Source organism: Tenrec ecaudatus, chromosome 16, assembly GCF_050624435.1.
Source record: "Tenrec ecaudatus isolate mTenEca1 chromosome 16, mTenEca1.hap1, whole genome shotgun sequence".
Lineage (NCBI taxonomy): Eukaryota > Metazoa > Chordata > Mammalia > Afrosoricida > Tenrecidae > Tenrec > Tenrec ecaudatus.
Genome location: NC_134545.1, coordinates 2,302,103 through 2,587,305, shown reverse-complemented (window position 1 = coordinate 2,587,305; position 285,203 = coordinate 2,302,103). Strand labels below are relative to the sequence as shown.

The window sequence follows — 285,203 nt, the reverse complement described above, 5'->3', positions numbered from 1 at the left end:
ACCTTCAAGGGGATCTTCTGGGCCAGCTCCGTTCAAGGCTGAGGGGTCAGCTCAGAAGGGTGTGGCAGCAGTTTAAGGGGGCAGGGGGTCATCTTGATCACTGTCCTTGATTTGCGCAGGGGGTCCCAGGGGCTTCCTAAGAGGAAGTTGTAAGAAAACTGAGAGTGAGTTAAGACCAGGCAGTTGTGCCCTTCCCTAAAGAGTTGTGCTCGTCAGTTCTCCATCGGCGCCCTGAAGCTGGCGCTTCTTCGCGGCTGTCTGAGAGAACGTCCTTGAGACGCCTGGCACACACCCCATCACCCTATAGCCCCAATCTACCCCTTCAGACTTCTTTTGTCCCCCCCCCTCACTCAAAGAGCCAGGTGTGAGTCCCTGGAAGATGCCGGAACCCTTACTTGAATGGGGTGCAAAGGGAAGAACTCCCCGGGGAGGGGGAGGGAGGTGGAGACACTGCCTTCAGAGGCACGGGCTGAGCTGGAGGTGCTGAGCAGAAGCAGGCCCTTCTGATTGACACTTCTGTTTCAGAAAGATGCCGAGCGTCCTGTATCGCTCCCCTTTGACTGGCCCTGGCCTCTGTCCCTCTGGGACTGGCCCAGCCACTGGCAGTGCTCAGTCCTTCAGCAGGCCTGGGGCCTCAGTGTTTTTGCTGGGGAGGGAAGTGTGGGGAAATAGCAGTTAGCCTCTGAGCAGGGACAAGGACCCAGGGTGTGAGATTCTAGCTGTCAGCAGCCCCCACCCCACGTGGCCAAGCACATGCTATATCCTGCCCATGGCCGCCTCACCTGAAGGTGCTGTCCACCCCAGGCAGCCCAGAGCTGTGCGTGCCTGACAGCAGCTTATTGTACAGGCCCACGGCTCTGGGCTGGGGGAGTGAGGCTGTGGTGGTTTTCCGGTGGAAGCCAGGTGCGGTAGTTATATCATTTCGTGTCAACTTGAAGTTCAGGGGTGGAGTCTATCACGTCGGTCAGGTCACAGCCTGATGGTGCCTCCAGGTGGGCGTGGCCTTCTCATAAGGAGGATCCTGGGAACTTCCCCCTTTCTCTGCTTCACCTTCCTGGTGTTGAGCCACGAGGCTGAGATCTGCCAGAGCTGGAGATGCTTCCACTGCCATTGGATCCACAAGACTCTGCACCCATCAGACTCTGGTCTTTCTGCATTCTGCACCATTGCATGTGGCTGTGTGAGTCTGCAGAGGGATTGATGGACTAGTATCTGACTGATGGACTTGCTTTGGACTGGGTTGGAATGTTTGCTTCATATCCAATTATCCTTGATGTAAATTCTTTCTCACATATATATGAATGTTAAGAAAGTTGTTTCTCTAGTCAATCCAGCCCGGCACACCAGGCTCCAGGCCCAGCAGACATAGCTCCTACATGGCCGCCCCTCATGTCTCAGTGGGAGCCTGAGCCATGCTGAGCAGGTTTCAGTGCAGCCTGCGGAGTGAGACAGCTGAGGAAGGCAGGCCTGGAGATCTGCTTCCCAAAACCATCCAGGGAAAGCCGCACAAATCATCCGGGATCCGTTCCGCACAGTTGTGTAGCCGGCACAGAAGCAGGCAGCATCCCATTCCATTCTGCTGTGCACAGGGTCCCACAAAACCAGGGGCCAGCTGAGCTGGCAGCAAGCGACAATTGGGAAATATCTTCCAACGGGGCATCCGGGGAACGAACTGGCCAGGTTCTTGATCCGGTCCTTCTGGGGACTCCTGGTAGACCTCACAACAGAGGGCGTCTGAGCTACTTACAATGACACGCTTCTTTCTCTGACGCCTGCGAAGTTGGGTGTGCTGACAAACGGGTGCGTTCAAACACGTCCCTGGCAGATGGCAGTGAAAGTGTCTCCAGGAAGGCAGCACGTGTTTAATTTCTCCTGAGTCGGGAGCTGGTAGCCATGGCGCCAGGAGGCGGGCAAGCATCCAAAGGACCGCCCTCCACAGACGCCATCCGCATCCGTCATGGAGGCTGGAGCGGGTTAGCGGTGTCCCCACCCCGGGCTCCCCCCTTTCACTTTCTACACATGTTCATACTTCCCCGGTGGCAGTCTCTAAGCAAGGCAGAGCACAGAGCAGGGGCAGGTGCTCTCAGCGCATTCCTTTGCCCCCATGCGTGCTTCTTATGTGGACCCCTGGTGCGCAGTGGTTACTGTTGGCTGCTAACCACAAGCTCAGCAGTTTGAAACCACTAGCCACGCCTCGGGACGAAAATGAGGCCTTCTAGTCTCATAACAAATTACAGGCTCAGAAAGCCACAGGGCAGTTCTACCTTATCCTGGAGGGCCGCCGGGAGTCAGAATCGACTAGATAGCAATGAAGTTTTTATTTGTTGGTTGGTTTGGTCTTCTCACCATTGCCTGTGCTCCGCCATCAAGACCCCCTCCCCCCACTCCTTCACGTTCTTCTTGTTCCTGACACGGCCCTTTTATCATGTCCCCCTGGACTATCCTCCCAGTGTCAACAAGGAGAAGGGCCAGCCCAGGGCCCATCCCCAGGTCCAGATCTCAGGAATTGAGGTCAATTAAGGCCACAAAGTCTCCCAAGCTCTCTCCAGCCACATCCCCTACGTGTTCCTCAGAAGGGACTGAGAAACCCCAACCTCCGTGACTCTGGGACCAGAGTACTAGATGGTACTGGTTACCACGGCTTACTGCTCTGCAAGGGATCGTAACAGGAGGCCTGGACGGAGTGGGAGGAAATCACAGAATGGGTGTGGAAATGATAGGGCTGACCCGGCTGGTCGACTGCTTAAGATGCCCTTCAGGCCTGGGACATTCAGCTTTTGGCCGAAGGAGAGGTCTCCAGGGTGGACAATATCTCCAAAGGCAGGAAGGTACGGGGAGAAGGAAAGGGCAGAGGGGAAACACGGGGAAGACGTGGGCAGAGTGCTGTGACATGTGGGGACTGCCACCCCATCACCAAACGAAATGCGTGTGCACTCGGTGTGCCCAATAAAGGGACACCGCACTGTAGACAGGCCTGACTGCAATCATAGGCATGATGGGCGTCCAAACGGCCCAGGCAGTGAGCATGTGCTGTTGACACGGTGCCTGCAGCCTCGTTGCCCGCACACAGAGCTGCCATGAAGCTTCCATGTGGCTCTGAAGCAGCACGCTGCAGACCAGGTCTCCCAGGAGACCCTGAATAAGCATCAGGCCTCGTACCCAGAAGCTGTGAGCAGGGAAGGCACCAGCTGCTCACCAAAGGTTGTAGGTTCAAATCTACCCAGAGGCATCTAGGAGGAAAGGCCTGGTGATCTGGGGCCAAGACATCAGCCTGAAGGCCCCGCAGAGCACAGCTCCACTCTGATGCACTGGGGACCGCCGGGAGCCAGGGTCCGCCAGTGCCAGCACTGCGTATTCTTTTGCAAAAGGGAGCCTCAACTTGGGAAATCAAAGAAAAGTTTCCCCGAGTCTCCTGTCGGGCAGGGTGCTCAGAACATGCAAATGCGTACACACCCATCCGTCTCTGCTCTGATGGATGGGCCCCCTGCCCGGGTCTGACATGGCCACCATCTCCCGTGCACGGGGACGCGGCAGCATCCTCAGGGTGGCTAGCCATGAAGAAAATGCTTTCTGATTCTGCTAATTTACTCTCCGCTCCATCCTCGGGTGTCAGCATCAGTTTATCACACCGCCCTCCCCCGGCGCCTTCCCCTCCACCAGGGCCCTCGCCCCATTAGTTAGACATCAACTCTCAGAAACTCTGCCAGTGGCTGAGCTACACAAGCAGCCGGCTCCTCTCTCTCAGGTGACTAAGAGGGGGTGGGGGGTGCATTTCCTCCAGGAATCAAAGGCAAAGGCGTCCCTGGGATCCTGGAAGACCCTCAGAATCTGATCCACAGCTCCAGCCAAGCAGGGGAAAGGGCAGGGGTGTCCTGGAATGAGTGAGGAAGGTTTGCATCTTGCCCAGACTCCGCCACGTTGCTCCCTGTGAGTCTTCCCCCTGGGCATCCCAAGGAGCTCCTGCTGTGTGTCCTTGCGGGCGGGCACTTACCGTCCTTGCCTCCTGCAGGGGGCCTGGACACACGCCTCTCCACTGAAACCCTTCCTGGTACCTCGGGAGGCAGACCAGGCTGGGGGGACATGGAAGCTGGCGCTGGCTTTCTGGTGGAAGTTGGCACACACCCTGCACCCTGCACCCCACCCCGGATGTCCCTCTGCTTAGGAGGCAGATATTTGGCTTTCCCATTTGAGCATCTGGACCAGGAGAGCTGAGCTCACTCACCAAAGCCGGCAGGAAGGCTCAGGGAGAGGGTCGGGGAGGAAAATACAGGCAGAGAGAGAATGGAAAGAGGACAAGGGAGACAGAGAGGGTGGAGGGAGAGAGGGAGGGAGGGAGGAAGAGAGGATGAGCGGTACATGCAGGGAAGGGGAAAGAAGGAGATGAGGAAGGAGAGAAGGGGGCAGGGAGGGAAGCTCTGGGGGCGGCAGGTGCTCTGATCATTCATCACCTCTTAGAAGAAATGAGGCCAACACCCAGAGGCCACCAGGAGGACTCCTGGGCTGTGGAAAGCCAGCCACCCCTGGAATTGGGCCCGTTGTTCTGTCTTGGTGTTTCCCTCTTGCAGGTCTGTCTGTCTGTCTGTCTGTCTGCGGTCGGGTGGAAGGAAAGTCCCACCCATCTCCCCCAGAGCAGTCAGCCTGGTCATTCTCACAGTCTGGGTCTGCCTTTGATCTCCTTCTGTCTGGGACCGTTGGTGGTCCTGATTCGACTGGTCAGTAGTGGTAGGCCTGCGGGGCACCATCTAGCTTCCTCTGGTCTCAGGGATGTGGCAATTGGTATTTGCATAGCCATCCTCTGGACAGGGAGACCCCACTCATTGCACCTAAGACCGCAGTCTCTCCTAGCCAAAGTAGGATGTGGAACATTGGCTTGATGGTCCGTGTCATGAGAGCTGACCTGGGTGTCCCCCAAGCCCCAGGGACTCATTCCCTCAAGGGTTTTGGTTATGACCAAGATGTTCCCATCACTTTTCTCCCTGTGTGCCCTCCTGCACACAGTCCATGCTGGCAGCACATTCGGAAGAACACCCTGAACCCCACCTCACTCTCTGCTCATGGACACCATGCTGTTCCCCCAGGGTCTTTGGAGCTGACAGCCAAGCCATACCCATCCTACATGGCCCGGCCATCCATGTGGAACACCAGGCAGAGAACCAGGGAGAGCCATTGATGACCAGCTACTGAAGGCCACCCCTTTGACCTGGACATCCTCAGTCCAGTCTGACCCTCCAGGCCAGGCATCCTCCTCTCCCTCCCCCACCCCCCTACCTCTTCCAGGCAGGGCCCTCTTGGCTGAAGGTCAGGGGAAGGTGACGACATGACAAACTCTTTGACACCCACATCCACGCCTGCTTCGGCGTGTGGGCTGCCTTTCAAGGCCCCAGAAGATAGACAGACCTTGTGAGTGCCAGCACAGTAAAGCTGGCCTCCTGAAGGCCTGTCCATGGCTGGCCATCCTGGAGGGAGACCGCCAGGCCCGTCTTCTGAGATGCCTCTGGGTGGACTCATGTAAGCGGTCTGCAGCAGCCTAACCTGCAGAGCCACCAGGGAAAAATCACATCATGATGGTGAAGAAGAAGGCACCATTCTTTTCCGTACCTCGTCAAGGATCCGAAGACAGATTGGGTTTCTAACCAGCTTGCATCCCTCCAGGCCCCTGGGCAGGGTGAGGATAATTAAGACGTTTGTGATAATGAAGGTGTTTGGCAGTTGCGGTCACACCTGGCTGGAGCCTTTACCTGGGCCACACGTGTGATTCCTCAACTGTGACACTGGGCGCTGGATTGCTCAGCCTCTGTCTCCACCGGCCAGGGGACAAGGGAGACCTTTGGAAACAACCAGCCATTTTGCAAGCTCTAAGAGACAGCGGAGTCTGCCAGGTGATTAGCTAGTCCATGCACACAACGAAGGACACAAGACTGTCTGAAATCCTTCCGGAAATTCCCAGCAAGTGGCACTCACTTGGTCCCCTTGCCCCTGTGGCATCCCCTGAGTCCTTGAAGAGGCCTCTTCTTGATGGTTACTGCTCATGACAGGCAGCCCGACTGGAGGGGCACGATTCTGTACATTGACAAACAATGTCTACAGAGAGTTGTTGGTGCTGCTGCTACTGGTATTGCTGTTGGTGGTGGTGGTGGAGGTGTTGGTGGTGGAGGTGTTGGTGGTGATGGTGGTGTTTGTGGTGGTGGTGGTGATGGTGGTGGTGGTGGTGATGGTGGTGGTGGTGGTGGTGGTGGTGGTGGTGATGGTGGTGATGGTGGAGGTGGTGGTGGTGGTGGTGATGGTGGTGTTAGGTGCTGTTGAGTCTCTTGTGACTCATAGCAACCCCATGTACAGCAAAGCAAATGTCTGCCGGCCCCTGTGCCATCCTCCCCTTGTTGCGGCCACTATGCCAGGACAGCTTCTCAAGGGCCTCCCTCTTCTTCGCCGTCCTTCTGCTTTACTGTGGTTGCTGTCAGAGGCCATCACACCATTTCCAAGTCAAAGCGACCCGATGGACAACAGAACAAGACCCCACCTGACCCTGCGCTACTCTCATACTGCTCCTATGTGGGGCCCATCAATGCAGCCACTGTGTCCATCTGCCTCGTTGAAGGTCTTTGTGTGAGCCCAGGTTGACTAGAGAAACAAATTCATGGACCCTGCTATGTGTATAAGAGAGAACTTTATATCAAGGAGCAATAGTACATTAAGAAAACATCCCAGTCCAGTCCAGGTCAAGTCCATAAGTCTGATATGACCCCATATGTCAATACTGGTCCATAAATTCCTGTTCAGACTCATACACCCATGCAATGATGCTGAATGAAGGAAGATCACAGGCCAGTGGGTGGAAAGTCTTGTGGATCCAGTGGCGGTAGAAGCATCTCAGTGCTGGCAGGGGTCTCAATATGGCTCCTTCAGCTCCAGGGCTCTAGCGCAGCTCCATGTGTCTTCTCCACAGGAATGTCTCACAGGGAGTCAGCGTGTGACCCGCCTCCAGTGGGCTATTTATCTCCTAAGTGGTACAAATGAGGTCACCAAGCGGTGACCTGATTGACAGGCTAAACTCCACCCCTCAACTCTTTTTTTTTTGTTGTTGTTGTGTCGGGAGAGTGAGCATCATAGAATGCCATTTTTTTAAACATTTTATTAGGGGCTCATACAACTCTTATCACAATCCATATATATACATACATCAATTGTATAAAGCACATCCGTACATTCTTTGCCCTAATCATTTTCAAAGCATTTACTCTCCACTTAAGCCCTTTGCACCCGGTCCTCTTTTTTCCCCTCCCTCCCTGCTCCCCCCTCCCTCATGAGCCCTTGATAATTTATAAATTATTATTTTGTCATATCTTGCCCTATCCGGCATCTCCCTTCACCCCCTTTTCTGTTGTCTGTCCCCCAGGGAGGAGGTCACATGTAGATCCTTGTAATCAGTTCCCCCTTTCCAACCCACTCACCCCCTACCCTCCCAGCATCGCCCCTCACACCCCTGGTCCTGAAGGTATCATCCGCCCTGGATTCCCTGTGCCTCCATCTCCTATCTGCACCAGTGTACATCCTCTGCTCTATCCAGACTGGCAAGGTAGAATTCGGATCATGGTAGTCACCCCTTCACTCTTACGTCTCAAATTGACAACCGATTATGTAACTGCCACAGTCTTCCTCTGTGTCACTGCCCTCTCTTTCACCAGCATGGTGTCCTCCTCCAGGGCCTGGTCTCTCTCCTGACAGCTAGCTGGTCTCTCTCTCCGAAGTACATGAGACGAAGTCTCGCCATCCTTGCCTGCAAGGAGCACTCTGACTGCACTTCTTCCAAGACAGCTGTGCCGGTTCTTTTTGGCACTCCCATGGTACTTTCACTGTTCTTCTCCATCACCATCATTCATATGCACCATTTCTTGGGTCTTCCGTGGCTCCTGGGAGCTGCCGGCACGCTGCTGTGTTTCCACTGACCTCAGATCTACTGGCCCATGGCCTTCTTGCGCATTCATTCAGCTTGTGGCCACCCGAGTCTGCAGAGGGTTCTGGCTAGCATCAGGCCCACGGGCTTGCATTGGCCCAGGCTGGATGCCCTCTTGATATAAGACGTCTTCGTGACTTGAAGCACTTTCTTACACAAGCATGAGTGCCACGGGCTTTGTTCTCTGGACAACGCAGATGAACACATTTGCTCAACAAGGCGCTCCTCTCCAGAGACTGGCCCTTCCGGAGAACGCATCCAACGTGCATGAGATAGAGTTCCACCCCCTTGTTTCTCAGGATCATGCTGCTTGCACTTCTTCCAAGACAGATTGGTTTGTTGTGGCTGCTCATGTGTCATCAATATTCCTCAACAACACCATGATCCGAACGGATCGGTCCCTTTCCGGTTGTCCTGACACACAGCCTCGCCTTCAATCGCATGTGAGCGACGGAAAATACCGTGACTTGGGTCAGGCCTGCCCTAGTCCTCCAAGACCATGTGATGTCGTTTCTCTTCAGCGCTGTCCAGAGGTCTTACCGAATGCAACCTGTCATCCGGTTTCTGGACTCTTGCGGCTGATCCAAGGAAAACGAGACCCCTGACCACGTCCCTCTTTTCTCCATTTATTTTTATATTCTCTGTGGGTCCAGTCGTGAGGAGTTTCGTTTGCTCTCCATTGAGGGGAAATCCACACCATAGTCTGCAATCCTTGATCTTCCTCGGTCTGGGTTCAAGGCCTCCTCACTTTCAACAAGTAAGGCTGTGCCATCCGTGTGCCGAAGTAATTAGTGAGCCTCCCACCGTGTTCTTCCCGTATAGCCCAGCTTCTCGGAGTTCTTGCTCAGAATGCAGACAGGATGCACGTGGGGTAAAAGCGTGTGACTCTGAGTCTCACCCTTCCCAGGACTTGTAGCACAAACTTCCATTTTCAGGTTATCAAAGAATTAAGCCTATGATCGGGGTGAAAGGTACGAGAGTGAGAACGATAAAATCTCCCATGGTCTTATCACAACATTTTAATATTATTCCCAGCCTCTAAGAGATCAATACATCTAGTGTTTGCTCATTTGTTCTATGTGTTGGAATTTTGTTCTGCTTTTTTGTCATCCTCTCTCTCCAGGACCACCTTGTTGTGTTTCTGACAAGGGCAGTTGGCACTGGTAGCCGGGCACCATCTAGTTCTTCTGGTCTCAGGGCCCTTAGGCCAGCGTTTGCAGCACCATTGACTTTAAGGGGAAACTGAGCATCGCTTTCAAAATACTTCATGACTAGCAAACAAATCCAAACCAATTCCAACATAGGGCAACCCGGCCCTGTGGGTGCAGCCCACCCGTAGGGTCTCTGTGAGTTGGCATCCACTCGATGGCAGTGAAGCCTGGGGGTTTGTTTTGAGTGTGTGCAGAGCAGAACTGGGCTCCGTGGTGTTTCCAGTGACTTTCAGGCCTACCATCCACGAGGGGACTTGAACCAGCAACCTTTTAGTTGGCGAGTGTGTCCCTCATGTGCACCTCCTTGGAGCAGATCCCAGCACACATGGGTTGTCGGATGAGGGAAGAGAAGTGGTGTGGGGAGCAGCTGCACACCTGCCCTGCTCTGGAGTTCTCAGTCTGAAACCCCTTCAGCCTACCTTCCCTGATTCAGATTCTGCAGTGCCCCCTGCGCCCTGCCCCCTCTCCTCCCACCGTGAATCTGGATTCAGCACGCAATCACAGAGCAAATTGCATCATCGTGTTCTGCCCGTTCGCCCGCTGGCAGCCTAACGAGGTCAGACAGGTGATGCCATTCCCGGCACTCCCCAGCGAGCCATCCGGCAGAGCGCCGTTTGATCCGATTTTTATTCCATCAAAGCCGGCTGGGCAGATTGGCCCCCAAGGGGCACCTCGTTCCCGTTGTGAGCAGCACTCTCACCTCGGGTCTGCGCGGAGGGGGGGCACTGCAGCCGGAGAGCAGGACGCTCTGGTCTTTCCACTGGCTGAGGCCCTGATCTTAGAACACTGAGGAGCTTCCTCCCCTCTGGGGTCTGGGGATCAACTCCAAAGCCCTGGGGGTCTCAGCTCCTCTCTGGGGCTCCCTGAGGGTTCACGATACTCCAGCCACCCTGCCACGCCCAGTGTCCCCTGATGCGGGATTGCTCCCTCCCTGTGGCCTCTCCAGAGAAGAGAGCTGGACTGTGAGCTGTTGCTCTATTGGGTTTTCACTGACAAACATTGGGGTGTTGATCACACATCGTCCTCCCTCGTCTTGTCTGAGTCTGGGGGCTCCACTGGACCGCAGTTGCCATGAGCGACCCTGCTCGCGTGAGAAACGCTGGTGGCATCGCCACCACAGGAGGGCACAGTCAAGGGGTGTGTCCATGTGAGAGTAGCTGCCAAGTGTCCAGTGGCCCCGAAGTTAGACCCCAAAGGAAGGGCAGGCCCCCTGAGATAGTGGCTGCTCGTGGTTTCCATCGTGAATTCATCCCTAACTGTGACAAGGATATTTCCTTCTTTGTTTTTTTTTTTAATTGTTTTGTTGGTTGGTGAGATGCTGTGTGAGTCTGGGTTGGCTAGAGAAACAAATCCAGAGACACTCACATGTGTGTAAGAGAGAGCTTTATATCAAAGAGCAATTGTATATTGAGAAAACAGCCCAGCCCAGTCCAGATCAAGTCTATAAATCTGATACTAGTCCATAAATTCCTCTTCAGACTCATGCAGCACGTACAATGATGCCGAATTCAGGAAGATCACCGGCCGGCGGGTGGGAAGTCTTGTGGATCCAGTGGCGGTGGAAGCATCTCAGTGCTGGTATGGGTCTCCACGTGGCTCCTCCAGCTCCAGGGCTCTGCCTCCATCAGCACAGCTCCATGTGGCTTGTCAGCAGAAAGATGAAGCAGAGAGTGTCTCCTTCCTCCATGGTGGAAGACAGGAGTTCCCAGAATCCTCAGAAGAAGGCCATGCCCACACAGAGGCCTCCTTGGCTATGGCCTGATTGACAGACTGGACTCCACCCCTTCACTCAAGTTGGCAGGAGATGATGCCCCTGCCACAGTTGGTGTAGCCCCATATAAAACCAAGTTGGGGAGGCGGGAAAGGTTAGGGACGAAGGGGGAAAGGAAACGGGGAAGCACGGGGAGAAGGTAGTGTAAGGATGAGTGATGTTACACACTCAGAGGGACTGCAATCAATGGCAGGAAACACAATGTGTATGAACGGTTGAATGGAAAACCAATCTGTTCAGGAAACCTTCCCCCAGATCACAATCGAAAAACAGCAACAAAGGTGGCCCCTTGGGAAACTCCCCGCAGAAGAGTCACCGTAACCTCTGAGCCGACCGACCTTCCAGCCTTGAGTTTAAGGGGCCAGCAGATCCTCTCAGAAGCCACTGGGCTGATTGCACCTCTGTTGTCTGAAGGCCCCTCAGGAGATACTTGTCTGCAGCCATCCGCCGATCACAGAGACATGTTTATTCCTGTTTTGTCTGGAATGAACCCGCGCATGAATGAACTGGGGGAAGTGATAGAAATGAACAAGATAAAACAAGTGCAGAAGCTCCTTTCAAGGGTGGAAATACCAGCGGGCAGACTGGTCCCAGCTTGTCTCTCCTCTCCACTCCTGCCAGAGCCTCTGCCTGGTGGCTTGTCCGTCTGGGCAAGACGCCCCAGAGGCTGCAGAGGGCACAGCGCTCCCGAGCACTGACTTTATTTAGAACCCACACCGAAGCCAAACTCACGGCCATCGAGAGTCAGTTCTGGCTCACAGCCACGCCATAGGTCAGGGTGGGACTGACCCTGTGGGTTTCCGAGCCTGTCACTCTTACAGGAGTAGAAATTCTCATCTTTCTCCCACAGTGTGCCTGATGGTTTCGAACTGCCGATCTCGTGGTTAGCAGCCCAAAGGTAAACCATTATGCCATCAGTGAAGATTTATTTTTAATTAAAAAAAATGAATGCAATATTTTATCTTATAAAAGCTTTAATATCATTTTTAAATTCCTATTTATTTGCTTGTGAGTTTATTTTAAAGCATGATAACACTTTGCAAATCTTAGTTGGACTTTTGTGTAATTCATTTAATATTTTGTTTAAATTTAGTATTTTATTTTATTAACATTCAATTTATCTATCCATGTAGTTAGATAATAAAAGTGATGCTTACTATCTTACTGATGTATTCTTTTTACTCATTTCTATGCTTATTCATTTTATTTTACAGTTGTTATTTTACATATTCTATTTACATTTAATATTTTATTTTTATTCAAATCATTTATGTTTTGTTTCACTCCTTAAGTTAATTATATAAAGATAATTTAATTTTTTACTTGAAATTTATTCCTTTGTATCGATTTACTCATATAGTTCATTCAGTTCATTAATTTTAGGTGGGATCCATCCTGATATCCGGATGGGTCTTAAAGGATGGTTGTGTAATTGAAGGGAAGAAATTAAGAGACAGACAAAAGTTTAGGGGTGTTCACCTCCCCCATGGCATCAGGAACCAGGTCTGAGCCGAGAGAGAAAGAGAGAATGCATCTTAACATCGATCTACATAGCCTCAGCCATGCAAGCCCCAGTAAGCACGTATGTTGCAAGAAGGGGTGTATTAGAGACACCCACGTAACAGGAGGGGGACAAGCTAGAGGTGTACACTCGACAGGAAGGGGGTACCTGTGACAGGAGAACACGTACATAACAAGACGGGCAAGTTCTAGAGTCAAGATGACAGCCTAAGCTTGGTCCTCCCTGAGCTGGCTCGACCTTAGGTGTCCTTGAGCTCTTCTTCAGGGGGACAATCCATGATCCTTATCAGAAGGAAGCGGGCCCTACTTAGGGTGGGACAGACAGTAGGGTCTGATTGCTCTGATGGAGGACAACCTTCAGGCAGAGAATAGTCTTCCAGCAGTCGGCCTTCAAACTACATGATAGCATCCAGGTGCCTGACTGTAGCACCTTCAGCTTGTCATTATCCTGGGGGGGACACAGTGGGAACAACATTTACTTAGGAGGATGTGACTGGAAACGCATCTCCAACCTACAGACATGAAGGTCTCCCTCCACAGGAGCCCGGCCTCCCAGACGCCTTCATGAGTGAACTTAGAGAACTCATCCGCACACGCTCGCTTCCTGGCTCTGTTTCCCACAATTTTAGATACGTATGGCCCATATTTACTTTATCACGACTTTATTTGTTGATCATTTTTATTTTTCAATGTTATACTTAAACTTTTACTATTTTGTTCATGATTTAATTGTCTGGGTTAGTTTTATTTTAAAGTTACTTCTTTATATTTATTTATGCATTTACTTTTAAATTTTGTATGTTGATGCATTACATGTATGGTAACAGTATTATATTTTCTTACACTTAACACACTTACTCATTGTAAATACATTTACTGGACTCCCTGGTGGTGTAGTGGTTACAGGTGGAGCTGCTAACCGCAAGGTCAGCCCTTCTAAAGCTCCTGCCACACAGCAGGAGAAAGATAAGGCTTTCTACTCCCCTAAAGAGTTATCTCTTGGAAAATCAGCGGGCGGGTCTGCCCTGTCCCATCAGGTTGCTATGGTGATAAAGCGCACTCAGTCACTGCCATGAGTCGAGCTGTCAACTCATAGAAACCCTGTGGGGCAGGGTAGAACTGCCCCTGTGGGCTCGCAAGACTGTGACTCTTTATGGGAGTAGAAAGACCCCGTCGTTCTCCTGTGGGGCAGCGAGAGGTCTCAAAGGGCTGACTTTGGGGACTGCAGCCCACTGGGCTCCCAGGGCTTGATAAGAACCCGGTGAAGCCACTTGGACCTGGTAAGGATGAGGCAGGCGGAGTGCTGTCCCCTCACAGAGGCCCACAGCAGAGCCCGGGGCCTGTGGGCCGGTGTCTTTACAGAGCAAATGGACTTGGTCAGCATCGTCATGGGTCAGGACGGGGTTTGGGATTATTCAGGCAAGGCTTCAGATGGGCTGTGCTCCGGGCTGCGTGAGAGCCCTGGTGTGTGTGTGGGGTGGGGAGGGGGCATGTCCTATACCCGGAGCAGGTGCTGAGGTGAAGGGGCTGTGAGTGAAACCACTAGAAGTACAGGGCAGCTCCCCGCCGGACAGCCACTGCTCGGACAGCAAGCCCAACTGGAAGAAACCTGCCCAGGCCAACGGTGAGTCCTGGTGTCTCGCCTCAGGCTCAGGGGGGTTACACCTCAGTCTGAGGGCTGCTCCCACCCACGCGCAGAGCCGACGGTGCATGTGCTGGTGCGTTCACACGTTCACCACCGTGTGCCTTCTCTGCGCGCCGTCTGCGTAAAACACCGTCCCCACGGCTCCGTGGGCAGCTAGTGATGCCCACAGGAGAGCCCACAGGAGAGCGGGGAGGGCCACGGGAGAGCTAAGGAAAGGGGTCACGGCGAAATTCGAACCGGGCACCCCGTGTCTGATGTGACCGCTGAACACAACGTGGTTAAGTCGACACCACTGACATTCTTCTGGGGGCGGGGCGTTGATTAAAGCAGCAGATGTGTGCAATCACTAATCACGAAGCAAAGAACTCAGAGCACGGCAGACGTTGCAAAGTGACCGCTCATTTGGGTAAACCAGACACAGATGGATGGCGACAGCGTCCTCAAGACCCTGACAGGCGATGGTTCTGGAAGCCTCCACGGTGGTCTGGTGGAAACGCGGGGAGGACAAACAAACAGTGTACAGGCACAGGAAGGGGCCAGCAGAGATAGGACGGAGCTGATAAGTTGGCGGCCGTGTTTGCTATTTAATGCTTTGGTGGTTAATGTACCGTGCTTACTTACAGCATTGTGTTTTGATATTTAATGTACTGTGTTGATCGTGGTTTGGAGCGGCTGTTTCCACACCCAGGGATGTTAATTTGGTGTTAAAATGGTCCTGGAGAAATGGAGGTAGAATGGTCAGGTTGGGGCCTCAGGAGCAACGACTTGGTTTTCCACTATTTCTGATGGGATGAAATATGTCTGGTTCTCAAACATTCCGGTTTTCGAACGTGAATTTGGAACGGATTGAGTTAGACAGTCATATACCACTGAGTTAAAAGGTAGATCCTCTGAGTGGGTCCAAGGTGGCAGTGCCGGCAAGACTCCTTCCCAGCAGGGCCTTGGACGGACTGGACCGGCTCAGAGCCCGGCTCACTCCTTTGCGGACCTCCATGTCTTCCCTTCCTTTCCCACTTACTTCACATCGTTCCTGCTCTACTACACCTCTGGAAGCGGAGGCTCAGCCCGCTGACTCAGCGCTGCCTGCCCCTCCGCTGCAGCCGGGCTGCCAGGCTGGGCCCACTACTGCCAGCTCCCTGCCAGCCAGGGCCCCCTCACTCTCCCCCCACAGTCCTCTAGGGCCAGGCGTGTGGTTTCCACACCCGCACGAGTGCCCTGGTCCCGGGTTACTCAGGAGCTGTCCCCCGGTTTCCTGATGTCTGGACTTTTGTGGTCCTTTCTGACACCGCTGCCTCCTTTCATTCCACACAGGGTGAAACGCCCCGAGTGAGCTCAGCCCGTTTAATTGTATGGAAAGGTGTTCCCCGTCTCGGCAAACAGCCTGATGAAGGAAGCGCAGCCTGTACTCGCACGGGAGGTGAGTGTGGCAGTTGTGGGCATGGGCGGTGTGACTGCATTAGGTTAGGGTGGCCGATGCCCAGATTGCCTGGGCCGGGCTGATGTTTTACCACCTGGATTTTCCATCTCTGACAGGTGGGCATTCATCTTCTCGGGCAGTGATTTCAGAATGGTCCTGGCTTCTCGCTGGTTCAGTCAAACCCCATCCCCATGTTTGGAGTCTGCTGTTAAGCGGTGACAGGTATAGGCACCGAGTCTTCTGTTCCGTTCTGCCATCTGGCCGACCAGCCACTGGGACCCCAGGGGAAGGGACAGAGATCCAATCAGACCCACCTGGGGCCGCCCTGAGAGGAAGCCATATCCACTGCCCTCGAGTCTACTTGCCTCAGCGACCCCGTAGGACAGCGTAGAGCTGCCCTCTGGGTTTCTGAGATGTTTTGTGGAAACTAAATGCCTCATTCTCATCCTGCAGAGCAAACGGTGGCTTCAATCCACCAAACTTCAGTTGCCGTCAACTCCAGGCCAGTTAGACTGTTCACCCGGTTTTTGCATCTGCCTCAGGGTCCATGCAGCAGGGACGAACCTAGTCACAGCTGAGCTGGAGCTCCAGGTTCTCTCTGCCCACTTGACCTTGTCATGGCTGGCCCGCATCCCCAGGCTCCCTCATTTGTCACCTGAGAACCAGCCTGCAAGGCACCGGAGGCTCTTAGGGGATGTTTGCTGGTCCTCCATCTCCCCCTTCTGGTTCTTCCTTCTCTCGCCTCTTCCGTGGCTGTACCAGGTCCCAATGCTAAGACAAATCCCGATTCAGAGCAGGTCCACTTCCCTACGGAACTGCACTGTTGATGCAGCGGTCTCAGCACTCAGGTGCCAACTGAGAGACCCTTTAAAGGGGAACCCTCCCTCACAACCTCCTGACATCTGCCCGGGCAGGATCAGGATGAGGCAGCTTCCCCCATAGAGACGAGAGACTTGGAAACTCTGTGGAGCAGCTCTGCCCTGTCCTGTAGGGTCGCTGCGAGTCAGTCATGGCAAGGGGCTTGGGTTTTTTGGAATGGTTATTAAGCAGAGCCATGGTGGTCCAGCGGTGAAGCACTCCGCTACGGACCAGTAGGTGGGCGGTTCGTATCCACCAGCAGGTCTGCAGGAGAAGGTGCCACTGTCAGTGCCCGTAAAGCTCACCTCCCGGAAGAGCTGTAGGCAGGATTGAACTTGAACCCAAGGCCATGGGTTTGGTCTGCTTCCCTACATGAACCCAGAGCAACACAATGACGCTGGAGCTCTGTCAGGAAACGCCAAGGAGGGCAAGCTAGAGGATTTATGCTCAGGGCTTCTAGTGGGCAGCGGGCCGGCGGAGAATCCCACTCTCCCATCCTCTCATCCAGCCTGTTCCTAGAGTCTGCTGGTTGGAGTTTGCACCAGCGCCGGCCTCGGCTTTTGGTGGGATCATAGCAGAGATTGCTCTCAGTACTCTGGAGGGATTGAAGCCTTCCTCGGTGAGACTGAACGTCTGGACACTTTTGTTGCTGAGGGTCTGGGCACAGCGTCTGGGATTTGCTAGTTTGTTTTAAATCCTGAGAAGAGGTTCCTCCTATTCTCCCTTCTGGACCAGCAGCATATTCCAATCCATGCCACCAGGGGGCAATATTGACTCTGTGGAAGCTTTCGGTCGTTGGAGGGCTGGCCCTACACTCCAGATTTCTCTCCTAAATTAAAGGAATTATCTTTGCCTCCTTCCAGCTGTCAGAGCAACACAATTTTGGCAGGTTTTCATTTTAAGCCCAATCCTTTCTCTCATTAAAAAAAATAGGGCATCCAAAAGTTTTAAGGGGAGTCAAGAATGGTGTGGTGGGTCTAGTGAGGTTTTTTAGTGACTTGGCAGGGGGTGAGCCCGAGGGTGGTGAGTGGAAATAGCTCATCGTGTGGAAAAGTCGCCAGGGGCCTCCCTCCTGCTGCCTCGGAAGCGGCAAGGGTCTGCGATGCATCGATGCATCAATGCATCGTCAAGAACACCGCATCTTAGGAGGCTGTGCACAGCCAGCCGGCGGCGGAAAGGCGCCCGACAGTGTGCAGGGCTGCCCTGCCTCCTACAGTGGTGGCAGGGTTTGCCCCGAATCGCTTCCTGTTAAGGATTCGAAAGGCAGACCCACGATGAGGAATGACTGACCCTACGTGTCAGGAAACAAAATCAAAGGTCTGGGGGGTGGAGAGGACCCAATCAGTAGATGGTTTCCACCTGCTGCCGCCCCATCTCACAGCCACTGGGCCAAGCTCCCTCTGCTTCTTTCAGCTGGCCATTACGGGGACCAAGCGGGATAGTTGTTAGATGCCATGCAGCTAATGAAAGCTCCTGCTGAGCATGTCCAGCAGAAGAAAGCGGCTGCCCGGTCCTGCACCAGCCTCCCAATTGTTCCTGTGCTGAGACCATGGTCGCAGCCACTGTCAGTCCATCTCATTGCAGGGCTTCCTCTCTGTTAACCAGCAGGATGCCCATCTCCTGATCGCATGACGGCCTCATCTGCCTCATCTCTCTCCCCTCGAGGCTGCCGGGGGGCCAGTGCTGGTGGAGTGGGAGTCACTGAGACCATTCTCACATTCCGTGGGTTCCATGGCACGTTCAGCTCCATGCCCGGTTTCGGATAGCTACTGTGACCCCTGGGGAAACTTCCGATCAGGTGACCCGCTGCTCGCAACCGATTCCATTACGGAGATGATTGTTGTGGTTCATCACAAGGGACGACCACATCGGAACTGCCCAAACACCGAGAATCCTGGCCCAGCCACAGGGGTGCCCCACCTTACCCATCACCATCACGCTGGGCATTTGAACCCCTGGGGTGTGCTATGGTGCAGTAACGAGCGTGTCCAAAATGTCAGAGGCTTGCAACTGCAAACTGTCATCTCTTGTGTGTCCACTGTTGGTGGTGGACTCTGCTCATGGTGTCACTTGGGGTCCCAGGTTCCTGGGCCAGCCTCCGCCTTGACCAGAGCCCACCATCTTTCCTATCCACTCTACTCGCAGCTTCGTAACTACAGGTCAAGTGTTGACTTCAGGAGCAGCTACCCCGTCTCATGTTTTCCTGGAACATTGCAGAACAATGCAATGCTTACTAAGCAGAGAAGTTAACTTTTGTGAGTTTTGCTTTTCAGATAAATATGGTTTGGATCATAGGACTTTGGAGGGGTGTGTAGAGCGGCAAAGAGGATAATGATATAGGGCATTGCTACCCAAATGGCCATCTACCAACCGACAATCTCAACGTCACATGGGAGCTGGTTAAAAATGTTGAGTAATGGGCACTCCCAGCCCTCCCTCCCGCTATGGACTGGTGCAGAATCCACATTTTGTAAAAAAAAAAATTTCTTTGGTGAATCAGGTGAAGATTTGCAGATCAGACGATCGGTGTACACTCAACAATCCATACATGTTCCGATTCAATAGCCATTGCGATCCTAATCATTGACCTCCGCTTATCTCACTTCCTCCAGGTGTCTCCTGATTCCACTCCTCTTCCTGTCTCATCCTTGGAAGCTTGCCGCTGGGTACCGGCTGCCCCTTTGATCTTAAATGGTGGGTTTGTGTCGCTTGAGCTTGCGTTCGGCTCCAGACCAGAAGGGAGGTTAAGGGTCATGGTCTCTGGGGTCCCACCGGTCTCTACCAACCAGCGCGCCTGGTCTGTTCTATCATTTCCAGTTCTTTTCCATATCCCACCCCCACCTGCCCCTCCCACCACCTTTATGCAGAACTTTCTGATGGGATCCCAGGGAGAGCAGTTGGTCGTGAAAACCAAGCACCGTGGACGCTCTTCTGGTCTCGGGCTTTGGGATCCATTAGTTCATTGGATTATTCCCACGGGCCTTTAGATTTCCATCTCTCTTCCTTCCTTCAGATGGGGAGAGGTCAATCATTCCATCTTGGACTGCTGCATCTGCCTATGAGCTTTTGAGACTCCAGTCGCCACTCACCCCGGGAGAACTTAGATCATTGTCTTGTGAACTATGGGATGTCCACTCGCCTTGGTGCCCCTTGAGACTATGGTCTTGATCACCCAGGCCCAGCAACTCATCCCCAGGGTGCTTAGTTATGTGTAAGGTGTTTTCAGATTTGTCTCCTGCATGGTCCATGTCAGGAGCCCTGGTGGCATAGAGGTAACTCACTGGGCTGTGATCAGGAAGGTCAGCAGTTTGAAACCACCAGCAGCTCCAAAGGAGAAAGAATAGAGTTTTCTACTCCCATGAAGAGTTACAATCTCAGAAACCCACAGGGGCTGTACCACCCTGTCTGGTAGGGTCATTATGAATTGGCTGCGACTCGTAGTCGGCATCAACTTGTGGTGAGTTTGGTGTTTTGCTATGATCCATCATATTCAGGGATATATTTCAGCACAGGTAAATATGCATATATAAATATCCCCAGCCGCACCTATAGAACCCAAGTTTTAAACAAGTCCCGCATGTGTATTGAAGTCCTGTACTCATGTACGTATGGCAGATATTCTGTAGGTGTGAATGTCATGCAGATGATGACACAGAATCCTCATGGGCTAGCTGCTTGTTACCTGATGCTTCATCCTTAGGACGATAGCAGGACATGTGCTACCTGTCTATTTTCCCCAGCAAGGATATATGTCTGCCGGGAAGAATGCCTTAGTATGAGATGCAGGATACCCCGGTTGGGCTGTGAAGGTTAAGGTTGTGGGTCAATTTGGCTGGGCCATGATCCTCAGTGGGCTGGCAAGTATGCAGTGATGTGGACACACACACACACACACACACACACACACACAATTTTGTGATCTGATGGGATCACCCTCCATTTTCATGTGGCACCAAATTCTTGGAGCCTAACCATGTCAGCAAGTGGGGGTCCCAGCTGGGTGTTCTTGGATAAGCTAACCAGACCTTCTGTGTCATATCCTCCTGTCTAGATGCGGCTAATAACCACCGTCACATAAAGGATTCTTGTGAGGATTAAATGCAATAGCAACCCTCAAAACATGGGGTGCCCCGTACACAGTAAGGTCTGTGTAATGTCCGAGACATGATGAAGAGGCCTGTAGATGATGGCGCTGGTGACGAGCGGGAACAAGCCCACACAGCCCTCTTGAAAGCACCAGGAGGATGCACCTTAAAAATGTGGATGGGGATGCTTTGCTTCACGGTCAGCAAACAAGAGAAAGATCGAGGAGATGGATGGGCCTGGTGGCTGCAAGGATAGACTCAAACGCAGACACGATGGTGAGGATGGCACAGGCCTGGGCGGTGTTTCATTGTGGTGCACACACGGGGCAGCAGTTATCAGTTAAAAATGACTCCGTGGCACCGAGCGACATTAGCGTTGTCAAGATTCAAGATGAGAGTAATGCCGGTGCAGTGCCTGTCCTCACCTTCTCTTCCTCCTTGCTTATCTCTCCTCCCTTTGCCTTCTCGTCGTCACCCCCCCACACACACCGGACAAGCCCCCACCCCCCACCTTCCTGTTCACCCTCTTCCCTTCCCTAAGGGTCAGCACTCTCCTGAGGGCTTGGTACTGGATCTGTGGAACAGATAGAGCTGCCTTTTGAGGCCTATAAATAGCCCTTCTTTTTTTAATGTTCTTGGTCATGTGCACCCCTGGCACCCTGTCTGGAAGTGGGGGTGTATGAGGTGTGCATAAACTAAAAGGCATAGAATCCATGCCTCATTTTACAAGATATTAAACGTTTGGAATCAAGGCACGAACAAAAGAAATCTGAAGTTGATCTTTGGCTCAGACGCCCTGGGCACATGTGAAAGCCACAACTTGCTCTTTCCAGCAATTCTTCTCTCCGATAAATCATGTTAATTGCCTCCACGTGCTCACAGCCTTCTGGGAGTTTTGCAAGAGCCTTTGAGGAGACCGGAGGACTCTGATGCTGGTTATGGAATTCAGAGAAGCATCTGGAAGCAATTTAAGGCAAGGAATTAATGATTTCTTTTCAGGTTAAATAACACATGACTTAAAGAAACAAATAGAGGACACTTGATTAGCTCTTGAACTCCTAAGTAAGTTCACGCCTCCATTCTCTCCCAGTGTGTTGACCTTCAAATTAGAAACCGACCACAGAATCCCTTTTATCTGTAGGCTTGGTTTTGCATGCATGTCCGATTTGGGGGGCGGGGGTGGCATGGGGTAGATCAGAGGGATCCGTAAACAAGCATTGGGGGAGAGAAAGGACTCATTTCAGGGTCTTCCTTGTTTGACCATCTTCTAAGAGACGGTCAGGGCTTCGGAGTAAATATTCAAGAGACACCGAGTACAGATGGTTTGGGGGTGCTGTGGCACAGGCCGGCCTGATGGAGGGGTCCCCTGTCCTTGTTTGGGTGCGCTTTCTCCCATGGACCGTAGCCCTTCGCACTGTCCTGCACTCCCCCGCCGCCCCTTGTCCTGCGGAGTCACAGCCTGTTGTCTGGTGTCCCCCAGTCCATTCTCGTCCACAGTGACCCCACGTGGCTGAGCAGAAGCACCACTCGGAGTTTTCTAGGCTGTTGCCTTCACAGAAGGAACCCATTGGGTGCAGTGGGTTAAGCCATTCTGTTCTGCCCCCACGTGGGTTGTCTCAGTCCAAGTAGCCTGAGCAGCGACGGACGGGTCATCCTAATGGATGCAGATCACCAGGCCTTTACTCGGACAACATCACTGGGTGGTTCGGGACTGCCAACTTGTCAGCTAACACTGGGGTGCCCCCCACCTCTGCCCCCAGGAGGTGCCGCAGGAGGTGGGGGGTGGGCTCTGCTGTAGAGAGGCTGGTGGCGGCACTCTGTCCAGGGAAAGACTGGGACGAGGTGGGTGACCTGTGTCACCAAGAGCCGGGGGGGCTTTTCTTTGGGCCCCTGTCATGTGACAGGAGAGAAGGGGGGAGAGGGGAGCAGACCCAGCCCCTCTGCCAGGAACCAGGGGTCACGTTAGCTTTCTCGGGATCACAGAGGCTAGGAGCCTGGAAATGGACATTTTCTCTTTCCCAGTAGCTCTGGGAAGGAGATATCCCTTCCATCACTAGGAGTCCAAGCCTGCTTGTCACCTTTCCCCAAGGCGGTGCCTGCACAGAGTTGAAAGACCCGAGGAATTGGGCAATCAGCCATGGAATCCACGATTTAAACATGCCGTCTCTGCGACCCAGATCTACCAGAGTCAGCACTCCATAGTTAACGGTGGCTCTTGGGTGCCCCTAGCAGTTAAAGTTAAACAGAAGGGTTGGCTGCAGTACCCAGCCAGAGCCCCAAAGAACAAGCTGGTGAAGGTTTCAGAGAGCTCCTACTGTGCACATGGAGCTCCATGTGGGTCCCTGTGAAGGAGATTCTAGATTCAACACGGCAGCCAGGAACAATAGCAGATCTCCTGGCTGGAAGGTGGGTCCCGCCCCCCCACCCCCTCCCTGCCCAGAGCCCCCAGCCTGACAGAGCTGGTGTGGCCTCTGTTGTCCCCGCCCCCACACCCCATTTTCTCCTGTCCAAGGACTGGGTTGAGTTGTTGGCTCAGGAATGGATTTCTCTTTTTTGCTCCTTCTCATTCTACCCCTGGATTTCTTTCTTCTGTTTTGAAATTCCTTCCTGGCTCTGGGGACCAGGACACCACAAGGGCTGCCTTTCTGAGGAGCGGTGGAGCAGGCCCCTCAGCCTGTGACCAGGCAGGGAGGGGACATCCTCCCTCCTGAATGACTACCCCTCTCCAGGGGACCCAACAAAGGGGAAGAGGGCCCCACCCTGTGGCCCCTGGTGAGGCCCCTCCTGGTGCCATGCAGAGGGGCACTGGGACCACCCTGGAAGAGGGGAGGGGCGTGACCCCTCAGAGCATGGGACTTCTTGGTCCAAGATCAGGAAACTGCATAGCAGGAAAAACATTTTGTTTTTCTTGAATGGTTTATCAGAGCCCAGGGTGGGTTGGGGTCAGGAAGTGTGGGGGTCAGGAACCGCAGTGGCACCCGGGCCTCTGAGGGTGGCCCCCTCCCCAGCAGCAGGGCAAAGTTGTGTCTTGACAGGCCCATGTGCACAGAGAGCTGTATGCACACCTGTACAAGTCTGCAGCCTCCAGCCCCATCACTCTGAGAACAGCTCTTTCTGCTTATTCATCATCCGGATCTTCATTGCACATCAACCTTGGGACTTTTCATCCCCATGTTCCCAGTCTGGTGACCTGAAGATTTGAGACCCATCCTGGAATGCCCCTGGGAGGTGGTGAGGGCAGGATGTGGGTCCCAGGGAAGAAATCCCCAGAGCCTGCTCAGGAGGGCTTGAGAGTGCAGGGAGCAGCAGGCAGTGTGTGTGTGTGTGTGTGTGTGTGTGTGTGTGTATGTGTGTGAAGACACAGCCCCAGAGGGGAGTCCTAGCCTTTGTGGGCCTCACTACTTCCTCTGCCTGGTCCTCCCACCCGCCCCTCCCCCAGCAGCTCCCAGCTTTTTTCTGGGGGGCCCCAAACCAAGCCAGGCATGCCCTCCCCTCCTTCACAGAGCTATCTCAGGGCAGGGGCGGGGTGCCCTGAAAAGAGAGCACCAGCGTGTGTGTGTGTGTGTGTGTGTGTGTGTGTGTGTGTGTGTAAGAGTGTGTGTGTAAGAGAGAAAGAGAGAGAGAGAGAGAGAGAGAGAGAGAGAGAGAGAGAGAGAGAGAGAGAGAGAGAGAGAGAGAGAGAGAGAGAGAGAGAGAGAGAGAGAGAGAAAGAAAGAAAGAATGGAGTGGGTCTTGGGCTGATGGGGAGGGAGATAAGTGGGGGGACAGGGCGAAGCTGTCCCAGAGTCTATGGGGGTGGTGTTCCTGGGCCTGGCTGGGATGAGGAGGGGGGCGGGGGGAAGGCTGAAGAGGGAGAGGGGGGCCCAGGCCTGGCGGAGGCAGGGACGAGGGCAGTGCAGGGCTGGAGGAGGGGCGGCGGGCAGTGGGCAGGGACCAGGAGGGCGTGGAAGCTTAGCAGGCCTGGGGCTGGGGCTGGGGCCCGGCTTCTGGGATGGCGGGGTGGAGGTAGGGATGGGGGTGGGAGTGGGAGTGGGGAAGGAGAGGACTGGGGCCGGCAGTGGGCGGAGATGGGGGCAGGGACTGAACTGGGGGTGGCCGGCGACGGGCGGGCGGAGGGGCGGAGGGGCGGAGGGGGCGGGGCCCGGCGGGGGGCGGGCCCGGACCGGTGGGGGCGGGGCCCGGCGGGGGAGGGGGCACTGGGGGAGAAAAGTTGCAGCGGCGGCGGAGGCGGCGGGAGCGGACGGCCGGGCATGGGGCCGGGCACCGGGCTGGCGGCGGCGCGGGCGACCTGAGCGCCCGGCAGGATGCGCTCCGAGGGCGCGGCCCCCGGGCCGGCGGCGCCGCTGTGCGGGGCGCTGAGCCTGGTGCTGGGCGCGCTGATCGGCAAAGGTGAGCGGGCGGGCCTCCGGGGCCCAAGGGTCCGGGGCTTGGACTGGCGCGTGTCCCACGGGAGCGCCGCGCAGGGCTCTGGCAGCTCGCTCCGATGGGCGCCAACCCTGCGGCTCCAGGGTTTCCGGGTGCCCCGCGCACACACCCCAGACCAGCGACCACCCGGACCAGTTGGGGAGGGGGTGTGACCCAGGGCCTCTGAGTCCCTGACCCTGAGTTCGGCAGAAGCCACCCCCACCCAGTCCGGCGCGGTGAGACTGGGATCCGGGAGCTAGGGGATGCACCTTCTTTCAAGTAAGAAACCCCAACTTCTGGCTGTGGGGCAGGGGTCTTAGAGAGGAGACCCCTCCCCACCCTTGGTACCCTTCTGCCCCGAATTGGGCTTGCTAAGATGCCACAGAGCAGCTCACTGGGGGCTGAGCCTTCTTGAGCCCCCGTGAGGTGCCTTAGGTTGGTGGTGCGGGGGGGGGGGGTCATGCGTCCTGGAGGCCTAAATCAGTCTTCGCGTCTGTGCAGTGGGACGGTGCCGGTCCATGGGGCGCACGGGGCTCCCCAAGCGGCTGCAAGAACGGCGGGGCTCGTGGATAACCGGCATGCAGGAGCCGCTAGAACGGCCTTTGAGCCCGGACCCTGGTGGCCACGTGTGGTCCCTAGCTGTCCCACCGTGCACCGGACTGCGCCCCCAAGCAGCGGCCGAGGATCCTAGTTGCTGGTCCCTGGAGGGACGTGGGGGTCGCGGGGCGCGCGAGGTAGATGGGGGGAACCTCCTGCGAACCCCGCTCATCTCAGCCTCTGCAGCCGGGCAGCGCGCGGGACCCGGGTGGCCAGCTCTGGGCAGCTCTGGGTGCTCAGGGCCCATCCGGACGCCTGGTCTTCTCTGAAGCTTTAACACACCTTCTGCAATGCCAGGAAATCCAGCTGCCCTTGAGAGCAGGGTTCCCCGCGCAACTGGGCAGAGTGCTGCCTGCTTGGAAGCGCGCTGTGGGCCGTTTGAACCCACCTACAGACTGATGGGGCGATGGGAAAGACTTTCTCCCCTGTCTTAGGGGGTTGCCAGGTACGAGTAAGAATCGTCTCTTTGGCAATGAATTTGGGGGTTTTCTTAACTAGCTCCCCATTGAACAGTAGGTGCAAGGAGAGAGTGGGGGCTCAGGGGGGGTGTCGGGGTGCCCATTTTCTATCTAAAAGCAAGACACAAACTGAGGATTCTCCTCTGTTCCTGCTTCTCTAGAGCTCAGTTCCCCATGGAGAGGGGCTTCGGCCCTCATGTGGAAGTGGACTTCACTGCACAGCCGGGTGTTTGTGTGTTCACGGAAGCAGGACTGGCCGCATCGTGTCTGGTTGTGTTCAGTGACAGTCCTCACTCGGGTTCGGCACCCCCCACCTCCACCTCCACCCCCACCCCCACCCCCACCCCCAACACACATGTCCTTGAGTAGCCTGAACTGGAGAAGAACTGGTGTTTGGATGTGTTTAAGGCATTTTTGCTGTAGGACAGTTCACGGTTTCTTCCTTCCTGTTGCAGATTCACTACTTACAGTCCAGAGTGGTGGTGACCCATTTCCATGTTTCGTCATCAGTTAGATTAGGTGGGGGGGGGGGTGGTGTTAGCATCTGTTTTGAAGCTAAACAGATAACAACCATATATAAACACCACCCCCCACCAGTGGGTTCTAAACTGCCCTGTGGGGTTCCCAAGGTTGTATGTCCTTCTGTTAGCAGGCAGCCTCAGCTGGGAGAGGGGTGCGGCGGGGCATCCACAGCCCAGGCTTTTCCAACCTCCCAGGAGAGCGTTTTAACCAATGCACAACTGCAAGGGGCGTGGGGCCCAATCCTTCTGGATCCCGGAATGACCTTTGTACACTGCTGGGCATAGCCTTGCCTTGGGGCGGTCTCTGCCTGGCTTTTTTTTTTTTTTTTTGGCGGACGGTTTGCCCCATTTAGCGTGAGGGCCCATAGCCCCTCCTTCACCCTCCATAGAATGTGCACCTGTGTCCCACAAGGAAGAGCAGCCGTTCTTCCCCCGGTGGCTCACCCATAAGGAGAAGGCAGGTGTATAACATCCCTGCTACTTTCCACCTTTAAAACAACAAAGTCCTGTCGCCCAACCCCCACCCCGCCTCTTGTTTTTCTCTGCCCAGGGAACTCAGTGCTGATTTCTGGCAACAGGACCACTGGTGAATGGGCTAATGCCGCCGGGACGTCTGGGTTTGACCTTACATTCTGAGGCTTCCCGTTTTGCCAATGTTCGCAAGCACCATGGGTGCTCTTGGCAGGGGCCAGAAACAGAGCAGGGACTTTGTTCCTGGGATTCCAGGTGGGCAGAGGGAGAAGCAGGCAGGTGGGCCTGAGGGGGGCAGGTGGGAGGACAGGGAGGGCTGGGGTGGTCTTGCAAAGGCGAGGGGTGATTGGCTTTCGGACATGGAGCTGTGGTGGCACCGTGGGTTCAGTCGTCAGCTGCTGGCCTGAAGGATCCGTGGTTCAAATCCACCAGCCACTCTGAGGGAGTAAAACAAGGCAGTCTGCTTCTATGAAGAGTCCATTTCAGATGCCCACAGGGGTCGCTCTTCTGTTCTCTGGGTTGGCTCTGAGCTGGCATTGACTGGACAGCTCATAGCAGCAAAAGTAACAAAATGTATCATTCCTAACACTGTATCATTAGTGGTGTGCTGCTAACATTACACCCCAAGCTGGCCCGACAGCTGCACCTCCTGCATAGTCAGTGGTTCAACTTATGGCTTTTGCAGTGAAATATAAACTGCACAGACAACACGTGCCCAAACTGCCTCCCTCCCTTCACTTAAGATCCTCTAGCCACCACACGGAAAACAGAAACTTTCGGATTCTCCGGACTTTCCTGCGCTCACGGAGATCCCATTCGTGTCCAGGTAGGGCTGTGCTCCATAGCTGCTCTTTTCAGGAGGATGAGGTTGCCAGCCCTTTCCACCATGGCACACCTGGTCGGAGAAAGTCTCATCTTTCCCCTGCTGCGGAGTGGCTGGTGGTTTCAAACGGCCGACCTTGTAGTTCGAAGGCCAGCACGTAACTTGCTATGCCCCTGCACCTTTGTTCTTCCCTGTCCAGTAAGAACCCGTCTCCTGTCTCCGCAGTTTTGCCTTTCTGCTAACGCCCTGCAGATGAGGCCGTGGGGGGCGGACTGCCTGCCTTTTGCGTGGCGAGGCGTGCTTGCCCTTCACGCACTCGCCAGCAGGCCCCCCCTTCCACGGCTGAGCGGGACGTCTGCACTGAGACGGGCTTGCTGATTTCCCAGTAGAGAGCGGGTGCATTCGGATTATTGCTCGTTTGGGTGACTTTGAACAAAACCAAAACAGTCGTGATGAATATTCACAGGCAGGTTTTTGTGTGAAACCTAGGATCCATTTCTCGTGGGTAAAAACCTAGGACAGGAGATGCCGGGCTGGCATGGGACGTGCACGCCGTCACTCTGTCGGGACTGCGGTCCCTTCCAGTACTTGGCAGCTGGGGACAAACCCTGAGCTATTCTGCTAGACTCATGGTGCTATCTGAGAGGTGGCCGGTGGAGCCTCACTGAGGTCTGGACCACGTGACAAATGGGCCAGGGGGCCAGCCAGGTACCTACCTGCCGTCTCCTCTTCTGGGGTTGACTGTCCCTTTCCAAACCATATCCCCACTTTTCACCTGCTGTTTGGTTTCCTAGTAGTGATATTTGAGAGCAGGTCCTACGTCCTAGGGAACAAGTCCTTTGTCACACATGTTTTTAGGGTCTCTCAGGGTAAAGGGTTGGGTAATGGCACTTTGATGAGAGATTTTCCCATAGCGACTGTGCTGGTCTTGTCACCACTGAGACGTCTACCCCTGACCCAGGACCAGCACCTTCCATGCCTCAGAGATCCTGGTCTCTTCTGTCCTTCGCCCAGGTGGGTGGCTGAGAGTTACAGCCAAGCTGAGGGCTGGCACCATGAGCTCAGGCAGCTCGGACATCACATATTTCGGGGTGTGGATTTTAGCTGCAGTTGGTGCGTGTGGGACTGTCCTATCTTCTTGGAGAGAGGAGCATTGGGTGACCCTGCGGTGCAGCCAGGGGTGAGGAAGGGCCATCTATAGTCTGACCTGCAGTCCCACCACTCTGTACTGTGTGTGTCTATGTGTGTGTAGGGGGGAATACTTCCAGAGCACCATGGAAACTCTTTTCCAGGCCTCGTGGGGGTGCTGGCTGAAGTGCCCACGTCACCTACCACGTCGGCCCCCAGCCTCCGGTCGGATTCTGCCCAGTGGAGCAGACTGACTATAGAGCACTCCTCAGGGAGCTGAATAAAGACAAGCATGAGGTGCCACGTGGCCCAGTCAGACCTGCAACGTAGTCTGAGTTCAAGAATCACGTACAGACAGCAACCCTCTCTGTGTGTCTGACCAGACCTGGGCTCCAGAGGCACCTAGGTGGGCCTGATTCTTCTCGGCAGCAGTTTGCCAGGCCTTTCTTCTGAGGTGCCCCTGGGGGACACCAGCCTCAGAAGGCACAGCCATCTGCACCACCCAGGGACTTTTCAATAAGCCACTTCTATTATTAATTTTTAAAAATAATTTATTGGGTGCCCTTACAACTCTTGTTAGAATCCATACATCGATTGTATCTGACAAACTCATACATATAGTCCATCGATCTTTTCTAGACATTTACTTTCCATTGAGCCCTTGGGATCAGCTCCTCTTTTTTGCCCTCCCTCCTCCCTCCTTCCCCCACCCCCAACCTCCGTGGCCCCTTGATTGACTGTAGATTGTTAATGATTTTCAAGTCTCACTCTGACCACTGTCTCCCTTCCCCTCTGGTTTCTGTTGTTTTCCCCCTGGATGGGGGTGTGGGGTTGTGTGCCATTCATTGCGATCGGTGCCCAAGCCACTTCTATGATTACGAAAACCATAGAGAAGACTCAGGTGACTATTATTTCACAGAAAGCACAAACAGCACACGTGCGCCATGGTGGACACACGGGTACACCTGGGGGGCTGGGGGGGGGATTCACAAAGTGTGGCACTGGGTTGGGTGTATGCATGTATCTACACACACACACACGCACGCACGCACGCACGCACATGCGCGCCCTGCCGGCACAGCAGGATACCCATTGAGCTGCTATTTCTAAGATGGACCGTGTAAACCCACCAGCTGCTCCTTGGGAGAAAGACGAGGCTGTCTGCTGGTCTCTGTAAAGACGTCCGGCCTCACAAACCCTTTGTAGGTGCCTCTGCAAAGGCAGTGTGTATACATCGTGCTAAGTGCCCTCGAGTCAGTCCGAGGCACAGTGACCCTGGGTACAACAGGAGCAAACACTGCCCGCGCGACATCTCTCAATGATGTACTTCTACTGTAAACATGTATATAAAACAGAGAGACAGTGCCTCCGAGTATCGGGGAGTAGGGTAGCCGGTCATCGATTCCCGCACTGAACGGACAGGAGGGACTCCTGGTTGGTGGCGGCTTAGGTGCTATTCCTTTGGGCCTGATGCTGCTCGAGCCCCCTCCTCCCTGGTTCCTTGAGTCAGCAGACCCTGCAGGGGCAGCATCCAGGTCTCCTGGCCTCCCGGTCTCCATCATTTGTCCCTAACTGCGAGTTGAGAGAGACAGAGCTTCTGGCTGTGGCTGCCTCGTCCTCTCCACTGGACTCCCAGTGCATGGACGTGGGGCTGCAGCCTCGGCCACCAGGGCGCGTGGTGAACGGTGATCAGCGGCTCTTTGAGCCACGAGGAATCCCCTGTCCTCACGGCAAAGGGACTTTAAGACAGCCGGCACCTCTGCTCCTCCAGCACAGAGCTCGCTCTGGCCTTATCATCCAGTTCCAGCTTCCCAGGGAAATTCAGCCAAAGAGAAGCACCCGGAACGAGGATGGACACTGGCAGCGTGGCGCCTCCCTTGGAAACGGCTGGGCTGAGCTGGAGCCACAGAGACAGCTCCTCCCCCACCTGCCTGCCCGTGAAGATGTAGCAATTGCTCATCCTATTCAGGAGGACTCCTCTGCTCGCAGACGCCGAGAAGCCCAGCTGACACAGATGCATCTGTAAGGGGGCCCTAGTTCTGGTAAATGGAAAGGCTAACGTGGACGTCAGGTGGCGCTGGGTCCAGATAGGAGATGAGGCCCGGCTACTAGACAGTTTCTATCTCTGGGCTCTGCTGTCCTGCGTGGCTCTGCTGTGGGTGGTCCTCACTGTCACCAGCAGCTCTTAGCTTGCATTCTATCCAGAAAGCCCACCCAACCAAGTGGCTTCCCAGAAGAGGGTTAGACCGCTGCAGCACTGGCCCTCCACAGAGAGTTGAACTTTCTGATGGGTCCAGTCTGAGGCACACTTGTCCCTAGAACGTGGGGGTGGGTGAGGTCATCTCCAACAAGACCGCTGGGACAACGAATGTGGAAGGCACAGTGCCCCCGAGAAAAGCCGGATTGTGTCGGAGGAAGGGAGTGGATGTGGGCAGGAATCCTGTAGGACATGCTGTGCTTTTATCCAACCATCCAACAAACACAACGAAGGACGCCAAGGGCCACTTGGCTCCTGCTTCTCACAGCAGCACAGAGGCCCAGGGAGCCGCCAGCTTGCTCCTGCTGCTCACACTCGATGCGGCGCCCACAGTAGCTTGGCTTCTCACTGCCTAACTACTTGTCTTCTGTTTCATTGGCCATCCACCCATTCTTCCTTTTGTCCACCTATCTACTCTTCCTTCTATCCATCCATCCATCCATCCATCCATCCATCCATCCATCCACCCATCCACCTACCTATTCTTCCTTCTGTCTATCCATCCACTCTTCCTTCCATCTATTCTTCCATCCATTCACCCATCCACCCTTCTACCCATCCACCCATCCATTCTTCCTTCTATCCATCCATTCTTCCATCCACTCATTCATCCACCCATCCATTAATTCTTCCTTCTATCCATCTTTTCTTTTATCCATCTTTCCATCTTTCCTTCTGTCCTTCCTTCCTATTCATCTGTCTGTCCTGCCATTTTTCTATCCATCCATCCACCCACCCATGTATTCCATAAACGTCCTTCTAGTTCAGCCAACAGACCAGGCACTATAAAAGTGACCTCTTCAATTGCTAGCCCAGAACCGAGCTTGCTCACTCAGGAGCTTAGCACATCCCTAATGGGTTCTTGGTGAAGTTCCTAGAGACCTAAACATTGCAACGATTCAAGAAACAGGAAACCCCCAGCTGATCAGTCTCCCCCAACGTGTGGCACCCTCCCCTGGGTAGATCAGAGCTCCCTAGGGCTTTGCTGTCTGCTTTTCCAGAATTCTCTTGCCAGGCCTTCCATTAGCAGCATCTCTGGGTAGACTCAAACTCCCAACCTCGTGGTTAGCAGTGGCGCACATTAATCATTTGTCCATACCCCTCCCTGCCCCGCAGCCACCTGAGAAAACTCAGAAAGCTCTTCCTCTCAGCTCCCCTCATTTGTGAGAAAAAGAACCAGAGGAGGAAATCTCCGTTGGGTCTTTGTCCTGCTCTGGCTCTTTCCCACCACCCTGCTCTGTAGGAGTCTGCTTTTCGTCTGAGGATTGAAATCTTTGGGTCAGGACACAGCCCTGGGGCCCATTTCCCTCTTTTAACAGCAAGCAATGAATGGACTCAAAGTGCAGCCCTTTCGCCTCTGCCCCAGGCTCAGTGTTCTTGTCTACTGATTTCATGTCCCCTTAGCCGAAAGCCATGTCCTCACTCAGTCACATCTTCCCCCACCCCCAGCACTGCTGGACCCCCCACCCCCTTCAGGCAGCATGGAGGGGTCCAGATCCGTGCTTTGGGCCAGGCAGTGGAGTGAGCGTGATTTCTGGGGATGAAGGCATCTGCTCATTCTCAGGAAGCAACAGCTAAATCCCATCAATCTCATCTCCACAAGCAGTCAGATTATGCCTTCCTCCAACTAGAACTTTCTGGAAGCTCCCAGCACATTCAAAGTTAAAGCAACAGCAAAGCTCTGTGTGGTCCCTAACCATGCCCCCCCCCCCCCACCAATGATCTGACCTCACTTCTAACGCCCCGTTTCTCTCACACATGCTCTCCCCAGCTCCACGCTTCACCCCTTCCCCATTCACTTATTTATGAAACCACCAGCCTTTCATTTTCTTATTGGTCTTACCCATCTAGGGAGCCTCCCACCCCTGGGCCTTTGCACATGCCTGGGGTAGCCTCAGGATGCCCACAGGAAACCAGACTCACTGGTCTGTTAGTGACCAGTGGAATCCCCGACTGCTTGTCTTTTGTTTCCTATACACAGTATGTCTCTTACAAAACCAACCAGCCCCCAACTCCCCCCAGTTGTCATTGCGTTGGTTCTGACTCCTGGTGACCCCATGTGTGTCAGGGTAGTCCTGGGCTCCACAGCACTCTCAGTGGTTGACTTCTTGTACATCAATCACCAGGCCATTCTGCCAAGGGACTCTGGGTGGTTTTGAACCTGCGGCCTTTCTGTTAGTGGGATGTTGGCACCCCTGAGGCCTCTGCACACTTGCCTGTTCCTTATTAGTGGGATTGTGCTGCACTCATCCTTGTGTCCGACTGAATGCACTCAGGGTGATGTGTTCAAGGTTCATCCACACTGGGGCATGGGTCAGAGCTTTGTCTCCGTTGTTGTTTGGGGCCGTCCAATTAGCTGGTGGTTCTCATAGCAACCCCGATGTACAGCAGAATGAAGTCCTGCCCGGGCCTGGGCATCGTCACAGAAATTGTGCTCTCTCGCCTCTCTCTCTCTCTCTCTCCTCTCTCTCTCTCTCTCTCTCTCTCTCTCTCTCTCTCTCTCTCTCTCTCTCTCTCCCTTCTCTCTCTTTCTCTCTCTCTCTCTCTGGAGGATTTTAGGGCTGTGGCTTTTCTGGCTTTAAAATTTTTATTCATTTTTTTAATTTATCTATTTTTCCTTTTTGTTTGTGGAATATGATACTCATACAAATAACCATATTCTCGGTCATGGCACAACCCATCTCCTCAAACCAAAGCAGGCACAGGATCTCATTTAGCTCCCGGATACATGGCTTTTATCCGTCCTTTCTCACCCTCCTCTCTCTAGTTTCCCACTCCTTGCCTCCCACCACATGCTGCCCTCCCCACCACCCTGGCTTCCGCAGAGTCTTTAACGTTTCCTCCTTTAGTATGAAAAACCATTTTTCTTTCTCTTTCTTTTCCTTTATAATAATGGTATCGTAGAATATTTATTTTTATGAGATTGGCTAGCTTTACAAGGCATAGTATCTTCTAATTTTGTCCATGTCGTAAGATGTTTGATAGATTCGCTATTTTTTTTAAAGGTGCATAATTTCCCATTGTATGAATGTACCTGAGTCTGTTTATCCTAAATAGTCGGGGTTTTGTTTCCATCTCTTTGCTATTAGAGAAATTGCTGCAATAACAGGTGTGCATATGTCTGTTCGTGTTGTTCTTTATTTCTCTGGGGCGTGTACCAAGTAGCGAGATTGCAGGATCATAAGATATTCATATTTGCATTTGTTTAAGAAAGCCCCATATTGATTTCCATCGTGGTTGTAGAATTCTATAATCCCACCAGCAATGTATGGGCATTCCAGTCTCTCCAAATTCTCTCCAATGTTTATTATTTTCTAGTTTTTGCTTTTCAAAACTATTTTGCTAAGAGTGTTGATGTGAGGAGGTATCTTACTGGTGTTTTCATCTATATTTCTCTCATTCCTAATGAACTTGAGCATTTCATGAGTGTTGGCCACCTGAGTGCCATCTTTAGTAAATTGTCTATGTCTTGTGCCCATTTTTTAATTGGACTATTTGTACTTTGCTTATTAAGGTGCTGTAGTGTTCTATAGATGTTTGAACTCAGTCCTCTATCTGAGATGTTGTTACTAAATATTTTTCCAATTCTGTAGGTCCTCCTTTAACAGCTTTGATGACGTCTTTTCATGTGCATAGATGTCGTATTTTTAGAAGGTCCCAGTCTTCTATTTTGTCTTCTATAGTGTGAGTATTTTTTCACTATGTTCTGTATTTATACCTCATATTAGAGGCCTTAAGTTTGTCACTCTTTTTTATTTTCAATGATGGTCTTTATGGTCCTAGGGTTTGTATTTTGCTTTTAATCCATATTGAATTTGGCTTTGTACGTAGTGTGAAGTATGGCCTTGTTTCATTCTTTTTCAGGTGGAGATCCAATTTTCCCAGCACCATTTATTGAACAGGTTATCTCTTCCCCACTTAATGTGTTTTAAGTCCAAATTTATCAGACAGAGGTCAGGTATCTGTAGGTGCGTGGCTGTATTGCTGGGTTCTCAGCTGCAACCATTTGGTCTGCCTGTCTATTGCTGTACCAGTGCCAAGTTGTTTCAGTTGAATAGGTTTTAAAATCTGGGAGAGTTCTCCTATTTTGTTTTTGGTTTTTAACAGTGGGTTGTTTATCCTGGGTTTCTTTCCTTTACATATAAAGTTAGTGATTAGTTTTTCCATTTCTTTGAAGAATTGTGCTGGAATTTGAATGGGAATTGCATTGAATTTATGAAGCATTTTTTGTTAATATTGATATTTTCACTATATTTAGCCTTTCTAGCCAGGAGCATCTGATATTCATCCTTTTGTGTCTCTTTCAGTTTCTTATAGAAGGTTTTTTTTGGGGGGTGGGGGCTACATCTTTTGTTTATCTGGTAAGGTTTATTCCTAGGTATTTTATCTTTTGCATAGGTGTGTTAAATGATATTTTACCTGTAATTTCCTTTACAGTGTCTCACCATTGGTCTTATGATTGAGCCATTGGTCTGATACATCTTATCCTGGGTATTGCTCTTGGTTACTGCCCTTCTCCTTTACTGAGCATGGTGTCCTTCTGCAGGGACTGGTCTCTTCAGGACTGAGGATTCTTCCCTTATAGGGAAGTACAGCTGAGTATCTGTTTAGTTGTTGATGAGCATTTCCATTGCTGCCATCTTTGAGCTGTCATGTGAGTGCTGCAGTGAATGAACATTGGAACAAGGTCACTGGAATCTCTCCCCCCCTCTCTGTATGTGTGAAACACACATTGGAAAACACATGTGTCACAACAATTTTTAGGACAGAACATGCCCGATTAAGGGTCATTGATTACATTCTCCAACCGAGGCAACCGTCCTCACTATCTTTGTCCAAATTATTCCACCACAGTTGATACAAACTCAATGCCGCCAACAAAACCTCACCTGGCCCCCCAACTTCCCATCCCTGATACACAGTCTACCCTGTCCACATCCCTAAAGCCAACATCAACGACCCATGAGATCACTGGCAGAGTCAGTGTTTCCCGTCTTCAGAAGGTACTGGAATTGCACAAGTCAGCCTGGTCACTTTTATGATGTTGAGTTCTGATCCACATTTTCCTCCCATCCCCTCCAGGACCTCCTTTTGTGGTCCCTTTTCAGTGATCGGGGGCACCATCTAGTTCCTCAAGTCTCAGGGTCACGGGGCTGAGACTATTATTATTTCCACATCTTTGGTTGTGTCCACTCTTCTTTGCTCCAGAGAGAGAGAGGCTCATAGCTGCACCTCAGATGGCCACTCACAATGTTTAGGACCCCAGGGGCAACCCTCCAAAGTGGGATATCATAGATCGGCTTTGTGGCCTGTGTTCTGACAATTGACCTTGGTCCTGATCCATAGGGATTTTTAGTGGCTGAGTTTCAGGAAGTAGTTTGTCAGGCCTTTCTTTAGCGGCACCTCGGGGTGGACTTGAAGCTCCATCCTTTCTGATTAGCAGTCGGGTGCCTTAGCCATTTGCACTTCTGGGGGCTCCAGGCCATTGCTGGGCTCCAGGAAACACATCAGGATCTAAGTGAGCGAGTCCCGAGTATGAGTCAGTATGCCCTTTAGAATAAAGCTCCAGCTCCTGAGACTGTGCTTTGCTCTTTCTCCCTAAGGGACACCTTTACCCAAGAAGCCTCGGTGCCTTCTGCCAGGCGTGTAGAGCAGCAGGCATGTGGGCCCTGGCTTCTGTCTTTGACTGGACATGAAACAAAAGCAGGGCTTCGATTAGCCAGTCGAAGTGGCTGGGAAGACACGGCATATCCATTCTGATGCCCCGAGGGCCCCATAGCCCTGATAGGCACACTTCCCACCCCAGACTAGGAATTGCAGAATTGATCACAAGTGATATCATTTCAAGGAGAAAGTGCTTGGATGAGACAAAAGAGCCCTGGCGGTCCTGCTGAAAGCACTCAGCTGCTAACTGAAAGGCTGGTGGTTCAAACCTACCAGCCGCTCTGTGGGAGAAAGATGAGACAGCCTGTCCCTGTCAGGATTTACAGCCTCAGAAACCCTCTGGAGGCAGTTCTGCCCTGCCTCACAGAGTTGCTGTGTTGGAATGGACCTGACAGCTGGGGGCGGACAGAGGAGACTGCCCCTCTCTGACGAGGTCATGCCCAAAGCTTTTGCTGCTGCCGTCAGCTGCCCCTGACTCATCTCAACCCCATACAACCAAATGCTGCCTGGCCTATGCCATCCTCGTGGGGGCTGCGGCTAAGACCGCCGAGGCCATAGAAATCTCGCTGGCTGCCTTTCAGCCGCCGATCACCAGGTCTGCCTTCCCTCACCATCTTCTTCTGGGAGCTCCTCTGAAACCTGCCCAACGTCACAGCAACACACAAGCCAGGAGGCGCACAGGCCAAAAATCAAACCCAGAACCTCCCAGGGAAGACCAGGGCTCTGCCCCTGCCTCCAGAGTGGGCATCTGGAAGCCCTACATATTGGCAGTGGTTGCCGAGGTCGGAGGTAGCAGCCAGCGAACTTCAGAGAGGTTCTGAGACCAGGACCAAGGGAAGGCTGACACCTGGAGCAGGAACCAGGCTCCCCCAGCCATGCCATGCACAGTCTACAAGGGTCAAGGCCAGGGTACCCCTCTCCCTGACCCCAGCTGTGAGAGGTGCAGGTGCTATCCCAGGTATTTCCAGTGTCCTGAGGATGGGGTTGGGGAGGGGGTGGGCAGTCACAGTTCTCTCCTCAATTGGGATCCACTTCTCTCTTCCTGAGAAGCTCTAAATGTATACGTTGGCGGATTACCTTAGATGTTTTTTTTAATTGAGCTATTACGCACATGCCATAAAATTCGACCTTTTGAAGCATACAATGCAGCGGTTTTCAACTCATCCACCAAGTTTGCAGCCACCCCCCCCCTCTAGTTCCAGAACATTCTCACCCTCCGTAGAGAAACACCTCCACCTTCCCTCACCACACTCATTAGGAGGTGCTCCCCCAGTCTTCCCTCCTGCCCCTGGCAACCACCAGCCTCCACAGATTGGTCTTAAATATTGATTGATTGATTTTGGAGGGGGAGGAGTTATTCATTTGCTTAAAAAAAGGGCCCCTCCCCACCCCCACTCCCGTGTTCCTGGACATGGGTGTGTTCTTTGAAGCACTCTATGGAGGAAGCCCTGTGTGGTCACCATTCGCCAATCCTGCTCTTTTCACACCTGGGTGGCTGGTGGCCCACCCAGCACCCAGTGCTTCTCCAGCAACGTGGGCTGACACGGTGTCTCTGTGCCCCATGTTGGTCATTCTCACGAGACGTCAGACTTTTCAATCATACCCTGTCCACCTCACAGACGGTAGTCTAGGGTCAGCATCACCTTGTCTGCACTGGAAACCAAAAAGCTCCAATGACTGCCATGTTGTTGAGGTCTCGGTGATCTGGGACCTAGGCCCACGGGGACTTGAGAGGCAGCGAGACCTGGACGGAGATGAGAGCTGTTCAACTTGGGCCATGGGAAGCCTGGGTGGCACACATCTGGGCTTGTCCACTGGGCTGACCGGTTACGCCGCTGAGATCTGAACAGCCCAGTAAGCAAGGAGCTCCTGGGTCCAGCAGTGCCTGCTCACCCGCCTGCAGTGCTCACTCCCACCAGCCCTGAGTCCCACAGTCTACAATGGGGCGGGGGCTGTGTGAGATGAAGCATCATGGGTGAGCATGGGGACACAGTGGCACCCGTGGTGCCAGGCTCAGAGCAAGCTGGGTGGGCACGTGTGCTGCCTGGCTCAGGACCCCTAGCCTCTGGTTGTCTGAACTGGGCTTCTCCCATCTGCCCATGCCGGGGGCCTTGGCGGGCACAGCCCCTTCCCTCTGAGGGCCAGGCCCCGAGCTGCTGCAACCCAGTCCCCACCCATGTGGACACCATGTGTTGTCCATCAGCATTAGGAGGAAGTACAAGGAGAGCCAAGTGTGAGTGTGAGTCTTCTTTTGAGCTAGGCTGCCTTCTGGTGCCTTCTGGGATAGGCCTAGAAGTTTTCACTGAAGCTCTGTCCTCTGTCCTTGCCTGTGTCCCCAGAAACCGCCTGGCCCACATCCTCTTGCCTTGTGGCTCCTAGACACCTCTATCTATGCTGAAGCAACCCCCGGGGGCTGCAGGGGCTGAGGAGGGCAGGGAGTCATAATCTCCTTCTTGCGCTGGCTGTGGCGGAGACCTGGTGGCACTGTGGCTTAGGTGTTCCCATGCTAACACGCCCTTGGTGGTTCTAACCCACCATTTGCTCTGAGGGAGAAGGGGGAGGCTGGAGAAACCCTATTTCATTAGGGTCACCATGAGTCAGAATGGGGTATATGATGTTTTCTGGCTGGGTTTTTTTGCAGTAGCTCCTCTCGCGATGGTTCTGCTTTGTCCTGGGCGGCCGACCGCAGTGGTCCAGGTGCCCCTCCATCCTGGTGATGGGAATGGCTGTCCAGGGTCAAACAGTCTGGGCTGTCTGCTTGCCCTTCTACCTTTGACCCCTGCTTCTTCCCCCTGGGGGATATTTTCCATAATCACTGTTTATTTCTTTCTTTACACGTTGCTGTAGGAATTAGCACCTGGAGCTCACGAACTACCTGGGGTGGGGAGCGGTCCTGTAGCCCCTGCGTGAAGTGGGCGGGGCCTGGGTGGGTGGGGCGTGTCCACGTCCGCTCACGTCAGACGCAGTGACGTGCACGCGTCAGCAGACAGCACGTTCCGGGCTGTGGCTACCTACGTCCAGCCGGTCAGGGACGCCGGGACTTGAGAAACCAGAGGAAGTCACTTGGGGCCTCGCGCTGCGTGCGGCCTTGGTGCTGAAGCCACCGCTCGAGGACCCAGACCCGTGACCCCGCCAGCCGGCGCCCCGGGGCCGCTCCTCCGCCCCCTGAGCAGATTCTGAGGGGAAATGCCGTCTGCGTGTGTCTGTGGGTGAGTGTGCGCATGCGTGTGCACCTGCACCTGCGTGTGACGTCAGTCGGAACAGCGGGAAGCTGCGGAGGTGGAAGGTCTGGCGCGAAGCCGCCGCCCTCGGCTGGGCTGGGGGCCAGGGGACCGGGCGCCCTGTCACTTGGCCCGCTCCGCGCGCACATGCTCCAGTCCTTGAGGGCGGGAGTCCGAGCTGGGCCCAGGACGGCGGCCATTGCTGCGAACCGCGCGGGGCGTTCAGAAGCGACGCGCCTCGGCAAGGCGGGCTGGCGAATAGCAGGCCCAGAGGCAGATGCTCGGTTAGTGGCGACCCGGCGTCGCACAGCCTCGAGGCGCTGTTTTCCCAGCGGCAGGTGGGCGTCTGCGTCCGGCGTTGTCCTTGGTGACCGCGTTCGGCATGTTGCCAGCTTGCTGCCACGCGTGCCATTGGACGGTGTCAGCGTGCGCTCTGCCTGGTGGGGAACCAGCAGCCTCTGGGTGGCTCGCGCGATGGTGACATTCGCTGGACGGTGGTGGCCTGGATCTGGCCCGCAGTGTCTGCCAGCGGGGCTGTGGTAGAAACCCTCATGGCCGTGTTGTTGGTTGCCCTCCAGTCCCCTGCACCTCACGGGCAACCCTGGCGGCAGCAGAACAAACGCCCGCCCAGCCCTGCCACCAGCTGGTCCATCTCCGGCTGGCCTTCCTCTTTTCTGATGGGGCTTCACTTGGGAGGTCTGAGTGGCCCATGTGTGGTGTGTGCACATTGCATGCTCGTAGGTCTCGTTTTATAGTAGTTACTGCTGATAATGTTGGACTGTCAGCGAGCATGATCCAAGTAGCTTTTTAAAACTGGAGCCAGTTAAACCAGGGAATTGAGGACCCCAGACAACCTTCAGGGCCTCACCTCTCTCCACTCCTAATGTCAACCCCACTTCTCAGCTATTCCTCCATTCCCTGGTGGCACTGTGGATTAGGTGACCAACTGCTGATTGCAAGGTTGGCGGTTCAAACCCACCTGCTACTCCTTGGTAGAAAGGTGAGGCTGTCTGCTCCCATACAGATTTACAGCCTTGAAAGCCCTCTTTGGTCACGATAAGTCAATCAACTGGATGGTAGTCGGTTTGGGGTCAGGTCCTGAATTGCTTGCATGCAGAAAGCACCACTTGTTCACAAGCTTTACTGCAGTATAGAAAATAAATCTATAAATAAACTCCTTTTTTTTTTTGCGATAAGCTTGAGAAGTCACAAAGCCAGTTGGGCTTAGTTTTTTCTTGTCTTTAATACCAACGCACATCACATGCTCTGGCCCTGAGCTTCCACTTAAGTGCACACACCGTCTGGACGGTGGCCAAGGCATGCGACGTCCTCTGCAGAGCCAGCTTCAAAGAGCATGTTGAAGACTGGGGGCAGTTGTCGTCACTGCCCATGTGCGTTGGACATCAGAACTGGCCAAGGGCTCGCCTGTGGTGAGGGGTAAGGAGAAAACCTGAACTTGTTTTATCGGGTGAGGAAGCATCTTTCCTTTGAGCTGGTGACCTCCACTTTCAGAAGGTGAGCTCATTCGTAAAGGCAGTCTTCTCAGTGTCTGTTTTCCCTTGTTTTTTCCTCCTGGGAGGTCAGGATAATTCTCTGTGACAAGGACGGAACATTCCGGTGGCAACAGCCTCCCTGGGAACACACCAGGGCATGTATCTTGTACCTCCTCCCTGTCACCTCCCTGCATTTGATTTTAATTGCCAGTCTCTCCAAAAGCAGGGTTCCTACTAAATTATTCATGGAGGTGTAATGTTTATGTGATCAGGGTAATTATTATAATTTTGCATTGTAAGTTTTCATAATGAATGACCTCACTTGGATGCCACTTGGCACGGGAGATTTCCAGAGGGGGAATCAGAAATCGAGCTGCCTGTAGAATCCGAATGGAATAAAACGGCTGTGGCATCTCTTGGGCTTTGCCAAGCAGTAGAGAGTGTCGTGGCTGGAATGGGGGTGAGAGCCATCCAGAAGAGAAACAGAAGAGATGAGGTTCATTTCCCAGAGTGCACTGGAGACTTGGTAGCACACAGCATATCTGTCTGCAGGCCAGGGAGCTGTACAAGATAACCGTCCTCCTGGAAGACCATTAACCATTGACGGCCAGCAAGACCACTGAGAGGGCTAAAACAGGGGCTCACCAGTTCCTGTTTGTGTCTGATCCTGTTGATCACCCCTCAACCATCAACAACAGTGAGAGCACTCCTCGAGATCTACGGTGGCAAGTGGAATGTACCAAGGACCAAAACTCCAGCTGAGAGAATGAATGCACAGCTGCCCTAGAAGGTGCAGCTACTGGTTTCTCTCAGCCTGAGAGGAAAACATGGGACAAAAATGGAAAGACGTGGAAACAATGAGTTCAGTAGACCACGCAAACATCAGTCTCCGTGTGCCTGAGACCAGAAGAACTCGATGGTACCCAACTACCACTATTAACTACTCTGAAAAGGATTACATTAGAAGGGTCTGCGCAGAGTGGGGGAGATGTGGAACAGAACTCAAAATCACAGACAAACCCAGGATTACTGGTCAGACAGGCCGGCGAAACTTCCCCAGCTATGGCCCTCAATCACTCTTCAGGTCAGGAACGGAGCTCACCCCTGGTTCAGTTTTCAGCCAAACAGTAATCCGGTCTATCAAGGGAACCATAATACTAAGGAAATACACATGCCTCTGAATAGCCACCCATGTGAGATCAAAGGGTGGGAATGAAGGAGGAATGGAAACCGGAAGCACAGGGCAGGAGAGTGGGTACACTGAAGGAGAGGGCAATGGACAAGTGGCAGGAAAATGTGTCTGAAGTGTTGACTGTAAGACTGATGATGTGCTCTGCACACCTTCAACTCATTCACAGTATATATATTTTTTAAAATTCCCCCTGAAGACTTTTTCAAACCAAGCAACAGTTAAACTCATAGGAAACATCTGCCTTGAGCAATATGCTCTTTTTAAAGCACTACTAGGGGATCAAATTGACTGCAGCCACTCAAATGGTTAAATGGGAACCTTAGGAGGTGGCGAGGTTTTGATGGCGGGGAGGAACAACTCGGGAAAAGAGGATGAGGATGGCTGTACAACTGGAAGGATGTCCTCGTGGTCATGAAGTGGTGTGCTTCCCCCTGTAGAAGTGGTGGCTGTTTGGCTGCGCTGATTCCCCACAACATGGGGTCCTGATGATTCAGAGTCAGCCTGATGGCCACTGACTGGGATTTTTGCAGGCCATGAATGCTCTGCGGCCAACTCATTTCTCTAGCTTAACTTGGAATAATGCTCTGAACTGTCGGGGGGTTGATATGTGATTAGGATCTCAGATGTTGACCAGTTGGGGATCTTCCCTGCCATCTTTGGAGAGAATCGACCCCTCCAACCTCCCCCCCCCCCCCGATCCCATCACATAAGAGAGACATTCTGTTTCTGAGACCTTTCTGAGTATCGATACACATTTGCTTTAGGCTTGGGTCTTCCCCTGGTTGTAGAGGATGCATATTCAGTTTTGCCTTTTTAGAATTCCATGACCCGAAAGAAAGCACTGGGGGTCGGCAGCTTTGGAGGCTTGGGCCTGCCAAGGCTGGCTGGTTGGGCTGAGCTGTAGCCAAGGGTGGCAAATGGGCTAATAGGCGGCAGCGGTGGAGAAGATGATTTAGTGTTGACTGCTGGGCACTGGCTAATTTGCTGTGATAGGAGCGTGGAGCCCAGGAGGCGGGGTGGCCCCTGGCCAGGCTGGCCTTCAGCAGTCTAGGCTTTGGTGGGGAGCCAGGGTTAGTTAACATTGCACACAGGCGACTGGACTCCATCATGGTCATGCCGCTTGGCCACGTATGTCCTCCAGCGTGGCTCCAGCAGGAGAACTGCCCTGCCTTTATCTGTGTTGCATCTCCCCACTCCAGCCCTCCTGCTTAGGGCTCAGGACCCGATGACTGGACTCTGATTCTTCCCTCCGATTATGGCCTGCACTGTGCCCACTCCCCCAGATGTTAGTGGCTAGGGCAGTGGTTAAGCACTTGGCTGCTACCTGAAAGGTTGATGGTTCAAACCTACCAGCTCCACCCATGGGAGCTGGGTGAGGTTGTCCGTTCCCATAAAGATCTACAGCCTCCCAAGCACTCTAGGACAGTTCTGCCCTGTCCTACAGGGTCCCCGTAAGTTAGGTCCCCTGGTGGCTTGTCCTCATGGCCCTTTACCGACCAAGAAAGGGATAAGAATGTGTGAGGCCTGCAGAGGAGGGACTGGCACAATACCGCCCGCCCCGCCCCACCCTGCATGCCATCGCCCAGGGCCATGGGTGGTGTTCATATCAGGTGCTGTCCAGTCAATCCCCACTCACAGTGAGTGACCTCATGCAACAGAGGACACCTGCCCCCATTGAGCCTGAGACCACCAGCTTTATGGAACTAGGTTCCCAGAGCTGCCTTGTGGATTTGAATCACTAACCTTCCAGCTAGCAGGCAGTTACCCACGGTGCCATCAGGACTCATTATATGTGTAAGGACATAAATGGGTCCCGGTTGACCACGTGGTCAGCTGGTGTAGTTAGTTGGTGACCACACTTAGAAGAAAACAAGGTGCTAACAGTCCTTCCTGGTCATTGGACTGCTGACTCCACTGCCGTGTGCTTCCCCATCTGCCGGTGTTCGATGCCCCAAGTCCATTCTGATCATGGCGACCCCATGCTCAACAGAAGGAAGCACTGCCCGGCCTTGTGCTGTTCTGTGTGAGCCCATGGTGCAGCCACTATGTCAGTCCCTCTTGTCCAACATCCTGCTCTTTTTTGGTGACCATCCCCATTGTCCAAGCGTGGTCTTTCCCCAGGAACTGCTCTCTCCTGATCATGTGTCCAAAGTACCGGAGACGAAGTCTCACCAGCCTGGCCTCTAAGACGCATGCCCATCCTGGGGCTCCTTTTCCAGCTCCACGGTCATGGTATTTTGTGGGGGCCCATAAGGTTTTCATCAGCTGGCCTTTCTTCCTCATCTGGAAGTTCTACTGAAAGCTGTCCTCTGCTGGTGCTTGAAAGATCTGTGTAGCCTCACAACAAAGCACAGACCTCTGCAGTAGCACGGACTGGTAGACAGGCAGGGGGCACTACCATATTTCCCATATGACCAGGCAGGGGGCACTACCATATTTCCCGTATGACCAGGCACTAAGGAACCCCAGTAGTGAAGTGGGTTACAAGTGGGACGGACTGCTGATCACAAGGTTTGCATCTTGAACCCACCAGGTGCCCTGAGGGAGAATGATGAGGCTGTCTGTCCCCGTGAAGGTGGATAGCCTGGAAACCCACAGGGGCAGTTCTGTTCTTCTGTACAGGGCCACTTCGAGTCAGAATGGACCCGACGGCAGTGAATGAATGACCAAGGCTCTTGACAGCTCCGTCCCCTTGTTGCCAACCAGCCTGAGAACTCTGGATGTGAAGGCCCCACTGAGCTGCCCGTGGTTCAGCCGCCCTGTGTTGTGGTTTTGTGGCTTTTTTTTTCCCTCCTTCAAATAAAATAATGTGGATGATGAAGCCACAGCTGTGAAGCAGCGAGCCCGGACGGCATGGGAACAGGATGATCTCACAGGCTGCTGGAAGCACCGGCTGTGGATTAGAATCAAACCCCCTTCCCAAGAGTCACCATTTAGACAGGGTCTGTTTTAAGACTGCACTCCCCCTCTTACCCTCCCCCCCCCCCCACAAACACACAATCCAGGACTTGGCATTTGCAGAGGGAAGACAGCCCAAGCTTCCCCAGGTCTGGATTGTTGCAGAGGGTCCTGCTTGCTGACGGCTGCAAATCCCATCTCTGTCCCGACAGCCGGAATCTGGCCATCAGACAGCGCCGGGCACCAATAGCGGCATGGGGATGTTTAGCCTGGTGATGTGGCCCTGAGATGGAAGTAGTTCAGGGAGCCTTCTTCTGTTCTCAGGGGGTGCTTGAGACTCAAGTCCAGCCCTCCCCGCCTCATAGCCCCCGAGGGGAATGCAGCCTGTCTGACCCTAGCCCCCTGCTTTCTCAGCTGGGCTCGGAGCTTTTCACCTCAACCAACAACCATTGGAAGGCCAGTGCAGGAGCGGGCAGCTTCCTTCTGCTGCAACGGAGTCACTGTGATTCAGAAGAAGCTTCACTGCATCGGCACCTAACAACCACCCAAGAGAAATCCTCACCTCACTGACGTCAGTGGACTAAACATTCTCTGGAAGTGAAAACTTCAACTTGGAGCACTCTGCCCCCTTAAAGGCAGATAACGTGCAATTTGGGTGGGATGGGTTAAAGATTGGGCTGCAAACTACAAGGTCAGTGGTTCAAACTCTCCAGCCTCTGCAAGGGAGGAAGATGAGGCTGTCCCCATAGAGTCACAGACTTGGAAGCCTTTGGGGGCAGTTCTCCTTTGTCCTCAAGGATCACTCGCGGTGGCAGTGGGGTTTGTTTTGGTTTTGTACTGGGAAAAAAAATGTGATGCTATTTGTAGAGTTGGCTCCAAGGGAGGAACAGCAGCCCTCGTGGTGCGGCGGGCTCAGCGCTGGGCGGTCAACCCCAACACCGGCATCTGAGCCCACCAGTCTGCTCCTGGGAAAATGAGAGACTCAGAAAGGGCTCTCCCCTGTCCTGGAGGGCCGCTGCAAGTGGGAACTGGCCCGATGGCAATGGGTGTGTGGGAATATATGGTTCCTGCAGCAGGCTGTTTAGAGTTCTGGTTTCCTGAGCCGCAGAGCGGGTGATACGCAAGACAGCTGTCTGCCCGTGTCCACTGAAGCTTAGTTTTTCCATCTGTCAAGCGGGCTGCTGTCCAGGCCCCTGCAGAGCCTCTCCTTTCCTGCAGACCTGAGTGGCCCTTCAAGCAAGGCCACACTTGGGTCATTAAGGGGGGGGGGGGAATGGAGCAGAAATGAAAGAATCAACCAGAAATTTCCAAAATTACATGGCAGGTGTGAGGAAGGGTTTTGTTGTTGTTGCTTTGTTTTCATGCTCCTGTTTACCTCAAATAGACCTTCTTATGCCCCCTGATTGTCAGTCTGTCCGGCTTCCACTGGTTTGTGTGTGGCCGTTATGCTGGGAGCTGTCACTGATAATTCAAATACCAGCAAGGGCACCTTTGGGGGACAGATTTCAGCAGAGCTTCCAGACTAAAACAGGCATGGCAAGGTACTTCCAAGAATCAGAATCACAATGAATCACAAATGTAACTGGGAAGAGCTGGCACCAGCAGCAGGTGTTATGCATAGAGGGCGTGGATGAGACCCGGCAGGGCTGCTGACCAATGAGCCCCCAGGCTATACGCAAAGGACAGCATGCTTGGTAAAGGGGAGAAAGATCCTCCAAGAGATGGGTGACACAGTCGTGAGATGAGTTGACACAGTGGCTGCAAAATAGCAGTGACTGTGAGGCTGGTACGCAGCCGGCAGTGTTTCCCTCTGAGGGCCCTGGGCTCACTGTGAGTCAGAGCCGCGTCTGCAGCACCTGACCAGAACAACAAAACTAATGAACGAGAAAGGATGCCGAGTTATCCAAAGCTACAGACCCCTCAGCTGGGAGCCAGCGTTTGCTAAGAAATCCAGGAACCTTTGAGTCAAAGCTGCTCAGAACTGTCTGCACATACAACTCGGTGCCCCAGCTCTCGGGAACTGAAGAAAAAAGATAGGGGAGCTATCAAGGGCCCCCAGTTTAATGCACGTTATTATATCTCACAATTGTTTCGCAGGAGAAATTTCTATCAGGTGCCATGAAAATGAGGCCAGATATTTTCATAATCTCCTGTGACCCAAATGTATTATGAATTTCTTCATCCAGTTTTAATATAACTCTAAATTATTCCTCAATGTCTATTAATAATTAAGGAAAGCAAAAAAAAATCCTGTATTATCTCTTAATGGTATTTTAACTTTTTCGTTTCTTTTTGGAATAAATGTTCCCTGTGCCTCCCTTGTTACACTAGAGTTCATCAGAACTCCAGATGATACTGCTCAGGAATCTCAAGCCCTTGTTTCACGACTCCTGTCGCATGTGAACTGGGACGGTCACCTCCCTCACTGCCTCCAAGGGTCTTTGCTTAGGTCCCTGGGTGGGGGACCCATTGGCAACCAACAGCAGGCTGTGAAGTGTGAGGTCTGAATCCACTCAGATGCACCCCAGAAGACAAGCCTGGTGGCCAACTGACTTCCTGAACGCCAGCCACTGAAAACCCCATAGAGCCCAGCGGTGCATGGATGCCATGCCTGTGGTCCCCATGAGTTGAAACTGTGACAAGTGAAAGATAGCAGACAGACACAAAAAGTAAGGGGTGCAAATGGCATGACCTCACCTGCGGGGTTGCCGAAGAAAGGCCTGGTGATCTGCTTACATGAAGACGACAGCCCAGGAGGCCCCGTGGAGAAGTCCCCTGGGTAATATGTCAGTTCTCTGTGAATGGGGGCCCTCCAGAAGCCATGAGCTGCCTCGCTACGGGAGGGAGGCAGCCTTCCCACTACTCTCCCCACAGACACCCTTATCCACGGATGCTCCACCTCCACGCTCCAGAAGCAGTCACATGCTCTAGGCCTGGCCAGTAAGCATGCAGCATCTCAGAGGAAAAGGCAGGGCTTCTGGGACTTTGGGTATGAGATGGCTCTCATGATGTCACCTGTGCCCAAGGGTTCCCTAGACTGTTCAGTCAGAGAGAGTGATGGCTGGGTCCATGGAGACTCATGGTGACCTCGGGCTGCAGACACTATCTGTTCCTGTGTCAATCTCAGAGTCTATCACTGTGGCCACTGTGACAGCCCATCTCCCCTCGCTGGTCCTCGGCTTCCCACGATTGGTCCCACCTGTTGACTGGGCCAGAGCAAGCCAGGCAGACAGCGTGTGTGATCTCTGTTAGGTTCTCATTGGCTGATGGGGAAGTAGACCATCAGGCCTCTCTTCCTAGTCTTCCTTGGCCTGCAGGCTCTGATGAAGCCTGACTTTCATGGGTCTTTGAAATACAGGTGGCCTAACTGCCAGCCTCACGCCGGCTGCCGCAGACTGGCATGCTGACAGAAGCTGAAGGCACAGCCAGGGTGGTTTTCTTCATCTGATCAGAACCACTGCCCCGGGCCAGCCCTTTGTTCCTGCAGCTCTCACAGATCAGATCCCGGAAGTCCCCCCCACCCCCTGCCCCTTATGGAAGCCAGCTCCCACGGCAGCACATGGCCCTCACTAAGGTCATCAGGGGCCACACAGGGACAGAGGAACAGTTGCTGGGACTGTTCCCACAGGTCATTGGCTCTGAGTAACTTTCAAGAAAATGTTTTCTTGTAATTTGGGTGAGAACTTACAGAGCAAATAATGGCCCCATTCCACAGTTCACACTCATCATGTTCTGTGACCTTCGTTGCAGTCCCTCACTGAGCACACCATTCCCAAGCCCTTCCACGCCCTCTACACTAACATCCGTCCTTCATTCCTGCCTTCAGAGCTGTGTTTTACGGGACATGCTGCCCGCGCTCTCGCGTTGTCGATGGTTCAGAGGAGGATGTCCGTCATGGGTGTCACTGTCCACTTTCTGGGCCTGTCCATCACTGGGCTGCCCGGTGTCTCCGAGAGTAGCTTCAGTTTCAGGTGTGAAGGGTGACTAAGGGCCACTCCTCGAGGGTGCCACCAGTCTCTTGTCAGCCCAGGAAGCCTGGCCTCTTTGATGGTTTTGAGGTTGTGTCACCTTGAACTCTGTCCATAGTTGTCTGTGGTGGCAGCAGGCCACCGGCTCATCCTCTTGGTCAGCTCTGAGCTGTCTTTGCTGAGAGTGTGAGGGGGTGAGCAAGAGAACGGTTGCTGGGTCCACTTGAGGGGCTTCCCAGTCTGGTCCAGCACCTCCAGGGAAGGGTACAGGGAGACTCACAGTGTCTGCAAGGATGGGAAGGGGTAGGGACACATGAGATTCCCTGCCATGTACCCTCCATACCTGCAGATGGGGCTGTCTTTAACTGAGCATCTGCAGACTGAAAGGTGGCAGGTCCATGTCCACCCAAGGCACCTCGGAAGAAAGACCTGGCAGTTGAAGTCCATACCGCCGCTGAAAACCCCAGGAGCACAGCTCTACCTGGACATAGGGGGACACCTGGAGTCCCTTCCCCACGGACTAGACCTCCATGTGGACTAATGAGTTCTCAAGTTTGTGGCCTCTTCTCCCTGGGTCCCCAGAGTGGTGGAAGTAGTGTTTTAAAACCTGGCATCTTCTGGCTGCGGTGACAAGGATGAGTGCATCTCTCATGACAGAAGGCCAGGGGTGGCTGGGAGAAGAAGGCTCAGTGTTCTCACCTAGCAAGCAGCTGTCCTCAGTGTCCTCCTTGTGGGTGCTCTCTGGCCTGGCCCAGGTGGGAGGAAGGGCTTGGAGAAAAGGCTGTATCTGGAGTTGGGGAGCTGCGGTGGCCTGGAAGGAGAACATTGGGAAAGAGAAGGGTTCAAGTCTTGTGTTTTCTCTCTCTTCCCCCCACTTCTTTAATACTGGTGAGGGTACATGTGACCAGAGACACCCTTTCTGCTCTTTCCACAAGCAGAGGTCCATGGCACTGGATACCCTGTCCTTCAAGCTGGTCATCCGCCTCACCCTCACCCTCCTCCTCTTCTTCCACCACTGTGATCTCGGCCCCTCGGCCCTGGGAGCTGTCCACCCAGCCTTTCATTGCCATTGTCAACTTGATCTCGAAGCGAGTCATTGACAGAGCGCCATGTGCAAGGGAAACCTCCTTTGCTAGTTAAGCCATTTCAGAATAAATGCTATTCAAAGACGATTTCGGGGGGATAGCTTTGGTTTAAAGATTATCTCACAGCAGTTATTTTCTGGGTTCATCGGCCTCAGTGGCTCCAGAGTCTGGTTTAAGAACCTGAAATTCTCTTCTGGATTCAATCCCTCCCTTTTGAGTCGCCATCCTTCCAGAGTCTTAGGTCTTCTTCCTTTTCTTCCTCAATTTTTAGGAGTTTGGGATGTGTGGGGGTGGAAGGAGGTTGGTTTCATATAAGAAACGGGTTAGACTTGTATTTATGTGTGTGTGTATTAAATATGTTTTAAGTGGTTTGCATTTACAGTGTCCTTCATAGGTCTTACTTAGTACTATTTGTTAGATCTGTTCTTTTGTTCAGCTGTCCCTATTCCAAACTTCCGCATCACCCCAAAGAGACAACCCGTGTTGTAGGCCTTCTTTCGGAACTTGAAGCGTGTGGTCTGCTGCAGGCGTCTGTACCCTTTCACTTCCCGTGATGCTGGAATTGGAGTGGCTGGAGCAAGCCGCAGCATTCCCCACTACCAGACCCTGTTCACCAGGAGTAGTCAGACCAGGGGGCATCTTAGTCCAGTGGTTAAGCACCGGGTGATAACCACAAGGCCTGTGGTTTGAACCCACTGAAGACTCTGTGGGAGAAAAATGAGGTGGTCTGCCTGCATAAAGGCTGTAGCCTCGGGGCAGTTCTACTCTGTCCTACAGGGTCGATGTGCGTTGGAATTGACTGGACCAGCACCCAGGATCAGAGCGGCCAGCAGAGGACGGTCACAAACTAGTCAGACCGGGGAATCTGCAAGGTGATTTCATAGCATGCTGCTCCGGGCAGAATGGTGGTGAGGACACTGCATGTGGAACAAGCAAACTCATAACAAACAAACTCAGGAGAGCGTAGCCATCAAGCGCCCAGGCTCATCTATTTCAGTCTGCGCTCCCCCAGGAGCATCTTCGAGTTCACAGCCAGGGAAAAAGGCCCGTGCCCCCCTCCCACCCCCTCCACTCAGGGCTCCTTGTCCTCTTCTAACGGCCAGTTGTCTGAGAAGTTGATTAAAGCCATCACTCACAGCCGAGAAGAAAGGGTGGGAACCCCGAGAAATGGTTAAGAGCCCCGGGAGACGCTTGAACTTGGAATCTACTTAATAGCTCTTGGCACAGAAAGCAAACAAGAGTCGCTGAGAGATCAAAGGACTTTTATCTCGTTGCTCCGCCAAGAAATCTGTTTCTTCCATCATTTCTTGTCTGTCGGAGCCGAAAATATCCCCAGAGTGTGAAGGACAGAAGAATGTGCTGTCCATGTCTTGTCTGTATCGCAAATATGAGTGCTGGCTTCTTGAGTGATTTCTGTGCTTTAGGAGTGGGAAGAGACACATACACACACAGCATTTTTTAATTGGCGAGAGTATGAATGGTTCGATAGCTTTTGGTGACTAGCACCTTCTATAAGGGTCCTGTAGAATTTTTTGTGGGAAAAATTCCATTATCTTTCAATTCTATTTTTCACTAGCTTTTGGAAGCTCCTTCCTATTAGGAATTGTTCAAAATTAATAATTTATATATATATACACACATATGGATATAACACAAAAAGTAATATAAAACTACAATAAGATCAATAAGTCCACCCCCAGATTATATGCACGTAACTATCTGTGTATATAATTTGGGAGTGGAATTGCTGGATGCTATTATAGTTGGATGTTTAGCCTTTTCTTAGCTTTGTACTGCGCCTTAGGTGAGCATTTGCAGAGAGAATTGGTTTTCCACCAACAATGCACACGTACTTCATCCTTGACATTAGTGTGAACCCTCCCCCCCCCCACACATGAACAGCATTCTCTCCACATTCCATCACCCTTCTCTCCTGCCCCTTCCCGCCCTCTGAGTTTTCTTTTTGGTCTCCAGTGGTTGATCGTGGTTATTGATCACCTCACGTTGTGTGTCTGAAAGCTGGGCACTGAGGTGGGCTTAGTTCCAGGTCTGTAGATGGCTAAGGACCGTGGTCTCGGGGTCCCTCATGTCTCTCTCTGGTAACAGAGCGTACACAAAGCCCCCAATGTTGTGGGGATTGAGCATTTATAAGATCCCTGGGTACTCTCCCCTTGGAGGGGTGGGGACTGAAGGGTAGTCAGGCAATACACAAAGATGTAGGTAAGTATTCGGAGTCTGTTGATAGTCTGGTGCATCTGCCTGGTTGGATGATATTCCTACTGCTTTTAGCCTACAAGTAGCTGCGATGTGGCTCGTGCCTGCCACCAGCATGTGCATGAAGGGTATGACCCCTCATAATGTGGGTGTGCCTTGCCCAATCTGACCAGCCCCGGGAGAGAAGAAATAGGGCCGGAGACCCCAGCCCTAAGACCTTCTTACCAGGTTCAGGATTGCTGTCCTGCCCTATGGATTTCATCTTGCTACCCGCCCATTTGTGGGAGCCAGTTCCTTGAAATCAATTCCTCTGTATAGATGTGGAATGAGCGGTGTTGCTGCTGTGGGCTGCTAAATGCCAGGTTGGCAGTGCAGAAGCCAGCAGCCACTCTGGGGACAAAGCTGAGGCAGCCTGCTCTGGTAGAGATGGATAGACCTGGACACCCATCGGGCAGTTCTGCCCCACCCTTCAAGGTGGTTCTGAGTCAGAATCCTTGATGGCAGGGTATGTGGACTTGTTTTATGCCTGATGCAGTGTAAAACCCAGCCAAGTACTCAGGGGCTTGGGTTTATCTGGTTGTTGCATAACTAACTGGCTGTTTGAGACCTGCAGGAAACCCACACATGGAGAGGTGGGAGGTGGTGTGTGTGTGTGTGTGTGTGTGTGTGTGACAGAGAGAGAGAGAGAGAGAGCTCTCACAATCAAGAATGTTGTTCCTTGGGGAACAGAAGAGCCCGGAACAACGGTGTCACCGTGTGGCTGTGTAATAACGAGGAGGAAAGACAGGTGTTTAGTACACGACCGCCATCACAGCCATCTCGTCCCAAAGACAAATGGGTGATGCGTGATCTGGGCCCAGCACATGGTGCTGGGTGTCCATGGACCAGGTTCTGATGAGAGAAGGGGAAAGGGCCAGCCAGCGTCTGTGGAAGAGCCTGCCACCAGCCCACATCTCGTTGCTGGCCTCCATGGAAAGGTTTAACATACTCTTTACATGTTTTCAGAGCCCTGGCAGCACATGGGTCAGGCATCAGACTGCTAACCACAAGGTCAGAGGTTCAAACCCACCACCACTCCTCAGGGAGAAAGAGGAGGCTGCCAGCTCCCATAGAGAGTCCATCTCAGAAGGCCTATGTAGGCTTCTCTGAATTTGAATCACCTGCATGGCAGTGGGTTTGGGTTTAGTGTTTTAATCTCCCCCTCAGGGGTGCTTAGAAATTACATTCTATGTAGGACGACTGTGATACAAACTAGTGACAAGTAAGGAGGCTTCCAGGGTGAAGATGAGACTTTCCCCTCCAGTGAAGGGTTACAGCCTTAGAGACTCCGGGGGCTGTTCTACCCTGTCCTAAAGGGTTGCTGTGAGTCAGCATCAACTTGCTGGCAGTGAGTTTGTTTGGGTCTGTTTTGGTTTGTGGAGATTTCAGAGGCCAGTAAGTTCTGGCTGTGCCATTACCCCTGTGATCTTGGGCAGGACATCGAATATCTATCCTAGCCAGTGGTGAAAGACAGTGTGCTGTGCCTGTGAGTTCATTGAAGAATTCTTGGTGGTGCTGTAGGTCTGCTAACCTGTACTCAAACCCACCAGTAGCTTCTTGTGAGGAAAGCTGAAGTCGGCAGCTTCTGTAGACATGATCCGTTTCAGACCCTTAGTGATCAGTTCTACCCTGCCCTGTAGGGCTGTTATGAGTCACACTGGATTCGTGACAGTGTGCATTTGTGTGTTCATTTATATGAAAAGAAATTCTTGAGGCCCTACTTGACTGCATTTGTAGGCTAGACTTTGAGGACACAGTGGTGAATAAAACGTGCAGACTCCATACCCCAGCCCCAGCTCACACTTGGAAACAGAAGTTGGGAAGGGATACAGAACTTTGCATTGGAGAGTGCATTCTTACAGGATCCATTTGAGTTTCCCTGTTCTGTTGTTGCCTGGGGCCATCAAGAGCCCCTTTACAGAAACTAAAAGCCTTTCTGAGTCACAGTGTCCTGAGGCCCTGGGAAACAGGTGCCTGATAAGGTACCTTGCTAGAATCCTTCCAGCCGTGGAGACATAACCAATCTATTGGCGAGGTTCCCGTTGGAAATTGCTTTATGTACTTACATGATAAGTAAAAACACTCACTTCCCTAGAGGAATAATTTGGCGTGGTAAAGGATTTTGTATGAGAACAACAAGGGCCATTATGTGCTCTCATGGTCTATGACATCAGTACGACTTCAAGAGTTAATTACATTCTTAATTACAGCCTTGTATTGGATTAGGGGGCCATCATGCGCAGCATAATTGAAACCCTGCAGAGATCACGTCTGTTGCCAGCTAATTGCATGCCATTTTTTACTAAACTTTAAATAAAAACCAGTATTTCATTTGTCTCCCTGCTAATTAATTGACAGGAGAAACCTAATTTGGGTTTTTGTTGAGTAGAGTGGACATTGCTAAGGGATGGATGGTAAGAGGAGTCCAGGGGTACTTGGTTGCTCTGCGAAAGGCCGGGTGGCCCAGTGGAAGGAGCACTGGATTGGGGGTCGGGAACTCTGGTGCCCGTCTGGCTTCAGGCACCCCCCCTTTGTGATCCCGGGTGTGCCACTTGCCTTGTAGGGGTGAGTGACTTCATCGTAAGCAGAGGGAGCCTGGGTGGCCTTAAAGACCACTCAATTGTGAGTCACTTCCCACCCACAGCGACACCATGCACACAGAGCACTGCGTCCCTGCCACCCTCGCAGTCGTCCTCACAGCTGGACCTATGGCTGCCGTCTCCCTGTCAGCCCACCTCATTGAGAGTCTTCCTGGTTTTGCTGACCTTCTGCTTTACCAGCAGGAGGTCCTTGTCCACAACCAGTCGTGCTGATGGCATGTCCACAGTGACTGGGGCCAGATGCCCACATGAGGAGCAGATGGCAATCTGACAGCTAATGACCCGGGCTATAGGCCGTTCAATCTCCCCAGGACTGTGCAGTGAAGAAGGGAGATGGAAGCAGAATGGGGGCACTTGAACTGTGGCCTTGAATCTACCACAGACCGTCTGGAGAGGGGACACATGAAGAAAGGAGGGCGGGACTTCAAAGCATCGAAGACCAAGGGTGTCTCCTTGAGGATGGAGGTGCGCCTGACCCGAGCCCCGGTGTCTTCAGTCCCGTCGTGTCATGGCATGCCCAGCCTGTAGAAGCTGCCCAGGGAATAAGCAAGACTGGGGAAGAATCGACACATCTGAATTACGGTGTGGGAGGGGAAATGGAAACTGCCACCAGAAGAGTAAGCAAATCGGTGTTGGAGGAAGCTTGGCCACAATGCCCCTTAGAAGTGAAGATGGCAAGACTGTCGCCGATACCTGCCCAGGGGATGGCTGCACCCAGTCACCACACTGGCATGGCATGGCAGTGAGCTGTGGGGCTGCCACCAGCCCGGGTGCCATCCATGCTGCTGGACGTAGGGCCCTGTGGCTGGAACCGGCTCGACGGCACCCTCAGTGAAGGCTGACCTGAAGACGGGTACGCTGCTGGTAAAACGGGGTCTGAAAACGAGGGAGCCCACCATGAGGGTTTGGCACCGTGATAGAAAAGCCCAGCTGGACACAGTGAGAAGTGGGTCAGTGTCTTCTCCGAGGGTTGTCTGTGAGTTGCACACCTCCCACACCTTTTCCGTCTCTGCCTCGCACCCTCAAGAGTGTCCCCTGAGGAGCGCACAGAGTCTGGCAGGCCATTGGAAGATATGGGGGTTGAGTGCTGAGATGCCACAGATGGCAGGCCGCCGTCTGCTCCTGGGGAGCCAGTGGGAGGGTGGCTGGCTTTTTCAGAGGAAAAGCCCTGGTAACCGAGGCCCAGTGCAGCAGAGCGGACAGAGAGCGGACCCAAAAATCCTGCCGGCACACAGATCATTAAAGAAGAAAAGAAAACCCAGACAAACCTTTCCTTGATCATCTTGCCCACACCCCAATGCGGTTCAAATGCAAGCCCCAAGGAGTTACGCGCCAGACACACATTTGCTTCACTTTCTTACGGGTTGTCTGAGCTAAGTGTGTTTGTCTCAGATGAGTTTTCCTTCGCCGTGAAATCAATTCACTTTGTCTCACTAGTTGAGCTGCGCTGGAATTGGAGATCAACCGAGACTGCGCCTCCTCTATTTTTAATTTTGTACATTTTGAGCGCACAGCAGTCTTCGTTTTGTAGACTTGTTGTTAATTGATTTGGGAGCATGCCTCTGTCTGCAATTATCTGTGGTCCCACCATATTTAGGATCTGTGTCTTTCCTTTGTTCTCCTTTGCTGGTTCCCGTTTAACTCCAGGTGACAGTGACCACATCCGTCCAGAAAGGGAGGACGTCCGCCGTTCTGTAGGAGTAAGGGGGTGCTGCTAGAGAGGTTTCTGTGGTGGTCCAGCGTTAGCATCCTCCCTTGCACGCAGGAGGTCCAAGTTCCACTCTGGGTCAGGGCACCTGGTGTGCATCCACTGCTCATCTGTCGAGGAGGCTGGTGTGTGAGTGTGATATAGAGCTTCCAGGTTAAGAAAGACTAGGAAGAAAGGACTGGTGATCTTTACTTCTGGCAGTCAGCCAGTGAAAACTCTACTGGCCACAATGATCCACTTCCCAACTGACCCATAGGTCTGACCACATTTTGTTCTCTTGGAGGGACCAAGTCCACGGGCTGACAGCACCCCTCCCCACCCCATGACATGGCAGCCCAGCAAGAGGTAACCACACTTCTGTCCTCCACGTCCTGCCTGAGGCCAGGCAGAGGACACCCCTGCTTGGATGCTGATGCTCAGCCTGAGTCCCATGACTGTTCTGTAAAGTGGGGACCAGTCAGTCAGGTCTGAGACACCACCCAGCCAGTCCTTCACTCCCCACCCCACAGAGCCGCCCGCATCTGTGGGGCTTTCTTGTGGTCTGGAGTTGAGTGCAGCTCACAGTGACAGTGGACCTGCCCTGCAGGGTTTCCAGGGTTGTGCCCATTGTGGGCACAGATGGCCAGGGCTTCCTCCCACAAAACTGCTGGAGGCCCCTGGTGGCTGCTGATGAGGGCTTTGCCGCCGCATCCCCAGGGCTGCAGCTAGTGGGCCCCGTCCACCCCATGTTTGACTCCCAGGACCCGCATCCCCAATGTTCATGGGGTATCCCCCATGCTGCTGCAAGAGAGCCTCCCCTTAAGGTGCTAAACCAAGGACTAGGCAGAGAGGGTAAATAGGCAGCATTACTATGTAAATAAAGCAAAACCCATCCATCCACTTAACACGAATTGCCAGGTCCTGTGCCAGTGGAGCTCTGCGGAGGCAGCTGTGGACCAGGAGGGTGCACCTCTGCTGGAGTGCATCCCAGGCTCTGGAGGAGCAGGCTGCCCCAGACAGATAAGCCAGCATGCCAGCCACCAGCAGCCTTCCTCAGCTGAGCACGGAGCCAGCGCAGCACAACAGAAACCTCTTTCCTGAGACCCCGGCTCCCCAAGAGCAGAAGGGGTTGGGAGCCTGTCAAAACCCGATCCCTTAAAAGCAGTTAACTTTGCCCAGCCAAGGCCGAGGAGGGAGGGTGAGTGGATGGAGGTGGGTTTAAGGCAAGTAGTGTATGTGCCACCGAGTGATCTGCAGCCACTATATGGGGTGCAGAACAGGCTGGCCACCGGGGAGACATGTCAGGAATTTCTGCTGAGAAATATTCAAAAATTGCAGGGGAGGTGAGGGAGGGGCGGCTCATCTGCTCTTCGAAGCTCTGCTCGTTGGGGGAGCCGCTATCCTTTATTGTTAATATAAAAATCAATATAGCACGAGGCGAGGCTGCGATGGTGCGAGCTCTCGCAGGGCGAGAAGAATTAGATTACAGATACGCACGGCCCAGACGCCTCCTGGCCTCCAGATAGAATCTGCAGGCCTTGCCAAGAAGCGAAGCTCAGTGTGGGGACCAGGGAGCAGCAGAGGGAACCTCGCATCTCTTCTCAAGACGTCATCTGGTAGGGAGTGGGAAGCCGTTTACTTGATTGCTCATGCTCAGGTGAAACTTTGGCACCTGTGTGCAGCTTCAAGCTAGCCCAGCAGGTGTGGGGCATCCAGGGAGGGAGGGAGAGAAGAAGAAGGAGAAGGCTGGAAGGAACGAGAAACGAGGGACCTGACCAAGAAGGAAGCAAGCAGCATGTGGAGAAAACTCTTCCTGGAGACCCTCGGCTAAGATGCTGTCATTCAAATCAAGGGACCTATCCTAGGTGGCCTTTCCGAGATACTCCTGTGGCCTAGGCCACAGGGAATGATTTTTCAAGCCCTGGTTACTGGGCTTGGAGCCTCCTGAAATGCTCTCGGTCTTCAGAGCCTGCAGCAGCCTGTGCCAGTGACCTGGCATCCACCTGGGCCCCTAAGGTTGGAAGTCAGGGTATGATTAGAAGGTCTGAATGGAAATGGAGCAGGGGCAGTGTTATTGTCATTCTTAAAATCATTGTAAAAGTAAAGGGGCACACGCAGAATAAAATAAAAAGCATATGATCCCCATGTAGTGATAACAATAGTCAACCCTATTTATGTACTTTCAGCCAATTTCCTGAATCTGGTAAGCTCTCTGTCTACATATATGTATCTGTCTGCCTGTCTACCATTTATCTGATGAGCCTGTTCTTTCTTCCTACCTATTATCTATCTTATCTTTCCATCTGTCCATCCATTTATCTTCTACATAAAATCTGAAAGGGTGTGCATCAGGGTTGATTCCTTTCACCATATTTAGTCAACCTGTATGCTGGGTAAATAATCAGAAAAGCTAAACTATCTGAAAAGAATTGAGGCATCGAGGTTGAAGGAAGGCTCATTAGCAGCCTTTGATATGCAGATGACACAACTTGCCTTGCTGCCAGCCAAGAGGACTTGAAGCACCTATCTACCAAAGAAGGTCAAAGCGGACAGCCCTCAGTGGGGATTATCTCTTAATGTAAAGAAGACCAAGATCCTAACAACTGGACCAAGTGACATCATGATAAATGGAGAAAAATATTGAAGTCAAGGATTTAATTTTCCTTGGTTCTGCAATCAGTTCTCTTGGAAGCAGCATTTGAGATATCAAATGATGTGTTGCATTGAGCAAGTCTGCTTCATAAGACCCATTCAAAGTGTTAAAGAGTAAAGATGTTACTTTAAGGCCTAAGGTACACCTAATCCAAGCTGTAGTATTTTCAGTTATTTCATATGCAGGTGAATGCTGGACAGTAAGGAAGATGAGCCAAAAACCAATGCATTTGAATTACGATTTTGGCAAAGACTACTGAAAACACTGTGGGTCGGTAGCAGCACCCACATACCTGACTTGGAAGGAAGACAGCCAGAATGTCCTGTAAGCAGTAAGTCTGGTGGCTAGATTTTGTCTCACCTTCTATGGCCATACCATCAGGGAATACCAGCCCCTGGAGAAGGATGCCATGCTTGGTGAAGTAGAGGGTCACTAAGAGGAAAGCTGGATTGACACAGGGCTGCAGTCATGGGATCAAGCACAGAAACGATGGTGAGGATGACAGGTTGCTTTGAGTCAGAGCCAGCTTGATGGCCCTGGTAACAGTATCAGCGCATAGTGTGCTCATTACCTAGCCACGTCCCTACTGAGAATGCTGTGGTTGGTCTCAGTTCTTAGCATTATAAGCAAGGACACTGTGCTCCTGAACCACCCTGGAACCATCTTTCTGGTCCTTCACTGGGTGGCCGGCATTTGCTGGGTGCCCCAGCAACCTGACAACAGTGCTGCCTTCCTCATGACTCAGAGCGTTTCAGCTTCTGAGGAACTCATCCCATGACTGTAGGACTGGTAGTACTTTCTCATTCCTCCAGTGTCAGTTCTGTGTGTGTGTGTGTGTGTGTGTGTGTGTGTGTGTAGGGGGGGTGATGTGTACTCGTGCATGCTCCTCCGTGCACAAGACCGATGTGGTGGCTCCTCGCTGCTTGCTTCCTTGTAATGTCCTGGGTTGTAGGGCAGTAACACAGCACTGCTGATGCCCACTTGATTTCAGAATGCATGCACACAGGACTGCATGAGCACATGCATACGTGGATCTGCACAGATGGATGTGATTCAACCAGTTAAGAGTGGGGAGAGCTCAGCTAGTGTGTGTGTGTGTGTGTGTGTGTGTGTGTGTGTTAGCCTGGATAGACTAGAGAAACAAATCCATAGAAACTCATGTGTATAAGAGTTTTATATAAAGAGTAATTGTACATTAAGAAAGTATCCCATCCCAGTCCAGTCCAAGCCTGTAACTCCGATATTAGCCCATATGTCTGATACCAGTCTATAAAGTCCTCTTCAGGCTCACGAAACACGTGCAATGATGCCGAATGCGGGATGATCACAGGCCAGTGGGTGGGAAGCCTTTGGATCCCGTGGCGTGGTAAGCATCAGCACTGGCAGGGTCTCCACTTGCCTTCTCCAGGTCCAGGGTTCTGGTTGTATCAGGGTAGGTCCATGTAGCTCCTCCGGCTCCCAGAGTGTAGCACCATGTGTCTTGTCAGTAGAGCGTTTCCAAGGGAGTGAGAAGTGTCTTCCACCTCTAAGGAGGAAAATACGGAATACCCAGAATCCTCAGGGGAAGGCCATGCCCACACAGAGGCCTCATTGGCTATAACCTGATCGACAGACTAGACTCCACCTCTTCACTCTTAATCCTCAAATTGACAAAGGCGTATATAACTACTACAGTGTGTATGTGTCAAGTGTGAGTGTAAAGACATTTATCGAGTTCCAAAGAAAGCAAGAGATCTAGCTTGGTTTGCATGTTTGCCATCTCTGATGGAACACCCCCTCCCCGCCTCCTAGGACCCCCCCCCCCTATCTAATGCTTGAAATGTGAGATGGAGTTCTACCTTATGTAACCCGGTAACATCCCACCTTTCACGTCAGCAGAGCCACTTCAGAAGCCCAACGAGGAATGGTGCTTCTGAGTTGTGTTGGAGAGGATGTTGAGTTTTTAGCCTGGACTCTCACGGGAGAAGTGTGGCCTTAATGCTCCCTGGTGTAGAGAAAGGGGAGGCTGTGTCTTCAGGAACGACCCATCCCTGGAGAAGGACGTCGTGTTCAGAAAAGGAGAGGGGCAGCAAAAAGAGGAGGACCCCAGTGAGCTAGATCGGAACAGTGGACTGGAGCATGATAACCAACCACTGTGAGCCTGGTGCAGGACGGGCAGTGCTTCCTGGTCCTGTACGTGGGGCCTCTGTGAGCCACCACTGTGGGCCTCCCTCCTGTCCTCACTTAGCTTTCCAGGCCATCCCCGTGCGCCCCAGTGGCCTTGCTCCTCTGTCTGCACCAGGGGGGAGCAGGGATCCATAATGTCTGGAACTGAAACTGTAGCCCGAGGTGGGGACGCGGTGTACTGGGAGACAGCTCCTACGCAGACCTGTCCTCGGCGTGGGTAATTAGTCTGTCACTTTCGGGGAAGGGAATATTGCAGCAGGATCTCTATTAGCCTTTCTGACACCCGGCTCGCCCCCCTCAGGAGGGCCACATGCCGAAGCCGGAAGCCGGGCCTGCTTCGTCCTAGTGCTCTGAGATCTCATCACTCTGCAGTATTTCTCCCCTTCCTCAACCACACAGTAAAACAGCACTTAAGATTTAATTGTATTTTCCGTAAAGCAGAGCCTTGTTCCCTTTAATATTTATTCCCCTTACCTTGAATTTGCTTAACCGAGCTTCTGGGAAGGCCCAGCTCACCTGTGTTGTACTAAGGGAAGAGGGTGGGAAAGACGATGGAAATGAAATTCGGTTTGACTTCTTTGCTTTTGGTTCTTGGAGCTTCTCTTTTTCCACCTGCTGCCCCCCTTCACCTCCAGCCCACCCAAGTCCCAGATTGCACCATATGTTGGCTCAACATCCTCCCCTGCCGTCTTACCCACCCTCGGGGAAGCCTAGGCTTCGGCCAAGCTCTCCTATGTCCACTGCTGTCAAGGCCAGGCTGATTCACAGCAACCCGGCAGGACAGAGGAGGACTGCATGGTGGGGCTTACCAGTCTGCAGGAAGCTAATCATTTAAAGAATACAGTATTTTTAAGTTTAGGTAAAACATTTAAAAAGTAATAAGAATAAACCCTGGGGCAGCTGCAACTTCATAGAGGTAATGCGGAGACGTCTGGCGGGGTCCTGGCACCGGAACAAAGCACCCAGAGTCCACCCAGAACAAACCACCCAGGGGCACTGAGAGGGACGGATGGAAGGGCGTGGGAGATGCAGATGCTTCTCAGCCCCCAGGGCCCCTGGAGAGGCACCTCAACCCAACCCCACTGCCATTGAGCCCATCCCCCCTCACAGGGACCTGGCAGGACAGAGGAGTGCTGCCCCCAAGCTTCCAGAACTGTCCACAGGAGCAGGCTGCCTTGGCCCTCCTCTCGGTTAACTGCCGAGTGCCTCAGCCACAGTGCCACCAGGCCCTTCCCCACCTCTGGGATCATGTCCTTCAGGAGTATGTTTTCAAGATGAAGTATTTCAAAATAATGGATTTGTGAAACTTTTAATATCAGAGATATAACTACTGGGGACAAGGGTAATTTTATGTGATGTGAGCTGGTGTGTAAAAAGAAAATCATTAAATTAACAATATGGGTTCTCTGCAGCAAGTCCCAATGGGAAGGCGCCTTGCAGAGGGCTCTGAGGGAAAGAAGTGTAACTGAAGTAGTCTAGGCCTCCAGGCCACCTCAGAAAGTGGGCATCGATACCCATCTGTGCAAACTGGCATGATTCCAACCCGGTGCCCATGCATCAGTTCTACCTGTCTTCCTCACACCTAGGACGAAGCAGAAATGGGGGGCCCATTGTGTTAGTCCTTTCCAGCCTTTATGCACCTTGGTTTGGGGCATGTTTCCCTCACTGGTGGTCCCCATGGCAACCCGAGGGCTCTGCCTCCCCCTACCCCAGCATGGTGGGTGGGGCAGCCTGGCCTGTGAGCGACACCTCCCCCCTGGGCGCAGACACTCATGGCCATCTGAGAGGGAGATGCTGGTCACCCAGAGACTAGAAAAGCATTGAGATGTTTCATCTAAGTGACCCAGCCCTTCCCTCAGAGCAGCTCAGTGGGGTCCGACTCTGGAATGACTTCAAAACCCTAGCTTGGCTTCGTGGGGTGGTTGGCTTCTTTTCTTTTAAACATCCAAATCCTAGTAAACTTGGCTGGTGGGTGGGGAAGAAAGGGAAGCAGTGGGGAGGGTAGATTAATCCTTCTCGGGCCCTGACAGGTCAGCCAGCCCCTGGCCTTCTGTGCTGCTGAATGTGCGGTGGGCTGAGGTAGCTGACAGGCCAGGGGATTAGCGTTTATTGGTTTGTGAGAGTGTCTGCTCTGGGGAAGGAGGAGCAGGGAGTTGTGGGTCTCCCTTCAGATCCAAGGGGGGTGAGGTGTGTGTGCTTATCCTGGAACCTGCAGGAAGGACAGGGAGAGAGGGCAGTGTCTGCTTTTGCAGCCGCCTGCTGTTTCAGCACTTGGCAAGGCAGCTGCGCTGGGGGTGCCAGGTGGAGGAAGGGGGAGTGAGCTGGACCCCATGGAACAGGTCTTCCCCGGGTGTCAGTGGGCTAAACGTTGGCTGCTAACTGCAAGGTCAGCGGTTTGAAGCCACCAGCCACTCCAAGGGAGGGAAAGGAGTCTACTTGCTTCTCTCCATAAAGAGTGACAGCCAGTCTATCCTGTGCTGTAGGGGCACAACTTGTGGGGATCGACGCACTGGCAGTGGGTGAGGAGAAACCACACATGAAAACTCGCTCTTGTGGATCCTGTAGGATGGTGAAGAACTGCCCCTGGATGCTCCAAAGATGTCACTGTGGGAGCAGAGAGACTCCCTCCATCCCTGGAGCCGCTGGTAGATTCAAACTGCTGACATTGTGGTAGCAGCAGCCCAATGCTTTGCCCACACATGAATAAAGGCCATGTGTCTAGCGGGACAGCTGTCTGTCTAGTGAAGGTGACCTTCCTGCAGAGTGCTGAGGGTCGGGCTGTTCAGGGCATGGACCCCCATGAGACCTGGCCGTGGTCAGGTCCCAGATGACTTCTTGGCCAGATGCACATGAGCGTGGGGGCCTCTTGGTCATGCCCTCGGCCTGCAGGTGGGTGAGGGACCTGTTTAAACTGCGTTGCTTAAAGCGCTCTGCTGTGCCCTTGAAAAGTAGGTGGTTTGAACTCACCAGCCGCCCCGAGGGAGACATATTCCGCCGTGTCTGCTCCTGTCCAGGTGTGCTACCTCACAAACCCTCTGTGGCAGTTCTTCTCTGCTCTACGGGTGCCAACAGCAGTTTCAATGGCTGTGTTATGTCTCTCCAGCAGCCAGGGGAAGGGAGCCCGAGGTTGTGTCATGAGCCAGTGCAACATCCCTTGCTCACTTCCTGTGAGACTTGCTCTATGATGGTTGGACCAGAGTGCAGCTGCCTTAGCCAGTTCCCTGTTTCAGCTGGCAAGGCTCACTTCCTGTGAGCCATCCCTGAGGAGAAGCCACATGGACCTACCCTGATGCAGCCCTGGGTGCTGGAGCAGACGAGTGGAGACCCTGCCAGGGCTGAGATGCTGGACTCAAATAACTTTCTACCCACTGGGCTGTGATCCTCCTGTGCATTCAGCATCATGGACTTACCCTGATGCAGCCCATAATGTGTTAGTCTGGGTAGACTAGAGAAACAGATCCACAGAAGCTCATATGTATATAAGAGTTTTATATAAAGGGTCAATGTGCATTTAGAAAACATCCCAACCCAGTCCGGTTCAAGCCCTTAAGTCTAACTTAGCCCATATGTCTGGCACTGATCTCCAAAGTCCTCCTCAGACTCAAAAAACACACAATGACGCCAAATGCAGGAGGATCCCCAGTCTTTGTGGAACTGCCCCACAGGGCTCCTCTTGTGCCTCCGGAAGGGGCTGCCTGCAGCCGTGAGCAGAAGGGGTAGCACTGCTGCACGTGCTTCCTCTCTGCCCAGGGGATCCGAGCAGCGCCCTCTGAGGTCAGCATTGCCATCAGGAAAGAAGGCACCTAATTTGGTGTCGCCACAGCCTGCCGGGGCTACACACACATCCACACACAGCCTGCCTGTGCTCCTCTCATACCACACACATGCATACACACACAGCCACTGGTGCTACAAACATGCACATAGCCCACTGGTCACACACACGCCTCAACCGTGCACACCAGAGTGAAGCTGCCCAGCCTACACCATTCCCCTGGCAGGGTTAAACTGCCCGCCGAAGCCCCTCACCCACCCACCGTGCCACCAGGGGTGAGAATGTCCCCTGGCTAGCATCTGCACATGTCCCAGGGATGCATGGAACACGCGGCAGTTCTGTTCACCCTTCCTGGCCATGGGGGTCCTGCTGCTGTGTGGTGCACCGCAGCCCTGACCCAGGCATGTGATATGGATGCAGACTTTGTCTAGAGAACACCCTGTCTCACAAAGAGATGCTGGTTGTGAGGACTAGTCCACGCCCCACTGCCCCGATGGCCTACCCAGCTTTCTAAGTCACCCTCTCCGCCTGCCAGCATCCGTGTCGTGTCCCCTCTGAATCTCTAGCAGGGAAAAAAAACACCTAATTCTGTCTTAGCATCAGACGTAGCCCATTGTTTTTAATTAGGGGGCTGAGTGGAGCGGATGTGTCTGAGTTGTTGAGGCTGAGTAGCACCGAGCTCTCACACGCGTGATGGTCACACCAGAGAAGAGAGGCCTGCATATTTTGGCCTGGAATATGGAATGAGAATCACAGACTGGGATTGAAACACACACAGAGCAGTGGCCTTTGAGCGGGTTCTGCCCCCATGGAAGCCCCAGGGGCATCAGAGTAGAGCTGCGTGCTCAGACCAAACCAAACCAAGCTCACGGCTCCAGTCAGTTCCAACTCCCAGGGTAGGACTGCCCCCGGAGCAGAGAGCAGAGAGCCCTGCCTGCCTCCCAAGGAGTGGCTGGTGGTTTCAAACTGCTGCCCCTGTGCTTAGCACCCCAGCGTGTAACCATGATGCCACTGGGGCTTTTGGAGATTCTTCATGAAGTAGATCTCCAGGACTCTCTTCTGAGGCATGTCTGGGTGGACGTGAACAGTAGTCTTGCAGTGAGTAGGCCTCCGTTTGTCCCAGCTGGGGCTCCAAGAGATTTCCGGCTGTACACGGTGGCATCTGGCTTCTCGGGGGAAAGGGTGGGTGCACATTATTTGCCCACTGACTCACAGACCCCCAAGCTCTTGGGGGCACTTCGGCTTCTGGGAGACAGAGCTGAATGATGTATTTGAGGGAGGTCAGTTGCCCTTTTTCTGTTCTTGTTAGAAAACCTGCTTCTTCGCCTGAGCCCTTGGTCTCACACCTGGAAATACTTCTATGAAGAACCATGCCCATTTCCCTCCGCCTGTCTCGGAATCGTCAGCAGCTCTTTCCTGTCTCTCTCTCTTGCTCGCTCTCTCCCCCACCATGAGCTAGAGAAGCTTTCTTAGAAGTGATAGACCGTGTAATTCTCACATGTCAAGGTTCTAAAGCAGATCCCTCCTCCTCATCTCTGGTCCTCCCTCTGGGAGGCAGACTCCCATGGTGACTGTGACAGGGAGCCCTTCCCCGCGGGTGCCAGCACATGGGAGTTTGTCCGTGCCCCCAGGGAGGTGGTCAGGAGCCGTTCCTGCACACGTCCCAGGAGACTCTTCTCGCCCTGGGGCCTGGGGATCCGCCCGGGGACTCTGCACATGTCCTGCATCCTCCAGAGGGGCAGAGCATTCACCCAAGAGAATGTGGGTCCTGGGCAGCGACATGGCATGTGGCGATGGCCTGAGAAGTGGGTTTAACAGTCTGCTGAGGGCATGCGAGGGCATGCGTGGGCTTTGTCGTCAGGAGAAGGAAATGGCTGCCGTGATTCTGAACCTGCTTTCCACGGCCTCCTTCCCCTACCCCACCCCACCAAGATGCTGGAAACAAAGATCTGAGGCTCAAAGATCTGGCAGGCATCACCAGGGCCGGCCTGCAGCTGGTCTGCGCCTGCTGTGTCCACCGGGCTTATCCCTGGCTCCCAATGACATCATGCAGGACAGCACAGAAGGCTGCCCAGCCCTTCACCAGTCCCAGCATGGCCACAAGCTTCTTTCTCACGGGCTGATTTTCATTCAGTAGATCACCAAGCCTGTGCTCATCTGCCTGGTATGGGAGCTTTGCTGAGGCTGTTCAACGTGGCAGATACGTTAACTCCTGCTGACAGGATTGGAGCCTTGATAAGCTGATAGCAGCACCGATAAGCCCGTTGCCTTGGACCAATGTGATCCCGTGTGACAGAGGAGCTCTGCCCAGTGGGTAGACATAGTTGCCATTCTGTACAGTACCACCTGCCACCTTGTTTCCCTGCACAGTGGCGGGTGGGGTTGAACCACCAGCTCTAACCTCTGTACCACAAGGGCCACTGGGAGGTTGGTGAGGAGAGTTGTAAAAATATTGAAATGTTCTCTCTCTTTTCTTAAGCCTCTTCACCAGTATCAGCTCAGCTGCACTCTCACGATAACAGAGGCTAAATTCTTTTCCATTATCTCCCTACTGACCTAGGGTACCACAGTCCTCTGGAGCATCCACTGACACTTGAGTTTAACTTCATTTATTTAAAAACAAACTCATCCTTTCAAGTTCTCACCTTCTGCTTAGCGTTTACATTTTCCTTTTCCTCCTTTCCTGAAATTCATCATTTGTTTACAAGCATCTTTAGTGATCTAACAGGCACGTAGAAGACTATGGATTTTCCCTTCAGAGGCATTTTGGTTGCATGAGCAGTGATATCTCTTGTTCCACATCTGCTTCTGAATCCAGCCTGAATTTCTGGCAGCTCCTTGTTAATGGACTGTGTCTACCATCGTTGGATGATCTTCAGCAGAATTTTACTTGCATCTGATATCAAAGACATTGCTCTATAACTTGTGCATTCTGCCGGGTCACCTTACTTTGGAAAGGGTGCACCTAAGGATCATCCTGTCGGTTAACCAGAGAGCTGTCTTCCAACTCTCCTGGCCCGGATGAGTGAGTGCTTCCTCCGCTTGTTGGAACATTGCTCTTGGTCGTCCATCAGCCCCAGAGCTTTGCTTTCTGGTAATTCCTTCAGTGCAGCTTGGGCTTCTTCCTTCATTCCTATTACCTCCTGCAGTGATGGAATGTTGACTTGGGCTTTTTTGCATGGTGACTCGTGTGTGCCTTCCATCTCTTTGTCCTTCCTGCGTGGTTCAATATATTGCCCATAGAGTCTCTTAGTACTGCAACTCGAGGCTTGGCTTTTTTCTTTAGACCTTTCAGCTAACGAGATGCTGCCGTGCTCTTCCTTTTGGGATTTCTAACCCCAGGTCTTTACACGTCTCGTTATAATTCTTTCCTTTGCCTCCTTGAGCTGCCCTTGGACATTCGCTGTTCATTTCCCGTTGGATAGGATCAGAAATTGGAGACAAAACTGACTAAATACCCGGCCTGATGATGGAGCGATATACTCATGGTCAGTCATTGCTACTTCTCCATGGAGGAGGCACGATCATGTCACAGATGGGGGAGATTGAGGGACAGAGAGGCCCAGGGTCTCCCAGTTCGCAGAGAGGGGAGCTGACATTCATATTTAAGCAGTCTGTCTACAGATCCTTTCCTGGACAGACAGGCGAGGCCCACCCTCCCCTACTTCCCCACCTGTGTGATCTTTCTGCCCTTCACACGGTCACTGTATTGGAAGTAAGTCACACAGACCCTCTCCTAGCCTGGACCTGTCATTACCCACAGCGCCTGGTCTTAGATCCTTAAATCAGATTTCCCATGGAGGGGAAGACCCAGATCTGCATCTGTCCATTGAGGCTCAAGTGGTGGGGGCCCTTTTCCACTGTAATTCCACATTTTACGTAAACAGAGCCCGCTTCCTCGTGGAAACGCCTGTGGAATGGGGGATGATGAGTATTGCTGCTTACTTGCTATTGGTTCATAGGAGGAAGGTTTCCCAGCCTGGCCGACTTGGCCGGCGAGAGGGTGGGGCAGAGACCCAGGGGCATGCCTGCAGCCCCACATGTAAGCAGATTCTCCTTTATTTATATACACGGGCATCATACAGTGTGGCGTGAGGGGGATTCTCTGCGCACGAGCTCTGCTTCTGTTTGGGCGGGGCGGGGCAGGGTGGGGTGGGCAGAGGGGGTGCTGCTGCCTCTGGGTGTCTGTGCCGTCCTGGGGACGTCTCCAGTGCAGTCATCATACAATGAAGATGTTCCCGCGGACGCGCTATATATAACGCAGAGCTACTATTTCTGGCGAGACTGTTCTGTGGAAGGGTTGAGGCAGCTCTGCTTCTATTTTGCTCTGCAAGTTAAATATCAAAGATGTCGCCCTCTCAAAGTATCCAGTGGCATCTCCTCGGGGGGCCTGCTGACACTGGTTGGGGAGCGGGCTGCGTCCACAAGTCCCTGCTGACCCACTCAGTTGTAGAGGTGGCTTCTGTAGGGCTCCCGCCTTCATGGCAGGTTAGGTAGGGGGCTGGTGGTTCCCAACTCACCAGCGGCTCCTTGTCCACCATCACATAGGTTTATGCTCTAAGAACACTACCTTTAAAAGATGTTTATGTGTTACATGTTTGTGTGTTTGTGTATGGAGGCAGAGCCCTCACCTGCCCTCAGAGCATCTCAGTCCTACTTGGAGAGAGACCTGCTCTCTCCAACTCTCTGCTCCACCCCACCGAGCCCTGCTCCATAAGAGCAGTCAGCTCTGAAGGCCTGGTGTCTGTGTGAGTCGGTGTGAGTGTGTGATGTGTGTCTGTGAGAATATGTGAGGGTGTGTGCGTGTGTCTTGTGTGTGTGATGTGTGTGTAAGTCTGTGTGTGAGTGTGTGTGTGATGTGTATATATGTGAGAGTGTCTGTTTATATGTGAAAGTGTGTGTGTGTCTGTGTGTGTATATGCTCCTGTGACACTCCTCCTGTAGAGTACAGGGTCGAGTTTATGACGTCCCATGGAGAGAATGTCTCCCTGCTGGGGTCGACTCCCGACAGCCATGTCCCTTATCCCCAGAGCCTCTTGCTATGTGTTCTCTGGGCACCCTGGCCCTGCCCACTGGCCCGACTTGCTGCCGCTGCCATACTGCGTTTGGAAGTGACTGGAGGGGCGTGGGACCCCCTTTCCCAAGCTGGGCTTTCTGATGCTGTAGAACAGAGAACTGTCTCGGTGAGTCCCCAAGACTGTAATCGGTATAGAAGCAGACAGCCTCCTCTTTCTCCCAGCCAGTGGGTTCGAACTGCCGGTGAGCAGGCTTCTCTTTTCACCCTACATGTGGGGGAGGCAGAGGATCAGAGCCCTCCAGGAAAGATGGGCCTGTGTGTCCCTGAAGCCCCACCAGGAAAAGGCAGCCCACTTCTCCCATCGTCTAGGTAACCTGGAGCCCCCACTACACAGGTAACCTGCCACTCCCCTATGTTCCCTCCGTTGTCATGCGCAGGAATTCTCAAAACAGTACTCCCCAGGTATGGACGGGCTGGCTTTCTGGGTCCTGTGTACAACAGAGCTCTCTGGAGGGCCGGCGGGTGCCCTATCTGTAGGCTCCCCACCTGAGTGTCCTCTGTGGAGGGAAGCTGGATGCTTAAATGACTGGGATTGTAACCGCCTCCTTGCTCGGGGTCCTCATTTCCACCTTACTTAGACTGTGTTCATCTGCCTGGGAGCCGCTGGTAGGCATGAACTGCCGACCTTGTGGTTAGCAGCCCAGAGCCTATTAGGTGACAGAACTGCCTGAGGTGGTCTTGCAGTGGCTAGGAACTTCAGGGGGAGAGTGGGCTGCGTAGAGGTGTGGAGAAGAAAACAAGAAAGCTGTTTTAGAGAGGAGCATATGGTTATACACCTGAATCTGTGGAGGTCCACCCTGGCCACAGATCTACTTCTGGACTTGTGAGAGAGGGATTGATGTCGTTTCTGGTCTTTGCTGAAACCAGCATTGGGCAAGCCCAGTGGGGACTCACCACTGGTTTTACCTCCAGAAGGTCCCCTGTGAATGTGGCCTTGTTTGGAAATAGTTTGCAGGTGGCATGAGTTGTCTCCAATATGACTTGCATCCTAGGGTGCTATGGACTGGGGACACAGACTCACAGGGAAGTCAGCATTGTGAAGATGGGGATAGATCCTGGAGTACAAGGCAAGTGTCAGCAATGGACACGTGACCCCAGGATTCTCAATATGACGTATTCATCCTCCAGTCTGTGCTCTGATGTAATCATCCTCGTGTGGTAGATCCTCACCCCTGTGATGTTCGTTAATGAGATGACCCAATCTTTCGATATAAAAGAGATTAAACAAAGGAGCTGAGGTGAGTGATCCACCAAGAAAGAAGAGCTGGACCTGGGGTCCCTGTGCAGAGAACCTCCCAGCCCCAGTAAGAGATTGACAACCAGGGCCCTCCCTCAGAGCCGACAGAGAAAGCCGTGCCCTGGTGATGGTGGCCTAGGTTGGAATTCTAGCGTCCTAAATCAATTTCTGTTTGTTAGACAGCCCTACCCCAACGCCTTCGTGGTGTTTCTGTTGCAGCAGCAGTAGAGAACTTGGGACACCAAGGGTCACTACTGGTACTTATTGGAAGCAAGAGGAGGCAAGGAAGGACCCTCCCCTAGAGCCCCAGAGTGGGCGTGGCCATGTTGATCACAAAATTCTCAACTCTGGACTAGCATTTTGTGGTGACACCCTGCAACAGCTCGAGAAACGGAATCCTCTTCGAGTATTGCCATTTGTGATTTGTATAGTGCCCTTGGGGGGTGCACGCTCTTAGTGCTCTCAGCCGCTTACTGGAAGGTGGGAGAGCTCACCCATGGGTGCCTCAGAAGAAAGGCCTGGCAGTCTGATTCGGAAAAAACACGGTCCTCAAAAGTCCTGCTCCGATCCGAAGGTGACTGGTTTCCTGGCCTCTTTATTGGTTCCTGTGGCTGTCAGTACCCCTGTGCTCGCTTCACGGGGTGTGGGGGTGTCTCAGTCTGTGTGCGCTCGGCATGTGATGGGAGGGTCATACCCCAACCACACCCACCGCTGACAAAGCAGAGATCCCCACAGGACAGGCAGCGTGCCCCATGCTGTAAGGTCTGCAGAGGCAGGCCACCACATGGTGCTCCCAAGGAGCTGCCGTGGGGCCAGATGCTGTGCTTACTGTTACCTGCCCAGTGGGTAGCCCACCACATACCCGGGCTCCTCAGCCAGGACCCTGCAAAAAACCCTGCCACCAAGTCCATCCTGGCTCCTGGCAGCCCCACAGGACAGAGTAGAACTGCCCCAGGAGGTTCCCGGGCTGCAACTCTGTAAGGGAGCAGCCGCCCCCTCGTCTTCAGCCCACCTTTCCCTTAGCAGCCAGGCACTTGACCACTGCACCACCGGGTCCTCCTGGAGGGGGGGGGGGGGCGGTCAGGAGAAACGCTTCCAGCAGGTCTTCTCTGGGGGCTGCCTCTACCTCTTCCGGAGCCTCTGCCTGCCTACCCCCTGTGCCTCTACCTCCAGGCTTAGCCCACCAGCCACCCAGGGTCCTTTTCTTCTGCCCAGTTCCTGCTCAAGATAAACACACACACACCGTCTTTCTCTTTGCGCCCCTGGGAGGTGGGCTCAGCCGTAGCTGCAGATTTATTAAGTGTGGCCCGAGCTGTCTCACATGATGCCGGCGGGGTGTGGGGAGAGCTGCTGAGCACAAAGAGCTTCGGATAATGCTCTCCATTTGGTAAAGATGCTGTGGGGGCTTAAATGATTACCGGGGCTCCTTCAGGAGGGCTTAGGGGAAGCATCCGTGACTCCGGCAGGGCATTTAAGATGTGTCCTCTAGACCCTCACAGGCTCTGCTTCTTTTCTGGTCCTGATTGGAGTGAGGATATGTTTGGGGGAGGGGCAGGAGCAGGGGGGCCTTTAGTTCAAATGACCCTAGGTTAGCCTTCCCTCTCTGGCCCCTCACCCCCACATGTGGTTTGCACTCATGGAACCTTGCTAGGCCCCTCTGAGGGGCTTCTAGCTCTCAGAAGAAGAGGGATCAAGTTACTAAAGCTTTCAGGTTCTCTGGGAGGGAGGGCAGGCCTAGCAGCCAGCCCGGGCTGACTCTGGGTTTAGTCTTAGCCAGCTGGTTTGGTTTGTCAGGGGCAGGATGTCCCCAGAAGGAAGGAGGCACTGGTTCCCTTTTCCCTGGTGTGCTCAGGCTGGCACTGGCAGCAGCCCTGGTTGGTAAAAGGGACCCTGCTCTCCTTGGACCAGTTGGAAAGGTCAACGGTCTCCCTTTCCCTTTCAGGAGCAGGGTGCAAAGGGAGTCTGGAGCATCCCTAGTGCTGGGGTCTGCTGGGGCCAGGGGGGGCTTGTTCACACAAAGGCTGTTGGGGTGGTCTCCAATCCAGACTCCACTGTGGTGCTCTCCCTGCCGTTCCCAGACACCAGCCTGGCCTCCATTCTCCATGCCTCACAGAGGTCACCTTCTGGTGGACCCTAAACCCAGAGGAGGAAAAGTCACAAAGCCTTCCTCCATTCCAGTATATTTTCACTCAGGATCCCCACCCTCAGATGATCACTCAACCCCCCTTCCCCTTATGGTCACTCAACCCCCACCCTCAGATGGTCACTTAACCCTTCACCCCCTGACTGTCACTCAATCCCCCCACCCTCACATGGTCACTCTTCCCCCCACCCCCTGATGGTCACTCAACCTCCACCCTCAAATGGTCATTGGGACCTCCCTTAGATGGTCACTCAGGACAAAACCAGGATGCTGGTGGTTAGTGAGCCACCTTTGTCTGCATGCAGCTACTCCAGGGGAGAGGTTAGATCTGTGTTCCTCGGGGTCCTGGGTAGACAGGCCCCGGCCTTCTGCTCCTTGGGAAGTTTGGGGTGTGCAAAAGGGCTTCTGAGCCTGGGAACAGGTCTGTCCTGCAGTGAGGAGATCTCGATGATGAAGGAGTGGACGGAAGAGACGGGTTTAGTTTTTCCATGTCCCCCTCCACCTGCCCCCCCATCCCCGGCCATCTAGAATTACCATCTCATCTCCCAGACCCAAACGGCTGCAGCCTGATGATCGGCATCAACTGGCAATCTCTACCTGTGGCTCCTCGTCCTGAGTATTTTATTGTCTGATCCTTTGAACCCCATTTTATTAAACTGACGTTTAACTCCATTGCATCAAGATGACAGCAGTAGAGTCTTCCTAATATACATCGAGACTTGCTACAAATTAGTAAGGAAAAGTAAATAGCCACGTAGGGCTAGTGGGGAAGCAAGATTCATGGATAGTCATTTCAAGCAGGACCGCTCTGTTACCCAGGTTAATCAATACATGAAACTGCTTCCGTTGGCATCGCCGTCCTCACTGATCCACAGTGGGGGTCCTGTGTTGCAAGGGGTCTAGAAGACAAGTGTTTGAAGAACTAGCTTCCCCGTGGTCTCCTCACCTCTCAGGCCCTGCTGTTGTCCGTTTTGACCTGCTGCAGTGGCTTTTCATTTGTCCCCAGAAGCCTGGGAAGGAAAGGCAAGTTGACACCACGTTTGTTCTTTGTTGTTGTTTGTTGCTGTTGTCCGGGAACCCCGAGTGCTTCAGTTTGGAGGAGGAACGGAGAAGAAGCCCTTGGGATGTGAAAGAGTCATCGCTGTAATTGGGAACCACTTCCCTCCCAAGGCGCTTCCTCTCACTCTGAAGGACTGCGAGAGATTTCAACTCTGGGGCGAGGCAGAACTCCAGGGCCAAGAAATGTGGGTGGGGGTGGGGACGACCATATGGTGTACCCTCCTCTGAGGTGAGGGGGCCACGTAAAGCGGTGTGGGATGAGCAGCTTTAAGGAAGAGGTCCTGAAAGGGCTGGCGGGCGGGTTCTTGTGTCTGCTGGCCAGGGCGAGATGATGACTAGAACCTGTGTGGCCATTTGGGGCTATGAGGTAGAAGCCCCCAGCAGAGAACTCCACGTGTATTGAGGGGATTGCTACAGCAGCCGGGACCACTTCTCTTCCCTGGACTTGAACTGAGAGGGGGACACGTTTCTGTGTCCCTTGTCAGCCAGGGCCACCCCCAGGAGAAAGGATCCATCTGCCCAGTTCTCTTGGCATCTTAGGCCAGAAGCTCCCCAAACCCTTCTGAACTGGAGGCAGACCCCCTGCTCAGGTGTCTCTCCCCCTTCCCTGGGAGTTTGATCGCCCCTTCCTTTTCTTCTCCAGCAGGGAGCTTTGGAAAGTCCTGCTGTCGGGAAGTCCTTCCTCCTCATTATGCTGTGGGAGCCAGGGCCCCTCTCCAGCCAGATGGGTTTCATTTGCACCGGCTTTGATCCTTCCAGGGGAGGGTGGGGACAGAGCCTGGCTGCCTCACATTGCTGGTCTCCCCTGCTCTGGGCCCCTCGTGCTGTGATGTTTCTTGTTAGTGGGCAAAGCTGGGGGGTGTCCCCCGGCCCCCAGCCAATTTTTCCTTGGAGTGTCTTCAAGGCTTGCTCTGGCCGACCATGATGTAAATCCTCTGTGGCAGCAGCGAGAGGGGGTGGGAGCAGGGGTAGGGTGGGAGTTCTGTGCTGCAGTTTCTGGAGGGCTTGAGCATCATGTGCCTGATGCATGGCAGGTAGCCCCTTCAAAGGGTCCCAAGGGGCAGTGGACTCTGCCTGTCGGTTGCCCAGCAGCAGTGTGGGTGGCAGGTGGCAGGTGGGGACATAGGGCAGCTCGGGAGTTTGTGTGGGTGGTCTTCCCACTCAGGGTGTGGAGAAGGAGCTGGCGGGTCTACTTTGCTAGAAGATGATGCCTGGGGTGTGGGGGTCCTGGTGCCACCACAGTTGAGGTACTTAGCTGCTCACCCCAAAGGCAGCCATTGGAACCCCAGCAGGGGCTCTGAGGGAGAAACACGAGGCAGTCTGTCTGCCTCACACAGATGACATCCTACGGGCAGGGGTCACGTGAGCCAGAACCACTCAATGGCACTGAGTGTGTGATGCAAGAGGACAGGGACTGGATCTCACAGCCTTTGGATGTGTGATCAGGAGGGACATCATGCTTGCCAAAGCAGCAGGTGGTACAAAAGAGAGGAAGACCCTCCAGAGATGGTCAGCCCAGGTTGGGGCAATGATTCTGCCTGTGTACTAGGAATGGAGTGGAGCTGTCACTTCTTGAGGGGAGCATCATGCATCAAGGTTGCTCGGTGCGGTGGCATGCATCTCGTGCAGCTCCTCTGCAGAGAGGTTGGCTGTTCAAGCCCACTCCATGGCCCTCTGGAACAAAGGCCTGCCTGTGAAGGCCACGGGCCATACTACTCGGTGCTTGTGGGGGTCCCTGTCTGCCAGCAACATCAGCAGGCCCTCACCTGGTGACCGGGCTGGCAGTACACAGGCAGGTCCTGATGTCATGAGCTGCGTAGCCACAGACAGCGTGTCTCTCTTCGTGTGGATTGTGCGCCACGAACAAAAGGGAACACAGATCAACTTATATTCAAACAGAGAGGAAGCCTCGACCTGAAAGCCCTTCCATTTCCTTGCCCATCAGATCTTATAGGTTAGCTGGTTTCAGAAGAGAGAGAAAGGGGTGCCCGGTAGTTTAGGCCACCTCTCGGACAGCTGTGGCTTAGTGTGGAGGGCTGGCCACCTAGTCCATGGCACGTTCTAGTCGGTCTCAGTTATCTTCCACAGAACTCTCCCTTGGGAGGAGAGCGGAGTTACAGCTCCCTCCCCACGACCTGACCCCATAGCATTCTCATCCCCCCAGAGAGCAGACCCTATGACCATGGCACTGCCCCGCCTTGCACATGCATCTGGTGTCTGCCGGTTGTGAGCGTTTCCCATCCTGGTTGCTTCACAGGGTTCTGGGGAAATTCCATTAATGTGTGACTGACCCTTTCTCCCCACCCACTCCGTGAATGGTCCTCATCCATGGACACATGCACCCTGCACTGCTTTCCTGGCCTCTGGCCCTTTCTACACGTCGCTTTGGAGATCATGGAGGTTGGAGCAGGCATCAGCACTTAATTCCTTTTCACGACTGCATGCTAGTCCATTGTCTGGACGGGCACAGCGTAGGTCCCACAAGCACAAGTGTGCGCGCACTCTCACAGATGCTGAGACACAGACCCCAAACTCCACGTGCCTACCTGGAGGAAGGCTTTCTTCCTTAGTGACCTCTAGGGGAGGCCCCAGTCTCCTTGCAGCAGATGTAGGCCTGGCATCCCTTGAAGATCTTCATGTGTCTTGGCTCAGCCTTCTTGGGAGCTTCCCAGAAAGGCCCCGTCAGCAGCTCCAGTCTCTTCTTTCTTGGTGGTATTGAGGTCCCTCTGAGCTCGGCCAGCCCCTCTCTCTCTCTCTCTCTCTCTCTCTCTCTCTCTCTCTCTCTCTCTCTCTCTCTCTCTCTCTCTCTCTCTCTCTCTCTCTGTCTGTCTCTGTCTAAGGTGACATCGGCCACTACCCTGAGCAAACACCCTCCTATCTGACTGATTGCTCAGAGCACATCTCATCAAGAAGGTGTTGGCATTATGTAAGATCACAACATGGGGGGCGAGGGGAGGTGTCCTGCAGGGTGTGACCACATCATCACAGACTGCCACGGTACATCCTTATACAGCTGCCAAGCCTCTGGGAATCGTGTTCCTTGAGGTGACACATATTTCTGGGGACACAATCCAATCCATGGCGTCTGGCAGACCAGACTTTGTTTATCCATCCCCGACAGGAGGGCCTTTTGAGAGACCCATCACCTGGGTATGGTGGGCAGCGCAGCTGCAAACGCCGGGTGCCCGCATGGCCCTGGGTGGACGCGCTTTCCCTTCTTGTGGGCATGGTCTGGGGAGAGGACTTCTGAGTCCGGGAGTACTCTGAGGAGGCCTGTGCCTTCATGCAGGACGCTCAGGGCTGTTCACAGCAAGGCTGGCCGCTCAAACCCACTAGCCGCTTGTTGGAAGCAGGCAGTGGCAGGCAGCTGCCATGAAGACGTATGGCCCCAGGAGCCCTGCAGGGGCAGCTGTACCGCACGCTGCTGCTCTGAGGCGGAATCAGCCTGGTGGCAGTGGTTTTGCTGTGTGGGTTTTTGACAGTTTGTTTAGGATGACACTAAGTTCCACATTTTGAGGAACTTCCCAGGGCTTTCCAGAGGGGCTTCCCCTTCCTAGTTCCAACAGGTTGACCGTCCTGGCTTCTCCATCCCCTGGCCAGCACCGAGGTGGTCATCGTTTCCTAGGGGCACAGTGGGCAGCCTCTTCAGCTGCTAACCACCAGCTGCTCCAAGGGAAAGACAGGCTTTCTACTCCCATAAAGAGTTTCTGTCTCAGCCTTCATTTGGGTTTCAGTAATTCCTCTCGCTTACATTGTCTTTGATCAGGCCCTACCAGGCCTCCTACCCCCTCCTTGCCATCGATTTTCAATCACTTGTTGTTACCTTGTCCCACTTCCTTTCCCCTGCCTCCCCCTCTCCCATGTTCCTCTCAGAACCATCTTTCCCATTGTTTTCTCCTCCAGATTGTTTATCCCACCTATCTTATCTAGAGAGACCTACAGAGATAATAATATGCACATAAACAAGACAGAGCAAAGCAAAGCTACAAAAGAAAACAAAACAATGACAAAAAAAGAAAAGCCTGTAAATAGTTCAAGTTCTCTTTGTTGACCTTTTACAAGTGTTTTCCGGTTGAGTCTGATAGAAAGCCACACCATGGCCACAAGAGGAAAGTAAAAGGAAATAGAGGAAAGAACTAGGAGGCAAAGGGCATTTATAGAGGTCTAAATACATGCATGTGCATATGTAAATGTATTTATATACGATGACTGGGAAATAGATCTATGTGCATATATTTGTAGATTTAGTATTAAGGTAGCAGATGGACAATGGGCCTCCTCTCAAGTACTCCCTCAATGCAAGAACACTTTGTTCTCTTAAACTGGCATTCCATGATGGTCACCTTCCCGACTATTTCTGAAGATAAATGTGTGCATAAGCAAATGTGGTGAAGAAAGCTGATGGTGCCAGGCTATCAAAAGATGTAGTGTCTGGGGTCTTAAAGGCTTGAAGGTAAACAAGTGGCCATCTAGATTAGAAGCAACAAAACCCATGTCGAAGAAGTACACCGGCCTGTGTGATCATGAGGTGTCAATGGGATCAGGTATCAGGCATCAAAGAACAAAAATTCATATCATTGTGAATGAGGGGGAGTGTGGAGTGGAGATCCAAAGCCCATCTCTAGGCAACTGGACATCTCCTTATAGAAGGGTCCCAGGGAGGGGTCTAGCCAGTCAGGGGGCAGTGTAGCAATAATGAAACATACAATTTTCCTCTAGTTCCTGAATGCTTCCTCCCCCCGACTATTATGATCCCAATTCTACCTTATAAATCTGGCTAGACCAGAGCATGTACACTGGTACAGATAGGAACTGGAAACACAGGGAATTCAGGACAGATGATCCCTTTCAGGACCAGTGGTGAGAGTGGCAATACTGGGAGGGTGAAGGGAAGGTGGGGTAGAAAGGGGGAACCGATTACAAGGATCTACATATAACCTCCTCCCTGGGGGATGGAAAACAGAAAAGTGGGTGAAGGGAGACATCGGACAGTGTAAGACATGACAAAATAATGATAATTTATAAATTACCAGGCATTCATGAGGGAGAGGGGGAGCAGGGAAGGAGGGGGAAAATGAGCTGATACCAAGGGCTCAAGTAGAAAGCAGATGTTTTGAGAATGATGATGACCACAATGTACAAGTGTGCTTGACACAATGGGTGGATGTGTGGATTGTGATAAGAGTTGTACGAGCCCTAATAAAATGATTGAAAATAAAAAGAAAAGTAGGCAGTTCATGCCCAGCAGCCATGCGAGGAGATGAAGAGACGACTTAGGAAGTTCCAGAAACCCTCTCCATGGGCGCTACGAGTCAGAGTCAGCTCTCGATGGCAGAGGTGCTTCGTGATCTTTTTTTTTCCATTGTTAATGCGAAAAGTGCAAAAAAAGAGAAGAAAATAGAACTGCTTGATGTGAACTCTGAAAATTGTGTTAGTTCCCTATAGCAACAGAATTGAATAATAAACATGTACATTTATTTAAATTAAAAAAGAGAGAGCATGACAGTCTCGGACTCACAGGGCGGTTCCACCCTGTCCCACAAGGTTGGTAGGAGTGCGGATTGACTTGATAACGGCTGTTTTGTCTGTCTGTCTGTTTTCAGTGGCCTTGAAGTGCTGTTCCTGGTTTTGACTTAGGATTCATAATCCTGGAAATCTTCCTGTGTTTGTTGCCCATTTTTCCATCTTTTATGCAGAAATGACTATTGAAATCTCTTAAGGACGTATAAAATTGTGCTATTGGTCTCCTGGCTGCTGAACTGTAAGTCGTCTTTATGTACGCAGGGGCCTTAAGTTGATGGGTGAATGGGATGACAGGACAACAGGGCGCCCGCCTCTTGGACTGTCTGAAGCCCCTGGTCTTCTTGGTACAAGTCCCGTCTCCCTAAGTGCTCATGTTCTCCCCTGATGGTCTCCTTTGAAGAGACCATGCGTGAAGTCAGATTTACCTGTGCCTCTGGTGGCTTGCGCCTCGGTACGAATCCCCTGCCAAAGTCTCCCTCCTGCGTTTTCTTCGAAGCATGCCTTCCGGGCGGGCGGGGGGAGTGGGGGGGGGTGAGGGTGCATGGAGGCCCAGGGTCTCCAGAAGCCTGTGTTCTTAGGAGCAGATGCCCCATGGATTTCCAGGGCTGCCGTCCTTACGGGGTGTGTTTGAACTACCAGCCTTCCAGCCAGCAGCTTGTCTCTGCACCACCTGTTTTACCACCAGAGCTCAATTTCTGAAAACCAGCATGTGCCATTATAGATTTTAGGTCCACACACAGACCCCTCGGGTCTTGAGAAGAGGTTCTGAGACAGAGGCCTTTGAGCGTGGTGTTAGAACGGTTACAAACACCTGGGATCCCCGTCTTCCCCACGTGATCTTGTCTGTACTGCCCATCCAAGGGACCCCCTCAGGCCACAGAGACCCCCACCCCACCAGGAAGTTGATCGACACCAACTTAAAGATAGCAGCTAATTAGCCTTCCAGGCAGGATGGAACTAATTTGAGGCTTGCTAATGAGAGTGAAGTTTTACAGCTAGGAAGGAGAAATATTAATTTGGAACCCAAGAGGACAGGGTGATGATGTTTTAATTCTTTAATAATTTCTGTAAAGTCGCAAGAAGAAGGATGATGGCGGCAGGCTTTTGCTGGGCCTGCGTGTGCTCCACAGGTATTAGTGGAGGGCTGCGCCACTCCTGCTCGGTGCCAGGTGCTCAGTCAGGAGGAATCAGACCTTAAAGGGGTAGGTGTGCACTCACAGGGCTAGCTCTGGGCGTGCAAGGACACGGCACACACATGCACACGCTCGCACTCAAGGACCCTGCAGTCTCCCCTAAAACCAAGGTGGCGAGGGAAGGAATAACAGTAAGGCTGCGAGCACCACCTGGTGGAACGCCCTGTGGACATGCTCTGTGCCTGCGCTTGTCTGAGTGTTACCACAGGCCACAGGAGACTGAGTTCTTGAAATGTGGCTTCTGTGGGCGCGTGTGGTAGCTACACAATGTTATGTCAACTCATAAGTGTAGGGGTGGAGTCGGGCCTGTCCATTAAATCACAGAATCCCAGGATTCTGGGAACTTCCTCGCTCTGCCTTCATCTGTCTGTGGACAAGCCACGTGGAGACTTGCTGAGACCACTCTCTCTGCTTCACCGTCCTGTTGAGGAGACACACTCAGGGAGCTGGAGGAGACACGTGGACCCATACCAGGGCTGAGATGCTTCCACCGCCACTGGGTCCACAAGACTTCCCACCACTGGCCTGTGTCTTCCTGCATTTGGCCTCATTGCTTGTGGCTGCGCGAGTCTGAAGAGGAACTTGTAGACTAGTATCACACTTAAGGGCTAATGTCGGACCTATGGGCTTGATCTGGACTGGGCTGGGATGTTTTCTCAATGTGCAATTGCTCTTTGATGTAATGCTCTCCCTTTGTGTATATGAGTGTCCGTGAATTTGTTTCTCTAGTTGATCAGGTCTAACACAGGTAGGCCTTGCATTTTTCATTCTATTCAAATGTGATGTAAATGGGCAGGTGTGTGGCTTTAGGCTGTGCTGTGTGGAGTGCAGAATCAGACCAGGCGCGGATCCTCAGGGGTCTGACAGGGAAATAGAGACCTGAGCCTTGAGTAAAGGTCAGCCAGGAGGAGGGATAAGAGCGTGTGCAAGGGAACCGCCGACACAGATGCGCAATGCTTAGAGTGATGGGAGAGGGAGGGGAGAGGGAAGGGATGGGTGAGGGGCCCACGCGGCATAGATGAGGTTGTACAGATGTGAAGAGCTACATGGGAGAGTGCTTCTCAGTATTGTGAGCTTTATCCTCCGTGCAAAGGGAGCCATTGGAGGATTTCAAAGGAAGTGATAGGATGACCTAATTTATGCTATGTACAAAGGGCCCTCTGGCCCCAGAGGGGGTGGGAGACCTGTGCTGATGGAGCAGCTGTGTGGCTTTGTGTTGGGGTCATTATCCAGATCCATGCCCAGGATGAAAGAGACCGAGGGCAGAGCGGGCAATGGTACAGCAGCCCTCGGGCCTGCAGAGGAGAGGGGCCTGGGCAGCATCGCCATGTTGGGGGGCTGTGAGTCAGAATCGGTGACGGCACCGGCAACAGCAGTAAGGCACAGGAGTCCATCCTGACTCCAGCCACCCTGGGGACAGAGCAGAACTGCCCCACGGGGCTTCCAAGGCTGGAGGGACAGGTCGTTTTTAAAGGAATTTTTAAATTGTGAATTAGGTGGGTGTTTTACACTTCAGATTTCCAACATCATATTCCTTATCAAACCTCCCAGCAGCTTACCTCTCCTGGGATTTCTCCTCCCCTCTGTGGATAAATCTTTACAGAAGCAGACTGCCTCGCGTTTCTCTTTGGGAAGCCGCTGGGCTCGAACTGCCAAACCCAGTGCTCAACCCACAGTTCCACAAGGGTCGTTAACAAAAAGGATGAAAGGGGTGAAACTGCCCAGAACTATCCCTAAACAAGCATGCACACACACCATTAAGTGCTTGTAAGACCCAGCTCAGTGGGCAAGATCTGTAGTCTCATTAGTAACAGTGGTCTGCCACCAAGTTTCTGGTTTGAGGCACGATTACAGTGCCCTGCAAGATGTCTTTGGGGAAAATATACACGTCACCCCACATTGGAGCTTTCTGTGAGTCTCTAGTGATTTCAAAATAAAACATCAGTTTAAGAAGAATCTCTCTGAAAACCACCAGGAGACTGCGTAAGTGAAGGGGTGTGGGGAGGCAGCATGGATGTGGAGCAGGGCCGTGGAGGGGAGCGGCCATGGAGAACTGCCGGCAGCGTGGTCAGGGTCCTGGGTTGGGGGTTGCTCATCAGTGCAACAGTGAGCGTGGCAGAGACAATGCTGAACTTCCACCCAGTCCCTGCGTCCTCAAGCCCTCTGAGAGGTGCCCCACAGAAGTCTCTGGGAATCCGGGGACACAAGGGTGAAGGAATGGACTGCTAACAGAAGGGTCAGCGGTTCAAATCCACCGGCCTCTCCAAGGGTGCAGTGGTTAAGCTCTCAGCGGCTGGCTCAGCCTGGGGCTTAAACTCATCAGCTGCCCTGCAGGAGAAGCACGGGAAGTCTGCTCCGGTAAAGGGCCCGGCCCAGGCAGCCCTGTGCGGCTGCTCTGCCCTGTCCTATAGGGTTGCTCAGAAGCAGGCCCACCAGAGGGCCATGGGTTTGGTTTGGGAAAGGAGCTCCATTGGCACAGGGCTACCCTTCCACACTGGAGTAGCCGCTGGTCCCACCGGTGAAAGACGAGGCTGTTTGCCTCTTGAAGGTCAGCAGTTTGAACCTGCCAGCAGCTCCTAGGGAGAAGGATGAGGCTGTCTGTCCCCTTCCTCCCCCTCCTCAACATAGACCCCACACACCCCCACAGGAGCTGTTCTCTGTCCTGCAGGGGCTGCAAGTTGGAATCCCATCACTGCAGGGGGTGGGTTTGTTTGTTTCCTCCTACTTCAGTCAGCACCTGGGCCAGGTACCCTGCTCACTCTCCCTCCCCCACCCCTCCTGTGACCCTTCCTTCCTTCCAGTCCCTCCCAGAGGCCAGGCAAGATTCATGGTCAATCCCAGTCAGGCAGTTTTGACCCTTCTATCTCAATCCTTCCACCTCTGTGTAGCTCCTAACTTCATCATCCCTGACTCTACACCCAAAACATTGTTTTTCTATGAAATAAAATGCCCTCTGTTGTCCAATAGCTATGTCCATTCAGTGTCTTTTGGGCAAAGTCTGTGTCAACTTCTTCATCCCTGAAAACCCAAAAAAACGATCACAGTACAGTCATGTGGATTTAGATCCTTGGTGACCCCACAGGACAAAGGTCCGTCCCCAGAGGTCAATGTAGCTAGGCAGATGGCTTCCTGCTTCCCTCTGGAAAAAGTGGGTGGGTGGTCGGTTCTAGCTGCTGGCGTGTGGTTAGAGCACCGTGCATGCCCCTACTCCATCCTGAGGGTGTCCCCAGTCTGTGTCGTCATCGTATAAGGGGTACTCCCTGCCTTTGGCGGGTTCCTGGGCAGACACGTGCTTACCCATTGAGCACTTGGGACTCATGAATGAAGACAGGCTTTATCACGGTGCTGCTGCTGCATGATGCTGTCCAGAGGTCCCCATGGCACAAAGGAACCAAATGCCATCTGGTGCCACGGGGAGCCCTTTCGCATCAGACCACTGTGACCCAGAGGGTGTAGAAAACCGGGTCACCAGGCCTTTGTCCCAGTCTCCTTAGTGTGGAAGCTCTGCTGGAACCTGCCCGGCCTCCACAGATGGAGGGACAAGGCCGTGCCTGGGATTCTCAGGCCAAGAGTGGAAGCAAGAACCCCAACCCTGGACCAATGATGCTGTCTAAACCCCAGTACAGGACAGGTTAACCCGGTGAGGTTTGTCGCCAGCAGATACGTGTAAACTCACCTGGTTTCACAGTCCAAACCACTGCCACCGAGACCGCCCTCACCCAAAAGGACCCCAGGCAGGGCTTCCGAGGCTACCCACCTTTTGGGGAGTAGGTAGCCTCAGTGTTCTCTGTGGGGGCAACAGGGTTGAACAACCAACCTATTGGTTAGCCGCCCAGTGGTTAACTTGTGTGCCAACCTCTGGGGCTGGCTCTTAGCTTTTCTCAAGGGATGTGTGTCCCTGCCTCTCTGGTGCCCGTTAGGGTGGATCCAGGTGTTACTGTGATGAGGGAGCTGGCGCAGGGCTGGAGCCATCGCCTGTGTGCGGAAGGTCACCTGCGTCCGCCTGCCCGGTCCCCTCATCTCTACCAGGCTGCTGTCCCTTGTCAGGAAACCTGCCAAGACAAAACACAGGTGTGGAGTTCCCAGCAGGCCAGAAAGGGGCGGTGGGCCTTCTCTAAGGTGTAAGCACTGCTGTGTTCACTGTCCACTCACTGGCCGGCCATCCAGTCTGAGTTGGGGATCTCACATCTGGGGCTGCCCCAGAGCTCAAAGGGGACTGCTTGGCCGGGCCGTCTCCTGGGCTGTGGCAGGACAGCCCAGCCAGCCAGCACCTCCCCGGGTGGTCTCGCAGCATCTCATAGTCAGAAAGGAAAAACAAACAAACGGGGCTGGTGAGCTTCGGAGGGTCCGCATCTTAAACTGTTTTCAAAGGGTTTGAGGCCCCACAAAAGCAGAAACATATTTCTCCAAACTCCTCAAGTTCTTTCCGTTTTGTAAGGAGCCCTGGGCCTGTGGGTGGGGGTGGGAGCCATGTGCTTTCAATTCTCTAGCACTCAGCTTCCCTAAACACGCTCAGATGCACCAAATGGGATGGGCAGCCCTCCACAGCCTCTTCCCTCTTCTCTCTCGGGAGCCTCCCACCAGGAGACCTGTGTGAATCCTGAATCTGGAACTGCAGCTTAGAAACCTGCACGTTCCGTGATCAGCAGGCCAGGCAGTGTGTGGACACAGGCAGTGGACCTGAGCAGGAGTTTGCGGGGGGTGGTGGTGGCCAGAACAGGTCTGCCTGGATGCCTGCAGGACAGATGGCCTCCCGTCGTACTGCCCCCAGTCCCCCAGTCCCATCCTTCCCTCCCTCCCTCCCTCGGGACACTTTCTTACTCATTAAATGACCAGATCAGGCCAGCAGCAGTTCTGGGCCGATGGCTTCACAGGGTGCTGCCAGTCAGTGCCTGTTCTTCGGTGGTCCTGATGCTGGCTGCTAGGCCCCTGGGATGTCCTAAGCCAGTAGGGCCACTGCGGGAAGAAGAGTTTCAGCAGAATTTTGGCACCAGACAGACCAGGTGACCACTTCCGGTAACTCAGCCAGGGACTGGTCGGTGCCTGCAGCACACAGTGGCCACAACCATGGACATTATGCCATCTGTGGGGTCACCTTGAGCTGCCGCCGAGCCACAGGTGGCGAACAATCAGGGAAGGAAGAGGAACTGATGAACCCAGGTGCTGGAATGGCAAGAGAGTGGATGCAGAGGGAGGGAGGGGGACGGGCCCTGGGGAGAAGGGTGGGACTGGCCATCCATGAAGGTCTGCAGCCCTGGGAGGCCCTCTGGAGGGAACCCTTCTGCTTGGCCCTGTGGGGTCACTGCAGCTGGAGTATCCTCGTAGCTCCCAGCGCGGCCGCACTGTCTCTCATCTTCTCGCTCAGTCTCTTTCACTGTCCGCTCCCCCTGGGAGTGCCCGCCCAGACCAAACTTGCCTGTCCTGCCGACTCAGCGACCCCCCCAGGGCAGGGCACAACGGCCCCTGTGGGTCTCCAAGGATGCAGCTGTTTAGGGGAGCAGAAAGCCCCTCTCCTTCCCAAGTTGCTGCTGGTGGTTTCAAACTGCTGACCTTGGGGATCACAGCCAACTGCGTCACCACTGAGCCACCAGGCTCTTTGGAAAACTCACTGGTGCCCACTCACTGGTCTCACGACTTGACAGAGTTGATCCCCCAAATGCAGGGTCTCCTGAAGCCAGCACTTGAGGTTGAGCCCTCGGCTCCCATGCTGTGTGTGTGTGTGTGTGTGTGTGTGTGTGTGTGTGTGTGTGTGTGTGTGCCCACAACGTCACAGCAGTGTGCTGGTGGCCGAGACCAGTTGGGAGCTGCAGGAGGGGCCAAGAGAAGAGATGGGATAAGGATGGGAGGATCAGGAGAGGGTCTGAGTGAAACAGTGGACCCCTGCCCTGGCCATGGGAAGGACAGACGGGGGGAGGCAGCCCTGTCTCTAACTGCGCAGCAAAAGTCACATCCGTCTCTGTCTCTGGTACCGGCTCACGCTCAGGTTGTAGGAGAACTTCTGCTTGCTCTTGTTTCATGGAAGAAGGCGCGTTCCTTTTACTCTGCAGGCTCTGAGAGGGATTGCATGGCCTCCCTTAAAGCCTTCCTTTCGTTAAAAGGCACATCGACTCTGTTTACAGAACTTGGGCTTTTCAAAGCACGTACCCATGGAGCCGCCACAGCAGTGACCTGCTCTGTTTACACTGATCTTTGCTTTGTGTCCAAAGGGCTTTCTCCTCTCCCCCTGGCAGAGGGGGATGCTGGAGAGCAAGGGCAGCCCACTTGATCGCTGTTTCTGGGGCGTGCAGATGAGGTGCCTACCAGACGCACCCCTCGGGCCCCGTCAGAGTTGAGGCCACATAGCCTGAGCCTAGGGCTCTGCTGAGCACGGAAAGGCCAGGATGGGACCTTGGATGGGCTCCAGGCCGTAACTGCCAGCCAGCAGGAGAGCCAGCCGAGAGGAGGATGGGACAGGCAAGGAAGCACCTGGAGGGCTTCATGGAGGAGGAGGCATCTCAGGAGGTGGCAGGGGAGGAGTGGTTCAGGGACTCTGGTGGCTGAGCAGCTGAATCTGGACTCTGAGCTCTGTGGCCATGTCGGAGGTCAGGGGCCAGCATCATGGTGATTCAGAAGGCTGGTTTATCAAAGCCAACTGCCAGGCCTTTCTTGCTAGCCCATGTCAGGCTAGAAGCTCCACTGAAATGGCCTCCAAGCAGTGCTGAGCCTGCCTGGCAGCCCGATGTGTGTGAGGTGCCTGGACTGGGCATCGGACCCAGACTCCACCCACAGAAACCCAAACCCGTACCCATGGCCACCACATCAGTTCCGACTGGTAATGACCCTATGGGACGGGAGAACTTCCCCTGTGGGTTTCCAGGGTGTAACTCTATAGGGGAGCAGACCGCAGACACCCATGAGCTGCTGCTGGTTTTGAACTGCTGACCTTCCTTCCGGCTGTCGATCTTGTAGCCCACCAGCCGCCCGCATATGGCAGTGTTTGATGCTATGATGATTAATGACCCTGCGACATTGCTGATTTAAAAGCACCTCATCACCGTCCTGATGCTTCTTCGCGGGCCAAGTTCACCTTTCTGAGTTCTCTGGCCACCCATTGAACTTCAGGACACCCCATAAACAAGGTATCCCCAAACCAGACTCCCTGCCACCAAGTGCATTCTGACTGGTGACGACCTCGCGTGGGTGGGGGGGGGGGCGGGGTTTCTGAGACGAAATCTTGACAGGAGCACAAAGCCTCATCCTTCTCCCCGGAACTTACAGGTTCACCCCCCGAACTTACAGTTAGCAAGCAGGTTCACCCCCCGAACTTACAGTTAGCAAGCAGCCCGTGCCTGGCCCACGGAGCTCACCCACACAGGGCCTCCTCGTGGTCAATTAGGAACCTGCAGCCAACAGGCTTGGTCACATCTTTGCTGTGGGGGAAGGCCGGGCCGCCCACTGCAGATTGGTAAGTAAGCAGGCTGAGCCTTGCGTACCCTACAGACTGAAAGCGCGTACCCTCCCACGTCACCCCCCCCCCACCTCACGTGCACCCAGGCTGAAACCTCCCCAGCGCTGGTCATCTCTGGTCCAGCTTTGCAAGAGGAGCTGCAGGGCCCAATAGCCTGCAAGTCCCCATGAAGGTGTCCTTCTGGGCCAGACCAGAGATGGGGTCTGAGCTTGGGTTTTACAAAGAGCAGCTCCCTCTGCCTGCTTTTTCTAGATGGGGTGGGGGTGGCCTCCTCCCGCTACCCCTGAGCCGTTGTGTGTTCTGGAGCCCTGCCGGGAGGCTGTGATTTATAGGCTCCAGCTTGTCAAGGGGTGAAAGGAAGGGGCCCTTTTTCTTTTGGATCAAGTGTTGGGTCTGAAAGCCACCCACTGCTGTCAGCTCAGCTGGCTGGGCAGCCCGAGGCTCATTGGCCCCTTTGTTGCTCTGGGGCTCTGGGAATGTGAATGCGCTTCGCCTGGGGCTCCCTGGAAAGTTGGGGAGACCAGGAGCCTGGCCGGTGTGGCAAAAGCACCATCTCTTCTAGTAGCATCTTTACCCTCCTGCCAAAGGCCATCCTCGTTACCTCTCCCTACCTCCCCTTTGGCCAGACTTACCTACTGGGACTTTCACCCTATGGACACAGACTCCTCTCCACCTTCCCTGAAACTGGCCAACACTCCTGCTGCCTCTGTGAGTCCTGAAGGTGGGATTAGACTTGACACCTAGCCTCTCAGCTGGAGAGGGCTGTGAGACCGTGGGGACTCAGAGCTCTGAGACCCTGTGATCTCACAGCCCTCTGGGGTCTCCCGGCAGACACATGCCACCTCTTGGAACATGGGACACGGAAGTTGCCCTGGTGGCCTGCCCTGTCTGTGAAGGTGGAGCATGTGTTAGGGCAGTAGGCACCTGCTGCCTCCCAAGCAGACAGCCCGGCAGACATGGGGGCATCGACTCCAGCCCTGGGAGGTAACGCAGCCCCTCCACTGGCATGCAGAACCCCCCTCTGGGTCCTCGGGGGCTGCACTACAAGCACCCCCTCACTCCAGCTTTGCCTGCCCCTCATGCGCCTTCGTTTAGTTCCTGCCAAGTGTGCTTACCACGTGCTTACCAAGTGCACCTGCCCCTGTTGGGAATCCAGGGAGGAAGGGCTGACCTGCAACCACCATAAGACCCCTGACTGCCCTTTTGCAATCCACTCTCATGCCCACCCCAGGATGTGGCCAGCTGCCAGCCTATTTGCCGGGACTGATGGCTGCCAGCCTTCTTGCCACCAGGAGAATGGAGCGGAGAGAAGCCAAGACTCATCCCTGGGGTGTCCATCAGCAGGAGGCAGCACAGGGCCTGCCAGGTTTTAAACCAGGAGGGTGAAGGAGCCCCGGTACACCTGCCACTGCTGGGTAGCTGCGGTGACGAGCTATCGCAGCTGTGGGGGTTAGAACAGGAGCATTCTTTTGTTCACAGCCCTAGAGGAGTCGGGGATCAAGGTGCAGGAAGGGCTGGTTCCTGTTGAGGCTCTGTGGGTGGGGGAAACCCCTTTCCATCTCTGGCTCAGGGTCACCCAGCTCCATTTCCTTTGCCTCGAGTCATGAAGCTGTCTCTTCTCAGCCTGTGTCTCCACGGGGCCTCCTTGGGAGGATGGCCTTCGCTGGATCCTGGGTCCACATGCTGACCCATGACAATCACACGACCCTGAGCTTCCTGACCTTGGCAAAGACCACCCTCCTTCATTCACCTTCATTTGTGATTGGGTTGGAGGTTTAGAGGACTGTGTTAGTCTGGGTACTTTAGAGAAAGAAATCCACAGAAACTCATGTATAAGAGTGGGTTTTATATAAAGGTTAAGTGCACATCAAGAAAACATCCCAACCCAGTGCTGTCCAAGCCCACAAGTCCAACATTAGCCCATATGCCCAACACCAATCCACAAAGTCCTCCTCCATCACACAAAATACACGCAATGATGCCGACTGCAGAAGGAAAGCCAAATCAGTGAATGTGTAAGCATCTCAGCACTGGCAGGGGTCAATGTGGCTTCTCCTCAAGGATATCTTGCAGGAAGTGAGCCTTGCCAGCTGAAGCAGGGAACTGGCTAAGGCAGCTGCACCCTGGTCTGACCATCACAAAGCAAGAGACCCGAGAACTAGAGAGGCGAGGCTCACTGAGCCATTTATCTCTCCAACCTTCAATTAACCCCACGTGTTTATCGGCCAGGTTGGCACAGTAAACCTTAACTACCTCAAGGATATGGGTTTTTCCATTCAGCTGTTCACACATATTGTGTGGGGACGCTGACTTCAATCCCTGCTGTGTAACAGTGCATCCGTCCATCCTCTGATGCCTACTGAGCTTCCTTCCTGGCTTGAGCAGCCCTCGTCCTCTCCTGTGACTGGTTGTTCCACGGCATCTGTCCGCACCTCTGATGGGACTCTTCCCCTGAAAGGTGATTCCCTTGGGATGGATGGTTTAGTTCCAGACCTGAGGGTGTCTAAGGAGTCTGGTCTCAGGCATCCCAGCAGTCTCTATCTGACCAGGAAACCTGGTCGTCTTTGATTTTGAGTTTGGTTCCACATTTTCCTCCCAACTGGTCCACGACCTCCCACGGTGACCCCATTGAGAGCCACTGGCAGTGGTCGCCGGGCACTGCTTAGGGCAGCGGTTCTCAACCTTCCTCATGCTGTGACCCTTTCATGCAGTTCCTCATGTGGTGGTGACGCCCAGCCACAAAATTATGTTTGTTGCTACTTCATCACTGTCATTTTGCTACCGTTATGAATTGGGAAACCCCTGTGAAAGGGTCGTTTGACCCCCCCCCCCCAAAGGGGTCACAACCTACACTATGAGAACCACTGAGCTAGTTCTTCCGGTCTCAAGGTCATGGAGGCAGGGATCCATGTGTTCATTAGTCCTCTGGACTAATCGTTTCCATTTAAGAAGCCTCATTTAAAATAAAGTTAGCCTTCACTGTGCCTGGGTGCTAGTCAGTGTCCTCCACCACCCATCTGTCAGGCGGTGGGGCTACAGAGCATGTGTGGGGCTGTGACGCTGGAAGCTGTGTCCCTAGTCCTTCACAAAGCAGGCTGGTCACCCGTGGTGGACAGGTTTCAGCAGAGCTTCCAGAGTAATAGATTAGGAGGAAAGGCCTGGCCGTCTACCTTTGAAAGCAGCCACTGAAAACCACATGGGCCACAGCAGAGCCGTGTCCAGCGCTCTTGCTAAGGACACAACCTTGGAGAGGTCTGTCTGTTGCTGGGGGCGGGCACGGTGCTTGATGAAGCAGAGGGCCAGCGAGCGCAGGGAGACCCCGGTGACGTAGATTGGCACAGGGGCCGCAGGGTTGGATGTGAACACGCAGGTGTGTGGTCAGGATGGCGCAGGACCTGGCAACCTTCCGTTGAAGGGTCAGGTACGATCTGAGCCATCCACCCACTCCTCTCTCTGAAGATGGGGCGCTGCAGCGGAGATGTGGCCGGGTGTGCCACTGAAGCCCAGGAAGAAGGATCTCCAGGGGTGAAGTCTGAAGCCAGGGCGTGTGCAGTGTGTTCAAGAAGACAAAGACGGCGCGGGGTCTCGAGGGCCGGGGTTAAGGCAGGCATGTGCGGCGGTGTCTGGAGGCTTAGGCCAAAGCCAGGGCAGCCACCCTGAGGACCTGGCTCTTGTCTGTACGGAGTCTGCAGTGGGCTCCTTCCGGCTGGGGAGCGAGGGATGGCCCTGCAGCTGTGAATCGCCAGGAAGCCGTAATCAAGAAACGAATGTTTGGAATCACGAGTTTGGGGTATTTTTGAAGGAAGCAGAGCACAGAAAACTGAGCCACCCGCTCCAGTGATTGCCGGGCCGCGGGTAACCAGGTGCGCCGCAGAGATTAGCTTCCTCTGACTCACCGGGGTCCCGGGGTCCCGGTTGCGAAACTGCTGATAGAACGTGTTTCAGGGACACGGTCCTAGCAATCAGAAGCTTTTTGTGCAGGTGGCCCTCGGAAATGTCTGCTCACTGGATCGTGGTTTTGATCCTGAGGGAAAGCAGGCTGCCAGTGACCAAGTATCAGCTTTAACCTCCAAGGGTAGGAAAGCCAAGTCCAACCCACTGGCCACCTGTCTAGAGGGTGCTGAAAATGAGGGCAGACTAGAACCACTCCACAGGGTTTCCTGGGACTTGACTTCCATCAAGCAGGGAGCCTCGCATCTTGCTGCCTGCAGAGCAGCTGCTGGGTTTGAACCACTGACCTTGTGGCTAGCTACCCGAAGCCTAGCCGATGGTGCCACTACAGTTTCTGTCACTGTTGATGCTATGTGCCTCTTAGCAACGTGACGTGTGAGGTGCAGAGAGAGAGAATATAGTTCCAACCAAGGTTTATATACACTCTAGGGGCATGCAAGCCCCCCTAATTACAGGCAACTACTTGCGTAACGGGAAGAAGTTGTACAATCAGCATACGCGTGCCAGGAAGGCATACACATGAGATGGGCAGAGTCAAGGTGGCAGCTGTTCATACGTGCGCGCGCGCGCGTGTGTGTGTGCGTGTGATGAAGGGATCGTGTTTGCAGCCAAGGTGACCTCCGTGAGTGCCCCTGCTTTGCTGTGGAGTCCCCGAGAATTGAGAGCAGTTGCAGGTGGTTTGCAGAGTTCTGCACACTCAGCATTCCCGCACGGTCAGATCTGGCTTCTCCTGTCGGAGTGGGACAGCTACAAACTGAGAGTCGCTCAGCGCAGGAGGCAGGTGTCTGGCACCCAGGTGGGAGGTAGGTCACCCACCCAGCCATCCTTCGCCAAGGAGCCTCGCCTTCACCGAGCGGGACATCCTTCTCTGTGGACTGGTCTCTCCTGATTGTGCTTCCAAAGTACAAGACACAAGCCTCTCACCGTCCCTCTTGTTTCCCCTTTATTTATTTTCTGCTAAACCATTTTATTGGGAGTTAATTCAGGCATCCTATCATTTCATAGTTCAGTCACCCCAAGCAGTGCCATACACTTGCTGCTACTCACTGTCAGTTTCAAAACTTTCTTTTCCTTCCTGGATGCCTTGACACCGGCTCCCTTTACCCCTGCCCCTCATCCCTACTGCACCCCTGCTTGCTGTCCCCTTGGACTCCTCCATCCTGGCGTTCATAGGCTGAAAAGCATGTAACACAAATTTGAGAGGGTAACCCCACTTACATAACACATTGGAGATAATCCCCCCATATGAACACACAAACCAACAAAAAAACAGAAAATGTGGAAGACCAGATCAAGTCTAATGTGCGTCAGAGGGGGGATCCACTGACAAGGTTTGAACCAGTCAGGTCGGGTTGATCCTCTTGATCTTCCATCGTCATCTCTCCATCGCACTGTGTGGTCACCACTTTCCTCCCATCCCTGGATTATGCATGGTGGGAGATCACTGGAGGCTTCTTTCCTATGTAGATCCCACAAATGTATCCCAGGCTCGCACTGTCGTCCACAGCCTTCTGTAAAGCGATTCTCCCCATTGAGATCCCTCGTGTGTGTTCTCCTGGGAGGCCTTGAGCTTTCCACGGTCATAACCAGCACCGCCATTCGAAGGTATCATGGTACCGTGCCTCCGTCTTCCTTACGCACCCTTGTTGGTTAAGGTCCTATGTTTAAGACCTGTAGACACATGCTGCTTCTGCACAGAGGGATGGGCTGCTGAGAATTCGTGGGAAAGCGAGCTAAAAGCCAGGAGATTTTCAGGCAGGCTGGAAGCCCCCCTGTGGGATGAGATGCTGCTTTACAGTCTGAATTGGTGAATGGGGAAGGCTTGCCCCAGAGAGGCCCCTTCATCTTTGCAGAGAAGCTGCAGGGTGGGAGCCAGCCCCCATGGTGGCCGCTGCCGACACTCTTCTGAAAAGACTTCAGGCCAACAAACACAACACAACACAACCTGCAGGGGTGAGAAAGGAAATCCGTTCATCCACACTGCTTTCCGAGGGGCACTTCGGCTCTCTTACCCCACGGAGCTGCCACTGGAAAGCCGCTTCTGAAGGCAATGATGGTGGCGGGCTGGGGAGAGGCAGCAAGCGGAGGGGAGCCGGCCCAGCTGGGAGCCCAGACAAGATTTAGTATCAAGACGGCCACAAAGAGCGGCTTTGAGGGAAGCGACATCTGTCAGCTTGAAACAGTGCCAGTGGCAGGGCACCAAGGCACATACGTCAGGGCTCAAAGAGCCCCGCTGCTCCGAAACCCCTGGCTCATGTGGGCAGGGAAGAGGAGGGGGGCACCAGAGGAAAGAGGGGCACACTGTGCTCTCCCACTGCTGGCACTTGGGCGCCTCCTGGTGCAGAAGGTGCTTCCCATGTTCCTCCCTACGGGAGTACCACTGGGGGAGCACTTGCAGGAGCTGCCCTATGCCCGTTGACCTCGGTTTCCCCTGAGACTAAGGTCCTGATCCCCCAGGCCCAGCAACTCACTGGTGGAAGGTGGTGGCCCCTTGTGTGCCCCACCACATTCGTGGATATTATTTGCAGCAAAAGGTAAATACGTACGTAGACAGATGTCCTGACCTGGTTGAAAGTTTGCAATGCAAATTAATTTTCCATTTCAGCTCAGAAACCCACAGGGGCCCTTCTGTCTTGCCCCGTGGGGCTGCTATGAGTTGGCATTGACCCGGTGGCAGTGAGTGAGGAAGTAAATAGGGATCTTCAAAAAGCTGATGGAAAAATACCATGGTCTTTTCACTCAGCTTTCCCACGCACTTTGGAAGCCCCCTGGTGTTGGGATGGGTGACATGGACTGCAATCTTCACTCCAGAACGGCCCTCTTCCCATTCTCTCCCAAAGTTTCCCATTTCCATTGCTCTTCCTTTCCTGCTCCTTCCTGCTTCCCGAGCTTCCTTCCTGGGTCACTGCTATCCTTTCTGACCTGTACCCAAATGCCTTAAAGACATGAAGTACTGGACCTGGGGCTCTGAACCTGGGGCTCTGGGGTGGGAGGGTTGGGTGGGGGCAAGGGAACCAAGGCCATTTGGCATAACCTAGTCCACAGAGACCACGTTCTGCACCCCACTTTGGTGAGTAGCAGGGCTCTTAGCCATCCGAGGTGTGGACACTGGTCTCTTCCCACCTGGAGGAAAGGAGACTGAGGACGTTGAAGATGTACCGAAACAACTGGACTAAAGGCAGAATGGACCATGGGAACATCAGCCTCCGTGACCCAGAGGCCAGAAGAACTAGATGGAGCCCGGCCACCACGGCCAACTGCTTGACTGGCAGCATGGTAAACGGCCCTAGATTAGGTGGGAGGAACATGTGGAACTGAACTGGATATCACAACAAAGGGAGACTGGCGGGGCCCCCGAGACTGGGGCTCTCGGTCACCCTCTGGGCCTGAAACTGAGCTCAGTCCCCAATGGGCAGCCCAAGAACAGAGCAGTTGATATGGTGAGCAATCACATCAAGGAGGTACGCCCGCTGCAGAGCCAGACCTTCTTGAGATTTAAGGTTCGTGAGCCTCTTGCCTTTTGTTAGATCATGAGGTCATGGTTTTTGTGCGTCTGTCCTTTCTGAGTTGGGAAAGGCAAAAACCCAATTCTGTGCTTCTGCCATGTGGGAAAGGCGTTGTGGGTTGATAACTGGCTTTGTGGTTAAGAAGGGCTGTGACATCAAAGTAAGGTGCCTGTCATAAACTCTCCAGAGGAACCCCTGCCCTGAGTCAAGCGTCAGTGTTCAGACCCTCATAATGCTTTGGGTATCCACATAGACGCAAAGTGCCAGTAGGGAACGAGAAAGCGTTGCTTCCAGGGTTTGCCAACCTGACGTAAGAGTTACCCATGGCGCGGGCTGCTCGCCACGGGCCCCTCAGGCACCAGCTCTCGGACTGCCTTACCTGGCTTCAAGGTAGAGCTGCGGATTCGTGCTGATCCGCAGAGCTCTGTCCGCGGGAGACATCGTCCTGGCATGTGTTATGTGGCTACGTTCCTTCCCAGGAACTCCATCCTGCATTTTCCTTCCTTTTAATTAATTCCCACTTCAGTTGCCCCACTTGACCGGCCACTGCCACCCTTGGACTGTGCACCCAGATCTAGACCATTCTTTTGGACTTTCCTGAAGTGAGTGTTTTGTGATGAGGCATTTTCAGGCACACAGAGTAAGGAGGCTAACATCATGGGCTGTGCAGCCTGCGTCCCCCAGTTAGGGGCTTTGCTGGGTGAGCACCACGGGTCTGTACAGATGCCCCCCAGCTCCACCCACTTCCCTGATGGACAGACAGATGGACAGGTGCAAGTTTGGCTTCTGTTCAGCCTCCAGTAAAAACTGAGTACGCATCGTAGTGCATGTGTTCGCACATGCATGAGTGTATGGGTGTGCATGTGTGTGCATGAGTGTGGAGTGTATTGCATGCAAGATGTGCATGTGTATGTGTGAATATGTGTGTGCATGTGCATGTAGGAGGGCACATAGAGGGGTGTATCTGTGTTTGAGTGTGTGTGACCCAATAGCACAAAGCAGAGCTGCCCCTGGGATTTCTGGGGCTGCGAATCTGTGTAGAAAACAGCCTCATCTTTCTCCCTTGCAAGGCTGGTTCCTTCAAGCTGCTGACTGTGCTGTGGGTGAGCAGACAAAGGCCTAACCCAGCATGCTCTTTGTTCTCCTTGTGTATGTATAGGGGTCCGAACATATAGATATGTGTGTGTGTGTATGTGTGTGTGTGTGTGTAAGCCTCTGACTCAGCACTTACTTCAGTTACACAAACTACACCTAAAACCATCTGTATTTTCCCACATCTTATTGATAATAACACGTAATACATTCCTTGTCAGAGCAGGTAATTGCTGATGTCATCATTCTCTGTAAGTTTCTATGTCATTTTCCCAACCCCCCAAAGCACATAGAGGGCAGACTATAAAGATACTGATAAGAAAGGGCAATAGTAATGTAATTATTGATGACAGTGGTGTTTGACTTATGTCAGACTCATAAGAACAGAACAGCACTGTCAGTTAGGGTCTAGTTGTATGCCTATGGACATGTATGTGTTTTTGTGTCTAAATGTGTGTGCTGGTATAGATGCATGTGTGTTTAAAGGTTTAGTGTGTGTGAGGGTTTAGTGTGTGTGTTTGCTTTTGTGTGGGTGTTCTTGTGTGTTAAGTGTGCATACACATGTGCATGTGGTGTGTATGTATTTTTATAGATGTGTGTGCATGTGTGTATATGATGTGTGTTTACATTGGGATGTATACATGTAAGCATGTGTACACCTGTTTATATGTGTATATATAGCTGTGTATACGGTGTTTTCTACTTCTCCATGTGCATGTGAACGTTGACCATGGAATAAGGAAAACAGAAGGATAGTCCATACACTTGAACTATGATGTTGGTGAAGAACATTGAAACACCACTGCCAAAAGAACAAACATCTGTGTTGGCAGAAGTACACTCAGAATACTCCTTAGAGGCAAGGACGAGAGACTTTATCTTCCTTGCTTTGAACATATTGTCAAGAGAGACCCGTCTCTGGAGAAGGACCCTATGCTTGGCGTAGCGGGAGGGCAGCAGACAAGAGGAAGACCTTGGTGAGCTGGTGGACACTGGCTGCAACATAAGAACCACCGTGGGGCTGGTGCTGGGCCAGCGGGGTTTCGTTTGCTGCACATCGCTCTGCCAAGGTGGTGTCATCTGCAGGGCCCAAAGGTGGAAACCAGCAGCTGCTCCGTGAAAGAAGGGGGCTTTCTACTCCCATAACTGGGGACAGTCTGGGAAACCCACAGGGCCCGTTCTCCCCTGCCCTGTGGGTTCCTGTGAGTTGGCATGGACTCGATGGTAGTATTTGTTTGGGTGGGTTTGGGGGAGGGTCACTATGAGTCAGCTGACCTCACAATAACAACACACGCATATAGGTGTGTGTGTTAGGCATCTTCGTTAATATGTATATGTGAGAGTGTAGGTGTGTAATGCGTGCATATGCATTCATGTGGGCGGGTGTGTTCATACATGTGCGCAGATGTGTGAGATGCATGTGTGCCATTATGTGCATGTGGGCTGGTGTGTGCATGGGTACCTGTGGAGGTGTATATGCATGTATGGGTGTGTTACCTGGGCGCTTTCATGTGTACTTATAGGTGTTTCTCTAGCACATCCATATACACATGAGACTGCTGGCTGACCTGCGTCCTCAGCCTTCAGAGCTGCCCCTGCCCTTGGCCATTTCAGTGGCACCCACAGCTCTGCCCTCAGCGAGCTTCTGCGTTCCACCTGTCCCTGGATGAGGCCAGTCACATGAATGACTGAGAGCCTCCTCCAGCCTTCTAATTGTCTGTCAGCCCGGCTTCAGAGGAGCTGGGATTTGCAGTGGCAGCTTGAGTGTGTGTCTCCAGGGGTGCTAGCCCACGAGGATGTGAGGGAAGCGGGACAGGAAGTAGCCCAGGCTCTCCTTCCTGCCCAGCTCTCAGGATTCACGTGTCCTTACAGCCCCCTTTCCCTGAGAGATGCCTCAGAGTGCATGTGTGAGTGCGTGCGCATGTGTGCGCGCGTGTGTGTGTGTCTGTGTTGGGTGGCTGTGGATTCTCTCTGCAGCACCGTGCTCTTGGAACCAGAAGAGCGCTGGCGTCTGCTCTGTCAGTACACTCTGGCTGCGGTGCTCCAGCTAAGCCCCTGGGTTTCACCACAAGAGCACTCCGGAAGTAAAGGGGCTCTAGTCTGCCCAGGAGCAGGGGCTGCGGTCACATGTCTGTTCAGGAGGCTCATGTCTGATCAGTATGTTCCTGTAGAACCAAGGAAACAAAGAATGAAGGACAAGGTAGGAACCACTTCCATTGCGTTTTGCAGCCTTGATGGTGCAGCAGGCCCAGCATGGGACTGCTGGCCACAGGTTGGGGATTCTAACCCGGCAGCCGCTCCTCGGGAGGATGATGAGGCCATCTGCTTCTGTAAACCATGACAGCCTTGGAAACCCACTGGGGCAGCAGGTCTACGCCGTCCTGCACAGTGGACAGGAGTCGGAGCCGACAACATGGGGTTTGGTTTCCTTCAGATCTAGGTGTAGACTCGGTCCCCTGCGGGGGCCCTGGGGGAGCTCTCGGGCCTCTGCTGTATTCATTCATTCCCTCATTTGTGCTCCTTCACTGGTTCCTTTGTGGCTTCACACATTTGCTCATTCACTTATCTCTGCCTTGCTGTGTCTGTGTCCATTTCTTCATTCAGGAAGCCTTTACTGAGTATTCCCTCGGAGCCCCAGTATTGCGGGTTTACTGCCAGGCTGCTAGCCCAGTGGGTGGCAGTTCGAATCCAACAACCTTTCTGTGGAGAAAGATGGGGCTGGGGCAGCCTCCTCAACCAGACGGGTCAAAGGGACAGTTGTGTGTTTGAAGGGTAAATTAAAGGGACAACAGTCGAGACATGCAAGTGTTCACCTCCCCCGTGGTGACTGGAACCGGCATTGCTCCAGGCTGAGCAGAGCTTTCACAGTACGCATTTTCCCACGAGGTAAGCATCAAGCATTTCGCTCTGAGTTAGTGCACCCTGCGTCCTTGCTTGGGAAGGTTTTCTCTGCACAGTGAATTTTTTTGTAAAAGCAGTTTTGCTCAAACCTCGTTTTTTTTGTGACGGCCAATCTAAGAGAACAGCGTGTGGCTAAGAAATTTTGTTTCCTATGGGAGAGGGGGAAGTGGGTGAAAGGAAGGGTAGAGCCAACAAACACAGGGACAAGGGAACAGCAAGAGATCTAAAATCCATGGGAAAGAGGGCAGAGAATGCCTGGTGGGGTTTGATCAAGTGCAATGTAGCCCAGAGGAAGTACAGAGAGCCTAAAGAAGGTCAAACATGATCATGGGACAGGAGGAAAGTAGAAATAGAGGAAAGAGATAGGAGGCAAAGGACATTTATAGGGGTATAAATACAGGCACGTGCATCAGTAAATATATTTATTTATATAACATATATACTCATGTATAAGGCGAGTTTTCAGCACATTTTTAATGCAGTTTTTGTAAAATTAGGTGCCTCGGCAGATATGCAAGTCAGTTTGTACTCAAGTATATATGGTATAATCACAGGGGAATAGATCTACATACACATACTTATTTGTTAAGTATTAAGTTAGCAGGCAGGCATTGGGCCTCTACTCAAGTCCTCCCTCAATGCAAGAACACTTTGTTTTACTAATCTGGCATTCCGTGATGCTCACCTTTCTAACACAATCACTGAAGATAAAATGGGTGCATAAGGTAATAAGATGAAGAAAGCTGATAGTGCCCAACTGTTTAAAAATATAGCATCTGGGGTCTTAAATGCTTGAAGATAAACTGGCCACCAGCTAGCTGGGAAACAACAGAGCCCACGTGGAAGAAGCACACCAGCCTGTGTGATCATTAGGTGTTGACAGGATCAGGTATCAGGTGTCAGAAGACACAAAACAAACACCCATATCGATATGAACGATGGGGGTTGAGTGGAGACCCAAAGCCCATCTGTAGACAATTGGACATCCCCTCACAGAAGGGTCACAAGGAAGAGATGAGCCAGTCAGGGTGCAGGATAGCACTGAAGAAACATACAACTTTCCTCTAGTTCTTTAACGCTTCTTTCCCCACTATCATGACTCCAGTTCTGCCTTACATATCTGGCGAAACCAGAGCATGTACATGGGTACAGGTAAGAAAGGGGGAACCGATTGCAGTGATTGATGCATTAACCACCCCCATTCCCAGGGTGATGAACAACAGAAACATGGGTGAAGGGAGACAGCAGATGGTGTAAGATATGAAAATAATAATTTATAATTTATCAAGGGCTTATGAGGGTGGGAGGGTGGGTTGAGGAGGAATAAAATGAGCTGACAGCAAGGGCTCAAGTAGAAAGAAAATGTTTGGAAAAGGATGATGGCAACATATATACAAATGTGCTTGACACACTGGATGGATGGATTGTTATAAGAACTGTAAGAGCCCCAATAAAATGACTTATTAAAATCTTTTTTAAAAAGAAATTTTGTTTCCTGCTCAGGAAAAATACTGCAGCAGCTGCTGTGGTGTTGAACACGGCTTACAAGGACGGCTCTGTGGGGAAAGCTCGTGTGTACGAGTAGGTTCCTCGTTTCAAAAAGGGTAAAATGTCGATTGATGACAAACCTCGTTCTAGATGTGTGTCAGCTTCTTGAATGGATGAAAATATCGACAGAATTTGTGCACGTGTGCTCCAAGACTGACAATAGACCACTGAAGAGATGGGGAAGTTACCTGGACCATCTTGGAGCTCAGTTCAGCGAATTTTAATGGAAGATTTGGAATGAGAAGGGTTGCTATGAAATTTGTGCCTCCGGCTCTGACTAACAAAGAAAAAGAGCGTCGCGTGGAAACTGCCGTGCTTTGAAAGAACAGCTCAGAAGGAACCCAGACTTTTTTTCCGAGGTGCGGAGACAGGGTGCTATTCTTACAACCCCGAAAGAAAACATCAATCAAACCAATGGAAGACCCCATTGTCACCTTGTCCAAAGTCAGGTGAAATCGGTGATCAAGGCTTTTTGTGTGTGTTTTAAATGCGAGGGGGAGAGTGAGTGCATTGGGAGTTCGCACCACCAGGTCAGACTGTTCATCAAACTTTCTATTTAGAGGTTCTGAGAAGATTGCATTACAGTGTGCCACCAAAAAGGCCTGCTTCGTGGCAGACGGGGACTGGTCTTGCCACCAGGACAATGTACCTGCTCACGCAGCCATCTCGGTGCGCCCGTTTTTGTCAAAGAACAGCATGCCGCATTGCTCCACATATCATACTCACCTGCCGCTGCTCCACGTGGCTGCTTGTTGTGTCCTCCAATGCACAGGGACATGGACGACAGCGACTGAACGATGGAGAGGAGGTGAAGAAAAACATGAGGGAGATGCTGTCAGCCATGCAAACAAATGAGCTTGTGTTACGGGTTCAAATAAATGACCCCACTGTAATGTCTTGATAATTTAGTAGAGTCTTTATCTGGTTATAATCCGACTGCTAGAATCTAAAAGCGATTCTTTGATTTCAGTCCTGAGTCAACATTTGAGTCCATGTTTAAAGGCATAAAACCTAATTTATCCTTTGTCTAAGACTTAAGCAACCACGGACAGAAGCAGAAAGCAAAATTAATGTTACTATTCTTTAGAACTAGGGAGTGTTACAGGGTACAGCATTGATTACAACATTCTGGTGACGTCCAAGAAGAGCGAGCATGCAGTACAAGTATGCATCCCTTATCATAAAAGATACAAGACCAAAATTGACTGTCACGTCCTGGTTACCGTAGCAAGATTAACTACACCATTCAGATTACAACATCAAAAGGAACAAGATTAAAACAGACAATATATTGAAGAATTGTAGTGTCCTGAACCTGGGCACATGAGAGTCCATTCTAAAATCAGTCACTGGTGGGACTTTCTGAGCTGGGAGGGGAAGGAGGCTGGTCCTTCAGCAGCTGGCAAAAGTGGAGTTTCTTTTGCTAGTCTGCCTCAGTTGAAAATGTTTCCAAGAATGGAATCACAGGTTTGCAAATGTATTAAATGTAATGGAGAGTGCTTTTAGGTGATACGTTTCTTTTGTAAAAAATATTTAAATACGCAGCTTTGAAATAAAATATTGTGGCTTTCCTTGGGTCTCCCCCATCATCTGAGGCATGCAAGCCACATCGTGCACATACATAACAGGAAGGGGTTTTATTAGAGGCACACGCAGCATGGGGGGGGGGGGCGAGCTAGGGCAGCCGTTCTCAACCCAGGGGTCACAACCCCTTTGGGGGTTGAACAACCTTTTCACAGGGGTCGCCTAAGACCGTGTTTCTGATGGTCTTAGGAACGGAGCCACTGCGCCTCTATCCATCGCCAGGTGGGCCCGCCCACATGCAGATGCGCCCACATACGGGGTCACCACCACATGAGCAACTGTGTTACAGGGTTGCATCATTAGAAGGTTGAGAACCACTGAACTATAGGAAGGGGAGGCCCCAGGGCATGACCATGACAGGACAGCACTTACGTAATGCAATGGGTGGGTTCTAGAGTCCAGTTGGCCTAGCCTTGGTCCTCTCTGAGCTGGCTTGACCTGAAGTGTCCCTGAGCTCTTCTCCAGGGGGACAGTCTGTGATCCTTATCACAAGGGTCCCACGTAGGGTTAGATGGTCTGAGAGTATAGTCAGAACCACGGGCTTGGACGCAGCACCTTAGAACGGGCATTGTTACGGGGACATGGTGGGGACAGCTGTAGTTAGGACAATGTGACTGAGGCAGCTCCAGCCGAGGAGCATGAAGGCCTCCCTCCAGGAAAGCCCCAGCCTCCCAGACTCCATAAGCTACAAGCGTGGAGAATTTGTCTGCATACACTGTTCCCAGTTCTCAGTTTCCCACAGAAACATGAGGCTGCCTGCTCCTGTAGAGATGTATGTCTCATAAACCCAACAGGGCTCTGCTCTGCCCTCCTGTGTCTCTGTGAGTCAGGACCGACTTGGTGGCCTTGGGTTTGTGTCCCTGTGATTCAGAAACAGATGAGCTGCTGGAGACGGGAAGGTCATCTACTCGTGAGCTCTAAGTGGGGTGGGGGGGCGCAGGACCATGGGGAGTGACATTGTTGTGAAGCCAGTTTCAGATCCTGGTGCCCAGTGTGCCAGAGCAGAACCATGGGGCATCTTGTGGCTGATGCATCAGAAGTAGCTCGCCAGGCCTTTCCCCCCAAGGTGAATCTGGGTGGAGTCGAACCCACATCCCAGTGAGCAGGCGTGAACAGTTGGTACCATGAAGGGCACGCCTAAGCATAGGAACCCACAAATAGCTAAAGTCATTTTGGAGATGACTGGAGGGGAGGATGGGGGCTGCTGGGGTTGGCCGGGGGTGGGGGGACAGGACAGGAAGTACTCCCTCTCTCCCCACCCCTCAGACCCTGGACTGGTCCGTGTTCTCCCCACAGTGTCCAGTCCTTCCTCAAGGCTCTATGTTGCCTTCCACATTCAGAGAGCTACAGCCTGTGTGAGGCAAGGGGACATAACTCTCATCTCCACACACACACACACACACACACACACACACACACACACACCTCTGTCTCTCCCTCCCTCCCTCCTTTTGTCAGGCATCAGGAAAGCATTTTCTACTTTCTTCCTAAATACTGGAGCAAGCAAACAAGCTACAGATGCTAACCAACAAACAGATGAGCGTGCGTGTGGGGTGGGGGTAGGGGGTGGGGGTGGTACATGGGTGGTTCAATGGAAGCCTCCCAGTTATTTATCATTAGTGACAAAGAAAGTATGTGGACTGTATTAAAAATGAGCTCTTTATCTGTGAGTGTGGGGAGACCATTTTCAAGAGCAGGAATGCTGTCCCTTTTTATTGACATGAATTGGGAAAAGGGGGACGCTCCAGATTAACGCAAGGTTTCAGCATAAATACCATCCTCTGCAACAAACGGACACGCCCCTTTCTGAACAGACACAGCCCCACGTCCTCACCCCGGCAGTGAGTACCCCTTTCCATCCGGCTGTGGGTGCGTGTGCTCCACAGCTCTAATCCCCCCTCAGTCTGCTCCGCTTTCTCCTCCTCCTCCTCCTCTCCTCCTCTTTCTCCTCCTTCCCTGTCCCAACTGTGTTGGAGCCACAGTAAAAACCACGTGTGTGTGCGTGCACGTGTGCACTGGATCAATGAGGTAAGCCTGGTGTGCGAGTTGCCTTGGCAAAGAGCTCAGGAAAAGGACAGCAGAGTGGGGTGCCCGTGGGCCCAGCCAGCCCGCTGACAGTTTGCATGGCCCTCAGCTAAGTGGGGAGAGACAATGGAAAGAAGGAGACTCTTTGATCAAGCTGGGAAAGTAAATAAATAATAGACAATTATTCCGATGCTGGTGTTCACCAGTAAAGCTGTATTGGCACAGGATCCCGATCACTGGCTTACATTGCTTTCTTCAATAATGGGGGAGTGGAGGCTTTGTGACAGCCTATCTATCTGACAATAGGCCTTGACAGATCATGTTTTCCACACCCTGCTCTGCACAACTTTTGAAGTCAAATGACATAAGCTTAGGCACTGGTGAAAGAAAGAGGAGTGCCCTCCAGGAGGTGGATTGATACGGTGACCCGACAATGGGTTTAAATCTACCAACAATTGTGGGGATGATGCAGGGCCAGACAGGGTTTTGATCGGCTGCGCATAATAGGGTCGCTGTAAATTGTAGCTGCCTTGACAGTACTGAACAAAGCAAACAATGGCTCGCAAGTCTCAGAGGCTAGCATGTCCCAAGCCTGTGGGTCAGACGTCAAGCTGCAGGCTTCACCTGACTCTTTACAGATCTGTAGGGTGGAGGAACAAGGACAGCTGGTCAGACAACAGGCTGCTGGCTCACAGGTTTTAGGGGCTGACAAACCCCAAGATCATTGGGCAGGACAACAGACCCCTGGCTCAAGTCTAAAGACCTGCACGTCGGATGATGATGAGCAAGATGTAGGCTCCTGATTGGGCAAAACAAGACAAGAAAGCTTAGCCAGGAGGCTCATACATGTTGGAAGCAGGCCAGACCTCCAAGGAAACCCCCTTTCTTCTGATTGGCTGCTCACTGCAGCTCTCATCATAGAGTTGACATCAGGTCAGCTCTCAGCCTGCGAGATGACCATAGTTTAACTGCCACACCATTAAGGATCCTGACCCAGTCAAGCGGACACACCACCTTAGCTTTCATATACACTGTGGCTGTCTACTGGTTCACATCCCCAGAAGATAGTGGTAAGGGGTGATTCCGGCCAGTTTCACACTATCCCGAAGACGTGGTTCTCATAGCTCCCCCAGTTGGCCAGCCGACACTGACTGTGCCCTCTGATGGCTTGTTTTGTCCCTACCTGTTCTTTCAAGATGGCAGAAGCATGAACGAACAACCTGGTCCCTCGTTTGGGTGACTTCTCCCTCAGAAGTCTCATCACAGCCCTCCTGACTGGTCCAAGGGGAACCAGGACAAAGATTATCAACCTGAGCACCACCAACGCAGAGGACTGGATGAATATTCATGGTGGGGCTGCCCACACATTGGCCTAAACAGTTGCTAATTAATGCTTAAATCAGTTCTCCATGTGTGCCCTAGTGCCACTCTGCTCCATGGCATGTTTTCACGGAATGTTGTTGCTTTCAGATCACCAGGCTTTACCTTCTTTGCCGCCTCGGGGTGGATGGAAGCCTCCCACCTGTTGGTTAATATTAACCTTCTGCAACTCCCCCCTGCCCCCAACTGATTCCAGTGGTTGGAAACGGGACTGGTCTCACACTCTTGTGTTTCGCCTCCAGAAGGAAGGAACCCCTTCCTACACCTTGACTTTAGACCTGCTTACATCCAGCACTGCGAGGCACTATATCTGGAAAACAAACAAAATCCCTGTCTGTGTGTAGATGTAATAGATTACGCTGGCCTACGCACATTCTAGAGCCTCGAAACACTAGACTTGTTTGGGGGCATATTGATCAATGGCACCAGGTTCCCTCTCAGCTCTAGTGTCTGAGACGCAGAACATGGTCCTCTGCCACTCTACACTCCCTCCGCTCGCCCACTGTGCAGGCAGGACATCGTGATGTGTGTCAGCTAGCCTGAGGCTTAGCACGTGAACCCTGGCTGTATTTAAATACCTAGTGTTGCACTAAGTAGTTAGGTCAAATATACGCCACGTGGTGTTCTTTGATCCCTAAGATCTGTTTGAACAGTGAAAATTACATGAACTTGGGGTTTTCCTCAAGTGTCACTTCATCTTCATGAGGAAGTGAATAAGAGGCAGTTCCAATTCTTTATATAATTAGCGTACAATCCTGTGGGATCCAGCCCCACATCCGGAGGGGTCCTGAGGGGTGCGTGTGTCATTGAAGGGGAGAAAATCAGGAGACAGATGAAAGTTTTTGGGTGCTCACCACCTCCATGGTGTCAGGATCCAGGTCCAGGCAGGAGTGAATGTATTCTCATATCTCTGTATATAGTCTTGGGGTATGCAGGCCTCCCCCAAATTACCAGTAACCACATATGTAGCAAAGTAGGCTGCACCTTAACCCCCAGGCCCCTGAGTTCATGGGGAGTAGACCAGCACCAGTGCTGGGGGCAAGTAAAGGGGAGTCACTGTCCCCTGACCAGGGAGAACAATTACAATATGTCTATTCCTGTAGATAAAGCTGCCGGGCAGGTAGCCATCAGCCATGAGCTGTTAAGTAACTTTAAGGTAGCACTATTATAGGAGGATATTGTGGGGATTGATCTTAATTATGAGAATGTGATTAGGATTCATCTCTAGCTCACAAGTGGGAAGGCCTCCCTCCACCCAGAACTCTGACCTCCCAGGCTTCTTAAAATATAGGTATAGGGAATTCTTTCACTTACATGGTCTTCCCAGCCCTCTGTTTCCCACACAATCCAATTGCAAAATGCTAGCATGCAATCTTGTACTATTTAATGTGAGCTTGTGTGTGTGTGTGTGTGTGTGTGTGTGTGTGTGTGTCCTGGTAGGATAAGGGATTATACATTGAGTGGCTGACCCCAAGATCAGCAGTTTGAAACCATATATACACTCGTTCATAGGCCAAGTTTTTGTGCACATTTTTATGCAGTTTTTGTGATAAAATTAGGTGCCTTGGCTGATATTCAGGTTGGCTTGTACTCGAGTATATAAGCTATATATATATTCTTTAATATATTGATGCATTTATGTGTGTGTAATTATATACACATGTACATATATTATTTCCTGCTTTTAGGCTTTTCTAGCACCATTCCTCTAAAGTGACTGATTTTCCACAGCCTCAGACCCATCAGAAGGCTTAGTCCTAGAGAAGGTTTGCACGCTGTCCTTTCTCAGTCTTTGGTCAGGAGTCCAGATAGAATGTGTACTTGACCCACACAGGGAGGATGAACCAAGCAAGGGCACACTGGGGCCCAGGGTGGGCCCCCAGGATTGCCTCCATGGCCCAGTGCCCCAACTACAAGTACAAGCTCAGCGCAGCTCCAACATCTGCTTCAGGTGCCCCATCGGCTTGCCCTCTGCATCTGCTCCAGCCGCCATGCTGGGGGAGCGAAGTCTGGCTCTGGAGATGGGAGACTGTCTGAAAAGGCCATCTCCCCTGCCAGCCACTTCAGGGGGCTGATAGAGTAGCCCCTGAGGGTTGTTACTGAGAGGACTGGGGGGTGGGGGTGGGGGGCCCTCAGCCAGGAATGCAGGTCCCAGAGGTGAAACTGCAAACCGCACTATGTAATTTCACCAGAGCACCGCAGGGCATGCTCAGAGGAGGCATTGAGATCAAATAATCCACTCATCAAGCTGCCTTTGTTTCAGGGAAGAGAAAGGAGGAGCCAGGTGTAGCAGACACTTGGTGTCTGGCAGGGTTAGTGGATCACCAATAGGAACCTTAAATACTCACCTGGCTTGGGTTTCCAGTAAGCTGGGGACCGGGAAGCAAATCCAATCAGGGCTGAGCCAAGGCACTTGAGGGAGGTGGGCTCTGCTGTGCAGGTGTCTGGGACCCTGTGGTGAGGGCAGAGCCAGGTGTAGCATGTGCCAGGGAATCATAAGGAGCCTGCCACCCTGCCTTACTCCTTTTCCTTCCACTCTTGGATTCCACCCAGCTTGTCTTTCTCACACTCCTGTGGCCTCTCACACTTAGGGAGACTTTTCCTTTCTCTGTACTGTAACGGCACACCCCTAGTGGTGCTGTTAGATGGATAACCACAAGGTTGGTGATTCACAGCCACTCGATGCTCCCTTAAATATTTCCAGCCTCCTGAACCCTGAGTCCCTGTGAACTTTCACCCAGATACCAGTCAGTATCTGTGGCAGTGACATCATCTCCTGAGCGAAGGGGTGGAATCTAGCCTGTCAATCAGGCTGTAGCCAATGAGGCCTCTGTGTGCATGGCCTTCTCCTGAGGATTCTGGGAACTCCTGTCTTCCTCCCTGGAGGCGGAACACACATTTTCTCTGCTTCGTCGTCCTGTTGACAAGATGCATGGAGCCATGCTGATGGAGCCAGATCCGTGGAGCTGGAGGAGCCACATGGACGCCCACACCAGCACTGAGATGCTTCCACCGCCACTGGATCCCCAAGATTTCCCACCCACTGGCCTGTGATCTTCCTGCATTCGGCATCATTGCATGTGTTGCATGAGTCTGAAGAGGAATTTAGACTGTTATAAGACTTCTGGGCTAATATTGGGCTTATGGGCTTGATCTGGATTGGGCTGGGAGGTTTTCTTGTTATACAATTACTCTTTATATAAAGCTCTTCTCTTAAACATATGAGTGCGATGAATTTGTTTCTCTAGTCTACCCAGACTGGTATAGTATCAACATGATGGAAATAATGGTAAAAATGATGTTGTTGGGGTGGTGGTGATGTTGGTGATGGTGACCCTGGTGGTGACCATGGTCATGGTGGTGATGGTGGCGGTGACGGTGATGAGGATGGTGATGGTGGTGGTGACGACAATGGGCGATGATGGGTGATGGAGGTGGTGACAGCAAGGGCAGCGATGATGACATTGATGGCAATTAGCAACAAGAGGATGTCCTCGTTGAGCTCTTGTGCTTTCTTTGTTCTCTTCCCCTCCTCCCATTCTTCCTCCCCCCCCCCCCCATATCTTCTCTCTAACCTCTTTCTGTTCCCACCATGTCCCTGGCCTGCTCACAGTCCTCAAAGTCTTCTTCCTTTTCTCTCTCTCTCTCTCTCTCTCTGGAAAAACCGCATGTCTTTCCTTGTTTGCTGTTACTCCAGGGACTTCTGCCTTCAGCGGGGTTTTACTAGCACTACCCTCAGAGAAGGGAAGTTCTGATGCTCCAAAGTCCGAGGCATTTGTGAGAAGCCTAACCAACCCTGTCCAGGTCAGTGGCAGGGCAGAGACCTATGTTGGGTTCTGCCTGATTCCAGGAATGTTGCTGACAGCCAAGGTGCATCTCCTCTTCCTGGGCTGGAGTAGTGTGAGTGACACCCTTCCCCTTGGCAGCCACCTCATCTCTGTGTGAATCAGGTTCCACCCAGCACTGCCAGGGGCACCTGAGTCCTCCCAGTAGCATCCTTGTTATTTTTTTTAGAGTGCCTTAAACATCCTTGCTTGTTAGGGTACCTTAAAAAAGAGATCCCATCAGCAGAGTGGCTTCCAATGAGATCTGCTGGGCCAGTCCCATTCCAGGTAGAAAGCTCAGTGCAAAAGCTTAAGACGACTGTATTCTGGGATTTTCTTGAAGGACAAAGGATGATCACAGGTGCTCCTTAGGGAGCAATTCTGAGAAAACGGAAAACAGCATTGGTGAGGAAAAGTCACACGGCACTGCACCTGTTCATTCCTCCAGGGTAGTAAAGGCAGTGTGAGAATTCCTTAGCTCCTGCCCCCTACAGCCCCCATGACTCGTTTTGTCTCACGGAAAAGGACCATGAATCCAGTCCCTCCAGGGAGCTCGAACTGCTCTTTGGATGTCAGATCAATTGCAAGATGCAGAATTCTTCCAGGAAAGGGTTAGAGAGTGGGAGCCCTGTCTTCAGCAGTGGGTGGACCCAGATGGAGGCTCTGTGGAGAAACAGTAGCTTCCTGCATTGTTACTTTATTTCATAAAGGTGTCTATGACTTTGACACCACTGCTTCCTAACCGCTGTCGGCTCTGCTTCACTATTCTCATCTCATCAAAGGAGCCCTCATCCAAAGTCAAGGAGGCCTAGTGGCACCGAGGGTTAAATGCTGGAGGTCTAAGTGTAAGATCGGCCATTTGAACCCGTCGGTTTCTGAGCGGGAGACAGGTGGGCCCTCTGTTCCAGTGGGCCATTCCACAGTGACTTATGGGCTCCTCATGAGACGGTTTCCGCTGGATGGTGGTGAGCGTGGTTTCTAGGTCTAACCACCCCGACGTCCTGGTTAAGAGTGGGGCTGTCAGCCAAGAAACGGTGCTCAGTTTGACTCAATGACTGCTCTGCCAGAGAAAGACAGATCGCCGGCTCCTGTGACTACGGCAGTTCTACTCTGTCCTTAGAGGGTCGCTTTGAGTCCGAGGTCACTCAGTGGCAGTGGGGTTGGTGGTCACCTCCATTAGAAGGCGCCAGGTGGGTGGTTCTGCGGCGTAAATGGACAGGGGACGTGCTCTGGGCGAGAAAGACCTGACAGTCCGCTTCCATGAAGATGAAAACCTTGGAAACCCTGCTGGCCTTTAGCAATAGCGGGTGGGCATCTTTCACACCCGTGATCTCCCCGTTCAACATAGAAACAGTGAGCACCGAGCCATGGGTGGGACACAACACATAGAGTAGGATTGTTTGAAGGCCATTGCTAAGTTGGCACCGTCAGTCTGTGCTTCTAAAAGATGTTTCAGTTCCTGGGTAATAAATGTATTTAATTTATAAGGGCCAATGATGTTTTCATTAGTAATTAGCATATGCATGTGACTCACTACATCAGGCAAGTATGGCCAGAGAATCCCACACCCCCCCCCCCCCTGTGTTTGAAGTGTGTGTGCACGCCTGTCACGGGAAACTCCTCTAAGTCTGTTTCACTTTTCCTCATTTCCTTAGCCACTGGCTTGGAGAGGTAAGGAACCTAGGGAGATTTGCTGTTGATGTGGAAGAAGCACATTGTTACACAGCCCCACTCAGCAACGGAATCAGCAACAGTATCCAGTTAAAAGCCCCATACATGTGGTCTCTCTCTTTGTTCTTTTTTCCCCTCCCATCCTCCTTCCCTCCCTCCCTCCCTCCTTTCCTCTCTGAAATCCCATCCCTCCCCTTTCCCTGGCCTCCTCCCAGTCATCAAAGTCTTCTCTCCACATGTTTTCTTTTGTTTTTCCAAAAAAGTTTTCTTATGGTGAATTTGGTGGAGGTTTATGGAGCAGAGCTTTAGCTTCATATCCAGCCATCAGTCCACCCTCTGCTTTATCTCAGGCAGTGCTAGCGCCATGCCCACTGTGATACCACTTATCCCACTCCCTCCCGCTGTTTCCGTCCTCATTCCTTCATCTTTCCTAACCCTTTGGAATCTTTTCATCCAGTAAATGCTGCCCTCTTGACCTCTCATGGCTGATGGTCCTCAGGAGTGAGCAGCTTCCTGATGTTATTCTGTTGTTTGGCTGAAAATTGAGCCCCCAGAATGGAGTATATATTGGACTGCTAACCTACTGCCAGACCAGCAGTTCAAAACTACCAGTCGCTCTGCGGAAGGAAGATGAGACTTTCCACTCCTGTGAAACCCACCAGGACAGTTCTACTTTGCCCTGTAGGGTCCTTGTGACTCATAATTAACTCAAGGGCAGTCAGGGTGTTTTGGAGGGTGAGTTTAGTTCCAGGGCCACAATAGGAAGGGTACCACTGGTCACATGGTCCATTGAAAGATTCTGTTAGGTTTCTGGATTGGGGTGCCTTGGCTCTTGTTTCTCAACGCTGAAAGAATTCACACGGCAGAAGCATGTCTATGATCCAAGTGGTTTTTATGAGGAAAGGAAAGTTCAGGAATTACAGCCTCAAAAGGTGCATGCTGTTTCTGGAATGCGTACAAGCCAGCGCGGGAACCTAGCGGGAGTTCGTGACTGAACCCAAAAAACTACATGGAAACAACACAGGGACAGGGACACGAAACCACGCTTGCAGAGCCAGGAAATCCCAGGACCAAGAGAGTGCAGACCCTGAGTGGATCCAGGGTGGGCACAAGAATGGCAGCTCTCGGGAAGGAAGCCCACCTCTACCTGCCAAGCATGCCTGAAAGACGGGCGGCTCGCATGTGGATGGCTTTTATCTCCTCTGGCTGGGGAGTCGTGGTTGAGGATATTGGCCAACCTTATGGGCTGGGTTTAGGTATACCTGTGTGATATCATGGGCCCAGGTTGAGGCTAGGCTTGGTTTCACCTGCGATTAGGTGGTCCTAGTCTAGTGCATAATCAGTTAGGATCTTTCCATAGGTGTCTAATTAGTGTGCCTGATTTCATCCCACCCACTGTGTCGTGGCCCTGTGTTATACATTGGGGAGACACCCCCCCCCTTAGACCCTATTCTGAATACCCAGCAATTCTATGAGCAAAATACTGAATGACGCAGGAAGCATAAAAGAGGATAGAAAGAATACACAGAGTCGCTGTATTAAAAAGAACGAGTCGACATTCATCAACCCTTCCAGGAGGTAGCGTATGAGCAAGGACCAGTGATGCTGAAGGAAGTCGTCCAAGCTGCACTGAATGCATTGATCAAAAACAAGGCTTCCGGAATCGACGGAATGCCATTTGAAAGCTTCAACGGGCTGATGAAACACTGGAAGAACTCACTCATTTGGGCCAGGCAATTTGGAAGACAGCTACTTGGCCAACGGACTGGGAAGAGATCCATATTGATGGCCATTCCAAAGAAAGGTGACCCAGCAGAGTGCTCAAACTATAGAATGATGCCATTGACCTCACATGTAGTACGATGTTGCTGAAGATCATCCAACAGCAGCTGCAGCTATACGTTGACAGGGAGCGGACAGAGGATCAGCCTGGATTCAGAAGAGGATGTGGAACAAGGGATCTCATTGCTGATGTCAGGTGACCTTGGCTCAAAGCAGAGACTCCTAGAGAGCTGTTTACTTGTGTTTTCTTGACTGTGTGGACCATAACAAACTACAGATAGCCTTGAGATGAATGGTGATTTCAGAGCCCTACATTGTGCTCATGTAGAACTTGTACCTGGATCCAGAGGCGAGCAGAACAAGGAAGTACTGCACGGTTTGGATTGGACGGTGTGCATCAGGGTTGGGTCCTCACCATGCTCCTTCAGTCTGCATGCTGAGCAAATAATCAGAGAAGCTGGATTCTAGAAAGAAGAGTGTGTCACCTGGATTGGAGGAAAGTTTAGTAAAACCTGCGAAGTACATATGCCACAATCTTACTAGCTGCCAGCGAGAAGGACTTGAGGCACTTGCTGATGAAGATCAAGGACTGCAGCCTTCACTGTGGATTTCAACTCAGTGTAGAGCAGACCACAGTGCTCACAACTGGACCAATAGGTAACATGGTGATAAATGGAGAAAGGAAGGAAGTTGTTAGGGACTTTCACAATCAGTGGTCACAGAAGCAGCAGTCAGGAGCTCAAATGACGTGTTGCCTTGGGTCAGTCTGCCGCCCCAGACCCCAGACCTCATTACAGTTTTGAAAAGCAGGGGTGTTAAAAGCATGGAGGACTAAGGTGCCATGATGCTGTTGACTACCTCATATGCATGTGAAAGATGGACGCTGACTAAGGAGGACTGAAGAATTGCTGCGTCTCACTTGTGGTGCTCGGGAAGAGAACTGCAAGACCGCTAAAGGGCCAGCACATCTGTCTCGGAAGAAGTAGGGAGAGACGGGTGCCTGGAGCAGGAGCTCACGCTTGGTCAGGTAGAGGGGCAGCAGAAAAGAGGAAGAGCCTCAACCAGATGGACGGACCAGTGGCTGCAACCACAAGTTCACGTACAGGAACCATCGTGAGCATAGCGCGGGGCCAGTTGGTGTTTTACTCTGTGGTACATAGGATCACCATGGGCTGGAACCGATTCCATGGCACCTAACAACAAGATTGGTCTTTATCTGACCTCTAATGGCTTTAAATCCTGACCCACATCTTCCTCCCATTCTGTCCAGGACCTTCTTATGTGATCCCTTCAGGCAGCTAGTAGACTGGCAGGGCACCATCTATGGCTTTGGCCTCAGTATCACAGAGACGGATGTTCATTCACATGGCCCTTTGTCCGTGGACTGGTAGTTTCCTGTGCCTCTCCATGTGAGCCCTCCTTTTGGGTTCAGGCAGAGAGCACTACTTGCTTCTCATATGATCATGACCGTTGAGGAGCCTTCAGATTCCACTTGGTCCTCACCACAGTTGGGCATACATGGTCTCCATGGGCTGTGTCATACCCGTCGACCTTGCTGCATCTGTGATGCAGATCCGCCAAGCCTTTGACTCATTCCCTCAAGGTTGGGTCACGTCTAAGAAGTTCCCATCACTCGGCCCCAGTGTGCTCCTCGGCAAAGATGGATAAATAACGTCTTTGAAAACTATCGATAGTTGTGGGTATGGGAAATTCTCCGTTTTTTAAAGCTTAGGCTAGTCCTTTCAAGGGTTCATCCAGTCTCCATGATTTCGTAATGTCTGGGTTCTGTGAGAAGATGCAATTCTGCCTGCATTTTACTACTTTTAATCAAGATTCTTTCATGCAATCTCGGAACAAAATGCTCAGTGATAGTAGCCAGGCACCATTCCGTTTTGGTCGAATGGCAAAGGAGGCAGTTAGCCACACATTCCATAACCCCTGTCTTCCTGTCTCTCTTTCATTCCCGGTTGCTCCAGGCAAACACCCCCAATTGTGCTTATCAGCGTTTAAGACCCTGGGTGCTATGTGATGAACTAGGAGGTAGACAGAAGAACTAAACATTTTCTTCGTATGCTTGTACACCCAGATAAAAGTATCGGATGTGGAAATGAGTCTTTTTTTTGTTTTAACAAACTCTCACAGTTGCTTTAGTGGTCAGCGATTTTCTTTTTTAAGGATTCCCAGCCAGAAAGAACCTTCTGGAATGCAGTACCTTGGCCAAGCCCTTGGGAAAAGAGTGTTGATCCGGTTCTGACAAGAGCCAAGTCCAACGGAAGTGCTGGCCCATCTGCACAAGTGACAGGGGAAAGTATGCCCTGTTAGTTAGTGACCCTGGGGCTAGCCCTCTGGGCTGGGAACGGGGAGAATGCTCTTGCTCTGGAAATCCCATCTTGACAATGCAAGCCCACTTGGCTGGAGAAGCAAAGGCAGCTTTCATCCACCGGAATTGTCCCTGCTGGGAAAGGGCTAGAGAGAGTCCAGGAGGGCCCAGAGGCTGCTCCCGGGCTCCCTGGGTGGATGCCCTGGCTGCCAGGAAGGGCGGGAAGAAGGGATGGTGCAGGTTGGAATGCGAGGGTGAGAGGCAGGAACTCCTTCCTCTCCGTGCACGAAAGGAGGCTTATTTGGGCCTTCTGGGCTTGTTTTGAAAAATGAGTACAAAAAAGTAAGCTTTGAGGAGCGATGGGACACTTTCACCTCCTGAGCCCTGGAAGGTCGCTGTTGCTGGTGGCCGTGAGTCTGGCCGGACCTTGGGTGCTGCAGAGCAAGGGGTTGGGCGGCCTGGTCACTGGCGCGTTGGGCCCATTGTTGCAGCCATGGTGTCAACCCACCTACTGGAGAACGCACCTCGTTCTAGGCCACTAGGGTGGGCTTTGCTAGAGACTGGCCTTCCCTGGTGATACCTCCAAAGTGAGGAAGGGCAAGTCTCCCATCCTCACTTCTTCTCATGATATTTTATTTAATAACAGTTTTATGGACACTTCATCCACATAGCATGCAATTCAGTAGTTCACTCATATCAAGAAGAGTTGTACAGTCTTTACCACATTCAAGTTTAGAACATTTCCTTGTTGCCCCTGTAATTTCGCCCCTACTTTGGCCAAAATAGACACAACAAAGCATTCACCGCCCCGTCCACGTCTACATGTGAATTCAGAGCCATTGTTTCTACTCTCCGCGTGGTACAACCAGTATGGTCGTCCCTCTGCAGATTGTTCCTCTCATCCTCCCTACAAGGAGCATTCCGCCGGCCTTTCTCCCAAGACCTACTTGCCTGTTCTCGTGGCATTCCACGGCGCAGTCAGCAGTCCCCGACAGCCTCAACACCACAGGTGTGTGCACCAGTTCCTCCTCTTGCCTCCTTTTCTCTAGTCCAGCTCTCCCATGTGCCTTTGCGGTGGCCCACAAGACCAGTGAGCTGATTGACCGGAAGCATTTCAAACGAAATAGCACCAAAAGGCCGAGAAGTCATGTCCTTGGGCTGCATGGGTTGGGCACGAGGGACCTGGCATGTGCAGCATTGCCAGCTGGGCATAAATTCTAAGTGGTGCCACTTCTTCCCATGCTAGACCTTTCATCAAGCAAATACCAACATTTCCAGGCTCTCGGGTGTCTTGGAAAGCTGTTATCACAGTTAAAAGGTAATCGAGGTTGAGAAGCTAAGTACTTCTGAGCTTAAAAATAGGGTCCAATTCATGAACATATCTGAAAATATGGGCAAGAGAGGCCCAACTCTGCTGCATGGAGGCCTGTGGCGAGCAGTTTACAATGTCTGCCCTGAATAAACTCAGAGGGCAGAGCAGAGCACTCGATGCTGCTGAAGCACCCAGGAGGGCTGCTCACCCAGGTTGCTAAACTGCGACAGAGCACAGCCCCTGGGTGGTGGGCTGGAGGGACCCAGTGCCATTGAATCAGGGCTTGCATCCTATGGAGAGAGGGTAGGGGCTCACTCATCTCGTCAGGAGCAGTCAGCCCCCAACACTGAACATGAACGAGTGGAGAAGAACGGATGCCCTGGAACTTTAGCGCTGGTGACACATCCAAATGATCATACCCACCTGCCCTGGGAAAACTAGGTCCATTAGAAAGCTCCTTAGAAGAAAGGATGGTGAGAGCCCATCCCATCATGTCCTTTCAGGAGGGACCGGTCCCTGGAGAAGGGCCTCAAGCTTGATGAAGTTAGAGGGTCAATGAAGATGAGAAGACCCCATCAGAGGGATGGGCACAGTGCTTCGTCCACCGTTTCCACTCTAGCAAACCCCGCTGTTTGCCTAAACACGGCACATAGGTTGTGCAGAGTATTTTACAGTTAGAAACCATGGCTCAATGAATGCTCTTGTGTCGTTTCTAATTTCTATCCAGGGGTGTATACCTTCTTAGAAATGGGATTGCTGAGTCAAGGACAAATACGTGTGTAGCTTTATTAGCTATTACCAGATTGCCTTCCAGATGGGTTCAGCCATTTTTCATGTTCTGCACAATATGCAGAAGTGTGCTGCCCACAGCCTCACCAGTAACGAGCTGTTGGACTTGCCTTTTTTTAAAATAATTTTATTGGGGGCTCATACAGCTCTTATCACAATCTGTACTTATATCCATGGTGTCAAGCACATTTGTATATTTGTTGCCATCATCATCCTCAAAACATTTGCTTTCTACTTGAGCCTCCAGTATTAACTCCTCATTTTCCCCTCTCTCCCCGCCCCCCTTTCTCATGAACCCTTGATAATTTATAAATTATTATTTTGTCATGTCTCACAATTTCTGATGTCTACCTTCACTGACTTTTATGTTGTCTGTCCCCCAGGGAGAGGGCTATATGTAGATCCTTGTAATCAGTTCCCCCTTTCTACCCCACCTTCCCTCTATCCTCCCAGTATCGCCACTGTCAGCACTGGTCCTGAGGGGTTCATCTGTCCTAGATTCCCTGTATTTCCAGTTCCTATCTGTACCAGTCTGCATCCTCTGGTCTAGCCGGATTTGTAAGATAGAATTGAGATCATAATAGTGGGGGAGGAGGAAGCATTGAAGAACTAGTGGAAAGTTGAATGTTTCATCGTTGCTGCACTGCACCCTGACTGGCTCATCTCCTCCCCAGGACCCTTCTGTAAGGGGATGTCCAGTTGCCTACCGATGAACTTTGGGTCCCTACTCTGCACTTCTCACAATGATATGAATTTTTGTTCTTTGATGCCTGATACCTGATCCCATCTACACCTCATGATTACACAGGATGGTGTGCTATTTCCATGTGGGCTTTGTTGCTTCTGAACTAGATAGCCGCTTGTTTACCTTCAAGCCTTTAAGACCCCAGACACTACATCTTTTGATAGCCAGGCACCATCAGCTTTCTTCACCACATTTGCTTATACACCCGTTTTGTCTTCAGCAATTGTGTCAGGAAGGTGAACATCATGGAATGCCAGTTTAATAAAACAAAGTATTCTTACATTGAGGGAGTACTTGTGAAGGCCAAATGTCCATCTGCTACCTTAATATTAAACCTATAAATATATGCACATAGATTTATTTCCCCATCATCATATATAAATATATTTACATATGTGCATGCCTTTATTTAGACCTCTATAAATGCCCTTTGCCTCCTAGCTCTTTCCTCTATTTCCTTTGACTTTCCTCTTGTCCCACTATCATGCTCAGTCTTCGTTTGGGTTTCAGGAATTCCTCTCGGTTACATTGCCTTTGATCAAGCCCTGCCAGGCCTCTTACACCCTCCTCACCACCGATTTGGATCGCTTGTTCCCTTTGGACTTTGCCTTTTTGTTCCTGTTGTCACTAATTTGGTATCGAAGAAATGATGTCTGCATAGGAGTCTAATTCACCCTCTTGTAAGGAGTGGAGGTGAACTTTTCATATAACTATGGGCATATGTCTTAGCATGTGTCTGGTGAGTCATCTAGTTATTTGCTTTGCCCATTGTTGTTTTCAATCTTTTTCCCCTCAAATGTCAAGACCTCTCTGTATTAGGGAGATGATCCTTTCGTTTATGATTTATACATTGTCAATCCCCCAAGTTGGTCATTTTTCTTTTACCTTCGTTTATGTTTCTGGACTTCTGCCAGCCAAATTTAAAATCGTATCTTTACAAAGCAAATTCATCACTTTGTTTGAAATTGCATTTGGATTTTGAGTCATAGTTGAAAAGCATTTTCTAACACTGAGTTTTTAGAGAAAAATCACCCATGGTTTGTTCTAGTGGTGAAAAGGTTTTGTTTGTCTTGCATTTAGATCCCTGATCCATGTGAAGTTCATGCTTGTGTCAGGTGTGAGGCACGGACCTAGTTTTACCTTTCACTGCGGTGAGCCAGGTGTCATGGTGCCACTTGTTTAACAGCCTGTCTTGGTGTAGTTATTGGGGCCTTGATTTCCACCAGTGCTTAGATTAACAGGTACTGCAGTCTGTTCCCTGAGACTGCGTCTCTCTTCCTGTGCCCAAGCCATTGCATTCATTTTAAACCCACGCCATTGATCAATAAAAATCCCCACTCCGCTCTCTTGGGTAATTTTCCCAGCATTCTTTTAAGTTGAACTGTATGAAATTGGAATGATTCAACCACCCTTAGGCTATAGAAGTGCCAGTTTCCTGTGTTTCAGCCGAATATGAATGGGCTGTGAGAGCACCATGCAGGGTCACCCTAAGGTGGCACGATGGGATGAGCACTGGATTGCTGACTCCAGGTTGGGAGTCAACACACAGACTCCTCAGAGGGAGGGAAATGAGGCTGTCTGCCCTGTGAAGCTGTGTAGTCTCAGAAACCCTCTACAGGGGCTCTGACTTGACGCTGGGTCGACGGCAGCAGGTTTGGCTGGCTTGTCGGATACCAGAAGGTCGATGGTTGAAACCCACCAGCTGCGTTGAGGGGAAAAGATGAGGCTCTCTGAGCCCTGGAAGAATGGGAAAAGAAAGAAAGAAGAAAGAAAGAAGGTCACACTGACACGGTGTGTGTGTGTGTGTGTGTGTGTGTGTGTGTGTGTGTGTGTGAGAGAGAGAGAGAGAGAGAGAGAGAGAGAGAGAGAGAGAGAGAGAGAGAGAGAGAGAGAGAGAGAGAGAGAGAGAACGCGCGCTCCCTGGGATACCACCTCTGCTCTGATGCGATGAGATGTGCCGCTGTGCGTATAGACGTGTTTTCCTTGCATATGTTACAGCCCACACATGGAAGGGAAATCATGAAGATACATTAATTTGTAAATGTGGACAGGAACCGGGTCACAGGCTTAACACCACCCCCCCCCCCCAGATTCCTTACCCGGTCTGCGTGGTGATAGGAGCGACAATGAAACAGACTCATATTCTCTTGTGACCCACGAGCTGCTTTTAAACAAACAACCAAAGACTGACAGCCTCAGAAACCCGACGGGGGGTCTCCGTGCATGGGGTCAACTAAAAAGCAGTGTGTTTGGGGGCTTTGTTGGCACCATTTTACTGGCCGAATGCTGAAAGAATATGGAAATTCCAGTCCAGTGAAGTGCAAGATGCCTGAACATTCCCTGGCTGAGGGCGACTGGTGGGATCCAATGGTTTTGAGACTCCTTCGGATAACCCCCTCTCTCTTTCTCTGCCCCCTCAGTGATCGAGGGCCGGGGGGTCCCGGACAACGTGCAGAGGTTCTCCTCCCTGCCACCTTACCTGCCCGCGAGCTACCGCATCCTCAGCGTCGACTCCTTCTTCCTCAAGGAGACCAGCCCGCGCACGGTCCGCAATGCCAGCCTGCAGACCAGAGTGGAGTCCTTCTTTGCCTACAAGGCCCAGCGGGCCCTGGCACTAAACGTGAGCTATGGGCCTTTCTCTGTGGAGAAGGCGGTGCCTCTGGACTTGTTGCTGCCCGCTCACCTTCTCAGCCCAACCAGCAAGTCGACCTTTCACGGGAAGCTAAAGTCTCACATCCTGCAGGACAGGGTCTACCCGAGCCGACCCAGAGTACAGGTCCTGTTCCAAGTCATGGGCCGGGACTGGAACACCCAGGACCCCCCTGAGCCGCTGCCCTGCCTGCGCGTGTTTGCCTTCCGGGAGACCCGAGAGGTCAGGGGGAGCTGCCAGCTGAGAGGCCCGCTAGGGCTGTGTGTAGCCCAGCTGGAGCTGCTGCCTGCCTGGTTCAGTGCCCCCACAGTGGTGGCCGGCAGGAAGAAGGTGGCCGAACGGCCGGAGGGGACCCCCGTGGAGCTGTACTACTCCATCCAGCCTGGCGACGCGCATGGAGACTGCATCGGCAGGGACTCCAGGAAAGACAATGCCATCCGGCCGGGGAAGGACGGGCTAGGCGGAGGCACATCCCATCTGCAGAGGATCGGCACTGTGGGCCTCTACCGGACCCAGGACAGCACCCAGCTGAGTGAGCTGCGGCTGGACAGCAACGTGGCCATCTGGCTGCCATCCAGGCCGGTAAAGCAGGGAGACGTGGTCACTGCCTACGTCACCATTGCCAGCGACTCCACTGTGGACCTGTTCATCTTAAGGTAGGTGCTCCGGTGGGCCACAGACTGGGGTTGGACAGAGGTTGGGGAGATGAGCTCAGGAAGAGTGCGCTTCTGTTATGTCCAGGGGCCCCTCAGCTCCGGGGAGGGAGCCACGTGTGCAGTCGGAGTGCCTTTGGTTGCTGCTGTGAGTTGCCATCTGGTTGGCTTCCCACCACGGGACCCTCATGCACAACACACCGGGAGGTGGCCTGGACCCTCGCCATGGTCACGGTGGTCCGGGTGTGTCTGCGTCCACTGTGGCAGCCACTGTGTCTGTCCGTCTCAGGGAGGATCTCCCTGGTCTCCACTGTCTCAGCCAGGGTGTCCTCCTCCAGAGTCTGGTCATTCCTGATGATGCGGCCAAAGAAGTGAGCCACGGTCTCATGGCCTTCGTTTCTAAGGAGCGCTGGGTTGTGTTTCTTCTAAGACAGATTCGCTGTCCCTCTGCCCTGGTACATTTGTCACGCTTCGTTCCTCGGACTCCGTGCCTTGTGGGGATGGTGCGTGGGCGGCAGACTGGACCTGGACTGAGCGGGTTTCCAGAAGGACGTGGTGTTTCCTTCGCCTTCCGCTCTTCGCTGGCCAAGCACGATGGTGGCATGGCTGAGCTGCCGGGTGCCCAGGGGCCCAAGACGCAGACACGTGGTATCTCATGCAGGGTGTCGGGGGTGGGCGGGGAGTTAGGTGCTGTGGAGTCCTCTCTGGTTCCGACTCAGAAACCCACGTACAGCAGAACAAAACCCCGCCGAGCCCTGGGCCAGTGCACACATGTGGTTGTGCCCACTCTGCTGTTTCAGCCAGCGGGTCAGTCCGTCTTATCGACGGTCCTCTTTTGATTGGCTGACTTTCCACCAGATATGGCGCCCTTCTCCGGGGACTGGTCTCTCCTGGTGCTGTGCCCACAGTGCCTGAGGCAGCGCTTCACCATCCTCGCTCCTCAGGAGCATTCTCGCTGTCTGTCCTCTAAGGAAGATTTGCTTGTTGTTCCGGCAGTCTGTGGTCCTTCCGACACCCTTCCCTAACACCATAACACAAATGCATGGCTGTCCTTTGTTCTCCGTTGTCCAGTGTTCTCGTGCCCCCGAGGGGACTGGGAACAGGGGCAGGGGGTGGCTGTCCCTGAGCAGGAGTACTGCTGACAATGATGAGAGATGACCTGCTCATGGAGAATCATTCAACAGTGGTGTCCCAGCGCGTGTTAACATAATAGCAGATGTTGGAAATTTCAGCAAGACCAGAACAACCCACCTACCATCTCCACTGTGGCTTCAGGGCATGGCAGTGTCCATGCCACTGGGCCCATGTCCAGTCTGGAGCGTGGTGCCCTCTCATGTCTCAGAGAAGAAGTGCACCCCACCCGCCTTGCAGTGGTGGCTCTGTCTGAATGCCAGGCCCCACTGCTGAAGTGCCTCTGAGCGGATTCCCAACTTCCCACCCGTGGGGTAACAGCTGAGCACACTCCCCGTGTCATGAGGCTAACCGTGGGCCCAGAAGCACCTGTTATAGGAGGGTGACTCACAATGGGAGGCAAGCCAGCGGAATAAATGGGGGTATTTAGTTCAGTGCCCTGTGGGTGTCCAGGCTATGCTCTTCTGAGGGGCTGCTGGAGGGTGGACGGTTCAAACCCTCTGGCCGGTCCTCAGAAGAAGGAACTGGCAGTCTGCTTCCCTAAGGGCCTACTGCTCAGAAACCTTAGTCACGTTGCTGAGCCAGAGGCGACTCGGACAGTCCCGCGGGTTGTTTTCGTTCTTTAGTTAGGATCGCTGAGAAGAGCCCTGGGGCCCTGCGGTGGTCAGCTCGGACCAAGAAGCCACGTACACATGCATGCCAGCCAGCCAGCCGGAGAGAACCGAGACCATCTGCTCCCGGAAAGTCCCCGCCTGGGCTCCCCCTGGGCCGGCACTGCCCTGTCATGCAGGGCCACAGCGAGTCAGCATCCACTGCATGGCACCGAGTCTGGGTTTGGTTCTTAAAGCAAAGCAAGACTTGGCTTAGGATCCCTTCTGTGTGGCAATTGTTTCAGAACAAAAATGAACCTCCTATTGGGAAAAACTATCAGCAAAAAATAAGACAACAGGTTACACCATGTTTCCTCAGACTTCTGCAGTATAAGAACAGCAATGAGTGTTCCTTGTTATCTTTGCTTGTTTGTTTGACAAAAAGCATCCCGAGGCTTACGTGAGCCACGCCACCTGTGTCCCAATCCTTGGGCTAGTCACGGAATTCCCTCTGGGCGGTCTGCCTGCTTGTGGTCCTTACGAGCCAGTGCTGTCCTATCTCCTGAATGTGGTCGGATACTGCACCACTTGCGGGAACCCTATAAAACTCTACATCTCCCAAGAGGCTTAATGTGTCACCTTCCAATAGGTTTCCACCACTCATCATTGTAAACTTCCAGCAACCAGGCAGGTCTTGCCCACACCAACCCTCCCCCCTCCCCCCCCCCCACACACCATCTCTGGAGAGATGGCCACTCTATCCGAGAGGTGGCTGATGCCAGGACAGGGCAGATTTAGGTCTGCTTGCTCCAGCCCTGACTGGGGAAAGACACTGACCTGGAGGATCTATGCTACTTCTTAGCCAGTCTTCCATTTCTCTGAGCCCCAGGCCAGTCATTTGTAATATCTGGCCGTTTATTTGTGCAATTTATGTTGGTTTATTCAATGTTACAATATTATATGCCCAAGCCTTGCACCCACACATCTAAAAACAGAGAAATGAAAGCAACTGATCGCTCATTGATACTGAAATTTCAAAATCATAATTATCTCCCTGCTTTTCTCTGACTGCTCACTTCAGTCAAATTCGGGGTCTACTGGTATCAGAAAGGAGCCTTGGTGGCCTGAAGGTTGAGGGCTTACAGAGAGGTCGTCAGTCTGAATACACCCAGGGGCTCAGTGGGGAAAGACCTTGGGCCGTGTTCCCCTGGAGATGGTTGCTGACTCTGAGGTACTGTGGGGCCACCCCTGGCTCAGAGCATACTTAATACGACCAACACCGTGCTTGTACACATGGTTTCAGACATAACAGTTGTGGGCATGGTACTAGACCAGGTGGCATTTCATTCTGTCCTATGTGGCTCCCTGGGAGAAGGAGCCACCTTGATGTCATTCACCAATGCCAATAATAAGCCAAGTTGGAGGTGTCAGCCTGCCACCTGTGACCTTGACCTTGTTCAGGCCGATGGGTTCTTTGTTTTGTGATCAGTTGGGTCTCACCAGGTCATGCTGGAGCAGCCTGGGTCCTGCTCCCAACCCCCTGAGCTGTCTCCTACATAGTGGAGGGCACTCGGGACACGGGTGCCACGGGGTGACCAGGGCAGTGGTACCCTTAAAGCAAAGAAGTCACATGTTGCTGGCAGCCACCAGAAGCCAACTCCTGAGGCTGGGTAGAGTGCCTGACTCAGAGGCCTCAGACGAATCCACACCACCCAAGCCCTGATGTGGACAGCCAGCCTCCGGAACAGTCTCAGACCCACCGCCGTCCAGTGGTCCCAACACACACAGCCCCATGGAGTTCCCAAGGCTGCCCATCTCTCTTCAGAGGAGCCGACCTTTCCGTGTGGAATCCAGCGCTGAGCAATTGCCCCAAGGCCCCGCTCTAGAATGAGAGACTATGGGTCTCTGCCCTCCACAGCCGCTGGGGAAGCACACCCAGTGCTCGCTTCGATGCCGACTCTGGGCATGGAAGGAGAACCGCTCTGACACTGGAAGCTAGATCAGCTCTGGCGGGATGTGACGGTGAGAAGGCGGGATGTGACGGTGAGAAAGGGGCAGTGCTTTCTGTAGGGCGGGTCTTGGGTCCACGAGCCTCTGGACTTACGTCGACCACCAGTAGCTTTCTCTCTCTCTCTCTCTCTCTCTCTCTCTCTCTCTCTCTCTCTCTCCCCCCCCCCCCCCCCCCCGTTTCTACTTCTTCTGGGCCTCGTGATCTGCGCCTAGAAAGTCACTGGCAGTGTTTCCTCCTGCCGCTGCATCGTCTCATGTGCTGGCTCTGGTCATGGATTCCCAGGAAAAATAGGAAACTCGTCGATACAGAGGTGTCAGTAAGCGCCAACCAGCCCACGCTTGCCTTGCTGACTGGATACCCCGAAGCTGCTCCCACACAAAGGCGTTTGCTTGCACACCACGCCCAGAGCAGCATGGTTCACACGATGGCCAGGAGGAACCATGTGGGTACACCGAACATGGCCCACCTATACGATGGAAGATGAAGCCAGAGAGAGGAGGAGGTTCCCAGAACTCTCCGTAGCAGGAGGCCACGCACACAAGGAGATACCATTAGGCATAATCGGAAGGCTACACTGCACCCTGTACTTTGATAAATCTTCAAGTTGACATGAGATTATGGGCATTTGTATTCGTACTGGGAAGTAAGATGCTAATAAGATGATGTAGACATCTAAAGAAGACAGAGCAAGTTTAAAAAAAACAGCTATGAAGTTATTAGTTTCTAGGCTTTGCTAAGTTAATGTCCCATGTAATGTTCAGAAAAATATGAATAATAATATTGCTAACTAATCTTTAGAATTATTTTATAGAGTAGCATGAACATACTGATAATGAAATTAATGTTAATACATTTGAGTGGTCACGCGCACTGGTAGGTGTGGTCACGTGCGCGGGCAGGCGTGGTCACGTGCGGAGGTTGGCATGGTCACGTGCGCGGGTGGGCGTGGTCACGTGCGCAAGTGCCCGTAGTCACGTGCACAGTTTGGCGTGGTCACGTGTGCTGGTTGGCGTTTCACGTGTGCAGGTGGGCGTGGTCGCGTGCGCTGGTGAGCCTGGTCACGTGCTTAGGTGCACGTGGTAACATGTGCGGGTGGGTTTGGTCACGTGCGTGGGTGGGCGTGGTTATGTGCGCGGGTGGGCGTGGTCACGTGCGCGGGTGAGCCTGGTGATCACGCCCCCCTTTCCCCTGAACCCTTAATAGTTTATAAATAATTATTTTATCTTACCTTACACTGCCCGGCGTCTCCCCTCACCCACCTTCCCATTGCCCATCTCCCAGAGAGGAGGTTCCCCATGGCTCCCCAAGATCGGTTCTCTCTTTCTACACCCCCTTCCCTCCCTGTGTCGCCACTCCCACCGCTGGTCCTGAGGGGTTCATCCGTCGTAGGGAGTGACCAAGGCCAAGGTAACAGAGGAATTACTGAAGCCAGAATGAAGGCTGAACATGGTATAGGTTGTAACTCTTAATGGGAGCAGAAAGCCTCATTTTTCTTTCATGAAGGGTTGGTGGGTTTGAACTGCTGACCCTGTGCTTAACAGTGCAATATGCTAAATCAGCTAATGAAAATGTTATGGTTCATAATGATCTGATCTGCAATTACTTGTTGGAATAGAAAAAAAGAAAGGGGATAAAGCTGGAACAGGATGAATTGTGGTTAAAATAACCAAAGCAAAGCAAAGCAAAAAAAAAAAAATCCCTCCTACAAACTCACAGCCATCAAGTTGATTCAGACTCATAGTGATCTTGTAGAACAGAGCAGGACCTCCCTTTTTCTCAGACTGTAAAACTTCACAGGGACAGAGGTCTCTCTCCATCTTTCCCACTGGGGTTGAGTGGTGGATTCAAACTGCTGACTGTGGGGTTTGTAGCTCAAATCAGAAAGTATTGTCTAAAAGTTTTAGCCTACTGGGAAATATTTTAATGTAAAATAAATAAATAAAATTGATAAACAGATAAAAGGAAAAATTACAAATAAAACAATTCTGGGGCTCACCAATTTAATCAAAGTGAGCAGCAATTTGAAATACATATAAGGAAAAGACCTTCAGATATTAATTAAGGTATGCCATCTGGGAATTTTAACTGAAAATAATTCCATAAATTACTTTCTATGAACAGTAATAAGTAAGATCTTCTTTGAGAATATAACTTAAGTTATAATGCAATCATATGACTTGAAGGAAAATGAAATGTATGGCACCTGGAAATAATTCTCAGAGAATTCTAAAATGGAGAAATCCAAAAATCAGAGTGAGAACCCTCATAAAATTTTTGTTGCATATATATAAACATATTTTATTGATGGGTCATATTACACATCTCATTTGTATGATAGTATAATTTCTTTGTCATAAATTGCATATAATTTCCCTTGCCTATAGTAGCATATGTCATTTTCAAATAATCCCTTTCTGGGTCAAATAATCATAAAATTCACAAAGAGCCTTGTAAAGAATGATTTTGGATAGACACATGGAGAGTGCACAGCTTAAACTTTTTTTCACTAAATAGAGAAAGCAAGGTAGGGATATTGTTTTACCAATGTTTCCTTGAAAGAAGTATATCTTTTTGAGCCTGAAATACATTAAATTTATATATTTTGGGAATAATATATAAAGCTAAGCAGAATAAATCTGAAAAGTTAAGTAGCTCTACCAAAAAAAAAAAAAAAGATGAAAGTGAGTGTGCTTGGCCAGGTTGACTAGAGAAAAAAACCCAGCAACACTCATGTAGGTATAAGAAAGAGCTTTCTATCGAGAAGCATTATATATCAGGAAAACATCCCAGCCAAGGCAAACTCAAGTTCCTAAGGCCTACACTAGTCCATAAGTTCCTCTTTAGACTCACAAAGCCACATGAAACAATGCCGAATGCAGGAATATCACAGGCCAGTGGGTGCAAAGTCGTGTGCATCCGATGGCCGTGTACACATCACCGGAGCTCTTGCAGCCATCGGGGTCAGGCGGCAAGAATGAAGGCAGAGAGATAGGAAGAGGTTCCCAGGGCCTTCCTGATGAGAAGGCCATGCCCACAAGGAGGTACCACCATGCTGTGACCCGATTGACAAGCTAGACTCCACTCTTGTCCTTTTATAAATCTTCAAGTTGACACGAACTTATGTAACTAGCACAGACCACCCCTTATGAACTTAACGCCTTTCCACAACTCTTTGACCATATGTAATTTTAAAACAAAACAATCGCAAAATCATAGTTGTATCTGACAGTATCAAACTAAAATGCATACTACTCAAAATGTGCCAGCCTCACTTAAATACTATAAGTAAACAAAACAATTTAAATACCATAAGTAGACCATTTAAATTCTATAAGTAAACAAAACAAAAATATTCTGTGCCTAACATTGCAATTATGGGAACACCTCCATCATCATTATATAATCCTATCAACATTTCCCCCCACCCATCCACGTTGGTAAGCCACCTTCTTCATGCCTTTCTCTTCCACATTCCGGGTGTCCAGTGTCTCTACTGCCCCTTCTATCAACCCAGTACTCCGAGGATACAAGCATTTTCGTTGATGTGAAGAATGTCATTCTAGTTGGCACCTGCGTGTCTGCATCCATCGTTAAAGTCAAACCAGGACAGGCCATCCATCAAGTCAGCAGGAAGATGCACCAATTCACAAGCTCAAAAATCTTTTCTTCATTTGGTCAACTCGTTGTGGGCCACCTCACTTGGCCTCACTCAGGTGCCCATGGGCTGTCTTGACTTTTGACCAAGAGTCCCTGTCACAAATACTCACCCACCTTCGCCCCCTGGTGCTAAGTCATGTCATAGGCTCAGCTTCCCACAGCTCTTTAAACTTGAGACCAGGCAATCTGCTCTTGTTTGCAACTCTAGTCCCTGTGAACTAGGTCCACAGGTGTCAGTGGCCAGATGCTCTATTCATATTTCCCACGAATCATTTCTATTATGCGTTATAGCAATAAAAATAGATAGAAAAGATCGATGTAATCCTAATACAGTCAGATACTAAACACATTCTGAAAACATTCCAATTGAATCCTTTCTGATCTAAACTATCCCATTCACATGCATTATGGTCTTAGGCCTCTGGTGGCACCAAGCTAGGACCAGGCCTTTGGTCACCCATTTTGACTAACCAGCATGGCCTCAGAGAAGTTCGAAGGGTATTTTGCCCCCTGAACTCAAAATTTACACCTGTCACATTCATTTTTACAATTTCAGACAGAAATAACCAAATACAACTTCTTGGCATCAGAACCTTCACTTCCCATGTCCTTCCCAGAAGAGAACAAGTAAAAGACAGGACTATATTTGACCTCCAACTAGTCAAAGAGAAAAGACTATCAGAAAGCAGAGGTCAGGCAAGCATCCTCTCTCCGCCTTCATGATTTGTTTCTCTAGTATTCCACTCCCTAGGTACCATATTGTGTAAGGCCAGGTTGACTAGAGAAACAAATCCAGTGAGATTCATATATGTGGAAGAAAAAGCTTTATATCAAGAAGGAATTGTGAATCAGGAAAACATCCCAACCCAGTCCAACTGAAGTCCATAAGTCTGATACTGGTCCATAAGTTCTTCTCCAGACTCATGAAGCCACATGCACTGTTGCTGAATGCAGGAATGTCGCAGGTTGGTGGGTGCAAAGTCTTGTGCATCGAATGGCTGTGTGCACATCTCCAGAGGTCTTGCAGCCATCAGGGTCAGGCAACAGGAAGCTGAAGCCAGAGAGAGAGGAGGAGGTTCCCAGAACTCTCCGTAGCAGGAGGCCACGCACACAAGGAGATACCATTAGGCATAATTGGAAGGCTACACTGCACCCTGTACTTTGATAAATCTTCAAGTTGACATGAGATTATGGGCATTTGTATTCGTACTGGGACGTAAGATACTAATAAGAAGATGTAGACATCTAAAGAAGACAGAGTAAGTTTTAAAAAGACAGCTATGAAGTTATTAGTTTTTAGGATTTGCTAAGTTAATTTCCCATGTAATCTTCAGAAAAATATGAATAATAATATAGCTAACTAATCTTTAGAATTATTTTATAGAGTGGCATGAACATACTGATAATGAAATTAATGTGAATACATTGGCGTGGTCACGTGCACTGGTTGGCTTGGTCACGTGCGCAGGTGGGTTTGGTTACGTGCGTGGGTGTCTGTGGGCACATGTGCAGGCGAGCGTGGTAACATGCACAGGTGCCCTTAGTCACGTGCGCAGTTTGGGGTGGTCACATGCACAGGTGGGCATGGTCATGTGCGCAGGTTGGCTTGGTCACGTGCGGAGGTTGGCGTGGTCATGTGCGTAGGTGGGCGTGGTCACATGCACTGGTTGGCGTGGTCGCGTGTGCTGGTTGGCGGGGCACGTGTGCGGGTGGGCGTGGTCACGTGCGCAGGCGGGCACGGTCACGAAGACGTGAGGTCTTGATGCACGCTGCCACTGGGGTACCCGGTCACAGGTGGCGGCTCACTGGCGCGGGGGTCCTTTCCTGGGTGGTGGAAGGGTACTGATATTAGATCATAGTGATTGTTTTGCAACCTGAGGATATACCAGACATCAGTGAATTATACATTTTTTAAGTGAAAGTCAAAAAATAAACTCAAAGTGATATATGGCATGGGAAACATCACTTTAGCTTGACTTTCTGCGGGATGCTGCTGTTGTCCACCTGCTGTTGAGTCGATCCAACGCTCAATAACCCGTAGGGTAGATCACAGCTGGCCCCATTGGATTTCGAAGGCTACGAATCTTCACAGACATGGACAGCCTCATGTTCTTCCCTTGAAGCGACTGGTGGGTTTGAGCCCCTGACCTTTTGATTAGCAGCCGATGGTCACTGACCACCACGGCTCCTTTACAGCCTCGGAACTCAGAACCCCTTGCCGTTGCCTCTCCTCCAGCTTGGGATGAGCTCACGTATGCCGGATAGAGCTGTCCAAGGCTTGCATGCACACGATACAATGGAGGAGACTGTGGCTTGGGTCAGGTGCACCTTAGTCCTCAAAGTAGCATCCTTGCTCTTCACCACTCTAGAAAGGTCTGTGCTGCAGATTTACCGAAGGCAACACATGTTGTGATCTCTTGACGACTGTTTCCATGAACATGGAGTGAGGATCCGGTAAGACAAAGTCCTCAACAACATCAACCTTGTCTCCGTTTATCGTGGTGTTGCCTATTGGACCAATAGGCAGGATTTTGGTCTCCTTACGTTGAGTTGTGATCCATCCTGAAGGCTACAATCCTTGATCTTTATCAGTAAGTGCTTCAGTTCCTCCTCACTTTTGGTAAACCCGGTTGTATCATCTGCATCTCACAGGTTGTTAAGAAGCCTTCCTCCAATCCTGATGCCACACTCTTCTTCACATAAGCCAACCTCTCTGACCATTTGCTCAGCACACAGATTGAACAAGTGTGGTGAGAGGACACAACCTGATGCACACCTCTCCTGATGTCAAACCATGCACTGTGCCCTATTTCTCAAACAACTGCCTCTCGATCCACGTACAATTTCCTCCTGAGCACAGTGAAGTAGTCCAGAAGTCCTGTCCTTCTCAAGATTATCCACAGTTTATTATGGTCTGCCAAGCCGAATGCCTTTGCATAGCCAATGAAACACAAGTAAACTTCTTTCTTTCTACTTTCTCTGCTTCGGGCCAAGGTCTACGATCTACCTGATGTCAGCATGCATCTTGCTGATACCAGGTGGATTAGCATCATAGATGCCAGGAAGTACAGTGCAGAGGATGATTACATCACACCACAAGATGGAAGATAGTTACGTCGCACTGAGGATGATGGCCCAGTCAAGCTGACACATAGTAGGGGGCTTATGATCAAGCAGATTAACCCCTGTGCCACCAGTACTCCCACAGTGCCCTGCGGTATAAAGGGCCCAGGAGCAGAGCAGAGGACACTGGCTTTGCTGTCAGAAATGGCTCTGTTGATTCGGAAGTATCCTTCAAGGGATGAACTTCCAGGTGGACACACACAGCGTAGCGAATGCCAGTCAGGCGAATGCCAGTGAGCTGTGCCTCGGAGGCTTGATGCCTCGCCCTTCCCCAAGGATGCAGGAGCTGCCCTAGGATGGCAGGAAGCCAGGCAGAGGTGTCAGCTGCGGTTTATAGCATACTTAAGCACCATCGAGAGGGCTTGCGCCAACAAACAGTCAGACCCACCCCTAGAGCTTCAGAGTCACTCAGTGTGGAAGGGACCAGGAAATGCTCACTTCTAACAAGTTCAGGACCCTTGGGGGGGGCGGGGGGAGGAACGGGACAACAAGCTTTTAAAAGGAGCACATTTCCTGAACAGAGAGCGGGTAGGGTAGCTGTTCCAGGAGCAGTTCAGGAACTCTGTGCCATCAAGAAATCAAGCTGCCCTTCACCGTGAAACCAGAGCTGGAAGGGAGCAGGGCGTGCGTGGTGGGGAGGGGTGGGTGCCTGGTTGCTGTTAAGCACAGGGTGCACGGTGAGGCAAGCCTGGCAATTGACGGCTCCTCCGGAAGCAGCTGCTTGTCTCCAAGTTGCCATGGGACACATATCCCTTCTTGCACACCCTTGAAGGCTGAATATAGACTTCCCCGACAGCACCCTCGTTGCTAACTGCCATGGATTCGGCTCTGGCTCCGTGGTGGTCCAGTGAGACCCTTCCTGGCCCCTGACCCCTGCCATCATCAGCTGATGGGCCCGTGGGGGCCCACAGGGGTCAGTCTTCAGGCTTCTCCTCCCCGACAGCATCAGAGCCAGTGGACTGATCCAGACTCACGGTGCCCATGTTCGTGTCACAGAGTGAGCAGCTGCTGGGCAGAGAACGAGCGAGCACCGTGTGCCTGAGGGATACCCTCCCCACACGGATGGGTTTCCCCAAAGGGCAATTGCAGGAGCACCCCACTTATTTCCCTGGCTTTCACACGCCTCAAAATACTGCCTGGTTTTCCACTCAACGCTCGCAATGCGTGTACCCTCTGTGCCTCCGTGTTCCACGCTGCTCATGCGCTCGGGACTTCAGACTCTTGCATTCTGTCATCACCCACCCCCACCGCCACCCCCAGACATCAGCATAGCTTCTCTACGCTCCGCACCAGCCTAGCTTGCTGCCATGGAGTCAGTCCATGCCACCCCCCAGCGACCCCATGGGACAGGGTAAGCTGCCCCCGTGGGAATCGAACACTGTAGTTCTTCACTGGGGAAGAAAGCTGGGCTTTCTCCAGCTCATTCTGGGCTTTCTGAGCACAGGGAACCACAAATCCCTGTGACTCTTGCTTGCAGGATGCTCTTCTCTGGGGTGCTGTGGGCTGAGCCCCTAAACTCTGCGGGGTCTGCCAATGTTTCTCTTAGAGGGGAAACAGGACGTGGGAGTTTGTGGAGTGAAACCCCTGCCCATCCGATGTCTTATCCAAGAAAGAAACATACTGCCTATCCATGTCATCTCGTTTAGTAAGTCTTTCCCAGGGAATTTGCTAGGAAAGCCTTCTCGTTTCTCCCTGGAGAAGCAAGAGTCCCCGGTTCCCCTAATCAGAACCATCTGGGCACCCCGCAGGTCTTCTCCTAGAAGTGCTTGCAGAGAGAGTGATGCTGGACCCTGAGGTCCTATACAGGCAGGCACGTGGCCACAAGGAACAGACCATGCTGCAGGGGCCACGTAACTGACCATGTGGCACCCCCGTGGCACGAGCTGCCTGGAGGACAGTGCCATGTGGGACTCCCCTTCTGCTGCGTCTTTCTGCAGCATGCAGTGGGGATGGGCATCTGGCGGCTCTGTGGGGTAGGGTGCCCCTCGCCTCCATCACACTGGGGCTAGGACGGGGGCTCCCCTTCTGTGGGAGGAGCTGTTTGTAAGGTAGCATGTCCACTGAGAGCTCTGTTGGGTTGTCTCCATCTGAGATCTTGGTCCACTCTGCTTGGGGCTGTGGGGCTCCCAGGTGGATGCCTACCTTCCAAGCAGGAGCCCCCGTGTGACCCCTGGCAGGAGCCCCCGTGTGACCCCTGGCAGGAGCCCCCGTGTGACCTTGTGCGCAAGTCACAGGCGTTGCTTAATGGAAGCAGAGGCTGGCACCTTGCCCCGTGGTGAGCAGGTTTGTGCGGAGTATCCAGGCTACACCAGACTAGGGAGAAAGGGTGGTTGATCTGCCAGTCAGACCCTGTGGTCCACACAGCCCTGTCTACAGAGGCCAGGGGGTGGCACAGGGCCGGGCAGCCCTGGGCACAGCAGAAAGCAGAGGACAGCAGCTCAGCCAAGAGACAGGCTCTATTAGGTCTCCCTGTTGTCAGACCTTCAAGTCCATTCGGGTTCACCCCAGGTGCAACAGAATGGCCCCCGCCCGGGTCCTCAACCTTCCCCTTAGTGCCTGCTGACAGAACAAAAGCACAGGCCTGAGTCAAGCCCATTCTGACCCCGGCACTGCAGTAGACCCCTCCATAGGGGCTCTCACCGGGGGGCTAGTCCTGAAAAACAACCAGGGACTTCCAGGTCAATGCCAGGGCCCAGCTTCCCCGGCTCAGCAGGCAGCCTCGGGGACAGGAGAAAGCTACCCCTCAGATGGACTCGAGACTCAGATCCCAAGCCCAGCCCAGCACACTGCTCCCTTATGCTGCCCTCTCAGACCCCAGCCACCCCTTGCTCCTGCATACCTCCCGCCAGGCCCCCACAGCTGGTCTCCGCAGGATTCTGAGTCTGCACACCTTCCTCATTCCCCTTCCCATAGCTCAGAGCTGGCTGCTAGTGAAGGCTCCGGGAACAGCTGCGCCAGCATCCTGAGACATGCCCAACCCCTAGGGACACTGGCCCTGCCCTTGCCCCCTCTGAGCTCAGAGTCAGGAGCCCTGGCCAAGAAGGGGGTCCCTGCTCTCAGGGACTGTCCACTGAGACTCCGCCCAGTCACCTGTCAAAGGAAAATCCTGACTTCTGGAGCCCCAAGTCTCAGCCCCCCGCTCGACTCACCCCGCTTCCCAATCACTCTTGACCACACCGAGCCCGAGAGGAGAGGCCAGAGCGCGTAATGTTCATTAATCTAAATGCCAGCAGCCGTGAGTGGCTACAGGTGTTTCCCTGGATGGCACGGCATGACAGGAAGCCTGATGTAGGGCCCTGCCTTCTGGGAGCCCAGGGTCACAAGGGAAAGGGGTCTTTTGCCACTGGAAACCTAGTGAGTTATGAAGGGTATGGTGACCCCTCTTCTGGGTCTACCCCGACACGGGGCTTCTGGGAAGCCGTATTAGCATGGTGACAACGCAGACAGACAGGCACCCAGGAGGAGACCGCACAGCAGGTGGATGGGCCGTGAATTGTTAGACTGCACTGGGGACAAACCCCCAGCAGTAGACACCACCCAAAGTGCCGCTAAAGTCATGAGAGCCCGCCTGTGGCCAGTCCAAGCGTAGCTCCTACTAGCCCACAGCTGTGGGGCTCAGGCTGACTCGCAGCCCCCCTCTTGGGGAGGGGAGACCTCACAGGGCTCCCAAGGCTGCCATCTGTACAGAGACAGATGGCCTCACCTTCCTCCTGCACAGAGACTAGTGGTTTTGAACCATGGACCTCACGGCCAGCAGACTAGTGCTTCACCTCACAGCTAGCAGGGCCCCTCGTCACGCCTTTCTTGTTGCTAGGTGTCCTGAAGTCGGCTCCTGTTCACAGCACCCCCTGCGACACAGGACACGCTGCCCATCCTGCACCATGCTCACAGTCCGCATTATGTTGAGCCATGTTGAAGGCACCGTGTCAGGCCACCTGTGGATGGATGTAGCTCCTCAGAGGCAGGGGTGAACCATCAGACACGACACCTTGGCCCGACGGTAGACTCTGGTACGATGCCCCACGTTAAAGTGGACGAGGGTTTCCAAAAGTGGGGTCGTCCTGGCACTGCTCGGCGGCTCGGGTGACTTCCTCAGTGCGACTCATTGCAGCATTGTCATGCCTGACACGCAAAGCACAGTTACCGGGGTGGGCCCCTGGGCTCCACCCACAGCAAGACTCCGCAGATGAGAAACAACCCACCCTTGCTTTCTGGAGGCCGGGTCCCCTGAGGACCGCGGGATGCCTGCTGCTGCTCTGGGTGAGGCGGTGGGTCCCTGCTGGGGAGAGATGAGGCAGGCTGATTCTGCAAAGATGCAGCCTCAGGAATCCTGCGGGACCAACCAGGCATGGCAGCCGGGTGTCTGCCTGGTGGCGGGGCTATTATTCACGTCACTGTCATTACTGCTCCAGGAGTCCGGGTGGAGTAGTGGTTACCCGTTGGGCTGTGATCCTAAAGGTCAGCAGTTTGAAACCAGGAAGAAGCAAGATGGTGCTTTCTATTCCTGTAAAGAGTTAGTTTCGGAAACCCACGGGGCAGTGTGAGTCAGCAGGGACTCGTGGCCATCACTGCGTGCGGCCCTGCTGGTGCAGCGGGGCAAGCCCACCAGCTGCTCTGAGGCAGGAAGTGGGTGCCATCTGCCCCCACAGAGATGTGCAGCCCGGCCTTGGAAACCCCAGGGTGTCTGAGCTATTGGGGCCCCTCTGAAGGGTCTGGGGATGGGGCGGGTCTCTGTCCTGCCCCAGCACTCTGAGGAGCAATGATGGTTCTGGGTTTGTGGCCACCTCCCCTCAGACTGCCCCTCTGTCTGATCCCTCTCCTCTTTCAGGAGGATGCCCACAGCCTGGTTCAGCAGGGTCCCTTGATGCCTGAGGACGCCTGAGGATGTTGCTTGCACAGAGCAGAACTGTGCTCCACTGTCTGGTGGTGGCTGTCTTTGCCCGTGAAGTGGCTTGCCCGCCGGGGCTCTCTTCCGAGGCACCGCACTGCTGGCTGGACTGGTACTGAAGGCCTCTAATGTTGGCATTGCCTAGGGCTTCCCCTGCTGGTGGGGATTGGATCAGCACTGCCCTGCTCCAGTGGGACCTGATCATAGGTTTATCCTCTTCAATGCCCCTATCCTAACCAGACCCTTGGGGCTGGGGCTTCCACAAATGTTTTCAGGGGACACAGCTCGATCCATAATAATTAGCACCCCCTAGATAGGAGTTGAGAAAACCCCTCCAAACCCACGGCCATTGCGTAGACACTGACCCACAGCAGTCAGTGCAAGCTGCCCCCGTGGGTTTTGAGACAGATCTATCTACTGGAGTAGAAAGCCCCATCGTTCTCCCGCTATGTGCCTGGTGGTTTCGAACTGGTGACCTTGTGGCTAGTGGCCCAACGTGAAACCCACTCTGCTACCAAGGGGAAAGGTCCCCCCCAAAATGTTGAGTTCGTTGAAATTCAATGTAAATACAAACACTAATAGGTAAGGAGTTAATTGATAGGGTAAATACTAAGCAAATGGCTAAAGTCCAAGAAAAACCAGCGTGGACGCTGCCTCTCTCTGAGCTTCAATTTTCCTTTTCATCTTCTTTCTTTTATTTTTTTTTTATCGCTAACGCACAAGTCTGCAGACAAAATCCCGTCCTTCAAACCTTTGTGCAGCTGAGCGAGCCGCTTGTTGTCATTTGTCTCGTCCCGTTTGGCTTCTCTGGTTTCCTTTGGAAGTAAGCCGAAGGCATGAATATTCAGGATACTGTTGAACAAGATTGTGATTGAAAACAGAAATGGACGCGGAAGCTTTCCATTTGCCCCTGTCTAGTCTGAGGTTGAAAGCCCCATTGAGAGGCTGGCTGTGGAGGGTTGGGGTTGTCTGTCGTTTCCTTTTGCTGAGAAGGCGGGGGACGGGGGGGGGGGGAGGTTGGCTGCTGAGATGTCACTGAACACCCCTACCCCCACCCCCGATTGGGGAGGAAAAATGCACAACTTTCTTTATTCACGTTCCTGGCTGTCTCAGAGAAAAAGACGGGCGCAGGTGATTGATGAAAAATGGGGGAGAGATTGTTTTTCTGGTTGTCCTAAGTACTAGGAAAGAAAGAATGGGCCTGGGCTTCCTGGTCCTGGAAAATTGATCCTCTTCCGCTCTGCCTGCGCACCTGTCCCTCGGCCAGCCGGCCGCCCTCTCGGAACCGCAGCCGCTCTCCGAGGCTGATTAATCAGCGCACGCAGGCCGCGCCTTCCAGCAGCCAAAGGCTGCCCATTTTTCATGGGGCCTATTGTGCCATGGCAGAAAATAAATATACCATCAAAATGTACTGCCGCGCTGACTAAAATATGAAGGGCAGCGAGTGCTTGACAAACTGCGCTGACAGATGGAAGCCAAAGGCCCAAGAGACGCTCCAACGTCAGAGCAGTGATTCTGTGTGCGGAGCCCGGTGTCGCGGGGAGCGTGGCAGGGCAGCGGGGGCCAGGGGGTGAGTCAGGGCTTTGAGCCATTCATTATTCGTGTTGCATTCATTCATATCGCCGACAAATAGCTATCAGATACCTTCTGAATACAGCCCACAAACAAACAAACAAACAGACCCACCGCCACGGTGTCTTTTCCGACTTACAGTGACCCTACATGGAGTTTCCCAGACCGTCGATCTTTACTGGAGCTAACAGCCTCGTCTTGCTGCCCCAGAGCAGCGCATGGGTTTGAGCCATTCATCCTGTAGTTAGAAACCCCTTCCCCGATCCACCATGCTACCACACAGTGCCCTAAGCCAGAAACCAAGCCCACTGTCCCTGGGCCTGTTCTGATTCAGAGCAACCCTGTGGGACAGAAAGCTGTCCCTTCGTGTTTCCAAGCTTGGGAATCTTGACAGGAGCAGACAACCTCTTGTGGTGTGCCTGGTGGGTTTGAACTGCTGACCTTGCGATTCATAACCCACCACCCCACCAAGGTCTCCTCCATCCTAGGAGCTCGGGAGTGAGCCGGAAAGTGGGCTTCTTGGAGCTCACATCTCTTGAGTAGACGGACCAATGTTTGCCTGCTTTCCTGCCCACCAGAAGGTGGGGCATTCCAGTGCACCAAGGGGTGCCTTGGGAGACAGGTTCTGCTCTGACACCCACCGGGCGCCTGCGGGAGGCGCAGTGGATGGACCGGGCACTCCCCAGCAGTAACTGGTGGTTACTGAAAACAACCAGGACAGTACATGCGGCGGATCATAGTCACATCGCGGGAGACTCGGTCTTCCCAGAGAACCCTCATGTCACAAGTGCTCCATCCCAACGTGGTTTGGAGAGAGGTGGGGAGGAAGAGGAGCGGCGCAGACACCTCCCAGGAGGGCAGCCAGGTCAGAGTGGCCCTGCATGTGGTGCAGCCGTTTCTGCCAGCCAGCCCCGGCCGGGGTCGGTGTTTCTCGTGGGTCAGAATGATGCAGCCACGTTCATGGTTCACATCTTCTTTTCTTCTTCATCGTGTTACTGGGGCTCCCACAACTCTTATCACAATCCATACGCCCACCCACCGTGTCAGCACATTTGTACATGTGCTGCCATCATCATTTCCAAAACAATTTCTCCTCAAGCCCTTGGTATCAGCTCATTCACCCCCATCCTCCTTCCTTTACGGACCCTTGATAATTTATAAATTATTATTATTGGTTCATGTCTTACACAGATCGATGTCTCCCTTCACCCGTTTTTCTGTTGTTCATCCCCCTGGGAGGGGGTTATATGTAGATCATTGTGATTGGTTCCTCCTTTCTACTCGCCCTTCCTCTCCTGGTATGGCTACTCCCATGATTGGTCCTGAGGGAGTTATCTGTCCTGGATTCCCTGTGTTTGGGGCTCTTATCTGTGCCTGTGTGCATGCTCTGGTCTAGCCGGGTTTGTGAGGTAGCACTGGGGTCATGGGAGTGGGGGAGGAGCATCAAAGAACTGGAGGAAAGTTGTCTGTTTCAACGGTGCTGTACTGGGTGTCTTTCCATTTTTGTCGATGGATGTGTGAGTTCTCCAAGTTTTTCTTCTCCAGCAATGGATGGGCTAAAAAAGGCAGCTCCATCTGCAGACAAATATTCCGTAGATGGTCAGAGTTGAGGGGCAGTGGCCGTGAGGGCCCAGGGAGAGACCTCACTGCTGGTAGGAGGCCCGGGCTCCTTTGCCGGGCAGCTACCACCAGCTGTGGGCAGAGGCTGGCGTGGGGCGGGATGCCAGTTTGCAGTGGAGCTTCCCGACGAAGAGGAGCTAGGGCAAAAGGCCGGGTGACCACCTTCCTCAAACCAGTGAGTGGAAACCCTGCAGGTCAGGACAGCGTGATCTACAGCCGACAGAGGGGCTGGCACAGGGTGGGCAGCCGTGGGTCACCAGGTGGCGGGGAGCCAGTAGCCTCAGTCTGCGAAGGTGAGAAAGGTCTGCGGTGACAAGACACAGATGATTGTCCAAGGAGCCGTGATGACAGGACCCCGAAATCACATCCTCGCATCCCTCCTGCTACCTGACAGAGAGGTGTCCTCTCACGGCTCAGCTGCTGGGGGAAGACTCGCTTTTTCTGTGGCCTCCGCAGGAAGGTCCCTATTCTTGGGTCCTTTGGTGACGGTGACAGGTTCTGTGTCCGTTTGGCTGGGCCAGGATCCTCGGTAGGTTGGCCATTAAGACCCAGCCATGTCCCACGGTAAGCTCTCCTTGAGGGTGTGACCTGTTTCCCACATGAACAGATGCCTGTTTGCTCTTTGCTGGGTCTGGGTGCCATGCCCAACGCATCCATCTCCGGCCCTGTGACTGTGAACCGATGTCCTTCCATATTGCCTGCCAGTCCTGGGGGTCGCCTGTCACCTGACCTTCAGCTGAATTCACCTCTGCAGCCTGGAGCCTGTTGTCTTCCTGCCCACCTTGGGCTCATGAGCGCCTGTTGCTTCAGGATCAGGAGGGGCCCAGGCTCATATCCGATCCCCGGGAGTGGACCTCTCCAGCAGCTGCCACTGTGTGAGCCTCTGTTCTTGAGAGAGATGTCTCTCTGTAGAGATGGTGCAGATGCCTCACCGGTGTCTCTGCTCCTGAGAACCCAGCCTGAGACACACATGCCCCACCGCTACCTCTGCTGCCTCACTTGCTCGTGAGTCTCAAAAGGCGCTGACTTAAGACACACTCTCTCTCTGTACACAGTCTCGTTCACAAAACTCCCACTCACAAATGGGATGATAATGACAGGTCCGAGGTGGTACCCGAAGGCGCAGAGCAACGCAGTAGGACAGGGTTTCCGAGGAGGCCGTGCGCCTCTGTGGATGTGCCAGCCACACCTTTGCCCACAGAGCGTCTGTGGGGTTTGAACCACCAACCTTCCGGTGAGCACTGGCCTTTCGCTATCCCCATGCCAGCCGGCACAGCCCTCCGGAAGTAGAGGCAGTTCCAGGAGAGAACCCTGGATGGGTCATCTGGACATCAGAAAGACCAACGAGGAAAACAGGAGGGTGGGTGGGGCCAGACGTAAACAGGCCCAGTCTGAGGACACAGCCTCTGTTGGGTGAGAGAGACAGGGTGGGGCAGGCCATCGCCCAGCAGTGGGGGACACGTAAGAAGGGGCACAGGCCATGGAAGAGACCTAGTTTGGGGTCCTTTATATTCAAAAGAAAAAGAGCTATTCTTTGCTCCCCCGGGAAGGTAGACAAGATACCCACATTTCATCTGGGACCACCCCCTCCACCCGAGAGACATACAAGAACCCATGAAGTGATTTACAGAGATCCTAGTAATAGCTGCCATCCGTCAAAGCCTCATTACATGCCCGGGCCCAGGTGGATGGCCTGCACATACTCACTCATGGGCAGCTTGGGCACAGAGTGTTTCCAGGCTGTGGAGGAAACACGGCTGGCGACCCACCCGGCTCCCACTTCCTGAGCCACCCACATGAGGTTCCTGACTGAGCCCCCATCTACCCGCTCATCCCTGATCCGCAGGCAAGGGGGGCTTGGTCCCCGCTCCAGCTGCACAGCCACGTGTCCGTTGTGTCGTGCGCTGAGACGGAGAGCTGGCAGCAGCTGTGTGCTTTGGCTCTGCTTCTGTGGGACAGCGCGTGGCTGGGCAGGTGGGGCCTCCCGGTGAGTGCGTGCTGCTTTGACAGAAATAGCACTGGCGTTACCTAAAGACCCTCCCGGGCGGGAGACTTACAGGGAGAGTCGAACCGATTCATGCTCAGCTACTACCCCTAAGGCTGGTGGTTCAAACCCACCCAGCAGCTCTGCAGAAGTGACACTTGGACATCTGCTCCCCTAAGAGGACAGCCAAGAGACCTCTGATGCAGTGCTGTAGCCCAGGCACCCCCAGCGGTGGAGTCAGCTGGATGGCAGCGAGTTTGGGTTTGGGTCTCCTGGGCTTCCAAGACATGTCATCTCTGTAGGAGGTGACGGGTTGGCTGGGGCTGTCAATGGCAGCCCTACACATGGGTTCTTCAATATGAAGATCAAACGGTGGTTGAGCCTCTTCCTTTAAAGGGTGGCTGGCTTCTGCTGGAGCAAGAATTCCAAGAGGGCTTCCACTGCCCCAGCACTGAAGGCCATCGGCTTCCTGCCCCCACTCGGCTAGCTGCAATGGTGATAAATCTACCCAAAGACCCCCAAACTGATGGGGGCCAGGTCAGAGGCTGGGACCTTAAGCCCCACACCTAGATTTCAATTCCACCAACCCCATTGTATTGCACAAGTGTGACGGTGATGCCAGCATGGGACATGTAGGGCAGTGGAAGTGAAGGCCCCTGAACCCACAGACATGGGGTCACATCAGACTCAGAGTCCCTACTCCCCAGGCTCTTGACATTTTCACCCTCCACGGGAGCAGATTGCCCCCTCCTTCTCCTGAGGGTGGCCTGGCTGATGGGAAGCGCCGACGTTGAGGTCAGCAGTCCAGGGCTGAACCTCCACACCCCAGGGGCCCGCGAAGATTCTGGTGTCCTGGGTGACTTGTGGGCACTGCAGTGTGTAAGGGCTTAGCTGCCACCCAGAAGGCCACCCCTAAGACATTGCCTTGCTGGCCTGGGGGTGGGTCTCTCCCCAGATGTGGGGTACCACATCTTGCCTGGCCTCTGTCCCACGACCCCATGCATGTGGGAGGTCCCTGCAGGCAGTTGCTCCGGGCAGGTCTGGGAGGGAAGTAGGGGTTCTCTGGGAAACAAAGGGGGTGGCAGGCATGTGTTGGTCTGACTGTGGGGCTTACACTCCCCCGTGACCCTGACCTGTGCCTCAAGATCTCGACCAGTGTGAGCTATGTTGAGAATGTCCAGCGTGGACACAGCGGCAAGAAACAAGCACACTCGGCTGGGAAAATGCCCCCAGAGGGCCGGCTGGGTGCGAGGCAGCCTGAGGGACACCCACCCCCACCCCACGGGTCAGACGAGCTGTGTCTGCAGAGCAAAGCGAGACCTGCCTGTCCCCGTCATGGCTCGGGCCCCTCCTGGCCTTTCCTCCCACCCGGTCCCTTCCCAGCCCCCATCAGCCGAGCTGCCCCACTTGGGCGTGGCGGTGCCAGCCGGCAGGCTCAGGACTCCCTTTGCAGGGTTCTACAGGAGCCCCAGCAAGCATGTCTGCGGCTGCTGGGTGGAAGATAAAACTAGGGCAAGGCGATTAAAGGAAGGGGAGGGGGTGGCAAACAACACCTGTGTTTTCTATTTAAAATGTGGTGTGAAATTAATGGAAAGATAGAATGCCTCGGAGTTTGCTCGCTGCTGACATTTGTAGAATTCATAAAAAGCAGATGGCCTGTTCTGTCGAAAGGACACCGGACCCAGAACACAATAGATAAAGAGAGCGTTCAAACCCCTCCGCTGGCCCCATCCATCCTGACGGTGATTGCTTCTCAAGGGGTCTGGTCCAGAAGCCCTGTGGTGTGGCAGGCTACGAAGCACTGGTCTTCCGTTCAGTGTTGGTCCCCAGTCACTGCAGGGAGGCTGCCTGCTCCCATGAAGAGGTATCCTCTCAGAAACCCCATGAGGGAGGGACTCCTACTCCGTCCTGCAGGCTCCCCCAGCCACCGTGGGCCTGCTTTGGTGTTTCTCTAGGAGGACAGGTCCACCCGGCGGTGGGAGGGGTTTGGCTTTTGTTTGATTTCGAGAGGGGAGTGCCTTCACACTGAATGATATGGCTGTACTGCAAACAAAGGTGCCTGACAGTTTCAGTCGGGTCTTACAATCCATATGGTGCCTACTCCCACTGGGCCTCTCCCTGCCAGGGAAGCCCCCCTCCTGCCCCAAGGAAGAACCTCAGGTAGCTTCAAGGGGCCCCCCAGTCAGGAACAGACTGAGGAAGAAGTAAGTGCACCCAGCAGCCGCTGTGGTGCCCCTGTACGTGTCAGTAGAACAATCATGCGGTGTCCAGAGCCCTGGTGACTGAGCGCCAGACTGATAACAGAACTGTCAGCAGTTCAAACCCACCAGCCACTCCGTGGGAGACAGATGAGGCTGCCTGCTTCTGTAAAGCGTTACAGCCTTGGAAACCCTGTGGGGCAGGTCAGCTTTGTCTTATATGGTCCCTATGACTTAGGATCCACTCCAAGGCCTGGTGTTCCCTTTGGCTTTTATCTGTTAGAAGAACTCATGGAGGTGCAGGAGCCCTGGTGGTTCAGTGGTTAGGCATTAGGCTGCTATCCTCATGGTTGGCAGTTCGAAAGCACCAGCAGATCCTCGGGAGAAAGACTGGGCTTTCTACTCCCGTAAACCGTTACAGTCTCAGAAACCCACAGGGGGCGCTGTGACTCACACTGACTCCACGGGGAGGAGACCCACAGGGGGCCCTGTGAGCCAGCACTGACTGATGGCGGTGAGTTTGTGCTTGTGGAGGTTTGGTGGTTAAAGCGCTTGCCCGTGCACCTTGCAGGCCTGGACGGGAACCCTGCAGTGGCTCTGCAGGAGAAACATGCAGCCGGTCTGCTACAGGGACCGCCTTGGAGGCCTACAGGGCAGGTGTGCTGTGTCCTGCAGGCCACAGTGAGTCAGGATGAGCCCACAGCAATGGGCTGGGAGCGTCCAGGCCCTTCTTCCAAGGCGCCTCTGGGTGGCCTAGACCCTCCCACATGCCAGCTGCCTTGAACTTGAGAGCAGCGATCTCTCACCGCCACTGGGGGCACATTGCTGAGGCTCGGGTCCATCAGCATGCTCCCCACGAGCTATAGTTTCCCAGGGCTGGAGCTGGTGGACCCACCTATGCTCATTCCCCACAGTGGTCCTCAGGCCACCCTCCCCTCAAACCCAAACTAATCCGGTCCCCTGGGCACCATGGAACATGCTCCCAACATGCTCACGCCGAGCTCTGTGTGGAGGTTATCGGGGCTTTCTTCCGAAGCACCCGAGTGGGCTGGAACCTCTAGCCTTCCTGGCAGCAGCCACGCCTTTCCCAGGGGTGCAGAGCCAGGGCCAGCCGGTGGGCCTTGCTCCTCTTCCTGGTCACCATAGGAGTGAGGACTCAGGATCGGGCCTACACCTGTCTTCTGCGCCCTCCTCTGGCTGGGCGAGGAGTCTGACTCCGTGCAAGCCCACGTGCGGGGAAGCCCACGTGCAGGGGAGCGGCGCCATTGGGCAAGCATGGCCGGGAGGGAAGAGCTGCGCAGTAAACACATCATGGTTGTCAGATCCAGTTAAACCCAGGAACCCGCCCACCCTCCCGCCTCCCTCCTCCATGCTGCAGACCCTGTCTCCCAGCACACAGACACTGGGGCAGGGGTTGGGTTGGGGTGCTGGTGGTGTTTGCGGGGTCCCATCCCTGGCCGACCCCTCACCCATTGCTGCTGACTGCCATGGGCTGACTGTAGGGTTTTCGGGAATTGATTCTGAGTTCCACGTAGGGGGAAGGGAAAGAGAGAGAGAGCGAGAGAGAGAGAGAGAATGAGAATGAATGTGTATGTGCTCTGAAGGAGGGGCGATGCCAGCCTCAGCATGGATGTCACAGGTTAGGAATGCTTTGGAGTACACATAACAGGAAACTTGCTCAGACGCACCTGGTTTTAATCGACTTGCAGGGGTGGCCTGGGGCAGAGGGCATAGAGACACAGGTGCAACAGCTCCTCGGTGCCCTGGCTCTGTGCCAGGACCCCTGTGGCCCTGCTGGTGTCACCCTTGGCCTGCAAGATGACCAAACCAATGTTCTCGGAGAGGACCACTGGCTGGCCAAGGTTTTGCAGTAGGAATCCCTCAGGAGTGGACTGACTCGGTTTGACCTGGGGTCATGTGCTGCTCAACATATACAAGGATTTCTGTTTTACGTGTTAATGACACGTTAACTATCACGCCCTCATATAAACATTTCGTTTGAAAGCTTCCCTTTCTCACTTGCTGTGGAAATCTAGACTCAGCCAGACCTGCTCAGAGCCCTCCCACTGTCATGGCTGGCTGTGGGCACGAATGCAGAAGGATGCACACAGGGTCAGCGGAGCACCTCTTCCTGGTGTTATGGCCCAGCACGCATGCAGATTTGGGGACACTGATGTGTGCCTTTGAGGGGAATAAGGTAGACCACAGGGAGCAGGCAAAAGGACATCAAAGGCTCCGTGGTAGGAGGTCCAGACCCTCCCACCTCATCATGGAGCCGTGTGTGTGTGTGTGTGTGTGTGTGCGCGCGTGTCTGTCTGTCTGTCTGTCTGTCTGTCTGTGTGTCTGTATCTGTGCGCATGCACGCTGCTGCTTAGCAGAGTAAGGTAGACCAGGAAGAAAGGCCTGTCTACTGGCGGCCAGTCCATGAGAACCTGAGATCACAGGTGGGAACCCTGTCCCACCTGCAGCCAGATCACAGGGACTGTGCAGGACTAGGTAGGTAGCTTGTTGCTCCCCTGTGTGTGCGCTCAACTTGGTGGGGATTTTGTGGACCCTTTGAGCTGGTGTTTGAGGAGAGCGCAGGCTTCCGACGTGACGTGGAGCAGGATGTATGGGTACTGGCAGATGTGCAGAGAGCCTGGTGTCTGAGCAGGACTGTCGGGTTGGTGGTGGCAGCTGCTGGGGGGGGGGGCACTTATGAGCTCAGATTGCCAGTGCTGGGGCGCGCGGCTAATTCAGGATGGCAGCCTGCTTACCAACTGTTATACCCCTGCCTCCGCACTCTCCAGCCATGTTTGGGTGGTTTCTTCTGGAAATGCTTTGCTCTGGAGCTAGTAAGAGATGCGGCAGGGCTGGGAGAACAAGGGAGAGCTACCGCTGCCACAAGACACAGTACCGACAGAGGCAGGAAGTTCACATTGCTGATAAAAACCTCCAGTTGTCACCACGTCCAAGAAAGCAGACCTGGCGCTGCTCGGTGATTGCCTGACTGATTGTCGTAGATTATAGCTGTGTTTTAACAAAGCAGCCCGTCAGGCCGGTGGTTCCAGGGGGTGGTTATGTTTTCCCGCTCCTTCTCCTCGTGTGCAGCTGTGAACCGGGACTGAATCTGCTATCGTGGGCCTCAGAGTCTCTTGGTCAAGGAGTCAGGCCCCGACCCCTGCCCTGAGGCACAGGGCTGACACACCGGGGATGACAGGAACCGGCAGCTGGCACCAGCATGGTGCACATGGGACTGTGCTCCCAGATCATTTGGCACCTGCTCTCTGGGCTGCTGCTTGGGAGAAGCTCGATAGGAACCTGGAGGCCTGAACTGTGTTGCTCAGACGCTTATCAGCCACCTTAGGGGCACGCCCCTGCTCTTGCACACTTTTCTCTCTCATCTGCCAAATGTGCATATCCACCTTGGTCTGTCCTCCCATCACCCATCCGTCATTCAGCCTTCACCAACTCCACTCATCCATCGCCAGGCCATCCCTCCACCTGTCTTTCCATCCATCTATCCATCATCTGTCTGTCCATTCACCAACTCCATTCATCTATCGCCAGGCCATCTATCCATCCGTTTATCTATAATCTGTCTATCCCCTGTAGTCCATCCGTCTATCTGTCCATCCATCCTTCTCTCCACCCATCTATCCATCCACCTATCTGTCCATCACTTGTCTGTCCATTTACCAACTCCATGCATCTGTCACCAGTCCATCTATCCATCCATCCATCTATCCCACCATCTACTATTTCAACAAACACCTGATGTGTACCTACCATGTATTAGTCAGTGAGGGATACCTTACCTCGTGTGCCTTACAGCCCGGTGGAGGTGACAGACTTGCATCTGATGAACACACAGATGTGTGAATGCAGTCTACTGTCAAAGAACGTGAGTCATGAAACATGCAAAGCAGATTTTATCTGAGGGGCCACAGGAAGCTAGAGCTGTCCTTGGTGCCCTGGAAGGTCAGGGGTATCTTAGTTCTCTGCTGCTGGCGGGGGAGGGCAGGGTTCTCTCACAGTTCAGCAGGCTGGAAGTTCGAATTCAACTGTAGAGGAAAGATTTCTTCTCTCTTTCTGCTCTGGGGAAGGCCCTTGTCTCCTTTACACATCTGTGGATCAGAATTTTTTGCAGATCTCCATACATCTATCTTCTTTTAGGTCTAGAACAGGGGTCCCAAACTGCAGCCCGCCGAGGACATTTATTCGGCCCACCGGGTGTTTTTGCCCTGTTTGTTTTTTCACTTCAAAATAAGATACGTGCAGTATGCATAGGAATTTGTTCATAGTTTTGTTTTTTTTTTAAACTATAGTCCGGCCCTCCAATGGGTCTGAGGGACAGTGAACTGGCCCCCTGTTTAAAAAGTTTGAGGACCCCTGGTCTAGAAGGTTCCCTGAGCAGGGGTCCTGGGTTCACAGGATGCGCTCCACTCCCATTGTTGGGTAATAACAACAGCTTTGACCTGAGTGCATCAGAAGACTCACAAGTCAGTCCGCCTTGTGAATACATTGGCACGTGCACGTTGGCCCTCTGGACGATGTTTCTCTTGTTATCACCAACCATGGGGTATCTTTATTCCAAAGAATATGTTTCTGCTGAAGCACTGCACAATAAGCGTATAGACCACCGTCCATGGTGTCACCCTTCTGACAGTGTCACCTGGTCCAGGCTGTATCCTGTGCCTCCCCCTCCCATCACCCACCTCCCTGCCTTCTGACCTTCTAGTTGCCCCAGTGCTGAGTGCTTTTGTGTGGGTCACCCTGGGCTACAGTGGCCCTAAGACAAGAGGTCCTTATTCCCAGTCCTTTAGCACAAAATAATGTGGCCATTCCCCAGGGCCATGTGACCAGGGCTCTATATTATCACCTCTGTGTCCTCTAACTTGTGTTAGACCCTGGGGCTGCCGAGCACATGGCCAGAAAGGAGGGGTCTTCAGAGGGGAACAGAGACCTTTCCTCCCCAGTCCTGGAGCGGAGACGTCCAAAGGCAAGCTGTGGGCAGGGCCACGGCCCTTTCAAAGGCTCAGGGGATGGCTCCTCCTCTGCACAGCTTCTGGTGGCCCGGCGGTCCTTGGCTTGTGGCCGCATCACTCCCACGCCTGTCCTTACAGGCCATCTCCTCCATTTCTCCTTGGTGTGTGTCTCAAAGACACTGAACACAGGCTTAGGACCCACCCAAGGAATCCCTGTTGGTCTTACTACAGAGCTGCCCTGCTGGCCCCGTGGGTTGACTGCACGGTCAGTGGTTCCACCCCATCAGCCACTCCTGGGAGAAGGGTGAGTACATCCATTTCCATAAAGACTCTAGGAAACACTGGGGTGCAGGTCTGCAGGCTCGCAGTGCTGCAGGCTCCACTTCCCAGATCTGAGTGGGGTGAGCTGATGGGTGCCAGCGGCCCTTTGAAGTAGGCTGTGCTGGAGGTGGCCCTCAGTGGTGTACCGCAGACCACTAAGTGCACAGGCTAAACTGGCGGTGACAGGGCACGTGGTGCTCCTCCACCGAAAAGAATGTGGACTCAGGCTTGCTGACGGGGCGGAAGCGGTTTTATCCAGGAGACGAAAAGACAGCGTCTGCCACCTCCAGCCTCATCTCTGCCATTGACACTTGGCTCAGGCTCTTCAAATTTTTACCTTCCACCGGACACCTATTGATCACACAGCACGTGAGCATGGTTACACAGATGGGGGTATCCGGCCCCGATGCCTCCCCTCCCTGCAAAAGCGGGAGCCCAGGGTCTAGCTGAGGCAGGGGTGGGACACTGGAGTTTGTCTCCCCATGCCTTCTAAGTGCCGCAGAAACTGCAGAACACTCTGACTACAGAGGCCTTAGGTCTTGAATGCTGGTGGGGCCTGGGTGTGGGAGTAGGGAGGTGCATACAGTGAACTTTGCTCTGGTCCCTGAGATGTGACTTCACATTTGTGCAAATTGGGTGGTTCTCCCTCTCCAAGGGAGGACAGTAAGGCCTTGGAAAGCCGTGGGGGCAGTTCTGCCCTGTCCCACAGGGTGACTGTGAGCAGGGCGGCTAGGTGGCAGGGGTCTGTGTTTCCCTGTATGGACTGAGAGGGCAGACTTCCCTAAGAGCTGGTCTCTGGAGCCCCAGGACTTGCTCTGAGCTGCGCACCAAGGACGTCCTGTGTTCCTGTGCCCGCCTGTGGTGTGCGCCCTCTCACATGGCTGCCTCTTCCTGTGGGCAGGAGAGTGAGTGCTGCAGGTTGGTGGGCAGGCACCCCTGAATAAAGGAGCTCTAGTGAATTGGGGCTTCTGCACTGGGTTGCTACTACAAGGTCAGCAGTTTGAAACCATCAGCTTCTCCGAGGGGGAAAGGAGGGGCTTTGTACTCCCGCTCAGAGTTGCTGTCTTAGAACCCCACCTGGCAGGTATGCCCTGTCCTGCAGGGTCGCTGTGAATCAGCGTAGACCCAATGGCCGTGGTTGTTGCTCTTGGAATCCCTGCACATCACGGCCTCATCTTCAAGTTACCTGTGACGCTGAGGGGCTGTGCACCTGAGAAAAGGTACTCGCTCGGTCTAGTGGACAGCTACTTGCTCAGAACTCCATGGAAAATAACTGCCTTTGCCACCGAGTCAGCCCGCCATGCCAGCCCTGTGGGTGTCCAGGAGGATGTGTGCCCGCAGGGCCTTCAGCTGGTTCTCCAGCACTTTCTGCAGAGCTGCCCTTGGGAGGACTCCACTTCCAACCTCTAAGTCCACCGTTCACACTATACACCAGCCAAGGGTGAAACTCGGCACTGTCTCTCGAGCCTGGCAACCCCACAGCCCACAGGGTCTTCCCTGCTGCCATCTTCACCGCCCCACTGGGTGGTGGGGGGTGTGCATCACCTGAGAAAAGGGGCTCAGAAGACCCCATGCCAGGCCGCAAGGAGGACAGGCAGTGAGCATGCTCTGCGCTGGGCTGTCTCAGGCAAGCACGCCCAGATGCCCCAGAAACATGGATGGCACAGAGGAACCAGGCCCGAGCAGGGGACCGAGGAAGAGCGTGTTTTGGTTACAGTGGGGCTCGAGATACGTGCACATTTATACCCGGGCTCACACAAACACACCCTGGAGCAAGCATGCGCAATTCAGCGTTCTCAGGTTCCTGGAGCCACAGTCTGTCTGGGGAGAAAGTGTGGTGGGCTGAGGCAGAGTCCTGCCTTCCATCCAGACATTGCGTTCAATTCCTTCCAGTGTGTCACACCGCAGGCACCGCACATCAACATGGGGGCTGTGTGTGTGTGGAGGGGGGGTGTCATCGGGCTGGAGAGCTTCCAGAAGCTGCCCATCTACTACGTCTCCTTCCCATGCTTGAGGGGACATTTCTAGACCCAGGCCAGGGATCTCGGCCCCAAGTCAGCCCCTGGCACTGTGCCAGGCCCAGTCCTAACCGTTGTCTCTGGTCTTCTCGCTGAGCTGGGGAAGAGGGCAGGGGTGGGGAAGCAGTTCCGTTCCAGGCCTGAAGGGTGACTAAGGTCCATCTTCCCAGAGGTCTCACCAGTCTCTATCTGACCCGTCAGCCTGGGTTCTTTTGTGATGCTGGGCCCTGTTCCATGTGTTCTCCCACCTTATCAAGTGCCTTCTAACGTGATCCCCTTTGGGGCAGTTGGCAGTGGCAGCTGGGCACCATCTCCTGCTTCTGGTCTCGGGGTCTGGGAGATGGTTGCTTCGTGGTGCTGCTCCTGCTCCAACCTCCATTTTTCCAGGTGGGGAACCCCACGGCCATTTGCAAGAGGCCTATGCCCTGAGCTGGGGCGGGAGGGAGGGAGAGGAAGAGGGCTTACAGCCCCATTTCCCTGGCTCCGGAGCCCCGGCTGTTAGCCCCAGCGCTCTCTGGGCACGTGAGGGTATCTGTGGTGTGTGAGGTGGGGTTCTCTAGAGATAGAAAGCCAGTGTTGCGGATAGAGACACATATCGAGAAATGGCTTACACAGACAGAAACAGCCATGTCCATTCTGGGTCAGGTGAAGCTTCTCCTGACTCTCAGAAGCTGATAAGCAGGAATCCTGCTGAAGCAGGGGTTCAGGTTGGTAGCTGCAGAGGTCCAAAGTGGGCCAAATCAACCTGCAGTAGGCTGCCTGCTGACGGCGCCCGGACTGGCAGGCGATGCAACGGGGGTCAAGGAACCAGACACTAGATACAGAAGGCCAAACGACTCTGTTCTTCTCTCAGGCTGTACCACTGGTGTCACCGGCTGCCACACAGTTGATTAGTTGAGTTCCTCCCCTACCCTTGCCTAGGAGGGCTTCTTGACATCAGGAAAGCCTGCCCAGCACCGTGGGCAACAGGAAAGGAGCCCACCACTGCCAGCACCCTTGTGATTGGTAATGAGAGCAGGACTGCTGGCCAGAGACAACGTGCCATCCACCGAACCAGTATGCTGTCCGGTGCTCTGTTCCCGACCGTCTCTTGGAAAGCCACAACTTAGAGGCACATTCAGTTGGCAGCAGGTGAGCACTTGGGCATCTCCAGATGAGTGGTTGATTCTGCCCATGGCTGTGCTCAAAGCTGCCTGGCCCCCATCGGCATGGGGTCAGAGGGTGGGGTGGGGGACTTCCATCCTGTGTCACCGGCTGAAAGACTGGGGCCAACAGGAAATGTGCCCCCAGCTACTTCTGGGATGTCTTCTCCGTGCACATGTACATCTTAAGCAGCCTAATCAATGCTTTATGTGTTCCCGGGCACTGAAGATGAAGACACTTTCCTTACACCTCAGGGCCTTTGCCCTGTCCTCAGCATGATCCTGTGCCTGGTGTGCTGGCCATTGGCCTCGTGCCCAGCCCAGAGCTCACACGTTCCTCCAGACTCAGGTCTCACGTGGAAACCCCTTTGGGGCTCCTTCTCAAGAACCCCAGGCTCTCCTGTTAGATACTCCAGCAGCAGACAGACAGCAGACTGAGCAAGGCTGCCGGGGGAGTTCCGCCAGAACGCTCCTTTGCATCAAGACTGGTCCCAGGTCTTTGGACATGCCATCAGGAGCGATCAGCCCTGGAGAAGGACAGCGAGCAAAGAGGAGGAAGACCCTCAACTAGGTGGACTGACACAGTGGCTGCAGCACTGTCCCCCCACCCCCCAGCGATGGTGAAGGTGGCGCAGGGCTGCGCAGTGCTTCCTTCTGTTGTGCAAGGGCATCTCAGTGCCACGAACACCAACTGCAGTGCCACCAGCTCTTGCCACAGCCTGCCTCTGGCAGTAGGCCTGACCTTCTGCTGGTCGGCTGTGCACATGTTCCTGACGGTTTCCTCTGGGCTAGTGACACTTCTCTCACACTGTCTCTTGAGGACTCTGAGCTCTGTGGGATCTGCATGGTCTACACGGACCTCCCAGGTTCTTTTGTGCTTTTATTTGCATATTTTTGGATCCTCTTTACTTGACTGGAGACCGAACCAGTCAGCGCCCACACATACACACACACACCACCCCCAGGGTGCCCGCGTGGGGTCAGAGTGGAACTTGGGGCCACCAGATATTCCGGGGCTGATTTTTCAGAAGCAGGTTGCCTGAACTTTCTTTCAAGGTACCTTTGTAGCCAAGCACGTGAGCCAGTGTCACCCCCAGGGACTACAGTACCCCTAAAACCAAAGCCAACCCCACTGCCGTCAAGTTCACAAATCGAACAGAGCAGAAATGCCTGCCCCTTCGGGTTTCTCAGACCTTAAATCTTGACAGGCGTGAGCAGCCTCATCTTTCTCTGCAGAGTACTTAACCCAGCATGCCACCAGGGCACCTCTACTTACAGGTACGCTCCGTGTATGTCTTACTCACGGCTGTCTACAAACAGAGTGTGAAGACCGGGAGCCCAGACAAGGATGCTCCCTCTCCCCACGACTGTCCAGCACTGCCCTGGAGGGTCTGGCCACGGCCAGCTAACAACGCCTGCTGCCACAGCGCCCATTCCGGTGCTGAGCAGCCCTGGGGGACAGGTGGCACTGTCCCTGTGGGTTCCCGCACAGAGCCGGATTGCCACAGCTTCCCCCACCAAGCGGCCCCACAGATCTGGAGAAGCTGCGCTCATGCCGAGCTTGTCCACTGAAAGGATCAAACCAAGGACACCCTGGTGTATAAACCGCTGGTCTCATAGTACAGAGATGTCAACTCAGACTCTGCTGCGGAGTCGATGCCGACTCATGCTGACCCCGGAGGAGAGGTAGCTCTTTTTGGAGCAGAAAGTCTGATTTTTCTCCCATGGAGAAGCTCATACCACGAGCTGGATCACTGAGGCTCACAAACCAAACTCCTCAGCCCGCACAGGGAGCCCCAGGTGACCGCGCCTCCCCACCCCAGCTTTGTTTTCTCCCCAAGTTAGGACACACTTCACCTGGAGAACTAATTGTACTTGAGAAGTGTCAGCAGCACTGGAGAGGAATGTGATAATGAGCTCTCGGGGAAGAGAGGGAGCCCTGGCGAGGAGGCAGACCACGGACAGGGGCTGCTTCTCCTCCTAAGACCACCGGCCCGGGGGCGTCCTTCAGATGTTCGTCTGAGGGACAGCTTCTCCGCAGGTGGCGTCTTCACGCTTTATCCCCCCACCCCCGCATTGTCTGAGAGAGGCTCGTGAAAGGCTTTTGGAAACCCCTGAGAAGAAAGGCTCTGTGCAGAACAGGCCTGCGTCGGAGCCCCGTGAGTTCTGTTTTGTATGCTGTGAGAGCTACCACCACCACCACCACTGGACCCAGTAGGGGAGAGGGCCCTCCAGGGGACATGGCGGGAGAGGGCTGCCCCCGGGACTCTGCGGACCTCACCTATAGGCCGGGCACCGGCTGTGCAGTGGGATGATTATGGAAAGTGAGGTGGGCACTGTTGGCACAGGGGGAATGTGGACATAGACCCCCTGGGCCTACCTCTAGCTGGTGGGTGTTCCCGGCACCAGTGTATGCAGTGTCTCTAGGTGGTTGGGGTGGGTCTGACTCATCGAGAGCCCGTGGACAACAGAATGTCAACCAGTCCTGCCCCATTGTCACCGTCACTGGGCGGGCTGGGGCCCGTGGTTGCTGCGGCCACTGTGAGTTTGGAGTGCTTCCAACCCAGGGGCTCCTCTTCCGGGCCAGCCCTGTATCCGACAGTGTGCTCTGGAAACCACCCGTGTGGTTTCTGGCCCCACTTCTCTGCTCAGGAACAAAGGGAAGGTGGCCTTTTGCTCCGAGGAGGGGACTGGGACGGCCTGATGTGTTCCAAAGCGGGTGATACCACCCCATGAGGAGCACTGGGAACATCTGGCAGGGGCAGGGGGGCCACAAAAGCAGATGCCGATACTTCATCCTGCATGATGGATACATTGTCCTGACAACCATTTATCTTAGTTAGGTGGGGTGGGCTCTGAAGGATATTAGTGTTTAGAAGGGGATAGGTCAAATCAGTCTGGGAACCTACAAATAGAGGAGCCCTGCACCACAGTGAAGCACTTGACCGCGAACCTAACCCCAGGGTGAGCTGCAAGACTGCCAGCTGCTCCAGAGGAGGACAAGGCAGGCTGCATCGTCAAGATGGACAACCTGAGAAGCCCAGTGGTGCGACCTTCGTGGCGTACGTAGTGGCTACCACAGAGGGCACAGGATAGGGCAGGTGTCATCTTTTGTGCGAGCAGGATCCACTCAATGGCGTGGCAGCAGTCGTCAGCCATCCGTGCGGCCCAGAGACGCAGACTGCATCCCGCCATCGCGTTCTCAGCAGGGACTTCCTGAAATTGACAACAATGGTTGAGTTGGGTCTGGGACTGATGTTGAGTTTTAAGAAAGCGCCAGGGGGTGCTTTCAGTGGAAGGCTTATAGATGCTCTCCCCCGACAGTAGTTTCCAGGGCTCCTGTTTGCCTCCAGGGCTCTAGAGATGCAGTTGCTTCTGGGGACCCTGACCAGCCCAGCCAGACAAGGCCTTAAGTAGCAGCCGCTTGGGGCAGGCAGACCCGTCAGGACCCTCCTTGGTTCTTGTGCCGCTCTGATAGCCACACACTTCGAGGCGGCCAACATTTGGCATCGCTTATGCACCTTGGACCCCTCTGGGTGGACGGGCCTCAGAAGCAGCCGGCCTATCAAAGCGTGTGCAGGTCTTCACAGCTGGGGTGGTGACATCATCTGTTGTCAACGTGAGACTGTGAAGAGTGAAGGGGTGAGGCTCAGCCTGTCAATCAAGTCGCAGCTTGATGACCTCATTTGGAGGCGCCGAGGACATAAATAACTCCCTGGAGGTGGGACATTCTCTCACTCCCTGCGAGGCATTCCTGTTGACAAGCCACATGGAGACACCCTGATGGAGCTGGAGCCTGGGAGCTGGAGGAGCCACGTGGAGACCCCTGCCGGCACTGAGATCCTTCCACCACCACTGGATCCACAAGACTTTCCACCCACTAGCCTGTGATTTTCCTGCATTCAGCATCATTGCGTATCCTGCTTGAGTCTAAAGAGGAACTTATGGACTAGTATCATACATATGGGCTAATATCAGTCTATGGACTTGATCTGGACTGGGCTGGCATGTTTGTCAATATACAATTGCTCTTTGTATATAAAGCTCTTTCTTATATACATATGAGGGTCCATGAATTTGTTTCTCTAGTCACCCCAGATGAACACAACACCAAACACAAGTCTGGCTTAACCCCCAAGGAACATCCGACTTGTGCTCCTCTGTGGACTGTCGGTGCGGGGTCACGGCTGGTAGGGTGACGGAGTGACTTGGTGGGCAGTGAGTTCATGCCCACGGGGGGAGCAGCAACTCAGACAAGGAGGGAGAGGAAGGCTGCGGCGCTCAGATAGCCATGTCCCCGTGTCACTGGCCTGCCCCTGCAGAAGCCGATGAGTTGGCTGCATCTTCTGCTGTACGTTTTCCTGACAACATCAACAATAAACAAAACAAATTGCATCTGCTTCATAACAAGTGCGTGTAATGGGCCAAAGGAAAGCGCTGCCCCTTGATGGAAAAAGCCCCGTTTAAGTGGCCTCTCCCTCCTTTGCAGCCTCCCTGCCCTGTTTGCTTCCTATGAATCCCCACCTGCTGGCCAGTGGGTCCCAGCTCCTGCCCACAACGATGCGCGTGGGTGCTTGCTCTGAAGCAGAGGTTAGGCTTTTCCTCTAAGAGCCCCCCTGGAGAGCTCGAACCTGCGACCTCTGGATAAGCAGCTGAGCACCAACCATTTGTGCTCACACAGGGCCTCCCCCTCAGCCACACGCTTTCTCTGTCCAAGCCCTTGCTGGTCTTGTCTCCATGTTGCTTTACTTTTGCTTTTAGCTGCTTCTCTGGTCCCAGAGATTGCGTCGACGACGCTCAGGGGGCTGTCAAGTTCCATGAATTGCCTCTCTCTCGTTTAATTCATCTGTTTCCTTCTGCGGCTGCCCCCGGCCCCAGCCACCACCGTAACACATTTCCTGTGTTCTTAGGAGAAGCGTGCACACATGTCTCCCACGTCTGTGTAAGCAGTGTCAACGTGTGAGTCACACTCCGTGTCTGATCTAGTCAAACTTGCACTCAGTTTCAGCACAGGGTGGAAGCCTGGCATTCTGCGGAAGCATGAACGCAGGTCTTTCGAGGAAGACATCGGTTTGAACTGGCAGCCCCGGGGGAACTGCTACCATCCTCTGAAGCCGGAGCAGAGAGGAGCTAAAACACTCACGTATCAGAATCGAACACAGTTTTCTCCCTGATCGGCTGATAGTTATAGGATTCTGTGTAACTAGTCACAAGGTAATCATGAGACACACACCCCCCTTGAAAATAGCTGTTTTGTCTAACTTACAGGCATCATGGGACCAGCATGGGCTAGTGTGTCTTACAAAGTTACTTTTTTGTTGGGGCCTCGCACAAGCATCCTTTGCTGTGCAGGCTTCGTAGTAAAGGAGGGAACGGGCTTCCTGGGCTTCCTGGAACAGCCCACTTGGAGCCTTAGCCACATTCCTTACCCTGCCTGGGTTTGCTTCAGGCCGGGTGGAGTTGCTTCTCTGTTCAAAAGATCAGTCCTAAGAGGCCGAAGTCCAGATAAGAGGGGAAGTCGAGTCTTTCAGTAAATGGAGTCTTACCTGCACCTAAGTGAGCTTGCTTCGTGATGGGAAATGCCTCAGCTGTTGAAATTTGTGTGCACCCCACCCCCCGCTCGACCAGGGGTGGTGGGGGGTGGTGTTTACATTCACCCTGTAGGAGCACGTTTTCTCTTGCAAAGGTTCTGCTTGGCGTCTTTTTGTTCTCAGTCCCTGGAGTGACTGGTAAATGCAGCAAAGTCCATCTATTTCCACAGGCCGCACTGAGAGCTCCTTCACAATCTAGGGATCGACCGTCCACTCCAGACGTCGTTTGCTTCTGACCACTCGCTGCTTCCGAGTGATTCAGGTTCCCAGAGGGTTGGCAAATCCATGGAGGGGTTCTTGCTGTCTCTTGGTGAGCCGCACGTGTAAGCCTTAATGCCTTGTAATTTAGCAGTAAATGAGCTATTAAGAAAGACTAAGTATATTCCTTTCCAGGGAGACTCCGGGGAATCTTTCAATTGATGCCTGTTCCAGTATTCATATTCTCCCACAGCTTCAAGAGCCCCGTTGTCGTTCCTTTAAAGCTTCTCTTGCTTGTGAGAGATACTCTTTAGAATACCGAATTGAAGACTGACAGTACTTTAGTGAAGTTAGGTAACTCCGTTTTTTAAAGTAGGCCCCATTCATAACTTAATAAAAAAGGTCTGGTGGGGATGTGAGGTGAGCATTGGACTGCCAACTGCAAGGGCAGTGGTTCAAACCCACCTTTCACTCCACAAAAGAAACCTGAGGCTGTCTGCCTCCATGGGGAGCAGCAGGTGGTTCCACACTGACGACCTTGTCGCTTACAGCCCAGGTGCAGCCGCCACCCTATCAGGGCGCCCACAGAGCTTACACCTTTGGGAATCCTACCTAGGATCACTGTGCCTTGGGATCAATCCCATGGCAGTCGTCGTGGGTATAATTGAGCAGCTGAAGCTCGTGGACATTCTGCATATTCCCACGTTTCCATCTTGTCCACCTGGATCCACGATAGATGTTTCCAAAGCTTTCCCCAAGAGGTTGGAAATGTCAGTGGGTGGATTTGAAGAGTCCCTGTCTTTATGGGTTGCCAGTGCAGAAGTGATTTAAGAGGCAGCATGTTTAGCTGCTAAGTCAGTGAGGTTGTCCCCTCGAGGGTCCTCGGGCTGGGCACCCCTTTCTTCTGCTGCTCTGGATGAGCAGAGACTGGTGGCTGCACCCTAAATGCCCACTTGCAAGCCTCCAAGTCCCCAAATCTTACATTGTGAATGAAGATCGAACAGCCTTAGGCTCACTGATGGAGAGGACCCACAAACCGTGACCCTCGTCCTCTGAACCCAGTGCTGCTCATTTCTACATCAGCAGCATCAGCGGCCGGCTTGCATGTACCGCAGTTTCGCGACACAGAATCTGATCGACACCCAGCAGGGCCCTTCTACTTGGACACAAATGCCTCCTCGCCAGCCTGGCCGGCAACCCGATGCTATCTGTTTATGAAACCATCACGTGGCCTCTGATACTTCTCTAATGATGGTCTCTGCAGCTCATTCAGACACGGGCCCCAAACGGTGCCTCCCTCAGCCGCCATCTGTCACCAAAGTTGCCCAGAGGTACCGCAGAGCAAAGGCGTAGGGATCTACTTCCAAAAATGCAGTCGTTGGGAACCCTCTCCGACACACACACACACACTCATTCACTCACTCACTCACTCACTCACTCACTCACTCACTCACTCACTCACGATCATGGTGAATCCGAACTGTCTCGGTGGCACTGGATGTGGTTTTCCGCATCAGGCGGAGTGCTTGTGGTGCACATGATAAACCTGTTTGGCGGCTGGCTGGAAATGTGGGGGCGGGGTGGGGGCTGCTCCATTCAGAGGCCCACGGGACAAAGGCTGGGCAGTCGGCTTCAACTATTGATCCCTCCCACGGAGGCCTTCCTCTTCTTGTGCCGTCCTCGGCGTCACCAGGCTGGACGTCTTTCTCCTGGGAGCTGTTTCTCCCGACAACATGGTCAAAGTGAGACAAAGTCTCGCCATCTGCACTTCTTCTTCTTTTTAAATCACTTTATTGAGGGCTCATACTCTTATCACAATCCATCCATCCATCCATTGTGTCAAGCACATTTGTACATTTGTTGCCATCATTGTTCTCAAAACATTTGCTTTCTGCTTGAGCTCTTGGAGTTAGCTCCTCATGTTTCCCCTCCCTTCCTCACGAACCCTTGATAATTTATAAATTATTATTATTTTGTCACATCTTACAGTGTCTGATGTCTCCCTTCACCCACTTTTCTAAGGAGCATTCTGACCCAGCTTCTCCTGAGACAGATATGTTGGTTCTCCACCGACACCCCCATTAAAGGCACCGATTCTTCTCAGCTCTGCCTTGTTCAGTGTGTAGCTATCATGTGTATGTGAGGCAACGGGAAACACCATGTCGTGGCCAGGCCCGCCTGAGTCCGAACAGTGCCCTCCTGGACAGGCTGTGGCGCTCACTGTCCCTGTGGGCTAGGTAGTGGCTATGACTGCCCTGTGGGATAGGCAGTGGGGATCACTGCCCCTGCAGGACAGGCGGTGGGGATCACTGTCCCTGTGGGCTAGGCGGTGGCTATGACTCCCCTGCGGGACAGGCAGTGGGGATCATTGCCCTGCAGTATTCCGCATGTGGCAGTACTTGCTCTGATGGTCACTGCTGACCCAGCACGAGACTGCAGGACAGGGTGGAACCGCCCCTGTGCATTTCAGAGAGTATAACTTTCTCAGGAGCAGAAAACCCCATCCTCCCGAGGAGCAGCCTTGGTGGCTACCACGGTCCACATGGTTGGCAGTTCAAAATCACCAGCAGCCCCACAGGGAAAGACAGGGCTTTCTACCCCCGTAATGGTTAACAGTCTTGGAAGGCTCCGGGGGCTCTCTGTGAGTCAGCATTGACTTGTTGGCACTGAGTTTAGTTTTTTGGCTTGTTTCTCTTGAGCAGCTGGTGGTGGATTTGAACTCTGGACCTTGCCAATCACAGCCCAATGCATTGCCACTGCACCCAGTGGGGCTCCTCTTGATGGTGCTTAGCTGCAGGAACCCATGCCCTCCCATTGCCTTCCTGATGGCACCCTGGAGAGCTGTGTCCCAGTTCCAGCACACAGGCCAGAGCAGGGCAGCCTGTGTGCTCTCTGACTGGGCTCTCCTCCCTGTGGCCTGCCCAGGAGGCACACCCATCCATTGGGCACTGGTGCTGCCAGGCCCTGGAGCCCCTGGCTGTACATCCCCTTGGCAGTGGGCTGGTGCGCCCTGAGGGATGGGTGGATGCAGGCAACCAGCACAGGTGAGGCCACAGAGCTGTGCCCGGGGGCTTCTTGTGGGGGTGGGGTCAGGGGTGTGGCTATCTTCTGGTAATGATGCTGCAGGGCCATCTGCACAGTCCACTTGGCTGTGAGGCCAACAATTGGGGACCCCCGGGTGTGAAAGCTGCGCTGGGCTTCTTCAGACCCTCAGAAGTGGGCTCGCGGGGCTCCCCAGCTCAGCCTTGGTCATGCTCTGCAGAGGGCAGCAGCTCCTGAGGCTCTATACTCCACCTGCACTTGTGCCAAGCAGAGCTGTCTCCAGAGAGTACCCCAGCCACACCCGCAGGAGTTGCAGCCTCATGGGCTTCAAGGGGTTTTGGGGGGCTGGATTCGTTTCTCCCCAGAAGCAGAACACCAGACCCTTCTTCGAACACTTCCCTGGGATGATGCCGCGCTGACCGGATGGCACTTCTCAGACAGTCGTACAGACACACTCAGGGACACACACAGACACTCAGATGGATGCACACACTCACACATGCAGACAGACCCACAGACAGATGCACACACTCACATAAGCAGACACACCCACAGACGCACGCAGGTATATACACAGGTGGATGCATGCACATACATGCAAATACACAGACAACACAGCCAGATGCACACACTCACATATGCACACACGCCCACAGCCACACGCAGGTATGCACACAGACAGATGCATACACACACACACACGCAGGCGCATACAAATACATGCAGGCAGGTCTCTTGGACAGGCAAGTCCGGTGTTGGAAGGAAGCTGCTGGCTTCACTGGGTGTGATGGATCGTCTCTGATGGATGATCCCCAGAGGCACCGGGGCCTCCTGCTGTCTAGCTCTGCAGCCTTTGGTAGCCCCTCACCGCATGCGGGGTGCACAGCTCCCAGCGGACCCCAGCAGCTTCTTGAGAAGAGGGTTTAGCAAGGAGAATGTTGTAGCCCCCAGATGGTAGCCCGGGGTGGGGAGCAGGCAGAATTCCCATGTTCAGAATTTGTACCAACATCGATTTCCTCCAAGGCACAATTAATCATCCCTGTATTACACCGACCCAAGCGGGCTCTGAAAGAGGGGCGATATCGCGTCTGGACTTTAACGAGTGTGAAGTGTGCGGTGCCTGCGGTGCCCTTGGCTTAGACTTACGGTGGCCCTGTGGGCAGCAGAAGGGGTCGCTGGTCCAGGGCTGCAGCCTCGTTGTGTCTGGAGTGCCGCCACCCCAGGGCCTCCTCCCCAGCACTGTCAGCATGATGGGGGTCAGCCGGGTCGTCTGAGTCTTCTCATTCCAGGTGTGCACTCAGTTTGTCGTCCCCATATCCCCACGTCTCTGGGATGGGGGCTCCGGGTCCTGTCTTTTGCACAGGCCTTGGGGACTCCGAGGGCTTCCTCTCGCACTCAGAGTCAGGCAGACAGAGGCAGGGGTGCCGCTGGGATGGGACCTGGGCCAGCGCGTCTCACTTCAAGGACAAAGCTTGTTCTTCTGGGTGCTGTCAGGTATTCAGCAGCACCCCCACCTCGGCCCACCTTCCCCACCATGTCTGACTGGATGAGTCCAGTGGACAGCCGCGGCTGGGCGTGTTCAGTAGAGGCGGGGTGGTTCATGTGACTGGAGAGGGGCAGCTCTGGAGGGAGAGGAGGGTAACATGCCTGGAAGGCGTCAGCAGTCAGAGACCTGCAGTCACTCCTTTGGGGAAGGACGAAACCTTCTCTCTGCTCCATTGAAAGATTAGTCTCATAAACCCCCAGGGACCATGCAGCCCACCCTGGGGTTGCTGTGGGTGGTCTCAGCGGGAGGACAACAACAGAGAAGGTTGGAAGGAAGGTCGGGGCGGTGGGTTTGTGTGAGTCAGGGAGGGATGGGCAGGGACAGGAGGTGACAGTGTACCTGCTGGGGGGGGACCTGTGGGGACTATTGGATGGACGTGTGCTCAGCTGAAAAGGTCGGTGTCCAGACAGTGCCCCACCTCGGGGGCAGTCACCCCTGCTAGCGACACTCACCATGGTGGGACCACCCTGCTCTTCCCTGTTGGTTCAGTGCCTAGGGAGCCCCTGCCTTCATCCTGCCCCCGGTCCAGGCTCGGAGTAGGCCCTCCAGCGTGTGCTCTGTTCTGTGCCATCGGGAGGCTGGAACATGAGGCAGGGTGAGTGGGCAGCTGGGTGACTCGGACGGGTGAATGGACACTCTGGGCCAGGCACGCCTCTAACCGGGTCCCCCTCTCCCACCCCTGCCTACAGAGCCAAGGTCAAGAAGGGTGTGAACATCCTGAGCACGCAGACCGGCGAGCCTCGGCAGTGGGACTCCACGCAAGAGATGGGCAATGGCAGCAAGCACTCCACCGCCACCGTGGTGTGCCAGCGACTGGGGCCTCGGCCTCACAACAGGTAAGCTCAGCAGCACTCACAGAGCAGTGTGCCCTGACCTCTGCCCGGGGAACAGTGCAGTGTGAGGCCCACAAGCTCTGCTGGGGTACTCCTATGCCCCCTCCTGGCACACAGGGCTGCATGACTGCGGTTGACTTCGCCCGGTTGGGCAGGTTTCTCTTCACGGAGTGGCCAGTACAGCTCCGAGCGCGCTCCAAGGCCCGTGGTGCTAGTGGGCTGCTCCAGGTGACAGAAGCAGTGTCCCCGGCTCCGCTGTCCAGCATGTCCATCATTTCCGCCACCGTCACCAATACAAGGTGACCCTGCAGGTCTGACTGGGATCAGAGGGTTTCCACAGCCAGGTTTTCAAAAGTAGCTCACCAGGCCTTTCTTCGTAGTCTGTCATAGTCAGGAAGCTACTCTGAAACCTGCTCGGCGTCACACAGCCTCTGCTGGCAGATGGTGGTGGAGGCGTGAGCATGGGGGTTGCACATAAGGTGTGTTGGCCTGGGATCCAACCCTCCTGCATGGAGGCCAGGATCAAACTCAGAACCAGCACTGTCTGATACACACAGGTCAAAACTCACAGAGACCCTACAGACAGGGCAGCATAGACCTGCTGCCCCTCTGGGTTTTGCGAAGTGTCACTCTGTACAGGAACATCTTTCCACTGAGAGAGACACAGGCCAATGAGGGAACATACCTTGTCCACAGTGACAGGCACATGGAGAAGGCTTAGGGAGTCCTCGACGACTCTTTGGGGGGAGGGGGATGGGGGTGTCTAGTCTGGAAGAACCTGAGGACATAGTGGGCTCAGCACTGGGCTGCCTGCCCCAGGGAGCAGTCGGGGGCTGCCAGCCTCCGCCCCAGGGAGCAGTCGCGTTGCTAGTCTCAGTCCAGGGGAGCAGTCGAGGGCTGCTAGTCTCAGTCCAGGGGTGCAGTCAGGCTGGCTGCCTTTGTGAAGATTCACAGCCTCGGAAGTCTGAAGGGGTGATTCTCCTCTGGTCCCCTGGAGTCCTTCTGCGTCGGAATCGGGCCTTGTTTGGGGGACTAGGGGTCAGAGGTGTGAACTCACCACCTGCTCCGTGGGAGAATGGGATGAGTGTGGGTTTCTGCAAAGATGCGGCGTCTCAGAAACCCTCCTTCCAGAATTGGGATGTAGGCATGTTCCCGTGACTGCTGTCTGTCCTCCACTCACTGCACTGAGGACGCCTCTCTGCCCTCAGCCCAGGGGAAGCGGTGAAAGCTGTCCCCCTTCCTGCTCCTTCCAACAAGTCGAGGTCCAACAGTGAGGCAGGGGCCCAGGTGGCACCATCGGATAGCACTCACTGGGCTGCAGACCCCCAGGTCGGTGCTCCCAAGCCACCAGCCCCTCTGCACGGGTGAGAGGAGGCGGCCGATGCCTGCCGACGCGCGGCCTGGGCAGCCCTGTAGGGTCGCTGTGAGTCAGAATCAGCTCCACTTGGTTGGCTTCCTTCATGTTTTGTTTTGTCTGCTTGGTCTGTTTGATGCTGGTGCAAACAGTCCGTGTGCTCGATCCGCGTGAACCTTGAAGGCTTGAGAAGTCCCCTGCAAGGGGTCTGGGAGCAGCGAGGTCACTTTGGGGCTCACTCAAGCCATGGCACGTCCACGCCCCTCACACACATGTGCATGCTGCATGATGACAGAGAAAGACGGGAGAATCCATGCACCTGAAGTGTGGGACTGGCCCGGCACAGCCAGAGCACCACAGGTGGCCAGAAGATGACCAACAGATCTGTGTTGGAACACGTCCAGCCGGAGCGCTTCTTAGAGGTGAGGAAGGAGAGACGTAACCTCACATGCTTTGACAGGTGGCCGGAGAGACCAGTCCCTGGAGGAGGACGTCGCGCTTGGTGGAGTGAGGGGGGTGGAGGGCAGGGAGAAAGAGGAAGGCCCTCCAGGAGATGGACTGACAGACACAGGGACTGCCACATGCGGCCCAGTGTAGCAGCCACTGTGAGGACGGCGCGGGACCAGGCAGGGTTGGGTCCGTGGTACAGGTTCTGTTGACAGGTGACTGCCCGACACCCAGCTACAGCAGCATCAAGATGGAGAAGCCCTCATGGGGAAACTGACTGACAGACCTAGGACTTGGGTCCCTCAAAAAGATTAGAGTGTCTGGACTAGGGTAGATTAGAAAGAATGCCCTGGAGATTCAACTCCACAGCCTCGGCCCCTAAACTCTGGGGCACATTCAACGGGGACCCACGTCAAGCAGCCCGGTTGGGCGGGTGGCCTGTGGTGAGTAGTAACATTTCCCCGAGAGGAGCGTGCATTGGGTGGTCACCCATTGGGAGGCATCCTTCTCTGCCCCCTCGCCTCTCCCCCTGCCGGAGCTCGCATGCGGGCAGTCTGAGCACCAAGGGCATTGAGCATCTGAGCATTAAACCTGGGGGGTGGCCCTGGGTGCAGAGAGCAGAACTAGCCTGGCCACCTCAGAGCCTAGAATGACCACTGTCTGAGAGGACTGGGCCCTTGGGCCACCCTCTCCTGGTCCCTCCAAACACAACTAGGGAAGAGCCGCCTTCTCAAAGTAGAGCGGGCTGGAGCAGCGCTTTGGGGACCTTCATTGGCTGGGCAGGGGGTGGAGATACAGTTGCAAACGCCCATTAGTGACAGTTGCGTGGGTTACCATTGATGTCATAGTGGTACAAAGCGTGAATCTGAGAAAACTCAAAGTCAGCAAACATGAAGAGGAACACACAGAGATCGATACCCTAGGCCTTTGTCTACGCACGAGGACTTTACTCAACTCCTAGGACAGAGTGGAACTTCCCCGTGGGGTTTCTGAGGCTGCACAGCTTTATGGCGGCAGACAGCCCTGTCTCCTTCTAAGGAATGGCTGGTAGATTCGAACCAACGATCTTTTGATTAAGAGCTCAATGCTTTAACCTACTGAGCCGTCAGGGATCCTTACCTAAGGATTAGTAAACTGAAGAGACTAGTTTGGCCATTTGGTATCATCTGCTGGGAGTGACAGATTGAAAAGGAGTAGCTTCTCATTCATCATTGAAAAGATAATTTCAAGGTTCATCTTAAAGTGCAATGCCTTCGGTGATGGGATAATGTCCACATGCCCCTGAGGAAGACCAGTGGACTAGATGACATTGACATCCAAAGAAAGGACACCCAGCAGGATGCAGGCATTTTCATTAATAGCACCCACAGATACAATGTTGCTGGAGACAATGCAACAGGGCGGTGGCAGCACCTGCCAGAAATTCAAGCAGGAATCAAAGTGGATGTGAAACGAGGGATGTCATTTTGGATCCAGTCAGATGGATCTTGGCGGAAAGCAGAAAAGAACAGAGAGATGCTGGCTTGTGTTTCACTGGGCGTGGATCATAACAAACGGCGGACAGTGTTGAAGCGAAAGGAAAGTCCAGGCCACCCCACGGTACTCACGGGGAGGCTGTGCGTGGGTCAAGAGGACAATGAAATGATGCACAGTGGAAACCAGCGATGTGTGTCAGGCTTGTAGCCTTTCGCCAAACTTACTCGCTCTGCGTGCTAAGGAAGCAGTCTGAGAAGCTAGTCTGGATGTGGTCTGGGCGTCAGGGTGGCAGGAAGGTTCGTTCACAGTCTGCGTCCTGCAGGCGACCCCACCCTTCGTGGACTTCATTTCGTTTGGCCGCTGCCTCCATGGGCATCGATGGCGGAGTGGTCGGCCAGGTGGCACAAAGCGGTGCCTGTCTCACTTTTTGTTCTCTCTGAAACAGAGTCGGTGGCCGCAGCTCATCGTGCCCTCCATTCAGGAGTGGGCAGTCCTACTGCTGGGACTTCCTTCTGCAGGCGAGAAAAATAAACCAGTCGAGTAATGAAAAGACAAGGCCTTTTCAAAAATATAAAATAATAAAATAACAACAAAACTGAAGACAGTGAATAACCTGCTCATTAGTATTCATTTAAGCAGCCTCGGTTGCATAACTTACGCAAATATGCTCAGCTCTTTGTTTTCAGAGAATTCTGGAATCTGAGCGTGTTCCTAGCTGCTTAATGTGAAAAGAGGGAGCAGAGCTGAGTGAATCCACCAGGGTAACCTGCGTTCCCCCAAAGGGAAGCGCCCAGACTGAGCCCTGCTAGAGCTCATACTTTAAGTTAGTGTGGACAGTATCCCCTAGAATAAAAATCTCGCAGGCGACTGCATCAGCTTGCGTTCTGGGTTCCCAGAGGAAGAAGTCAAGCCCCAGCCGATGCCAGTCCACTGGAGGGTCCTGAACATGCACAGCAGCTGCAGCCACGGACTCCAGCCCCTCAGTGTTGGGGACCGTGGCTGTGCTTGCCGGCCATCACATTGTTCGGCCACACACAGGGTCACCAGGAGTGGGGGGAGCTGGACCTTAACTAACAGCAAGGTGCAGGTGGGTGGTTGGAACAGTCCCAAAGGAAGGTTGTATCTCTGCCCACTGTCCCATGGCCACCTCTCACAAGCCAATCTCCACGTGGCCATTCTGCTCTCTCCCCTTCCATTTGCCTGGGTCCATCCCTCCCTCCCGGAGCCACACGTTATGAATGTGCTAGAGCCCAGTCTAACAGCAGAGCCCTGCAGGTTGTTATCAAGAGAATGAAAGAGAAAGAGAGATGGTGGTGGTTGGGGGGGCGGGTGGGGGGGAGCCGTGTGGCACAGAGGCAGTCTCCTAACGCAGAGATTATTTTAATAACTTTAAATTAGTCCTGCAGACACCTCACTTACCTCTCTTCTCAAAGGCGCGGTGACAGGCTGCTTGCTCTCCGTGCCTTTCCTGAATAACCTAATAGTTTTTCTTTCTGTTCCCAACATCGCATTAATGCTTCTTAAGTGGCCCTTATGATTCGGCGGCTGCTCCCCCTCCGGTGCAGCACTCTCACCAGTGCTGTGCACGCGGGGCCCCTAAACTGCAGCGACACCTCATCCATCATGCCTTTAATTTCCCACCTTGGGAGGAAGCACTAAAGCTCAAGTGAAGGATAAAAGCAAGTCGCCGTAACGCTCCCCTGGTAACCTGGGCCGTGGGGCAGGAAATCCACGGCGGGCAGCCCACAGTCAATGGGCTAGGATCGAAGGGCCAGTGGCCGTGACACTGACCTCCAATACCACTGATTAGGAAAGATAAAAGTTGATGTCCCCCTACAGAAGACTGGATGGATGAAATGCGGTACATGCATACAATGGGCTATTGCTCCGCCGTAAAGAGACGTCGCCGCGGCACATGCTGCAGCACAGATGGGCCTGAAACCCTTATTTATGTAAGGGAAAGAGGTCGGTCACCAAAGGACAGACACCGTGTGCTCTCGCTGCTGTGAAATAGGCCAGTGTACTTGGGGGTCCCAGGGGTGGGAGGACAGCCCTATATCGCCTGAATTTTTAATTTCAGGAAACAAAAAATCTTTGTTTTTCTTTATTTTCATAGTTATCAATATATATATATATACTAATATATACATTTAAATTAAGTGTTACAAAAACGTCGTGCTGGATGTTATAGGCTTAGCATAAGAGGCATTGCGCTCCTATTTGTAGTGGTAGGATGATTTAAACCAGGACAGTGATACACGCTGCACAAGTTAGACGTGTAAACACTGTTCAACTAGCCAACGTTTTGTTATGGATACTTTCACGACAGTTGATGGAAAACAAAGATAGACATTGACTTCCATCTGTGAAGGTCTGGGTTGGTGAAGCAACTCTGCCTTAGAGAGGTAGCAGGTTCCCCAACTCCTTTCCCGCTGTGGCCCCACCAATCCAAGGCACAGCTGTGGTTAACCTGACCCCAGGTGAATCACCACCCCAAAGGGGGAAGGGACAGGGCCTTGGAGGGCCCGTCTCCTCCCTTCAAAGACAGGATCCAGAAACAACTTCCATTCACACGCCTTGGCTGGAACACAGATACACAGCTACCCTAGCTGTAGGGGACGCTGGGAAGAGCAGTCTTTTGTCCTGTTAGCACAAGACTGAAGGGACCCTGCCACATGGATGCATGTTTAAAATACCAAGAGGACACATGTTAGGGGAAAACCAGAAAGGTACCCTGGTGGCAAGGGCCTCTCTGAAGTGCTCTTCTTGCCCTTGCTCTCCTCCTGCTGCTCAGGTCTGTCAAGGATTAAATTGTGGGTCCCCCAAAATATCTGTCAACACCCTGGGAGACAGAGCTGCTGACAAGACACATGGGCCCACCTTGATGCAGAGACCCCTGCCAGCGCTGAGATGTTTCCAATGCCACTGGAACCACAAGACTTCCCACCCACAGGCCTGTGATCTTCCTGCATTTGGTGTCATTGCATGGGTTTCATGAGTCCAAAGAGGACTTTATAGATTGGTGAGTTCATTGGCTTATTTTGCCAACCTGGCTGATAAACACATGTGGGGCTTATTGAAGGGCGGAGAGATCAATGGCTCAGTGAGCCTCTCCTTTTTAGTTCTCGGGTCTCTTGCTTTGTGATGGTCAGACCAGGGTGCAGCTGCCTTAGCCCGCTTCAACTGAAAAGGCTCGCTCACTTCCTGTAAGTCATCCCTGAGGAGAACCACATGGGCCTACCCCAATGCAGCCCTGGGTGCTGGAGCAGCCGTGTGGAGACCCCTGCCAGCGCTGAGATGCTTACACATCTCGGCTTTCTTCCTGCAGTCGGCATCACAGTGTGTGTTTTGTGAGATGGAGGAGGACTTTGCGGATTGGTGTCAGACATATAGGTTAAATGGGTTGATGTTGGACTTGTGGGCTTGGGCAGCACTGTGTTGGGATGTTTTCTTGATGCACACTTAACCTTTATATAAAACACTCTCTTATACATGAATTTCTGTGGATTTCTTTCTCTAAAATACCCAGACTAACACAATTGGTATCGGACATATAGGTTAATATCGGACTTAGGGACCTGATCTGGACTGGGCTGGGATGTTTTCTCAAATTTCAATTGCTCTGGTATAGAAAGACCTTTCTTATACACATACGTGTGTCCATGGATTTGTTTCTCTTGTGTACCCAGACTAACACATTATGGTACCTTGGGAGTGGGATACTGGAGAAACAAATCATAAAAGTGGAGAGTAGATGTTTGTTTGACTTCTGCCTCATGTTAGTGTTTCTTTTTGGCTAGCCAGAAGTCAGATATATCCTTGCAGTTTACTGAGTTATTTTCTAGAGAGAATATGGGAAGTTAAAGCTTGGATTATTTTTGTTTGGTTGTAGTCTTTGGTTATTCCTGTGTGAAATGGTAAAAAATGAATGTTGTTAATGTATATTTTGAGCTCGGGTAGAAATCACCATTTGAATTGATCAGAAACCATGCTGCTTAAGGAAAGTGGCTGACAGAAGGTCCAAGTGGCTGACAGGAAGCCCTGATGATCTGGTTTGATGCTCTCAGAGGCCTAATCCCATATTTTTGTATCAGTAGAATAGTTTAGGTACAGATTTAGATAAGCTAAATAAGAGTTGAACTTGACTGTTTTAAGAATTGAGTTTAGTATCTGATTCTGCTTTGTTTATACTGATTTCCTCTGTTTATTATTATTGCTATAACGATCAATAGAAATGTTTATTGGGTGGTACAGATAGGAACTGGAAACACGGGATCCAGGGCGATGATTCCTTCAGGACCAGTGGTGGGAGTGGCGATACTGGGAGGGTGGAAGGAGGGTGGGTTGGAAAGGGGGAACTGATTACAAGGATCTACATGTGACCTCCTCCCTGGGTGACGGACAACAGAAAAGTTGGGTGAAGGGAGATGTCGGACAGGGCAAGATATGACAAAAAAATTTTATAAATTGTGGGCGGGCTCCCCCACAAATAAGTCCTGTAATGAGGGGCAGGGGGGCTACCAAGAAACCCACCCCCACCAAGAACTACATCCTCATGCACAGAAACAGTGGTCAGAATTCTCCCCCTGGGGGCAGGTAGACAGACCCAAACCCGACTCGCATGCCCCTCACCCCAGCAGCCCTCTGCGTCCCTTCCACCGTGTCTGCGTCTCCTGTGATCAGTGGGAGGGAGAGCCCCGGTGATGGAGTGTGCTGGGCTGTGATCCTAAGGTCAGCAGATTGAAACCTCCAGCACCTCTGCGGGAGAAAGGCAGGAGTTTCCACTCCCATAAGAGTTCCCATCTCGGAAACCCACAGGAGCAGCTCTGCCTTGCCCTACAGAGTCGCTCCCAGTCGGCATCAGCTCGCTGGCAGTGAGCTTATGGGGTTTTGTAACCCAAGAAGCGGGGTGAGAAGATGAAGGGTAAACCTGCCACCTTGAGGGGCTGGAGAGGGGCACACCAAAAGCACCTGTCCCCCGGGTGCAGCCCATGTGGGATTCCGCTCTTTGTGAAGCCCCTTAACCAGAGCGGAGCGGCGAGGCATAGGAGAAGAAATGTGCGGGCAGTTCCTCCCTTGCTGCCCAGTGCTGAGCTTTCACTCGGTGTCGCCACCGGCCTGTCCGGTTCAAATCCTGCCTGGACTTGAGGTTCTAGGGCAGTGGTTCTCAACTGTGGGTCATGACCCCTTTGGGGGTCGACCAGCCCTTTCATGGGGATATCCCGATTCATGACAGTAGCAAAATTACAGTGATGAAGTGGCAACGAAAATACTTTTATGCTTGGGGGGGGGGTCACTACCACACGAGGAACTGTATGAAAGGGTCACAGCATGAGGAAGGTTGAGAACCTCTGCCCTAGGGGCACTGCTGGGATGAAGGAGTCCCAGCCCCTCCTTCTGTGGGTGGGGGAGTCTGCCCTTCACCGAGGCACCCGCTCGCTGCCCCTGTGCACACTCTTCCAGAGGACCAGGGCCTGATCAAAGGGCTGTTATGATTCTTTGTTTTATTATGTTGGGGGGGGTTGTCTGTTTTTGAAGTTTCATTGGCATATAATTCATGTTTCATACAATTCAAACTATCACCTCAAGAAGAATTATGCCAAAGCCCAAACGGAGGTGGGTGCTTCCTGAAGAGCTGGGGACCCCGACCATCTGGTGTTGTGGATGAAGGGGAGGGGGCTGTGGAGCTGTGGACTGAGGGGTGTCAGTAGCCTGGAGTCCAGGTTAGCAGGCAGCAAGGGCCAGCTCCTCCCCTGGCCGCCTTACCTTCTCTGTCTCCTTGGCCAACGGGGAACCCTGGGCTGGAATCCTCACTGGGGGTGGCGGGCAGGGTTAGGGGCTTGGGCAGGTCACGGCCTTTTAGTATATAAAGCCACTGATGGGCTTGACCCACTGGCCTCTTGGTTATTAGCAGTGCGGCACTAATCCATTCCAGGGCTCTCCTGCTGCCAGCTCTCTGTGATGGCCAGCTGAGCCCGGCTCTTCCATGGGGGGACCACTGACGGCCACACAGCCCTCCAGAACAAGCAGTGTCCACGGGCCTGGACAGCCATCCGAGAATGGCGTGGACTGGAGAAAACTAGCCTTGAGTGGTCAGCAGGGCATGCCAACATCTGGGGGGTGAGAGGGAGGGGGGCACCTCGGATTCTTGAGGGGCTGCGCAGCATGGCAGCGGGGACAGGGACTTGGGTTGGGAAGGGTCCCTTAGTCGTCTCTGCGACTTTGGTGTGGTCGGTGTGCACGTACCTGCTCCTACTGAGAACATCTTTTCCTAAATGTCACAGGGAGATTGTGACAGGATCTTAGCAACCAAATATCTATTGGGAACGGGCTTCCGAAAGTTCCCGGAGTGGTGGTGGGGTGAATTCCGGCATCTTTTCATTGTGTTTTTTTCCCTTCCTCCCCACGGACTTTTGGAAGCCCCTCGTATGTTGGCAGTGTCTATATAAATAATGTGTGTTTACGTAGAACCCATAGTCGCACATTGCATTTAGATAAATACACCATACGCACGACAAAGCTATATTTGCCAGTGTATATTTAGCAACCTGTGACCTAGTTGAGCAGCCGGGAATTCTGCTCCATTGTGGTAAAAAGGATTACTAGCTGTGGGGTGGAATGGGATTTAGGCTTGTACTTTTCCACTATTACATAAGCAAGAAAGCCCGCCCCCGCTCTTGAAAGGCCCGGTGATGTCGTGGGAGGGTCCACGGCCTCACTTGCCTCTGTCTTTGAAGAGAAACAGTCATGCCTTTCGTGAAGAGAGACGATGGAACGAGAAGCCAACTGAAGGATTTTGTGCTCGCTCTCTTAAAAACTCCAAACCAGACCTGCCTCCTGAGTCAGCCCTGTCTCACAGCGACCTGTGGATGGAGCAGAACTGCCCCAGGGGGCTCCCCAGACTGTCAGAGAGCCTGGGACCTTGAACCAGCGACCTTTCCGTTAGCAGTCCAGTAACACCACAGCACCACAACTGCCGGCCAGTGGGTTCAGGCTCATGGCGACTCTGGGGGAGGAAGAGCCACCCCAGGGACAGCTGCCATTCCTTGTGGAAGCAGTGGCCTCCTCTGCCTCCCCGAGTGGCCGATAGGTTCACACTAAAACCAGAGCACCCTGCTCCCTCGCATTGAGTCCGCTTGAACCCCAACGATGTGAACTTGTAAAGAAACGTCCAGCCGCAGTCGGTGGCTCCGGGTCCCCACTTTGCCCTAACGGGACTCCACAGTCCAGCTTGGTTTCCACCACAACGTCTGACCCGCAGGGACCCTTGGGCTGGTGCAGAGCTAGGCAGCACATCACATCACCACGTCACCGCATGGCACCAGGGGCCTGCCAAGTGTCACCAGCAGCGACGGCAGGATCAGCAATTACTCTCTGTATCTGTGCTCACCCCCCGCCACTCACACACCAGCTGACGCCCCATTCCTGAAAAGGCACCTTGCATACAAGTGCTGGCGGTGTCCGGTACCCGCAAGTCCCTTCTGGTTGGTGCCAACCTCGTGTGCGACAGAGGGCAACACCGCCCCGCCCCGCCCTGCCCGCCCGCCCGCCCACACCCCCTCCCCCCTGCACAACCCTTCCTATGTTCAGGCTCACTGTTGCACCTGGTCAAGGGAGGATCTTCCTCTCTTTCGCTGCCCCCCTGCTTTATCGAGCATGACGTCCTTCTCCAGGGACTGGCCAGTCTCTCCTGACAACCCGGCCAAAGTACATGAGAGGAAGTCTCGCCATCCCTGCCGCCAAGGAGCGCTCTGGCTGCACTTCTTCCAGGACAGATCCGCACTCCAGCACCATCGTCCCAAGGCAGTGCTTATAGGCCTACCCTCAACAAAGAGCGCCATTGTGGGGCCTCGGGGTTACAGTGCAGTCGGCTCCACCGGAGACTCAGGGGCAGGTTTTCCTGGCAGCCCGTTGATCACCAGTTCTTTCCTCGGAGTTGTGTCTGGTTGGCCGCTGAGCTCCGGACTGTTGGCGGCCTTGGGCACTCCACACTGCAGGCTCTTGGCAAACATCTCAGGAGCTCACACCCTGGGGAGTACGCTCCACCTGCAGCACTTCCCGTCCACCCCTGCAACAAGGCTGAGACCTGGGGACAGGAAGGCACAGCTGTCACAGGTAATCTGTAGCACTCTTGGGCTGGTGGGACTCTGGGATCGGGCTGCTTTCCACGGAGCCGCTGTTTGCCATTTCCAATTCGAACGCGGGATTAGCCGATTCCCTGAGCCCGCAGCCAGGGAGCGGGCATCAGGCGAGTATATTCTGCGATGAAATTGCAGCCGTTACACTGATTTCTCAGAGGACTCGGTTCATTTTCTCTACTCTATCTGGGCGGGGCTTCTGAGACACCTGTTGACAGTGCTACCAGCTCCTGACAGCCAACGTCATGCAGAAGGAAATGCCGCCCGGCCCCGTTCCATCCTCACAGTCATTGCTGCCTGTGCTGGCAGCCGCTGTGTAGGCCCCTCTCCCTGAGGCGCTTCCCCTTTCCAGCTGCCCCTCTGCTTGTCCACACAGGACACCCTTCTCCAGGGACTGGTCCCTCCTGACCGCTGTCCCAAGGACGGGAGACAAAGTCTCTCCCGTGCGTTCTGGCTGCCCTTGCTTAATCAGAGGCAGGTGGGCTCATTCCTCAGGTGCCCGCCGCGGCACTCGGTATCACACGCCATCGGCACGATTCAGCCAACAGCGTCCCCTCCGCCCTGCTCTCTGTCCTCTCAGTGCAGCTCGCCCAGGCAGACAGGAGGGAGACTGCCTGCTGGGACTCAGGTCAGGAGCGCCTTCGCCTTCAGGTGACCACCTTGCCCTTCAAGACTGTGAAGAGGTCCGTCCTGCGCGGCAGGTTTGTCCAGCCAGCGCAGTAAGCACACCTCTGCCTTCGTGACTACTGACACCGAGGGCTATGGCTGCGGAGCCAAGCAAAGTGACTTCTTCACCACGTCCGTGTTTCCGTGCTTGTCATGGATGCTGTTTGATTGGTCCTGTTGTGGGGATTTTTGCTTTCTTGATGGTCATTCCTGCTGGGAGAACTGGATTCTTGGATCTTCGTAAGCAAGTACTTCAAGTCCTCTTCACTCTCCTCAAGCAAGATGCTGTCACCTGCACATCACAGTTGGTTACTGAGCCTTCCTCCAATCCTGATGCCAAGTTCTTCTTCAGAGAGGCCAGGGTCGCCGATGATTTGCACAGCACAGATACTGAATGGGCGTGATGGGAGGCTCAACCCTGCCCCACACTCTTCCTGATGCAGTCCTGGGGCTGGAGCAGCCGCGTGGAGACCCCTGCGCGAGCTGAGATTCTTACACGCTCACTGTTTTGACTTTCCTCCTGCAGTCGGCATCATTGCGTCTGTTATGTGAGATGGAGGTGGACTTTATGGATTGGTGTCGGACATATGGGATAATGGGTTAGTTAATGTGGGACTTGTGGGCTTAAGCAGCACTGGGTTGGGATGTTTTCTTGATGTGCACTTAACCTTAATATAAAACTCTCTCTTCTACATGAGTTTCTGTGGATCTGTTTCTCTAAAATACCCAGACTAACACAGTCACCTTTCTTGGGAACAGACACCAATATTCACCTTTTCCCACCCACTGCCTCCTCTCAGTCGCTGTCTTCCGCCGTTCTTGGCATAGACGGGAGCTGCCAGTGCTTCCTCACCTGGCTGGAACATTTCAACTGCTTCCCATCAACTCCTGGGACTTGTTTTTCATGAAGGTCTTCCGTGCAGCTTAGAGTGCTTCCTTCAGGACCGTGGGTTCTTGAAACGGTTGGAGGTCGACCAGTTCCTTAGGACACAGTGACTCTCTCTTTCTTCCAACTTCTTTCGATGCTTCCTGCATCGTTCACATTTTTGGCCGGTGATCAAGACCAAACTCACTGCCAGTGAGTCGGTACTGACTCACTGCAACCCTAAGAGGACAGGGTGGACCTGTCCTGTGAGTTTCCAAGACTGTAAGTCTTTCGAGAGTAGAAAAGCCTGTCTTTCTCCATGAAGTGGCTGGTGGTTTTGAACTGCTGACCTGGCAGTTAGCAGTCCAACGTGTAACCACTGTGGCAACAGAAGGCTTGAATATTTTCTTCAGTTCTTTCAGCTTAAGATACGTGGGGGTATCTCCCTAAAAGCAGATGTGATGTGAGGTGGATAGTGCATTTGGAGTTCGTTCAACAGGTCAGACTGTGAATCAAGCTTTCTGTTTACAGCAGTGGTTCTCAACCTTCCTCATGCTGCAGCCCTGTCATACAGTTCCTCAGGTGGTGGGGACCCCCAACCATAGCATTAGTTTTGTTGCTACTTCATCACTGTCATGTTGCTACTGTTATGAAACGTCATGTAAATATGTAACAGGCAGGATGTATTTTCATTGTTATACATTGAACATAATTAAAGCATAGTGATTCATCACAAAAACAATATTTAATTATATTGTTAACTATTTATAATGACAAATAAATGAAATGTTGTCCTGAAGCATGGGGTAGCATGGGTAACAGTCCTCATGTCGGGTACTCACAGGTGGGCCTATCTGCATGTGTGCGGACCCTCCTGGAATGGATAGAGGAGCGGTGTCTTGGTTCCTAAGAACATCAGAAATGTGTCTTCTGATTGTCTTAGGCAACCCCTGTGAAAGGGTCATTCGACCCCCAAAAGGGGTTTTGACCCACAGGTTAAGGACCACTAATTTCGAAGTTCTGAAAGGATTACATAACAGTGTGCGACAAAAAAGGCCTGATTTGTGGCAGACAGGGGATTGGTTTTGCCACCACCACAATGCCCCTGCTCACACGGCCATCTCAGTGTAGTGTGCCAGTTTTTGGCAAAAAGCAGCATGCGTCTCTTACGCCCACACACCTGACTCACTTGACCTCGCTCCATGTGACTTCCTTTTGAAGAGGGACATGAAAGGACAGTAATTTGACCACATGAAAGGTGAAGAAAAAAACATGGGAGGTGCTGTCCACCATCCAAACAAATGAGTTTGAAAAATGTTCCCAAGAATGGAATCGCAGATTTGACAAATGTGTCGACTGTCATGGAGAGTACTTTGAGAGGTGTTAAGAGTGTTTGGTTAAAAAAAAATGATCATAATAAATATATAGCTTTGGGAAAAAATCTGGGTTTGGGTTTTTTTTGCGGGGGTTACTCCCTCGTATGCTGAACATGCTTAGAAACCCATTGGGTCTCCAACTCCAGGCCTTGGCACGCATCATTGTCATATTTACTTTGTCTTCTCGAGATGCCCTTGGCCATGTGTGCTCTGCCCGTTACCCCGTCTCTTCTGTTAGCTGTAGCTGCTCTGCATTCAGGAGCAGCTCTCAGTCTCATGGGACATCCACTCTGGTCTCGTCTCTCTCGCCTGCCCTTTCTTTGTAGAGGCTGTCCCTCCCTGGTGTCCAGCTGGTCATTAATTAATGTTCAACACATCAAATCTCTTCCTGAGCTTCCACTTGAACCTTCCTGTGGTCTGTCCCACAGCGGACGCCTGGCCTCGTCCTGGAGGTGACATGGAACTCCTCCATCATGTACTTGATTCCACTCCTGTGAGTCCCACACACAAGATTCGTCGGGCAGCCTGCTCTTTCGAGATGCTATCATGAGTACAAGGAGTGGGAAGACAGTGGTCACTCCCGGGGGCCAGTGCAACCAGCGTCTCGAATCAAGTGTGGGAATTGCGGAGTGGAAAGCCAATGGGCTCTGTGAATGTCCTCTCAAATCCCTGAAAGAGATTTAAACGTATTTCCAGTGAAATGCAGACATGAACGTTCTAGCGAGCGCTTCCTTTGTGTCACCAAGTCCACGAGCCCTCGACGCCCGCCCGATTCCAGCCGCAGTCACTGCTGCAGGGAGAGACCTCTGTAATCAAGCCCCGGGCAGGGCCCCTGGAGCTCCCGACCGCTGTGCCATCAGGCAGAGATGAGTGTAAACTTAATGATGGTGCATCAGAACACGGTATAAGGTGATACTTGGTCGGTTGACCTCCCTCTTGACCCAACCTGAATTTGCTCTTGGCTTAAATATTTCTAGCTTGTTCCCCAACAGAAACTTCTTCTCTGTCTTTGTTTAAAATCGTTGTTGGTCTTTTCTTTCTTACCCTTTGATTTTATTTTTATATTATCGTTATTTTCCCTTTTCTGTTTTGTTTTTTCATAGTTTCTGATGGGTTTCTCAGTTTATGCAGCACAGAAGGGGTGGGTGCACAGAGACAATCGCTGATGCGGTGGTTTATCAGGGACAGCGGCGGGGTGGGGGAGGCGGTGGAGAGGGTGAGGGGCCTGGAGGGGGGAAGGAACACTAGAACGGATTTTGATGATGTACACCCAACTCTTTTTAAAAATCTACTTCACTGTGGAAGTGTTTGATAGGTGACTGTTAGATCAAGAAAGCGACTTCTCAGAAACAAACCACAGTGCAGTTCCTCACCGAGGGCAGAGGAGATCAGCCAGCAGCTTCATCTGACTGGAGACTGCAGATGGACACTGGGCTCCCGCTGCCCTCCGCAGCCTTCCACAAACGGAGCGTTCCCAAGTGACGCTCTGTCCTTTTCCCTTTGTCATATTTGGATTTTGTTCTCCTCGTTTTGGGATCACACCGGCTGTTAGTCTTCTTCCACGTGGACTGAGCTGGCGCCCCACCTGGGTGGCTGCTTATTTGAAGACAAGCCTTCCAGACCTCAGCTGCTATTGCCATGGCTAGCTGGGCGCCCTCTCACTTCCCGCCACACTTTGCTGGAGTACCCTTGTCTTCAGTGAGCTCTTCATGAAGGCTCGTGTCGCGTGGCGCAGGGCCATGTCATCAGAGCCAACTGTGCTTGACCTGGGGCTGGAGTTCAGTGGGAGCCCAGAACCCGTCTGGTCTCCCACAAGTTAGGAGCGGCTCTGGTTTACTTTGGCAACAACAACAGCAAGAAAGCCACTGAGACGAAGACAGGAAAAAGAGAAGCACTGTCAGTGCCCCCCGCCTCCGCCCGGGGTAGATGGTGATTGCATTGGTAACATCCATCATTTGCCTGCGGTGTGGAGTTGTAAGCTACTGTTGATGTGAGGCGCTTATTCGCATGTTCAACTGCGCGGACCGGCAATCCGTGTCTGTTGCTTTGTAGAGATTGATTTCTGGATGAACTGAGCCCTGTTTACACGGAGCGTGGGGACTGGTGGTAGGGGGAAAGCTTCCGTGTCAGTCCTTACAGGGCAGATCCTTGCCTCTCCGAGGAAAACCTGTCATCTTACTGCACGGGGAGCATCAAGGTGCTGAGTGCACCGCGGTTTCCTCCTTGCCGCGTGCTCAGAGCTATCTTCCTTCCCTGAGACCAGACGGTCTAGACGGTGCCCGGACCAGGAAGGAAGAGCCTCCCTGTTCAAAACTACTCCCTCCAAAGGGAACCAGGGCTTCTTCCTAGTGCCTGTGTGCACATGCCCTGGAAGCGATCACGGAATCACATCGCAGACAGCGGGATTTGGCTCCGGTATCTCTCTATATTTTTTCCTCACTGACCAGCTTCTTGTGTGTGACAGCGTGGGTTTAAGGCAGCTGCCAGTAGGACCTGAAGGCTCCTTAGAAGCGAGGAACAAGGGACCTCGGCGTGCTCGCTGCGGACGCGCCAACAGGAAACGGATCTCTGGCTTGTCAAGTGGAGATGGACAAGGGGCTCAGACACAGCAACACTGCAAGGCTGGTGCGGGTCAGCGCCGGGTCACCTTCGGTTGTCTGTGTGTGTTTGCACTGACTCGAGGACACCCCACAGCAGTGAGTGAACTAAGCAAGCATAGGGAGAAGGTTCTTGGCAGCAGCGGGGTGCACTGTAGACCTAAGAGTGGGGCCTCTGGGCCTGGTAGGGTTCGGGCTCAGAGACCATGCTGCCTGGAAGCATGGATGGGCAGCTGGGCTGGGCACAGAGTACAGGAAGCTCCGTTTAAAGAATAAATAAAACTTCCCAGTGTGCCCTCGGGTGCCTTTTGTTCTTAGCAGTTAATGCTCCTCCCGAGACTCCCCCCCCCATCAATTACAAACATTAACTGTAAATTACGCTCTTGCATAGTTAATTCAGCCTCTTCATTATGTATTTAGTAGAACTCAGCATGCATGAACTCCTACAGCCCGCGTTGGCGCTGGTCCAAGCTCCCTCTCCCGTCATGTTTGGGAAACGCTCGAGTTTGGGTGATGGACCTCCAGCAGCCTCTGCTCACAGCCGTCCTTCTGGAAGGAGTTCAGGCCTGGGGGAGGAGATAGCTTCACAGGCTGCTCCTTCCTCATCCCGGCAGTCCCAGCATCCTCCCTGGGGGATAGTGGGCATTCACCCAAGTGATGACAGACAGAAAGAGGTGACAGACCAAGGCACAGGACCCAGGCGTCCATGACTCACCTCACACGTGGGCCGGGGCTGTGGCCTGTGAGGGCCGAGCCAGGTGTGGGCTTTGAGAGGGCGCCCTCACTGGGCTCCACCGCACCGGCACCACCACCACTGTACCCCGGAAAGGGGTGTGCACCTGGGCTGGCCCCCTCGCTTTCGTTAAGTGCTTCTCAGAGGCTGTGACCGGTGACTGTAGTCTTGTTGAGGGCCTGCCCCTGCTGGACCAGGCACGCAGTGCTTCTCCAGGCATGGGTCTGACTGACAACAGTTCCACGTGAACACAGAGCCCCCCTCCTTTCTCCAGCGAGCGCTCTGGATGGACTTCCCCCAAGACAGATCTGTCGCTCCTTCTGGCACTCCTGGTGCTTCCACAGTCTGCCTGAACGTCATCGTTCAGACGCACCGCCCCTCCCCCAGCTGTCCCTGTCCACCTTCCACTGGCTACATGGTATGAGGCCATTGAAAACACCTCGACCGTGCACCTTTGTCCTCCAAGTAACTGCAAAGACCATTCACCAAGCACCAAGTTCACTGCCACCAAGTGGATGCCAACCCACAGGAATGCCCCCCAACAACCCCTTTCGTGGGTTTTCTGAGACTGTAGCTGTTTGTGGGAGTAGAAAACCCTGCCGACCTTAAAGATTGCAGCCAGCACGTCCCCACCATTGGACCTGCTATACACAGGATCGGTGGGTCAAACCCACCAGCTGCTCTGTGGGAGGAAGATGAGGCTGTCTCCGCGCCCCCCACCCCCCTCCCCGCACCAAATCATCAGCCCTGGCCACCCTATTGATTACAGTGGACCTGAAGGCAGGGTTTAGTCAGTAGTGTCAATGCCACTTTGTCACTCACCCTGGAGCCATCTGGGAGCGAGGTCCGCCCCCCATGGTGGGGGAGTGAGTAATGAGGGTCAGGGTCCTGTCTGGAGAGGGCAGCAGGGGCTGACTGCCACCAGGACCTTTGCGCCGAACTGGGTGGGAGTTCGCCGAATCTGACCAAAGGCCCTTCTCTTTAGCTACCCAGGCTCTGGGGGAAAAGCCCTGCCTCCCCTTTCTGAAACAGACCTAAAGCAGGCCAAGGCCCCCAGGGGAGTCCAGTGCCCCCTGTTGTGGCTCTTCCTTCCTGCCGCTGTGACCTTGGAGCCGGCCTCCCTCTCGCCCCCTCCCACCATGGGAGGGGAAGCAACCCCAGACTCCGTTTTTCGCTCGCCAGAGTTCCGCACAGAGAGGGTGGGCGAGCTCTCCAAAGTGCACAGAGACTGTTGCAGCACTTTGGTGTTTCAGCTGTTTATTTATTTACTATTATTTTGTGGCCCCCTTTTTTTTAAGCCTACTTTGAATATTTCTTTCAAGAGCCCCACGATGCATGGACACTACTGATAGGTGGTGGCTCCTGGTCATTCTCTGCAGCCACTGTGGTAATTATGTAATTGTCATTTTAAGGATTAAGCATATAGGGGTGGAGTCTAGTTTGTCACTCAGGTCATGGCCAATGAGGCCTCTGTCTGGGCATGGCCTTCTCCTGAGGATTCTGGGAAATCCGGTTTTCCTCCTTGGAGGAGGGAGACACTTCTCTCTCTTCCACTCTCTGGGAGACAGAGCAGCTGGCAAGACACTTGGAGCGACTCTAGTGCCCTAAGTTGGAGAAGCCACGTGGACCTACACTGATGCAACCAGACCTCTGAAGCCAGAGAAGCCATGTGGAGACCCCTGCCAGCGCTGAGATGTTTACAATGCCACTGGATCTACAAGACTTCCCACCCACTAGCCTGTGATCGTCCTGCATTTGGCATCATTGCATGTATTTCGTGAGTCTGAAGAGAACCTTATAGATTGGTATCAAACGTACGGACTAATATTGGATTTAGGGACTTGATCTGGACTGGGCTGGGATGTTTTCTCCATGTTCAATTGTTCTCGTCTATAAATCTCTTTCTTGTACACATATATATGTCCATGGATTTGTTTCTCTAGTCTATCCAGACTAACACAGCCACTAAATCCCTCTGGTGGGACCTCAGCAGGGTCACATATCTGCACCAGTTTCTGGGAGGGGTCAGCAGAAAGCTGGTGGGCCCGGAGGTGTGTGTGGGTGGGGTGGGGCAGGCTACTGATGACAGTTGCTGCTTCTCTTGGTCTCAGGACCCTGATAGCAAGGTAAGCCCAGCTGGCATGTGCGTCCTCATTCACCTGTAGAGAGCAGGGCCAGCAGGCAGTGAACTCGAGCTGAGCTGTTCACTGAGCGTGAATACGTGGGCACAAGCACGCCCTTACCTTATCCTACCTTTACCCTTACCTTACCTTCCTTACCTTACCTTCCTTACCCTTACCCTACCCTTACCTTACCTTTACCCTTACCTTTACCCTTACCTTACCTTACCCTACCTTTACCCTTACCTTACCTTACCCTACCTTACCCTACCCTTACCTTACCTTACCCTACCCTACCCTTACTTTACCCTACCCTACCCTTACCTTACCTTACCTTACCTTACCCTACCTTTACCCTTACCTTACCTTATGGTCGCAGTTGGCACCACCATGGACTCTGGCCGTGAGGCCTGTGAGGTGGGGCCCTCTGAACCCCCAGGTAGTCTCCTGCATCCTCTGGGGCAGGGTGGGGTGAGGGCCCTTCCTGAGGGCAGGCCGTCCTGAAGCACCTCCTGGCTCTCTTGCAGGAGCGGCCGGGTCTTTGTGGAGGTGGTGCGGATGAACTTCGAGATGGCCAGCTTCAGCAGCCTGTCGGGGTCTCAGCCCATCACCTGGCAGGTGGAATACCCGCGGAGGGGCGCCACCGACGCCATCACGTCCGAGATCTTCGTCAGCCAGAAGGACCTAGCAGGGATCGTGCCCCTGGCAATGGTGAGACCCGCTCGCGCTCTGCAGCTCTGCTGCTCATTCCTGAGGAGGGTGCTTGCCCTCAGCTTCTGGGCGGTGTGCTTTAGAGACTGCGCCCACTCTCTCTGCCCGTGGGGTCACCCCGGCTCCTGGCAACCCTGTGGACAGCAGGAGGGGGTGTTGATCAGACCTGTATCATCCTCAGACAGTGGGTGAATCCAGCCCGTGGTCGAGGCCGCCTCCCCAGCTGGGGGGAGTAGGGTGGCGCTCATCTCCTAGCCCAGTGTTCTGTCACTGAGGTTTGGGTGACAGGGGGCCACCAGGCCTTTCTTCTTCATTTCTTCTCCGTCTAGCAGCTCTGCTGAGACCTGCCCATGGTGGGTGACCCTGATGGGCCTAGCTTACAGCATCACCCCAGTCCCACCCTAGAACAGATGACCGGTGGCCTGAGGGCTGCTACTAGCCCTCGCTAGTTTGGGCCCCTCTCATGGAGCCACCGGGCAGCCTCTGGCCAGCGGTCATGGGTGTTGGTCCTCACTGCTGTCCCTTGCTGTCCTGCCCGCGGCATCACCTGCTCTTGGTGGTCTGAGGGAGTGTGGGGGCAGGTGCTAATGAGTCCGTATTCCGACACACAGGCCCCTGTGGCCCGTGACTCAGGTCTCCGGTCCATCCTGTTCAATGAGCTGGTTGCCTGAGGGCCCTCTGGACGGAAGCTGCCTGGCGACCTTTGGTTTGCAGCCTGGTACCTGCACTGCCAGAGCTGCACCCCCACTCCCGCAGGGGCTGCTGGGTCAGTAACAGCCAGATAGAGGGTGGCACAGGGGGAGGTGCTTAATAAAGAGCTTCCGGGTGAGCGGCTGGCGGAAGGACCAGCAGGCCTGTCTCCCCATCTGGGTATGCTCCCTGAGAATCACAGGAGCAGTGAACCCAGGACTTCCTTTCTAATTCTTGACGGCCAACCCCTGCCTGACAGGCCCCTCTTGACGTCTCGTCTCACTGGGCAGGTAGGGCTGTGGGGCTGACCCAAACTCAAAACTCACTGCCATCGAGTCAGTGACCCTGCAGGACAGGAAGAACTGCCCGTGTGAAGGGTAACTGCTGGTGAAGTAGAAATAGAAAACCTGGTCTTTCTCCCAACGACCACCTGATGGTTTTGAACTGCTAACCTTGTGGATCAAAGCCCAAGTCATCATCCATGACTCCACCAGGGCTCCTGACCGGACTGGGCTGATGCAGCTCTGCCAGATGCCCTTCCTCCTGCCTCCAAAGTGTCTGTCTGTGGCCTCCTCACAGCGGGGCACCAGTGCATCCAGAGATGGGTGCCGTGGCATGTCCGGGAATGACAGGGTGATGGGGCTTGTAAGGGGGCCCTGACCCCGCTAACTGCAAGCAGAGACCATCGTCCCCCTTTCCTCTGGTTGGGTTAATGTGGGCGATTGCGGGGGCATTTCAGGCTCTGAGTCAGTCAGAACAGGCCCAGACATGGTCAACCCAGGGAAACAGGACCGGACCAAGCTTGCGAAACGAGGTAGTGTGCCCCGGGTGGCTCACAGGAATGGGGTAAATTCCGGGTCTGAGTCCTGGAACTAATGGGGTGGGGGGGGTGTGCTGGGAAGAGGTGGAAGAGCCAGAGTTGGGAGGTTGGATCATCACCAGCACGGTGGAGTGTTCGTGTATTCACCATCTCTGGGCCGGCTGTTGTTTCTGACTCTGCCGGTCACGAGACTCGGTTGCTACGCAGGGCACACTGCCCTTGTTCTGTAGAGAACGGGGACGTCTCCAGTGTCACAGAGTCGCTCTGTGACACCCACATCCTACAAAGTGGGTGCTTTCTGCTTTCGCTCGTGAGCCATGACAGGACCAGGACTGGTCAGAGCCCTGGAGCCGTCTTAATTGTCAGGAGCTGTGCTTGGCACTGCCGCTCGAAGGAAGAAGGACTCACAGAGCTGACAGGAAGGAATGTACACGTGGTGTCATGCACTCACCCAAGCTCTCGTCAGAACACTCTGTGCACCAGGGCCAGGCTGGACCCCTCTCTATTAGCGAGGAAGGCCTCCTGAGGAGGCGGGGGCGGGGGGCGGGGGCTGCCCAGTCTTCATGACTGGCTGTGGCCAGACTGTGGTGATCCGCTGGGTGCTAACTGATATTCAGCAGCCGGTCACCAGGCTTTTCTTCCTGGTCCATCTCGTCCGAATGTTCTGGAACATGTTCAGCACCACAACAGGTAAGCCTCCAGGGAGGGGCAGGGCAGTAGTGGTGCATGAAGTGCACTGGCCAGGAATAGAACCTGGGTCTCCTGATGAAAGACAAGGGTGGCTGAGCCTCAAGTGCGTGTTGTGATTGATGCGATCCCTTCCTTCAAGAGGCGGGACTTGTGGGAAAGCGAAGATAGGATCGGCTCCGTCCTCAATTCCCCCTGCCCCCAGAGGTCTAGTGGTTCCAGGAAAAGGCTGGCAAGTGTATGGGTCAGACTCATCCCAAAGGTGTGCGTCAATGGAGGGACTCAGAGCAAGTGCTTTTGTAACTTTTTGTCGTGGGTCAGGTGAAGGTTGACAGAACCTTAAATCAGTTTTACATTCACAAACCCATACCCAGCGCGTGTCAGCTCACCTCCTGCTATCTCCCCCATGAGCCATGCTTACCCCACTTCCGTCCACTTCTCCTGTTCCCATGGTTCCCCCTTCCTAAGTCTCTGGCTCTGTGGTTACAAGCTTCCGTCTTCAGTGGTGGCTTTCTCTGACACAGCAGTGAGGTCCGTCCCAGACCTGAAAGGGTGACTGAGGGCCACTGTCTTGGGTGCTCACTTGTCGCTTCCTGACCGGTAAGCCTGGTCTATTTTGTGATCCTGAGTTCCATTCTCCAATTTCCTGTCCACACTCTCCAGGACTTTCTAATGTGGTCCCTGTGAGAGCAGTTGGCAATGGTGGCTGGGCACCGTCTAGTTCTTCAGGTCTCGGGCTGTGGAGGCTGATGTTCCTGTGGTCCTTTCACTCATGGGATGGACTGTTTCCACAGGCTCATCAGTTTCCATCCCTCTTCTTTCCTCTGGGTGTGGCCGGTGGTGACAAAGATGTATCTTAAAGCACAGCATGTATGTAAGTAACCCAGAACCCACTCACAGATGGATGACCTCAGACACAGCCTGACACAAAGATACTCTGTGCACCCGATATACTTTAGAGGGTGCATCCGCTGCAGCAGGAGAAAGCAAACAAGCAAAACCACGGCACAAATGGATTCTGACTCACAATGACCCTGGACAGGGTGTCCAAGAATGTGGAGTTCACAGGTGCAGAAAGCCCCCACTCCCTCCCCAGAGCGGCTGGTGGGTTAGAACCTCCAGCCTTGTGGTTAGCAGCCGGTGCCCCAGCACTCCTCTTTGAGAGGGCTGAGTTACACACACACATATTGCATCCCTACTGTGCCCCAGTGCAGAAATCCCCAGGCCCAAGCCCCTGCCCTGAAAAGTACCCATGAGGGGATACTGTTAATGGAACCCCTGCTGAGGACTTTTGGGGGGCTGATTTGAACGAGAAGGAGTCTTGGTATTTGGCCTTTTGAGAGAACACCAGATGAAACGATCCCTTCTGTTGGTGCTGTTGGGCTCCTTCCAGGCTCTGGGGTCGTGCGGATCAACTAAGGGCAGTGTCGGCGCGTTCATTTTGTTTGTGGGAAAGCTTCCTTCAGTCTCCCGAGTGCGCTTGTAGGTCAGCCCGAGCAGCAGGGTGCCTGTGACGGTCCCCCAGCGGCTTCCATGAACGAGCTGCTGGCCACAATGGAGACACTGGTCCCTCCCCGACCATGAAGACCAGATGCACCTGGGCCCCGCGAGGCTGTGTCTGCATCAGCAGCAGGCATCTGGGTGGTGGTGCTCTGAGACGGGCAGCCCCCTGCCACCTCCTCGTCCCAAGACCTCCCTCCCCAGGGTCTGAGGGGGGCTCCTTACTGCCCAGAGCTGGGCTTGTCTAGTAGGGAGACACTGCAGCAAAAGTGTTTCCAGTGTGGTGGGTAGGGGGATGCAGAAGAGGTTGTACCTTGGAGTCTGGGTCCTGGCGAGAGAGGCACTCACTCTGCCCTGCCTCGGCCCACTCCACAGCCACCTCCACATGGGGGCTCCGAGGGGGCTCTGAAAGCTGACAGACGTGGGAAGGTGGGTGGCAGTAGTTCCTTCCTCCACCCGCTGACCACCCGCAGTCCCAACGCACAGCGACCCTGTAGAGTAGAGTAGAATGCACCCTTTTGGGTTTCCAAGGCCGTTTGTGCAGCTGTAGACAGCGTCGCGTTTCGCCCGTGAAGCAGCTAACGGGTTGACATCCCCAACCTCGCCATCAGCAATCCAGTGCACAGCCCAGCTCCACCACCGCCCACCCAGACGCAGACTCAGACTCTGACCCAGAGCGAGGCTGTCAGGCAGAGCGCAGCTGTCCCTGTGGATTGCTACTGGACACAGACGCGCCCTTCCCCTGGGAAGCACCCAGTGGCCTCAAACTACTGGCCAGCATGTGGCCAAAAGCCAAGCTTACCGCGTGGAGTCCGTGCCGAATCTTAGGGACCCTGTAGAATGGGGTAGCACTGCCCTGTGAATTTCCAAGACTGCAACTCCTCACGGGAGCAGAAAGCCTCATCTTTCTCCCAAGAAGCAGCTGGTGGTTTAGAACTGCTGACCTTGTGGTTAGAAGCCGAATGTGTAACGATAACGCTGCCAGGACTCCTTAACTCATCTCCAAGAGTCCATAGGGCAGAGGTCCTTCCACAGATGAGAAAACTGAGGCTCAGGGGTGGGAGGCGGCAAAGAGGCTACTCTGGTTTTCAAGACAATTTCTCCTCACCCTTCTATCTGTCTCAGTTTTAGGGCCTCCCTCCCACGGTGGGCGTGCTCATCCCACTATCCCACTTCTAGGACACAGTCTCCCCCAGCTCATCCGAGTGTCAACAGGCTCCCGTCAATATCACTTCTGTCTCGTGACCTGGTTTCTCAGCCTTCCGGGTCCAGGGAGGGACGCTGGGACTTCCGGAGTCAGCAGAGAAATGTCCCCTTCGTCATGGCCTGGCCTGCATGGTGATCATTTACACGGCAGTTGTCATGGGCGACGCCCGAGGCAGAGGAAGAGGGCTCCTCTCTGCCAAACTCCCAGGAACAGCAAGCCCCCTCCACCTGAGGGGCTTGCTCTTCGCTCACATAGCCCTGGTAGCGCAGCGGTGAAGCACTGGTGGCTTACCCAAAGACTGGGGGTTCAAATCCCAGCCACTCCGTGGGAGATGAGGCAGTTTGCTGCCACGAAGATGACAGCCTTCCAAACCCTGCAGGGAAGTGCTCTTCGGCCCTGCAGAACCAGCATGAGCAGACATCGACCAGCCAGCAGTGGGTTTGGCTTTCTGGGTTCAGACTGTGCTTTAGTAAGAAGCTTCGGCAGGAGCCCTGCTGGCATACTGGTTCTGTGTTGGGCTACTAACCCCAAGGTCGGCAGTTTGAAACCACCCGCCGCTCCTCAGAAGAAAGACATACTCACAGAAAGAGTTCGTCTCAGAAACTCACAGAGCAGAAACTCTGCTCTGTCCTGGGAGGTTTCAGGGAGCCAACATCAACTCGACGGCAGTGAGCTTGGTTTTGGTCTTTGGTGGCACAGTGGTTAGGTACTTGTCTGCTAACCACATGTAGCCATGCACTTCTGAGAACATTGTGAGAGTCCGTCCACCTCCTGACAGATGGATGGTCTCAGAAGCCCCAAGGGACCCATTGCACATGGTTCTGTAAGGTCTCTTTGGGTTCATGTCAACTCAACAGCATAGGGGTTGGGTGGGGGTTCTTGATTCAGCACAGAGGTTGGGATAAAGCACTAGCCTGGAGGAATCGATCCTGGATGGCGAGCTAGGCCCAGCTACTGTGCAGACCCAGGGCTGGCTGCAGAGGCGCGAAGCCGAGTGAAGCCCAGGCTCGTGGGGGAAGCTCCCCGAAGAGTTCAAACACCGGAGCAAGGATGGGATCAAACAGAAGCACCCAAAAAGGAGGCGCCTGGTGCAGAACTAGACAGCTAGCCCCCCTTGCCCAGGAGAATACCCGTACCCACACGGGAACCATCCCCTCCAGACCACTTCTCTTTGTCCTGCGAGAGTCAGAGTGGACACAGCGACAGGGGGCTGGGTTGGGATTGGGGTGGAAATGCAACTTCTCCGTAGGAGTCTGAACTAGCCCAAACTGGCCCAGAGTAATTGAAAACGAAACACAAGAGACAGTCCTGTTCTGCGGCAGGGAAACCTGAGTGGCACGGTGTCCGGTCCTTTCAAGTGTCCGTCATTTGAAGTGCCACTTAAGTGGTGACAAACAAACAGCAAAGAAGGCTCTTGTTGTATTTCTATTTCAAGCTGCTATAACAACTCTCCCCGGGTTTTTCCGGTTTTAATTGTGTTCTTCTCCGTCTGTTATTAGTTGGTGGTCATTATTTTTTTTTCTCCCCCAAATATACTTTGCACAAAGGCCTAGGAGCCATGGCTCACAAAATCTGAGCCACGACTTAGCGCCCTGATTCATTTAAACCCAAAGGCTTGGGGGCCCCCGGTGCTCCATCTAGGCCATGAGCACCCCCCTAGCGGGGAAGTCACAAAGAAATGCCGTTCACTGGAAGCACAAAGCCAAGGACTGAGGAGGATGTCCCCACGCAGGACCTCCCTCCCGTGGCTGGTGGGAGTCAAGTGGGGCAAAGCAGCACTAACAGGAATCTACACCCCATACCTTGACCATGTGCCAGCCCTCTGCCCCAAGACCTCTCCGTCCACTCCAACTGCGTCCTGTGTACAAGTGGTGGTCGACATGAAGCCCCCCAGCCCAGACACAGAGCCTTCCAGGCGTTCCCCCCACCCCAGAATGACACACAGCAGGACCGCACGGCAGGGGAGAAGGTGTTGGTGGGGGGGGAGGCCTTCCTTGAGAGTCCGTGTGTGTAAGAGAGAGAGCGAGAGAGCACTCAAGCAGGGAACCCACAGGGACAGACACGGATCCCAGTGCCAGAGGAGGGTGGCACAAGGGAGCTTCCTGGAGCAGCCATCTCTTTGGGGGTGATGGCCTATGTCAGACAGGGTTTCTAGTCCCGGCCTATGGTAACGGCCATATGACTACGATGGCTCCCGTGGCTCCCACCTAAAAAGGTTCCTACCTCCAGGGAGGAAGATGAGCTGTGTGCCCACCCAGATGGCCAGCCTGGGAAACCCACCCCCAGGACAGCTCTTCCATCCATCAGCAGCGCAGTGAGTCACGGGTGGGTTTCTGTTACACCTCAGTGGGTCTGCGGGGCAGGCAGTCACCAGCATGAGGGACACAGGTCCTTCCTGCCTGTGCTTGGATGGAGTTGAGAAATGCACCAAGTTAGGCATCCAGGTGCTGCTGCCGCCGCTCCGCCACCAGGGGGCGAGCTCGTCAGTGGTTCTGCGGTCGTGGGCGGTGGCCCTGATGACGTGGCGGCTGCGGATTGGCCTACTCACCACGGGGCGGGGCGCAGCGACTCCGTGGGAAAACTGGGCTGCCCGCTACCTTCAAGGTTTGCAGCCCCTGGAGCCCTCAGTGGGGTCGCTGTGCGTCGGGATCCCTTAAACGGCAGTGAGTTCGTCAAAAGGGCCTTCGGTGGCCTCCCGTGGCGCTTGGCTCAGGGAGGCGTGTGGGTAGAAGCACCCCGCACCGTGCGTGGCCAGGACGCCACCATGGCGTTTCAAGTCGGCGATGTGGGGACCCCCCTCCCCTACCCCTGCCGTCCTGAGCACCACCATCCTTCGCAAACCCACCACCGCCCACAGGCCTCCTCACAGTGACCTCACCGGGCAGAGCGGAGCTGCCCTGCGACTGCACGTCTTCGTGGGAGCAGAGACTGCCTTCCTCCTGGGGAGCCGCTGGTGGGTGCAGGTGCTAACCCTGCGGTGAGCAGCCAGCACAGAACCCACCGCGCCACCAGGGCTCCCGCGGGCGCACCAGCACTGCACGGAAGGTCGTGAAAGACGCTGTCCCTCGAGGAGCCAGGGGGACATCTGCCTAAGGCTTCCTTTCCAGGTGGGGGAGGCAAAAACTGCCGTTTGCTCTCAAACTGGTGCCAGGAGCCCCACGTGCCATCCCTGAGGACACTCCCCTTAATCACCTCTTCTCTGCACTGGGTCTGCGGGAGCGGGGCCTCCTGAAATGGAATTGCTTTCTTGTTTGAGATGCACACGTTCAGATAGCTCCTCCATCTTGTGTTTGTGGCAAATTGACAGTGAGGGGAAGTCCTCCTGGGGGGGGGGGGCAACTTGCTGAGCGGGCAAATTGGAAGTAAAGAGGGAGGGAGTCTCGCTCCCAGTGGGAACAGAGTGTGGGAGGACAGCACGAGGCTTCGTTTAGTGCCCAGCATGAGGGCTGCCGCCCATGCCCTGCAGAAGGCAGGGGGACTTGTGGGAGGCTGGTTGCAGCCCTGGGGCAGGTCTGTTAAAGTGGTTTATTGCCAGCAGTCTAAAGAAGCCCTGGTGGCATAGTGCTTATGCTCTGGACTACTAACTACAAGGTTAGCAGTTCAAACCCACCAGCTGCTCTTGCAGAGAAAGATGAGGCTTTCTAATCCTGTAAAGAGTCCCAGTCTCAGAAGCCAACAGGGGCAGTTCTACACTGTCCTATAGGGTCACTGAGTTGCTGTCAAGAGTCTGCGTTTATCTCGGGCTGCTATGAGGAAGCAGAAGGAGCTCATTTGGACTTCCTGTGATTCGTGAGGCAGGTGCGTTCCTCTCTGGTGGGAAAACCACCACGTGGCTGGGACACCCCCATTCCTACCCCCACGCCCCACTGTCAGAAGGTCATCTACCTCTTGGTTTCTGAACCTCCAGTACCCCAGGGCATTGCCCAGAGTTGGCTTTCCGATGCTGGGAGTGGGCTGTGATCTTGAACACAATGGAACAAACCCCTGGCCGGTTCTAGGCTTTCTTCACGGCACTGTGCATGTGAGCCTAGTTACAGCCTCTTCGTCCATCCAGACACAACTCTTCCAGGGTCCACACCACCAACCACCAGAGCCAAAGGTGAGTTGACCTGTCAGAAGGCTTTGGTGATTTAGATCCTCCCACGTGTCTACCTTTAGTCTTCACTGCGCAGTGCTTCCACTTCCAAGATGTCTGCCAGAATCCAACCACCAGACCCACGTTCCAGGCAGACAAAGGGGGCCAGGACAAAGGGAAGAGCCCATCACTCAGTCGGCTCCTGTGTGAGTCTGGGTGGACTAGAGAAACAAATCCAGAGACACTCATGTGTGTAAGAGAGAACTTTTTATCAGAGCAATTGTATATTGCGAAAACATCCTAGCCCAGTCCATAAGTCCGATATTAGTGAAGGAAAGGCCCCCAGCTCCTAGGCCAGGGTGCACAAAGCCATACTGTCCCAGGAAGAACATCCACAAGGCAAATCGGAAGTCTGAGAGGCATTTTCTGTTGGCAGCAATGAAGTGGGCTGTCTTCCTTCACTCCCCGATCACTCAACATTGACCCCAACTTAGTTATTTTATGCACTACGCCCACCCCCGGCATGAAGGAACTTGGGATAGCCGCATCTTTTAAACCTGGAAATCAAGACATCCAGGCAACTATTTTGAAATTGCAAATGAAAAAAAAGGTTTATTAAGCATTTACTCATTAAGCTGCCCTGAAGACCAAGGCTACAAGAATAACACATTTGCCAAATGCAAATAGCATAGAACCTTCCCCAGAAAGGGTCCCAATCAGGTGACTGTCGACAGTGACAAAGCAGACTGTGTTCCCACCACCACTCCCAACCCCACACCAGCCAGAGTTGACGCGTGCCCCCGCTTGAACATTTCTGCCCCTACACCCAGTCATCGTCATCAGGGGTGTCGCTGCTCTCTTCTTCCCGGGTGGAATGCTCAGAGCCAATCTGGACCTGGCCTCTCCCAGCAGGGAGGCGGCCCTTCTGCTGACTTTGCCTTTTGAGCTGGTGCACTTTATGTAGGAATTGATGGATCTCCTCCTCCGTCAGGGGAAGGAAGTTCTCATCATCTTCCGCAGGCTCCTGCCACCCCATGGCTCTCAGCAGCCGCTCCTCGGCCTCCACAGAAAACAGCACACGTGCTGCTTCCTTCCCGGAGGGGGCAGCACGCCCCTGCAGGCTACAGCATCCCCTTTCACTCTCTACTGGTTGAGGAGGAGCATTCTCCGGAGCTTCCGGCCAGTCCCCGTCCCCCAACGAATCTGCGCAGTGGTCACTCTTCAGAGTCCCCAGGGGCTGACTCCTCCCTGGATCAGTTGGGTCGTTCTTGGTTATTCCAGGGGTGCTGGAATCCACTGGGTGGCCCACACTGCAGGAGCTCTCTGTGGGAGACACAGGAACTGTGCTCCCAGCCCCCACCACAGGCATGGGGACCGACAAGGGCCTGAGGAAGGCAGACTTGCTTCTGGAGAAGTTGGATTCTGCTGGGGGTCCAGCTCTCCAGGTGTCGATCTTAGGGAGGAGGCTTCTCTGGTAACACTGGACCATGGCCACTTTTCTCTTCCTGCGAGGGTAGGGAGTGATCTTCACAGATGGGGCAGTGGCAGGATGCTCCCCAGACACCTCCCTGCTGACCAGCGTCTTAGGGGGCTGCTTGGCAGCTGGTGGCCCTCCCCTCGCTCCAGAAGGGGTCCCTGGTGGTGTGCATGGTGCGGCCTGGGTGCTAAGTACTGTGCTCCCAGCAGGAGAGTCGACCATCACCTCGTTTCTCTTCCCTCGCCTGCTCTTGGAACGAGATTTCAGTGGAATGGCAGAGCGGAAGAGGCTGTTCCAAGAGAGGGGGATTCCTGGGCCACCCGATGTCGGCTGGCCCCGGGAAGTGGCCCACTTTCGACACGAGCATTCTGTGGGCAGACAGCAGCTCCTATGTGTAGTGAAGTGAAAGCAATTCTGCTGGGACCAAACCTGGCCCATGCCTTCCAGGAGTCCGGCCTAGGGGATGATACTGAGGACGACTCTGTGAAAATCCAACTTCCCCGCAGGGCCCGGGACCCTGGGTATGGGGCTCCCCAAGCTCTCTCTGCAGCCGAGTGTCGTGGGCCACGTTCTCTAGACGATCAAAGAGGAGAAATCAATAGTTCAATAGTCAGGCCTTAGAGTCATGAGGGATCCTTTACCCCATACCACAGCCACAGTCAGCCCCTCCAATTGCAGTCCCCTAATCCCCGCCCGGAGCTCAGAAGGTGACACAGACACTAGACTGGAACCGCTCAGTAGGAGCATGAAGTCTGTAACCACCAGCAACAGGCAGCCCAGAGATGCCCAGCCAACACTTACTACTAGGACAATGGAGTCAGAGGACTGCCTTGACAGACGTGCCACATGTCCTCTCTCGACGGCCCACTGGTTATGCCTTTGGCTGGGAACCAAAAGGCCCACTGTCTTAAACCAGTTAGTGTGAGTGAGCCCTGTAAAGTCAATACAGGAGGCCTCCTGGCCCAGCCACACCCACTGTCCTGCAGTCAGCCCTGGCTCAGGGTCACCCTCCCTGGGCGGAGAAAACAACTGCCTGGTGGGTCCCCAAGGTGCACCCCTCAGGGAAGCCCACGGCCACATCTTTCTCCCCAAGAGCCAGCAGTGGGTTCAAACCACAAACCCTTCCACCCCAGCACCACCAGGGGAACATGTTCATGGGAATCCAAGTCAATGACTCACCTCGGTGGGGAGGGTGGTCAGTTCCAGCTGTGGAGGCTTCAGGCAGGAGCAAGCAGATCCAGGAGCAGAGGGTGGAGGAGGCTCAGGGTCCAGGACACAGATGCAGAGGTCCCACAGCAGAGGCATGAGGTGAAGGCACCTGGAACACCTTATATACCCAGGCAGGCTCAACCCCAAGACCACGCCCTTCCCAGAGAAGAAGGGATCAGAGGGGATCTTCTCCTGGAGGTGATTCCATTAAGCCAGGGCCTCCTGCAGGGGATGCTATGAAGTCACTGCTGCACAGGGTGGGAAATGCCGCCCCACCCCCACCCCCACCCTGTTGCACAAAGCATTGACCTCAGGAACTTGGGCAACAGAATTCAGATCCTGAGAAAGTGACTTGGATGCCCAAGGGCCAGATGTACTCTTTCCTGGAAGGCAGCAGGAGGAGACTACAAGTGCTGAGCTGTGGTTGGGTATTAGCCCTTCATCCCAAGCACCCCGTTTGCAGAAGGGTATCGGTGACAGTTGTGTGCATTAGGGCAGGGATCCTCAAACTTTTTAAATGGGGGGGCCAAGTCACTGTCTCTCAGACCGTTGGAGGTCTGGACTATAGTTTTTTAAAAAAAACTATGAACACATTCCTATGCACACCGCACATATCTTATTTTGAAGTAAAAAGAACAAAATGGGACCAAAAACACCCAGTGGGCCGGATTAATGTCCTCGGTGAGACACAGTTTGAGGCCCCCTGCGTTAGGGCTTCAGTGTTGAGCTTGCTGTCTTGCAAAAGACTCTGGATGGTAGGTAACAACCCCACAGTCTTTGGCAGGGTGCCTAACAAGGTTAGGCCCCCATTGAATTCCTCCTAATTATTTATTAAGCAAGGGTGTAGGCCACCTTGCCCTCAGGCAGTGTCCAGAAGAGGGGATGGGCTCCATCCATCTCCAGTCAGTCTTGGGAGGGGCCTTCTCTGTGGTGGGGCCTTTCCAGGGTGTATCTGTTATGGGCATCACAACACTGGGGACTGCAGGGCAGGGAGAGGGTTCCATTCTTGTGAGTTATGCCCGGAGGGCCTCTGTTGGGAGACCGTGGACCAATCTCCTGAGCTCTTTCCTCTGACAATGTGTGCGTCCCTGGCATGGGCCTGAGCCCGCGTCAGGAGGCCCACCACTCACTGCAATGCATGCATCTGCCACCAATCAGGAATGTGGGACAGTTCCCTTTGATCCATGCCCTAAAGCTCTACGTTCCCACTGGGAATCCTCAGATGCCCCTTGGACCTCTTGCTAATGGCCACCCTTGTCCTGACCTGGTCTCTGTGCCTCTGTGTTGTCTTTGTCCCTCTTAGGACTTAAGAGTGTCCTACTGGATTTGTATTTCAGATGGAGGCCTCTTTGGTGTCCTACCACAGGGAAATCCCAAAATCATTTGCATAATCCCCTTGTAGCTGAAACTCCATTGATTCCTTCAGAGCATTCACCCAGGATCCAGATAGCCCTGCCCTCAGGCGGCCTGCCTTAAGGAATGCATCCCCCCCCCCACCCTCCCAGACCAGGGGCAGAGAGACCATCTCCCTTAGAGTCTGCCTGGGGGTGTCCTTGAAGGAGGCCACTCCCTGATGATCCCCGCCCACAGAGCCACAGAGCCAAGGTCATGGGCCCATCCTGTGAGCTCTGTTATCTAACAGACACACTGTGTCTCCATCCCTGCCCTGTTGCCACTTCCATCATGCCATCAGTCCCTGGGAGGTCTTGATGTGCCACCAGTCATGGCTCTGTGACAGTTTCCGTTGGGTTCCGTGTCTCATTTCAGCAGCTCTGAGGTCATGCAGGAGCCCTGGGAGCTTACTTGCTACCCAGTGGGACTGGGATCTGCAAGGTGGGCAAGTTGACACCAAGGGCAGGAGAATACAGGCCTTTCTACTCCCTTAAGGAGGTTCTGCCTCAGACACATGCAGGGGCAGTTCTGCCCTGTCTTAACTAGAGTCACTAACAGTTGGTGTGGGCTGGAAGGCAGGAAGGGTTTTATGTTGTGTTTTGTTTTTTTCTTCCTACTGTGTATGAATCCTCAGATGCCATCATGACTATGAGGTAATGACCTCCCTCATCCAGAAGGTGGATCTAGTGTTTGTGTTGTCTTTCTCCCTTTGAAGGCATATTACATGTATGCCCCTTTATTAATTTTGAACGTGGCATCTCTTTAATGCCCTGAAACAGTTGTCATCAGCAGAAAGTGACGGTCTGGTCTGAACTGAAAGATCACCGGGAACTTGAATACTAGCCTTGCCCTTGGTCCCTTGAATCGGTTAGTGGCCTCCCTCAAGCAGGAAGGGGCACTCCCAAGCGGATCACAGAGTTGGTTGTGGGAGCACTGGGCTGAGCCCACTGCAATCACTGCAAGGAATTCCCCTTCAGTCAGTTGTGGGATGGAATTCATCCCCTAGACTCAGTCAGTTCTCAGCAAACTGCGCTCAGGTTTAACACACAGACCTGACAAGCAACAGGTGGCAGCATCCTGACGGGACAGAGAGGTGGTGGTTGCCAAGGGTTTCATCCAGCTCGTATCCACAGTCAGTGCTCAAGGAAGCAGCCGCCAGGAGAGCAAAAGATGCATTTCATTAGGTCGGCGGTTCACAACCTGGGTCTCCACAGACCCTTTGGGAATCAAGGGACCTCTTCACTGGGGTCGCCTGAGAGCCCGGGAAAACACATATTTCCCACAATCTTAGGCCCCGAGGCACCACTCTGGCGTCTCCGGGGGCCCACCCGCATGCAGATGTGCCCACCTACGAGGACCCGTCGTGAAGACTGTTATCCATGCTACACCATGCTTCAGGACAAAAATGTCATCGATCTGTTATTGGAAATAAATATTTCACAATATATAATTACACACTTTTTGTGACTAATCACTATACTTTCATTATGTTTAATGTGTGTCAATGAAAATGCATCCTGCCTATCAGATATTTACATGACGATTCACAATGGTAGCAAAATGACAGTAATGAAGTAGCAACGAAAATAATGTTATGGTTGGGGGGTCACCACCCCATGAGGACCTGGATTGAAGGGCCGCGGCGTGAGGCAGGTTGAGCAGCGCTGCATTAGGTAAAAGTGTGGCGCAAGTCCTCCTTAGCGTGTTGAAGAGCAACACACCTTTGAGAGTCCCACGGGTGACATGTGCCTGAGCCCAGGCGCGGTTTTCTCGGTCACCTCAAGCACGTGGATGCTGGACATGAGAACGGAAACCCAAAGGTGGATGCATATGGATGGATGTGCTGGGGGAGAGCAGGACATGTACCGTGCACAGCCAGACACATGGATGAGTCCGTCATGGAAGGACAGCCAGCGTGTGCCCTGGAAGCCAGGGTGGGGGGACTCCTCTCCAGTGCCCTGGACGCACGATCAGGAGAGGTCAGTCCCTGCAGAGGGACACTTACTTAGGAGAGGGCTGGTGGAGAGGTGCACAGGAAGAGCTGTATTGACATCGTGGCGGTAGCAGTGGGCTCAGACATGCACCAGTTATCCGGATCACCCAGGATCCAGCAGCTCCTCATTGTGTTCTCCATCTAGGGCTATGGGGAGAAAGTACCTCGAAATCATAATAGCAACACTGTCCATGCAGCCCCTCCTGGTGACAGGTTGTCCACCCACCTCTCCCTGACATTCAGCACTGATGACCATATGCAGAAAGGCACTCTCTGAGTAGTTTGCATACTAAGGACAGAGCATCAGGCACATGGTCACCAAGGTTCCATGCCAGGTTTGTGTGTACTTTCTGGGACAGGAGGCTCAGCACTGTGATGTAATTGGCAGTTAGCTAATGCTGTAACTGGGAGTGATGTCACGATGTAATCTTCCTTCACGTTCCCATAATGGCCGGGTCGAAGAAACCTACCCCCGTGGATAGGTGAGAACCTGGCATCCTTGAAAGAGACCTTTTGGGGGGACTGCCTGGCTAAGTGGCTGGGCCCTGCCGCTGGAGGAGGTTCAGGCCACAGGCTGATGCCCTCTGTCCCCTCGGTGCTTCCTTCTGTGGCTCCAGCAGACGTTAGAAACACTTGTCACAGCCCTTCTTGAGCCTCTCCGAGCACAGGGAGTCCGACGACTCCCTGGGGGTGTTCTGCGTGATTATAATGGCCCTTTTCCCCTGAGACCCTTCCTGCTTCCTGCCCCCCCCCCCCGTTCCTTCTCTCAGAAGTTTGAGTTACTGTGAAGAACCAATAAAAGGACTCATTTGCTTATTATTAAACTGTGAATCAGGTGAAGGTGTCCAGGGCAGATCGTGGGTTTGACCTTCAACAGTCCCTGCACGTGTGTCAACCCGCCCACGGCCATGCCCCCAGTGGGTCCCCACTCCCTGTTTTCTGTTTCCTTTCCTGGTCTCACCTGACCCTCTGAGCTCTGCCTTTGGGGCCATGCCTCCCCTCCGCTATGAGCAGATTGCTTGTTCCAGGTGCAGACTGGACGGGTAAGGGCCGCAGACAGCCTGCCCTTATTCACACCCTTCTCCCCATCCCTCCAGGATCTTCTTTCTTTTTTTCTGCATTTTATTAGGGGCTCATACAACTCTTATCACAATCCACACATATACATACATCAATTGTATAAAGCACATCCGTACATTCTTAAGATCACGTTATTGGGGCTCTCACAGCGCTTTCACGGTCCATGCATCTATCCATGATGGCAACCGTGTCCATGTGTTGCCTGATCATTTCCAAAACGTTTTCTTTCTACTTGAGCCCTTGGTATTAGTTAATCCCCCAACCTCCCTCCCTCTTGAACATGAGAACTGATAATAAAAAAATAAATAAAACTTCGGGTCTTACACCAACCACTGGCCCCTTCACCCACTGTTTCAGCCCCCCTGGGAAGGGGCTATATGTCCATTATTGGGATGGGTTCCCTCTTTCTCTCCCCACCTCCTTCCTACCCCCTTTGTATTGCTACACCCACTATTGGTCCTGAGAGGTTTACCTGTCCTGCATTCCCTGTGTTTTGAGCTCTTATCTGTACCTGTGTACATGCTCTGGTCTAGCCAGATTGATAAGGTACAATTGGGGTCATGATGGTTGGAGGGGGAAGCCTTAAAGAACTAGAGGAAAGTCGTATGTTTCATTGTTGCTACCCTGCACCCTGACAGGCTCATCTCTTCCTTGTGACCCTTCTGTACGGGGAAGTCCAGTTGTCTAGATGGGCTTCGCATCTCCCCTCTGCATGTCCTCATTCATTCACATCCATAGGATATTTTGTACTGGGTCTTTGCTGCCTGGTACTTGATCCTGTCGAGAACTTATGATCACACAGGGTCATATAGTTTTTCCATGTGGGCTTCTCAGCTTCTCAGCTGGGTGGCTGCTTGTTTACCTTCAAGCCTTTGAGACCCCAGATGTTATATATATATTTTTTTTCATTTTAACCATTTTAAAAAATTGTTTTATTAGGGGCTCATACAACTCTTATCACAATCCATATATACATCAATTGTGTAAAGCACATTTGTACATGCCTTGTCCTCATCATTCTCAAAGCATTTGTCTCCACTTAAGCCCCTGGCATCAGCTCATTTTTCCCCTCCTCCCCACTGCCCCCTCCAGATGCTAGATCTTTTTTATTTTTTGTTACTTTAAAAAAAATTTTTTTAGTTTTTTTTAAAACAATTTATTAGGGGCTCATACAACTCTTATCACAATCCATACATACACATACATCAGTTGTATAAAGCACATCTGTACATTCGTTGCCCTAATCATTTTCTTTTTTTTCTCCTCTTTTCGCAATTTATTAGGGACTCATACAACTCTTATCACAATCCATACATATACAAACATCAATTGTATAAAGCACATCCATACATTCCCTGCTCCAATCATTCTCAAAGCATTAGCTCTCCACTTAAGCCCTTTGCATCAGGTCCTCTTTTTTTTTTCCCCTCCCTCCCTGCTCCCCCCTCCCTCATGTGCCCTTGGTAATTTATACATCGTTATTTTGTTATATCTTGCCCTATCCGGAGTCTCCCTTACCCCCCCTTCTCTGCCGTCCCTCTCCCATGCAGGAGGTCACATGTAGATCCTTGTAATCAGTTCCCCCTTTCCAACCCACTCACCCTCCACTCTCCCAGCATCGCCCCTCACACCCTTGGTCCTGAAGGTATCATCCACCCTGGATTCCCTGTGTCTCCAGCCCTCATATGTACCAGTGTACAACCTCTGCCCTATCCAGTCCTGCAAAGTAGAATTCGGATCATAGTAGTTGGGGGGAGGAAGCATCCAGGATCTGGGGGAAAGCTGTGTTCTTCATCGGTACTACCTCACACTCTAATTAACCCATCTCCTCTCCTAAACCCCTCTATGAGGGAATCTCCATTGGCCGACATTTGGGCCTTGGGTCTCCACTCTGCACTCCCCCCTTCATTCAATATGGTATATATGGTACATACATACATATATGCACACACATATGTGTATACACATACATACACACACACATATATATGCATATACACACATATATCTTTTTTTTTTTTTTTTTGCATGATGCCTTATACCTGGTCCCTTGGGCACCAAGTGATCGCACTGGCTGGTGTGCTTCTTCCATGTGGGCTTTTTTGCTTCTGAGCTACATGGCCGCTATTCACCTTCAAGCCTTTAAGACCCCAGACACTATCTCTTTTGATAGCCGGGCACCATCAGCTTTCTTCACCACATTTGCTTATGCACCCATTTGTCTTCAGCGATCCTATCATGGAGGTGTGCAGTCAATGATATGATTTTTTGTTCTTTGATGCCTTGTAACTGATCCCTTTGGGACCACTCGATCACACAGGCTGGTGTGTTCTTCCATGTGGACTTTGTTGCTTCTGAGCTAGATGGCCGCTTGTTTATCTTCAAGCCTTTAAGACCCCAGTCACTATCTCTTTTGATAGACGAGCACCATCAGCTTTCTTCACCACATTTACTTGTTCACCCACTTTGGCTCCAGCCGTTGTGTCGGGAGAGTGAGCATCATAGAGTTCCAATTTAATAAAAGAAGGTATTCATGCATTGAGGGAGTGTTTGAGTAGAGGCCCAAGGTCCTTCCGCCACCTTAATACTTAACCTATAAATATAGACACATAGATATATTTCCTGTCTTCCTATATATATTTGCATGTACATGTCTTTGTCTAGACCTCCATAAATGCCCTTTGACTCCAAGCTCTTTTCTCCATCTCCCTTGACTTTCCTCCTGCCCTACTACCATGCTTCGTCACCACCTGGGCTAGAGTATACTTCTTCTTTTCGCAACCTTACCCTTGATCATTTCCCACCAGGCCTGCCACTCCCCCCTCTCTACCATTTTGGGTCCCATGTTGTTCCCTTGTCCCTGTGTTTGTTAACACCACTTCCTTACCCCCCCTACCCCCCACCCCAAGTCCCCCCGGAACTGTTGTTTTTCCTCCAGATAGTTCATCCAGCCTGTCCTATTCAGACAGACCTGTGGAGACACTAACATGCATGAAAACAAGACAGAGGAAAACAAAGCAACAGTATACAACCAGACAACAAAACAACAAAAACAAACCACTGACAAAGAACAAAACAAAACATTTCACAAGAGAAAAGCTTGTAATTAGTTCAGGGATCGTTTGCTGGCCCTTAGGAGCGTTTTCCAGTCCAGTCTGCCGGGGCACCATGCCCTGGCCCCAAAGTCCACTTTCAGCATTCCCTGGGGACCTTGCCACTCCATTCCCTTGCTGTTCCGCTGCACTCCCCCAGTGATTTGCCTCGGTGTGGTGGGATCAGGTCAGGTGCAATTCCCACACTGTGTTTCCGGTGCAGTCCCCTTTATCGCCCTTAGTCACTGAGGGGCATCATGTCTCATAGTAGGGCCAGCCATGTTGTTCTCTCTGTGGACTGGCTGCTCTACTCAGGAACATCATCCTTACGGCCTGGTGGGCCAGGCTGTGTTTCACTCTCTCCTCCTGCCCCTTCATGTGCTCCCGTCTGCTCTGATCAGATATGTCCATCTCCCGGAGCTGCAGAGTCAATGTCGTCCTTTGGAACAAATTCTTTTGGGGGGAGGGGCAGGATTCCCCTTAATTTATGGTGCTGGGGCCAGCCTCCCAGACCTCTCCACTGGTTCCCTACTCCACGCCAGAATATTGCATTCACACCTTGCGGCACTGGGTTGAAGTCTGGTCCCACTTTCCCTGTGGAGATATAAACAATACCCTCCCCTTGGGTGGATTAGTGCCCCATGACCCCACACCCCTTTTCTTCCTTATATTCATCCTTTTGTTTTCCTTTCCCCCCCTCCTCCACCATTGTCTACCATGTGCATCCCTGGTTTTGGTCTGGTCTCTGCCATACTACACAGTCTTCACCCCAAAAATGTTTGTATACAGTAGCTTTTTCCCCTGTGCCACTTTTGCTTTTTAAAAAATTTTTTAATTCTTACCTCAGCGGGGTCATGTTATACTTGTCCTTTTGTGCCTGACTTACCTCGCTTAGCATGATTTCCTCCAGTTCTTCCCATGCCGCTATGTGCCTCATATGTTCATCACTGCTTTTTAGTGATGCGTAGTACTCCATTGTATGTATATACCACAGTTTTTTAATCCAATCGTCAGTTGATGGAAATTTGGGTTGCTTCCAACTCCTTGCAATTGTGAACTGTGCGACAATGAACATTTGAGCACAGATGTCTGGTCTTGGTTTGTTTCTTGCCTCTTCTGGGTATATGCCCAGTAGGGGGATTGCTGGGTCATATGGTAACACTATTTCCATCTGTTTTAGGTATCGCCAGATTGATTTCCATAGTGGCTGTATGTACTTACAGTCCCACCAGCAGTGGATGAGAGTTCCTGTCTCCCCACAGCCCCTCCAACACTTGTTGCTTTCTGATTTTTTGAATTGGGCTACCGTTGAGGGTGTCAGGTGGTACCTCATTGTTGTTTTAATTTGCATTTCTCTTATGGCTAATGATCGGGAACATTTTCTCATATGTTTGTTGGCCATTCGGATTTCTGTCCCTGTAAAATTTCTGTTCAAGTCCTTTGCCCACCTTTCAAGTGGGCTATTGGTTTTTTTCTTTTTGGAATCTAGCAGAGTATTGTAAATTTCAGTAATAAGGCCTTTGTCTGATGTGTCATTTGCTAAAGATGTTTTCCCAGTCTGTGGACTCTCTTATTACTCTCTTGGTGAATTCTTTAGATGTACACATGTGTTTTATCTTCAGTATATCCCATTTGTCAATTTGTGCCTCCTCTGTGTTTGTGTCCTTCCCTATTTCTGATAGCCTGTGTATTCCCTGCGCCAAAGTTCCAAGTTGGTCCCAATTCCCTCATTGATGGCCCTAATATTTTGGGGTTTAACTTCAAGGTCTGTGATCCACCTTGAGTTTATTCTTGTGCATGGAGTGAAATAAGGGTCTTGCTTCATTTTTCTGCATGTTGATATCCATTTTTTCCAGCACCACTTGTTAAAGAGGGCATCGGCTTCCTATTTGATATTTTTGGGGCCCTTGTCAAAGATCAGCTGTGTATATGCTGATGCTTTTATTTCTGGGTTTTCAGTTCTTTTCCATTGGTCTGAGTATCTGTCATTGTACCAATACCATGCAGTTTTGAGAACTGTGGCTGCATAGTATGTGCCAAAGTCAGGTAAAGCAAGCCCTCCCACGGTGTCCTTCTTCTTGAGGAGTTCTCTGCTAATTCTGGGCTTCTTCCCTCTCATATGAAGTTGGTAATCAGTTTTTCCATTTCTTTGAAGAAAGATGATGGCAATTGTATCAGGATAGCATTAAACTTATATAGTGCTTTTGGCAGAACTGACATCTTAACTATATTAAGTCTCCCAATCCAAGAGCATGGAATATTCTTCCATTTGTTGAGGTCGCTCTTGGTTTCTTGTAATAGTGTTCTATAGTTTTCCCTATACAGATCTTTTGTTTTTTCAGTCAGGTGTATCCCTAGATATTTCAGTTTGTGTTTGGCTATTGTGAAGGGTACCACCTTTTTGATCTCTTCTTCTGTGGTCTTATCTGATGTGTATAACAGTTCGATGGACTTCTGTTTGTTGATCTTGTATCCTGCCACCCTGCCAAACTCCTCTATTGCTTCCAGTACTCCCCTTGTGGAACTTTTGGGATTTTCCATATATAAAATCATATCATCTGCAAATAACGATAGTTTCACCTCTTCCTTCCCCAGACGAATACCTTTGATGTCACTTCTTTGCCTTATGCTGTTAGCTAAAACCTCCAGCACGATATTAAATAGGAGTGGAGACAAGGGGCATCCTTGTCTGGTTCCCTTTTTCAGTGGGATTGTGTTAGTCTTTTCTCCATTGACTACCACTTTGGCTGTTGGTTTTTCATATATAGCCTGTATTGTCTTGGGGAACTTTCCTTCCATTCCTATCTTCGCTAGTGTTTTAAACAGGAATTGGTGCTGGATGTTGTCGAATGCTTTTTCTGCGTCTATTGATATTATCATGTGATTCTTATACTTTTTCATGTCAATGTGACGAATAATACTAATGGTCTTTCGTATGTTGAACCATCCCTGCATCCCCGGTATGAATCCCACTTGGTCATGGTGAATTATTTGTTTTATATACTTTTGTATTCTGTTGGCTAGTATTTTGTTAAGGATTTTTGCATCAATGTTCATTAGGGATATCGGTCTGTAGTTCTCGATTCTTGTGGGATCCTTGCCCGGTTTGGGTATCAGAGTTATACTAGCTTCATAGAAGGAGTTTGGGAGTTTGCCACATTTTCTATGTTCTGGAAAAGTTTGTGTAGAATTGGTATTAGTTCTTCCCTGAATGCTTGGTAGAATTCTCCAGTGTATCCATCTGGTCCAGGGGATTTTTTTGTTGGTAATCCCTTGATAACCTTTTCTATTTCTTCTATTGCTATGGGTCTGTTGAGATTCTTGATGTCTACTGAGGATAGTCTAGGGAGGGATTGTTTTTCCAGGAATTTGTCCATGTCTTCCAAATTGTTGAATTCATTGGAGTACAATCCTTCATAGTATTGTGTAACTATCCTTTTGATTTCATTAGGGTCTCTTGTAATCACCCCTCTTTCATCCCTTATTCTTGCTATTGAGATTTGTTCCCTCCTTTCTTTGGTTAGGTTTGCCAATGGTCTATCGGTCCTGTTTATCCTTTCAAAGAACCAACTTTTAGCGATATTAATTTTTCCATAGTTTTTTTATTTTCCCTCTCCTGAATCTCAGCCCTGATTTTTATAATTTCTTTTCTTTTGCTATTAGTAGGGTTGTCCTGCTGACTCTGCTCTAGTTTTTGTAAATTTTGTGTCAGCGTATCCATCATGATTCTCTCTTCCTTTCTTAGGTGTGCTTGTATTGCTATGAACCTTCCAATGATGACTGCCTTTGCTGTGTCCCATAAGTTTTGGTACGTCGTGTGCTCATTTTCGTTGGTTTCTAGAAATTTCCTGATTTCGTCTCTGATCTGCACCAGTATGCACTCTTTTTGCAGTAGTTATTCATCCTCCAATTATTTGCTCTTATTTTCTTTGTCTTCCTTTTGTTGATGTCCAGTCTTATGGCACAGTGGTCAGAGAGAGAGGTCTGTATTATTTCAATGTGCTTAAATTTATGTAGATTTGCCTTATGCCCCAGCATGTGGTCTATCTTCGAATATGTGCCATCGGGGCTTGAAAAGAATGTGAATTTTTTTCTATTTGGATGAAAAGCTCTGTAAATATCTATTAGGTCAAATTGTCTAATTGTGGAGTTTAGCTCTCTAGTCTCCTTGTTGAGTTTCTTTCCCTGTGATCTATCTTTCTCAGTGAGTGGTGTGTTGAAGTCGCCCACTGTAATTGTCGAGTCTGTGATTTCTTTCTCAATCTTTTGGAGTGTTTGGTTGACGTATTGAGCTGGTCTCACATTCGGGGAATATATGTTTACAATGCTTAGTGGTTCATTGTCTATGATTCCCTTGAGCATTATATAGTGTCCCTCCTTATCTCTTTTTATGGTTTGCACTTTGAGGTCAATTTTATCCGAGATAAGGATTGCAACCCCTGCTTTTTTTGTATTGCTGTTTGCTTGGTAGGTCCTTCTCCAGCCTTTGATTCTCAGCCTATTTTTGTCTGTAGCCTTGAGATGTGTCTCCTGTAGGCAGCAAATTGATGGGTTGTGTTTTCTAAGCCATTCTGCTAGTCTCAGTCTTTTAATGCCTGAGTTCAGGCCATTGATATTCAGGGTTATTATCTCCATGTGCGGACTCAGTGATGCCATTTTATACCTTTTGTGTTGGGAGTTTTCCTACTTTCCTTTCTCATTAGTGTGTGTTTTGTGTGTGTATCATTCTTGACTTCTTTCCATCCTTAAGCCATTGCTATCTTGGGGTCTGTTTTCTCTTTGTTGTGGTCTGGGTGAGGTTGTTCTATGTGTTGGTCTCTTATTTGTGCTTGGCGAGTGTTGTTCTTCTGCCCATACTGAGTCGGCGAGGATCTTTTGTAAGGCTGGGTTTGTTGTAACGTATTTTTTGAGTTTTTCCTTGTCTGGGAAGACTTTTACTTCTCCATCGATCTTGATCGATAATTTGGCTGGGTAGAGTATTCTTGGATTTACGTTGTTTTCTTTCAATTTTTGGAATATGTTACTCCACTCTCTCCTTTTTTTTCATAGTTTCTGCTGATAGGTCTGAGCATATCCTTATGTGGAAACCTTTATATGTGATTGCTTGCTTTTCCCTAGCTGCTCTCATGATTTTTTTCCTTTTCCTCAAAGTTGGCTAGTTTAACTATTATGTGCCTTGGTGACTTCTTCTTGGGGTCCCGTCGTGCTGGTGTTCTTTCAGCCTCCTGGATGGTCGCTTGGTTTTCATTCATTAGGCTGGGGACGTTTTCCTCCAAGAATTAATTCTCTCGCTATTGTTGCAGATGACTTCTTTGTTGTGTCTTTCTCCGGTAGGCCAATAATTCTAATGTTGTTCCGCTTCATAGCGTCAGACATAGCTCTTAGGTTTTCTTCGGCTTCTCTGGTGCTCTTATTAGATTTTTGTTCACGTTTATTAAAGTCTGCTTGGTTGTCCTCCACGACACTGATGCGGTTCTCTGATTCCTCCAATCAATTCTCAAGGAACATGATTCTGCTATTGTTTTTCGTTAACTCCTCCTTAAGCTCCTGTATTGCCCTTTGGTGTATGTCTTTTATCTCCTCTATCGTTTCGTCCCTTTTTCTGTATTGTTTCCCTCATATCCTGCATGGCTGCAAGCAGCATTCTGAGAGTTTCTTTGTATGGCATCTCAATGTCTGCTTCTTCTATGTATGTTGCTATGTTCAGGACATCTTCTGCCTTTGTCTTTTGTTTCTCCTGTTTTTTCGTTGAGGTCGTTGGGGGTGATGGCTGTTTACGTTGAGTTGTTTTTGAGGGACCAGGTGCCATTTTTTAGTCTCTCTCTGGAAGGCTTATAGGAATGCTTCTTCGAACTGCCTACAGCTGATTTTGCTACGGGATTAACCTACCACTTTATCTTCCTGTGGCTTCCCTATCAGGGGAGTGCCCCAGATGGCAGGTCCACTGCCTGCCCCAGTGTTTCAGAGGCTGGGCTGAAGTACCTGCTATTGGTTTGAATATTGATAAGTGTTGGCTGAGCTGCCTTATGTCCCCAGGTACACAGGCAGGAACTCCCTGGTGAGAAGTCTGAGGAGTATCCCCTGGAGAGCAAGCAGGCCTTACCCTAGCCTTGGGCTATCTATGCAGGGTGGAGCTCACCTAGCTGGGTGTGACCCAGGCGCAAATACCCTAGGGCAATGGGAGTGCCCCGTAAGTCCGCAATGGAGTGTGAGAGAAGCAGGGCAGGAACTAGGGGGGGAGAAAAATCAAAAAGTGAGACTAGACTGTGCAGGGGTACAGGGAAGCGAGGGAAGCAAAAGAAACTATGTAGCTGAGTCCTACTCCCTGCCTGTGGACCTGCAAGGGCTTACTCCCTGCCCCAAGCCCCAGCGGTAGTCCGCAGCTGAGCCCCAAGAAGAGTCGCAAGAAAGCTGCTGAGCAGCCCCCAGAGAAGTTGGGGGACAGAGCAGAGATGTTAACAGACGCCGCAGTGTAGCTGAAGCTTGATCCCTGCCTATGGAGCTGTGGGGGTTTGGGTTTAGTCCCTGCTCAGACAATGCAGCGCGGCTGGGGCTGTGCCTTGAAAAAGCCCCTGCGCAGCCCTCCAAGGCTGTGTGGGAATATAGAGCAGAGACGCAAACAGAAGCAACAATGTAGCTGAACCCCGATCCCTGCCAGTGGAGCTGCAAGCGTCCTGTCCCTGCCCTGAGGCAGGTAGGGGAAAACTGTGGCTGTGCTGAGACCAAGCTCTGCTACAAGCTCCAAATGGTCCCGGCTTGGGCAGATCCGGCAGCTGGACTAGGGTCGAGCCCCAGCCGGCTTCCACTGAGGTAAGCCAAAAGGCCCCAGCCCCTCAAAACCCCGTGGATCTGTGCCTACTTATCTTTATGATGCACCTCCTGCGATCCAGTGGCGTTGAATTTCACTCTGAGCAACTCTCCTGGGCTGGATTCTGCGGAGTCCCTCTGGTATGTGTCACTCCGTCGCCATCTTCCCCAAAGTTCCGATGCTAGATCTTTTGATGGGCGATCACCATCAGCTTTCTTCGCCACATTTGCTTCTGCACCCGTTTGTCTTCAGCAGTCCTGTCCATAAGATGAGCATCACAGAATGCTGGGTTACTAGATCAAAGTGTTCTTGAGTTGAGGGTGGAGACCCAATGTTCCGTCTGCTTCCTTAATACTTAACATATAAATATATATACATAGGTTTATTTCCCTACCATTGTAAATATATTTATGTATGTACGTGCCTGTATTTTGACCTCCATAAATGTCCATTGCCTCCTAGTTCTCTCCTGTGTTTCCTTTTACTTTCTTCTTGTCCCACTATCATGTTCAGCTTTCATTAGGGGTTCAGTAATTCCTCTCAGTTACATTGCCCTTGATCAAGCCGCACCAGATCTCCTACGCCATCCTCACCACCAATTTTCATTGCTTGTTCCCTTGCCCCCGGATTTGTTGTCGTCACCCCCCTCCTTTCCCGGGATCTGTCCCGTGGTCCTGGTAGAGCAGATCCTGGTGGTGGCTGGGTGCCTCTTGCTCTGCTTCCAGGTGGACGCTCAGGTTTGGGAGGTCCATGAGTCCACACACATCTTTGGAATTGCTTCTCCTACTTAGTGGTGGACGGAGGGAGACCAAGAGATGCACATTCCGGAGAGGCAGTCCAGGAGCTGTGAAGACCCTGTGACCCCTCTCCTGTCACCACTTGATGTCCCCAGGACGTGTCATCCCAGGCTCCTGGGATCACCAAGAACACTGGTGACCGAACACATCAGTGTGGAGTGGTTAGGGCATTTCCTGATTCGTTGTACATTAATATTTTCCCTTATTTTACTGAAGAAAAATATATGAAATATACATTCCAACATAATTATTTTATGCAATATGCACGCCCCAGCCAGGAAGGAACCTGGGAGAGTCACATCTTATATATCTGGAAATCAAGACATCAAGGCAACTATTTTGAAATTGTAAAAGGAAAAGAAAGTTTATTCAGCAACCCACTGCCCAGACCAAGTCTACAGAATAACATGTGTGCCAAAGGCAAATTACATAGGACCTTCCCCAGAGATGGTCCCAATCAGGTGACAAAGAGGCCTATGTTTCCACCACCACTCCCAACCCCACACCAGCCAGAGTTGACCGGTTGTGTCACCCAGGAGCACTTCTGTCCCTACACCCACTCGGTGTCAGAGGTATCCCTGCTGTCACGGTCATAATATCCAGGCCCTGCGTTGGCCTGGCTGCCCCCAGCAGAAAGGTGCACGTCCCTCGGGGGAAGGAAGCTCTCGTCAGCTTTTGCAGCTTCCTGCCACTCCATGGCTACCAGCTGCCACTTCTCGGCCTCCCCAGAGTACAAGTCAGCTGCTGCCTCCTCCCCAGAGGGGCCAGCACGGCCCTGCATACGACAGCTTCCCTGTTCACTCTCCACTCCTGGAGGACTGTTCTCTGGAGCCTCCAGCCAGTGGTCACTCTTCAGAGTCCCCAGGGGTTGACTCTCCGATGGGGCAGTTGGGTCATTCTTCTTGATTATCTGAGGGGTGCTGGAATCAACTGGGGGGCACCCACTGAAGAAGCTCATTCTGAGATCACCTGGAGCTGTGCCCCCAGCCGCCACCACAGATGGGACAGACCAGGACCTGGGGAAGGCAGACTTGCTTCTGGAGGGGCCGGATTCTGCAGTGGGCCCAGGTCTCCAGGCACCTGGCTTGGTGGGAGGCTGCCACCTTCTATGTTGGCCCCCTGAGTGCACCAGGGAGCCTAGCTGCTTTGTGGCGTGAGACCATCTTGGCAGGGACCAGGCTTGGCCTGTAGCTGCGAGGAGTCGGGGAGACAGGAGCCTCAGGGGGATCATACTGAGAGCGACTCAGTGCAAATCCAGCTTCCTCTCTGGGCCCAACCTGTGTGGCTCCGATGATGACACACGTGTGGACTCGGGCCCCACAGCTCTCAGAAAAGGGGTCGTAGGCTGGCTTCTCTGGAAGAGCAAAGAGGAGAAACCATTACGTCGGTGGAGAGACAAGCCTCAGAGTGAAGGGGGTTCCCTCCCAGACCACCACCACACACCCACCCCCTCCCAGGGCTGCCCCTTCCCATGCACGGAGGGTGACAATGCCACCACATTTGACGATGACAACTGTGACAGCCAACACGGCGAACACCCAGCCAGCACTGGCGAGTGTGAAAATGGAGCCAAACGGCAGGCTTGAAGCACGGTAGACACACACTCCCTATTGGAAATGGCCTCTCTCCATGGCTGACTAGTTATGCCTTTGGCTTTAAGCCTAAAGTCCCGCTGTCTTAATCTACAGCCGCTCCTCAGGAGAAAGAGGAGCATTTTTCCTCCACTGACGAGTGGGGGCCTTGGACTCCCAGGGGCAGTCCTCCCCTGTCCCACAGGGGCACCAGGAGTCAGGCATGGACTCCCCCTCCTCCCCAGCAGTGAGTGTGAGTGAGCCCCTTAAAGTCAATCCAGGAGGCCTGGCTCAGCCACCCCACTGCCCTGCAGTCAGCCCTGGCTCAGGGTCACCCTCCCTGGGCGGAGAAAACAACTGCCTGGTGGGTCCCCAAGGTGCACCCCTCAGGGAAGCCCACAGCCACATCTTTCTCCCCAAGAGCCAGCAGTGGGTTCAAACCACAAACCCTTCCACCCCAGCACCACCAGGGGAACATGTTCATGGGAATCCAAGTCAATGACTCACCTCGGTGGGGAGGGTGGTCAGTTCCAGCTGTTGAGGCTTCGGGCAGGAGCAAGCAGATCCAGGAGCAGAGGGTGGAGGAGGCTCAGGGTCCAGGACACAGATGCAGAGGTCCCACAGCAGAGGCATGAGGTGAAGGCACCTGGAACACCTTATATACCCAGGCAGGCTCAACCCCAAGACCACGCCCTTCCCAGAGAAGAAGGGATCAGAGGGGATCTTCTCCTGGAGGTGATTCCATTAAGCCAGGGCCTCCTGCAGGGGATGCTATGAAGTCACTGCTGCACAGGGTGGGAAATGCCGCCCCACCCCCACCCCCACCCTGTTGCACAAAGCATTGACCTCAGGAACTTGGGCAACAGAATTCAGATCCTGAGAAAGTGACTTGGATGCCCAAGGGCCAGATGTACTCTTTCCTGGAAGGCAGCAGGAGGAGACTACAAGTGCTGAGCTGTGGTTGGGTATTAGCCCTTCATCCCAAGCACCCCGTTTGCAGAAGGGTATCGGTGACAGTTGTGTGCATTAGGGCAGGGATCCTCAAACTTTTTAAATGGGGGGGCCAAGTCACTGTCTCTCAGACCGTTGGAGGTCTGGACTATAGTTTTTTAAAAAAAACTATGAACACATTCCTATGCACACCGCACATATCTTATTTTGAAGTAAAAAGAACAAAATGGGACCAAAAACACCCAGTGGGCCGGATTAATGTCCTCGGTGAGACACAGTTTGAGGCCCCCTGCGTTAGGGCTTCAGTGTTGAGCTTGCTGTCTTGCAAAAGACTCTGGATGGTAGGTAACAACCCCACAGTCTTTGGCAGGGTGCCTAACAAGGTTAGGCCCCCATTGAATTCCTCCTAATTATTTATTAAGCAAGGGTGTAGGCCACCTTGCCCTCAGGCAGTGTCCAGAAGAGGGGATGGGCTCCATCCATCTCCAGTCAGTCTTGGGAGGGGCCTTCTCTGTGGTGGGGCCTTTCCAGGGTGTATCTGTTATGGGCATCACAACACTGGGGACTGCAGGGCAGGGAGAGGGTTCCATTCTTGTGAGTTATGCCCGGAGGGCCTCTGTTGGGAGACCGTGGACCAATCTCCTGAGCTCTTTCCTCTGACAATGTGTGCGTCCCTGGCATGGGCCTGAGCCCGCGTCAGGAGGCCCACCACTCACTGCAATGCATGCATCTGCCACCAATCAGGAATGTGGGACAGTTCCCTTTGATCCATGCCCTAAAGCTCTACGTTCCCACTGGGAATCCTCAGATGCCCCTTGGACCTCTTGCTAATGGCCACCCTTGTCCTGACCTGGTCTCTGTGCCTCTGTGTTGTCTTTGTCCCTCTTAGGACTTAAGAGTGTCCTACTGGATTTGTATTTCAGATGGAGGCCTCTTTGGTGTCCTACCACAGGGAAATCCCAAAATCATTTGCATAATCCCCTTGTAGCTGAAACTCCATTGATTCCTTCAGAGCATTCACCCAGGATCCAGATAGCCCTGCCCTCAGGCGGCCTGCCTTAAGGAATGCATTCCCCCCCCCACCCTCCCAGACCAGGGGCAGAGAGACCATCTCCCTTAGAGTCTGCCTGGGGGTGTCCTTGAAGGAGGCCACTCCCTGATGATCCCCGCCCACAGAGCCACAGAGCCAAGGTCATGGGCCCATCCTGTGAGCTCTGTTATCTAACAGACACACTGTGTCTCCATCCCTGCCCTGTTGCCACTTCCATCATGCCATCAGTCCCTGGGAGGTCTTGATGTGCCACCAGTCATGGCTCTGTGACAGTTTCCGTTGGGTTCCGTGTCTCATTTCAGCAGCTCTGAGGTCATGCAGGAGCCCTGGGAGCTTACTTGCTACCCAGTGGGACTGGGATCTGCAAGGTGGGCAAGTTGACACCAAGGGCAGGAGAATACAGGCCTTTCTACTCCCTTAAGGAGGTTCTGCCTCAGACACATGCAGGGGCAGTTCTGCCCTGTCTTAACTAGAGTCACTAACAGTTGGTGTGGGCTGGAAGGCAGGAAGGGTTTTATGTTGTGTTTTGTTTTTTTCTTCCTACTGTGTATGAATCCTCAGATGCCATCATGACTATGAGGTAATGACCTCCCTCATCCAGAAGGTGGATCTAGTGTTTGTGTTGTCTTTCTCCCTTTGAAGGCATATTACATGTATGCCCCTTTATTAATTTTGAACGTGGCATCTCTTTAATGCCCTGAAACAGTTGTCATCAGCAGAAAGTGACGGTCTGGTCTGAACTGAAAGATCACCGGGAACTTGAATACTAGCCTTGCCCTTGGTCCCTTGAATCGGTTAGTGGCCTCCCTCAAGCAGGAAGGGGCACTCCCAAGCGGATCACAGAGTTGGTTGTGGGAGCACTGGGCTGAGCCCACTGCAATCACTGCAAGGAATTCCCCTTCAGTCAGTTGTGGGATGGAATTCATCCCCTAGACTCAGTCAGTTCTCAGCAAACTGCGCTCAGGTTTAACACACAGACCTGACAAGCAACAGGTGGCAGCATCCTGACGGGACAGAGAGGTGGTGGTTGCCAAGGGTTTCATCCAGCTCGTATCCACAGTCAGTGCTCAAGGAAGCAGCCGCCAGGAGAGCAAAAGATGCATTTCATTAGGTCGGCGGTTCACAACCTGGGTCTCCACAGACCCTTTGGGAATCAAGGGACCTCTTCACTGGGGTCGCCTGAGAGCCCGGGAAAACACATATTTCCCACAATCTTAGGCCCCGAGGCACCACTCTGGCGTCTCCGGGGGCCCACCCGCATGCAGATGTGCCCACCTACGAGGACCCGTCGTGAAGACTGTTATCCATGCTACACCATGCTTCAGGACAAAAATGTCATCGATCTGTTATTGGAAATAAATATTTCACAATATATAATTACACACTTTTTGTGACTAATCACTATACTTTCATTATGTTTAATGTGTGTCAATGAAAATGCATCCTGCCTATCAGATATTTACATGACGATTCACAATGGTAGCAAAATGACAGTAATGAAGTAGCAACGAAAATAATGTTATGGTTGGGGGGTCACCACCCCATGAGGACCTGGATTGAAGGGCCGCGGCGTGAGGCAGGTTGAGCAGCGCTGCATTAGGTAAAAGTGTGGCGCAAGTCCTCCTTAGCGTGTTGAAGAGCAACACACCTTTGAGAGTCCCACGGGTGACATGTGCCTGAGCCCAGGCGCGGTTTTCTCGGTCACCTCAAGCACGTGGATGCTGGACATGAGAACGGAAACCCAAAGGTGGATGCATATGGATGGATGTGCTGGGGGAGAGCAGGACATGTACCGTGCACAGCCAGACACATGGATGAGTCCGTCATGGAAGGACAGCCAGCGTGTGCCCTGGAAGCCAGGGTGGGGGGACTCCTCTCCAGTGCCCTGGACGCACGATCAGGAGAGGTCAGTCCCTGCAGAGGGACACTTACTTAGGAGAGGGCTGGTGGAGAGGTGCACAGGAAGAGCTGTATTGACATCGTGGCGGTAGCAGTGGGCTCAGACATGCACCAGTTATCCGGATCACCCAGGATCCAGCAGCTCCTCATTGTGTTCTCCATCTAGGGCTATGGGGAGAAAGTACCTCGAAATCATAATAGCAACACTGTCCATGCAGCCCCTCCTGGTGACAGGTTGTCCACCCACCTCTCCCTGACATTCAGCACTGATGACCATATGCAGAAAGGCACTCTCTGAGTAGTTTGCATACTAAGGACAGAGCATCAGGCACATGGTCACCAAGGTTCCATGCCAGGTTTGTGTGTACTTTCTGGGACAGGAGGCTCAGCACTGTGATGTAATTGGCAGTTAGCTAATGCTGTAACTGGGAGTGATGTCACGATGTAATCTTCCTTCACGTTCCCATAATGGCCGGGTCGAAGAAACCTACCCCCGTGGATAGGTGAGAACCTGGCATCCTTGAAAGAGACCTTTTGGGGGGACTGCCTGGCTAAGTGGCTGGGCCCTGCCGCTGGAGGAGGTTCAGGCCACAGGCTGATGCCCTCTGTCCCCTCGGTGCTTCCTTCTGTGGCACCAGCAGACGTTAGAAACACTTGTCACAGCCCTTCTTGAGCCTCTCCGAGCACAGGGAGTCCGACGACTCCCTGGGGGTGTTCTGCGTGATTATAATGGCCCTTTTCCCCTGAGACCCTTCCTGCTTCCTGCCCCCCCCCCCCGTTCCTTCTCTCAGAAGTTTGAGTTACTGTGAAGAACCAATAAAAGGACTCATTTGCTTATTATTAAACTGTGAATCAGGTGAAGGTGTCCAGGGCAGATCGTGGGTTTGACCTTCAACAGTCCCTGCACGTGTGTCAACCCGCCCACGGCCATGCCCCCAGTGGGTCCCCACTCCCTGTTTTCTGTTTCCTTTCCTGGTCTCACCTGACCCTCTGAGCTCTGCCTTTGGGGCCATGCCTCCCCTCCGCTATGAGCAGATTGCTTGTTCCAGGTGCAGACTGGACGGGTAAGGGCCGCAGACAGCCTGCCCTTATTCACACCCTTCTCCCCATCCCTCCAGGATCTTCTTTCTTTTTTTCTGCATTTTATTAGGGGCTCATACAACTCTTATCACAATCCACACATATACATACATCAATTGTATAAAGCACATCCGTACATTCTTAAGATCACGTTATTGGGGCTCTCACAGCGCTTTCACGGTCCATGCATCTATCCATGATGGCAACCGTGTCCATGTGTTGCCTGATCATTTCCAAAACGTTTTCTTTCTACTTGAGCCCTTGGTATTAGTTAATCCCCCAACCTCCCTCCCTCTTGAACATGAGAACTGATAATAAAAAAATAAATAAAACTTCGGGTCTTACACCAACCACTGGCCCCTTCACCCACTGTTTCAGCCCCCCTGGGAAGGGGCTATATGTCCATTATTGGGATGGGTTCCCTCTTTCTCTCCCCACCTCCTTCCTACCCCCTTTGTATTGCTACACCCACTATTGGTCCTGAGAGGTTTACCTGTCCTGCATTCCCTGTGTTTTGAGCTCTTATCTGTACCTGTGTACATGCTCTGGTCTAGCCAGATTGATAAGGTACAATTGGGGTCATGATGGTTGGAGGGGGAAGCCTTAAAGAACTAGAGGAAAGTCGTATGTTTCATTGTTGCTACCCTGCACCCTGACAGGCTCATCTCTTCCTTGTGACCCTTCTGTACGGGGAAGTCCAGTTGTCTAGATGGGCTTCGCATCTCCCCTCTGCATGTCCTCATTCATTCACATCCATAGGATATTTTGTACTGGGTCTTTGCTGCCTGGTACTTGATCCTGTCGAGAACTTATGATCACACAGGGTCATATAGTTTTTCCATGTGGGCTTCTCAGCTTCTCAGCTGGGTGGCTGCTTGTTTACCTTCAAGCCTTTGAGACCCCAGATGTTATATATATATTTTTTTTCATTTTAACCATTTTAAAAAATTGTTTTATTAGGGGCTCATACAACTCTTATCACAATCCATATATACATCAATTGTGTAAAGCACATTTGTACATGCCTTGTCCTCATCATTCTCAAAGCATTTGTCTCCACTTAAGCCCCTGGCATCAGCTCATTTTTCCCCTCCTCCCCACTGCCCCCTCCAGATGCTAGATCTTTTTTATTTTTTGTTACTTTAAAAAAAATTTTTTTAGTTTTTTTTAAAACAATTTATTAGGGGCTCATACAACTCTTATCACAATCCATACATACACATACATCAGTTGTATAAAGCACATCTGTACATTCGTTGCCCTAATCATTTTCTTTTTTTTCTCCTCTTTTCGCAATTTATTAGGGACTCATACAACTCTTATCACAATCCATACATATACAAACATCAATTGTATAAAGCACATCCATACATTCCCTGCTCCAATCATTCTCAAAGCATTAGCTCTCCACTTAAGCCCTTTGCATCAGGTCCTCTTTTTTTTTTCCCCTCCCTCCCTGCTCCCCCCTCCCTCATGTGCCCTTGGTAATTTATACATCGTTATTTTGTTATATCTTGCCCTATCCGGAGTCTCCCTTACCCCCCCTTCTCTGCCGTCCCTCTCCCATGCAGGAGGTCACATGTAGATCCTTGTAATCAGTTCCCCCTTTCCAACCCACTCACCCTCCACTCTCCCAGCATCGCCCCTCACACCCTTGGTCCTGAAGGTATCATCCACCCTGGATTCCCTGTGTCTCCAGCCCTCATATGTACCAGTGTACAACCTCTGCCCTATCCAGTCCTGCAAAGTAGAATTCGGATCATAGTAGTTGGGGGGAGGAAGCATCCAGGATCTGGGGGAAAGCTGTGTTCTTCATCGGTACTACCTCACACTCTAATTAACCCATCTCCTCTCCTAAACCCCTCTATGAGGGAATCTCCATTGGCCGACATTTGGGCCTTGGGTCTCCACTCTGCACTCCCCCCTTCATTCAATATGGTATATATGGTACATACATACATATATGCACACACATATGTGTATACACATACATACACACACACATATATATGCATATACACACATATATCTTTTTTTTTTTTTTTTTTGCATGATGCCTTATACCTGGTCCCTTGGGCACCAAGTGATCGCACTGGCTGGTGTGCTTCTTCCATGTGGGCTTTTTTGCTTCTGAGCTACATGGCCGCTATTCACCTTCAAGCCTTTAAGACCCCAGACACTATCTCTTTTGATAGCCGGGCACCATCAGCTTTCTTCACCACATTTGCTTATGCACCCATTTGTCTTCAGCGATCCTATCATGGAGGTGTGCAGTCAATGATATGATTTTTTGTTCTTTGATGCCTTGTAACTGATCCCTTTGGGACCACTCGATCACACAGGCTGGTGTGTTCTTCCATGTGGACTTTGTTGCTTCTGAGCTAGATGGCCGCTTGTTTATCTTCAAGCCTTTAAGACCCCAGTCACTATCTCTTTTGATAGACGAGCACCATCAGCTTTCTTCACCACATTTACTTGTTCACCCACTTTGGCTCCAGCCGTTGTGTCGGGAGAGTGAGCATCATAGAGTTCCAATTTAATAAAAGAAGGTATTCATGCATTGAGGGAGTGTTTGAGTAGAGGCCCAAGGTCCTTCCGCCACCTTAATACTTAACCTATAAATATAGACACATAGATATATTTCCTGTCTTCCTATATATATTTGCATGTACATGTCTTTGTCTAGACCTCCATAAATGCCCTTTGACTCCAAGCTCTTTTCTCCATCTCCCTTGACTTTCCTCCTGCCCTACTACCATGCTTCGTCACCACCTGGGCTAGAGTATACTTCTTCTTTTCGCAACCTTACCCTTGATCATTTCCCACCAGGCCTGCCACTCCCCCCTCTCTACCATTTTGGGTCCCATGTTGTTCCCTTGTCCCTGTGTTTGTTAACACCACTTCCTTACCCCCCCTACCCCCCACCCCAAGTCCCCCCGGAACTGTTGTTTTTCCTCCAGATAGTTCATCCAGCCTGTCCTATTCAGACAGACCTGTGGAGACACTAACATGCATGAAAACAAGACAGAGGAAAACAAAGCAACAGTATACAACCAGACAACAAAACAACAAAAACAAACCACTGACAAAGAACAAAACAAAACATTTCACAAGAGAAAAGCTTGTAATTAGTTCAGGGATCGTTTGCTGGCCCTTAGGAGCGTTTTCCAGTCCAGTCTGCCGGGGCACCATGCCCTGGCCCCAAAGTCCACTTTCAGCATTCCCTGGGGACCTTGCCACTCCATTCCCTTGCTGTTCCGCTGCACTCCCCCAGTGATTTGCCTCGGTGTGGTGGGATCAGGTCAGGTGCAATTCCCACACTGTGTTTCCGGTGCAGTCCCCTTTATCGCCCTTAGTCACTGAGGGGCATCATGTCTCATAGTAGGGCCAGCCATGTTGTTCTCTCTGTGGACTGGCTGCTCTACTCAGGAACATCATCCTTACGGCCTGGTGGGCCAGGCTGTGTTTCACTCTCTCCTCCTGCCCCTTCATGTGCTCCCGTCTGCTCTGATCAGATATGTCCATCTCCCGGAGCTGCAGAGTCAATGTCGTCCTTTGGAACAAATTCTTTTGGGGGGAGGGGCAGGATTCCCCTTAATTTATGGTGCTGGGGCCAGCCTCCCAGACCTCTCCACTGGTTCCCTACTCCACGCCAGAATATTGCATTCACACCTTGCGGCACTGGGTTGAAGTCTGGTCCCACTTTCCCTGTGGAGATATAAACAATACCCTCCCCTTGGGTGGATTAGTGCCCCATGACCCCACACCCCTTTTCTTCCTTATATTCATCCTTTTGTTTTCCTTTCCCCCCCTCCTCCACCATTGTCTACCATGTGCATCCCTGGTTTTGGTCTGGTCTCTGCCATACTACACAGTCTTCACCCCAAAAATGTTTGTATACAGTAGCTTTTTCCCCTGTGCCACTTTTGCTTTTTAAAAAATTTTTTAATTCTTACCTCAGCGGGGTCATGTTATACTTGTCCTTTTGTGCCTGACTTACCTCGCTTAGCATGATTTCCTCCAGTTCTTCCCATGCCGCTATGTGCCTCATATGTTCATCACTGCTTTTTAGTGATGCGTAGTACTCCATTGTATGTATATACCACAGTTTTTTAATCCAATCGTCAGTTGATGGAAATTTGGGTTGCTTCCAACTCCTTGCAATTGTGAACTGTGCGACAATGAACATTTGAGCACAGATGTCTGGTCTTGGTTTGTTTCTTGCCTCTTCTGGGTATATGCCCAGTAGGGGGATTGCTGGGTCATATGGTAACACTATTTCCATCTGTTTTAGGTATCGCCAGATTGATTTCCATAGTGGCTGTATGTACTTACAGTCCCACCAGCAGTGGATGAGAGTTCCTGTCTCCCCACAGCCCCTCCAACACTTGTTGCTTTCTGATTTTTTGAATTGGGCTACCGTTGAGGGTGTCAGGTGGTACCTCATTGTTGTTTTAATTTGCATTTCTCTTATGGCTAATGATCGGGAACATTTTCTCATATGTTTGTTGGCCATTCGGATTTCTGTCCCTGTAAAATTTCTGTTCAAGTCCTTTGCCCACCTTTCAAGTGGGCTATTGGTTTTTTTCTTTTTGGAATCTAGCAGAGTATTGTAAATTTCAGTAATAAGGCCTTTGTCTGATGTGTCATTTGCTAAAGATGTTTTCCCAGTCTGTGGACTCTCTTATTACTCTCTTGGTGAATTCTTTAGATGTACACATGTGTTTTATCTTCAGTATATCCCATTTGTCAATTTGTGCCTCCTCTGTGTTTGTGTCCTTCCCTATTTCTGATAGCCTGTGTATTCCCTGCGCCAAAGTTCCAAGTTGGTCCCAATTCCCTCATTGATGGCCCTAATATTTTGGGGTTTAACTTCAAGGTCTGTGATCCACCTTGAGTTTATTCTTGTGCATGGAGTGAAATAAGGGTCTTGCTTCATTTTTCTGCATGTTGATATCCATTTTTTCCAGCACCACTTGTTAAAGAGGGCATCGGCTTCCTATTTGATATTTTTGGGGCCCTTGTCAAAGATCAGCTGTGTATATGCTGATGCTTTTATTTCTGGGTTTTCAGTTCTTTTCCATTGGTCTGAGTATCTGTCATTGTACCAATACCATGCAGTTTTGAGAACTGTGGCTGCATAGTATGTGCCAAAGTCAGGTAAAGCAAGCCCTCCCACGGTGTCCTTCTTCTTGAGGAGTTCTCTGCTAATTCTGGGCTTCTTCCCTCTCATATGAAGTTGGTAATCAGTTTTTCCATTTCTTTGAAGAAAGATGATGGCAATTGTATCAGGATAGCATTAAACTTATATAGTGCTTTTGGCAGAACTGACATCTTAACTATATTAAGTCTCCCAATCCAAGAGCATGGAATATTCTTCCATTTGTTGAGGTCGCTCTTGGTTTCTTGTAATAGTGTTCTATAGTTTTCCCTATACAGATCTTTTGTTTTTTCAGTCAGGTGTATCCCTAGATATTTCAGTTTGTGTTTGGCTATTGTGAAGGGTACCACCTTTTTGATCTCTTCTTCTGTGGTCTTATCTGATGTGTATAACAGTTCGATGGACTTCTGTTTGTTGATCTTGTATCCTGCCACCCTGCCAAACTCCTCTATTGCTTCCAGTACTCCCCTTGTGGAACTTTTGGGATTTTCCATATATAAAATCATATCATCTGCAAATAACGATAGTTTCACCTCTTCCTTCCCCAGACGAATACCTTTGATGTCACTTCTTTGCCTTATGCTGTTAGCTAAAACCTCCAGCACGATATTAAATAGGAGTGGAGACAAGGGGCATCCTTGTCTGGTTCCCTTTTTCAGTGGGATTGTGTTAGTCTTTTCTCCATTGACTACCACTTTGGCTGTTGGTTTTTCATATATAGCCTGTATTGTCTTGGGGAACTTTCCTTCCATTCCTATCTTCGCTAGTGTTTTAAACAGGAATTGGTGCTGGATGTTGTCGAATGCTTTTTCTGCGTCTATTGATATTATCATGTGATTCTTATACTTTTTCATGTCAATGTGACGAATAATACTAATGGTCTTTCGTATGTTGAACCATCCCTGCATCCCCGGTATGAATCCCACTTGGTCATGGTGAATTATTTGTTTTATATACTTTTGTATTCTGTTGGCTAGTATTTTGTTAAGGATTTTTGCATCAATGTTCATTAGGGATATCGGTCTGTAGTTCTCGATTCTTGTGGGATCCTTGCCCGGTTTGGGTATCAGAGTTATACTAGCTTCATAGAAGGAGTTTGGGAGTTTGCCACATTTTCTATGTTCTGGAAAAGTTTGTGTAGAATTGGTATTAGTTCTTCCCTGAATGCTTGGTAGAATTCTCCAGTGTATCCATCTGGTCCAGGGGATTTTTTTGTTGGTAATCCCTTGATAACCTTTTCTATTTCTTCTATTGCTATGGGTCTGTTGAGATTCTTGATGTCTACTGAGGATAGTCTAGGGAGGGATTGTTTTTCCAGGAATTTGTCCATGTCTTCCAAATTGTTGAATTCATTGGAGTACAATCCTTCATAGTATTGTGTAACTATCCTTTTGATTTCATTAGGGTCTCTTGTAATCACCCCTCTTTCATCCCTTATTCTTGCTATTGAGATTTGTTCCCTCCTTTCTTTGGTTAGGTTTGCCAATGGTCTATCGGTCCTGTTTATCCTTTCAAAGAACCAACTTTTAGCGATATTAATTTTTCCATAGTTTTTTTATTTTCCCTCTCCTGAATCTCAGCCCTGATTTTTATAATTTCTTTTCTTTTGCTATTAGTAGGGTTGTCCTGCTGACTCTGCTCTAGTTTTTGTAAATTTTGTGTCAGCGTATCCATCATGATTCTCTCTTCCTTTCTTAGGTGTGCTTGTATTGCTATGAACCTTCCAATGATGACTGCCTTTGCTGTGTCCCATAAGTTTTGGTACGTCGTGTGCTCATTTTCGTTGGTTTCTAGAAATTTCCTGATTTCGTCTCTGATCTGCACCAGTATGCACTCTTTTTGCAGTAGTTATTCATCCTCCAATTATTTGCTCTTATTTTCTTTGTCTTCCTTTTGTTGATGTCCAGTCTTATGGCACAGTGGTCAGAGAGAGAGGTCTGTATTATTTCAATGTGCTTAAATTTATGTAGATTTGCCTTATGCCCCAGCATGTGGTCTATCTTCGAATATGTGCCATCGGGGCTTGAAAAGAATGTGAATTTTTTTCTATTTGGATGAAAAGCTCTGTAAATATCTATTAGGTCAAATTGTCTAATTGTGGAGTTTAGCTCTCTAGTCTCCTTGTTGAGTTTCTTTCCCTGTGATCTATCTTTCTCAGTGAGTGGTGTGTTGAAGTCGCCCACTGTAATTGTCGAGTCTGTGATTTCTTTCTCAATCTTTTGGAGTGTTTGGTTGACGTATTGAGCTGGTCTCACATTCGGGGAATATATGTTTACAATGCTTAGTGGTTCATTGTCTATGATTCCCTTGAGCATTATATAGTGTCCCTCCTTATCTCTTTTTATGGTTTGCACTTTGAGGTCAATTTTATCCGAGATAAGGATTGCAACCCCTGCTTTTTTTGTATTGCTGTTTGCTTGGTAGGTCCTTCTCCAGCCTTTGATTCTCAGCCTATTTTTGTCTGTAGCCTTGAGATGTGTCTCCTGTAGGCAGCAAATTGATGGGTTGTGTTTTCTAAGCCATTCTGCTAGTCTCAGTCTTTTAATGCCTGAGTTCAGGCCATTGATATTCAGGGTTATTATCTCCATGTGCGGACTCAGTGATGCCATTTTATACCTTTTGTGTTGGGAGTTTTCCTACTTTCCTTTCTCATTAGTGTGTGTTTTGTGTGTGTATCATTCTTGACTTCTTTCCATCCTTAAGCCATTGCTATCTTGGGGTCTGTTTTCTCTTTGTTGTGGTCTGGGTGAGGTTGTTCTATGTGTTGGTCTCTTATTTGTGCTTGGCGAGTGTTGTTCTTCTGCCCATACTGAGTCGGCGAGGATCTTTTGTAAGGCTGGGTTTGTTGTAACGTATTTTTTGAGTTTTTCCTTGTCTGGGAAGACTTTTACTTCTCCATCGATCTTGATCGATAATTTGGCTGGGTAGAGTATTCTTGGATTTACGTTGTTTTCTTTCAATTTTTGGAATATGTTACTCCACTCTCTCCTTTTTTTTCATAGTTTCTGCTGATAGGTCTGAGCATATCCTTATGTGGAAACCTTTATATGTGATTGCTTGCTTTTCCCTAGCTGCTCTCATGATTTTTTTCCTTTTCCTCAAAGTTGGCTAGTTTAACTATTATGTGCCTTGGTGACTTCTTCTTGGGGTCCCGTCGTGCTGGTGTTCTTTCAGCCTCCTGGATGGTCGCTTGGTTTTCATTCATTAGGCTGGGGACGTTTTCCTCCAAGAATTAATTCTCTCGCTATTGTTGCAGATGACTTCTTTGTTGTGTCTTTCTCCGGTAGGCCAATAATTCTAATGTTGTTCCGCTTCATAGCGTCAGACATAGCTCTTAGGTTTTCTTCGGCTTCTCTGGTGCTCTTATTAGATTTTTGTTCACGTTTATTAAAGTCTGCTTGGTTGTCCTCCACGACACTGATGCGGTTCTCTGATTCCTCCAATCAATTCTCAAGGAACATGATTCTGCTATTGTTTTTCGTTAACTCCTCCTTAAGCTCCTGTATTGCCCTTTGGTGTATGTCTTTTATCTCCTCTATCGTTTCGTCCCTTTTTCTGTATTGTTTCCCTCATATCCTGCATGGCTGCAAGCAGCATTCTGAGAGTTTCTTTGTATGGCATCTCAATGTCTGCTTCTTCTATGTATGTTGCTATGTTCAGGACATCTTCTGCCTTTGTCTTTTGTTTCTCCTGTTTTTTCGTTGAGGTCGTTGGGGGTGATGGCTGTTTACGTTGAGTTGTTTTTGAGGGACCAGGTGCCATTTTTTAGTCTCTCTCTGGAAGGCTTATAGGAATGCTTCTTCGAACTGCCTACAGCTGATTTTGCTACGGGATTAACCTACCACTTTATCTTCCTGTGGCTTCCCTATCAGGGGAGTGCCCCAGATGGCAGGTCCACTGCCTGCCCCAGTGTTTCAGAGGCTGGGCTGAAGTACCTGCTATTGGTTTGAATATTGATAAGTGTTGGCTGAGCTGCCTTATGTCCCCAGGTACACAGGCAGGAACTCCCTGGTGAGAAGTCTGAGGAGTATCCCCTGGAGAGCAAGCAGGCCTTACCCTAGCCTTGGGCTATCTATGCAGGGTGGAGCTCACCTAGCTGGGTGTGACCCAGGCGCAAATACCCTAGGGCAATGGGAGTGCCCCGTAAGTCCGCAATGGAGTGTGAGAGAAGCAGGGCAGGAACTAGGGGGGGAGAAAAATCAAAAAGTGAGACTAGACTGTGCAGGGGTACAGGGAAGCGAGGGAAGCAAAAGAAACTATGTAGCTGAGTCCTACTCCCTGCCTGTGGACCTGCAAGGGCTTACTCCCTGCCCCAAGCCCCAGCGGTAGTCCGCAGCTGAGCCCCAAGAAGAGTCGCAAGAAAGCTGCTGAGCAGCCCCCAGAGAAGTTGGGGGACAGAGCAGAGATGTTAACAGACGCCGCAGTGTAGCTGAAGCTTGATCCCTGCCTATGGAGCTGTGGGGGTTTGGGTTTAGTCCCTGCTCAGACAATGCAGCGCGGCTGGGGCTGTGCCTTGAAAAAGCCCCTGCGCAGCCCTCCAAGGCTGTGTGGGAATATAGAGCAGAGACGCAAACAGAAGCAACAATGTAGCTGAACCCCGATCCCTGCCAGTGGAGCTGCAAGCGTCCTGTCCCTGCCCTGAGGCAGGTAGGGGAAAACTGTGGCTGTGCTGAGACCAAGCTCTGCTACAAGCTCCAAATGGTCCCGGCTTGGGCAGATCCGGCAGCTGGACTAGGGTCGAGCCCCAGCCGGCTTCCACTGAGGTAAGCCAAAAGGCCCCAGCCCCTCAAAACCCCGTGGATCTGTGCCTACTTATCTTTATGATGCACCTCCTGCGATCCAGTGGCGTTGAATTTCACTCTGAGCAACTCTCCTGGGCTGGATTCTGCGGAGTCCCTCTGGTATGTGTCACTCCGTCGCCATCTTCCCCAAAGTTCCGATGCTAGATCTTTTGATGGGCGATCACCATCAGCTTTCTTCGCCACATTTGCTTCTGCACCCGTTTGTCTTCAGCAGTCCTGTCCATAAGATGAGCATCACAGAATGCTGGGTTACTAGATCAAAGTGTTCTTGAGTTGAGGGTGGAGACCCAATGTTCCGTCTGCTTCCTTAATACTTAACATATAAATATATATACATAGGTTTATTTCCCTACCATTGTAAATATATTTATGTATGTACGTGCCTGTATTTTGACCTCCATAAATGTCCATTGCCTCCTAGTTCTCTCCTGTGTTTCCTTTTACTTTCTTCTTGTCCCACTATCATGTTCAGCTTTCATTAGGGGTTCAGTAATTCCTCTCAGTTACATTGCCCTTGATCAAGCCGCACCAGATCTCCTACGCCATCCTCACCACCAATTTTCATTGCTTGTTCCCTTGCCCCCGGATTTGTTGTTGTCACCCCCCTCCTTTCCCGGGATCTGTCCCGTGGTCCTGGTAGAGCAGATCCTGGTGGTGGCTGGGTGCCTCTTGCTCTGCTTCCAGGTGGACGCTCAGGTTTGGGAGGTCCATGAGTCCACACACATCTTTGGAATTGCTTCTCCTACTTAGTGGTGGACGGAGGGAGACCAAGAGATGCACATTCCGGAGAGGCAGTCCAGGAGCTGTGAAGACCCTGTGACCCCTCTCCTGTCACCACTTGATGTCCCCAGGACGTGTCATCCCAGGCTCCTGGGATCACCAAGAACACTGGTGACCGAACACATCAGTGTGGAGTGGTTAGGGCATTTCCTGATTCGTTGTACATTAATATTTTCCCTTATTTTACTGAAGAAAAATATATGAAATATACATTCCAACATAATTATTTTATGCAATATGCACGCCCCAGCCAGGAAGGAACCTGGGAGAGTCACATCTTATATATCTGGAAATCAAGACATCAAGGCAACTATTTTGAAATTGTAAAAGGAAAAGAAAGTTTATTCAGCAACCCACTGCCCAGACCAAGTCTACAGAATAACATGTGTGCCAAAGGCAAATTACATAGGACCTTCCCCAGAGATGGTCCCAATCAGGTGACAAAGAGGCCTATGTTTCCACCACCACTCCCAACCCCACACCAGCCAGAGTTGACCGGTTGTGTCACCCAGGAGCACTTCTGTCCCTACACCCACTCGGTGTCAGAGGTATCCCTGCTGTCACGGTCATAATATCCAGGCCCTGCGTTGGCCTGGCTGCCCCCAGCAGAAAGGTGCACGTCCCTCGGGGGAAGGAAGCTCTCGTCAGCTTTTGCAGCTTCCTGCCACTCCATGGCTACCAGCTGCCACTTCTCGGCCTCCCCAGAGTACAAGTCAGCTGCTGCCTCCTCCCCAGAGGGGCCAGCACGGCCCTGCATACGACAGCTTCCCTGTTCACTCTCCACTCCTGGAGGACTGTTCTCTGGAGCCTCCAGCCAGTGGTCACTCTTCAGAGTCCCCAGGGGTTGACTCTCCGATGGGGCAGTTGGGTCATTCTTCTTGATTATCTGAGGGGTGCTGGAATCAACTGGGGGGCACCCACTGAAGAAGCTCATTCTGAGATCACCTGGAGCTGTGCCCCCAGCCGCCACCACAGATGGGACAGACCAGGACCTGGGGAAGGCAGACTTGCTTCTGGAGGGGCCGGATTCTGCAGTGGGCCCAGGTCTCCAGGCACCTGGCTTGGTGGGAGGCTGCCACCTTCTATGTTGGCCCCCTGAGTGCACCAGGGAGCCCAGCTGCTTTGTGGCGTGAGACCATCTTGGCAGGGACCAGGCTTGGCCTGTAGCTGCGAGGAGTCGGGGAGACAGGAGCCTCAGGGGGATCATACTGAGAGCGACTCAGTGCAAATCCAGCTTCCTCTCTGGGCCCAACCTGTGTGGCTCCGATGATGACACACGTGTGGACTCGGGCCCCACAGCTCTCAGAAAAGGGGTCGTAGGCTGGCTTCTCTGGAAGAGCAAAGAGGAGAAACCATTACGTCGGTGGAGAGACAAGCCTCAGAGTGAAGGGGGTTCCCTCCCAGACCACCACCACACACCCACCCCCTCCCAGGGCTGCCCCTTCCCATGCACGGAGGGTGACAATGCCACCACATTTGACGATGACAACTGTGACAGCCAACACGGCGAACACCCAGCCAGCACTGGCGAGTGTGAAAATGGAGCCAAACGGCAGGCTTGAAGCACGGTAGACACACACTCCCTATTGGAAATGGCCTCTCTCCATGGCTGACTAGTTATGCCTTTGGCTTTAAGCCTAAAGTCCCGCTGTCTTAATCTACAGCCGCTCCTCAGGAGAAAGAGGAGCATTTTTCCTCCACTGACGAGTGGGGGCCTTGGACTCCCAGGGGCAGTCCTCCCCTGTCCCACAGGGGCACCAGGAGTCAGGCATGGACTCCCCCTCCTCCCCAGCAGTGAGTGTGAGTGAGCCCCTTAAAGTCAATCCAGGAGGCCTGGCTCAGCCACCCCACTGCCCTGCAGTCAGCCCTGGCTCAGGGTCACCCTCCCTGGGCGGAGAAAACAACTGCCTGGTGGGTCCCCAAGGTGCACCCCTCAGGGAAGCCCACAGCCACATCTTTCTCCCCAAGAGCCAGCAGTGGGTTCAAACCACAAACCCTTCCACCCCAGCACCACCAGGGGAACATGTTCATGGGAATCCAAGTCAATGACTCACCTCGGTGGGGAGGGTGGTCAGTTCCAGCTGTTGAGGCTTCGGGCAGGAGCAAGCAGATCCAGGAGCAGAGGGTGGAGGAGGCTCAGGGTCCAGGACACAGATGCAGAGGTCCCACAGCAGAGGCATGAGGTGAAGGCACCTGGAACACCTTATATACCCAGGCAGGCTCAACCCCAAGACCACGCCCTTCCCAGAGAAGAAGGGATCAGAGGGGATCTTCTCCTGGAGGTGATTCCATTAAGCCAGGGCCTCCTGCAGGGGATGCTATGAAGTCACTGCTGCACAGGGTGGGAAATGCCGCCCCACCCCCACCCCCACCCTGTTGCACAAAGCATTGACCTCAGGAACTTGGGCAACAGAATTCAGATCCTGAGAAAGTGACTTGGATGCCCAAGGGCCAGATGTACTCTTTCCTGGAAGGCAGCAGGAGGAGACTACAAGTGCTGAGCTGTGGTTGGGTATTAGCCCTTCATCCCAAGCACCCCGTTTGCAGAAGGGTATCGGTGACAGTTGTGTGCATTAGGGCAGGGATCCTCAAACTTTTTAAATGGGGGGGCCAAGTCACTGTCTCTCAGACCGTTGGAGGTCTGGACTATAGTTTTTTAAAAAAAACTATGAACACATTCCTATGCACACCGCACATATCTTATTTTGAAGTAAAAAGAACAAAATGGGACCAAAAACACCCAGTGGGCCGGATTAATGTCCTCGGTGAGACACAGTTTGAGGCCCCCTGCGTTAGGGCTTCAGTGTTGAGCTTGCTGTCTTGCAAAAGACTCTGGATGGTAGGTAACAACCCCACAGTCTTTGGCAGGGTGCCTAACAAGGTTAGGCCCCCATTGAATTCCTCCTAATTATTTATTAAGCAAGGGTGTAGGCCACCTTGCCCTCAGGCAGTGTCCAGAAGAGGGGATGGGCTCCATCCATCTCCAGTCAGTCTTGGGAGGGGCCTTCTCTGTGGTGGGGCCTTTCCAGGGTGTATCTGTTATGGGCATCACAACACTGGGGACTGCAGGGCAGGGAGAGGGTTCCATTCTTGTGAGTTATGCCCGGAGGGCCTCTGTTGGGAGACCGTGGACCAATCTCCTGAGCTCTTTCCTCTGACAATGTGTGCGTCCCTGGCATGGGCCTGAGCCCGCGTCAGGAGGCCCACCACTCACTGCAATGCATGCATCTGCCACCAATCAGGAATGTGGGACAGTTCCCTTTGATCCATGCCCTAAAGCTCTACGTTCCCACTGGGAATCCTCAGATGCCCCTTGGACCTCTTGCTAATGGCCACCCTTGTCCTGACCTGGTCTCTGTGCCTCTGTGTTGTCTTTGTCCCTCTTAGGACTTAAGAGTGTCCTACTGGATTTGTATTTCAGATGGAGGCCTCTTTGGTGTCCTACCACAGGGAAATCCCAAAATCATTTGCATAATCCCCTTGTAGCTGAAACTCCATTGATTCCTTCAGAGCATTCACCCAGGATCCAGATAGCCCTGCCCTCAGGCGGCCTGCCTTAAGGAATGCATTCCCCCCCCCACCCTCCCAGACCAGGGGCAGAGAGACCATCTCCCTTAGAGTCTGCCTGGGGGTGTCCTTGAAGGAGGCCACTCCCTGATGATCCCCGCCCACAGAGCCACAGAGCCAAGGTCATGGGCCCATCCTGTGAGCTCTGTTATCTAACAGACACACTGTGTCTCCATCCCTGCCCTGTTGCCACTTCCATCATGCCATCAGTCCCTGGGAGGTCTTGATGTGCCACCAGTCATGGTTCTGTGACAGTTTCCGTTGGGTTCCGTGTCTCATTTCAGCAGCTCTGAGGTCATGCAGGAGCCCTGGGAGCTTACTTGCTTCCCAGTGGGACTGGGATCTGCAACAGTTCAAAGCCACCAACAGTAGAATCCAGACCATTGTACTCCCAGAAAGAATCCCTGCCTCAGACACTCACAGGGACATTCTACCTTGTCTTGTGGAGGGTCACGCCAGTTGGCATGGACTGGAGGGTATTAAGGGTGTTTTCTGTTGCTCACTAATGACTGAATCCTCAGCTACCATCATGACTCCCAGTTTGGGCCTCCCTCATTCAGAAGATGTATCTAATGTTTGTGTTGTCTTTCTCCCCCTTAAGGTATATTACGTGTGTATTCTTTAAATCGTATTTGAGATTGGGGTCTGTTTTATGTCCTGAGAGAGTTGTAAGCAACAGAGTGACTGGGTCTGGTCTGACCTAAAAGATCACTGGTAAGGTGACTAATACCCTCTCTCCTTAACCCCCTGAATTGGTGTGTACCCTGCCTCAGGGAGGGAGGGCCTCCTCCAAGTTGATTGAAGAGTTGATTGTGTGGAGTTAAATTGGGTGAGCCTAATCCAATCACTCCACGGAATCACCTTCCGGGTCTGGAAATTAATTCACTCTGCTGACTCAATGCAAACTATAGACAGATTAGGAGGCAAAGCCTCACAGCTGATCAATAGATAACATTATGATAAAGGCAGATGTGCTTGATGTGGTCAGGATTTTTTTAAACATTTTATTAGGGACTCATACAACTCTTATCACAATCCATACACACATCAATTTTATAAAGCACATCTGTACATTCTTTGCCCCCATCATTTTCAAAGCATTTGCTCTCCACTTAAGCCCTTTGCATCAAGTCCTCTTTTTTCCCATCCCTCCCCTCACCCCCCTCCCTCATGAGCCCTTGATAACTTATAAATTATTATTTTGTTTTATCTTGCCCTATCCGGCATCTCCCTTCACCCCTTTTCTGTTGTCCATCCCCCAGGGAGGAGGTCACATGTAGATCCTTGTAATCGGTTCCCCCTTTCCAACCCACTCACCCTCTACTCTCCGAGTATCGCCCCTCACACCCCTGGTCCTGAAGGTATCATCCGCCCTGGATTCCCTGTGCCTCCAGCTCCTATCTGCACCAGTGTACAACCTCTGCTCTATCTAGACTTGCAAGGTAGAATTCGAATCATGGTGTTGGGGGGAGGGAGCATTTAGGAACTAGAGGAAAGCTGTATTCTTCATCGGTTCTACATCGTACCCTGACTGACTCATCTCCTCCCCTAGACCCCTCTCTGAGGGGTTCTCCAGTGGAAGACAAATGGGCTTTCGGTCTCCACTCTGCACTTTGCCCTGCATTCACTATGGTAAGATTTTTTTTGATGATGCCTTATACCTGATCCCTTGGACACCTCGTGATTGCACAGGCTGGTATGCTTCTTCCATGTGGGCTTTGTTGCTTCTGAGATAGATGGCCGGATGTGTTCAGGATTTTGGGTGGATTCACAATCAGTGCTCATGAAAGGAGCAGTCAAGGGATCAGCAGATCCATGGCATTAGGTAAATCGGTTGCGCAAGACCCCTTTCACGTGTATAAATGAGAAAATGTTACTTTGAGGATGATGGTCCTCCTGACCCCAGTCCTCGTATTGTCAAGTGCCCCCTGTGCTCATGCAGGTGGGCTTTGAATGAAGAAGACAGAAAGCGAATCAACACATTTGAACTGTGGGGCTGGAGAAGATGGAAATACTCAGACATGGAAGCATTCTCCCAACGGCTTCAGTCAGAAATTGATGAAAATGCTTTGATCGTTACTGGGGATTGGAATGCAAACGTTGGAAACGAAGAGGAAGGAACAGTAGTTGGAAAATATGGAGTGGTGATGGAGATGCAGCTGGAGAGCCTTTGATAGAATTTTGCAAAACCAACAGCTTGTTCATAGAGAAGGACATGGTATCATCTGTCTAGTCAAGGATTACTGCCTCGGACACCCACAGGGCAGTTCACTGGAGGGTCCTTATGCATCTGACTGACGCCATGGAAGGTGAGTTTGACCTTGTGGTTTAAGTGATCTGCCTGCAGTGTGAATCCCCCAGCAGCTCTGTGGGGGAGATGCATGGCAATGTGCTGTCATGAAAATTATAGCCTGGATCTTCAGTGCTGTCCTCTGTAGTGCTTTCTTCTGGGAGTGGGGGTCGACATAGCTGGGATAGGGACAGGGGGCTGGTGGGGGGAGGGCTTGACATTGCATCAGATCCGATCAGGGTCAGCAGACAGGCCTGGGACTGTTCATAGGCTATTCCCTCACCCCCCTTTTTCCCCCATGTCAATCTATATGATGGGCAGGATAAACAATGGTACCAATGGTCCTGGGACCATAAGGGAGAGGAGGAGGTGGGCAAAAGGGAGGGAGGAGCCAAAAAACCCAGGGACAAGGGAACAAAAAAAAGATAAAAAATTGATGGCAACGAGGGCTTAGAATGCCTAGTAGGGTTTGATCAAGTGCAATGTAGCCAAGAGAAATTACTGAGAGTGCAAAGAAGGTCGAACATGATAGTGGGACAGGAGAAAGTAAAAGGAAAGAGAGGAAAGAAGTAGGAGACAAAAGACAGTTACAGCAGTATAAACAGGCATGTACATATGTATGTTAAGAAATAAGAGTAGGTATATGGGTCTATGTACATATATTTATTGATTTAGTATTAAGGTAGCAGATGGACATTGGACCTCCTTTGAAGTACTCCCTCAATGCAAGAACACTTTCCATGATGCTCACCTTCCCAACAAGATCGCTGAAGACAAAGCGGGTGCATAAGCAAATGTGGTGAGGAAAGCTGATGGTGTCCAGTTATCAAAAGATATAGCATCTAGGGTCTTAAATACTTGAAGGTAAACAAGGGGCTATCTAGCTCAGAAGCAACAAAGCCCTCATGGAAGAAGCACACCAGCCTGTGTGACCACGAGGTGTCGATGGGATCAGTTATCAGGCATCAGAAGGCCCGAAGCAAACAACCATTTCAGTGCGAGTGAGGGGGGTCTGAGTGGAGACCCAAAGCCCACCTGTAGACAATTGGACATCCCCTCACAGAAGGGTCACAAGGAAGGGACGAGCCAGCTACCGTGAAGTATAACACCAATGAAACACACAACATTCCTCTAGTTCAGTGGTTCTCAACCTTTCTAAGGCTTCGGCCCTTTCATACAGTTCCTCATGTTGTGGTGACCCCCCAACCATAACATTATTTTTGTTGCTACTTCGTGACTGTAATTTTAATACTGTTATGAATCAGGTGACCCCTGTGAAAAGGGTCGTTCGACTCCCAAAGAGGTCGCGGCCCGCAGGTTGAGAACCACTGCCCTAGTTCTTTATTGCTTCCTCCCCCACTATCATGACCCTAGTTCTACCTTACAAATCTGGCCGGACCAGAGCATGTACACTGGTACAGATAAGCGCTCTAGACACACAGAATCCGTGACAGATAACCCCCTCAGGTAGCGATGCCATCAGAGTAGGGAAGGTGGGGGGAAGGGAGAGAAAGGAGGAACTGATCATAAGATCAATGTCAGCCACCACGGCCTCGTGGGTGGGGGGCCAACAACAGAAAGGTGGGTGAAGGGAGACAGGACTGTGTAAAACATGAAAATAAAAACCATTCCTAAATTATCCAGGGTTCACTAGGGTGGCCGGGGAGGGGGGAGGGGAAACAAGAGGACCTCTGATACCAAGGGTTCAAGTAGAAAGAAAATGTTTGGGAAACTATGATGGCCACATATGTACAAATGTGTTTGATACAATTGGTATTTGGGTTGCTGTAAGAGTACCCAACAAAATGATTCAGTAAAGTTTTTAAAAGAAAACTACATGGGGCTTTCCACCTCACCTGAGTCCGCAGGGGCTCCAGGCGGTGGTCTGTGTGTGTGTACGTTCCCTAGGGACTCGCCTGGCCTCCCTTTGCTGGGTGCTGAAGACACTGCATTCTCACCAGAGGGGGGTTCCAGCAACCCTGCGGGGAGCACGGCACACGGCTCCCTTGATCCAAGAGGGTGTGCTCCCCCGCATGTCTGTGTTTGGGGTCATTCTCACAAGACTCCCACCTCTTTCATCATGCCGCCTTCTACAGGTGAGCACCCACATCACTCGTCGTGGTTGCTGGGTGCCACCACGAAGCTCAGGGCTGTGGACTCCTCACAGTGGCCCCTGTGCCTGAACTGAGGGAGGCAGCCATGTGTACATCCATGTTATCAAGGGCCTTCCTCTTTGTCCCTGATCCTCCACCTCACTCACCGACCGTGACGTCCTTCTCCAGGGACTGCTCTCTCCTGACAGCACGCCCCACGTACGTGAGATGAAGTCTCGCCATCCTTGCCTCTAAGGAGCACTCGGCCTTACTCTTTCCCACACAGGAGGGTTTGTTCTTTCGGGTATTTTTAACATTCTTCAGTACCACGCTTTATACGCATCGATTCTTCTTATTCAATGTCTTTCCTAGTCACTGTCCAACTTTCACATGCATAGAAGCCATGGAAAACGCCTTGGCCTGGGCCAGGCGCATCTTAATCCTCAGAGTAACGTCCTTGCTTTCCAATCCTCTAGAGTGGTCATGTGCAGCAGACTTGCCCAGTGTGATACGTCTTGTGACCTCTTGACTGCTGCGTCCATAAGCGTGGGTTGTGGATCCAAGCAAGACAAAGTCCTTGACAACGTCAACCTTCTCTCCATTGATCGTGCTCTTTCCTCTTGGCCCAGTTTCGAGGATTATGGTGCTTTTACAATGAGCCCCAATGCAGACTGGAGGCTGAAACTCTCGATCTACATCAAAGTGCTTCAAGTCCTGCTCGCTGTCAGCAAGCAAACTTTAGTGTGTGCGAGTTGTGCAAAGTTGTGAGATGTGAGAGTCATCTGCATAGCTCAGGTTGTTAATAGACCTTCCTCCAATCCTGATGCCACAATTCGTTTCTCAAAGCATCCAGCTTCACTGATGACTTGCTCAGAACTTTTCTGGGAATTGGTAACCCCCAAACGTGGTGGAGACATGTGCTTTGTTGTGGTCTTTGCATGTTGGGAGTGTTGAGGGACTGAGCCCCCACCCCTCCACATTCTGAGGCCTGGGTTTTACTTCTCTGGTCCCCCTGAGAGCCCATCCTACGCTGCAGCCCTTGACCCCCAGGCCTTGGGGTTGACGAGAGTGTGGAAACCAGCATCACAGTGGTTGCACTTGGAAGAAGACAGTCCTGATGGAGCGTCGGGAATTCAGCTCTGCAGACAGCTTCTCCCAGCACAATGGTGGCATCACCTGCAGCCAAGAGCAGCACCTCTGGTGTGCTCTCGGGGAGGCTGGGAAGGGGAACTCTGACCTGCACGTGGTTGGGGAGTGCTGGGGGCAGACAGCCTGCATCAAGGGCACGCTCACCGTGAGGAGTCTTCCCTGACTCACGCTGCTCCTGTCATGGGTAAGGAGAAACTGTACTTCCTCCTGGTCCTTTCTGGGGACGGCCCTAAACCATTTGGGTTTGGAAATCTGGTGTTGTATCCTTGGTCTTCGGGTGGATGGTTGAATCAACTGGGATGTTTTTTCTTTCTGCAATTTCAGAATAGTTACCTTGATGTCTCGATTTGCAGATTTAAAAGATGTGAGTACCACAAGTGCATTCACGGAGGGGTCGGGCAGGCATGTTGCATAAAATAACTAGGTTGGAGTAAATATTTTGCGCAAGTAAACTTAAGGGGAAATATTAATATACAAACAAGTAAACAAAAATATTAATATGCAGTTAACCAAGAAAGGGCCAAACCACTTGTGAGTGTAATCACCAACAGTCTTCGTTTTCTCAGGAGCCTGGCAGATTTTCCTTTGCGAATTGGAAATGGCATTGACTTAAAAGACCTTTTCCCATGGCTTCTTAGACATCACAAACTCCTGGGTCAGACCACCAGTGGATTGACCTCGAGGTCAGGACCTTAGTCTCTGGGCATAACAAGCCCTGTGGGCATTAGAATGTCCTGGGCAGATGGGAGAAAACTGTGAAACACGCCTCCTTCATAAGAAAGACCAAAACGGTGGCCCTTTACCTTCAAGTCTGCACTGGACTCACCCCCATCACAGATTAACCAATGGTTTAACTGCAGAGGGGCGGCATGGCCCCAGAGGCAGAGCTCAGAGGGTCAGGTGAGTCCAGGAGAGGAAACAGACGGCACAGGGAGGGCTGAGGACCCACTGGGGGCATGGCCGTGGGCCGGTTGACACACGTGCAGGGACTGTTGAAGGTCAAACCCACGATCTGCCCTGGAGACCTTCACCTGATTCACAGTTTTAATAATAAGCAAATGAGTCCTTTTATTGGTTCTTCACAGTGACTCAGACTTCTGAGAGAAGGAACGGGGGTGGGGGGGTGGGCGGGGGGGCAGGAAGCAGGAAGGGTCTCAGGGGAAAAGGGCCATTATACTCATGCACAACACCCCCAGGGAGTCGTCAGACCCCCTGTGCTCAGAGAGGCTCAAGAAGGGCTGTGACAAGTGTTTTCTAACGTCTGCTGGAGCCAGCAAGCACACGGAAAAGCTTCTTTATCTTGGCCAGTGTTACCCTGGCCTGGAACCACGGTGACCACACCGCCCAACGCTTCGTGTGCAAAACCATCGGAGAGCACATTATCTAATCGTGGCATGAATGGCGAACGTCCGTTCTAAGTGGTTGGTAAGTGAGGCAGGCCGCTGACAGCCTTGAGACGAGGAGGGGCTGCATGGACAGTGTTGCTGTTATTATTTCGAGGTACCATCAGGTCGGTTCTGACCCACAGCTCCTGATGGACAACAAAATGAATCCCCCCCCCATCCTGTGCCGTGGTCACAATCGCCATCACGTGTGAGCCTGTTGTTACAGGCACCGTGTCGATACAGCTTGTCCATGAGGGTTGTCCCCTTCCTCAGCACCTTCTCCAGGGACTGGCGTCTCCTGATCGTGGTCCAGAGCATGTCCGTCCTGCCTCCCCGCCTCAGCCTCTAAGTGGCCCGTTCTCCTGACTCCCTTCTAACACTCTTCTGCAGCACCGCCGGCCTGATTCTCCTCCAGTGCAGCTCTCCCGGGAGGCGGAGCTCGGGGAGCTGGCAGCTGGGTTCAGACCCGTGCCAGTTCCTGTGGCTCTCAGGTGCCGTCCGCTCTTCGACACTGTGGGACATCGTGTGCGGCAGACTTGCCCCATGCTTTTGTTAAAGGACTGGTCTGTCTTCCTCATGGTTTCAGATCTGACTGTTGAAGGGATCCTTCGGGATGCTGTGGCCCAGGCCCTAATTTGTAAAATGAGGAACCAGACGCCCCAGGAGATTAAGACTGGTCATCAGGTGTACATCCACTACAAAGCAAGGCCCAGAATCCCAGGTCCCAGCAGCCAGTTAACCCTCCACGATTGCTGGTGGCTTCTAAAGAAGGGGCTCCCCCCCAGCATGCCTTCCCTAGCGTCTCCTGGAGGCCTCTCTCTCCCAAAAGTGGCACGGGCTGATGGAATCGTACCGCACTGCCCCACCAGCCCGGCCTGGGCAGAGTGCAGTTCAGGGGCAGGACATGCTGAGCAGAAGAGAGAGTGTGCGCTGGGGCCTGTGAGTGAAGCCGCCGTTAAAAACGAATCACAATTAATCCATGAGGGTGTTTGCTGCTTTAATGAAGCCATTAGCCAAGCCCCGCTCTGTGACGGAGGCTGTTCGGAGCCCATTACCTGTAATGAACCTGAAAATGAACTGGGGCGGTCTCCTTAGCCGTCGGGCCAGCAGCCCAGCCCCAGGAGACCCAGGAAACTGGGAGCGGAGATGGGGTCAGGTCACTGGGCTGGTGGGCACGGGTCCCAGAAAGGAGGAGGTGGCTCTCCGCATGACTCACACCCACTGCTCCCTGCAGACAGAACACGGGCTCTCTCCTTCCTCCAGCCCTGGGCTTCCGACTGGAGCCCTGCTGCCAGTGAGACTGGAGCAGAAATGTGTCCACGCGTGAATGGTGCTGAGGGGTTCCGAGGCCAGGCGGCCATTCTCATCTGCAGTCGGCTGTCGAGAGAGAGAACTGTGAGAGCCGGTGGGTGGCCCCCCCACCAACCTGCAATGGAAGTTGAACCCTGTTGTGGTCACTGTGTGCCCATGAGTGGAGGCGCGTGCGAGCCACGTGTAAGACATTAACAGGCAGGACAAGATGGAGTCCTGGGGACCTGCAGAGGGACGGCTGAGGGATGCTGGGCTCCAGAGGAGGCTGAGACTCCAGGGACACAGGCGTGTGGTCAAGGCAGCACAGCACGCACGAAGCAGTGCACGCAAGAAAATCGGGGTAATGGGGTCCCTGAGCCCACTTGCAGTACACCCTCACCAGATCTGTGGGGAGGAGGGAGGCTCACAGGTCTGCGTGACGACGCCCTGGTGCGGGGCCAAGTGTCCTCGTGACAGGTGTTGGTACGTGTCGTGGATGGTGGAGTGGGCACATGGCAGTCTTCCATCTGTTCTGCCGTCCTCTGGGAGGGGGTCCTCTCCCGCTGAGCAGCCCTGGTCTCACCGAGGGCCCACCAGCTGCTCCATCAGAGTCACCAGCTGCTCCCGTGAAGACCAACATGCAGGCTAGGGACACGCTAGAAGGTCACTGTGCATCCAGATCAACTTGCCGGCAGTGGGCTTGGTTGGGTTTCAGTGGGATTGCACTGGGCTCACCCAAACATGCCTGATAGGCTCGTGGTCAGGCCCACCCAGCCCCTTTCCTGGCCAGGTAAGCTGGTGTGCTCACAGACCGGCGGCATCAGGGGACACGGACATTATTCAACTCCCCATGGGCCCTTGTGCTCCGACCAAGCAGTCTCCCTTTGTCACTTACAACTCAAAGCTAACTGATGTGTAACCCCTCCCCCCTCCTCTTCCTCCCCCCAAACACGGTTCCTGCAGTAGAATGAGAAATGGAAACGGTTGCTGGCCCTTGGCCATACCGCAAAGGTACACTGTGACAGCTCTCTAGGGGCACGGCTCCTTGTCTTCAGCTTCCTGAGGTCAGTGCTGTGTCTACTGGGAGACGGTGCGCACCTTGAGAAAAGTTGTCCCGCGGTCATCTGGCTCATGCCCTTGACCCTGGCATGTATGGTTCTCTCGACAGGACACGGAAATCCTGAACACGGCCATCCTGACAGGCAAGACGGTGACCCTGCCCACCAAGGTGGTCTCCGTGGAGGAGAACGGGGCCGTGGCGGACATCTCCGAGTTGGTGGAGTGCAAAGCCCCCGATGAGGACGTCATCAAGGTAGATGTCTCCCTTGGCCAGCAGGCCACCCCTCGGGGGCCCCCCAGCCCCCCACCTGGAAATCCAACTGTGTGCTCCAGATAACCCCCTCCCGGTCCCTTCACTACACTTTCCACCTCTCTGGCCTGTGGAATTGCTCTGGCTTCCTGCCAACCTAGCCATTGGCCCGGTGCTGTAGGATCTGTCTCTGCTCCCAGCGGCCCAGTACAATGGCAGGAAACACTGCCTGTGTAGTGCCATCTTCACAGTCACTGCGTGCTCGGGCACCTGGTGGTTGCCGCTGTGCCAGCCTGTTCCTGCTGCCCTCATGATCCTGCGCCTCCATAAGAGAAATGCCCCCAGCCAGGGGGGGGCGGCTGTAGCACTCTGGAATGTACTCTCTTGCGATGTGGGAGGCCAAATGCCCAGCCCCAGGGGAAGGCTTGCCCTCTCTGGTGGCTCTGGGGGTTAGTCCTGGGCGGTCTTCCTCTGGGTATAGGAGTTCACAGCCCGGCAGCCCCAGGTCCACGGGATGCGCTCTGGTCCTAGCCCTTCCTTCATGCTGGTCTGAGGTTCCCGCTCTCTCTTGATCATCCGTAAGACGGAGGTGATGCTGGGCTCACGTCACAGAGACTGCTCACGTCAGATCAGGTTGAGGCCTGAGTGAGGGTGTTGCATCCCACTCAAATCCCCTCATACCTGATCGCACCGTTGAGAATGAGAACTGCCAGACTGCATCGTTACAGAACTGCTCCACATGTTCGGGGAAGGGCGGAGAGCTCTCTATTCCATCCAGGCTGCTGACTAACTTAGTCAGTAATGCACCGGACTGGGTCCAAACCCTAAATTCCCAGTGCTGCAGGGCTGGGGGGCTCCACAGGCAAGGTGGGGGTGGAGAGCTCTGTCCATCACTGAAGCACTTCTGCCTGGATCGCATGGCACAGGGCCCAGAGGGTAGCACAGAAGCCTGCAGACCCATCCCATGGGGCATCCTCACCACGTGGGCAGTCTTATATCTCCTTGTGACCGCATGCAAACAAGCAAGCAAACAGAATCAAAAAAGACCCGTGTATAGTTCATTTCAACAATCTTTTATTTCAAACCAAAGCATCATCACTTTGCAACGTGAGGTCAGCAGGGAAGCTGTCCTCCCATCTGTCTGTGGCACCTGGGGGTGGGAGGGTGCCGTACCGCACACATGGTGCCAGTCACTGCCCTGCACGCATGGTCCAAGCTCATAGGCGCCTGAGACTCGGCAGGCAAGCCCTTGGGGCTAGCTGACCTGTGATCCTGGGGCCGTCCCGGGCCTGGAGGATGCTTTGCAGCATCTGTACCTATGTGTGCCCCACAGATGCTGGCAGCACCCCACCCACCCACGAAAGTCGGGACAGCACGGCAGACATCAGACTCCCCTAGGGAGCTGGTCCATAGCGGGCAGGCTCAGGGGTCGAGGCTGGAAGCCTTGGTGGGGCAGCCTGTGTCCCGAGGTACAGTTTCCAGACTCCAGGCGCCTTGGGCATGGGGTGGTCAGGCCGTCTGTCTGCTCTCACCCGGAACGTTCCTCTGCGTTCCCCCGCAGTCTTGTTTCTTTGATGGGTTTCTTTGTAGTAGGGTGCTGTTCTCCATGCAGGTTCCCCAGATATCTCTGTCCCACCAGATCTAGGTCTGGTCCTCAGCAGGATGACAGAAACGGTGTGTGTGTGGGGTGTGTGTGTGGGGTGTGTGTGTGCGCGCGTGTGTGCGCAGGCACCTCCAGCTGTTCCTGTGTGCTTGTCAACCGCTGTAATCAATCATTCTGGGGGTTCTTTTCCCTTCCTGGTTGTATTTGCAAAGTCTACTGATGAGGTTGTCTCCTCTCACCTGTAAATACTTGTTTTGCTAGTTCCATTTTAATTTTCTTTGTTTAATTACATAATTAACATATAGAAACAGAGTACAGAGTAATAAAAACAAATCAAATCATGCCATTTCTTTTCTTCCAGACGTAATCATTATTACCACTTTGGGGAACATTACTTTGGGGTCTCCTTCAAATGTTGGTTCCCAGCCGTGGGTGCATGTTCGATCCACTTGCAGAGCTTTGAACAATGCCATACCCCTACCAACTAAATCACATTTGCGGGTATTGGGACCCCACCGTTTGATATTTTTTCAACCGCTTTATTGGCATGTAACTCCCCTGTCATGCAGTTCAGTGGTTCAGCCGCGTCGAGAAGAGCTGTCCCAGCATCACCACACTCAGAGCTGCCATGTGTTCTTCATTCCTGTACCCTCATGATCAGCTCCCCACTTCCCCCACCTCCCTGCCATGCCCCAAAGAACCAGTCCTCCAGGTACTGTCATCTATGGGTTCACATATATAAAAATATGTAAAAACAAACAAAAATCCCAACAAGAAAAGCAAAGTACAACTGATAAAAATCTCAATAGAAAAGAAAGCAGAAAATATTAAAAACTGGAGCAAATTTCAGTGGATCCTCCGGGAGATCAAAAATGATCGGGTGCTGGATTTTTACTTCACGACCTCGGCGTCCACCTACTTCCCAGTGCTTTCTGCCTGCCAGCAAGACCCCTCACATTGCTGCTCCTTAAGCACGCACAGTCCCCAACCCCCATGGGCATTCCTGCTCTTTATCAGAGCCGCTGTGACTCAGAACTGGTGCCACAGCTCTGGGTTTGGTTTTTATGGTGGTGCTATGGGATAGATATGTGGTCCTACTTGCAAGGCCAGCGGTTCGTACCCACCAGCCACCTTATGGAAGAGCACTGAGGCAGCCTGCTTCCATAAAGATTCGCAGCTGTGGACACTACAGGAGCATTCAGTCCTGACCTGGAGGGTGTCTGGGAGCTAGATTCAACTCGATTGTAATGTAAAATGTTTTGTTTTTTATTATACATGCTACTGTTTCTTAACACATTGCTTCGTTCTTTTGGGAAATGTATACACACGTATGGGTATACATATATCAAACACACACGTGCCAAGGTTCACCTGTCATGACCCGCTTTTCAGAAATGGGGACATGTGGAGCATGTGGAGCGATCCATCAGGAACATGCGCTATCAGCAGGTGTCTGTGGAATGAGTCTGGGCACACACATAGCATGTCTAGTCTGCAGCATGTTCCCAGCTGAGGAGTCATGGAATCTGGATGGGAGGGGCCTTGGAACCCGAACATCTGTAAGGATTGGGTAGGATGATGGGCAGGGGGCTCAGCCCATGAGGAGAGAGTGAATGATAGGCAGTGGCTCAGTCAACGGGGAGGGAGAGGGTGATGGGCAGTGGCTCAGTCAATGGGGATGGCGAGGTGATGGACAGTAGCTCAGTCAATGGGGAGGGAGAGGGTGATGGGCAGTGGCTCAGTCAATGGGGATGGAGAGGTGATGGACAGTAGCTCAGTCAATGGGGAGGGAGAGGGTGATGGGCAGTGGCTCAGTCAATGGGGATGGAGAGGGTGATGAGCAGTGGCTCAGTCCAAGGAAAGGATAATGGACAGTAGCTCAGTCAATGGGGAGAGAGAGAGGGTGATGGGCAGTGGCTCAGTTGATTGGGAGACTTCATTGGGGAGGCAGAATTGTGTCCAGGATTCCAGAACTTACATGGTGTGGATTCGTACCACCAAGACTACTGGGTCATTCCCTGGCCCTCATTTTGGCACCCGGGTGGGGCGGAGTGTGCCTTAGCCAGGGCCTTGCCCCAGGGGCCCTGGCTGCTTCCTGGTGGAGTAGTCGGGCCAAGAGCAGACTCCCAGGAAGACTGTGACCCAGGACTGAGATGTGGACGCAGGGGTGCTGCAGAGGCCTCCTTGAGTAGGGGCACTTGAGCCACTTTGTAGGGGATGGTATCAGCTGCCTGGAGCCTGCCCTGGCTCGAGGTGACCTGTGCACAGTGACAGGGAATGCTGTAGTTTGTCAGCTGGTGTTGAGAATTCATTCCCCAGGCCTTTCTTCTGAGTCTCAGCTTGGAAATCCACTGAAACCTGCTCAGCATCACGGCAACACACCAGCCTCCCCTGAGGGGCGGCAAGCGTCGGGACTCCCTTCTCCAGGCCCTAGATTCTGTCCCTGGAGCACCACTACTCCCCACCCCCGAGGAGAAATTATGGCCAAACATGGCCCTGCTGGGGGACGGGGAGGGTGCTCCAATCCTAAGGCTCTCTGCTGGGTGGCCCCGCTGCAGTGCCCTGGGCACCTACCTGGTTAGCACAATCCCAGTGGCTTCTGCAGCCACAGCTTCCGGGCCCGGTGCCCTGATGGGAGCTCTGGGAGTGATTCCAGTCCAGGTGGCCCGGAGCAGAGCTACCAACCATGCATGCAGACACCCAGCAAGCCTGGGTGTCATTGCCAGCATCCCCACGCGGTCCTAACATGAGGGGCTGCTCTGTCCCACACCAGCCCAACTGCCTACGGATCCCACAGGTCTGCATCCCTGAGAGCACCCCTGCTTCTGTGGTGTGAACGACCCGGCTCCTGGTCGGATGGAGATCGGGAGAACCCTTGCAGCCTGGGACAGAATCGAGTAGCCCAACACCCAGCATTCACTCCAGGGGCGCTCCGACACCTTGGACCAGCCAATCACAGAGACCCAGTGCAGCTAACTCTAACCAAGCTCGGGGGCAGGAAGAACGAGGAGGGGCCCGGAACCACTGACCCACAGAAGGGACTGCCACGGGAACAAAATGTGTATTTTGTTCATTTGTTCTCTAAACTTTCCCCAGACAGCAATAATTAGTTAGGGAAAAAATAGAGATGTAAGTCGGTAGGTCGGTAGATGGTAAGTGGATAGATAAATGTGTGGGTAGGTAGGTAGTTAGGTGGGTGAATGGATAGAGGGATAGATAAGTAGGTAGGTGGTTGGATAGAGGGATAGATTGATTGATGATGGAGGGAGGGAAAAGTGAGTCTGTGGGTTTACTTTACAATGCCCTCCCACCCCCCAAGATGGGGTCGTGTCTACCCATTCATATGTCCCAGGCCTGAGGGAGCAGGAGCAGGGAGGCCTGCGCCGCCTTGTCATCCTGCCTTTCGGGGAGCCCCACATTGCAGCCCATCTCCCTCCGGGCTCTCTACACCCTACCCCACCCCCGCTGCCCCTCCACTCTACCAGCCTCTAGGTCCCTCTCCAGGGGCTGGTCCCTCCTGGGGACACCCCTGTGAGTAGGAGTTGCCTCGGCTGTCCACCCACATCCCCCCAAGGGGACAGGAGTCCTGTGAGCAGGTGGGCAGTCCCCAGGTCCTGGCAGTGCTGTGTGCTGTGAGCTGGACCAAGTGGGGCCTCTGGCCGTTGCCAACCAGCCGAGCAGTCAGGACAGTGGCATTGTGGGAGCCTTCTTGGAAAGACCGCCTGGCCTTACCTTTCCCACCTCCCTCCCTGCTTCGGTGTCAGAAAGCCCCTAGGACACATTTTGGTACCAAGACAAGTGGCTACCAGGAATCAAACCCCGGTTTTCCACAAGTCAATCTCCAGGCCTTTCTTGTGAGGCACCTCTGGGAACCAGGGAGCTTTAGGCCAGCTGCGGAGCGCGTTGAGTGGGTCCCCAGGGACACACAGGCCTACCTATATGGAAGACTCTCCACGAGGTGGGCTGACAGTGGCCGTGGGGCTGGCTCTGGTGGGCAGCAGAACCAGGCTGTCTGGCTCTAGTGGACGTGGGTCATCGTGCGTCCCAGCAGTTCTGCTGCCCCTCACAGCGTTGTTGCTCCAACTGTCATCAGGAGCTGTGGCGCCCTGGGCTTTCACGGCTGAATATCTCGGAAGCAGATGACCAGACCCACCCTCCCACGCACCCCTGGGTGGGTCTGTCTCGTGGCCACTAGAGAGGACAGTAGACGTGTCCCTGTGGGCTTTCCAGACTGTTAAGTCCTTCCAGTTGCAGACAGCCTGGTCTTTCTCCTGCAGACCGGCTGGTGTAACCCACTGCATGACAGGGGCTCAGGCACTTCACCATTGGTATCAGCAGAGACTCTGTGTGTACATGTGTGCGCGTGTGTGTATAACAAAGAGAGCCTGCGTGTGAGAGCAGATTGTCTTAGGTCAGTGATGCCCCCAGCTTCCGCCCATGGGGCTGGCCGTCTTGGTGAGGCTGACGCGCCAGGTGGGGCTGTGCTTCAGGCCTCCCCCAGCACTGCTGTCCAGCGGATTCCAGGTCACAGCAAGACTGCATGGAGTTTCCCAGACTGCCCCTCTCTCTTAGAGCCGACAGGCTCTCAGCTCTCCCTCAGAGAGGCTGATGGGTTTGAACTGCTGGACTCTGGGGAGAGTCACTGAGAGCTTCACTCCTGCGCCAGCAGGCCCTTCAAGGATGCCAGGTGTGTGCCCTGAGCTCCTCTCTGTCGGAACCCTGGTGACGTAGTGGTCAGCCGTTCAAAACTTCCAGCCCCTCTGTGGGAGGAAGGTGAGGCTTTCTGCTCTGGTGAAGAGTTACTGTTTTGGGAACCCACGGGGGCAGTTCTGCCCTGTCCTGCAGGGTCACTACGCATTGGCATCGACTCAATGGCAGTGAGCTTGGAGCATCACGTCCAGTGCCCGGCCCCTATGTGGCGCAGCAACTGCCCCCGGGGATGTTCTTAGAGCTCACAAGCTGAGATGGGAAAGGCTCTTCATGGGGGTGTTGAGTGAGTAAGCAGCTGGGTCTGCACGTGGGGGTGGGGGTTGAAGGCAGCACCTCAGAAGACGGATGACAGCTATGGGGAGTTTTAGACACAACAGAGGAGCCACAGTGGTGAGGTCAGTGGAGAAATGACCTGGCGATCTCGTCCCTTGGAGAAGATGGCCTCAGGGCGCTGTGTAAGTCTTGGTGGACCATAGAAAAAAATTCATGGACACTCATGCATATAAGAAAGAGCTTTATATACAAGAGCAATTGAATATTGAGAAAACGTCCGAGCCCAGTCCAGATCAAGTCCATCCATAAGTCCTATGTTAGCCCATATGGTCGATACCAGTCTGTACATTCCTTTTCAGACTCACAAAACACATGCAATGACACCAAATGCAGGAAGATCACTGGCCAGTGGGTGAGAAGTCTTGTGGATCCAGTGTCAGTGGAAGCATCTCAGCACTAACAGGAGTCTCCACACGGCTCCTCCAGCTCCGAGGCTCTGGCGACCCATCAGCCTGTCTCCATGTGGCTTGCCAACGAGGATGTCTTGCAAGGACTGAGCCTGTGTCCCACCTCCAATGAGCTATTTATCTCCTTAGTGCCTCCAAATGAGGTCAGCAAGCTCTGACCAGATTGACAGCCTAAACTCTACCCCTTCACTCCTAATCCTCTCAAATTGGCACTAGGTGATGTAACCACCACAGACCTGTCAGGGTTCTGCGATGTCACAGGGGTCCCCTAGGAGGGACAGCTGCAGCCCCTCTAGAGGCCCAAGTGGGACTCGGAGCCCGCAGCAGGAGCAGCACTGGGACTTTCCAGAAACGCACCATCTCGGGCCCCCTGCATATGGGCAGAATCGGAGACTCCGGGCTGGGGCTAGGGCCTGTGTTATCAGTCCCACTCCATAAGGAGCCAGCTTCCCGGCTCAAAGTCAAGAGCCTCACATTGAGAGAGAACGAGAGTGCCCCACGAGACAGTGGTGGTTCATCAGCAAGCACTTGTCTCTGCTTCCCCTTGAACAGCGGCACCTAGCTTCTCCCCAGAGGGTGGATGAGACCATTAGGGAGTCACCGAGGAATGTGGAGAGACCGGAGCTCTGCCACCTCGCCCATTGGAATGCAGGATGGTGCAGCCTCGAGGTGTGGACCATAGAGCTGCCCGTGACCCAGTAGTTCCATGCCCAAGAGTCCCCTGGGAGACAAGAAGGCTGGTGCGCAAACAGGAACCTGCGCCTCAGTGTCCCAGCAGCTGTGGCACAGAGGCCACCCAGTAAACAGTGTGGCGCACGCACCCAGTAGGGTGCCGTTGTGAGAGACTGTCCAGGTGCTTCCGCACCGTCGTAAGCCCAAGTGTCACAGAAGGAAACACGGCCCAGTCCTCGGTCATCCTCACAACTGTCCTATGTCCGAGCCACGGTGTCAGTCCATCTCCTCGGGGGTCTTCCTCTTTTTCCCTGCCCCTGCGCTCTCCCAAGCAGGATGTCCTTTTCCAGGGCCTGACCCCTCCCAACCACATGTTCAGGGGACATGAGAGGACCCCCTTGCCCCCACTGCTTCGGAGACCGTCTGTGTTAGTGCTTCTGGCACATGGGCCGCCCTCACCAGCAGCGTCATTCAAAGGCCAGATCGGGTCTTCTCCAATCCTCCCCAGGCATCATCCCACTCTCACAGGCATGTGAGGCTATTTGGAAATACCAGGGCTTGGGTAGGGCACACCCTGGTCTCCAGCGTGACATGGAATGATGCTCAGCCGTCAGGAGAAAGGCCTGGTGTGAGCTATGACCTGGATGAATCTTGGAAGCATGATGTTGAGCAAACCAGGCTGTCGCCTGAGGAGACGGATCTTCTCGCTCATGGAAGCAAATGCAGAGAGACCAGAGTCTATTGGGTGCGGTGGGGGGAGTGTGTGCAGCATTATCCGCAGAGCCCTGCGTGTCCGTCGGCGGGGGGCAGGGGGGGGCAATCGGAGAAGGGTAGCAGGGATGCTTGGACGCCATCAACGTGGATGGCTGTGCATGGAAACTACACAGGTTTATCTGTTATTTGTCGACGAACAACAGAAACTTGGGTGAAGGGAGACAGGGCGGTGTAAGAGATAATTATTTATAAATGATCACGGCTTCATGAGAGAGGGCGGGCCGGGGGAGGGAGGAAAATGAGGAGCTGATGCCAAGGGCTCAAGTAGAAAGGCAATGTTTGGGAAAGAAGGATGCCAACGTGTGCGCACCAGAGTGCTTGGCTGTGGATGTGTGGTTTGCTGTGGGAGCTGTAGGGGCCGCAGGAACATGATTTACAGCAAAAAGGAAAGTTGAATCCACGGATGTTTTGTTCCCTTTGAAAGCCTTGGAAAGAAGGGGTCGGCACCCGTGTGACTCCTGAGTCGACACGGCCCAGCTCGAGGACTAGAGCCCACTAGTGTCTGGCTCGGGCCGCTACACGTGAAAGTCGGCGTGAGCAGAGACCAGTAGGAAGTCAGGCTCCATGCAGGAGGCAAGGTAGCCCAGAGACAGACCCAGGGACCAGACGAGCATCACCTCATGTAAGCCGAGGCCCCCACCGCCCATCACTGAGGATGATGGATGAGCCCCGGGACTTTGCCCCCCCCCCACCCCGGGAATGATGACTCCATCACATGTGGTAACTTCATTCGCCTGGAGCCCCTCTTCATTATGTCTACATTCCGGAGCAGCCAGCCCGCCTCCCCCCAGAGCGCAGGAAGGTAATAAATGAAGAAAGTCAATGGTGTGTAAATTACAACATTGATTAAAGAAGTGATTACTGATAGAACCCACGCTTGGCTATTATGCTAATGCCCGCCCTGATCCAGGGCAATATTTACATGCTAATGACAAGCCTGGGACAGCGGCGAAAATTGGTTTCCCTCCTCTGTCAGCATGTAGATCGTTCTAAACCCATCTTGACTGTGAGCCGGAAGACCGGTGGCATGTCCCGTCCCACTGCTGTCCCAGCCAGATGGAGAGGTTGCGCAGCCCACCCGCACCAGCTGCCTGCAAACACAGGAGTGGGTGAAAGATGGAAACGGGGCCCCAAGGGGCCATCCACAGGGGCCCAACCCGTGGAACGAGGGTATCAGATCACCCAGAACTCATGGCTTGGAGCTGGGGGTCCTGAGACCCTCCTCTCCCATAGGATCCTGCTTCTAACAGGTCCACCGCCTAGAAGAGACAGATGAGAATGTGGCTAGTAGAACACAGTGTGATGCGGGGGCTCACGGGGGATCCGGGCATCCTGAGATTTTACCCACAGCTGCACAGATGTGCAGATTTTATCCATGCACCTGTCCCTGGAGAATGAATTGTGTGCATGTTCCCAAGGAAGGCAGTGGTCTGCAGATGGTCACGAACCACTACCTGAGATCCTTCTGGAAGCTTTTGCATTAGAGTGTTGCTGATGATCTCAACCTCTCACCTCATCTCACCCCACCCGAGATCCTTGTGCTGTTATCCAGAAGCAGACATCCATGTGATCAATTCACCATCCATTCATCCATCCACCTGTCCACTCATCCACCAATCCATCCATTCATCTATCCACCTGTCCACTCATCCATTCACTCATCCACTCATTCATCCATTCGACCTCAATTTCTCCATCCACATAGACATATATACATCCAGGAATTTATTCATTCATCAATTTGTCCATCCACCTACCCATATACATACATAACTCATTCACCTGTCCATCATTGATTTATCCATCCATCCATAATACATACACACATGCATTTATTCATTCATTCATCTATTCATCCACCGATCCATCCATCCATTCACCCATCAACCCCCCCCCCACACCCATCCATCCACCCATCAACCCACCCACCCATCTAGTCTTCACTTGGCTGAGCTGCTCATTCATGAACAGTTGGTATTGGGAACCAACAGACCGACAATGAGTAAGACGCTCGGAGCTTTTCAGGTGACGCATGAGGCCCACCTTGGGCCTTGGCCCCAGCCACAGCGGGCAGCTTTGTGGGAGTCCAGGCTCCCAGGCTCACTTTGAGCCTGTCCCTCTCTGCGACTCTTTTTGCTTTTTGCCCGAAGCCTCTCCAGATGCCACAGCCCTGCCTGTGGGGTGAATGGGGCTTGGGAGGAGATAGTGGTGACCGTTGCGCATGGTGACTGTGAGTAACGTCACTGAGTTGTGCACATAGAAATGTTCTGCTTATGTGTGCGTGTTATTATTACACGTGTTGCAGCAGTACATTGACAGGGAGCTTCCCGAGGCTCAGGCTGGATTCAGAAGAGGATGTGGAACAATGGATAGCATTGCTGATGTCAGGTGGAGCTTGGCTCAAAGCAGGGAATGCCAGGAAGATGTTTACTTGTGTTTTGTTGATTATGCAAAGGCATTAGACGGTGTGAGCCCTAATAAACGGTGGATAATCTGGAGGCAAATGAAAATTCCAGAGCAGTTCATTGTGCTCATGAAGAATCTGTACCTGGATCAAGAGCCGGTTTTGCAAAGAGAACAAGGGCAAAGTGCCTGGTTTAAAACTGAGAAAGGTGTGCATCAGGTTGTATCCTCTCGCCATTCTTGTTCAGTCTGTCTGCTGAGCAGATCCTCAGAGGAGCTGGATTCTGTGAAGAAGAGTGCGGCATCAGGATTGGAGGAAGGCTTGTTAGTAACCTGCCGTATGCAGATGGCACACCTTGCTTGCTGACAGTGAGGAGGACTTGAAGCACTTGCTGATGAAGATCAAGGGCTGCAGCCTTCAGTATGGATTATGACAGATTGTGAGGAAGACCCACATCCTCATGACTGGACCCATCGGTAATAGCACGATCGATGGAGAGAAGGTTGGCGCTGTCAAGGACTTTGTCTCACTTGGATCCACAGCCCACGCTCACGGAGGCAGCAGTCACGAGGCCACAAGATGCACTGCACTGAGGAAGTCTGCTGCACCAGACCTCTCTAGAGCATCGAATACCAAAGGATGTGTCCTTGAGGACTCAGATGTGCCCGAGCCAAGCCATGGCCTTCTCCATTGCACCCTAGGCATGTGACAGTTGGACACCGAACAAGGGAGGCTGTAGAAGAATCGGTGCCTTTGAAGGGTATTGAAGAGCCTGGAAGGAACCAAGAGCTGCTGAAAGGACAGACTGACCTGTCTTGAAAGAAGCAAGTCCAGAGTGCTCCTCAGGCGTGGTGGCACGACTTCACCGTACATACTCGGACACACCGGCAGGACATCAGCCCCTGGAGAAGGACACCCTTTTTGGTAAAGTGCAGGGGCAGCGAGAAAGAGGAAGGTGTTGGACGAGATGGGTTGGCCCGTCAGGGGGCTCAGGCTCAGGGACAAGGGTGATGGTGACGCGGGACCACGCAGGGTTCCCTTCTGCTGAGCAGACTCTGTGGGGCCCAACAACAACCACAGTATTGTTATCACAGGGTTTTTTCTCTTTTAATGCACCTTTCTATTTCATTTTCTTCTTCCTCTGTCTCTCCTCCCTGCCCCTTGGAGTTGCCTCTGAAGCACTCGGACCGCACTGAACCCTGGCCTCGGGCTCCGCTTTGGAAGGAAGCTCAGTGTGGCCAGGACAGAGGGAGTCGAGGCAGTGCCCTGGGCCCCTGAGCTTCTCCTCCATCCCCTCCCTCTGCCACTGCAGGTGTCTGATCACTGCAACTACGTCTTTGTCAATGGCAAGGAGATGAAAGGCAGGGTGGACGTGGCGGTGAACTTCACGTACCAGCACCTGAGCGCCCCGCTGCACATCACTGTGTGGGTGCCCCGGCTGCCCTTGCAGATCGAGGTCTCTGACACCGAGCTGAACCAGATTAAAGGCTGGAGGGTCCCCATTGTGGCCGGTAAGAGGTGAGTCTGCGATGGGGTGAGGTGCCCAAACCAAACTAAGCCAGTCTCTATCCAGTCAACTCAATGCAGGGGACCCCTCCCCACGCCTGCACGTCCACAGACCATGGCACTCCACAGAGTTCACCATGGCTAATTCTTCAATGGAGATCTTGACTGGCTTCTCCCTGAGATGCCCCAGGTGACTCGGACCTCCACCCTTCCTGTTAGCAACTGCTGGTGACCTGCTGGTGAATCAGGCTGGGGTCCAGATGAGAGTGGCTTACCCTGTGGATTGTAAGGCGGGGGAGCTGGTTACAGGCCTGGTGCGCAGCCGGTACTGGCGATCCGGTGGAGTCTCACTCCCCAGGAGCTATCAAGCTCCCCTGGGGTGGCAAGGCCCAGGCTGGCTCCAGCAGGCACAGGGGGTGCTCAGGGCCCCATGGTTTGGTGTTATTATGGTGGGGCTGGGCTCCAATGGCTCTGTCCCCTGAAAGTGGCCCAGAACATCCTCAGGGAATTCCCACAGGTCCCTCCAGGCATGTTGATTTTCCTGGAGGGCAGTGGGGAGCTCTTCTTCTGAAGGTCCATGTCCTTGGAAAGTGCTCTGTGGGCTGTCACAGTGAGTCGTGTTTGTACCGCGTCGTAGGCTGACTCAAACAGCAGCAGAGCCTCTGAGGCAGCGGTTCTCAACCTGCCTCATGCGGCGACCTTTTAATACAGTTCCTTGTGTGGTGGTGTCCCCCAGCCATAACATTATTATCACTGCTACTTCATCACTGGCCTTTTGCTCCTGCTATGAATTGGGCGACCCCTGGCATTTTACAGGGGTCATTTGACACCCCCCCAAAGGGGTCACAACCCACAGGTTGAGAACCCTGCTCTCAGGAATCTGTTTTTGTGTTCTGAGAATCATCACGACCCTGCCCCTCCCCACCCCCACCCCTGCCACCACATTCTCCGTGTACCCCAAGTCAGGGTGCTGTTAGCCCGACCGGGGTGCTGTGCTGGAGCCTGCTCCCCAGGCCCCAGGGTGACTTTCCTGCCTGTCCCCAGGCACGGGGGCTCCATCTCCGGTGCACCTCCCTGAAGGAGCAGGAAGGTGGACTATGGGATTCTTTCTCCACGGGAGAGACTTGCAGAGGTGGCTGCTGGGGGACACTGCCGGGCTCCCCTGTGGCCCTGAGTGGCCCCTGTCCTGTGCGTGGGCCTGTATGGAGGGGCTTAGCCATAGCCGTGTAACTCGCTGAGTTACACGCATCTCTGCGAGCATGCTTCTCTCTTCAGTCATTTTATTGGGGGCTCTTACAGCTGGATCACAATCCATCCATCCGTCCATTGTGTCGAGCACATCTGTACATTTGTTGCCATCATCATTCTCACAACATGTTCTTTCTGCTTGCGCCCTTGGAGTCAGCTCCTCGTGCTGTTTGTCTCCCCCTCGCTCCCCCACCCTCCCCAGGCTGCTCTTTCCACATCACTCTCCAGGGGACCCAACTCAACCCAGCCCAGCACCAACTCGATCCCAGCTCACAGGGACCCTGTAAGACAGAGTAGAACTCGCCTCTGTGGCTTCCTGGCTTTAATCTTCATGAGACCAGAGAGCCTCCTGCTTCTCCTGCAGACAGGCTGCTGGTTTCACACTGCAGGCCTTGGGGACAGCACCCCAACTCATCACCGAAAACCAACCGTGCCACCAAACCCCACAGACCTTCTGCCCCTGAGTCAGTGCTGACTCACGGAGACCCTACAGGATGGGGTGAGCTGTCCCCGTGAGCTCCCGAGACTGTGCGTCTTCCCCACTGTGGAGAGCCCGACTGTCTCCCAAGAGCAGCTGGAGGTTGAGAATGGCTGGCCTTGGGGATTGTCAGCCCAGCACGCGGCCTCTGCACCATGAGGCCCCCTTACTTGCTCACAGACCTGGCGAGATCGGGTGGGACCCGTAGAGGCAGTGGGCGTTTGTTCGTGGGGGTGGAACAAGTGAGAAAGGGATGGGCGTGGCCCTCAGTGTCCCTGAGGTGCACATGCGGAAGCGTGCGTGATGAGGGGTGTGTTCTGCCGTGTGTCTTCTCTCCGTCGACAACAGTAACCAACGTCTTTGCCGTAAGACAGAGAACATGGTGTGTCCAGTGTCCTGAGGACCTGGTGGTCCCGGACGGCCGGGGCGATGGATGTGGCCCCTGATGAAACTCTGTGGGTTCAAATCCAGGCGCTGTCCTGTAGGAGCCCGTGCTGTCCTCTCCGCCTGAGAGAACTAGAAGCCAGCCCCTGGTGGGGACCACAGCGGGCCCGGCATGTCCCAGGAGCGACGCCACACGAGCCAGTGGTGTCCTCCTTTGTGTTGGAATGTTCTAGAACTGCCGCCAGGAGCTATGGAGCAAGTGCAGACCACGAGCGTGACTGACAGATAGACTGACCGGGCTTGCATTCTGTCATCGTCTCTGCCGTGCATTTAAGTGACGAGGCTCGTGACTAATGGGGGGAGAGGGTTAGTCAATATCAGCCCTGCAGTCTGTCATCAGACATGAGCTGCAAAGAGCCAGGGAAGGGTGCTCCGTGAGTCCCAGGGCTCCTTTCTTTAGCTGCGTGCCCCCTGCTTTCCCACCAGGCCCACTCGGGACAGCGAGGATGAGGACGAGGAGGGGCGCAGGGGCCGGGGCTGCGCCCTGCAGTACCAGCACGCCACCGTGCGCGTCCTCACCCAGTTTGTGGCCGAGGGCCCCAGCCCGTGGGGCCGGCAGAGCCACCTGTTGAGCCCTGACTGGCAGCTGGACGTCTCCCACCTGGTGGCCGAGTTCATCAAGCTGGAGGAGCCCGGGGTCGCCACCCTTGAGGGAAGCCAGGTCTTGGTTGGCCGGGAAGTCGGCATGACAACCATCCAGGTGGGAGCCGCACCCTGCAGGGGCACCCGTAGGACGGGCACTCCCCTAAGCAGAGCAGGAGGGCTGGGAGGTTGGCAGATGGACCAGGCCTGGAGCTCCCCTTCTGCCTCTGACAGAAGTGGGGTGTAGTGGTCACTGCCCTTCAAGCGTTCCCACAGAACCCTCTCTCTGGGTCTCAGCCCCGTCGCCCTGGCCCCCCAACCCTCCAGCACCTTGTTGTGAAGCGCTGTGACCACTGCTTGTCCCCCAGGACATGACGGGAGGCGGCCTCCTTCTCCCCTTCTTTTCTCCTCCCTCTTCCGTGTCAAATGCCTTCAGCAAGCCCCTCACACACCTGCCTCCTCCTTGCCAGAAAGGAGACCTTTCCACAGGGCCCCAGAGAAGGGTGCATAGTGGACGGTGGTCAGCCGCCCACCAGCCTCCTGCCAGGCACCCCAGGGGCTCCCCATTGATCAGGCCGGTGAGATGGGCAGAGGGTGTTCCGTGGTGGGGTGGGCTGCATGTGGACCCTCGCTGTACCGTGCTGCACGGAGCCTGCCCCTTCAGAGCCAGGAGGGCATGCAGGGCGCCAGGCGCTGTCTTCACAGCGGCCGGGGCTCACCGCAGGCTTGTGCCGCGCTCAGTCTCTCAGACCTGTTCCTCAAGCTGTTGCTCACGGCAGAGTCCCAGAGCCAGCACTGGGGACCCAGACAAGAGTCAGGTCAGGTCGGGGACTTGAGTCAGAGCCCGCAGAGCCTCCCCCCCCCCACACACCCTCCCCCCCCGCGGATCGCTGTGCTCATGGTCAGGCTGCACAGAGGTGGTCTGCGGGCCTCTCCCGCCAGCAGGATCCCCACCAAGCGTCCTCCAGGCCTGTCCCACGACCCACTGTGACCACGCGCCCATGCTGCCCCAGGTGCTGTCCCCACTGTCGGACTCCATCTTGGCGGAGAAGACGGTGACTGTGTTGGACGAAAAGGTGACCGTGACCGACCTGGCCGTCCAGCTGGTGGCTGGGCTTTCGGTCAGTCTGCAGCGCAGCCCAGAGGACGGGCAAGTCTTCACGGCTATGGCCACCGCCGAGGAGCAGCTGCGGGCTCCCAAGCAGGTGGGATGTGGACCCCACAGTGGGGGCGGGCAGGGCAGCAGGGCCCCATTGGTGGCCGGCGGGGCCCTGTCTCCTCTGGGCAGGTGAGTTTCTGCTCACAAGCCACCCTGGGCTCCCCCTGTGCCTGGGATTAAGCCGTCCTGCTTTTCCGGGGGGGAGGGGGGCGGTGCTGGTGCACGTGAGGATCACCCTCCACTTGCTGCCGGTGCCTTGAAAGAAACACCTGGACAAGGACTTCCCAGAGACCCACCCCCGAGCGCCTGGTGGGACACGCAGGGTCACCTGGGGTCAGCTAACTGCTGGGGACAGGGGGCTGTGATTTCAGACCATCCAGAAAGGGCCCCCTTTCTTAAGAGCAGGTGACCCACATAGCACCCTCAGTAGGCTCCCTGGCATCACTGCTTCAGCACGACGCTGACCCTGCCCACCACCAGGGGTCCCCTGCCACCTTCCTTGGCTGGCACAGAGAGGCCATTGAGGGCCTGGAGCTACAAGGCCCACCCACAGGTCTTCTCTGCCCTACTTGCATGGGGCGGGTGGGCGGGGAGCCTGGCTGGGGTCTGGAGGGGGATGGCCTGAGATGCAGAAGGCAGCTTCAGCGTTGTGGTCTGCAGGCCCGCCTACCTGGAGGCAAGGAGCAGGGCCTCCTCTCCCATCATTGTCCTCACGGTCACAGGCATGGGGGCCTCAGCAGGTGAGCAGCCTGTTCACATTGGACAGGGCAGTGTTTTGGCTGGGCCATTCCAGGCCAGTGCCCTTTGGCCCCGCTCAGAACCCCCTGTCTTTGCGGTGAAATTTCACCCCAGGCCCCTGTCTGGCTGCCTGTGCACTTGTGGGGAGACAGTGCCTCCCTCCCAGGGAGGAGCAGGGCTGATGGTGGGGGCAGGGTGGGGGGCTCAGACCCTCTGCTGTTGGTCGGGGGACTCCGTGAACAAGGTTCTGCCTTAGCCTTGAGTCTGTAGAGATGGGTTCATGTGGTGGAGAGTCGGCCAGCCAGGCTGACCCAGCTTCTTGGTGTGGGCACCTGGGCAGTGCAGACCCTGGGAGGTGGACTTGTCTGTGCTCTTCTTGGTTCATGTGCCTCCACGGTCCCAGGGGAAGCTGCACTCCTGGTCGTGGGGCCCACCACTCCCTGTGACCCCCGGTGTCAGGCAGCGCTCTGTCCCACAGGGTGCCCAGGGACTGGTCTTTTGGGAAATGGCCACCAGCCTTTCTTCCAAGGCACCTCTGGGTGGACACGAACCTCCAACCAAGCACACCCGCCTTTTTCCATGCCGGGGTGCTAACCGCGAGGTCGGCGGGTCAGAGCCAGCAGCCGCTCCCAATGGGAGAGAGGAGGCTTTCTGCCCCATCCAGACCGACAGCCTGAGAAGCCCACATGGGCGGGTCTACTCTGACCTTGCCCGTCTGCTTCTGTGAAGATGCTCCTGTGGGCCTCTTGGGGGCTGAGGACTAGCGGGGGTGTCTCTTGGGAAGGGGTGTAACACTGTGTGTCTGAGGTGCGCCCTCGTGGCTCCCAGCCCAGGCTGGGCTGAGGTCAGGCCCAGTGGTGTGGGGCAGTGGCCTGAGCGGGGTGGACTCCCCGGCCCTCTCTATCCCTCCAGGAGGCCGTGGTCAGCACATGGCTTCGGTTCAACGACGGCTCGATGGCGCCCCTGGACATCTACGACCCTGCCGACTTCTCGCTGGCCGCCGCCTCCCTGGATGAGGCCGTTGTTTCCGTTCCCCAGGGCCGGTCCCCACGCTGGCCCACAGTGGTGGCTGAGGGTGAAGGCCAGGGCCCGCTGGTCCGCGTGGACCTGACCATTGCAGAGGCCTGCCAGAAGTTCAAGCGCAGGAGCGTGCTGGCTGTGGGTGTCGGCAGCCTAGAGGTCAAGTTCGGACCAGGCGAGGCCGAGCCCAGCCCCGGAGGGGACCCTGAGGACGAGGTGACTGACAACCATGCCAGTGACCGCAGGCACAAGGGCCAGGACAGGCTCCTGCCAGTGGGCGGTGGCTCCGTGGGCCGGGAGGGAGGGGCCCTTCGGAAAGCCGGCACCACGGCCCGGACCCTGCCGGACGAGGCAGGGAGAGCTGGCCGGCGGGGCGAGGGCCATGTGCCTGGCGAGGGGCAGCTGCAGAACATCCCCCTGGACTTCACCAACTTCCCGGGCCAGGTGGACGCGCCGCAGGCCGGGGCCGGCCTAGAGGAGAGCGGGCTGGTGGCACCGGCCCGAAGCCTGAGTGACCTGGAGGTGGGCATGTACGCCCTGCTCGGCGTCTTCTGCCTGGCCATCCTGGTCTTCCTCATCAACTGCGCCACCTTCGCACTGCGGTTCAGGCACAAACAGCTGCCCCTGGAGGGCCAGGCCCCCGTGGCCCACTCACACGACTGGGTGTGGCTGGGCAACCAGGCTGAGCTCCTGGAGGCCGGCGGGGGCCTGTCGCTGCCTCCGTCGCAGCATCCTGCACCGTCAGAGGAGCACACCACAGTCCTGGACCGCAGGCTGGGGGGCCGAGAGGAAGAGAGCAACCTGCTGCTCAATGGCGCCCCTCAGAGGCAGGGCCCGCCGCGGGGCCGGGAGGAGCCCCTGCACTCGCCCGCCGCCCGGAGGAAGCGGGTCCGGTTCTCCACCTTCGCCACCCTCCCCCTGGACGAGGGCTGCCCCACAGTCAACTCCATCCTGGGCGGGAACGAGGAGGACATCCCCTGGGTTTGCCGGGAGGCGCCAGGTGGCAGGGACCCGAGGGTCCCCCTGGGGAGACTCACGGAGAACGCATAGCTCCTGGTTTCGGCCAACCTCGGGGGCCCGCTGCCCCGCCACTCCTGGGGACTGGGCACAAGTGGGGTCCACACAGCGGAGGGGCTGGACGCAGAGGGCCGGGCGCCGGGTGGACCCGCTGGCCATTTTGAAGCCGGGAAGCAACACTTTTGTATCCAGGTCTGGGGGTGTTTTTAAAGCAGCGGACAGCGGTGGGTTTGACCAGACTCAGCGGGGAGAGGGGCCTTGTTTGGTGAGGGGAGACGGAAAGCCAACCGGCCACCACAAACGATTTGTTACAAAAATACAAAAGAACAAATAAAAAGAGACAGAAACCAGAGTCATGTCCCTTTCTGCGGGGTGGCCTGTCAGTCTCCCTCATCTCCTGCAGGGTCCCCACCTTCTCCTTGCACGGGCCCCTGTTTGCTCCTCTTGCGCCCGTTGGGTTTGCATCCGGGGCTCCCAGGGCATCCACTTGTCTGGACGCAGGCCCTGTCCCTCCCTGTTAGTGGATGTGCCCTCACCAAGGAGCCCGAACGCTCAGCTGGCTGACCCCAGCCCCATCTGCATCTGCTTGTTGTCTGACTTTTGGCGGGGGCCTCAGAGCATGCTGGGAGATGAGACAGGGCCTTGTCTGCCACCGTTGGCCTTCCACATAGCATTACCAGGAACCCAGAGGTCGGAGGTTCACACCCACCAGACGCTCCTGGGGGAAGCAGGAGGCTCCGTGCAGATGTACAGTGTTGGCAACCCCGAGGGCTGGCTCCATTCTGCCCTCTTGGGTCACAAGGAAACTAGGTGTCTAGAAGCATGAGCCCAGGGCGCCCTCCGTGTGACCCAGCAGCAGTGGCCGTCCACCCTCCAGCCAGGACCATCCCAGCAAGCCGCCATCAAGCAAAACCCAAGTTGGTTGTTTGCAAATGCGTGCTTAGCCTCCCATCACTAACACCATGTTCTGCACCCTGCTTTGCTGAGTGCAGACCGAGATCCTAGGGGCTCCTGGGCCAGGCCATCTAAGGGCAACAGTGGGCCCTTCATCTGGAGGAGGGAGGAGAACCACCAGACACTGGAAGCAATTGCGGACCCTGCACAGAGCAGCCCCACCGCCGGAGACCAGCAGGACCAGATGGTCCCCGGCTCCCACTGCCCACAGGGATCGCTGCAGGGGAGTCGGATGTAACAACTCAAAATCTTAAAGCAAAAAAAAAAAAAAAAAGACCAGGCTGATCAGAGAGAACCACAAGACCATGGCCCTTCATCACCTGGAAGTGAGCCCCCCTGTGTTAGATTAACTGACCATTCAAGATCAAAAGGGCAGCAGTATTTACCCAGGACAATGTTGAGGGGGCAGTGGGGGGCTAGGAAGCAAGGAGGAAGGGAAACAAGAAGTGCAGGGAGGGAGTTGGACAGGGGGTGCCTGGGGCATCTTGCTGTCAGGCAGGGAGCTCAAAGGAGCATGAGCCACTGCAGGTTAGAGGGGTGAGCCGCTCTGTCACCTGCACCTAATTCTCAATAATGAGTTCTCTGCTTTTCACTTAAAACGTGCTTGCTTCAAGCAGTTTGTCCTTTTAAAGGATTTTCTACAAGGGCTTGGCCTGGCGGGGATTCCTGGGCGGCCCAGGGGAGAACCGGGTGGGGCTGAGCGTCTAGCACCTGGGGTGGAGGTGGGGAGTACTGAGGGTGGTGACAGCCTGCAGCCAGGGCCTCTGACGTGTTCACTGCGGGTGGACGGATGTGGCTGTGTTGGAATCCGCGTGAAGGAAGCGTGCTTGGGTGTTAGCAACTGACACAGCAATCAAAGCAAAACCCTGGGCGAGCTGAGCCAGTGTCTTCTGCCCTCAGGCTTCGTCAGGTGGCAGCTGTGTGCCAGGGTTTCAGAGTGGCCTGCCCAGTGGGAAGGTCCAGCCGCTCTTGGCTGGGGACCTGGCTGGGGGCAGGCAGTCTAAGGATGGCGGTTGGCTTGCTATTGGCTGTGGCACCGTGGGACACGGCCGTGTGTCCTCCTGCACCGTGTGGTCTGGGCCCACCGGGGTCTGAGGAATGGTGGCTGCAGACAAGCCCTCCTGAGGCCTTGCACCTGGTGTGACATCGCTTCTGCCGCGTCTTTGGGGCCAAAGCAAATCAAAACTCCAGCCCTGAATCTAGAGGCGTGGGCGCTTTTCTCTCCTTGGAAACCATGTCACGGAGCTATCCTTCCACCCAGGAGCTTCTCAGGCTGCACAGGGAGTGAGGAAGACCACGGACCGAGGTGTTTGCACAGCCAGCCAGAATGAGGGACACATCCGTCTTAGAAGAAGCACGGCCAGGCCGCCCCCCGTCAATCTGAAGCTGGGAGACTTCATGTGACTCGTGTGACCAGGAGGGACGGGCCCTGGACAAGGACATCTTGCCGGTGAAGCAGAGGGTCAGCAGAAGAGAGAGAATGAGGTTCCAGGAGGCAGACAGGCACCACGGCCGCAGTAACAGGCTCCGACGTAGCAGCAAGGGGACGGGGGCGCAGGGCCGGGCAATGTTGCCTTGCTTACGCTGTGCGTGTGTGAGTCAGCACTGACAACACGAGGCATGGCCCACCCAGAGGGGAGAACCAGGAGGACTGCCTGGGAGTTGGCTCTGATAACCCACCCCTGTCGTCACCTGGCTTACGATCCACAGCCACCTCACACGGGGGTCTCTGAAGCTACACATCGTGATGGGAGCAGACGGGCTCCTCTTGCTCCTGGGTAGTGGTTGCCGGGCTCGGACCACCCACCCCGGGGCTGGCAGCCCAACACTCGCTCCTACCGACCAGCACAGAACAGGAGGGAACGTGCGGAACCATCAGATCAGCCCTCACCAGCAGCAGTAGGACCCATACACCGTGCACCTGACCCTGCCACGGGCTAGGCTGCCCAGCGGCAGCGACGCCTTACGGCAGCTCTGGGGAGCTAATGCTTTCTGGGGTTCTGCTATGTCAAATGCCTGAGTCCTCTTCAGGGAGCCGAAGGCGGAGGAGCCCGCTGTCCTCCAGTGGATTCAGAGGCCCTACAGGAGAGAGCGCATCTACTCCAGTGGATCCAGAGGCATGATTCTTACGGAAGCTGCCCGACTGCACCTCTCTCTCGCACAGCAGCTGGCAGGTTTGAACCCTTGACCACACCCGGGTCCCCTGTTCGCACCCGTGCAGGCCCAGGACCTGCTTTTTTTCAGCCCTGGCGGGGTCTGTTCAGCTGACTGCTCAAAGGGTGGGCCCTCCGCTTCCCAGAGGAAGTGTGTACCCACTGGGACCACATCCACGCTGAGATGTGCCAGGGGGGTGACACACCTCTCAGAGACCCGGGGGGCCTCCTGCCCTCACACCCACGCCCCCCTTGCCTCTGTCTCAGCCTAGCTCACCGCCTGCGGGACCCCAGTGTGCTCCGTGGCAAGGGTTGACCTTCATGAGCAATCCATCAGGGTCCCTGGGCCTAGACTGGAGGAAAGCTGTGTTCTTCATCGGTGCTACATTGCACCCTGACTGGCTCATCTCCTCCCCTAGACCCCTCTGCGAGGGGATCTCCAGTGGCTGACGAATGGGCTTTGGGTCTCCACTCTGCATTTCCCCCTTCATTCACTATGGTAAGATTTTTTTGTTCTTTGATGCCTTATACCTGATCCCTTCGACACCTCGTGGTCACACAGGCTGCTGCATTTCTTCCATGTGGGCTTTGTTGCTTCGGAGCTAGATGGCCGCTTGTCTGCCTTCAAGCCTTTAAGACCCCAGACACTATACCTTTTGATTCACCTGTCATTTATGTGACAACTGAAAACCACATATGCCATCCCAGCAGCTCCTTCCTGCTCCCTCACGTGGTTACAGTCTCTAGTGATTGCCAGCACCTACCTTCCCGTGCCTGTTGTTTCACAATTAAACGTGAACACTCACACCCCTACTCTGCCAGATCCCCTCGACACCATATAATCTGGACCGTGGGTTAGGCCTGACCATGCAGTCAGCAGTTCAAATCCATCCGTTGCCCCAAGGGAGAGATGAGGCTGTCTGCCCCGTAGACGGACAGCTTCAGGAACTCCACGCTGTCACTGCGTCGAATCCACGTGATGGCAGGGTCGGGTGTGACCTCAGTCAGTAGGGAACCCTGGTGGTGTGGTGCCCATGGAGACTTCAACCCAGGTGCATGGCTGCAGGGACCACGGAGCAGCTCCCGTCCCAGGGTCTTTGAGTCTGTCAACTCGGTGACAGTGGGGTTGGGTCTGCTGTCAGTCAGGACCTGGGCTGGAGCCCCAGGGCAGAAGGCACTAGGGCACTGGCTGTGGTGACGGACGGGCAGGTGGCACTGTGGTGATGATCTGTGGCCACCAGCACTGTGTGTCTCAGACTAGACTGTCCTGGACGCTGTAGACACCCCCCCCCACACTACAGCCCACACTTGCCCCTCCCCACCCGGCCACCCTAAAGCTCCTACGCATCTACTTCTGGGGCCACTGCCTTGCCTGGCGACGACCCGGTTTGGTTGAAGGCTGAGGGATGGATGGTCTCAGTCATTTCTCACTTTAGCTAAACCTGTTTGGCTGTCTCCTCAATGTGCAGCTGAGCCCGGCAATCGGATTTGGGTGGAACATCTCAATTCCAAGAGCGGGTGGGATGGGCCCCAGGCTCTGAGGCTGAGGAGGCAGCAGGGCAAAACCCGCCTGGCGGGTGGAACTGGGTGCCCAGAGTCAGACCGACTGGGGCCTTGAGATGTGTGTCCCTCTTCTGGACAGCGGGCCAACGTCCCCAGCACTGCACAGTGAGGGCGCTCAGCTGCCAACCACAAGGTCGGGGGCTCCCATGGGGTTGGCATAAGGGGGAGTAAGGAACGGGGTGTCGGTGGGCAGCCCCCCAGGAGATGGGCTGGGTGTTGTCAGCACAGCCAGAAGGCCACTGGCCTCTGAAGATGGGCCAGGACTCACTCACTCTGTTGTGGAGCTGCTTCTGGCTCAGTGGCCTGATAACCACACCAAACCGAACCACTCACCGCCACCAATGCCCACGGACAGTGCCCCTGTGGGTCTCCGAGACTGTAACCACGTGAGGGAGCAGGAAGGAGCTGCTGGTCTCCCCCTGCCGACCAGTGGATCGCAGCCCAGGCGTCCCCACTGCCGCTACCAGGGCTCCTTTGGGACAGGGTGGAAGGGGCAGCCTCCACACGTCCATGCCCACATCCAGCTTCGCCCTGGCTCTGTCCTCCTCCAACTGAGCCCTTTGGGTGAGCGAGCTGGGAAGGGGACGCCCCCACAGCAATGGGGTGCTCCACTCGGGCTGAAGGGCTGACCAGCCAGCTCAGATGGCCTGCCCGTGTGAGTGGTGCTGCCCCCGGGGCAGTGTGCTGGCCATGAAGGGTGTGCTCCTGTCCATGCACCTGGGAGCCAGTGAGCGGAATCGGGTGTGAGTGTGCATGTGCCTAAGGCAACTAGCTGGTGTGACGGGACATTTGAAGCCGCCTCTAGTCAGCCTGGCCCCGGCAGCACCCGGAGGCGGCTGTGCAGCCCCTGCTGCAGGTTAAAAGCAGGGCACAGGGACCGCAGCCCCTCCACCCCATGGGTGCACAGGACGGTGAGGGGGTCCTGCCTGCCTTTGAGCAGGCTGGGATGCAGGAATGGCTGTCAGTTTCCCTAAGGCACCCTCCTCGTAAACTCCTTGTCAAGGAAACCTTCTGACCACAGGTGAGTGACGCTCTATTTGGACCCTTCCTGAAGATGTCCAGCCTAAGGAAGCTGCTCAGCAAACTTGCTCTCAGACCCCAGGGCACAGTAGTCTCCCTCCATCTGGGACCCCTCTCCCCCGGGCCATGCCTGAGAGGCACGCAGTGGGGATGCCCCCACAGGAACTGCTTCTGGTAAGCACGGGCTGGGCTGAGGGGGGTGGGGGTAGGGAGTGAAGCAGGCGCCCTGCTGAGCTCCTCCTAGATCCCAGCCTGCTGCCATGCTTGGGAGCTCAGGTGGGAGGCAGCTGGATAATCATCCAAAAACATCAACAAATATAGAATCCTTTATTTAACAAACAACACAACTCTCGGCCATGGAGCAGAACCATGGTCCACAAGGACACTAGTAGAACAGCTGGGGTTCACGTGTAACACTGGGAGTGGTTTTCCAGTGACCTTGTCCTGACCCCTCCCAAATCAGTCCTCCTGTCACCAGGACCCCCACCCCCTTCACTGCCTGGTGGGGCTTCCGTGAGCTCCCAGGGCTGTGAACCATACCGTCTTTCCTGATGCACGTGCTCACTGATGAGAGAAAGGTGAAGTCACGGTTTCACGACCTTCTCTGAAGCAGCAGATAAAATGAGCCGAACAAAACCAACACACACACACAGCTGCCCTGGAGAGAGGCCTCAGTGCGCCCCCGCTGGACACGGGACTGACCAGGAGCAGCCGGTCTGAGAGGCTGGTCCATGTGGGTCAGAGTCTGTCCAGTGTCGGAGTGGGAAGTGGGGTCTCGGCGGCCGAGGGCTCCAGCAGGAGGAAGGGGCGCGCTCGCCCATGCCCGCCCCGCTACCACAGTGCGGGGTGGCAGGAGCGGGTCAGTAAGGCACTTGCTCATCCGTTGGGAGTGGGGGCTAAGTCATGTCAGTAGCACGGGAGTGCTCACAATGTCGATGGCCCTGGCCTTCCCAGGTGCAGGTCAGGCCCTCCCAGAGGCCGAGGCTGGGGCAGGCGTCCCGCTGGCCCTGGACCGCTGGCGGTCATACTTGACAGAGATGATGAGGAACAGCAGGAGGGTGGCCCCCTGGATGGCAGCCAGGAGGAAGAAGTAGTAGTTCAGGTAGCAGCTGTTGATGTTCCCTGGAAGAGAGCCGAGGGTGGGTCACAGCTTCTGCGAATGGGAGCCCCGGGAAGCTAACAGCACGGCTGGCAGTTCAAGCCCACCAGCTGCTCGGAAGGAGAAAACTGAGGCCGCATGCTTCCTCAGACTCACAGCCTTGGGAGCCCATGGGGACTCGGGGGCAGACACTTCCCCTCCTGCCAGAGAGGGCTCAGAGCACCGACCTGGCCACCCCCCAACAAACACCGTTCTGCTATGTCGCACGGGCAAGATACTGCAGAAAGACAGAACCCCAATCCCTTCACTACCCAGATGCCTATGTAAAATGTGACAGAGACGCTGCCGCCTGTGTTTCCTCCAGCGCAGAGCACTTTCCCGGCTCTTACCGAAGTCCGTGTGGCTGCTCATCCAGCCGACAGCCGGGATGGACACCAGGGCCAGCAGCCCTGAGCCCACGAAGGAGCCGATGCCGGAGAAGAAGAAGAACAGACCCATGATGGCGCTCTGCATGGATCTGGGGGCGGCCGAGTAGGCGAACTCCAGACCTGGGAGGAGAGGAGAGGGGAGGCGGCTGCACGGGCTGGGCCGGGCCGGGCGCATGGGCTCGGGTCTCCCATGAATGAGGCAAGACAGTAACTCGTGCCCCTGCCCACCACCACTCTGCTGCCCGGGACACCCGCAGGCTGGCTCACCTGCGATGCTGGCGAAGATCTCGCTGATGCCGATGAGCACGTACTGCGGGAGCTGCCACCAGACAGGCAGGTCGGCCGCGTGGTAGACCACGCTCCCGATGGTCTGGTTGATGGTCTTGTCTCGCACCAGGCCCAGCCGCTTGCTCTCCAGGATCCCTGGGGGCAACAAACAGCACACAGGTTGGCAGAGAGGTTTGCCTGGCTCCTTGCCTCTATGCCCGCTCAGACCCAAGAGAGCACATGCCCTGCGGACCTAACTCAGGACTGACAGCGACCCTACAGGCCAGCTCCTGGGGGTCCAAGAGTAAGTCTTTCCAGGAGCAGGCAGCCTCACCCCTCTCCCGAGGAGTCCCACGGGGCCTGGCACACAAGGCAGCCTGGCTGTACAGGAGCCCTGTGCCCATCTCCAGGGGTTCCCATCACGTGCAGCAGAGAACAGGCAGGAGACCGAAGTGAAGGCATTTTTAACTGACCATAGAGAAGACTAACCCAAAAGGTCAAGAACGAAAAGCAGGTGGGGGAACCATGCAACTGCTCATGTGCTCCAAGGGTGTGCATGCACACGCCTGTCTGTGCAGGGCGACCCAAGGGGGCTTCCAAACGGTGACGGGCACGCCCGCTCTCTCCTATGACCGTCACTGTGAAGTTTCTCTTCCGTCTTGGTTATCTGATGGCACCGCCCGGCGGCACTGGATGTGGTATGCCCATAAGGCTGGGCACCCCTACTGGGTTAGGCTCCATCGAGTTGGGGTCTTGAGATCTAAGCATTCAAACAGGGACCTATCCCACTCTGAAAGGCAGCCAGGGACAGCGTGTGTCCTTGAGCCCAGAACCACGGGACGGGGCAGACTGATGACAAGGACGTCTGAGTGGGGCCTGAGTGGGGCAACACGTTCCTGTCGCTGCTACTGCAGAGGCAGAGCCCAGACCAAGAACGTGTGGGACATAAAGGCCTTTCTCCCCCTGGGGGCCACGAGGACCCTCCTGGATGCCTGCCCAGTGTGGGGGGGGGCACAAGGAGGGGGCTATTCCAGGGCTCGGGGAGACTCCGAGCTGGGCAGGGAAAGGACTGCTGCTCATTGTCTGCAGGGCTCCCGGCCGGCCCTAGCAGATCACACTCTCCAGCCTAGGGCCAGTGCTCTCTCAGAACGGTGCTGTTCTGTGACGGCCCCGCCCAGCACAGGCTCCTGCTCCCCGCGGGCGATGCACAGGGTCTGCAGCACGCCTCGTCACGGAACGCAGCGTGTCCCAAGCACCAGTAAGCAAGAACTCTCTCCAAGGGAGGCGGAAAATGCAGGACCCGGCTCCATCAGCCAAGGATGAAAATCATTTCCAGATGTAAGGTTTGTCTTAGCAGAATGGAGCCTCCCATTCAGTTTGAAGACTCACTTTGACGAGGGGCTGGTCTGAGGCTGACAGCACCTCCTCCAGGGAAGGTCCCCCTCTCGCGCAACAGAAGGCATAGGGGCACCCTGACACTATCAGAGAGCCCTCAGCAGGCTACCCCGAGGCCAGTGGTTCAAACCCACCACCAGTTACCCTCGGGGACGACGAAACAAAGATGCAGTCGGGAAGCACTGACCCCAGGCTGGGCTCGGTTTGCGTGCAGACTAATAAGCGGCCCCGTGCTGAATCTCCGTTTGAGGTGTCTCACAACTCAGCAGTCAGCAGTGTCAACAAGCCCCACCAGTGCAGCGGGCACAGGCCACGCCTCGTCTGCACACACACAGAGACCACATCCATGTCTGGGAGGCTTTAAAAGTCCCTGGGACAATTCCACGATCTTTGATTCCCTGTCCCCTCACACAGTCCAGGAGAGAGGAGGCTGCCTCCTTGGACACCCCCCTGCAGGCCTCGAGGAGAGGAGGCAGACCGAGCGCAGGAACAAAGGCATCCGTCCCACGGCCATGAGAGCAGGGAAGAAGAGGCTCTGCAGCGGGTGGGGGCTGTGGTCTGAGCCCCGCCTCACCTGCAGCAAAGGCCGAGCACATGACGAAGAACATGCCCACGGCGATCCTCTTGAGGGAGGAGGGCAGCAGGCCGTTCCTCCTCAGGACGGGGTCCACCACCTTGTCCTTGAGCGGGATTAGCAGCAGGATGAGCACAGCATCGAACATGGTCAGCCAGGCCGCCGGGAACTGCGGGCAAGCGGCGCATGAGTTTGATCTACAGGAGGCCGGCCCTTGGGGGACAGGTCATCCACACATGGCTCCCTCACACGAAGCCCCAGGGGGCACCTCTCGGGAGCACCCGTGGCTTGGTCTGCTCAGGGGCCTGCTGAGGCTCTGCTGGGCCAGCTGCATCCAGGGCTGCGGTCAGTTCAGAAGGCTACGCTTGCTCGGGATGCAGACGTCAGAGGGCCCGAGGGCCTTTACGAGGACTACCCCGGGTGGGAGAGGGCGCTGACAAGGCCTGCGTGTGCCGAGGGAGGGTCACTGGGCCACCTCGTGGCCTCAGCCTCCCCCACCCACAGCCTCCGCTCGCCTCTCTTTCCAGGCTCTGAGCTCAAGGCGCAGGGACAGTAGCCAAACTGCTGACGGAGGGAGGGGAAAGGAGTGGGCAGGCAGCCTGCAGGGGGCCGTATCGGGAAGTGGATTCGAGCTTCCTGTTCTGGGTATTTTTGTCTCAGGTGGTTTCTATGGTTTTCTGAAGCAAGACCTTTTGACTCCTGAGAAACAACTCTGTGTCAGCCCTGAAAACCTGCGAGAGCGTCGAGCTCTCGGGGGCAGGGGGACACTCATGTCTGATGGGGATCGTTCAAATCTGGTCAGCAACGTGGCCAGCAGGACACGTGTCCATTGAACAGGCACTGTCCCATTCCAGCAACAGCCCCTCTGTTCACACGGGCTGTGCGCTGCTGAAGAATCCACAAGGTGCGTGAACCCAACCCAAGGCCAGCTTCCCGGGGAAGTTCAACAGTTCTTACCGTGTGAGGGGTGGTTGTAACACTTGATATTTCTGGGATCTTCAAGTGAAGACTCTGTAAAACGTACGTTGTCTGCATCTGGGCATCAAAAGCACATCACTGTTATACTCAAGCCAGTCCAATATATCTCTCTCTCTCTCTCTCTCTCTCTCTCTCTCTCTCTCTCTCTCTCTCTCTCACACACACACACACACACACACACACACACACACACACACACACACACACACAGACTGGACAGTGCCCAGCCCACTGGAGCTTACTGGGAACTCCAGCTGCACACAGAGCAAAGCAAACAGCAGGCCGGCCGGGAGCGGTCGCCAAAGCTGGAGGAGGCCCAAAGGCGCCAGTCCGTGCCCAGAGAAAACTCCCCACTCCTGTGGGCAGCGGGTGTAGGGACATCGGCTCCACCTGTCACCACTCACTTGGAAGTACACTGTCCAGTAAGGGATCAGAGCCAGGAAGACAGGGACAATCTTGACGAGGGCTTTGACGTCCTCCACTTTGTCCTCTGGGAAGGGCCCTCCTCGAGACATCTTACATGAATCAAACAGACTGTGTTTAGAAGGTTGCTGAGAGACGTCAATGCCTTCACTTTGGGAAACAAAATGAAGGAATTAGTTTGTTCCCACCCATGCCCCCGGGTCCAGCACCTGGTCTCAAAGTCGGCGGGAGGTGGGAGACCAGCTCACCACACTCAATCTGCGTTGGGCTCCTCAACTGTGAGTGGGTTCGAGACCACTAATGGGGAGCCGGGGCGATGGCAATTTCAGGGTGCTAGAGGCTGGGGTCGCGTCTGCTGCGTCCACATAGCACAGACGCAGCCTACACCCTTGCGGTACCCCCACCCATATCCCCGAGGAGGAAGTGCACAGCACTCCCGAGGCTGTGTCCCCAAGGACCAAGGTCTGAGAGGCGCCCTCCTTCAGGGTGCCTGCGGGTGAATTAGCGACATTAGCAAGGTCAAATGAAGGCTGACTCCCAAGCAAGAGGCGGCCACCTGGGGGCCAGAGGAAGCCCCGCCCCTCAGGGGCTTGGCGGGCCAGGTCTGAGTCAGCAGTTCACACAGGAACCGTGGTAGTACAGGGACTCCCATGGCAAAGTGGTTGAGCGTTGGGCTGCTAACCACAAGGTCAGCAGTTTGAACCCACTAGCCGCTCCGGGGAAGAGAGACCAAGGCTGGCTACTCCGTGAAGTTAGTCTCGGAGACCCCGGGAGCCGTGCTGCCCTGCCCTATGGGGCCACTACAACTGAATGACAGGGACACACACGGAAAGGGTGTCACGGCATCTGAATGCCACACGCACCAGGTGGGCTCACTCCCCAGACACTGGGGGTCTTGCCATGGTGTTTGCTGGGAGGGCCTTCTAAAAACTGTTCCTCAGTTCCTGCCCGAGGGAGGCAGACGATGGTGCCCATGTGTGCATGTGTGGTCTACACGGTCCCTCAGGGCTGCTGCTCCCCAACAAGCTCCCATGGGGCCCCCTCGGGTGTCTCCTGAGGCTCGGGGGAACAAGCATAGAGCCGAGGGGGAACATTAACGCCGGCTCATGGGGCCTGGGCTCCCCGCCCAGCAGGGCAGCCCACAGCCTTCAGAACCCTCCCTGCAGTCAGCGTCCTCTGCACCCCCTCCTCATGCAGTGAGCTCCTGGGGACGCCCTGGCTCCCCAGCCCTGGGGAGGGGGTTTTCTGCAGGCCATCAGCTTTCCACAGCCTCCGGCACCCACCACATTGCAAGGGAGCCGCTTGTGCAGTGAGCGCCAATTGTCTAGTGTGCGCCTCTGATGGAGGGGTCCACCGGGCCAGACACCTTGGAGCCAGCAGTGTGGAGAGCTGCCCAATGCCACAGCCCACTGGAGGACAACCATCGACAAGGGGCAGGTGCGAGAATGAGGGGACACAGAGCTGCAGCGGGGGCTGTAAGCCAGCAGGGAGCCAAGGCTTTCTCCAGGGCGGAGACAGCTGGACCTTGGGGGTGGGCACAAACAGTCTGAGAGCCGACTCCTGGTGACTCAGGGCTTCCGACACAGGAAATCCTTATGGGTCAAGCAAACAGCCTCTTCTCTCCCCGGTGGAATGGCTGGTGGGTTCGGACCACCCCCCTTGGGTTCGCATCCAAACAGAAGCCCACAGTGCCGGCCGGGGCCCCTGCAGGCAGCCTCCCCCAGGTGTCTGACCAGTGGCCGTGTTAACCCGCGAGAGAAACCTGACTTCGTTTTCCTTCCCCGGGGGGGCCGCCACCCTGCCTCTGAGGAAGGATGTCTGTCAGAACCCACAAAGGAGGCACTCCCGGGGCAGGGGACCCCAGCTGTGCTGCGAGCAAGCCACGGTCTGTCTGGGGACCCGGGCAGCGGTTGCCATGCCAGCAGGGGTGCTGCCTACCCATGTGGAGCGGTCACAGCCCGCTCAGTCAGCGCCCACCAGTAAAGTCCACACTGGGCGCAGCACTGCTGCCAAGGGGGAAGTGTCTCTGGAATAACATCAGACTACGTGCTGGGCTTTCAGGACCTCCTGGAGGGTGTCCTGCCATCCCTCTACCCAGGACTGAGGTGGCTCCCTCTGGCCAGCTCCGCAGCAGGCAGCAGCTGCCTCCCCCACCCCACCCCCCGCCCCATGAGTCACTCTGAAAGTGACAGCAAAGCCGTTGTGGCAGCTCTATGGGGCCTCTGGCGCCTGTCAACTGCTGGACAGGAAGAAGGGAGACTCAGCCCCTGCCCACCCTTCCCTGCTGAGCCAGCGGCCCGGTCCTGTGTGTACCCGCTGGCCCTGCGCTTCCTCGTGTGCTTCTGGGGGCGGCACGAGTACGCCAGGATCCTGAACATGTCTGTGAAGGCGCTGCCATCGGGAGGCTTGGTGACGAAGCAGCTCTGGCCGCAGAGGAAGACCACGAAGGCCACGCCGATGCACACAGCAGGGATGGCATAGCCCACGATGAAGCTCACGTTCTGCTGGATGTAGGCGATGCCGCCCAGAGACACGATGGCCCCCAGGTTGATGCTCCAGTAAAACCAGTTGAAGAACCGCCTCGTGGCCTCCGGGCCTCGGTCTTTGACCTACAGGGACAGGGGGAGAAGGCGGACCTGAAAACGGGCCTCTCCACAGCCCTTCAGAAAAGACCGCAGCGGAGTGGGGGCTTCCTCCTGCCTCCCAGACCAGGCAGTGCCCCTGCTGCCAGTGCCTTGTTAGAGCCAGGGTGTGCGAGGGGCCTGGGACTTTCCCTGAACTTCCCTCGGCCTCCTATCTTGGTGGATGCGTGGCTCATCTGGGGGTCTCGCTGAGATGGAGACGATGAGTCTGTCTGTCTGGGTGGACAGCAAGCCTCAGCAGGGAGTCAAACTGGACCGAGCAGTTTGAAGCTATGACTCACAGCACATCCCATCTCTGGGGCAGGCCCCAGACTCTGCATTTCAGGCAAGCATTCAAGTCCCAGGCGGCCTCCACCCCCAGGTAGGTTTAAGAACACTGCCTGTGCAGCCGGCTGAGGCACCCAGGAAACGTGCTGTGGCCACAGGGAAGGGCACAGGCCAGAGAGGTGGCACCACACCTGTGTCTGGGCTCTGGCATTGAAGAGAAATGCCAGGCTGAGCTCAGACCAGGAGCCATCTGTAGACAAGCAAATCTACCATTGGGGCCACGAGCATGCTGGACAAGGCGAGAGCTGCCAACGGCTGTGCACTGAGAGGTCGGTGGTTCAAGCCACCAGCAAGCAGCTCCGAGAAGAAAGATGTGGTGCTGGTGTCCTCGGATGACAGACGCTGGGAAACCTGTGGCCCTCCTACTGCTAAGGTGGCTGATGCTCTCCACAGGCACCGGGGCCAGTCGCTGGCTGGCAGTGCAGCTGGGATGGGACTGTGGAGAGCTGCTTGTCACTGGACGGTCACCCCTGTGGCCCACAGCAGGCATGAGATGTTCCCACGCACTCTTGAGCCAGAGGCCAACGCTGGGCTCATGCCAAGGCTGGCCAGACACAGGCGTGCAATCTTTCATGAAAGGGACCCGTGTGCTCACTCGGGTAACCTGCCCTCTGACCCACAGGTGCTCGCCTCTGCTGGCCAACAAAGGCAGGCCTATGGCTCGCTCACCGCCGCCAGGAAGGCTGACTCATTCGCATCTGATATGCTCTGCAGAGCAGCGCAAAGGCGTAAGGTGTAAAGGAGGGGCTTCAAAAAGGGCAGGGAAAATGGAATTGAACAATAGATTTCTGCCACCAACCTAGAAGCTCCCTTGTATGATTTTTAAAAAAATTTAAGATAAAAAATACTCGACGACATTGAATACTTGGTGATGGATTTGTACACCATCACTATGCTCTGAAGACAGTAATACACAGTCTACAGAGTGTGCTCCCCACCATCTAACCTAAGCATGGGGACTACTGCATGACCAGTCCTGTCTGCATGGGCGGAGTTACATAGCCAGCTGAGAGGGCAGGTCATGCCCTCTCTCCCACCAGCACAGGAGAGGACCGTGACTGGACCTGAGCAGGCTGGGGCCTTCCAGCAGAGGGCTGTGTGGGACAGGTGCGCTCCATGGTCCCCACCGCAGGTGTCCACACCTGGCTGTCCTCCGAAGCAAAGTGAAACAGACAGGAAGGGACAGGCTTCCAAGAGCACACCCCCGGCATGAGAAGGAACAGATCTGACAAGCTCAGGAGCCAGTGACTTCGGAAGCCCTGTCGTGAGCCACAAGGGCCTCAGCGCGGGGCTGCGCCTGAACGCACTTGGCCACTGTCAGCCAGTGGCGGGACACTCCAGCTGCTGTGCAGAGAAGGCCGGCTCGGGAAAGCATCGCCTGTCGCTGGGGACACTTTCTGCACATCCCTCTCTGAGCAGAGGCAGCCACAGCGCCCAGGCCTGGCTGGCACGCCCGGCACGGCCGCCCTTGGTGCTGCTGGAGCCCGGCTGTGTTGCATCACCGTCTGAGCAGTTGCCTCACCCCAGCTCCGAGAATAAACAAGCTCCCTTGTGGCTGTCACAAGACACCCCGGAAACCAAGCAGGGCACAAAGGATTGTGTGCGCACGGAACCCACAGGCTGCCAGAGCCGGAAACAGTCCTTCCAATCACAGCACTGCCTCGCGACACACTTTTCTCCCACCCCCCTGGTGGTGCCGGGGGAAGCGCTCCTCTGCTAACGGAAGGTGGTGGTGGGAGCCACCAGGGGGATTCCGGAAAGCTCTGGAGCCCAGGAAGCCCCGCGGCAGCTCTGCGGGCCTCTGTGAGTGGGGGTCAGGGTTGCAGCAGGGGGTAGGCTTGGCTTTTTCGACTCCAAGGAGCTCTGCTGGCGCAGGGGCCACGCGTCCTTCAGGACAGAAATGTCCGTGGTCCAAACCACCGCCGAGGGCCTGTCCCCGCAAAGATGGCCGTCTCGGAAGCCCCGGGGCAGTGCTGCTCTGTCCTGCAGGGCCGCTGTGAGTCAATCCACCAACAGCAAGGCGTTTGCTCTCTCCTTCCATTCACTCAGCCAACCAGGAAAGACGAGCGTGGCCCCACACGGCCCGTGGCCCAGCACACACCCTGAGACTGCCTCAGCCTCGCCCCGAGTGGCTTTTAAAGGAGCATCTTCACGAGGTGCCGCCAAGGGCACTGTTCAGAGGTCCAGATGGTGACGGCGGGCAGAGGCATTCCTTAAACATACACGTCCACAGAAACAAACTCACTCAGTGACCCTGGAGGGTGGAGCAGAACTGCCCTGAGGGGTTTCCACAACTGCACGTCGTTAGGGGGTGAACTGCTGGCCTGTGTGCTGGGGGGTACAGCTGGGGACACAGCTCCCAACACCAGCAGGGCTGAGAGAGCAGGGGGTTCACCAGGTGAGAGCACTGGCCAACGGGCCTTGTCCTGGGGTGAGCCAGCAGGGCTGCTGTTAAGGGCCCTCCATGACCAGCCAGTGCCCAGTCAGAGCACACTCCACGGCAGCCTCTGCCTTGCGGTCAGAGCCAGCTTCTCCTTTCAGAGAACTGGCCACCAGCCTTCAGCACTCCCAGAGCCCCACCAAGGCCCTGACGTCAGCACTACCAGGAGGAGAGCATCTTTCTCAAGAGGAAGGCCCGCCCCGCTCCATGGGGGACCCAGCAACCACAGCAGTTGGCCTCTCACAGAGGAGTACACCACGCATCCTGGGCGTCCACTCACCGACTCCTGGATGCCCCCAGCCTTGATTTGAGAGATCTGGTTTTAGAGCAAAGCTAAGTGAGGGCAGTCTTCTAACCCAGGGCTGTCAGGACAGCAACACACTCACCAGGCCATCTAGAGCCTCCACAGGTCCACTCCTCATCTGGCACCATTCCAAGGCCGGGGTGCTGACCCGCAGCCCCACCCCTGCTCCACCATGTACCAAGCAACCCTGGGAGACAAACTCTGTCTGTTTGTCTCCGGGGGGGTGGGTGGGGGGTGGGTTCTAGGAGCACGTTCAGGAACATTCTTTCCATCCCGTTTCTACGAGCTCTTTGAAGCCTCCTTGTCCATCTATAGTGTGGAATCATCAGGAGGCCTGGTGGCACGGCAGTGAAGCGCTCAGCTGCTCAAACCAAGGCCAGTGGTTTGTGCCTTCCAAGAGCATCGAGGGGGCAAGTGGGCCTGCCTGCCTGCAAAGGCTCACAGCCTCGGGAGCCCTGTGGGCAGCTCTGCTCTGTGCCCCGGGGTTGCTTGGAACAGGATGCTGGCACTCACACAGGAAGTCACTGCACGGTTTAGGGGAGCCGAGGGGGACAGGAGGGTGTGCAGGTGGCACAGGACAATCCCTCTGCGCCACTTCTGCCAGGCGGCCTCGCTTCCCAAAGTTGGGGGAACATCTGTGGCCCCGCGACTGGTGTCAGCTGGTGGCCCTGAGGAAGCTGTCCCCACCCACTCCTGGTGCACCAACACAGAAACACAGACCCCGCCCAGGCGGCTCGGCTGGGTGCAGTACAGGGTGACTAATCAGTCCTGGAATGAAGCCCCCCTGCTGACCACTCACTCTCACCAGTGATGCCTCGTCGTTACTGTGCACTCAAAGGGGCTTCTAGAGGCTACGGGAAAATCTGACCCACCTTTCAATCCTCTTCCCATGAACTTTTGAAGCCCCTCCTGCAATCCACCAGTCATCCCCACCCTTAAAGTTATCCTAAGCCACCCCCGTGTCCACCACTTCAAGTCCAAGACTCTCCCCATCCAGCCACAACCAGGCTGGTTGTAACAGACCCTCAACCGGTATCCCCGCCATCGAATGTTGAGTCCCCTACAGCCTAATCTGCCCAACAGCCGACCAAACAGCGGCCTTCTCTGTTGGGGGCACAGAGCACCAGTGCAGTGGAGGCCTGGCAGAACCTGCCACCGCTTATGGGCAGCATCGTGGTGGACACCAGGACCAGGAACGGGCAAGGCTGTGCTCCGGTCAAGTCACTATCCGTAGAGCGCCTGGAATCTCAATTTCCTACACTGCCCATTAGTCATAAGATAGGCTTCTTGTCTCACTCACATGTCAGAAACGCAAGAACCATTCTTAGCTTGTGGGCACCTCAAAAACAGGAAGCACGCCAGATTGGGCCCACAGGCCAGAGTTTGCCTAACAGCTTCTCACTCAGCTCAGCTCTCAGGAGCCCTTCAGGCCAGAAAAGGGATCCTGCACTACCAGGGGCTGCTCTCAAGAGGCTCCTGGGGAAATCCCACACAATTTTAATTCTGTTTTCCCACACTCACGCAGGCTCAGCCTCCCCTTCTAGGTCCAGCGGTTTAATGGGGGGTGGGGGGCTCCCTTCCTCATCTGGCTTGTCCCCTGCCAGCAGCTCTTCCACCTTGGCTGCCCTACATCACGAGGCCCTCAGCCTCTTGTCAGCTGGCCAAGGCAGAGGTGGGCCCTTTATTTATGGCCCACGGATCTCTGCCCACGACCGGTCAGCGCAAGTCTCTGTTGCTTTTGAATGTCTTCGTTGCTGGCCTTTGTCCTGTCCCTCTCGGAGCTCTCAACCTTCCTAATGCGGCGACCCTTCCGTACAGTTCCTCATGTGGTCACCCCGAAGGTGGGTGGACCCGCCTGGAGACTATGCAGGAGCGGTGTCTCCATTCCTAAGACCGTGGGAAATACAGTCTTGGGCGGCCCCTGTGAAAGGGTCGTTCGACGGCCAGGTTGAGAACCGCTGCTGTTGTGGTGGCTGCACAAGGGCGGCGGGTCTGCTCCTGCCAAATGCGGGGCAGTCCGGGATGGGGCCCAACGGGCGGGGGCTGGCACAAGGCAGCCGCCTCCGCCGGGGGTGTGGTGGCTGGTAGGGCTGGGCGCGGGACCCTCCGCAGCCCGCGGGGTCCGGCCGGGGGAGCGGGGTCGGCGGCGCGCTCACCTGGTCGGCGCCGAAGGGCGTGATGTTGGCCTTGACGGTGCCCACGCCGAGGCCCACGAGCACGAGCCCAGCGAAGACGGCGGGCGCGCAGTAGCGCGGGGGCCCGTCCGGGCAGGCGGCGCTGGCGTTGGCGGGCGCCGAGCAATTGGCGAGGCGCGCGGGGCGCAGGGGCCCGCAGAGCGCGGCGCGCGTGGCGGGTGCGGCCACCAACGGGAAGGCCAGCATGCCGAGCAGGTAGAGCGCCAGGCTGAGCACGATGGTGCCCGCCTTGCCCAGCAGCGCGTCGGCCAGCCAGCCGCCGAACGGCGACACCAGGTAGGTGACGCCCATGAAGAGCAGCAGCGCCTGGCTGGCCTGCGCGCCCTCCCAGCCGAAGGGCGTGCCGTTGAGGAACAGCACCAGGCCGGCCGTCACGCCGTAGAAGGCGGCGCGCTCCAGCAGCTCCGTCAGCAGCACGGCGCCGCACGCCGCGCGCCGGCCCTCGAACACCGACGCCGCCCGCCGCGCGCCCAGCAGTGGGGTCCGCTCCCCGGGGCTCGCCATGCTCGCCGCCGCCGCTGGCCGCCGGCCGGCCTCTGACTGCGCCTGCGCCCGCTCCCTCCGCCGCTCTTATCGCGAGAGCTTGCGGGAGCGGCGCCGCCCCATTGGCCGGGTTCGCTGTTTCTCAGCGTTCCCGGAGACTTCCGGTTCCGACCCGGAAGTCCAGCGGAGGTGGAGCCCGGCCCTGCGCCGACGCCAGTTCAGCAGGTGGATAGCGCGTTCCTGACTGCCTGGTGAAGAGCCGGAGCGCGGCTCCTGTCCCGCACGTTGGCGGTTCGAGAGACTGGAGGCCTCGGGGACTCCACGGGGCCACTTTCAGTCCGAGTGCACTCCCTGCCACTGGGTACGGATTGGGCGTGGTGGCGCAGTGGTTAAGCGCGCCGCAGTTTATCGGAAAGTCAGCTGTGCCAAAACGGGCTCCGCGGGAAAAACGAGGCCATTTGATTCGGTTTAACCCCGCGGGGCAATTTGCATGCTGGACGGCGGGGGTGGGGGTTGGGTCTGGCGTCAGCCGCCGCGGGCCCTCTTGTGGGTAACAGGTCAAGGGCTGCCCACCTAAGCATCGTGGGCACATCGGGCATCTTCACTGTGTGTGCCCTGTGCATCGTGAGCTGTTTGGCAGATCCTGGTCCCACTTTGTGTCAGTCCGGGTTGACTAGAGAAACAAGCCCAGAGACACTGAGACCAGTGTAAGAGAGAACTTTAAATCAAGAAGTAATTACTCATCAATAAAACATCCCAGCCTAATCCAGATCAAGGCCATAAGTTGGATATTAGCCCATAAAGAACTTTCTTGACTCATGCAGCACATGCAATGATGCCAAATGTAGGAAGATCACAGGCTGGCGAGTGGAAAGTCCGGTGGATCCAGTGACAGTGGACACAACTCCAGGGCTCTGGCTGCCATCTGTGTGGCTAGTCAACCGGCATGTGAAGCGGAGAGAGTGTGTGGCCCCATTCCCTGGAGAAAGAGAGGAAGTTCCCAGAATCCTCACGAGAAGGCCACGCCCACAGGAGACATCAATTTGGTTGTGACCTGATTGACAGGCTGGATTCTACCCCTTCATTCTTTTATCAAATTGAAATGAAATTGTGTAACCTCCCTCTACCCTCCCACCCCTAGCTGTGACAGGTCTCTTCAGTGGCCCCTGGCGATATATTCCCTCCTTGAGAACCACTGCATAGGCAGGTCAACTATGAGGTCCTTTCAATCCCCACTGCCCTCCAAAACTCTCTTGGCCACATAGCTGGGGCAGCCCTAGGTACCCCACAGCATGGTCTTCCAGCCCTAGGTACAAATATCGCCCGATGTGCTTCTCCACGGCCTCTCTCCGAAGGAGCCTCCACCCTGCACATCACCTGGCTTGAGTCACTGCAGAACACCTGCTACATTGAAAATGTTGATTCCCCCCCCTTCCTTTTCTCCCCTGCTTGTGTGTGTTCCTCTGTGGACACAGGGTTCTCGGGTGCCTGGGTCCTCATCAGGTCCCCAGTACCTAGGGTGGTGGCTGCCATGTGGAGGTGGAGGCATCTCACCCCAGGGACCCCCATCACAGTGCAAGGATCTCATTAGTCCAAGTGAGTGAAACCCTTCCCACCCATCCATCCTTCCCTTCAGCTAAGGCCAGGCGGGAGCCAGTGGCCTGGGAGGGAAGGCCATCTAAGAGAGCCATCTGGAGCCCACCCTGCCAGAAAGGCTTGAAGTAGCATGTATTATCTTGTAAAAAAAATGTGGATGATGAACAAAAACAAAAAAATAGAATCCTTATATACTAAAAAATAATAGGTAGTTGATTTAAGTGGATTGGCACCTGGCATGCTGCTAGACAGATGAGGATTTAATAACTGACAGGAGCCAGATGAATCACCAGAACTGGGCCCTGCCCACCCTGTCCTTTAAGGTGAATCATTTTCCAGTTCTAAGCCCAAATGTCACTTTCTGGAGTTGCCCCGTTGACATCAAAACCCCTCTCACGCGTTCTTAGAGCTCTCTGACTTTTTCCTCCAGCACCCATTACAACAGATCCTTAGTGAGACTGATAGACCAATGCCTATCCCCAATCCCCACCCCTGATGGAGTCTAAAGGCTGGGAGGACTAGGGCCCACAGGCAGTCTTTGCTTTATTGCCCCTTGGTGACACTGGTTGGTTGGTTTTTGTAACCTGAGGAAGGTTTGTGACAACACTGTGCTGAGCAAGCCTGTCTGCGAGTGTCATTTCACAAGAACACGCATTCACTCTGTGTCGCGTTCTGGTCCTCACAGGGTTCAGGCTGCTTCTTCATGCTCTTACACACGACACAGACCACACTACAAAGCCAACCTAGCTCTCAGGTGTCAGGAAACCAGCCTCTGGCAACCTCAGGGGCCATAGGTGTGATTGTACTGCGATAATATGTAAAGATTATAGTCAAGTCACAGAGAATAGGAGGGAAGGAGAGAGAGTAAAATAAAGGCGTCAGACCCACTTTGTAGTAACATGCTCACCTCCTGGACGGCCATGATCTCAGCTGCTAGGCCCGTGCAGAGAGAGGGTCTTTACTGCCTGGGGATATTTATAGGTATCCAGAAGACATGCCTATTCAGTAGTGGGTGGTAACCACAGTAAAGCCCCTGAGCTCACAGGTGAGGAAACAATACCTGCATTGAGAGAAGGCATGTGGGGGGATGGGTGCCGTGGCAGGAGATGACAATAGAATGTCAGCATCTGTAAGGAGACAGAATCAACCTTGTGCTCACTTGAAGGCAGCATAGCTGTTAGGGGAGACTGTGGGAATGATGTTTAAAGCAGGATCACGTACTTGGACTTTAGCTTACCACAATGTTGTCTTTCCTACTGTGGACTATTAGCTTTCCAGATTCCCTCTGGTAGGAGTTAAGGAATATCATCCTGGTCATAGTTCCCCGCGTGTTAGTTTCCCATACTCAGGGTCACGGGGAAAACCAGCAGTTGGAGGGGCTTGCTTTATTTCTACGTTGGCCTTTTTGTGGTCTGGAACCCACCCCACGGCATCTCTTAGGTAATGGGTGGGTGAGTGTTCTGTGAGGCCGTAATGCACATAGTAATATCCCGATTTCATTTGTGGAAAAAGCAAGACTTTGAAGATGTCTGACCAGGGTTATGGTAACTAAGCAACAAACCTCAGACTTCAGTGCACATCGTGTGACGAGTCCTGATCTAGCCCTTCCAGACTCCTGCTGATTGAGGAAACAGAACCACCAAGGGGATAGTCTGACTTCTGTCTGTCTAACACACTCAGCAGCTTCTGCAATAAACACGAGCCAGGTCATGAACGCCAGGGCATGTCCCTGGAATCCTCTGGGGTGGCTTGGTGTCTGACCGCCATGGCCCAGGACAGATGTGGCATTCTGGATGTTAGCAAACTGACCAAATGGGCTCATCTCGTTAGGAAAAGGAATAAACTGAGAAGCGCTGACTTTGAGTCTATTCAACTCCTATTGAGCAGACAGGACAGGCTAGAACTGCTTCGCAGGGTGTGAGGCTGTAAATCACCACGGAAACAGGCCTCCCTTCATCCTAC

The 285,203-nt window shown here is 53.5% G+C and overlaps 2 protein-coding genes across 2 annotated transcripts; one reads left to right on the top strand and one right to left on the bottom strand.

The window, feature by feature from the left end:
* Positions 1 to 109,332: 109,332 nt before the first annotated feature.
* Positions 109,333 to 262,433, top strand: TMEM132C (transmembrane protein 132C). The gene is made up of 10 exons (XM_075534619.1): positions 109,333 to 109,390; positions 121,084 to 121,107; positions 122,303 to 123,188; positions 165,474 to 165,620; positions 185,917 to 186,100; positions 243,165 to 243,308; positions 255,521 to 255,726; positions 258,311 to 258,584; positions 259,480 to 259,671; positions 261,276 to 262,433. Exons 1-10 carry the CDS (start codon positions 109,333 to 109,335, stop codon positions 262,431 to 262,433), a joined length of 3,273 nt encoding a protein of 1,090 aa, XP_075390734.1.
* Positions 262,434 to 268,400: 5,967 nt separating this feature from the next.
* On the bottom strand, positions 268,401 to 281,683 carry SLC15A4 (solute carrier family 15 member 4). The gene is made up of 8 exons (XM_075535120.1): positions 281,124 to 281,683; positions 275,568 to 275,863; positions 273,236 to 273,404; positions 272,811 to 272,888; positions 271,854 to 272,022; positions 269,885 to 270,040; positions 269,579 to 269,737; positions 268,401 to 269,212 (listed from the first exon to the last, which is right to left on the bottom strand). The coding sequence occupies exons 1-8, from the start codon at positions 281,664 to 281,666 to the stop codon at positions 269,052 to 269,054; spliced, it is 1,731 nt and encodes a 576-aa protein (XP_075391235.1). The 5' UTR covers positions 281,667 to 281,683; the 3' UTR covers positions 268,401 to 269,051.
* Positions 281,684 to 285,203: the final 3,520 nt, after the last annotated feature.

What these genes read in the sequence shown, in the direction of transcription:
- TMEM132C (XM_075534619.1), top strand. Translation starts at nt 109,333, where the DNA reads ATGGCCCAGTGCCCCAACTACAAGTACAAGCTCAGCGCAGCTCCAACA. An exon ending in GGGCCTCGGCCTCACAACAG is followed by an intron (nt 165,621 to 185,916) that starts GTAAGCTCAGCA and finishes GCTCTCTTGCAG; the next exon opens with GAGCGGCCGGGTCTTTGTGG. An exon ending in GGATCGTGCCCCTGGCAATG is followed by an intron (nt 186,101 to 243,164) that starts GTGAGACCCGCT and finishes TTCTCTCGACAG; the next exon opens with GACACGGAAATCCTGAACAC.
- SLC15A4 (XM_075535120.1), bottom strand. Translation starts at nt 281,666, where the DNA reads ATGGCGAGCCCCGGGGAGCGGACCCCACTGCTGGGCGCGCGGCGGGCG. An exon ending in GATCTTCGCCAGCATCGCAG is followed by an intron (nt 269,738 to 269,884) that starts GTGAGCCAGCCT and finishes CTCTCCTCCCAG; the next exon opens with GTCTGGAGTTCGCCTACTCG. An exon ending in GAGCAGCCACACGGACTTCG is followed by an intron (nt 269,213 to 269,578) that starts GTAAGAGCCGGG and finishes GCTCTCTTCCAG; the next exon opens with GGAACATCAACAGCTGCTAC.